General features: G+C 42.7%; 18 protein-coding genes across 21 annotated transcripts in view; 12 read left to right on the top strand and 6 right to left on the bottom strand.

Annotated features, from left to right (window-relative positions):
* LOC137880738 (uncharacterized) overlaps positions 1–10,780 on the top strand; it is an 11,536-nt gene extending 756 nt beyond the window's left edge. For both annotated transcript variants that reach the window (XM_068722250.1, XM_068722249.1), the window contains exons 2-6: positions 2,357–2,577; positions 2,723–2,825; positions 3,052–3,147; positions 3,996–4,510; positions 4,812–10,780. In XM_068722250.1, the coding sequence (XP_068578351.1) occupies positions 2,357–2,577; positions 2,723–2,825; positions 3,052–3,147; positions 3,996–4,510; positions 4,812–6,252 (2,376 nt within the window). In that variant the 3' untranslated portion in view covers positions 6,253–10,780. The remainder of the gene's footprint in view (positions 1–2,356; positions 2,578–2,722; positions 2,826–3,051; positions 3,148–3,995; positions 4,511–4,811) is intronic.
* Positions 10,781–12,641: 1,861 nt separating this feature from the next.
* LOC137880696 (transcription factor HES-5-like) lies at positions 12,642–13,693 on the bottom strand. Its single transcript, XM_068722204.1, has 2 exons — positions 13,586–13,693; positions 12,642–13,472 (listed from the first exon to the last, which is right to left on the bottom strand). Exons 1-2 carry the CDS (start codon positions 13,646–13,648, stop codon positions 13,140–13,142), a joined length of 396 nt encoding a protein of 131 aa, XP_068578305.1. The 5' UTR covers positions 13,649–13,693; the 3' UTR covers positions 12,642–13,139.
* A 1,913-nt stretch (positions 13,694–15,606) lies between these two features.
* LOC137880679 (transcription factor HES-5-like) lies at positions 15,607–17,344 on the bottom strand. The gene is made up of 2 exons (XM_068722180.1): positions 17,222–17,344; positions 15,607–17,108 (listed from the first exon to the last, which is right to left on the bottom strand). Exons 1-2 carry the CDS (start codon positions 17,342–17,344, stop codon positions 16,686–16,688), a joined length of 546 nt encoding a protein of 181 aa, XP_068578281.1. The 3' UTR covers positions 15,607–16,685.
* Positions 17,345–21,043: 3,699 nt separating this feature from the next.
* Positions 21,044–22,687, bottom strand: LOC137880697 (transcription factor HES-5-like). The gene is made up of 2 exons (XM_068722205.1): positions 22,565–22,687; positions 21,044–22,451 (listed from the first exon to the last, which is right to left on the bottom strand). Exons 1-2 carry the CDS (start codon positions 22,685–22,687, stop codon positions 22,119–22,121), a joined length of 456 nt encoding a protein of 151 aa, XP_068578306.1. The 3' UTR covers positions 21,044–22,118.
* A 2,001-nt stretch (positions 22,688–24,688) lies between these two features.
* On the top strand, positions 24,689–26,416 carry LOC137880687 (transcription factor HES-5-like). The gene is made up of 2 exons (XM_068722194.1): positions 24,689–24,811; positions 24,925–26,416. Exons 1-2 carry the CDS (start codon positions 24,689–24,691, stop codon positions 25,345–25,347), a joined length of 546 nt encoding a protein of 181 aa, XP_068578295.1. The 3' UTR covers positions 25,348–26,416.
* Positions 26,417–28,318: 1,902 nt separating this feature from the next.
* On the top strand, positions 28,319–29,897 carry LOC137880700 (transcription factor HES-5-like). Its single transcript, XM_068722207.1, has 2 exons — positions 28,319–28,441; positions 28,555–29,897. The coding sequence occupies exons 1-2, from the start codon at positions 28,319–28,321 to the stop codon at positions 28,885–28,887; spliced, it is 456 nt and encodes a 151-aa protein (XP_068578308.1). The 3' UTR covers positions 28,888–29,897.
* Positions 29,898–33,645: 3,748 nt separating this feature from the next.
* LOC137880692 (transcription factor HES-5-like) lies at positions 33,646–35,339 on the top strand. The gene is made up of 2 exons (XM_068722201.1): positions 33,646–33,768; positions 33,882–35,339. Exons 1-2 carry the CDS (start codon positions 33,646–33,648, stop codon positions 34,302–34,304), a joined length of 546 nt encoding a protein of 181 aa, XP_068578302.1. The 3' UTR covers positions 34,305–35,339.
* A 2,192-nt stretch (positions 35,340–37,531) lies between these two features.
* On the top strand, positions 37,532–39,180 carry LOC137880689 (transcription factor HES-5-like). Its single transcript, XM_068722197.1, has 2 exons — positions 37,532–37,654; positions 37,768–39,180. Exons 1-2 carry the CDS (start codon positions 37,532–37,534, stop codon positions 38,188–38,190), a joined length of 546 nt encoding a protein of 181 aa, XP_068578298.1. The 3' UTR covers positions 38,191–39,180.
* A 3,545-nt stretch (positions 39,181–42,725) lies between these two features.
* On the top strand, positions 42,726–44,029 carry LOC137880690 (transcription factor HES-5-like). The gene is made up of 2 exons (XM_068722198.1): positions 42,726–42,848; positions 42,962–44,029. The coding sequence occupies exons 1-2, from the start codon at positions 42,726–42,728 to the stop codon at positions 43,382–43,384; spliced, it is 546 nt and encodes a 181-aa protein (XP_068578299.1). The 3' UTR covers positions 43,385–44,029.
* A 2,711-nt stretch (positions 44,030–46,740) lies between these two features.
* On the top strand, positions 46,741–48,307 carry LOC137880640 (transcription factor HES-5-like). Its single transcript, XM_068722117.1, has 2 exons — positions 46,741–46,863; positions 46,977–48,307. The coding sequence occupies exons 1-2, from the start codon at positions 46,741–46,743 to the stop codon at positions 47,307–47,309; spliced, it is 456 nt and encodes a 151-aa protein (XP_068578218.1). The 3' UTR covers positions 47,310–48,307.
* Positions 48,308–52,241: 3,934 nt separating this feature from the next.
* LOC137880639 (tripartite motif-containing protein 16-like) lies at positions 52,242–54,248 on the top strand. Its single transcript, XM_068722115.1, has one exon. It carries the CDS (start codon positions 52,297–52,299, stop codon positions 53,971–53,973), a length of 1,677 nt encoding a protein of 558 aa, XP_068578216.1. The 5' UTR covers positions 52,242–52,296; the 3' UTR covers positions 53,974–54,248.
* Positions 54,249–57,548: 3,300 nt separating this feature from the next.
* Positions 57,549–59,710, top strand: LOC137880622 (nuclear factor 7, ovary-like). The gene has a single exon (XM_068722068.1). The coding sequence runs from the start codon at positions 57,586–57,588 to the stop codon at positions 58,945–58,947; it is 1,362 nt and encodes a 453-aa protein (XP_068578169.1). The 5' UTR covers positions 57,549–57,585; the 3' UTR covers positions 58,948–59,710.
* Positions 59,711–61,334: 1,624 nt separating this feature from the next.
* LOC137880623 (transcription factor HES-5-like) lies at positions 61,335–62,398 on the top strand. Its single transcript, XM_068722069.1, has 2 exons — positions 61,335–61,457; positions 61,571–62,398. The coding sequence occupies exons 1-2, from the start codon at positions 61,335–61,337 to the stop codon at positions 61,901–61,903; spliced, it is 456 nt and encodes a 151-aa protein (XP_068578170.1). The 3' UTR covers positions 61,904–62,398.
* Positions 62,399–64,034: 1,636 nt separating this feature from the next.
* Positions 64,035–68,698, top strand: cdk5rap1 (CDK5 regulatory subunit associated protein 1). Its single transcript, XM_068722066.1, has 13 exons — positions 64,035–64,537; positions 64,624–64,727; positions 64,811–64,845; positions 64,924–65,024; positions 65,111–65,321; positions 65,424–65,544; positions 65,785–66,015; positions 66,414–66,511; positions 66,612–66,667; positions 66,882–67,012; positions 67,144–67,293; positions 67,941–68,081; positions 68,231–68,698. The coding sequence occupies exons 1-13, from the start codon at positions 64,258–64,260 to the stop codon at positions 68,345–68,347; spliced, it is 1,776 nt and encodes a 591-aa protein (XP_068578167.1). The 5' UTR covers positions 64,035–64,257; the 3' UTR covers positions 68,348–68,698.
* A 33-nt stretch (positions 68,699–68,731) lies between these two features.
* On the bottom strand, positions 68,732–75,296 carry LOC137880621 (bactericidal permeability-increasing protein). Its single transcript, XM_068722067.1, has 16 exons — positions 75,225–75,296; positions 72,801–72,908; positions 72,587–72,701; positions 72,372–72,503; positions 72,115–72,270; positions 71,942–72,005; positions 70,745–70,805; positions 70,567–70,658; positions 70,264–70,440; positions 70,129–70,188; positions 69,869–70,036; positions 69,711–69,778; positions 69,582–69,624; positions 69,436–69,499; positions 69,133–69,209; positions 68,732–68,945 (listed from the first exon to the last, which is right to left on the bottom strand). Exons 2-16 carry the CDS (start codon positions 72,901–72,903, stop codon positions 68,904–68,906), a joined length of 1,422 nt encoding a protein of 473 aa, XP_068578168.1. The 5' UTR covers positions 72,904–72,908; positions 75,225–75,296; the 3' UTR covers positions 68,732–68,903.
* Positions 75,297–76,623: 1,327 nt separating this feature from the next.
* On the top strand, positions 76,624–181,451 carry LOC137880565 (band 4.1-like protein 3). 2 transcript variants are annotated; one of them, XM_068721977.1, is made up of 25 exons: positions 76,624–76,764; positions 103,552–103,703; positions 146,799–146,951; positions 147,676–147,843; positions 154,377–154,481; positions 159,634–159,676; positions 159,842–159,917; positions 160,292–160,510; positions 160,945–161,032; positions 161,132–161,284; positions 162,342–162,439; positions 162,558–162,733; positions 163,537–163,766; positions 164,164–164,199; positions 166,356–166,505; positions 167,797–167,874; positions 168,477–169,901; positions 171,925–171,975; positions 173,239–173,601; positions 174,039–174,167; positions 176,761–176,820; positions 178,083–178,181; positions 178,863–178,943; positions 179,080–179,199; positions 179,377–181,451. In XM_068721977.1, exons 3-25 carry the CDS (start codon positions 146,913–146,915, stop codon positions 179,380–179,382), a joined length of 3,993 nt encoding a protein of 1,330 aa, XP_068578078.1. In that variant the 5' UTR covers positions 76,624–76,764; positions 103,552–103,703; positions 146,799–146,912; the 3' UTR covers positions 179,383–181,451. The 2 variants fall into 2 exon arrangements, with proteins under 2 accessions (XP_068578078.1, XP_068578077.1); XM_068721976.1 differs by lacking the exon at positions 76,624–76,764 and adding an exon at positions 99,519–99,862.
* LOC137880644 (bactericidal permeability-increasing protein-like) lies at positions 77,378–83,520 on the bottom strand. Its single transcript, XM_068722124.1, has 16 exons — positions 83,377–83,520; positions 81,900–82,007; positions 81,686–81,800; positions 81,471–81,602; positions 81,216–81,371; positions 81,044–81,107; positions 80,584–80,644; positions 80,404–80,495; positions 80,101–80,277; positions 79,966–80,025; positions 79,706–79,873; positions 79,548–79,615; positions 78,793–78,835; positions 78,647–78,710; positions 77,762–77,838; positions 77,378–77,624 (listed from the first exon to the last, which is right to left on the bottom strand). The coding sequence occupies exons 2-16, from the start codon at positions 82,000–82,002 to the stop codon at positions 77,583–77,585; spliced, it is 1,422 nt and encodes a 473-aa protein (XP_068578225.1). The 5' UTR covers positions 82,003–82,007; positions 83,377–83,520; the 3' UTR covers positions 77,378–77,582.
* A 7,506-nt stretch (positions 181,452–188,957) lies between the features above and the next one.
* Positions 188,958–242,500, bottom strand: part of LOC137880566 (contactin-4-like) — a 139,328-nt gene continuing 85,785 nt past the window's right edge. Inside the window, exons 9-23 of one of the 2 annotated variants that reach the window (XM_068721978.1) lie at positions 240,145–240,284; positions 235,103–235,232; positions 232,846–232,996; positions 210,163–210,290; positions 199,254–199,429; positions 196,994–197,114; positions 196,355–196,513; positions 195,251–195,400; positions 194,612–194,682; positions 192,478–192,712; positions 192,070–192,185; positions 190,968–191,154; positions 190,765–190,877; positions 190,500–190,668; positions 188,958–190,088 (exon numbers count right to left, since the gene is read on the bottom strand). In XM_068721978.1, coding sequence (XP_068578079.1) covers positions 189,997–190,088; positions 190,500–190,668; positions 190,765–190,877; positions 190,968–191,154; positions 192,070–192,185; positions 192,478–192,712; positions 194,612–194,682; positions 195,251–195,400; positions 196,355–196,513; positions 196,994–197,114; positions 199,254–199,429; positions 210,163–210,290; positions 232,846–232,996; positions 235,103–235,232; positions 240,145–240,284 — 2,138 coding nt within the window. In that variant the 3' untranslated portion in view covers positions 188,958–189,996. The remainder of the gene's footprint in view (positions 190,089–190,499; positions 190,669–190,764; positions 190,878–190,967; positions 191,155–192,069; positions 192,186–192,477; positions 192,713–194,611; positions 194,683–195,250; positions 195,401–196,354; positions 196,514–196,993; positions 197,115–199,253; positions 199,430–210,162; positions 210,291–232,845; positions 232,997–235,102; positions 235,233–240,144; positions 240,285–242,500) is intronic. The other variant, XM_068721979.1, reaches the window with a different exon arrangement.

Below are 242,500 nucleotides of genomic sequence, written 5' to 3'. Positions count from 1 at the left end.
ACTGAAGGCTCTCCGTCGTTCTGCTGCCATCCTCTGTATCCACACACAGGTGCCATTTTGTGCTCCTCAGCTCATGCTATGTGTGTGTGTGTGTGTGTGTGTGTGTGTGTGTGTGTGTACGTGTGTGCGCCTGGTTGAATGTAGCTGAGGGTGACTCATGGTTGTGATTTGCTGGAGTTAAAAATACTGTTCATGCATCTAATTCGATGGCTGCTGAGATGCGTGTGCGTGTGTGTGTGTGTGTGTGTGTGTGTGTGTGTGTGAGCCAGGGAGGATGAGGCTCATACTGGCTCGTAGGTGTTAACCCTTTAATGGGAACATGGACACCATGTTCACACTCGTCATATTTGATTTTAATCGACTGTTTGTCATATTGGACTAAATCCACCATCTGTCTGCAGGCAGAGCTGTGTCTTGTGACCCAGTTGCATAATTTCAGCTAATTCAGAGTTCATGTTCATGGTGTGTTGTGCACACTGTAAAAAAAAGGAAAAAATAGACTAGAAGTGCAGTTAAAATGGTAGCGTGCAGACATACATTTGATTGTGGTATAATTTATGCTGTTTTCCCACAATGGCAGCATTCCAACTTCCATAAAATTGTTGGAAAAAGAGAGGTGCAGCTGAGGCTGAGAAATGGTGATGGATCAAACTCCCCCAACACTATATCTTACATTTCCCATAGTGCAACTGGATAGTGTCTTCTGATTAGTCCCTCCCTGCCTGCTAAACAGCCACATCTTTAAAACTCCACAACCAGCAGGTATTCTGTTACACATTTGTAGTCTTCAAGCCCAAGCAGAGGTAACTCTGATGACATCACTATGACATCATCAGGGTTGTCCTCCAGAACCAAAGAAGGCATTGTTCTTTTACAGGCTGAGGAGGACCAGTTGTTCCGATAACCGTGACCAGTACACTGATCTACATGTGTAGAGTAGTTGAAGTGCGATATGGCAAAAGAAAATGTGATGTCACACGACGGGATTAAGATCCGACCACAATTATTTTTGTTACTGAACAACCAAACTTGTTTGCAAATTGTAAAAGCAACCACACCATATTTTCTGTTCTCAAATTTTAAATATTTATTAATTATTTTAAAAAATCCAAATAAACCTCTCTTCACATTGACGTAAATTAGATCCGCTGCACAGCACTTATAAATAAAAAAAAATATTTTTTATTTTTTATTATTTTTAAAGCTGGTTAGCTAATTACTTGCGTTATTTCCTTCTTCCAACACAGTGATAAAGAGCACCAGGAGCAAATGTCGAGAGTTAAGTTTTCATTAAAAAGAAATTATGCTTGGTGTCTAGACCGCATGCCAAATTAATCGGAGCACTCAAAGCCTCCTAAAGTTACCATATGACCAGTTGCTGACAAGCAATGTAGCACATAATAGGCAATTTTTTCCCAGCGCAGTGCTCAGCCCACGTATAACGCAGTGTGGCTACATTACATCACTTCCAGCAAACTTCACGGAGAACCATGAAAGCAAAACAGCATCACCTTTCTGTTTTAATCCTCAGCTAAAAACACCAAAACCCTGAATCCGTCAGCGTGTCTCTCATGTTTTGAGAGCGTAAACGGCCGCAATGTCTTGGGTTGTTCGATCTATAATGCTCGGGAGATTCTTAGGTTTGTGGAGATTTTTATGTAGCAGCAGCTAATCATTTAGCAGCATGCGTTGTGCCGCTGTAGCGCAATACTCACTCCACTCTGTAAAAAACAGATCATGGAAACATTCTAATATCATCATATTGCACCCTACAGGTATGACATACCGTCTCTGGAGCTCATCTAGCATTCAGGGAATTAAACTGATCATAAATCATATGAAATGTCAAGCTAGCACTGATGCTAATGATGCTAAAGGCTGCAGGATGCACATGCTGCCACCCAGTAGTTAGATATCAGATGATTGACATGAAACTGATCAGCAAAACTATCAGAAGATAGAATGAATGCCGCGGATCAATATTTTCACATAACCATTTAATTAGCTGAGTGATGTGTGATGCTATAGTCTGGTATTTGTTAATCTACAGAGAATACTCTGAAACTCTGCCACTGTAAGGAGCTTTTTTAGCTTCTTTAAGCTCCTAGTTTTGGTTTCACAACATCTGTTTTACACCAAACGCCAGACAGAAAAAGTCAGCGTCTATCTGGTGAAGACGGTCAAATATTGAAAAGCTAAAGAACCAGATATTTTTCTAAAAGTAGCGTGAACTTACATTCATCAGATGGACACAAACATGACTCCAACGGGATGATCATCTCGCTCTGCGGCTGTCGGAATAGGCAGGTGTTTGCGAACATCACATCCCTTCTCTTCCTCTCTCTGCTTGTCTCAGGTGAGTGGGCGGAGCCTCGCCAACCTGAGCCAGCGGGATGCTCTGCGAATCCTGGCGGCCAGTCAGCGTCCAATCACGATGCAGATCAAGGGTCAGAGGGGGTGTGGCACCGAGGCAGACAGGGGAATCTGGGAGCCGCTGCCCCTCAATCTGCAGCATCTCAACCTGCCCCTCCCACTGATGGCGGGGCTCAACACCTCCAGCCCCTCCTACCAGGACAGGTAAGCACACACACATACATACACACACAGCGAAAGACAAGTTGATCAATATGAACGATGGACAAATCGAGTATATTAGGGTTTTTTAGTTCTGCACATGATTTAAAAAAACGCTCTAATTCTGTGTTCTTGCCGTCTGTTTCAGACATTATTTCAGCCATCTGTCTCTGCCACAAGATCACTGTGAAGCAGGACGATACAGCTACCTGTCCAGTTCCCCACGGGACACTGTGGACATCGGCCACCAGGTGACACTGAAAAACACACACACACACACACACATTGAAAATGTTACAATTTAAATGCAACAATCTCAAAAAATATATTGGATATCTTATATCTGGCGTCAGCAATGATCAATTTCAAATGCTTTACATTGGCAGTTTAGTCGGGATTTGACTGCAATTAGTAATAAATGAACAACCCATAAACACAAAATTGCTTTGTCATTGTTTCACATCATGAATCCCTCAGGATCCAGAACTGACTGGTCGTGGACCAAAGGGACAGAACTGCCTGATGGGATGTTGCAATGCAAACCTGGAGGAACCTAACGGCTTCCACAGTCAGGTAACCAAAACTGTGTTGAATATCTTATAGCTGCATGTCGTCACTTTGCAATAACTGTGTCAGTTAAGATAACAGTTTTAGTGCTGATACTAAAATAATTACCTTTCTCGTTTTGAGTAGAAGTTGAGAGTGATTGCGTTTTTTTTTTCATCGCTCTATCAACAATATCTTTTGATTCAAGACTCAAGTGCACCATGCTTAGTGTGCAGAGGGAGTGGTAGTGCAATCTGTTCATTCTTATGCCATTGTGTCACAACCAGAGAGTAGGAATAAGGGTTGGAGAGAATATTTATCTGTTTTCTGCAAAATCCTTAAATTTGTCTTTCGTTATAAATCGGATGATATGCTTTCAGCTGTTAAATATTTACATGTTCAGTAGGGACCAAAAGGATATGGTCTGAGTGTTGCAGACAGAGTAGAGAAGTCTGAAGACTGACACATTTTTGGTTTTGGTCTTTTCATTGGACTTGTTGAAGAGAGTAATACAGAATATGGGCATCCTTATTCTTTAACTAAATAAGCCAAACTTACTTAAATATATCAGTTAAATGTCCAACATTCATACAAGAACTGCCTCGATAAAAATCATAAAAGAAACAAAATTTGTAGTTAAGTATGGAAATATCTGATAAAAGAAACTAAGACTAAGATTCTGACCAAGAATTCACTACTAACCTTCTGTATTTGACAGTTTCTCACTGCTACAAACACATTTAGTCTTCACTGAGAAGGTACCGCAGTCCCACACAGATAAAATATAAAAAAAAAAAATTAAATTGTTATTTATAGTGTTTTGGTGTGTGTATTTGTGTAAATGATCATGGGACTGAGGATGCCTGTTGTTGCAGACGGATGACGACGACTTCATGCTGGAGAAGCCGCTGGGCTTCATGCCGCTGCACCATGAGCTTGACAGCGGTCTCGGCTGGACTGATGGTTCCCTCCACCAGGGGGACCTCTCAGGGCTGGAGACCGAGGAGGGAGGCCTGGAGGAATGTCATCCACACGGGGGCCTCGCCCCAGGGGGTTGTGGAGGCTTCGGAGGAGGCGGCTCTCCTTCCTCTGAGTCCTTTATTTCCTCGGAGCTCAGCGATTCGGGCTTCTACAGCGTGAGCACCGGGGAGTTCAGGCACTTCCAGAGGCTGCTGGAGAAGCGAATGCGGATGTACAACGCCCGGCTGCAACATCAGGGCGAACCCTGCGAGAGGCGGGAGCGGCGTGACAGCTGCCCCAAGAGCCACCGGGAGCTTCTGGAGGCCATCCCTGAGGCGCTGACCATGCAGCCTCAGTGTCCACTCCTGCAGCTCGAGATGGAGGAGGATGCTGGGCCCATGATGGATATCCCACCCCGCGGACTTTTCAGGTAGAAGCTGGTAGAATAACTGTCTCTGCAGGAAAGCGGACTAGGTGTAAGAAGATCGAAATACGTAGCACCTGAGTTGGTGGTTTCAAGTTCTGTCAGCAATTTATTTTTTGTTAATTTACCAACAATACCTAACAAATTAAGTCAAGAATGTCATAGCTTTATGTAACAGGTGAACTTAAATATCAATCTAGGGTTAATGTGTCTGTCAGATTGAACTCATGTGACTCCTGAATATCTATGTCCTCCAACGTGTTGTTGCTGTTTGTTTGTTGACCTCATTGTCTGTTTGTATTTCCAGGGTTTCATCGGTCCAGTTCCATAAAGCTGACCGGCCCTGTCTGAACCGTCACAGCTCCAGCAGTGGAGCCCTCTTCAACCCCTCCCACGCCCATGCTGGAGTCTCACGCATGAATGCCCCGGTCCTCTCCACCTGCAGCACCCCCTCCAGCCACCGGAGAACACTAGTACCCATGCAGCAGCACCACCAGAGCTCCAGTTCAGTGGGGATGCTGAGGAGAAGCCGAACTCTGCACCATCGCCCTCCTCCACAAGAGTACCGCCGTCGAGCCAGCCACCCAGCTTCCCCCTCCTACTGCGCAGCAACCCTGCACCACTGCGGAGGTGTCCCGCCACATAACGTCCTGCCACCGGGCCTGCCAGAGGAAGGTGAGCTGGTGGCTGGTGTGTTGGCTTCTCACCCAGCAGGCCTGGCCCTCTCACCACAACAACACCCCACTTCTGTGGGGCATATCAGGGGCACCAGCACTCACGAACGCTGCTACGACAACAATCATAATGCCCAGATCGCTCACCACGACTGGTGGCACTCGCAAGAAAGAAACTTGATGCCGGAGCAACTGGTGACAGAAAGGGACAGAGAGATCGAGAGGGAACTGGAACAAAAGAGGCAAATGCAAGAGAAAGAGCTGGAGAGGGAAAGGGAAGCGCAGATTCAAGAGGAGATGGAAAGAGAGAGGCAGCAGGAGCTGGGGAGGTGCCGAGCAAGAGAGCAGCAGCACCTCCAGGCTTTGGTCCACCCTCCTCAGGCCGGGGATGTCAACGACACCTGGCCGAAACCGGCCAACCGTCAGTCCCAGGGTGGCGGGGGAAGCAGAGGTCTCTACAGCACCCTGGAGGGCCACATAGGGGGCGGCTGTGCTGCTGGATGGGATGCAAAGATAGGACACATGAACGCATGTTCAAGCCCTAATCCCAGTTGTGGTTTGCAGCCAAAACTTAATCCGAGCTCCAAACCCAACGCAACCTCGCGGATCTCCAGAAACCAGCTCCTGAGAGACCGGGCGTCCCAGCTGGCGGATGAACGCAGTGGGATGAGCACAGATGAGGAGACCAACACCGACATGCTGATGGGTCGGTACTGGAGTCGAATGGAGAGAAGGGAACACTTCCTGTTGGCCCGTGAGCAGAGGCAGCAGCAGATGCAGGCCAGAGGAGGAACAATCCGCGACGTCATCATCAGGGGCGGAGCTATCGCTGGGGGTGGAGGAGCCTCTGTTGGAGACGGAGGTGTGCTGGACAGCAGAGGGGGCGGAGCTTTTGCAGAAGGGAGGTGCCACACGGTCCTGGAGCTGAGTCAGAGGAAGCTGAGTCGTCTGAGGAACAGGAAGCTGTTGGATGACTGGACGACAGTCGAGGAGCTGCTGACTCATGGGAACAGGCTGAACAACCATGACGACATGCTGTGTACCAGCTCCCTGCTGACGGTCACCACCGTATAACTGCATGGGCACCACGTCAAACTGTAACTCTGTGTGAGTGTGTGTGTGTGTGTGTGTGTGTGTGTGTGTGTGTGTGTGTGTGATGTTACGCTAACAAAACGACATTTAAGTAAATCCTCATGTTGTGTCTTCTCCAAAGTCAGATGAGAAGATGGATATCAGTTTCATCTTTTTGTGTCCAGTACAGAGAAAAGCCCAGAACGTGTTATGCCTAGCTAAGCACAAAGACTGGGAGCATGGGGAAACTGCTAGCCTAGCTTAATCTAAAAAAGTAACTCCAAAGCTAACTGATTTAGAGCTGCAACGATTAATTGATTAGTTGAAAACAATTAAATTAATCGCTAAAACAAAATAACATTTTTGAGAACGTCATATCAGGATTTGTGAAATATTGAACAACATTTTCACCATTTTCTGACATTTTGTAGACAAAACAAATAATTGATTAATCGTTAAAATAATTGACAATGAATGTAATCGTTACTTGCAACCCAAATGAATGTTGGATGTTAGTTTGACACTCCAGGCAGACTGCACACACCTAAAGAACGCGTGCGTACCGTTTGCCACCCTGCTGTCGCTGTCCTTTTTGGAGTATTTTTTCAGCTATTCACCTACGAAGAACGAGGTCCTCTTCATCTCTGTACTAGAAGCACTAAAATGAAACCGATATCCATCCTCATCATATGAACAAGAAGATTTACGGAAATGTCGGACTGTTCCTTTAATGAATGTGCGCGAGAGAGGGAACCTCACTGTCATCGCTGTACATCACCTCAACTGATAGCTTTATGTGTGGCTGTGTCATCACTGTACAGCACTCCGGACACAATGTGTGTGTCAGTGCATGACGCTTGTAAAGACAAAATAACGGAACAAGGTCAGACGTGCGCGTATGTTTGCATCATGTGTTTCATGCTACATCTTATGCTACGTGTATTTCACAGAATCTTCGACAAAAATTACAAAAAATGTGGGTTGAGACTCAAATCCTCAAACAGACCATGAGATTTCGGGGAGCAATACTGTTCTGCGTGATGTACCTGGCTGTGCACTAACGATAGACCACATACCACTACTTTTCCATCAGGGCCACAGAACACATCAACTGTAGCAACGCAGACAATGACAACTGAGATTTGATACCAAATCCTGAATGGTTTTTATAGAAACTCTGTTTACAATTAAAATATCAATCGGTGGGAGCTTTTGTAACTGAAATGATAAAAAAACGCAACCTAATTTATTTGGTTGTTGAACACTAGTGAAACCGTGTTGATCAGGGATGGGGAACAATGTGCCACGGAGGTTTGCTGAGCATTTTGACTGCAGCTTTAATCTAGAAAATTTTGTGTTTCAGTTGGTGTTTATCCCGCATTCACGTCGTATAATTCAGACTGCACTTGTAATTTAGAGACAGAGGTATCAGGAATTTCAGATTTATCAATAAAAACAGTGGGGAAATGGTTGCAAAGTCCCCCCCACTGGCAGTTACATCTAAATAAAATGCACTAAGACTGATATAATTAATTCAGATAATTAAAAAGTAGCTATACATTAAACATGTATTATCATATTAGCTAAAAATAGGTAAAATTATAAAAATGTCCATTTATCCATTTATCTGAGCTGTGGGCTACACCGCTTCGTCGGCAAGAAACAATCATAAATCATATTCAGAAAGAAGGCACCATAATGTGTGAACTCCTAAGGGAGTCCCCCGCCCCCCCATTCTTACTGTTCTGCTGACACGGCGTGAATACAGCATACGAATTTTTGCCCTTCATGGCACATGGTTCTCTGTTCCTGCTGGTGTCTTTGCTGTTGGCAGGATGTTTACAGATCTACCTACCCAGGTAACAGCTTATGCATGTTTACTGAAAACTACAGTGATGCATTGACTGTGTGGAGACAATTTCAAAGAAAAGAGGATGCACCTCAAGTCAACTTTACCTTGTCCAGACTGCTGCAGCGGCTTTACTTTGAGCTCAAGTCAGTGTTGACATTCCACTAAAAGCAGGTACATTGTGAGTAAATCTGAAATCTTCTGATTCCAGGTCTGCAGTTCGGGAAAAAGTGCAATAATACCTCAAGCTAGTTTTTAATATGACAATGACAGTGCGCTCCCTGTCAGGTGTCCATCGAATGCAGTAACTCGTTTTAAATCAAACAGATGCACAAACGTGACGAGTGACCGCAAGTGCACAGTAATCCTAGAATCTAAAATGGCAAGAGAAAAGGTTATGTAGATATTTACATTATTTCTTTACATGGTTTTCCATGAGAGGGACCTAAGAAAACAACTTTTTGCACATCATTTTTTATACAAAAAAGTTTTCCCTACCTTTCTGTACCAGGGACGGAGGCCAGTGGAATGACTGTAGATAGAACGACTGTGTGTGTTGATGTTTTCTTTATAAACTATCATAGTGATATGGACAGGAAAAAAATAAGTTTATTGTCATTGTGTTGGACATATTTAAATATTTTTCTTGTGATGGTTACGAAAACCAATGTGAACAGTTTGTATGATCTTTAAAATCTACTTGATTTACTTAAAAGCTGGTGAAACTTTGATTTACCATTTTCAAAGAGTGAACACAAAATGTGAATATTACTGTCTCTTTAAACGGCTAAATTGAATTTTACTGTTGTTTTGTGTCATTATGACATGTACATATTGATTTTGTCGGAAGGTGCAGGTGAGGTTGGAGTTAGCAACAGGACATGCTGATGCCATCAGACGCCTCCAGTGGTTTATCATGTGATTCTGTAGGTTTATAGCTGTGTTATGGAGGCTGTAAATACAGCACAGAGATTAACATTGTAGTATTAGTATGTTTAACACTCACAATATTGTCAAAATTCATGGAAAGTGGTTCAGTTTGTTCTGAATGTTAAACGTGGCATCCATGAATTATTAATAGGCTCACTGACACTCTAATGCTTAAAGGAACACTACAACAATTCTAGATACATCTCCTTGTTCCCCGTCTCCAGAGTCACATGTTTCAGTTTCCTCTCTGTGTGTCCAGCACATGTTCAGCACAACTTAGCACAAATACTGGAAGCAAAATAAAAAAAACTTCCAGCAACCAATGTTAAATGTTTAATTGTATTAATTTAACGTGTGTAGAAATAGAAATATATATAAAGGACAAGTTGAGGTTTGACCGGATGTGTTTAGCTTGGTTGGTACAAAGTTTGGGAGCAGGAGGAAACTATGAGACTATTTCCATCAAAAACTAAACAATGCTAGCGACACTTTGAGCTACGTGCTAACGTCAGCATACCAACATGCTCACAATGACAATGTTAACGTGTCAACTTCAGCCTCAACTTCAAAGTTGAGGCTGATGGGAAACAATGAACTAGATAAAAAGTCGAACATATCTTGAAAATTATTACAATTAATTCTGAGGGTGCCATGAACGTCTGAACCAAATATCATGGAAATCCATCCAAATAGTTGAAATATTTCAGTCTGGATCAGTGGTGGTGGATGAAAAAACTCCAGATGATTTATGAGATCTATCTTCTCCGCTAACAAACTAGTCAACAACCCAACAAAGTCCAAAATGAAGGAAGATGATTGATACACTTCATTTTCAGAACAGAAAATTGCAACAAAAAAAGGCCTTTTTCTTACGTTGACTTACAACAACCTGTACAGTTGCAAATATCTCATTCTTGCCTTTTCATTTTTCTTACGTTCCCATTTGCAATACCACCCAACAAAACTCTCGATAGGCTCGGTTGTTAAATCAAATAGCCATCACTCGGCACACCACCAGGCATGGCTGAATCCCTGAACAATCGGGGGGGGGACTAAACTGGGCATCTCAAAAGCTCTGTTTATCACAGTGAGGTTGCCATTCCAAAAGCAACTGGTTCATTTAAAAGTCAGACGGCCTTGGAGCTGCTGGAAGCTTGAGCTGTAGGCTAGCAGGTCCCCTCCGCTCCCAGTCTTTGTGCTAAGTCCTGGGCCTCTCTCTGTACCGGACACACAGGGAGTAAACTGACATCCGTCCTTTCATCTGACTCCAGAGAACACAGAGAACAAGGAGGACGAACACAAATTTGAAACTGGGTTCAAAAAACAAGACGTGGAATCTGTTTGTTTCCATGTTTTCCCTCTCTCTCTCTCTCTCTCTCTCTCTCTCTCTCTCTCTCTCTCTCTCTCTCTTTCTCTCAGCTGTGACTCAAACAGTCTGAATAATGGATGATGATGAAAGAATTTTTCCTCCCCCCCTCCCTTCACTCTCTTTGCTTATACGTTACACAAGGACACTGAGAGCTGAAAATAGAGCTGCTGTCCTCATGTGATGTGAAATTAAAAGCACACTGGAGCGGAGACGCTTGCTGCGGGGGAACTCAACACTCGTTTTACTCCATCTGACAATCCGTCCATCCAGCCTGCAACACCACCTCCATCTGTCTGTGCAAGGGTAATTTTCACGACAGCAAGCTTTTTTGGAATTTGACGATGTATATGTGATTGTAATAAAGAGATTTTAATTAGCTATGACATGGCGGTTTTGTGTTTTCACTGATACGTTAACAACACATTGCTGATTTTTGCCACATTTTTTATGGACAGCACGGATGACTTAAAAGTTCCTTCCTCAGTTATTGGCCGGGACCCCACATGAGTTCATCATCCATTCTTCATTGACAAACATCATACACATCCATTCATTAACTAACCATTCAAATATTGTCCAAAAACACAAATCAGCTTTGTACTTTAAATAACTGGGTATGGCATTCATTTAAAAAAACAAAACTACATTCACCAGATATATATCTCATATCATCACTTCTACTGCTCAGAATCAAAGAAGAAATAAGAAAGAGGTCACTCATAATCAATGGATTTAATTTTCACCAATAAAGAATTGATAAAAGAACAACAAAATCTCCATGAAATGAGCAAACTCCATCCACTGATGAAGACCGTGACGTTTAGCATTAGCATGGGGCTGGTCCAAGGCAAACCTGAGCCAGCCCTAAATATGAGCGTTATCAAAAATGAAAGTCTTCAACCTGCTCTTAAATGTGCTGAGACAGAAGAGGACCTTGATGAATATATAATATACATGAATGAACATGTAAACCCCATAGTGTGTGCTGCAAATGTTTAGGGAATATTAATAATTAAAATGAATACCAAAAATATCCTCAAGTTTAGCTGAAAGTTAAAAACATGATAATGTGTCTGTAAACTTTGACGGTGAGTGTACTTCTTTACTTTTGTTTTATTTTTACTGAGTCCAGTCTGCATAAAGCTGATCATATTGAGAGTAACGAGTAACTCCCCAGTTGTAATTATTGAAGTTAGTGTATCACTTTTGTAACAAGACGAACAAGATATCCCTCTGGACTGAAGTCTGATGTGTCTGTATGCTTCTCATTGTGAAGTAAATATTTCAAATGGAGCATATTTGCCTCATTATGCAACATGTTAGAGACAATCCCTGACCTCTTACACTTGAAAGATAGTTAACTATAAACTATTTCAATAAAACACCTGAATCTTAGTTATTTGAAAATATTATTGTGGCAAAATTGTCTTTGAAATGAACGTTTTCTCAAATGTTTTGACTTGCTTCATATTATTAGAGTGACGGAACAGTATTAATCCCCTTCATCAAGAATCTATGCTGAGTTGAACACTAAACAGGTATGTTGTGGATAAACAGTTAGTTTGTGCTGAATTGTGTCTTTGTTTATTAATCAAAGGCAGGAGGGATGATGAAGACCTCTATCTGTGAAGGTAAAATGAAAAAAACACAACATGAGAAGAGAAAATATTCAGTTAGAAGTGTTTGTTTATTCAACAAGTCACAATGAGCCTCATGAAGTATGAAAGCTCCAACTAGAGGTGATGATTCATCACAACAACAACTTGTAGATTTCTACAAGACACACTGTACTCAGAGAGAGTAAAGGAACAACTGTCTTTATAAAAGACAAACCGTTTACATTGTTTGAGGACACAGTACTCACTGTCTTTAAAAATACTTTTCCAAATGGATTTAAACATTTGCACTTAGTGAACAAAACAAATAGTAAAAACTGACCTTACAACAGATCACATTCTTCTTAGTAAACACTGAATTCAAATTAATCCACAAATGTAACAATTCCATATTCACTGTAAAACTGTGACAGTGTGACATTAAACAAACCTTTCACAATAAAAGGATAAACATATTGATCTGAAAACAGATAATTTTTCAATAATCACATAAAGTGAGGAAAAGTTCTTCATGACAAAATGTCCATAAAAAGAACATTTAACATTTTTGATCATAATGATCAATATTAATCAAGAGGTAACAAATATCACCAATGCATAATATTGTACCAACAAATGACATGTTGTAAGTAATAAAAGTATCACAGGAAAATTGTGACATTAAGAAAATCTTTTAGAAAAAAAAGATAAACAATTGGATCTAATAACAGATCAGTTTGGAGTAATCAGAGAGATTAAAGTCCTTTAACATGTGTCAAAAAGAAGAGTTCAAGTTTATGAGCAAAATGATCAATAACTATGAAGAGATACAAATGGTATCCATAGCTTTTACCACTCCACCAATACATGAAGTACAGTGATGTAGAATAATAATTGCTGATGCAATCAGATTGTGTTCATGCAACATGCATGACAAGATGTTCTCTTTCTTAACTTGAAAAATAAAGTTTCCGTCATTTCCTCAGGAAATATCATCTTCCACAAAGAAAACATTTAAAAGTAAATTTCTGTACAAACAGAAGAACAAGTTCATAGAATCTGAGGATTCAGAAGAATTCACTTCCAGTAATCTTTGACCAATGTGGTCCTCTCAGTTTGTCTGGTAGTAGCTCTAGTCTGTAGGTGTCTACCAGGGCCTCCAGAGGGCGCTGTTGACTGGACTCTTGTCTTTGGAGATGCTGGTCTGGACTGTGGAGCTCAGAGGAGAGAAGTCAGCCTCTCTCAGGTTCTCATCAGAGGAAGACTGCAGCTTGTTGAAGTGATTCAGCAGTCTTCTCTGCTGTCTATGCTGCTGCTGCAGTCGTCTCAGGACACAAACTGTCATCTCCAGGATGTCTGCTTTCTCCAGCTTGGAGTCTGGCTGCTGTTTGAGGAACTCTGGATCCAGGAGAGACTTGAGCTGCTCAATGCTGCTGTTGATTCGCTCTCTGCGTAACTTCTCCACCAGAGGCTTTCTGATCTGCAGAAAGAAGAACAACGTCATTAATAAACTTATTCTGGAGTATAGAGTTAGCATGAAGAAAGACAACGTCTCATTGACAACATTTAAATCTTCTTGAATCTTCAATTTACCTTGTGAGTCAGAGTCAGATGCTCCTGAGAATTGATCATTGCTGCAGTGATTGTAGGAGCCATGTCTGGATCTCTGTGCTGTAGAGGTCTCTGTAGAGAGAATCTGATCTCTGCTGGCTTCATCCCTCCTATTTATAGTCCCACATCTCCATATGAATGTGTGGGTCTGGGTCTAGTTGGAGTTTCCCACAGTCTCAGCCAATCAGAGAGCTTGGTGAGACAAAGAGGGAGGCAGCACATTTATTGCTCTTAATTCCTGGGGGACAATGGTTAGATCTCAGGGGAACAGGTGGAGGACTGGGGGGGTGATGGAGAGAGACTCTCAGAGCTCTGTGTGAATCTGGGAAAGTGGTGACCCTGTAGAGAGAGCAGATCAGCTGCCTGATGCTGATCAATGACTTTGACTGAGCACACGCTCATCATCACATCACACACGTGGGACACTGACACTTAAATGCATCATGGTTAAAATGTCTTGTATGACTAACATTTTACTAAACTAAATAATCAGTGAAAATAGACATTTTTTTCTAAGTGATGTTTGTGTTCCAAAACCTGAAGAACCAAAGTATGTTTTTCTTGATAAATTAAGACACAATTTTCCATATTACAGTTTGACTTTTCTCTTAAACTTTTAAAATGATCAAAGTACTGTATTTTATAATGTCAGTTATTTCATATATTACTAAGACTATAACTCATATGATATATTTAAAACGTGAAGACAACAGTTAGGTTTCTGTCCAGATGTTTCACAGTCTTGTGACTTGTGTCTTGTGGTCAGTGTGGGTAGAAAGTTGGTCTCAGTTTCCCACACTGACTCCTTGAATGCTGGTCAATGAACAACAAAAGGACGTTGAATGGAGCCTTTGTGACTGATACTGGACGTGTGTTGTAGTAGAAACAGAGCCTGACGTCACCAACCATCTGGAGGGAAAGATCACCATTGGCCGACTCTGACAGTCTGTAAAGTTTAAAATTATGATGAAAGCTTCACAATAATTGGTCGCCTGAATTGATTTAGCAAACTATTAAGTCAACATGAACAGATTTTGATCATCCAGTCAATATTTTGTATATTTTTTTTGTTTAAATATGTCCTCTCTGTAGATGTGGGTGGGAGGTTCAGGCAGCTGTTTCCTGAAGTGTGCCAAATCCCTTTGGAGAATAATCTGCTGCTGGTGATCAAAGTTTAACATAATAATCATGTGAAACTCTGATCTCCACAGTTTTCCCACTTTGTCCATTAAAGGAAATTAAGCTTTTTGCCTAAATCCAAATATATATCATATCCAAACATATCATGAGAATTTATTCCTGAAAAACACCAATTATTTTATGTTATTGATAATAATCTAGTTTAACTATTTACCTTCCTTACATAAACTTATAAAATATATGTTTTCCTTATTTTCTATCATAGTAAGAAACGTTGACATAACATAAATCTATGATTTGATACAGATTATGAATTTAGCATTTTTGAGATCCAGAGTCTCTGTTAGTCTCCGTCCCTTCAGGTCAGAGGTCTGGATCTATTGTCCCACAGGGCTCTGTGAGTGAGCTTCCTCTGGTTTCCCACACTCTGTCCTTTCACTGGAGGAACAATAGAAGTGTGCCTCATTATGCAACATGTTAAATACAATGAATGACTTCTTACAAGACACATATGGTTAACTTTAAAGTTTTTACATTTCAACACCTGAAACTTACAATAAGACCAAAATATTAAATATTTCAAGACAACAAAATTGTCTTTAATATGTGCTTTTCCTCATTTGGTTTGATGAATTGATTTACTCCATATAAAGTGATGTATAATTGATCATTCCTCTTCATCAATAATCTTAATTGAACCACATTCCTATACTTAGTTTGACCATAAACAGGTTTGTTACTGTTGATCAATGACTGTATGTTCTGACCCTTATCTTGATTTATCATTCAAATATAAGATCAATGATGGAGACCTCTATCAGTTATGATGAAATGAATAAACGATGACATGAGAAGACATAATATTCAGTTAGAAGTGTTTGTTTATTCAACAAGTCACAATGAGCCTCATGAAGTATGAAAGCTCCAACTAGAGGTGATGATTCATCACAACAACAACTTGTAGATTTCTACAAGACACACTGTACTCAGAGAGAGTAAAGGAACAACTGTCTTTATAAAAGACAAACCGTTTACATTGTTTGAGGACACAGTACTCACTGTCTTTAAAAATACTTTTCCAAATGGATTTAAACATTTGTACTTAGTGAACAAAACGAATAGTAAAAACTGACCTTACAACAGATCACATTCTTCTTAGTAAACACTGAATTCAAATGAATCACAAAATGTTAAAATTCTCATTGTCACTGATCCAGTCACTGTGACAGTGTGACGTTAAACAAACCTTTCAAAATAAAAGGATAAACATATTGATCTGAAAACAGATAATTTTTCAATAATCATATAAAGTGAGGAAAAGTCCATTATGACAAAATGTCCATAAAAAGGACAATTAACATTTTTTATCAAAATGATCAATATTAATCAAGAGGTAACAAATATCACCAATGCATAATATTGTACCAACACATGACATGTTGTAAGTAATAAAAGTATCACAGGAAAATTGTGACATTAAGCAAATCTTTTAGAAAAAAAAGATAAACATTTGGATCTAATAACAGATCAGTTTGGAGTAATCAGAGAGATTAAAGTCCTTCAACATGTGTCAAAAAGAATAGTTAAAGTTTATGATCAAAATGATCAATATCTATTAAAAGACACCAATGGTATCTATAGCTTTTACCACTCCACCAATACATGAAGTACAGTGATGTATAATAATAATTGCTAATGCAATCAGATTGTGTTCATGCAACATGCATGACAAGATGTTCTCTTTCTTAACTTGAAAGATAAAGTTTCTGTCATTTCCTCAGGAAGTATCATCTTCCACAAAGAAAACAATCACAAGTAAACTTCTGTACAAACAGAAGAACAAGTTCATAGAATCTGAGAATTCAGAAGAATTCACTTCCAGTAATCTTTGACCAATGTGGTCCTCTCAGTTTGTCTGGTAGTAGCTCTAGTCTGCAGGTGTCTACCACGGCCTCCAGAGGGCACTGTTGACTGGACTCTTGTCTTTGGTGATGCTGGTCTGAACTGTGGAGCTCAGAGGAGAGAAGTCAGCCTCTCTCAGGTTCTCATCAGAGGAAGACTGCAGCTTGTTGAAGTGGTTCAGCAGTCTTCTTGGGGACTGTGTCTTCACCGGCTCCTTGGACAAGAAGTGTGTCACCTCATGGACACATCTGGAGTAGCCCTGACCAACAGCTGCTGAGTCCACAGCTCTATGCTGCTGCTGCAGTCGTCTCAGGATACAAACTGTCATCTCCAGGATGTCTGCTTTCTCCAGCTTGGAGTCTGGCTGCTGTTTGAGGAACTCTGGATCCAGGAGAGACTTGAGCTGCTCAATGCTGCTGTTGATTCGCTCTCTGCGTAACTTCTCCACCAGAGGCTTTCTGATCTGCAGAAAGAAGAACAACGTCATTAATAAACTTATTCTGGAGTATAGAGTTAGCATGAAGAAAGACAACGTCTCATTGACAACATTTAAATATTCTTGAATCTTCAATTTACCTTGTGGGTCAAAGTCAGATGCTCCTGAGAATTGGTCATCGCTGCAGTGATTGTAGGAGCCATGTCTGGATCTCTGTGCTGTAGAGGTCTCTGTAGAGAGAATCTGATCTCTACTGGCTTCATCCCTCCTATTTATAGTCCCACATCTCCATATGAATGTGTGGGTCTGGGTCTAGTTGGAGTTTCCCACAGTCTCAGCCAATCAGAGAGCTTGGTGAGACAAAGAGGGAGGCAGCACACTTATTGCTCTTAATTCCTGGGGGACAATGGTTTGATCTCAGGGGAACAGATGGAGGACTGGGGAGGTGGGGGGGGGGGGGGGGGGGGGTGGAGAGAGACTCTCAGAGCTCTGTGTTGATCTGGGAAAGTGGTGACCCTGTAGAGAGAGCAGATCTGCTGCCTGATGCTGATCAATGACTTTGACTGAGCACACGCTCATCATCACATCACACACGTGAGAGAATAACATTCATGGTGAAATACATGAATTACACTAATGTATATTAGAAATGTATAAAAACTAAGCATATATTATTTTGTCTTCAGTGCTTTTTTGGATTAGAACCTAAAATAGCAGGTGAAATCATTGTCTTGTTTAGGGTTGTCCTTAAACAAAGAAATACTTAGTCGACCAACACTAATATGATTTTGTCGACGAATCGATTAGTTGATTTAAGCCAGAGGTCTTCAACAGGGGATCCGCAAATTTTTTGGATGATTAGACAATTTTTTATGGGTTTTTTTCGTTTTTTTTCACAAATTTAAATGTCTTTAAATATACATTAACATGAATCCCACGAATGGATAAATGGAGGCAGAAGATGTTGTCTTTCAGTCAGAAATGCACACATTCAGTGACACACAGGAGCTCTGTCAAGCTGGGCACTGATTCACTCACAGCGCGAGACTAGCCTGGACCTGTCCCTCTAAGCCTCCTGCACACAAAGAGGAGGACCCGCCCCTATCGCTGCTGTGCCAATCACGAGGCTGCATGTTACATGCTGGCTCTGTCAGGTTCCCCGTGATTGACCGAGAGCCTATTCAGTCCCCAGCTGACTAAGATCCCAGACACAAGGACGCACGCTGCAATATTGTTTGAAAAGAAAATACCGTTGTAAAAATAGTTTTTTTTTATTAAAAAACGACATTTACTTCACCCAAGAATCCTTGTGCAATCATTTTTGTAGGATATTCCTGGCTAAATCACTGCAGCTCCTATCCAAGTGCATGGATATTGTTATGAGCAAAAATGGATTGTTTTGTAACTCGACCAAAAACATGAATCTGTCTATTATTTTAATAGTTCAGTATTGTATGCAAGATAACAGGTATGTTTATGCATGGGAGTGGCACTAATAGGCCATTAATCATTTTTCGTTCCACATTTATGTTTAAAATTAAATTGTCAATTTGAATAGCTTGTATGCATGATTATCATGCAATTGACAGACAATGTTGATATTGGCAGTGGTATCAGTTGACAAGGTATGTTTATAAATGGCAGTGGCACGGTCACCCTACTCACTGTACCTTGCAAATGTTTAAAATAAAAACATGAATATATGAACCTGTGCATTATTTGAATAGCTTAGTATTGAATGCACAATAACAAAGTATTTTTATACATGGCACTAGGCCCAGTTTAATATAAAACACAATTTTATACAATATATATAGTAGGGGTTCCCTGCTCCATCTCTCTATCAGTTTGGGGGTCTTTGGCCTGAAAAGCGTTGAAGACCCCTGATTTAAGCAATACATCTTTTTAACTGAGTCTTTGCACAAAGAATCACACAAAAAACAACACTTTGACATATGCGTTTATCAGAGATGTGTTATACATTTGTGGCATGAAAATTGCTTTTAAAAAACAAATAATCGACGAAAGGATCTTTGTCCATTAAGAACAAAATACTACAAAATATTTGACTTCCAGACTAAGAGGGTGCAGTCCTAGTCTTGAAGGAATTTAGAGAGACGTTTCATTTTGTATTTAATCTTCATACATTTTTGCTGCATGAGAAATGCAACATTTTGAAAAATAATATTCTAAAATGTTAGAAACCAGTTTGAAGCTGATTCCTGATACTTGAAACAAACTTGAAACAATCATCCTCCTGCTGTCCAGATGCAGCAGAGTCTTTTGACTCGTGCCTTGTAGTCGGTGTGAGTAACAAGTTGAGCTCAGTTTCCCACACTGACTCCCTGTATGGTCTGGTCAATGGACCACAAAGGCACTTCTGTGACAGATGCTGGCTGTGTGTTGTCATAGAAGCAGAGCCTGACATCACCAACCATCTGGAGGGAAAGGACACCATTGGCTGTTTCTGACTGTTTGTAAAGTTGGACATTTGGATGAAAATATCTATTGTCAATCCCCAAAAAACTGAATCATATTATACTTTCAGTGTCCAATGATATTCATACATTCTGAACCTCCATTAATAATCTTGCCTCATTATTGACCATTAACTGGATCAAACCTCCAGCTCTACACATGAAGGTGGGAGGTTTCGGGGAGCAGCTGTTTCCTGAAGTGTGCCAAATCTCTTAGGAGAATTCCTCGTCTGCTGGTGGGATGAATGTCATTCACACTCAACTCTTTCCTCCAGAGCTTTCCCACACTCCGTCTATTAGCAGTAAATAGACATGTGCTCCTCTGCAAATGGATCTTTTGAGGATCCTGTGCACGCAGTGTGTGACATTAAGGAAAGAGGGCGGGGCCTCATCAAAAATGATTTCTCATTAAAGTGAGAATCTGATACATAATGTTAAGGTAAACTACAGAGGGACATTTCTGAAGAATTTGCAGTGAGAATTTTTAATGTTGAAAAACATAAACAGCGATTTGCATTTAATATCTGAGAGGTATGAGAAACTGCATTTAATGTGAGGAAGTACCATGTGTTTTGATCGGTTCAAAGTTTAATAAAAAAAAAAAAATTGGATTAAAGAAATAATTAAAACAAATATAAGCAAATGTGAAATTTTACGTTGAATATTGTGTATATATTTAGGGGTGGGGGTGGGCGGTTAAGTGGTGTAAGAATATTAATAAAGAGCTAGAAAGAATATAAGTTGTGACTGCTTCTAACATTCAAACTAATTAACCAAATTATTAGGTTCATTATAGAGTCACTGACGGAAACCATTTTCAAACACCATGCTAAAAATATTGTCTCTCATTTGATTCAATGTCAACATTCTAAAAAGTTGTTTTTTACTGAGTTATATTAGTGGAAGAGTTAGAAGCAAAGACATTTTTTAAAACTAATGGTAGTTTTGAGATCCAGAGTCTCTGTTAGTCTCTGTCCCTTCAGGTCAGAGGTCTGGATCTATTGTCCCACAGGACTCTGTGAGTGAGCTTCCTCTGGTTTCCCACACTCTGTCCTTTCACTGGAGGAACAATAGAAGTGTGCCTCATTATGCAACACATTAGATGCAATGAATGGCCTCTTACAAAACACATATGGTTAACTTTAAAGTTTTTACATTTCAACACCTGAAACTTAAAATAAGACCAAAATATTAAATATTTCAAATCAACAAAATTGTCTTTAAAATGTGCTTTTCCTCATTTGGTTTGATTAATTGACTTACTCCATATAGAGTGATGTATCATTGATCATTCCTCTTCATCAATAATCTTAATTGAACCACATTCCTATACTTAGTTTGACCATAAACAGGTTTGTTACTGTTGATCAATGACTGTATGTTCTGAACCTTTATCTTGATTTATCATTCAAATACAAGATCAATGATGGAGACCTCTATCAGTTATGATGAAATGAATAAACGATGACATGAGAAGACATAATATTCAGTTAGAAGTGTTTGTTTATTCAACAAGTCACAATGAGCCTCATGAACTATGAAAGCTCCAACTAGAGGTGATGATTCATCACAACAACAACTTGTAGATTTCTACAAGACACACTGTACTCAGAGAGAGTAAAGGAACAACTGTCTTTATGAAAGACAAACCGTTTACATTGTTTGAGGACACAGTACTCACTGTCTTTAAAAATACTTTTCCAAATGGATTTAAACATTTGCACTTAGTGAACAAAACGAATAGTAAAAACTGACCTTACAACAGATCACATTCTTCTTAGTAAACACTGAATTAAATTGAATCCATAAATTTAACATTTCCATTGTCACTGGAAAACCGTGACAGTGTGACGTTAAAAAATCCTTTCACAATAAAAAGATAAACATATTGATCTTAACACAGATCATTTTTCAATAATCACATAAAGTGAGGAAAAGTCCATTATGACAAAATGTCCATAAAAAGGACAATTAACAATTTTTGATCAAAATGATCAAGATTAATCAAGGGATAACAAATATCACCAATGCATAATATTGTACCAACACATGACATGTTGTAAGTAATAAAAGTATCACAGGAAAATTGTGACATTAACAAAATCTTTTCGAAAAAAAAGATAAACATTTGGATCTAATAACAGATCAGTTTGGAGTAATCAGAGAGATTAAAGTCCTTTAACATGTGTCAAAAAGAAGAGTTCAAGTTTATGATCAAAATGATCAATAACTATTAAAAGACACCAATGGTATCCATAGCTTTTACCACTCCACCAATACATGAAGTACAGTGATGTAGAATAATAATTGCTGATGCAATCAGATTGTGTTCATGCAACATGCATGACAAGATGTTCTCTTTCTTAACTTGACAGGTAAAGTTTCTGTCATTTCCTCAGGAAATATCATCTTCCACAAAGAAAACAATCACAAGTAAACTTCTGTACAAACAGAAGAACAAGTTCATAGAATCTGAGAATTCAGAAGAATTCACTTCAAGTAATCTTTGACCAATGTGGTCCTCTCAGTTTGTCTGGTAGTAGCTCCAGTCTGTAGGTGTCTACCACGGCCTCCAGAGGGCGCTGTTGACTGGACTCTTGTCTTTGGAGATGCTGGTCTGGACTGTGGAGCTCAGAGGAGAGAAGTCAGCCTCTCTCAGGTTCTCATCAGAGGAAGACTGCAGCTTGTTGAAGTGGTTCAGCAGTCTTCTCTGCTGTCGATGCTGCTGCTGCAGTCGTCTCAGGACACAAACTGTCATCTCCAGGATGTCTGCTTTCTCCAGCTTGGAGTCTGGCTGCTGTTTGAGGAACTCTGGATCCAGGAGAGACTTGAGCTGCTCAATGCTGCTGTTGATTCGCTCTCTGCGTAACTTCTCCACCAGAGGCTTTCTGATCTGCAGAAAGAAGAACAAAGTCATTAATAAATTTATTCTGGAGTATAGAGTTAGCATGAAGAAAGACAACGTCTCATTGACAACATTTAAATCTTCTTGAATCTTCAATTTACCTTGTGAGTCAGAGTCAGATGCTCCTGAGAATTGGTCATTGCTGCAGTGATTGTAGGAGCCATGTCTGGATCTCTGTGCTGTAGAGGTCTCTGTAGAGAGAATCTGATCTCTGCTGGCTTCATCCCTCCTATTTATAGTCCCACATCTCCATATGAATGTGTGGGTCTGGGTGTAGTTGGGGTTTCCCACACTCTCAGCCAATCAGAGAGCTTGGTGAGACAAAGAGGGAGGCAGCACACTTATTGCTCTTAATTCCTGGGGGACAATGGTTAGATCTCAGGGGAACAGGTGGAGGACTGGGGGGGTGATGGAGAGAGACTCTCAGAGCTCTGTGTGAATCTGGGAAAGTGGTGACCCTGTAGAGAGAGCAGATCTGCTGCCTGATGCTGATCAATGACTTTGACTGAGCACATGCTCATCATCACATCACACACGTGGGACACTGACAATTAAATGCATCTTGGTTACAATGTCTTGTATGACTAACATTTAACTAAACTAAATAATCAGTGAAAATAGACATTTTTGTTGAAGTGACGTTTGTGTTCCAAAACCTGAAGAACCAATTTTCCATATTACAGTTTGACTTTTCTCTTAAACTTTTAAAATGATCAAAGTACTGTATTTTATAATGTCAGTTATTTCATATATTACTAAGACTATAACTCATATGATATATTTAAAACGTGAAGACAACAGTTAGGTTTCTGTTCAGATGTTTCACAGTCTTGTGACTTGTGTCTTGTGGTCAGTGTGGGTAGAAAGTTGGTCTCAGTTTCCCACACTGACTCCTTGAATGCTGGTCAATGAACAACAAAAGGACGTTGAATGGAGCCTTTGTGACTGATACTGGACGTGTGTTGTAGTAGAAACAGAGCCTGACGTCACCAACCATCTGGAGGGAAAGATCACCATTGGCTGACTCTGACAGTCTGTAAAGTTTAAAATTATGATGAAAGCTTCACAATAATTGGTCACCTGAATTGATTTAGCAAATTATTAAGTCAACATGAAGAGATTTTGATCATCCAGTGTTATTATAGTGTGTTATTTTCTCCCAACCAGCAACGGTATAAATATGTCCTCTCTGTAGATGAGGGTGGGAGGTTCAGGCAGCTGTTTCCTGAAGTGTGCCAAATCCCTTTAGAGAATAATCTGCTGCTGGTGATCAGAGTTTAACATAATAATCATGTGAAACTCTGATCTCCACAGTTTTCCCATTTTGTCTAAATTAAGCTCTTTGCCTAAATCCAAATAGATCTTTTAATTATTCTTTGTTTATACATTTATTTTACACACTTTATTTTTTTGACTTTGGTGCAGTTGTCAGGTGCTGTAGGAAAAAACGTTTTACTTTAAACTCTTCTCCATCGCAGAAGCCACACACTTTCCTCACACAATGAGACACACTTGTATTGATCCTTCAGTGAAAGGAAGACAGAGTGTGGGAAACTAAGGAGAAGCGACTCACAGAGCACGACGAGTGGAAAAAAGACCAAGACCTCTGCCCTGAAGACACGGCGGTTAAGAAGGAGTGTGGTGGTATTTAAATGAACAGCTGATTGCGTAATAGTTGGTGTATGACATTAAGTTCCACTTCAAACTTTGACAACAAGAGGTCTGAACCTGAAATATGAAATAATAGCATTTCTTGGAAATGTAGATATATTTAGGTATAACTTGTTATAGTCTCAAGTACAAATGGGATCATCGTATGCTAATGTATTGTACACATTACATTCTCAATCAATGAAGTTACACCTCTATAATTTTCAAAAAGTATTGTTTTGTAAACTATAGTGACATACTGGTGACAAATCAATTTTCGACTGATGTTTTCATTTTGGTCCATGTGAGTCATCCAGAGGATATCAATGAGTCTTACACTTTGACTAAATATAAAAGTTAACTGCACAAGTGTGATTCGAAGAGTCACTGATCCAGTCCTCCATCTGTTCCTCTTTGATCTAATTATGCTCCCCTTCTAGTACCACTGAGCATGTGGCAGCTCAGCACTGCTTATTCTTCTTGTCCAGCACTCTGATTGGCTGAGAGTGTGGGAAACTCCAACTAGACCCAGACCCACACATTCATATGGAGATGTGGGACTATAAATAGGAGGGATGAAGCCAGCAGAGATCAGATTCTCTCTACAGAGACCTCTACAGCACAGAGATACAGACATGGCTCCTACAATCACGGCAGCAATGACCAATTCTCAGGAGCATCTGACTCTGACCCACAAGGTAAATTGAAGATTCAAGAAGATTTAAATGTTGTCAATGAGACGTTGTCTTTCTTCATGCTAACTCTATACTCCAGAATAAGTTTATTAATGACTTTGTTCTTCTTTCTGCAGATCAGAAAGCCTCTGGTGGAGAAGTTACGCAGAGAGCGAATCAACAGCAGCATTGAGCAGCTCAAGTCTCTCCTGGATCCAGAGTTCCTCAAACAGCAGCCAGACTCCAAGCTGGAGAAAGCAGACATCCTGGAGATGACAGTTTGTGTCCTGAGACGACTGCAGCAGCAGCATAGAGCTGTGGACTCAGCAGCTGTTGGTCAGGGCTACTCCAGATGTGTCCATGAGGTGACACACTTCCTGTCCAAGGAGCCGGTGAAGACACAGTCCCCAAGAAGACTGCTGAACCACTTCAACAAGCTGCAGTCTTCCTCTGATGAGAACCTGAGAGAGGCTGACTTCTCTCCTCTGAGCTCCACAGTCCAGAACAGCATCTCCAAAGACAAGAGTCCAGTCAACAGCGCCCTCTGGAGGCCGTGGTAGACACCTGCAGACTGGAGCTACTACCAGACAAACTGAGAGGACCACATTGGTCAAAGATTACTGGAAGTGAATTCTTCTGAATTCTCAGATTCTCTGAACTTGTTCTTCTGTTTGTACAGAAGTTTACTTGTGATTTTTTCTTTGTGGAAGATGATATTTCCTGAGGAAATGACAGAAACTTTATCTTTCAAAGAAAGAGAACACTTGTCATGCATGTTGCATGAACACAATCTGATTGCATCAGCAATTATTATTCTACATCACTGTACTTCATGTATTGGTGGAGTGATAAAAGCTATGGATACCATTTGTATCTTTTAATAGTTATTGATCATTTTGATCATAAACTTTAACTATTCTTTTTGACACATGTTGAAGGACTTTAATCTCTCTGATTACTCCAAACTGATCTGTTATTAGATCCAAATGTTTATCTTTTTTTTCGAAAAGATTTTCTTAATGTCACAATTTTCCTGTGATACTTTTATTACTTACAACAGGTCATGTGTTGGCACAATATTATGCATTGGTGATATTTGTTACCCCTTGATTAATCTTGATCATTTTGATCAAAAATTGTTAATTGTCCTTTTTATGGACATTTTGTCATAATGAAATTTTCCTCACTTTATGTGATTATTGAAAAATGATCTGTGTTAAGATCAATATGTTTATCTTTTTATTGTGAAAGGATTTTTTAACGTCACACTGTCACGGTTTTCCAGTGACAATGGAAATGTTAAATTTATGGATTCAATTTAATTCAGTGTTTACTAAGAAGAATGTGATCTGTTGTCAGGTCAGTTTTTACTATTCGTTTTGTTCACTAAGTGCAAATGTTTAAATCCATTTGGAAAAGTATTTTTAAAGACAGTGAGTACTGTGTCCTCACACAATGTAAACGGTTTGTCTTTCATAAAGACAGTTGTTCCTTTACTCTCTCTGAGTACAGTGTGTCTTGTAGAAATCTACAAGTTGTTGTTGTGATGAATCATCACCTCTAGTTGGAGCTTTCATACTTCATGAGGCTCATTGTGACTTGTTGAATAAACAAACATTTCTAACTGAATATTATGTCTTCTCATGTCATCGTTTATTCATTTCATCATAACTGATAGAGGTCTCCATCATTGATCTTATATTTGAATGATAAATCAAGATAAGGGTCAGAATATACAGTCATTGATCAACAGGAACAAACCTGTTTATGGTCAAACTAAGTATAGGAATGTGGTTCAATTAAGATTATTGATGAAAAGGAATGATCAATGATACATCACTCTAAATGGAGTAAGTCAATTCATCAAACCAAATGAGGAAAAGCACACATTAAAGACAATTTTGTTTTTTTGAAATATACAAAATTTTGGTCTCATTGTAAGTTTCATGTGTTGAAATGTAAAAACTTTAAAGTTAACCATGTGTGTCTTGTAAGAGGTCATTCATTGCATCTAATGTGTTGCATAATGAGGCACACTTCTATTGTTCCTCCAGTGAAAGGACAGAGTGTGGGAAACCAGAGGAAGCTCACTCACAGAGTCCTGTGGGACAATAGATCCAGACCTCTGACCTGAAGGGACGGAGACTAACAGAGACTCTGGATCTCAAAAATGCAAAATTCATAATCTTTTTCCAATCTTAGATTGATGTTATGTCAACATTTCTTACTATGATAGAAAATAAGGAAAAAAAATATTGTATAAGTTTATGTAAGGAAGGTAAATAGTTAAACTAGATTATCATCAAGAACATAAAATATAAAACAATTGTTTTATCAGGATTAAAATCTCATGATATGTTTGGATATGATATATATTTGGATTTAGGCAAAGAGCTTAATTTATTTTAATGGACAAAGTGGGAAAACTGTGGAGATCACAGTTTCACATGATTATTATGTTAAACTCTGATCACCAGCAGCAGATTATTCTCCAAAGGGATTTGGCACACTTCAGGAAACAGCTGCCTGAACCTCCCACCCTCATCTACAGAGAGGACATATTTAAACTAAATAAATATACAAAATATTGACTGGATGATCAAAATCTCTTCATGTTGACAAAATAATTTGCTGAAACAATTCAGCTGACAAATTATTAAGAAGCTTTCATCATAATTTTAAACTTTACAGACTGTCAGAGTCGGCCAATGGTGATCTTTCCCTCCAGATGGTTGGTGACGTCAGGCTCTGTTTCTACTACAACACACGTCCAGTATCAGTCACAAAGGCTCCATTCAACGTCCTTTTGTTGTTCATTGACCAGCATTCAAGGAGTCAGTGTGGGAAACTGAGACCAACTTTCTACCCACACTGACCACAAGACACAAGTCACAAGACTGTGAAACATCTGGACAGAAACCTAACTGTTGTCTTCACGTTTTAAATATATCATATGAGTTATAGTCTTAGTAATATATGAAATAACTGACATTCAAAATACAGTATTTTGATCATTTTAAAAGTTTAAGAGAAAAGTCAAAACGTAATATTGAAAATTGTGTCTTAACTTATCAAGAAAAACATACTTTGGTACTTCAGAGTTTGGAACACAAACATCACTGCGAAAAAAATGTCTATTTTCACTGATTATTTAGTTTAGTAAAATGTTAGTCATACAAGACATTTTAACCATGATGCATTTAAGTGTCAGTGTCCCACGTGTGTGATGTGATGATGAGCGTGTGCTCAGTCAAAGTCATTGATCAGCATCAGGCAGCAGATCTGCTCTCTCTACAGGGTCACCACTTTCCCAGATTCACACAGAGCTCTGAGAGTCTCTCTCCATCACCCCCCCAGTCCTCCACCTGTTCCCCTGAGATCTAACCATTGTCCCCCAGGAATTAAGAGCAATAAGTGTGCTGCCTCCCTCTTTGTCTCACCAAGCTCTCTGATTGGCTGAGAGTGTGGGAAACCCCAACTAGACCCAGACCCACACATTCATATGGAGATGTGGGACTATAAATAGGAGGGATGAAGCCAGCAGAGATCAGGTTCTCTCTACAGAGACCTCTACAGCACAGAGATCCAGACATGGCTCCTACAATCACTGCAGCAATGACCAATTCTCAGGAGCATCTGACTATGACCCACAAGGTAAATTGAAGATTCAATTAGATTTAAATGTTGTCAATGAGACGTTGTCTTTCTTCATGCTAACTCTATACTCCAGAATAAATTTATGAATGACTTTGTTCTTCTTTCTGCAGATCAGAAAGCCTCTGGTGGAGAAGTTACGCAGAGAGCGAATCAACAGCAGCATTGAGCAGCTCAAGTCTCTCCTGGATCCAGAGTTCCTCAAACAGCAGCCAGACTCCAAGCTGGAGAAAGCAGACATCCTGGAGATGACAGTTTGTGTCCTGAGACGACTGCAGCAGCAGCATCGACAGCAGAGAAGACTGCTGAACCACTTCAACAAGCTGCAGTCTTCCTCTGATGAGAACCTGAGAGAGGCTGACTTCTCTCCTCTGAGCTCCACAGTCCAGAACAGCATCACCAAAGACAAGAGTCCAGTCAACAGCGCCCTCTGGAGGCCGTGGTAGACACCTACAGACTGGAGCTACTACCAGACAAACTGAGAGGACCACATTGGTCAAAGATTACTGGAAGTGAATTCTTCTGAATCCTCAGATTCTATGAACTTGTTCTTCTGTTTGTACAGAAGTTTACTTGTGATTGTTTTCTTTGTGGAAGATGATATTTCCTGAGGAAATGACACAAACTTTATCTTTCAAGTTAAGAAAGAGAACATCTTGTCATGCATGTTGCATGAACACAATCTGATTGCATCAGCAATTATTATTCTACATCACTGTACTTCATGTATTGGTGGAGTGGTAAAAGCTATGGATGCCATTGGTGTCTTTTATTAGTTATTGATAATTTTGATCATAAACTTCAACTCTTCTTTTTGACACATGTTAAAGGACTTTAATCTCTCTGATTACTCCAAACTGATCTGTTATTAGATCCAAATGTTTATCTTTTTTTTCTAAAAGATTTGCTTAATGTCACAATTTTCCTGTGATACTTTTATTACTTACGACACGTCATGTGTTGGTACAATATTATGCATTTGTGATATTTGTTACCTCTTGATTAATATTGATCATTTTGATCAAAAATTGTTAATTGTCCTTTTCATGGACATTTTGTCGTAATGGACTTTTCCTCACTTTATGTGATTATTGAAAAATGATCTGTTTTCAGATCAATATGTTTATCCTTTTATTGTGAAAGGCTTGTTTAACGTCACACTGTCACAGTTTTACAGTGACAATGAGAATGTTAAATTTTGTGAATCATTTGAAATCAATGTTTACTAAGAAGAATGTGATCTGTTGTAAGGTCAGTTTTTACTATTTGTTTTGTTCACTAAGTGCAAATGTTTAAATCCATTTGGAAAAGTATTTTTAAAGACAATGAGTACTGTGTCCTCAAACAATGTAAACGGTTTGTCTTTCATAAAGACAGTTGTTCCTTTACTCTCTCTGAGTACAGTGTGTCTTGTAGAAATCTACAAATTGTTGTTGTGATGAATCATCACCTCTAGTTGGAGCTTTCATACTTCATGAGGCTCATTGTGACTTGTTGAATAAACAAACACTTCCAACTGAATATTATGTCTTCTCATGTCATCGTTTATTCATTTCATCATAACTGATAGAGGTCTCCATCATTGATCTTATATTTGAATGATAAGTGAAGATAAAGGTTCAGAACATACAGTCATTGATCAACAGGAACAAACCTGTTTATGGTCAAACTAAGTATAGGAATGTGGTTCAATTAAGATTATTGATGAAAAGGAATGATCAATGATACATCACTCTATATGGAGTAAATCAATTCATCAAACCAAATGAGGAAAAGCACACATTAAAGACAATTTTGTTTTTTTGAAATATACAAAATTTTGGTCTCATTGTAAGTTTCATGTGTTGAAATGTAAAAACTTTAAAGTTAACCATGTGTGTCTTGTAAGAGGTCATTCATTGCATCTAATGTGTTGCATAATGAGGCACACTTCTATTGTTCCTCCAGTGAAAGGACAGAGTGTGGGAAACCAGAGGAAGCTCACTCACAGAGCCCTGTGGGACAATAGATCCAGACCTCTGACCTGAAGGGACGGAGACTAACAGAGACTCTGGATCCCAAAACTGGAACAAGTTTTAAAAAATGTCTTTGCTTCTAACTGTTCTTCTGATATAAATCAGTATAAAAACCTTTTTAGAATACTGACATTTTATCAAATAAGAGACAATATTTTTAGCATGGTGTTTGAAAAAGTCTCTGTCAGTGACTCTAATATGAACCTAATAATTTGGTTAATTTGTGTGAATGTTGGAAGCATTCACAAAATGTATTCTTTCTTGCTCTTTATTAATATTCTTACGCCACTTTAAAAAAACGTAAATATTTACACAATATTCAACGTAAAATTTCACATTTGCTTATTTTTGTTTTAATTATATCTTTAATACAATTTTATTTATTTTTTTACTTTGAAACGGTCACAACACATGGGACTTCCTCACATTAAATACATTTTCTCATATCTCTCAGACATTAAATGCAAATCACTGTTTATGTTTTTCATTATCCAACATTCACACTGCAAATTCTTCAGAAATGTTATTCTGTAGTTTAACTTAACGTTATGTATCAGATTCTCAGGTTAATAAGAAATCATTTTTGATGAGGCCCCGCCCTCTTTCTTTGATGTCACACACTGCGTGCACTGGATCCTCAAAAGATCCATTTGTAGAGGAGCACATGTCTATTTACTGCTAATAGACGGAGTGTGGGAAAGCTCTGGAGGAAAGAGTTGAGTGTGAATGACATTCATCCCACCAGCAGACGAGGAATTCTCCTAAGAGATTTGGCACACTTCAGGAAACAGCTGCTCCCCGAAACCTCCCACCTTCATGTGTAGAGCTGGAGGTTGGATACAGTTAATGGTCAATAATGAGGCACGATTATTAATGGAGGTTCAGAATATATGAATATGATTGGACACTGAAAGTATGATATCATTCAATTTATTGGGATACTACATAATATATATTTTCATCCAAATTTCCAACTTTACAAACAGTCAGAAACAGCCAATGGTGTCCTTTCCCTCCAGATGGTTGGTGATGTCAGGCTCTGCTTCTATGGCAACACACAGCCAGCATCTGTCACAGAAGTGCCTTTGTGGTCCATTGACCAGACCATACAGGGAGTCAGTGTGGGAAACTGAGCTCAACTTGTTACTCACACCGACTACAAGGCACGAGTCAAAAGACTCTGCTGCATCTGGACAGCAGGAGGATGATTGTGTTGAGATTGTTTCAAGTATCAGGAATCAGCTTCAAACTGGTTTCTAACATATTACAATATTATTTTTCAAAATGTTGCATTTCTCATGCAGCAAAAATGTATGAAGATTAAATACAAAATGAAACGTCTCTCTAAATTCCTTCAAGACTAGGACTGCACCCTTTTAGTCTGGAAGTCAAATATTTTGTAGTATTTTGTTCTTAATGGACAAAGATCCTTTAGTCGATTATTTGTTTTTTAAAAGCAATTTTCATGCCACAAATGTATAACACATCTCTGATAAACGCATATGTCAAAGTGTTGTTTTTTGTGTGATTCTTTGTGCAAAGACTCAGTTAAAAAGATGTATTGCTTAAATCAGGGGTCTTCAACGCCTCACAGGCCAAAGACCCCCAAACTGATAGAGAGATGGAGCAGGGAACCCCTACTATATATATTATATAAAATTGTGTTTAATATTAAACTGGGCCTAGTGCCATGTATAAAAATACTTTGTTATTGTGCATTCAATACTAAGCTATTCAAATAATGCACAGGTTCATATATTCATGTTTTTATTTTAAACATGTGCAAGGTACAGTGAGTAGGGTGACCGTGCCACTGCCATTTATAAACATACCTTGTCAACTGATACCACTGCCAATATCAACATTGTCTGTCAATTGCATGATAATCATGCATACAAGCTATTCAAATTGACAATTTCATTTTAAACATAAATGTGGAACGCAAAATGATTGATGGCCTATTAGTGCCACTCCCATGCATAAACATACCTGTGATCTTGCATAAAATACTGAACTATTAAAATAATAGACAGATTCATGTTTTTTGGTCGAGTTACAAAACGATTCATTTTTGCTCACAACAATATCCATGCACTTGGATAGGAGCTGCGGTGATTTAGCCAGGAATATCCTACAAAAATGATTGCACAAGGATTCTTGGGTGAAGTAAATGTCGTTTTTTAATAAAAAAAAACTATTTTTACAACGGTATTTTCTTTTCAAATAATATTGCAGCGTGCGTCCTTGTGTCTGAGATCTTAGTCAGCTGGGGACTGAATAGGCTCTCGGTCAATCACGGGGAACCTGACAGAGCCAGCATGTAACATGCAGCCTCGTGATTGGCACAGCAGCGATAGGGGCGGGTCCTCCTCTTTGTGTGTGTGCAAGAGGCTTGGAGGGACAGGTCCAGGCTAGTTTCGTGCTGTGAGTGAATCAGTGCCCAGCTTGACAGAGCTCCTGTGTGTCGCTGAATGTGTGCATTTCTGACTGAAAGACAACATCTTCTGCCTCCATTTATCCATTTATTGGATTCATGTTAATGTATATTTAAAGACATTTAAATTTGTGAAAAAAAAAAGAAAAAAAAAGATAAAAATTGTCTAATCAACAAAAAAATGTACGGACCCCCTGTTGAAGACCTCTGGCTTAAATCAACTAATCGATTCGTCGACAAAATCATATTAGTGTTGGTCGACTAAGTATTTCTTTGTATAAGGACAACCCTAAACAAGACAATGATTTCACCTGCTATTTTAGGTTCTAATCCAAAAAAGCACTGAAGACAAAAAAAGATATGCTTAGTTTTTATACATTTCTAATATACATTAGTGTAATTCATGTATTTCACCATGAATGTTATTCTCTCACGTGTGTGATGTGATGATGAGCGTGTGCTCAGTCAAAGTCATTGATCAGCATCAGGCAGCTGATCTGCTCTCTCTACAGGGTCACCACTTTCCCAGATTCACACAGAACTCTTAGAGTCTCTTTCCTTCACCTCCCCCCACCTCCCCAGTCCTCCATCTGTTCCCCTGAGATCAAACCATTGTCCCCCAGGAATTAAGAGCATAAGTGTGCTGCCTCCATCATTGTCTCACCAAGCTCTCTGATTGGCTGAGACTGTGGGAAACCCCAACTAGACCCAGACCCACACATTCATATGGAGATGTGGAACTATAAATAGGAGGGATGAAGCCAGTAGAGATCAGATTCTCTCTACAGAGACCTCTACAGCACAGAGATCCAGACATGGCTCCTACAATCACTGCAGCAATGACCAATACACAGCAGCATCTGACTCTGACCCACAAGGTAAATTGAAGATTCAAGAAGATTTAAATGTTGTCAATGAGACGTTGTCTTTCTTCATGCTAACTCTATACTCCAGAATAAGTTTATTAATTACGTTGTTCTTCTTTCTGCAGATCAGAAAGCCTCTGGTGGAGAAGTTACGCAGAGAGCGAATCAACAGCAGCATTGAGCAGCTCAAGTCTCTCCTGGATCCAGAGTTCCTCAAACAGCAGCCAGACTCCAAGCTGGAGAAAGCAGATATCCTGGAGATGACAGTTTGTGTCCTGAGACGACTGCAGCAGCAGCATAGAGCTGTGGACTCAACAGCTGTTGGTCAGGGCTACTCCAGATGTGTCCAGGAGGTGACACACTTCCTGTCCAAGGAGCCGGTGAAGACACAGTCCCCGAGAAGACTGCTGAACCACTTCCACAAGCTGCAGTCTTCCTCTGATAAGAACCTGAGAGAGGCTGACTTCTCTCCTCTGAGCTCCAAAGTTCAGACCAGCATCACCAAAGACAAGAGTCCAGTCAACAGCGCCCTCTGGAGGCCGTGGTAGACACCTACAGACTGGAGCTACTACCAGACAAACTGAGAGGACCACATTGGTCAAAGATTACTGGAAGTGAATTCTTCTGAATCCTCAGATTTTATGAACTTGTTCTTCTGTTTGTACAGAAGTTTACTTGTGATCGTTTTCTTTGTGGAAGATGATACTTCTTGAGGAAATGACAGAAACTTTATCTTTCAAGTTAAGAAAGAGAACATCTTGTCATGCATGTTGCATGAACACAATCTGATTGCATCAGCAATTATTATTCCACATCACTGTACTTCATGTATTGGTGGAGTGATAAAAGTTATGGATACCATTGTGTCTTTTAATAGTTATTGATCATTTTGATCATAAACTTGAACTCTTCTTTTTGACACATGTTAAAGGACTTTAATCTCTCTGATTACTCCAAACTGATCTGTTATTAGATCCAATTGTTTATCTTTTTTTCTAAAAGATTTTCTTAATTTCACAATTTTCCTGTGATGCTTTTATTACTTACAACATGCCATGTGTTGGTAGAATATTTTGCATTGGTGATATTTGTTACCTATTGATTAATATTGATCATTATGGTCAAAAATTGTTAATTGTCCTTTTCATGGACATTTTGTCATAATGGACTTTTCCTCACTTTATATGATTATTTAAAAATGATCTGTTTTAAGATCAATATGTTTATCCTTTTATTGTGAAAGGTTTGTTTAACGTCACACTGTCACAGTTTTACAGTGACAATGAGAATTTAACATTTTGTAATCATTTGAAATCAATGTTTACTAAGAAGAATGTGATCTGTTGTCAGGTCAGTTTTTATTATTTGCTTTGCTCACTAAGTGCAAATGTTTAAATCCATTTAGAAAAGTATTTTTAAAGACAGTGAGTACTGTGTCCTCAAACAATGTAAACGGTTTGTCTTTCATAAAGACAGTTGTTCCTTTACTCTCTCTGAGTACAGTGTGTCTTGTAGAAATCTACAAGTTGTTGTTGTGATGAATCATCACCTCTAGTTGGAGCTTTCATACTTCATGAGGCTCATTGTGACTTGTTGAATAAACAAACACTTCGAACTGAATATTATGTCTTCTCATGTCATCGTTTATTCATTTCACCATAACTGATAGAGGTCTCCATCATTGATCTTATATTTGAATGATAAATCAAGATAAAGGGTCAGAACATACGGTCACTGATCAACAGTAACAAACCTGTTTATGGTCAAACTAAGTATAGGAATGTGGTTCAATTAAGATTGTTGATGAAGAGGAATGATCAATGATACATCACTCTATTTGGAGTAAATCAATTCATCAAACCAAATGAGGAAAAGTACATTTCAAAAACAATTTTGAAGTTTTGAAAATGTCTATATTTTTGTCTTATTGTAAGTTTCTGATGTTAAAATGTAAACAATTTTAAGAGGTCAGTCATTGCATCTAATGTGTTGCATAATGAGGCACACTTCTATTGTTCCTCCAGTGAAAGGACAGAGTGTGGGAAACCAGAGGAAGCTCATTCACAGAGCCCTGTGGGACAATAAATCCAGACCTCTGACCTGAAGGGACGGAGACTAACTGAGACTCCGGATCTCAAAAATGCAAAATTCACAATCTTTTTCAAAATCATAATTTATAGAATTTCAACTTTCTAAGTATGATTTTTAAAATAAGGCAAAGTTGTTCTATAAGTTTCTGTCAGTGAGATCAATTGTAAAACTAGATTGATATCAAGAACATAAAATATAAAATATTTTGTGTTTTTCAGGATTACAATCTCATGATATGTTGACTCTATAAAGAGAACATTGTTCAGTATTGACTCCACACAGGTCATTGTTTTACTGACAGAATATGACCACACCTTTCACATGATGACCTCAGAGTTTACTGTTATATTAACAACACAGGATTTGTGAATATTTAAATGACTTTTGATTCCAGTGAAGGTTTACAGAACAGCTAATTTTCACTTTATATATTTTGAGATTAAATGTTGAGTTGTAGAAAATTTAAAAGAAGGAAAGACGGACAAACAAACAAATTGCCACCATGTGTAAACAAAGACTAATAAAAAGATCGATTTGGATTTAGGCAAGGAGCTTAATTTCTTTTTATGGACAAAGTGGGAAAACTGTGGAGATCAGAGTTTCACATGATTATTATGTTAAACTCTGATCACCAGCAGCAGATTATTCTCCAAAGGGATTTGGCACACTTCAGGAAACAGCTGCCTGAACCTCCCACCCACATCTACAGAGAGGACATATTTTAACTAAAAAAAAATATTGACTGGATTATCAAAATCTGTTAATGTTGACTTAATAGTTAGCTAAATCAATAAAGGTGACCAATTATTGTGAAGCTTTCATCACAATTTTAAACTTTACAGACTGTCAGAGTCAGCCAATGGTGATCTTTCCCTCCAGATGGTTGGTGACGTCAGGCTCTGTTTCTACTACAACACACGTCCAGTATCAGTCACAAAGGCTCCATTCAACGTCCTTTTGTTGTTCATTGACCAGCATTCAAGGAGTCAGTGTGGGAAACTGAGACCAACTTTCTACCCACACTGACCACAAGACACAAGTCACAAGACTGTGAAACATCTGAACAGAAACCTAACTGTTGTCTTCACGTTTTAAATATATCATATGAGTTATAGTCTTAGTTATATATGAAATAACTGACATTATAAAATACAGTACTTTGATCATTTTAAAAGTTTAAGAGAAAAGTCAAACAGTAATATGGAAAATTGTGTCTTAATTTAACAAGAAAAACAGACTTTGGTTCTTCAGGTTTTGGAACACAAACATCACTTAGATAAAAAATGTCTACTTTCGCTGATTATTTAGTTTAGTAAAATGTTAGTCATACAAGACATTGTAACCAAGATGCATTTAAGTGTCAGTGTCCCACGTGTGTGATGTGATGATGAGCGTGTGCTCAGTCAAAGCCATTGATCAGCATCAGGCAGCAGATCTGCTCTCTCTACAGGGTCACCACTTTCCCAGATTCACACAGAGCTCTGAGAGTCTCTCTCCATCACCCCCCCAGTCCTCCACCTGTTCCCCTGAGATCTAACCATTGTCCCCCAGGAATTAAGAGCAATAAGTGTGCTGCCTCCCTCTTTGTCTCACCAAGCTCTCTGATTGGCTGAGACTGTGGGAAACTCTAACTAGACCCAGACCCACATATTCATATGGAGATGTGGGACTATAAATAGGAGGGATGAAGCCAGCAGAGATCAGATTCTCTCTACAGAGACCTCTACAGCACAGAGATCCAGACATGGCTCCTACAATCACTGCAGCAATGACCAGTTCTCAGGAGCATCTGACTTTGACCCACAAGGTAAATTGAAGATTCAAGAAGATTTAAATGTTGTCAATGAGACGTTGTCTTTCTTCATGCTAACTCTATACTCCAGAATAAGTTTATTAATGACGTTGTTCTTCTTTCTGCAGATCAGAAAGCCTCTGGTGGAGAAGTTACGCAGAGAGCGAATCAACAGCAGCATTGAGCAGCTCAAGTCTCTCCTGGATCCAGAGTTCCTCAAACAGCAGCCAGACTCCAAGCTGGAGAAAGCAGACATCCTGGAGATGACAGTTTGTGTCCTGAGACGACTGCAGCAGCAGCATAGAGCTGTGGACTCAGCAGCTGTTGGTCAGGGCTACTCCAGATGTGTCCAGGAGGTGACACACTTCCTGTCCAAGGAGCCGGTGAAGACACAGTCCCCGAGAAGACTGCTGAACCACTTCAACAAGCTGCAGTCTTCCTCTGATAAGAACATGAGAGAGGCTGACTTCTCTCCTCTGAGCTCCACAGTCCAGACCAGCCTCACCAAAGACAAGAGTCCAGTCAACAGCGCCCTCTGGAGGCCGTGGTAGACACCTACAGACTAGAGCTACTACCAGACAAACTGAGAGGACCACATTGGTCAAAGATTACTGGAAGTGAATTCTTCTGAATCCTCAGATTTTATGAACTTGTTCTTCTGTTTGTACAGAAGTTTACTTGTGATTTGTTCTTTGTGGAAGATGATATTTCCTGAGGAAATGACAGAAACTTTATCTTTCAAGTTAAGAAAGAGAACATCTTGTCATGCATGTTGCATGAACACAATCTGATTGCATCAGCAATTATTATTATACATCACTGTACTTCATGTATTGGTGGAGTGGTAAAAGCTATGGATACCATTTGTATCTTTTAATAGTTATTGATCATTTTGATCATAAACTTTAACTCTTCTTTTTGACACATGTTAAATGACTTTAATCTCTCTGATTACTCCAAACTGATCTGTTATTAGATCCAAATGTTTGTCTTTTTTTCTAAAAGATTTGTTTAATATCACAATTTTCCTGTGATTACTTACAACATGTCATGTGGTACAATATTATGCATTGGTGATATTTGTTACCTCTTGATTAATATTGATAAAAAATTGTTAATTGTCCTTTTTTTGGACATTTTGTCATTATGGTCTTTTCCTCACTTTATGTGATTATTGAAAAATGATCTGATTTCAGATCAATATGTTTATCCTTTTATTGTGAAAGGTTTGTTTGACGTCACACTGTCACAGTTTTTCAGTGACAATGAAAATTTTTACATTTTGTGAATCAATTGAATTCAGTGTTTACTAAGAAGAATGTGATCTGTTGTAAGGTCAGTTTTTAGTATTTGTTTTATTCACTAAGTGCAAATGTTTAAATCCATTTGGAAAAGTATTTTTAAAGACAGTGAGTACTGTGTCCTCAAACAATGTAAACGGTTTGTCTTTTATAAAGACAGTTGTTCCTTTACTCTCTCTGAGTACAGTGTGTCTTGTAGAAATCTACAAGTTGTTGTTGTGATGAATCATCACCTCTAGTTGGAGCTTTCATAGTTCATGAGGCTCATTGTGACTTGTTGAATAAACAAACACTTCGAACTGAATATTATGTCTTCTCATGTCATCGTTTATTCATTTCATCATAACTGATAGAGGTCTCCATCATTGATCTTATATTTGAATGATAAATCAAGATAAAGGTTCAGAACATACAGTCATTGATCAACAGTAACAAACCTGTTTATGGTCAAACTAAGTATAGGAATGTGGTTCAATTAAGATTATTGATGAAAAGGAATGATCAATGATACATCACTCTATATGGAGTAAGTCAGTTCATCAAACCAAATGAGGAAAAGCACATTTTAAAGACAATTTTGTTTTTTTGAAATATACAAAATTTTGGTCTCATTGTAAGTTTCAGGTGTTGAAATGTAAAAACGTTAAAGTTAACCATGTGTGTCTTGTAAGAGGTCATTCACTGCATCTAATGTGTTGCATAATGAGGCACACTTCTATTGTTCCTCCAGTGAAAGGACAGAGTGTGGGAAACCAGAGGAAGCTCACTCACAGAGTCCTGAGGGACAATAGATCCAGACCTCTGACCTGAAGGGACGGACACTAACAGAGACTCTGGATCTCAAAACTGGAACAAGTTTTAAAAAATGTCTTTGCTTCTAACTGTTCTTCTGATATAAATCAGTATAAAAACCATTTTAGAATACTGACATTTTATCAAATAAGAGACAATATTTTTAGCATGGTGTTTGAAAAAGTCTCCGTCAGCGACTCTAATATGAACCTAATAATTTGGTCAATTAGTTTGAATGTTGGAAGCATTCACAAAATGTATTTTTTTTCTAGCTCTTTACAGCCCTTTAAAAAAACTTAAATATTTACACACTATTCAACGTAAAATTTCACATTTGCTTATATTTGTTTTAATTATTTCTTCAATACAATGTTTTTTTCTTTTTTTTTTTACTTTGAACTGTTCACAACACATGGTACTTCCTCACATTAAATACATTTTCTCATATCTCTTAGACATTAAATGCAAATCATTGTTTTTGTTTTTCAACATCCAACATTCACACTGCAAATTCTTTAAAATGGCCTTCTGTAGTTTAACTTAACGTTATGTATCAGCTTCTCACGTTAATAAGAAATCATTTTTGATGAGGCCCCGCCCTCTTTCCTTAACGTCACACACTGCTTGCACTGGATCCTCAAAAGATCCATTTGCAGAGGAGCACATGTCTATTTACTGCTAACAGACGGAGTGTGGGAAAGCTCTGGAGGAAAGAGTTGAGTGTGAATGACATTCATCCCACCAGCAGACGAGGAATTCTCCTAAGAGATTTGGCACACTTCAGGAAACAGCTGCTCCCCGAAACCTCCCACCTTCATGTGTAGAGCTGGAGGTTGGATCCAGTTAATGGTCAATAATGAGGCACGATTATTAATGCAGGTTCAGAATGTATGAATATCATTGGACACTGAAAGTATGATATCATTCAATTTATTGGGATACTACATAATATATATTTTCATCCAAATTTCCAACTTTACAAACAGTCAGAAACAGCCAATGGTGTCCTTTCCTTCCAGATGGTTGGTGATGTCAGGCTCTGCTTCTATGGCAACACACAGCCAGCATCTGTCACAGAAGTGCCTTTGTGGTCCATTGACCAGACCATACAGGGAGTCAGTGTGGGAAACTGAGCTCAACTTGTTACTCACACCGACTACAAGGCACGAGTCAAAAGACTCTGCTGCATCTGGACAGCAGGAGGATGATTGTGTTGAGATTGTTTCAAGTATCAGGAATCAGCTTCAAACTGGTTTCTAACATATTACAATATTATTTTTCAAAATGTTGCATTTCTCATGCAGCAAAAATGTATGAAGATTAAATACAAAATGAAACATCTCTAAATTCCTTCAAGACTAGGACTGCACCCTCTTAGTCTGGAAGTCAAATATTTGGTAGTATTTTGTTCTTAATGGACAAAGATCCTTTAGTCGATTATTTGTTTTTTAAAAGCAATTTTCATGCCACAAATGTATCACTGATAAACGCATATGTCAAAGTGTTGTTTTTCGTGTGATTCTTTGTGCAAAGACTCAGTTAAAAAGATGTATTGCTTAAATCAGGGGTCTTCAACGCTTCTCAGGCCAAAGACCCCCAAACTGATAGAGAGATGGAGCAGGGAACCCCTACTATATATATTGTATAAAATTGTGTTTTATATTAAACTGGGCCTAGTGCCATGTATAAGCATACTTTGTTATTGTGCATTCAATACTAAGCTATTCAAATAATGCACAGGTTCATATATTCATGTTTTTATTTTAAACATGTGCAAGGTACAGTGAGTAGGGTGACCGTGCCACTGCCATTTATAAACATACCTTGTCAACTGATACCACTGCCAATATCAACATTGTCTGTCAATTGCATGATAATCATGCATACAAGCTATTCAAATTGACGTTTTTATTTTAAACATAAGTGTGGAACAAAAAATTTGTGATGGTCTATTAGTGCCACTCCCATGCATAAACATACCTGTGATCTTGCATACAATACTGAACTATTAAAATAATGGACAGATTCATGTTTTTTGGTCGAGTTACAAAACGATCCGTTTTTGCTCATAACAATATCCATGCACTTGGATAGGAGCTGCAGTGATTTAGCCAGGAATATCCTGCAAAAATGATTGCACAAGAAATCGTGGATTAAGTAAATGTTTTACAACGGTATTTTCTTTTCAAATAATATTGCAGCGTGCGTCCTTGTGTCTGTGATCTTAGTCAGCTGGGGACTGAATAGGCTGTCGGTTAATCATGGGGAACCTGACAGAGCCAGCATGTAACATGCAGCCTCGTGATTGGCACAGCAGCAATAGGGGCGGGTCCTCCTCTTTGTGTGCAGGAGGCTTGGAGGGACAGGTCCAGGCTAGTCTCGCGCTGTGAGTGAATCAGTGCCCAGCTTGACAGAGCTCCTGTGTGTCGCTGAATGTGTGCATTTCTGAATGAAAGATAACATCTTTCTAATCGATTCGTCGACAAAATCATATTAGTGTTGGTCGACTAAGTATTTCTTTGTTTAAGGACAGCCCTAAACAAGACAATGATTTCACTTGTTATTTTAGGTTCTAATCCAAAAAAGCACTGAAGACAAAAACAATATATGCTTAGTTTTTATACATTTCTCATATACATTCGTGTAATTCACGTATTTCACCATGAATTTTATTCTCCCACGTGTGTGATGTGATGATGAGCGTGTGCTCAGTCAAAGTCATTGATCAGCATCAGGCAGCAGATCTGCTCTCTCTGCAGGGTCACCACTTTCCCAGATTCACACAGAGCTCTGAGAGTCTCTCTCCATCACCCCCCCAGTCCTCCACCTGTTCCCCTGAGATCTAACCATTGTCCCCCAGGAATTAAGAGCAATAAGTGTGCTGCCTCCCTCTTTGTCTCACCAAGCTCTCTGATTGGCTGAGACTGTGGGAAGCTCTAACTAGACCCAGACCCACATATTCATATGGAGATGTGGGACTATAAATAGGAGGGATGAAGCCAGCAGAGATCAGATTCTCTCTACAGAGACCTCTACAGCACAGAGATCCAGACATGGCTCCTACAATCACTGCAGCAATGACCAATTCTCAGGAGCATCTGACTCTGACTCACAAGGTAAATTGAAGATTCAAGAAGATCTAAATGTTGTCAATGAGACGTTGTCTTTCTTCATGCTAACTCTATACTCCAGAATAAGTTTATTAATGACTTTATTCTTCTTTCTGCAGATCAGAAAGCCTCTGGTGGAGAAGTTACGCAGAGAGCGAATCAACAGCAGCATTGAGCAGCTCAAGTCTCTCCTGGATCCAGAGTTCCTCAAACAGCAGCCAGACTCCAAGCTGGAGAAAGCAGACATCCTGGAGATGACAGTTTGTGTCCTGAGACGACTGCAGCAGCAGCATAGAGCTGTGGACTCAGCAGCTGTTGGTCAGGGCTACTCCAGATGTGTCCATGAGGTGACACACTTCCTGTCCAAGGAGCCGGTGAAGACACAGTCCCCGAGAAGACTGCTGAACCACTTCAACAAGCTGCAGTCTTCCTCTGATGAGAACCTGAGAGAGGCTGACTTCTCTCCTCTGAGCTCCACAGTCCAGACCAGCATCTCCAAAGACAAGAGTCCAGTCAACAGCGCCCTCTGGAGGCCGTGGTAGACACCTACAGACTGGAGCAACTACCAGACAAACTGAGAGGACCACATTGGTCAAAGATTACTGGAAGTGAATTCTTCTGAATTCTCAGATTCTATGAACTTGTTCTTCTGTTTGTACAAAAGTTTACTTGTGATTTTTTCTTTGTGGAAGATGATATTTCCTGAGGAAATGACACAAACTTTATCTTTCAAGTTAAGAAAGAGAACATCTTGTCATGCATGTTGCATGAACACAATCTGATTGCATCAGCAATTATTATTCTACATCACTGTACTTCATGTATTGGTGGAGTGGTAAAAGCTATGGATACCATTGGTGTCTTTTTATAGTTATTGATCATTTTGATCATAAACTTCAACTCTTCTTTTTGACACGTTAAAGGACTTTAATCTCTCTGATTACTCCAAACTGATCTGTTATTAGATCCAAATGTTTATCTTTTTTTCTAAAAGATTTGCTTAATTTCACAATTTTCCTGTGATGCTTTTATTACTTATGACACGTCATGTGTTGGTACAATATTATGCATTGGTGATATTTGTTACCTCTTGATTAATATTGATCATTTTGATCAAAAATTGTTAATTGTCCTTTTTATGGACATTTTGTCATTATGGACTTTTCCTCACTTTATGTGATTATTGAAAAATTATCTGTTTTCAGATCAATATGTTTATCCTTTTATTGTGAAAGGTTTGTTTAACATTACACTTTAACATTTAACATGAGAATTTAACATTTTGTGAATCATTTGAATTCAGTGTTTACTAAGAAGAATGTGATCTGTTGTAAGGTCAGTTTTTACTATTTGTTTTGTTCACTAAGTGCAAATGTTTAAATCCATTTGGAAAAGTATTTTTAAAGACAGTGAGTACTGTGTCCTCAAACAATGTAAACGGTTTGTCTTTTATAAAGACAGTTGTTCCTTTACTCTCTCTGAATACAGTGTGTCTTGTAGAAATCTACAAGTTGTTGTTGTGATGAATCATCACCTCTAGTTGGAGCTTTCATACTTCATGAGGCTCATTGTGACTTGTTGAATAAACAAACACTTCTAACTGAATATTATGTCTTCTCATGTCATCGTTTATTCATTTCATCATAACTGATAGAGGTCTCCATCATTGATCTTATATTTGAATGATAAGTGAAGATAAGGTTCAGAACATACAGTCATTGATCAACAGGAACAAACCTGTTTATGGTCAAACTAAGTATAGGAATGTGGTTCAATTAAGATTATTGATGAAGAGGAATGATCAATGATACATCACTCTATATGGAGTAAATCAATTCATCAAACCAAATGAGGAAAAGCACACATTAAAGACAATTTTGTTTTTTTGAAATATACAAAATTTTGGTCTCATTGTAAGTTTCATGTGTTGAAATGTAAAAACTTTAAAGTTAACCATGTGTGTCTTGTAAGAGGTCATTCATTGCATCTAATGTGTTGCATAATGAGGCACACTTCTATTGTTCCTCCAGTGAAAGGACAGAGTGTGGGAAACCAGAGGAAGCTCACTCACAGAGCCCTGTGGGACAATAGATCCAGACCTCTGACCTGAAGGGACGGAGACTAACAGAGACTCTGGATCTCAAAACTGGAACAAGTTTTAAAAAATGTCTTTGCTTCTAACTGTTCCTCTGATATAAATCAGTATAAAAACCTTTTTAGAATACTGACATTTTATCAAATAAGAGACAATATTTTTAACATGGTGTTTGAAAAAGTCTCCGTCAGCGACTCTAATTTGAACCTAATAATTTGGTTAATTTGTGTGAATGTTGGAAGCATTCACAAAATGTATTCTTTCTTGCTCTTTATTAATATTCTTACACCACTTAAAAAAAACCGTAAATATTTACACAATATTGAACGTACAATTTCACATTTGCTTATTTTTGTTTTAATTATATCTTTAATACAATGTTTTTGTTTTTTTTAACTTTGAAACGGTCACAACACATGGAATTTACTCACATTAAATACATTTTCTCATATCTCTCAGACTTTAAATGCAAATCACTGTTTATGTTTTTCATCATCCAACATTCTCACTGCAAATTCTTCAGAAATGTTATTATGTAGTTTAACTTAACTTTGTGTATCAGATTCTCATTTTAATAAGAAATCATTTTTGATGAGGCCCCGCCCTCTTTCCTTAACGTCACACACTGCTTGCACAGGATCCTCAAAAGATCCATTTGTAGAGGAGCACATGTCTATTTACTGCTAATAGACGGAGTGTGGGAAAGCTCTGGAGGAAAGAGTTGAGTGTGAATGACATTCATCCCACCAGCAGACGAGGAATTTTCCTAAGAGATTTGGCACACTTCAGGAAACAGCTGCTCCCCGAAACCTCCCACCTTCATGTGTAGAGCTGGAGGTTTGGTCCAGTTAATGGTCAATAATGAGGCACGATTATTAATGCAGGTTCAGAATGTATGAATATGATTGGACACTGAAAGCATGATATCATTAAGTTGTTTTGGGGATCCTACATAATATATATTTTCATCCAAATTTCCAACTTTACAAACAGTCAGAAACAGCCAATGGTGTCCTTTCCCTCCAGATGGTTGGTGATGTCAGGCTCTGCTTCTATGGCAACACACAGCCAGCATCTGTCACAGAAGTGCCTTTGTGGTCCATTGACCAGACCATACAGGGAGTCAGTGTGGGAAACTGAGCTCAACTTGTTACTCACACCGACTACAAGGCACGAGTCAAAAGACTCTGCTGCATCTGGACAGCAGGAGGATGATTGTGTTGAGATTGTTTCAAGTATCAGGAATCAGCTTCAAACTGTTTCTAACATTTTCAAAAGAAATTACAAAATGGTGCATTTTTGGTAGAGCAAAAATCAAGATTTATTGGTTAAGTTGAAATATAGAATGAAATGTCTCACTAAATTTAATGAAAACAATGAATTCACCTGTTATATTGTAGTTTGAATGAAAGAACGAAAGACAAAATCTAAACACTTAGTGTTGACATTTCTATAATACATTCTTTTAATTCAACTATTTAAAGATGAATGTTATTTTCTCCCACGTGTGTGATGTGATGATGAGCGTGTGCTCAGTCAAAGTCATTGATCAGCATCAGGCAGCAGATCTGCTCTCTCTACAGGGTCACCACTTTCCCACTCTCTCCATCACCCCCCCCCCCCCCCCAGTCCTCCATCTGTTCCCCTGAGATCTGACCATTGTCCCCCAGGAATTAAGAGCAATAAGTGTGCTGCCTCCCTCTTTGTCTCACCAAGCTCTCTGATTGGCTGAGACTGTGAGAAACCCCAACTAGACCCAGACCCACACATTCATATGGAGATGTGGGACTATAAATAGGAGGGATGAAGCCAGCAGAGATCAGATTCTCTCTACAGAGACCTCTACAGCACAGAGATCCAGACATGGCTCCTACAATCACTGCAGCAATGACCAATTCTCAGGAGCATCTGACTCTGACTCACAAGGTAAATTGAAGATTCAAGAAGATTTAAATGTTGTCAATGAGACGTTGTCTTTCTTCATGCTAACTCTATACTCCAGAATAAGTTTATTAATGACTTTGTTCTTCTTTCTGCAGATCAGAAAGCCTCTGGTGGAGAAGTTACGCAGAGAGCGAATCAACAGCAGCATTGAGCAGCTCAAGTCTCTCCTGGATCCAGAGTTCCTCAAACAGCAGCCAGACTCCAAGCTGGAGAAAGCAGACATCCTGGAGATGACAGTTTGTGTCCTGAGACGACTGCAGCAGCAGCATCGACAGCAGAGAAGACTGCTGAACCACTTCAACAAGCTGCAGTCTTCCTCTGATGAGAACCTGAGAGAGGCTGACTTCTCTTCTCTGAGCTCCACAGTCCAGACCAGCATCTCCAAAGACAAGAGTCCAGTCAACAGCGCCCTCTGGAGGCCGTGGTAGACACCTACAGACTGGAGCTACTACCAGACAAACTGAGAGGACCACATTGGTCAAAGATTACTGGAAGTGAATTCTTCTGAATCCTCAGATTCTATGAACTTGTTCTTCTGTTTGTACAGAAGTTTACCTGTGATTGTTTTCTTTGTGGAAGATGATATTTCCTGAGGAAATGACAGAAACTTTATCTTTCAAAGAAAGAGAACATCTTGTCATGCATGTTGCATGAACACAATCTGATTGCATCAGCAATTATTATTCTACATCACTGTACTTCATGTATTGGTGGAGTGGTAAAAGCTATGGATACCATTTGTATCTTTTAATAGTTATTGATCATTTTGATCATAAACTTGAACTCTTTTTTTTGACACATGTTAAAGGACTTTAATCTCTCTGATTACTCCAAACTGATCTGTTATTAGATCCAAATGTTTATCTTTTTTTTCTAAAAGATTTGCTTAATGTCACAATTTTCCTGTTATACTTTTATTACTTACAACATGTCATGTGTTGGTACAGTATTATGCATTTGTGATATTTGTTACCTCTTGATTAATTTTGATCATTATGATCAAAAATGTTAAATGTTCTTTTTATGGACAGTTTGTCATGAAGGACTTTTCCTCACTTTATGTGATTATTGAAAAATGATCTGTTTTCAGATCAATACATTTATCCTTTTATTGTGAAAGGTTTGTTTAACATCACACTGTCACAGTTTTAGAGTGACAATGAGAATTTTAAATGTATGGATTAATTTGAATTCAATGTTTACTAAGAAGAATGTGATCTGCTGTAAGGTCAGTTTTTACTATTTGTTTTGTTCACTAAGTGCAAATGTTTAAATCCATTTGGAAAAGTATTTTTAAAGACAGTGAGTACTGTGTCCTCAAACAATGTAAACGGTTTGTCTTTTATAAAGACAGTTGTTCCTTTACTCTCTCTGAGTACAGTGTGTCTTGTAGAAATCTGCAAGTTGTTGTTGTGATGAATCATCACCTCTAGTTGGAGCTTTCATACTTCATGAGGCTCATTGTGACTTGTTGAATAAACAAACACTTCTAACTGAATATTATGTCTTCTCATGTCATCGTTTATTCATTTCATCATAACTGATAGAGGTCTCCATCATTGATCTTATATTTGAATGATAAATCAAGATAAGGGTCAGAATATACAGTCATTGATCAACAGTAACAAACCTGTTTATGGTCAAACTAAGTATAGGAATGTGGTTCAATTAAGATTATTGATGAAGAGGGATTATCAATGACACATCACTCTATATGGAGTAAATCAATTCATCAAACCAAATGAGGAAAAGCACATTTCAAAGACAATTTTCTTCAGCAACTTTATCTTTCAAGTTAAGAAAGAGAACATCTTGTCATGCATGTTGTATGAACACAATCTGATTGCATCACTAATTATTAATATACATCACTGTACTTCATGTATTGGTGGAGTGGTAAAAGCTATGGACACCATCGGTATCATTTCAATTATTACACCATAACCAGTAGTGGAAGAAGTTATTCTGATCTTTATCGGTTTGTAAAACACAACATTAAAACTTGGACCCTCCTCCCCGGCTCAACAGCAGGTGAAAGACAAACCCTAATTCACTCATTTTAGAGCTTTGTCTGCTTGGCGTCTCGCCCCGCTGTGTGTCCACCATTCTCATAGCTTCCTCTTGGATGCACCATTTCTATCTGACACCTGGTGGCTGAGTTTATTTCGTTGACGCTCTCTCCCTGCAGAGTGAACCACTTCTAGTGGGTCATAAGTGATCATTGAGAGCGAATATTTTTATCTGAGTCCATGCATTGTTTTTTTGGAAAGTCCTCCTCATTCCTGTCCACCAATTTACGTTTGGTGGAGATTCATGTTGTTCCTGAGGAGTTTTCTCAGTCATCACTCAACCAGTGAGTGACTCAGCTTTTACAACAGGTGGAATATTTTAACATCAACAACAAATGGAAAATGTGCAGATTATATCAGGTCCAGCCATGAAGTCATGAAATGAATAAATGTGAATCTTGAAACGCTGCTTTGCATCAGGATCATATCTTGAAACTCAACTCTTTTGAGACAATTGTTAACTTATAAACCCGAGGGTCCCCCATTTGGACGCAGAGTACATAAAAACTTAGAGAGTTTTGTGTTAAAAGTAACTGGCAGAGAACCCACGAAGAACGAATATAATGATGTTATAGTTCTGCAGAAACCTCAGCGTCCTGGGAACAACATGAACTCGGTCACTTCTACATGAGACAAACACATCTCCCATCAGCCAAGCAAACAAATAACAAAATATCATAAATCATACTCGATATGACTGGAAAAGACCGGAGAAAACAGCTGCTACACTCCGTTAGCAACGTGCTACCTACGAACATGCAGCATGAAAAAGCATGTCCGCCTGACGGAGATTACGGACATATCTTCCATTTCTCTCTCCGGTAAACCATCACAGAGACATTCAGCTTCGAACACAAAAAGTCACACAGCTTTCATCGAATATTGTACTCACTTTTGGTCGAATCTCATCGAAAAAATGAAATATCTCCGTACTTCCACTGCTTGGTATGTCCAGCTGCATGTGCTCCGTGTGAATCCGTTCGATTCGTGTCTCTTCGACACTCCTCGGCTTCTTGGGAGGGTTGGAAGCTCAGCAAATTAGATTTCAGATCTGCCATCAGATGGGACGTTTATCATTTTCATTGGCTAATAGTGCTGTCAATCATCTAGCTTTCAATTCCAGGCAATTCTATTGGCTCCTACGCTTCGAAGGAGGTCTCAATGGTGAAAATCGGAGAAAAGGGGGCTGAGATACAGCCCTAAGCAGAGAGAGAAGGGCTGAATCTGAAGCAGTATGTGACCATAAACTAAACAACTAAAAAGGGCTTAGAAAGAGCTTAAAACACTCAAAAAAGGTCCAATCTTCTGTCTTTTGATTCATTGAACATCAGGAGTGATACATAGAAGTGATATAGAGTTTTTTTATTCAAATATTGGAATATTTAATCAGTTTTTTAATTTTATATGCTCTATATTTTATAAATGTTTCACTGTATCTATGTATAACTGTGTATAGAGAGCCTTTATCAGTTGTTATAAGAGCTGGGAATATTTAAAATCTTGGATTTCCATACTTTCCAAAAAACAATATCCTGAAATTGCTGTTTTTCCAGAGCGAGCTTTTGAATTTTCCAAGTTGTGCTGTGTTCCATCCTTATCTTATGTTAACCTGTAACATGTATACTGATAGTTCCATGATTTTTCTCATCTCAAAAATATATTATTTTTTTATTTTTTTTTTAAATTTAATTATACACTTAATTAGGTATTTCTTATCTTTATTCGAGCTGAGGCCTGCAAATAGGCCTCGTTTATAAAAGGTTAAAAGTTGATCATTAAATATGAGAGATAGGTATTTCACAGCAATTTAAATGTTTCATATTTGTTTAATTTATTAACTCTTTTGTCAGCCAGCTGTTTTTAAGCAGTAAAATAAAACTGAACAGAATTAAGCTTTTGATGGCTTCATGTTTGTCTATAACTCTTCCTCTGAGGAGACAAGAAATATTTAACAACTAAAGAAATTAAATGTTTTCAAAAGTGGAGCAGGTTTTAACTGAGGCTCTGTTTGTAAATGAGGAAACACAATTCACATTTTGTTTTGAACCACAGCTTGATAACCAGCTGGCTCCACTCCATCCACATATTTACTTGTTCCCTCCCCTTCAGATCTACAGTTTTAAAGATGGGTGTAACCAACACGGTGGCAAAGCGATAGAGCTGACAGGCCCCATTCACTGAACAAAAGGAAGTACATGCTGATGTTTCATTCTAAGCAGAGAGTGATTTGACTCTGTGTAGTATTTGAACATGAGGTCAAAACACACTGTTGAAAAGACTGACAAACCAACATTTTGACATCTAGTAAACGTTTGTTTCATTTCCTCATTCATTCATTCTGCATCAGTGTGTCTGACTCTGTAAGACAGAGGAGACAGAGAGTAAGTCAGGGTTTGTTCAAGAAAACCTGCCAACGAGCAGATTAACTGACTCAGAGTTTTCACTAAACCTGCTTTCTGAAACAGGGCCCTGGATAGTACGCTGTAAGTCTCTGTGTTCACTTTGTAAATAGAATAACATGAACCATTACCTCTACTCCTGTTAGCATACACCCCCCCACTGCTTCTTCTGATCAATTCATAATCCTACGTATTAATTATAGGAAATTAAAAATGTAAAAAAGGTGTATTAAGCTTTATTTCACTCCATCCAAATATCCAGGAGCTGATTTCAGCAGACTTGGGCCTCAGAGGCTGACGTAGAGCCAGTGTTGTCTTCATGGGAAGAGAGACTTGTTGAGGTAAACACAGACATGGAGGCTGTAAAGAGGCTGCACATGCACCAACCAAAGCAGATGAAGCAGAAGGGCTGGAGGAAGCATCACATGTCTGTCCTTTTATAACAGCTAGTTGCTCATTTGTTTGTTTTGTTCTCCCCAGTTCTTCACCAGGAAGTCAGAAAACAAGATTACAACATTGAACAATGAAGCATAGTTGTTTCTCCATTAACGTTTCTGAAAAGTGTGAATAATATTGAATGTCTAATTGTTATGAGCTGATCACATGGACTGTATATAACAAGGCTGAGTGTCATAACTGTCCTTACTGCACGTTGTGTTGACAGATAACACACCCGGCCTCGCACATGAAGCTACATGTGTTGAATGCAGTAGAGCCTGAAAACTCCTCCCTGTGTCTCCTGCTCTCAAACACAATGAGCTCCACCCTATCAAGGTATTTGCTTGTTCCCTCCCCTTCACAGGTCTGAAGGTGTAACGTACAGGTATAAAGAAGATGTTGTGTAATGAGGGAGGTGATTCATCATTCACAGTAGCAAGAGAACACACAGACTGTTTCTGTTCGGAGAAAGTTAAACTATTTGACAGTCGCTGTTACTGAGAGGTGAAATGGCACAGAAAGGAGTTCAGCTGGATCGGGAAACCTTCTCTTGTTCCATCTGTCTGGATCTACTGAAGGATCCGGTGACTACTCCCTGTGGACACAGCTACTGCATGAACTGTATTAAAAGCTTCTGGGATGAAGAGGATGTGAAGAAACTCCACAGCTGCCCTCAGTGTAGGCAGACCTTCACACCGAGGCCTGTCCTGCTGAAAAACACCATGTTAGCAGTTTTAGTGGAGGAGCTGAAGAACACTGGACTCCAAGCTGCTCCTGCTGATCACTGCTATGCTGGACCTGAAGATGTGTCCTGTGATGTCTGCACTGGGAGGAAACAGAAAGCCATCAAGTCCTGTCTCGTCTGTCTGGCCTCTTATTGTGAGAAACACCTTCAGCCTCATTATGACGCGGCTCCATTAACAAAACACAAGCTGGTGGACCCCTCCAAGAAGCTCCAGGAGAACATCTGCTCTCGTCACGACGAGGTGATGAAGATGTTCTGCCGTACTGATCAGCAGTGTATCTGTTACCTCTGCTCTGTGGATGAACACAAAAGCCACGACACAGTCACAGCTGCAGCAGAAAGGACTGAGAGGCAGAGAGAGCTGGAGGTGAGTCGACTAAACATCCAGCAGAGAATCCAGGACAGAGAGAAAGACGTGAAGCTGCTTCAACAGGAGGTGGAGGCCGTCAATCGCTCCGCCGACGAAGCGGTGAAGGACAGCGAGAAGATCTTCACCGAGCTGATCCGTCTCATGGAGAAAAGAAGCTCCGATGTGAAGCAGCAGGTCAGATCCCAGCAGAAGAGTGAAGTGAGTCGATTCAAAGAGCTTCAGAAGAAGCTGGAGCAGGAGATCTCTGAGCTGAAGAGGAACGACGCTGAGTTGAAGCTGCTCTCGCACACAGAGGATCACAACCAGTTTCTACACAACTACCCCTCACTGTCACCACTCAGTGAATCTACAGACTCGTCCGGCATCGATATCCGTCCTCTGAGCTACTTTGAGGACGTGACGGCGGCTGTGTCAGAAGTCAGAGATGAACTACAGGACGTTCTGAGAGACAAGTTGACAAACGTCTCGCTGGCAGTGACTGAAGTGGACGTTTTACTGTCACCTTCACAAGCAGAGCCCAAGACCAGAGCTGAGTTCTTAAGATATTCAAGTGAAATCCCATTGGATCCAAACACAGCACAGAAAAAACTGTTATTATCTGAGGGGAACAGAAAAGCAACATTAATGAGAGAACAACAGTCTTATTCTCGTCACCCAGATAGATTCACTCATTATAGTCAGGTCCTGAGTAGACAGAGTCTGACTGGACGTTTTTACTGGGAAGTGGAGAGGAGAGGACGAGTTTTTGTAGCAGTCGCATACAAGAATATCAGGAGAACAAGGAGCTCTAATGAATGTGGATTTGGATTGAATGACAAATCTTGGGCGTTACGTTGTGACAAAAACAGTTTTACATTTTTGTACAACAATATCCAAACTCCCGTCTCTGGTCCTCAGTCCTCCAGAGTAGGAGTGTACCTGGATCACAGAGCAGGTATTCTGTCTTTCTACAGCGTCTCTAAAACCATGACTCTCCTCCACAGAGTCCAGACCACATTCACTCAGCCTCTCTATGCTGGATTTGGGTTTTATTATTATGGAGACACTGCTGAGTTCTGTAAACTAAAATAGTCAGAAGTGATTTAAGGAACAGCAAATTCATTTTTGTGTTTTAATCCTGAAACTCACTTTGTCGCCATCATTGTCAATTGCTAATTTGTCTACACCTTAATCAAACATTGTGGGCGGTGCTTTGACGTCTTCTCATTATTGTTCTGTAAATGTTTGAGTTTCTTTAGGTGGAGCTCCTTTCTGTGTCTGTTTAGCCATGGAGGCTATCACTGCTCATCATGATCTTTGTTTTGCTGAACTGTTCATTCTCTTCATGAAAATGTAAACTGCTCTGAGGTTTAAATGTTTGATAAATATTAGTATTGATGTATTTGTTGGTTGTTGTTTCTCTTCCACTGCATGGCTCTTAAAGAGAGAAATCACCAGAGCTTCTTTTATCAAAGATATTTAGTTCTCAGCACTCTTTGTAAAGATTTCTTTAAGTGAAATTATGTTTATTTTCTATAACAGATTAAATGTTGTTCTTGTTTTCTTAGTCGTTATACAAATCAGGTACTATGATGTATTATATAACTAATTATTATGATCATAATCAATAAGTAAATCATTCATTATTTTCTTTCACATAAGTGAGATTCTGGTCAAACAAATGTATTATGAGGATGAAGTGAATGTGTTCATGAAATCATTGAACAAGAGTCATTGAACAGACTTCACTGATGGGATGTGAACAAACTGAAGGTTTACATGATGAATAAAGTATTTCTTGATTCAAGAATGAACAAAGTATTTTCTTCTTGTCTTATTTATGGGGTTTCATACAAAGCTGATGGAGAAAATGTGAAACTAATATGAGAGTATAACTGAGTCAGTTTTCCTCCTGAAACACCACAAAGTACAGAGTTCATGTTCACACTATCACTTTTTTGGACTTATTTCGACATAATCAATTATTCAAGCATGTTATGTGTGAAAACAAAACAAAATAGTCACACCAGCAAAGGAAGAGACCGACTCCATGGGAAGGTGAGCTTTGATACCAGGAACCACACTGGGCCTTTTGCTCATGAAGGAGTAGAGATTCAGCAGCTGCTCATGATGAGGTCAGGTTATGTCTGATTGTCAAAATGAGTTCCTTTATAATCAGGACATTTACCTATAAAGTATTTACCAAATCTCTAGAAACTGGAATATTACCAGAAAGTAGCACCTATGGGTAAATTTGAAGTCCATTCAACAACTACCTGTCATGGAGGGAACTCTTGATGAGGACTCGGACGCAGGTGTTAGGTTCAACTGACGATCTTTTATTTCCAACAAAAAGGGTCAGGGAAATCCCTGGAAACAACACCTCTTTTAGCAAGGCAGGAAAAAAAAAACAAACAAAGCAGAACTAAAAAAACTCCGATTTAACTCAAAGGGCAGTAAAGTTAAAACGGCAAAAGCCAAACCAAAAATCACTTCGCAAGGAAGGTATAATATTACAAATAAAAAAGCTCTGATTCGACTCAAAAAGCTGAATGATCAAAATAGCAAAATGCAAAACAAAGTCGCTCTTACAGAGGAAACTAGAAACAAGAAACAAGAACGGGATAGACAATACTCAGGCTTGGACTTGCTGATATCATAAGGCGGGTGTGCAAGGCAAAAGGACATGACACACTGGCACAGGACAAGGGGAGACGCAGACTATAAGTACACATGAGGGAAGTGGGGGAGCAGGTGGAGACAATCAGGAATCAGGGAAGACAATCAGACTGGTGACACATGAGGAAGGGCAAGGAACCTGAAACGAGAGGAGAGTTAATTTCCAAAATAAAACAGGAAGTCACAAAACAAACGTGGAGACAGGACAAAAACCCAACTTGACATACAGGTGTGACACTACCTCCCTCTTTCTGTCCCTCCATGTTGTTCAAAGATTTTAGTAAAGTTGGTTTACAATAAAATGCATTAGTGGAACTTCCTGTATTACCAGCAGTATGGATTCTGAAAAAAAAGGTTTGATATTATTGTCTGTGCTTCAAAAATTTTGCTTTTAAAAAACAAGCAATATGGTTTAGGAAATTTTCCTATTTGACTCTGTTAATCAAACCAATTTCCAAATGGTTCCAATTCAAAAAAACATCTCTCAATATCAAAAAATCACATTTGATGAAACTCTTTTGTAAATTGAAACTGAATTACCCACAGGTCTCATCCACAGGTTTCCTTTGAGTCCTGATTGATGAAGCTTGAAGAGTCATATTCTGTTTGCTTTTTTCAATAATACATCTAAATCAACATCGTTGCCAAATTTCAAAGTTTGCTTCACCAAATGTGTTCAACAACTTTCTATAAACCTTAATTTATCCTTACCTCATTTCCTGCAATATATTTTGGGGAGCCACTTATCCCGCTCAACTTTATAAGCTTTATGTTTTTTCAAAGAAGCACTTTGTGTCACAGAGAGCAAACCCAGGTCAGCTGTTGTATACTTGTAGGAGTTTGAAATGAAAGAACTGGTGTTCCACTCTGCATGGAGGAAAGGAGATTCATCACAGCAACAGGAAGATCTACTTCGATCACGAGTACTATGGAGAAACAATAGCAAAAAAAAAAACGCCGTACTGTACATTGGTGGTACATTTAGTAAGCTTTTATTTGTGACTGTATTAACTGCGTACATTCAGCTAGTTAGCTAATGCAAGATTCCCGGCCGCCATTGTAGTAGCATAAGCGCGAAGTGGTAGCCTTGATAATGAGTCCTCATGTGAGGGAGCCCGCGTCACTCATGTGACCATATTTCCCTCAAAAGAGTTTACGAGGAGTTGTAATTGTTAATTTTGTGCATTTGTGGTATTTTGAAACTGTTAATGGTGATTAAGCGAGATAATGAGAATCTCTGCTGTCAGCATTGAAGCAGAAAACGCTGTGAAGCGATTGTTTACCTAAAGTCATATTTTTGTATTTTGCAGAACACGTTAATTAAATGTGTTGCACCAGATTGAGCCTGTGTGACACCATTCTGTGAACCACTACATATTAAACGACAACTATATAAAGACTGTTTGTTATGTGACACACACACACACACACACACACACACACACACACACACACACACACACACACACACCTGTTCAATAACCGCGAGGGCACCTGTGTTCCTTCTTGTTTGGTTGGGGGGGGAGGAGTCAGGTCAACCACCTGACAGGTTGAGGTTCAGTCAGACCGGTTAGGATGAACTTGCCCCGTCTCCCATGCAGGCGGTGTTACGACATTGTCACATTGTAGAAGCTGAATAGTTCATACCTGTTCTCACCACCACAGATTTCTGTGACAGGAATTTACTGAAGGCGTGGTCGCGTACACCTGATGGCTGTATATCTGTGTTCCTCATTCCACAGGTGAAGGCATTAAAATGATGCGCATCCTGACACTGCTGCTCTTTGTGTCGACTGTGTTTTAACCAGCAGATTAAACTTAACAGAGAAGTCACACAACGGAGGAAATACTGGAAACACTGGGATTTAATACTGGAATACTGGCACTTCAATCTGCTGCTGATTTCCTAGGATAAACTCAAGTTTATAAGGAGGAACAACTCAAGGTGAAAGTGAAACTTTCAATTTCCGTAACTCACCGACGTCCCTGTCGTGTCTTTGAGTGAAGCTGAAAACACAGCAGGCAATGTTTTCTCTATCAGAAAAGGATCTCTGCTGTCCTGTCTGCTATGACATCTTTAAAGATCCTGTTATTCTGTCGTGTGGCCACAGCTTGTGTAAAGACTGTCTGAAGAAATGGTGGAGTGAGAAACAAATACAAGAGTGTCCATACTGTAAGAGAAGATCATCCAAGAGTGATCCTCCTCGTAACCTGGATTTAAAGAACCTGTGTGAGACCTTTTTACTTAAAAGAGATCAGAGAGCTTCAGAGAGTCTCTGCAGTCTGCACTCTGAGAAACTCAGACTCTTCTGTCTGGACCACCAGGAGCCGGTGTGTCTCGTCTGCAGAGATTCAAAAACACACAACAACCACAGATTCAGACCCATCGATGAAGCTGCAGAGGATCTCAAAGAGGAGATCCAGAAATCCCTGAAGCCCTTAAAGGAGAAACTGAAGCTCTTTGAACAAGTTAAAGAAAACTGTGATCAAACAGCAGAACACATGAAGGTCCAGGCCCGACACACAGAGAGGCAGATTAAGGAGCAGTTTGGGAAGCTTCACCAGTTTCTAAAGGAGGAAGAGGAGGCCAGGATCTCTGCTCTGAGGGAGGAAGAGGAGCAGAAGAGTCTGGTGATGAAGGAGAAGATGCAGGCTCTGAGCAGAGAGATAGCAGCTCTTTCAGACACAGTCAGAGCCACAGAGGACGAGCTGAGAGCTGAAGACGTCTCATTCCTGAACAACTACAAGGCTGCAGTGGAAAGAGTCCAGCAGCGCCTCCTGCTGGAGGATCCAAAGCTGCTCTCAGGAGCTCTGATAGACGAGGCCAAACACCTGGGCAACCTGACCTTCAACATCTGGATCAAGATGAAGGACATGGTCTCATACAGTCCTATGATTCTGGATCCAAACACTGCTCATCCAGAATACATCGTAAATGAAGATCTGACCAGTGTGAGATGGGGAGAGAAACAGAAGCTTCCTGAAAACCCAGAGAGGTTTGATTTTGACCTGTCTGTTCTGGGCTCTGAGGGTTTTAACTCTGGAACTCACAGCTGGGACTGTGAGGTTATAAATGATCATTCCTGGGGCATAGGTGTGATAAATGAGTCTGTCCGGAGAAAAGGAGAAATACAGACTGGATTCTGGGAAATATGTCTTTTTTTTGGAGAGTACGTAGCAGCCTCCCCACCGCTCCAAAATGAAGTTCTGTCTGTGAAGAAGGAGCTCCGGAGGATCAGAGTTCATCTGGACTTTGACAAAGGAAAACTGTCATTCTCTGATCTTGATACTAACACACACATACACACCTTCACACACAGATTCACTGACAGACTGTGTCCATACATTGCCAACGGGAGTGAACTCCCACTGAGATATTACCAATGAAGGTCTCTGTAACTGTGGAACAGCACACAGTCCCTTCTTTCACAGGCTTTTAGCTGCATGTAATGTATCATTTCAGGTTGAGTAATATTTAGAAATGCAATAATTTGGCATCTCAGTGATTCTACACAAACATTTTTGTGTTTTTCCCCCCAGGTTTCAGACACTGGAATATCTGTACAGCGCAAACATCTGTATATGATATCTTTTTCAATTATTGTCTTTTTTCATTTTGGGAATATTATGTGTTGCTATGTCCCAAATTTAAACTACATACTAATTGTAAGCAGTATGTGCTATTAATCTTCATGGTATACCAACTGTTTCAGCAGTTAATAAACAAGAAATCAAGAGACTTTACAGTGTTCTACTAATAGGAATTAGACCGGAAAGGCACACATTAATCAATCTTGGAAATCTACTGTTAATTTATCTTTTTTTGGCATTTTTTTGTCTTTGCATTGAGTTTTTTGTATACTTTTTTACTTTTCTTTTTCACTTTTCTCAATTTCTGTTTGCACTGTAACCATGGCTGTACAAACAACTATGTTGATGCTGTAAAACAAAAACAAATAATTATGAGGCACTTCTAACTGAATATTATGTCTTCTCATGCCATGTCAGATAAGGTTCAGAACATTCTTTGATCAACAGTAACAAACCTGTTTATGGTTAAACTAAGTATAGGAATGTGGTTCAATTAAGATTATTGATGATGAGGGATTATCAATGATACATCACTTTATATGGAGTAAGTCAATTCATCAAACCAAATGAGGAAAAGCACATTTTGAATAAAAAAATGTTTGTCTTGAAATATTTAATATTTTGGTCTTATTGTAAGTTTCCGGTATTGAAATGTAAAAACTTTAAAGTTAACCATGTGTGTCTTGAGGTCAGACATTGTATTTAACATGTTGCATAATGAGGCACACTTCTATTGTTCCTCCAGTGAAAGGACAGAGTGTGGGAAACCAGAGGAAGCTCACTCACAGAGTCCTGTGGGACAATAGATCCAGACCTCTGACCTGAAGGGACGGAGACTAACAGAGACTCTGGATCTCAAAAATGCAAAATTCATTATCTGTATCAAATCATAGATTTATAGTATTTAAACTTTCTCACTATGATTTTTTTAAATAAGACAAAGTTATTCCATGAGTTTCTGTCATTGAGGTAAATTGTAAAACTAGATTGATATCAAGAACATAAAATATTAAATATTAAATATTTTGTGTTTTTCAGGATTACAATCTCATGAAATCTCTATAAAGAGATCATTGTTCAGTATTGATTCCACACAGGTCAGTGTTTTACTGACACAATATGACCACACCTTTCACATGATGACCTCAGAGTTTACTGTTACATTAACAACACGGGATATGTGAATATTTAAATGACTTGTGATTCCAGTGAAGGTTTACATCACAGCTAATTTTTACTTTATATATTTTGTGATTAAATGTTGAGTTGTAGAATATTTAAAAGAAAGAAAGACAAACAACCAAATTGCCTCTATGTGTAAACAAAGAATAATAAAAAGATCTATTTGGATTTAGGCAATGTCAGCCAATGGTGATCTTTCCCTCCAGATGGTTGGTGACGTCAGGCTCTGTTTCTACTACAACACACGTCCAGTATCAGTCACAAAGGCTCCATTCAACGTCCTTTTGTTGTTCATTGACCAGCATTCAAGGAGTCAGTGTGGGAAACTGAGACCAACTTTCTACCCACAGTGACCACAAGACACAAGTCACAAGACTGTGAAACATCTGGACAGAAACCTAACTGTTGTCTTCACGTTTTAAATATATCATATAAGTTATAGTCTTAGTTATATATGAAATAACTGACATTATAAAACACAGTATTTTGAGAAGAGAAGAGAAAAGTCAAAACGTAATATTGAAAATTGTGTCTTAATTTATCAAGAAAAACATACTTTGGTTCTTCAGGTTTTGGAACACAAACGTCACTTCAACAAAAATGTCTATTTTCACTGATTATTTAGTTTAGTAAAATGTTAATCATACAAGACATTGTAACCAAGATGCATTTAAGTGTCAGTGTCCCACGTGTGTGATGTGATGATGAGCGTGTGCTCAGTCAAAGTCATTGATCAGCATCAGGCAGCAGATCTGCTCTCTCTACAGGGTCACCACTTTCCCAGATTCACACAGAGCTCTGAGAGTCTCTCTCCATCACCCCCCCAGTCCTCCACCTGTTCCCCTGAGATCAAACCATTGTCCCCCAGGAATTAAGAGCAATAAGTGTGCTGCCTCCCTCATTGTCTCACCAAGCTCTCTGATTGGCTGAGAGTGTGGGAAACCCCAACTAGACCCAGACCCACACATTCATATGGAGATGTGGGACTATAAATAGGAGGGATGAAGCCAGCAGAGATCAGATTCTCTCTACAGAGACCTCTACAGCACAGAGATCCAGACATGGCTCCTACAATCACTGCAGCAATGACCAATTCTCAGGAGCATCTGACTCTGACTCACAAGGTAAATTGAAGATTCAAGAAGATCTAAATGTTGTCAATGAGACGTTGTCTTTCTTCATGCTAACTCTATACTCCAGAATAAGTTTATTAATGACTTTATTCTTCTTTCTGCAGATCAGAAAGCCTCTGGTGGAGAAGTTACGCAGAGAGCGAATCAACAGCAGCATTGAGCAGCTCAAGTCTCTCCTGGATCCAGAGTTCCTCAAACAGCAGCCAGACTCCAAGCTGGAGAAAGCAGACATCCTGGAGATGACAGTTTGTGTCCTGAGACGACTGCAGCAGCAGCATAGACAGCAGAGAAGACTGCTGAACCACTTCAACAAGCTGCATTCTTCCTCTGATGAGAACCTGAGAGAGGCTGACTTCTCTCCTCTGAGCTCCACAGTTCAGACCAGCATCTCCAAAGACAAGAGTCCAGTCAACAGCGCCCTCTGGAGGCCGTGGTAGACACCTACAGACTAGAGCTACTACCAGACAAACTGAGAGGACCACATTGGTCAAAGATTACTGGAAGTGAATTCTTCTGAATCCTCAGATTCTATGAACTTGTTCTTCTGTTTGTACAGAAGTTTACTTGTGATTGTTTTCTTTGTGGAAGATGATATTTCCTGAGGAAATGACACAAACTTTATCTTTCAAGTTAAGAAAGAGAACATCTTGTCATGCATGTTGCATGAACACAATCTGATTGCATCAGCAATTATTATTCTACATCACTGTACTTCATGTATTGGTGGAGTGGTAAAAGCTATGGATACCATTTGTATCTTTTAATAGTTATTGATCATTTTGATCATAAACTTGAACTCTTCTTTTTGACACATGTTAAAGGACTTTAATCTCTCTGATTACTCCAAACTGATCTGTTATTAGATCAAATTATTTATCTTTTTTTTTTTAAAGATTTGTTTAATGTCACAATTTTCCTGTGATACTTTTATTACTTACAACATGTCATGTGTTGGTAGAATATTATCCATTGGTGATATTTGTTACCTCTTTATTAATATTGATCATTTTGATCAAAAATTGTTAATTGTCCTTTTCATGAACATTTTGTCATAATGAACTTTTCCTCACTTTATGTGATTATTGAAAAATGATCTGTTTTCATATCAATATGTTTATCCTTTTATTGTGAAAGGTTTGTTTAACGTCACACTGTCACAGTTTTACAGTGAATATGGAATTGTTACATTTTGTGAATCATTTGAATTCAGTGTTTACTAAGAAGAATGTGATCTGTTGTAAGGTCAGTTTTTACTATTTGTTTTGTTCACTAAGTGCAAATGTTTAAATCCATTTGGAAAAGTATTTTTAAAGACAGTGAGTACTGTGTCCTCAAACAATGTAAACGGTTTGTCTTTCATAAAGACAGTTGTTCCTTTACTCTCTCTGAGTACAGTGTGTCTTGTAGAAATCTACAAGTTGTTGTTGTGATGAATCATCACCTCTAGTTGGAGCTTTCATACTTCATGAGGCTCATTGTGACTTGTTGAATAAACAAACACTTCTAACTGAATATTATGTCTTCTCATGTCATCGTTTATTCATTTCATCATAACTGATAGAGGTCTCCATCATTGATCTTATATTTGAATGATACATCAAGATAAGGGTCAGAACATACAGTCATTGATCAACAGTAACAAACCTGTTTATGGTCAAACTAAGTATAGGAATGTGGTTCAATTAAGATTATTGATGAAGAGGAATGATCAATGATACATCACTCTATATGGAGTAAGTCAATTCATCAAACCAAATGAGGAAAAGCACTTTTTAAAGACAATTTTTTTTGTTTTTGAAATATTTAATATTTTCATGTGTTGAAATGTAAAAACTTTAAAGTTAACCATGTGTGTCTTGTAAGAGGTCATTCATTGCATCTAATGTGTTGCATAATGAGGCACACTTCTATTGTTCCTCCAGTGAAAGGACAGAGTGTGGGAAACCAGAGGAAGCTCACTCACAGAGCCCTGTGGGACAATAGATCCAGACCTCTGACCTGAAGGGATGGAGACTAACAGAGACTTTGGCTCCTAAAATTGGACTTTGTTGTGAATTACGTATTTATTATTTGTAACTGTTCCTTTAATTTCAGTAGAAGCGCTCTTTCTGACGCCCGGAACATTGTTTTACGTCAAGGAGTGTTTTAGACGGACTGTGAAGCTGGATGTACCCGGGGACATCTTTGGCTAACGGACGCAAGAGGATTCTCTGCTGTTAACTACCTACTTGGCTAAGCGGGACTCCGCATTGCTTAACCATCCCTTTTCTTTGCTCATAGCTTTCCAAATTTAAAAGAACAGTGTAACGTTCATAATAAAAACTTCCGAGTAAGATGCCAAATTTACTTCTAAATTACTGAAAAAAAAACCGTTGCACCTCGTTTGAGGCGAGTGCACCTGAATCCAGGCAAATGTCAAACATATATATCATTCACGAAGTTGTTGAAATAACGATGGTTATACGTTAGATAACATTCTCTAGAAATTCCTGCCACCGTTCCCCAAAACTAATTATTACCCAGCAAACCTTGTGATTTCTGACAGCTCAATGTCACTTCCGGGTCTTCGCAACGTTTGCCTTGAAATGGGGGAGGGACTCCTCTTGCTATTCAGATATCTTTGGCTTCACAAGACATGTGTGTCTGAATGACATTTAACTACCCAACGTAGCTAGCGCTAATTCATTCAGATAAACAAGGGACAACATGTTAGTAAGTAGCGCTACAGGTAGCTAACTCCAGAGCTAACTCCAGAGCCTTTGCTCGTGCAGCTAACGTTCGCTAACTAAGCATGGAATACCTGAGGAGACCCCTGATGACCCTTCAGCAACACTGGAAACCCCTCAGGTGTGCTCAACCCAGACATTGCTCTAAATTAGCAAACACTGGTGCGACTCCAAGAGAGAGGAAGACAACCGTAGACAGGTTCAAGACTCAGATATCCTCTGGTCCAAGTCTTCAGGACTTCATCAAAGGAGTTTCGGTTCATAAGACTCGTGCAGCGGTTGAAGAGTGCTCCGACAAACACAGTTATCTCTCTGAGGACCTGGAGATGGGGAACTCGAGGAAAGGTCAGTCAATCAAAGTTCCTTTTGAAATGTTTTTTTTTGGGGGGACGACTGCTATAATAAACTGGTGTTGTGTGTGATTATCACAGTGTATTTTGAAACCTATGGGTGTCAAATGAACGTGAACGACACAGAGATCGCCTGGTCCATCCTGCAGAGGAAGGGATACCAACGAACAGTGGACTTAACAGAGGTACAGAAGAGCTCCAGTCATTTTCATTTATGTGGAGAAAAAATAGTAATGCAAAAATAAAAAAAAACATGTTGTGCTTACAGGCAGACGTTGTCCTTCTGGTAACATGCTCCATAAGGTGAGATATGTTCTCTGTTGAATAGCATTACAACACAAACTAAATCAGATGGTGACGGACAGACGTCTCTCTCCACAGAGAAAAAGCGGAACAAACCATTTGGAACAGACTACGACAACTGACGGCCATGAAGAAGAAGCGGCTGAAGTCCCACACGCCGATGAAAATTGGGATTTTAGGTGAGTTATGTTTATATATTTATAGTTCACTCATGTACGGACACTCTGCTGCTACAATATGCGTGAACGGTCCGTGTTTCGTCCAGGGTGCATGGCGGAGAGGCTGAAGACGGAGCTGCTGGAGCGGGAGAAGCTCGTGGACGTTCTCGCCGGTCCGGACGCCTACCGGGACCTCCCCCGCCTCTTGACCGTGGCTGACGGAGGTCTCCGGGCGAGCAACGTGCTGCTGTCGCTGGAGGAGACCTACGCCGACGTCATGCCCGTCCACCATGCTCCTCGGGGAAACAGTGCTTTTGTGTAGGTGTCTATTTTTTATTTTTATTTTTTTTTCACGCTTCACACCATCTCCTGTCATTTTTTTTCTACAGCGTCTCTGAACATTGTGTGCGTCTCTTGCAGGTCCATCATGCGAGGCTGCGACAACATGTGCAGTTACTGCATCGTTCCCTTCACCCGAGGGAGAGAGAGGAGTCGACCCGTCGGCTCCGTGCTGGAGGAAGTTCGTATGCTGTCCGACCAGGTGAGTTATGACTTGTTTTATAGCAAGTAGAAAACACACTGAACGCGGAAGTAGGGCTAGTAAAATGAAATTTGAGAGAAAACACAAAAGTAAATATGAAAATCAGGACATAAATGAATAGTAATCAATGGTTTTAGATGGAGCCATAAAACACAACATGGTGACTATCAAACGGCTAAATAAATACCCCCCCCCCCCCCTAAAGTATATTTACTGTATATCTTTGTGTTTGTATATCAGGGTGTGAAGGAGGTGACTCTGCTGGGTCAGAACGTGAACAGCTACAGAGACGCGTCGGAGGAGCAGTTCGGCGGCTCAGACCCGACCAGGCTCAGCCAGGGCTTCAACACCGTCTACAGAGCGAAGCGGGGGGGTCTGCGCTTCTCCGACCTGCTGGACCGAGTGTCGCGCATCGACCCAGACATGAGGATCAGGTTCACCTCCCCTCATCCCAAGGATTTTCCTGACGAGGTACGTGTTCCTACGGGAGCTCCGAGAAAAGATCCGTTTTAGAAGTGTTTTAAATAATTTCTCTCTCCTGTGTTTATGACTTGAGAAACAGGTTTATTTCTTATTCCATTAGCATTTTTTTTTCAAAATGATATCTGTGAAAATAATAAAAAAAGAGAGATTTTGTTGTTTGTTGTTGTAATACTCATTCTGGCCACAAGAGGCTGAAGTGAATGCACATTCTCAAAAGCACCAACTCTCATCACAACCCAGTGTAAATACAATAATGTGCCTTTTTTTCCCCCCCCTGTGTGATCACATTTTGCATCAAAGCCCCCGCCCCCTTTCTGTGGAGGACTCGCTGTATTAACTTGGCCGACTGAGGCCTCCTGACCTGCTCTGTCTGCTGGCGTTTACAGGTTTTGCACCTGATTGCGGAGCGAGGGAACATCTGTAAGCAGATCCACCTTCCAGCCCAGAGCGGCAGCAGCCAGGTCCTGAAGGCCATGCGGCGCGGGTCAGACCCCACTTTGCTTTTTGTTTTTTCGAAACTTAATTGTCAAATCAACTCTCGTCGTGAAGTCTCTTAAAATGTGTTTTTCCTATTAAATGCACAGCTACACGAGAGAGGCCTACCTTGATCTTGTGGAGAACGTCAAGAGAATCATCCCAGGTAAGAAAGATACAAACAGTCGGGTAAAACTTTACTAGAATATTTAAAAAAGTGTTACTTTTAAAGAGATTTCACTCAAGGAAAAGTAAAATTACTTGTGAAAAATGGACTGAGATGAAAGTAAGGTGTGTGTGTGTGTGTGTGTGTGTGTGTGTGTGTGTGTGTGTGTGTGTGTGTGTGTGTGTGTGTGTGTGTGTGTGTGTGTGTGTGTCAGAGGCGAGTCTCAGCAGTGACTTCATCTCAGGCTTCTGTGGGGAAACGGAGGACGACCACCAGCAGACCCTGTCTCTGATCAGAGAGGTGGGCTTCAATGTGGGATTCCTGTTTGCCTACAGCATGAGAAAGGTGAGCTCTTGTGGGGTTTTGTCATGTACTTTTTTTTTTAGAATTAAATCCAAGCTGTCACTTTCAAACTGTGTTCCTTCTTCGGTCGCCCTACGCGTGACAGAGTTTCACATTCTCTCTCCGCGTCTCAGAAAACCCACGCCTCCCATCGGCTACAGGATGACGTGCCGGCTGAGGTGAAGCGCCGGAGGCTGGAGGAGTGCATCGGCGCCTTCAGAGAGGAAGCCGCGAGGGTCAACGCTGCGCTCGTCGGCAGCACACAGCTCGTCCTGGTGGAGGGAGTGAGTACTGCCCTCTGATTCACTGCTGATGACCCACTACAAGTGGTGTCTGTATCGGAGACATCGCCCTCTGCCTGTGTTTTCTTATGTTCTTCTCATTTCGCTGTGTTCGGGGACGTTTGTAGGCGTAGACTTTTGGGCGCCGGGTGTGGAGCCCTCATGGGCAAATGAGCATCCAAGAGGAAGCTTTGAAAATTGGCAGACACAGCGCCGAAACCCCCCCCCCCCCCCCCGCAAATACAGCGAGGCGTAACGCCAAGAGGACGAAGCTCGTTCCAAAACGAGAGCGAATCTGGGGTTGGCTTTCGCTTTTGCTGCCGTATGTGACGCTGCAGGCGGTACACTTGACTGAGTTTCTGGCAACCGCGGTGAGAGGAGGAGGAGGAGGACTGGTGGGAGGAGGAGGAGGAGGGGCCAACTCTCAATGTTGTGTTTTTACAAAAACCGTAAGCGAGGATTTCTGCATAGTGTGCCTTTTTTAACTTGCCTCTCAAAGTAAATCCAGGCAACAAAGATACTGTCTGTACGTCTACCTGTGTTAAAGATGGTCGCAGTTTTATATCATTTGATTCTAGAAACACAGACATTGAATTCGTAGTGTGGGTCGGCCACACTGCTCATCTCCGGGGTTTCCATTTTTTACGCAGGAAAGTAAAAGATCTGCCAAGGACCTGTGTGGGAGAACGGACGGCAACATGAAAGTGATTTTCCCCAAAGAGGATGTTGTCGTTCAGCCCGCAGCATCCAACACTGCGCCGGTCAATGCTGGAGACTATGTGCTGGTGAAGGTAAGGTTTGATGAAGACCACAGCAAAAAGGTTCTAGCATTAAAAAAAATAAAGGACATTGTCACAGTAGAGATCTAGAAGGCGACATTTGAGACTCTCAAACGGTTCGTCACTCATACTCTGCCGTTGTGCGTCTTATCTTCACGTAGATATCGTCGTCCAGCTCCCAGAGCCTGAGAGGCCGAGCCCTCAGTCACAGCTCCCTGAGCGGCGCAGTGAGGCACCGGCTCGATGAACACGTGGCCTCAGACACGACCGGGATTTGAAACGTGCCTCTGATTGAAGAAGGTGACGCCGCAGGAAACAAACTGGGACACTTCCTTCTTCTCTCGAACGACTTTGAAGACACACGGAGGCTGTTTTTACGGGAAATGTGGGTCGTCTTGCTGTCACATTGGACTATTTGGATATGTTATTTATACTGTGTGTGTGTGTGTGTGTGTGTGTCTGAGTGAAGTGGGCCCTTTTAAGATGCTGAATCCGGGTTGGATGATGTAAAGTATTACGTTTGTTTAATACATACTGTTGCTTGATTGATGTCATTTTGTTGGGACTCAAATGATCAGCACATTTGTAGAATCACCGAGTCAGAAACTTTGAGAAATCTACATTTTACATGTGGAAAACCTGCTCTTTATTTAAAAAAAAAAAAAAAAATGCAAACAGGAGATCTGTATTTCTGAGGCTGGTAGGAGAAGTATTATATGTGCATCATTCAGTTTTTTTTCTCTTATTTTACTGTCAGTTGAACTCTGGCTGTGTTTGCGTCTTCATTGTGGCTCCAGTGGAGAAATGAATCCTGGGAGTTTCCAGAACTGCCATTCAACCGCTGAACTGAACATCTGTCCCAATCAGCATATAGTCCTAGAGAAGAGCACAACAACAGTGGTTAATAACAGCTTTGAGATTATGAATTATATTCATCAACTAGATATTTAAAGATGCTTTCCTCCACGTCCTTGGCCCTCATTAAAACACTTTTCATATAATAATTGAAGCTCACTCAAACACAGGCAGTTTTATAAAAAAAAAAAACCATCCAGACTCTGACCTTCAGGACCTGAAGCTGAGTGTTCACGAGCTTCATCTCTCCAAGTGTAGGAAGTGGGTATCCCTTTGCAAGTTCAACTACGGAGCAAAATGTCACAAGTTTTAGATAAACTAATCACAAAAATCCAATGTGGCGAACATTAAAACAACGTTTATATTACATTTGAATTATACAGCGCAATGCATGCATTTAATGTGCTTAACATTAAAAGATCAGAATCAAACTGATAAGCAAATACAAAAAGTACAACAGGAGATTCAAATGAACTTGAGGATAAGAGGAAATGTAAATGCAAGAACTCACCGTTCAGTTGAGGTATCACAACAACTTTGAGGACCATTTGGAAGACGTTGTCGAGGACTCTGACCTGCGGGTTAGAGTTAGGGTTAGTTTGTCATGCTGGTGCTGATTGTGCGCTCTGTGACTCTGTGTTAGAATGCAGTTCTCACCTGAAACTCTCCCACATAGCTTGTCCTCAGGGTCAGATCCATTCTGTGCAAATTAGGCGAAATTAGACTGTGATGTTCATCTTTACAAGGACCTTTTGACCCCCCATTTATTCCTCTTACGTAACTCACTTGTTCAGGGTGACAGCTCCGGCCAGCCTCATTCCACTGACAAACAGTTTGGCGCTGACGCTGGCCTCCTGTAAAGACAACGTGGTGAGAAAGTTACAAATTTTGGCCCACACAAATTGCTTTTTCCCAACCTCTATCATGCCAGCTGTGTGACCTACCAAGTTCAGGACAAAGAGAGGGGAGAGTGTGGCGTTGGGTTGGATAGCGTAGGCCGTCACCGTGCACGTGGCCTGCACCGTGGCGTTGTTGGGTTCAAACGTGATCACTGGGTTTTCCACCGTCTTCACCAGCAGCTTCATCATCAGACCCGGGAAACGCTTGGCGATCTGAAAAACACAGCGATACATGGCTCACAAACTGCCGATAGGTGAGGATGCCTCCTTTTAGCTGATGGAGCCAGCGGAACGCGTTTCGTCACCTGCGGGATGAAGGCGCCGAACGTTCTGGTGTTGAGTCGGATGGGCGAGCCTTGTGGGATCTGTCGTGACGGAAAGGTTGTGGTTCAGTGTCAGGTTGTGAAAATGTGGATTGACGATGGAATGGAGAAGCTCACCATGTCATCGGTGATGTACAGGCTGAGTACTCCGGCTTTGTTGTAGACGAAGGCGGCAGAGTTGGCGGTGAAGGCGGACAAGCCGATGTACAACATGTTGTTGGTCTGCGGCGGCAGGGAAAAGGCCGTCGGGGAGAACGGAGGCTCCTGGTGCTTCCCGATGTTGTAAAATTCACCCTAAGTGACCAAAGACACATTGGAGACAGAAGGTTTGGGACGTGGCCATGATTGTCCATTTCTTCAATACCAAACCGAAGCTTCCGATATCTAACATTTTCAGTGTAATGATAGACATTTCTTTACCTTCAAGCCCGATTCTATAGAGGATGTTGACACTGTGGGCGATGACACCATGGAGTATTCAATCTCCGCGAACTGGTCCACCTTGGCTACAACTGCAGTAAGGTAAGATAGAATGTCTCTCATACACTCAGCATCAATGAAACATCCAAATATTTGACATAGATATATGTATTTTTACCATTGAGAGTTTTCAACTGAGGGTTCAAATCAGATACTGCATCGGCCACAAGGGGGCAGATCTGCAACAACAAAAAAGACATTTGCACAATCCAAAAGAAACTCACGCCGTCCCCCAAAATGGATACAGACCACATGTTACCAACTGGTATCCAAGAGATAGGTGTGCTGATGTCTCATTTAGACAAAAAAGCAATTGAATGTTTTGCCTGACTGTGACACAGATTTGTTTTCTGTCAGATCTGAAAGATTTGCATTTTTTTGTTTTTTGCACTCTCTGTGACAACTTCTTCGTTATTTTTTCTGAAGTGACTGTATTAACGGAACATCCTGTTTTACTTCTACTTCACTATATTTCAGAGAGACATATTGTACTTTTTACTCAGCTAGCTTTATCTGTTAGCGTAAAAAAACACACTCAACAAGCTTATAAAATTCAAGATATTGTTAAAGATTAAACCAGTAGCATCCAGCCCTTTTGGTTTGTGAGCTCTCGCATAAAACGAGTTTGTAGTCGCGTCTCTTTGTCACAGGTTTTCTATGGATTGTTAGCAGTTCTACCAATTACGGCAGCGGCTAGCTCGCAGCTACGGTCAACAAAAGCTAAACTATTAGAAACTTTCTCTCTATCAGTGTAGCCTTCTGTGTGAGGTCACCACTGCGGCGCAGCCGTGACGGCTATACGCTTAGCAGCAGGCTAAACTATTAACAACATTTTCTCTCCATATCCTAAACACTTTGCTGATGTTGTAGCTAGCTAGAGCTTCGAGCCCGTTAGGTCATCTGAAATGGCTCACAAGTTTCCAAAGAAAACAGCACGGTAGTTCTCATAGTTACTTGAAGCGTGTGATATTTATAAAAGGTTGTTATTATGTAATAAAGCTTATTATGGATTTTTTTTTATCCAATGACATCCAGATGAAAGTGCCTACCCCAGCTTTAAGTATGAATTTGAATGGTGGGTTTTTCTTGTAATACAGTGTGTTCCATTGTTGTGGTATTTTGTTGCAGTAAAGGAAGTGAATACTCCTTCAATGGGTCACTTCAGTTCCTTAGCAAAAGTTGTTCCCATCAGCTCTGTGATCTAGTCTGAAGAGGGAACTCCTAGTTATGAATTATTTGCTGCTTTTAGGAGGAAAACCGAATAGTTTGTGACAATCTAAAGCAGCAGGTAGGTATACGGCTGGTTTCCCCTCACCTGTTTCTGCAGTGCATTTCGTATAGCCTTATCGATGAAGTTTTTGAAGAGATTGTACAGCCAGCTGAAACACAGAGCAATGACAGGAATTAGGTCAGTATGTCAAGCATTACAAAGGAAACCTCACATTCCTTTCCCTCGCATGGGTTCAAACACAGCAGGGTTTCTTTTACCTGGCTCCGCCGTGGAATTTGATGCTTGCGCTGCCGACGGTGGCCGCGCAGTTGACAGTGCTGACCGCAGGATGGCCTGTCTCGTCGCTCGTGATGGCGAGGCTGGTAGTGATGGTGAGATCGTTGACGCTCAAATCGAAAGAGCCGCTGTCCTTTCTGTTAAGAGATAGGAGTCACCGCTGCAGCAGAAATATCACAGAAAATGGATTTAACTGAGCTGTATAATAAGTAGGACTTTTTCTTTTTTCCTCACTCACATTATGCGGAGGTACTTGACCCTCCAGTTTCCGTGCAGACGGATGAAGGCATTACCGATGGAGAGTCTGACACCCGTCCCTGGCACCAGATCCAGCGCAGACTTTGGCAAACCCACCTCCACTATTTGCATACTGGAAGAGACGACATGCGCGTTTGTGAAGTATCCCAGTTTCCTACAGAATTTACTGGAGTGTTGAATAAACTGGTGCCTTACTTTGTCAGGCTGTACTGGACCTTGCCAATGTGAGACACCTCCTGGGTCCCTGAAATATCTGGCACTTTGATGGTTTTCAGTTTCTTCTGGATGGAAGCCATCCCCAGTTGTCTGCCTAGCAAAAAACCAAGGTAATGTGATGGTGAGATTCTTGAGAGATCAACGCTTTCCAACTGACGGAGGAAGCCTTATACCTTATAACCTTTAACCTTACCATATTCAAGACCTTTTGCGGTTAGCTTGACTTTCACCCCAGGATTGGTGCTTAGGGTCACAGGGATTACAGCCACCAGAGCCAGCCAACAGCACAGGAACATCTTGACTGTTGGGAGAGAAAACAGACAAGATGATGAGCTAAACTCTAATTTTTTTTTATGAACACGACACCATTAGCCAGGCCGTATCTCTGCTTTTGGGTGGTTGTGGTTTGGAATTCCTTAAATCAATGGCTTCCTCTTTTAGAGGAGTGCCTCACAGATAATGCAGTTTTTTTTAAATGCAATACACACCGTTGATGCTAGCAAATCACCCAAACAAACGGTGGAGGGAGGCTTCGGCAGACTACGTTGGATGCAACGTGTGGGAGAAGTATAGATAAACAAAAGCAAGACAAGCTAACAAATGCCACAGCAAAGTGGATAGCTACAAACTGCAGGCCGATTAGTATTGTGGAAGATGTCGGTCTGAGGAATGTTCTCAAGGTGCGTTCACGTCACGTTTGGTGTGAACGCACCTTTTAGGATCGCACCGAATGACGGCACGTATGAGCCTCCCTCGAGACGCACCATCACAAGAAGAATACGCGAGTTGTATGAAAAGGAGAGGACTACGAAAGCGACAGCGTTACAACGTGCACCAGCTGTTGCTCTCACTGGAGACTGCTGGACATCGCTGGGTAACCATAATCACCTCGGAGTTACAGTGCATTATATTGATGAACAGTGGGAGCTGCATTCACATGCTCTGACTGTCATGAAAACAGAAGACAGACAGACAGACAATGTGATTAATCGCAGAAAATCATGCGATTAAGCGCGATTAAAAATTGTAATCATTGCCCAGCACTAACTAACTATATATATATATATATATATATATATATATATATACATATATATATATATATATATAATACTTCACTACAAGTACAAGTTAAGCTTTCAAAATCCTTTGTAGCATTATCAAAAAAATATTCTCAAAAAGTAAAAGTACTCCTACCACAGAAAAATTTGCCCTGTGACTCATATGACAAATCATAACATTAACATCTGAAATGTGACAAGGGACCCCAACTACATTGTATTTTTTTGTAAGGAGTTACAAGCTTTGTATTTTGGAAACCACTGGTTTAACCTTTAAAGTGGACATGCCATGAAAATCCCACTTTTTCAGTGCTTTCAGATTTGGTTATCTACCAAGCCACAAACTATGCAGTAAAATAACCCAGTCAGTTTTTCTGTGGGCTGTCTGGATCAGAAAACATGTGATTTAACAAGCCATTCAGGTTTGGCCCCCCTTCCTGTGTCACATGCAAACTCAATCAGAGCAGACTGGGCTTTTTTTGGGAGGAGGGCTTAAAGAGAAAAATGTGTTTTTTTGAACAATAAAGCGTATAAACATGTTCTAGTAGAAACCCAGAATATAAGTATGAATCTAACGATGACCATGATACGTCCCCTTTAACAGCATTTTGTAGTCTTTATTATAAAACCTTAATCTGAAAAGTAACTCCACTGCAAGTAAATGTCATGGAGTAAAATGTACAATATTCCCCTCTGTAATGTAGTGGGGTAGAAGTATCAAGTAGCATAAATGGGAATAGTCAAGTAAGGCACAAACAAAATAAGTACACTTAAGTACTTTCCACTGCAGCCTCAGCTTCAGTGGAGGCCTGTGAAAGAGCTGACTGTCAGTGCAGCAGAAGAAACCACATGACTCCTGATAAGTCAGCAGGCAAGCTGGACCTTTATTAAATTAGGCCAAGTCCTAGTACTTTTGTCCACTTTGAATATCCATATTTGAATTGATATAGAACAGTTTCACATGATTAAAATTGTATCTGGTGATGTTGCCATAACTTTATTATGGTTTGAATTGACAGATTTAGTCTCTGAGTACATTTAAGAGTCGACAGATATAGTCAGACCGCACTGACAAAATGTAAGACATGTGACTACCAGTGGACGGCTCTCGTAATGAAGTTTCCATGTGGGTCAGAAGTGTAGCAGAGGAAGAAAGTGCACTTTCAACAACAAAACTGTAAAAACTAATTGTAAAAAAAAAAAAAGCTGCCTATCAAAGTGAAATAATAGATAATTCCCAAAACACTATCAACACCTGCATCTTTCTTAATCTGCTTAACATGCTCTTCGATGAATACACAACCTAGGCAGAGGTGGAGAATCCCATCCTTTCCATCAAACTAATCATAATCAATAGGACACTTTAGTGCAGTTTATTCCCACTGGAATCTCCCTTTGTTAAGAACATTTCCATCAAGGGTTCCTTCACACATTGGGCTAAATATTTGGACCTTTGTCTTCTGAAAGATTAAGCTTTGAGAACAAATTTAAGAAACTCTGCAGCCTATATTGATACATTTTACCACATAAACAGTGAATATACACCCTTCTCTTACCTGAAGCAGCAGTTTGTCAGTTTCTCCCGTTGTGTCAGTCGCGCTGTCAACAAGGCAGAGTGAAAGAGGAAGAGAGGCACATTGACTGTAATTCACTTACTTAATCAGGAACTGAAACTGAGCTTGAGGACTAACCCAGATAAAGCAACAATAAGCAAAGTTAGTATCTCCATTGCTTCACCGTCCTGCTCTCTTTTAATCTCTTCATTCACAAAATGCTAACTGATTTTATCTGAGTGTCGTTTGCATTAAAAAACAAACTCTGAAGGCCTCAGTTCTTAAAAACTTGACGTGGATTGGAGCAGCTTTTTGTCACGTTCGTCTCCTGTTGCTTTCTAGTTCCTTGTGTCAATTTCCAGTTAGGTAATGCACAAGAAACTAAACACAAAAAAGGAAAATGTGTCCCTCAAGCCACTCAGTGCATAACACCTCAGCTGAACTTAACAATAGCAAATATTAGTTATGATTGTGAAAAAGGAACAAAAAGCTGTGTGCTTATCATTCTTCTGATGCTCTTTCACTGCGTCGCAGAATGAAATGGTCTTTCTCGTATTGAGAGTAAAAGGCCGTAGAGTGTTCAGAATTTTACAATTTTCCTCTGCCAATGTTTGCCATCATAATGAAAAACAAAAGCAGGGTTTTCTCATGTATCATAGAGTATCATATACAATACATTGTTGGGTTTACTTTAATCTTGAGGATACTGTACATCTTTGTATTTGTATATCAGCCCCTGAACTGAACTTTGTGTTTTATGCTGATTAGGGTTGTATCCCAGTTTACTGGGGAAAGAAGAATGGCGGTTATCATACGTACATTTGCTCATCTATGGTGTTATATTACTACGGTTGTATACAAAATGTGTGTGTGAGGGGAGCAGTGTGGCTCCTACACTATATGTTAGTTGTTAATAATCATAGGACATTATTTTAAGAGGTTTTAGAAGTTTTGTGCTATTTCTTTTTTTTTTTTTTAAATCAGGTTTATGATTTAGTTTGCTATGGTAATTCTGTTCTCATTCCAGGAAAAAAAATAACAATGAGAATAACAATAATGGTAATAATAACAGTAATAGTGTAATTATTATCGCACCATGACCATGTCGTTACAACCCTAGTGCTAATTAGTGTATGGTAGCATGCTAACACGCTAAACTGTCATGATGAACACCTGCTCACCATGTTAGCATGATAACATTAGCATTTAGCCCAAGGCATCGCTGTGTCGAGCCTCACAGAGCCACTAGCAAGACTCTTAATCTCGTTGATGCTTTAAGGATTGCTCGGCTCCTATAGAAACACAGACATTGAATTCGTAATGTGTGTCACTGCCCACCGCGGATGACGGCAGTAGTACCGTGACCTGTTGCCAGGCCACACTGCTCATCTCCAGGGTTTCCATTTTTACGCAGGAAAGTAAAAGATCTGCCAAGGACCTGTGTGGGAGAACGGACGGCAACATGAAAGTGATTTTCCCCAAAGAGGATGTTGTTGTTCAGCCCGCAGCATCCATCAATGCTGGAGACTATGTGCTGGTGAAGGTAAGGTTTGCTACATGCAGATAGATGGTCATCACTTTTATTTTTATTTTGTTCTAAGCCTGGCTGATATGATAAGTCGTTATTGGTGCATTACAGATATATTGGTTTATGTTTGGCTGATAAAAGGAGGAAGTTACAGTACATAAATTGTGTGTTGATACTGTTTTTCCATCGGAGAGCACTAACAAGTAAACTTTACAACTTATAAAACGTCCCACTCACCGTATTTACTTCCTAACACAAGCTCTAAGAAGCTTGTGGGACAAACTGGGACACTTCCTTCTTCTCTCGAACGACTTTGAAGACACACGGAGGCTGTTTTTACGGGAAATGTTGGTCATCTTGCTGTCACATTGGACTATTTGGATATGTTATTCATGCAGTCTGTTTTTGAGTGTGTGTGTGTGTGTGTGTGTGTGTGTGTGTGTGTGTGTGTGTGTGTGTGTGAGTGAAGTGGGCCCTTTTAAGATGCTGAATCCGGGTTGGATGATGTAAAGTATTACGTTTGTTTAATACATACTGTTGCTTGATTGATGTCATTTTGTTGGGACTCAAATGATCAGCACATTTGTAGAATCACCAAGTCAGAAACTTTGAGAAATCTACATTTTACATGTGGAAAACCTGCTCTTTATTTAAAAAAAAAAAAAAAATGCAAACAGGAGATCTATATTTCTGAGGCTGGTAGGAGAAGTATTATACGTGCATCATTCAGTTTTTTTTCTCTTATTTTACTGTCAGTTGAACTCTGGCTGTGATTGCGTCTTCATTGTGGCTCCAGTGGAGAAATGAATCCTGGGAGTTTCCAGAACTGCCATTCAACCGCTGAACTGAACATCTGTCCCAATCAGCATATAGTCCTAGAGAAGAGCACAACAACAGTGGTTAATAACAGCTTTGAGATTATGAATTATATTCATCAACTAGATATTTTTTCAAGTCCTTGGCCCTCATTAAAACACTTTTCATATAATAATTGAAGCTCACTCAAACTGACCTTCAGGACCTGAAGCTGAGTGTTCACGAGCTTCATCTTTCCAAGTGCAGGAAGTGGGTATCCCTTTGCAAGTTCAACTACGGAGCAAAATGTCACAAGTTTTAGATAAACTATTCACAAAAATCCAATGTGGCGAACATTATAGTGACGTCATCAGCGGGGTTTTATATTACGTTTGAATTATACAGCGCAATGCATGCATTTAAAAACATAAAAATATAATTAAACAGGTAAATGAAAAAGTACAACAGGAGATTAAAATGAACTTGAGGATAAGAGGAAAATTAATGATTTTTAAAACTAGTTCAGTATGATTACAATGAAAATATAAAGACAGTTGCAATGTGCAATGATATCAAATAAATATTACGTTAATAAATACAAAGTTGTTTAAAAAGGGGTAACCAGGTTAACCTTTCTGGCTGTAGTTAAACCTGCAATAGCAGATGTTTTTTTTAGCCATTTGGGGGCAGCAGAAACAAGTTGTGAAAAACAACACTGACTAAGTAGAATTGATGAACCTGTTGGCAAATAATGCAGCAGTTATGGAGCAACATTATTATTCATTTATGAGCCGCGTTTCTGATGAATGTAACCTCAATATTCACCCTCCTCTGGCTCTGTTTTTGGACTCCTGAGTGAAATACCTGTCTCTTTTAGCTTTTTGCTTCTTAGCAGGTAGCGTAGAATGGGTTTTTAGAGCTTCTTTTCTGATAACTTCGGCCTAAAATAACAGTACGAGAGTGAACTGATGTGGCCCGTACAGCTAAACAATAAACTGAAACTCACTTTTAAGCTCCGTAAAGCCGAGGGAAGCTGCAGATTAGAGAACATGACATCTAATTCATACACTGTAGAGACGGAAATGTAAATGCAAGAACTCACCGTTCAGTTGAGGTATCACAACAGCTTTGAGGACCATTTGGAAGAAGTTGTCGAGGGCTCCGACCTGCGGGTTAGAGTTAGGGTTAGTTTGTCATGCTGGTGCTGATTGTGCGCTCTGTGACTCTGTGTTAGAATGCAGTTCTCACCTGAAACTCTCCCACATAGCTTGTCCTCAAGGTCAGATCCATTCTGTGCAAATTAGGCAAAGTTAGACTGTGATGTTCATCTTTACAAGGACCTTTTGATCCCCCATTTATTCCTCTTCTGAGAACCCGTAGTGGAAACACTTTATAATAACTACATACTATGAAGCATTAGTTAAGTGTGAGTAAACACTTAATTCATCATTTATAAAGCATTGTTCCTACATTAACACTCATTCGTGAACAATTTATAACAACAGTTATAAATGTTTTATTCTTGATTAATAACCTCGTCTATTATGTGTTTGGTGATTGTTTTCATACTTTATAAATGATGGATTCTCCATTTGTAAATGAAGTATTATATATATTACAAACCAATTATTAAGGAGTTGTATGATTAATAACATCCTTTATAAAGTGCTAGTAAATGATGAAGAACTTATTTAGACGTACATTATTCTCTCCCCTCAGCGGACTTTTAGTCTTTTTTCCCCGCTCCCCTCAGCGGACTTTTAGCTTGTGCTCTTTTAAGAGACTCTCTGCAGGCTCTTAGTCTACGCTCTTTACAGAGACATATTAATCAATGCCTTTTGGGGATAGATTAGTACATATTAGTCAAAGCCTTTTGGGACATATGAGTATATATTAGTCAATACCTATGGGAATTAAGTGTTAAATCATACTTAACTAATGCTTCATAGTATGTAGTTATTATAAAGTGTTACCCAAGTAGTTATATTTTTGGAGTGACTCACTTGTTCAGGGTGACAGCTCCGGCCAGCCTCATTCCACTGACAAACAGTCGGGCGCTGATGCTGGTCTCCTGTAAAGACAACGTGGTGAGAAAGTTACCAATTTTGGCCCACACAAATTGCTTTTTCCCAACCTCTATCATGCCAGCTGTGTGACCTACCAAGTTCAGGACAAAGAGAGGGGAGAGTGTGGCGTTGGGTTGGATAGCGTAGGCCGTCACCGTGCACGTGGCCTGCACCGTGGCGTTGTTGGGTTCAAACGTGATCACTGGGTTTTCCACCGTCTTCACCAGCAGCTTCATCATCAGACCCGGGAAACGCGTGGCGATCTGAAAACCACAGCGATACATGGCTCACAAACTGCCGATAGGTGAGGATGCCTCCTTTTAGCTGATAGAGTCAGCGGAACGCGTTTCGTCACCTGCGGGATGAAGTTGCCGAACGTTCTGGTGTTGAGTCGGATGGGCGAGCCTTGTGGGATCTGTCGTGACGGAAAGGTTGTGGTTCAGTGTCAGGTTGTGAAAATGTGGATTGACGATGGAATGGAGAAGCTCACCATGTCATCGGTGATGTACAGGTTGAGTACTCCGGCTTTGTTGTAGACGAAGGCGGCAGAGTCGGCGGTGAAGGCGGACAAGCCGATGTACAACATGTTGTTGGTCTGCGGCGGCAGGGAAAAGGCCGTCGGGGAGAACGGAGGCTCCTGGTGCTTCCCGATGTTGTAAAATTCACCCTAAGTGACCAAAGACACATTGGAGACAGAAGGGTTGGGACGTGGCCATGATTGTCCATTTCTTCAATACCAAACCGAAGCTTCCGATATCTAACATCTTCAGTGTAATGATAGACATTTCTTTACCTTCAAGCCCAATTCTATAGAGGATGTTGACACTGTGGGCGATGACACCATGGAGTATTCAATCTCCGCGAACTGGTCCACCTTGGCTACAACTGCAGTAAGGTAAGATAGAATGTCTCTCATACACTCAGCATCAATGAAACATCCAAACATTTGACATAGATATTTATATATTTTTACCATTGAGAGTTTTCAACTGAGGGTTCAAATCAGATACTGCCTTGGTCACAAGGGGGCAGATCTGCAACAAAAAAAGACATTCGCACAATCAAAAAGAAACTTGGATACAGATCACTTCAGAATCCAACTGGTATCCAAGAGATAGGTGAACCAAGAGCAGAGGGATAACTTCCTCATTGTGCTGATGTCTAACTTTGTCTAATGTTAATTCATTTAGACAAAAGAGTAATTGAATACTCTGACTGACTGTGACAAATCTGAAAGATTTGCAGTTTTTTTGCACTCTCTCAGTATAGGAAGTGAATACTTCTTCCTGAGCAAAAGTTGTTCCCAGCAGCTCTGTGATCTAGTCTGAAGAGGAAACTCCTAGTTATGAATTATTTGCTGCTTTTAGGAGGAAAACCAGATACTTTGTGACAATCTAAAGCAGCAGGTAGGTATACGGCTGGTTTCCCCTCACCTTTTTCTGCAGTGCATTTTGTATAGCCTTATTGATGGATTTTCTGAAGAGATTGTACAGCCAGCTGAAACACAGAGCAATGACAGGAATTAGGTCAGTATGTGAAGCAATAAAAGGAAACCTCACATTCCTTTCCCTCACATGGGTTCAAACACAGCAGGGTTTCTTTTACCTGGCTCCGCCGTGGAATTTGATGCTCGCGCTGCCGACGGTGGCCGCGCAGTTGACAGTGCTGACCGCAGAACGGCCTGTCGTGTCGCTCGTGATGGCGAGGCTGGTAGTGATGGTGAGATCGTTGACGCTCAAATCGAAAGAGCCGCTGTCCTTTCTGTTAAGAGAGAGGAGTCACCGCTGCAGTAGAAATATCACAGAAAATGGATTTAACTGAGCTGTATAATAACTAGGACTTTTTTTTTTTCTCACTCACATTATGCGGAGGTACTCGAACCTCCAGTTTCCGTGCAGACGGATGACGGCTTTACCGATGGAGAGTCTGACACCCATCCCTGGCACCAGATGCAGCGCAGACTTTGGCAAACCCACCATCACTACTTGCAAACTGGAAGAGACGACATGCGCGTTTGTGAAGTATCCCAGTTTCCTACAGAACTTACTGGAGTGTTGAATAAAGTGGCACCTTACTTCGTCAGGCTGTACCGTAAATTGCCAATGACAGGCACCTCCTGGGTCCCTGAAATATCTGGCACTTTGATGGTTTTCAGTTTCTTCTGGATGGAAGCCATCCCCAGTTGTCTGCCTAGCAAAAAGGCAAGGGAATGTGATGGTGAGATTCTGGAAAGATCAGTGCTTTCCAACTGACGGAGGAAGCGTTATACCTTATAACCTTAAACCTTACCATATTCAAGACCTTTTGCGGTTAGCTTGACTTTCACCCCAGGATTGGTGCTTAGGGTCACAGGGATTACAGCCACCAGAGCCAGCCAACAGCACAGGAACATCTTGACTGTTGGGAGAGAAAACGGACAAGATCACAAGAAGAATTTCTGCTTTTGGATGGTTGTTGTTTAGAATTCCTTAAATCAATGGCTTCCTCTTAGAGGAGTGCATTGCCTTTTTATTACATGTTACTGGTTTCTTCCCTTTTATCGAAGACGATCATTTGTTTGTCAACTTTTAAAGAGTGAAAATGTGAAAACCTGTAGAGCCACAGTACACATTACACATCCACATACAAGTCTTTGCGTGTCCCGACAAGATTGCAATATTGCCGTGTCAGCAAATGCCATGGCTGTCCAGAAGATTATTTCAGACCCCACCCATGTCCTCCACCCTGAATACCAGCTTCTTCCCTCAGGCAGACGCTTCAGAGTCCCCAAGTGCACGCTCAACCGCTTTAAGAACTCCTTTGTTCCCCTGTCCATCAAAGCCCTAAATGGCAAGCTAGCCAGAGCCTAAGCCCTGTAATACAGATTTTAATTTATTTGTATTATCATAACTATACGCTACAGGTGTGTTGTATGATGGGCAGTGTGAAATGTATTTGTACCGTATGTATGTTTCCAAGACAATTTTCCTTCGGGACAATAAAGTCTATCTTATCTTATCTTATCTTAAACAGTCTAAACAATTACACACAGTGCTTTTATCTGGTGATGTTGTCATAACATTATTATGTTGCAGGTTCGAATCGACAGATTTAGTCTCAGAGCACGTTTAAGAGTCGACAGATATAGTCAGACCGCACTGACAAAATGTAAGACATGTGACTACCAGTGGACGGCTCTCGTAATGAGGTTTCCATGTGGGTCAGAAGTGTAGCAGAGGAAGAAAGTGCACTTTCAACCACAAAACTGTAAAAACTAATTGTAAATTAAAAGCTGCCTATCAAAGAGAAATAATAGATACTTCCCAAAACACTATCAACACCTGCATCTTTCTTAATCTGCTTAACATGCTCTTCGATGAATACGCAACCGAGGCAGAGGTGGAGAATCCCATCCTTTCCATCAAAGGTGACCGTGGCTAAGTGGAGAGCAGGACCCTCTTTCCATCAGACGGTTGGCGGTTCGATCCCCGGCTCCTGCTCCACTAGTCTCATGTCAATGTGTCCTTGAGCAAGACACTTAACCCCAAAAATTGCTCCCGTAGTTGCGTCTACGGTGTGTAGCTAGATACTGAATTGTAAGTTGCTTTGGATAAAAGCGTCTGCTAAATGACTGTAATGTAATCAAACTAATCATAATCAATAGGACACTTTGGTGCAGTTTATTCCCACTGGAAAAGATTAAGTTTTGAGAACAAATTTAAGAAACTCCGCAACCTATATTGATACATTTTACCCCATAAACAGTGAATATACATCCTTCTCTTACCTGAAGCAGCAGTTTTGTCAGGTTTCTCCCGTTGTGTCAGTCGCGCTGTCAACAAGGCAGAGTGAAAGAGAAAGGGAGGCACATTACCTGTAATTCACTTACTTAATCAGGACCTGGGCTCAGTTTGGGGACTAACCCAAATTAAGCAACAATAAGAAGAGTTAGTATCTCCATTGCTTCACCGTCCTGCTCTCTTTTAATCTCTTCATTCAAATGCTAATGTAACCCAAGCAGAAAAACAACTCCAGTGAATCACTGCAACAGTTAGACCAAAGCCATGGTATTGTTTTAGGTGTGGTGAGGATGGCCACATTGCGTCCACATGCAGCAACATGCCAAATCCTACCCTTGTGCTAGCCAAGAAAACAGAACTCTGAGAGAAGCAGCGGGCTTGGGAAACCCAGAACAACTCCCCTACTACTTCTCCTTTAAACTAGAACAGGCTTCTGTTGAGGGACAAATAGAGGCCAAGAACGCACCATGTCCCCCATCTCCAGGAAAACAAAAAACTGTGATTCAAACCCACAGAGTCACAGAGGAAAGAGAATTGCCAAAACATCTTGTAGGCAGCAAATGTACGGCCGTAAATGTGGGTGGGGTGGACTGTAGTTGTTTATTAGACACAGGGTCATAGGTCACCACAGTAGCCAAGTCCTTTTATCGAACCCATTTATCTGAGCATCCTATTAAACCCATCAGTGATCTACTTGAGGTAGAAGGAGAAAATGGGCAGCCTTTTCCTTACCTTGGTTATGTTGAAGTTGACCTGAAGTTCCCTAAAACCTTCCTTGAGTCTGAGCCTGAAATTTCAACTCTGGCTTTAATTGTTCCTGATCTCCGGTCAAACAGTGGCGTTCCATTGTTAATCGGAACCAACACTTTGGACCCCCTCTATGATCAGTGTTTTGACGAATCCTCATTTCCCCAAAACTCATCTGGCTATGGCTATAGACAGGTCCTTCGCACACTTCAGTTGAGGAGAAAACAAGCAGCAAGTGGGGAACTTGGCTTGTTGAAGCTCAGAGGAAGGAACCAAGAGGTCCTCCCAGCGAAACAAAAAGTGTTGTTCAAGTATCGAGCTGGTAAGCAGAATATGGATGCGGATGGTCTGTCAAGGACACCCCATGGTACTCTGGAAAATGATGCCATATTACAAGAGGAGACCCAAAGGATTGACCGTTTCACTTCCCACCTAATGGCATCTATGGATGAGTTTGAACCAGTGACTCCAGACCTTGTCAAAGCAGCCTGTCAGAGACATACTGCAAGGCAAGTTCACGAGCTCTCACCTGTCCTTGGCTATGTTGAATCACTTGCCATTCATGCAGATGCAATTCCTGCTGTCTTTGAAGAGGACAAGTCACAGGATGAAGTCCTAACCGTGCCAAAATACAGTGAGTCTGACCTCTTAAAACAACAAAGAGAAGATCCTGTAATCAGCAAGGTTATCAACTTACCGGTAATGGAAAGTGGTAACTACTTACCTGCAGACCACACAACAGATTCTTCTTAAATGCCGTTGATCCTCAGGGAGTAGAAACAACTTCAAGTTAAGTCGGGTCTTGTCTATCGAACAAGGAAATGTGAGGGAGAAACCTTATTTCAGCTCGTACTTCCAGATGTCCTACGGCCTACAGTACTCAGGAATCTACATGACAACATGGGACACGAACGTACCCTTGAACTCACCCGATCACGATTGTACTGGCCGAAGATGGCTGCAGATGTAGAAAGAAAAGTGAAGACATGTGAGCGATGTGTTCGAAGGAAGACATAGCCGGACAAGGCTGCACCTCTGGTGAACATTCACACCACCAGACCAATGGAGTTGGTCTGTATGGATTTCCTTTCATTAGAACCAGACAGCCGGAACACCATGGATATTCTTGTCATTATGGATCATTTCACCAAATATGATCAGAAAGCTAGCACTGTTGCTAAAAGCTTATGGGAACATTTCCTGGTCCACTATGGGTTTCCAGAGCGCCTTCATAGCGACCAGGGAAGAGACTTTGAGTCTCATACCATCAGAGCTATGTGCATTGGCCAGCATCCGCAAGGTTACCATCCCAGGGGAAATCCTGTTGAACGGTACAATCGAACACTCCTCAGTATGTTAGGCACTCTAAGAGATAAAGAGAAGACACAGTGGCGAGAACATGTCAAACCTCTCACTCATGCTTACAATTGTACCAGGAATGATGTAACTGGGTTCTCTCCTTACGAGCTGATGTTGGGGAGGCAACCAAGGCTACCCATAGACATAGCCTTTGGCTTGCCAGTCAAAGGAAAAGAATCCAGCTCACATTCTCAATATGTGAGGAACCTGAAATCTCACCTGGAAGAAAGCTATTAGGTTGCTATAGAAAACTCTTGCAAAGTTGCAGAGAAAAACAAGAAGCGAATTGATAAAGTGGTCAGAGAATCTACACTGGACGTCGGGGATCGAGTTCTTGTGCGTACCCTCCGTCTCCGGAACAAACATAAACTGGCAGATCGTTGGGAACCCACTATCTATGTGGTGACCAAGCGGATGGGAGATTTACCTGTTTACTCTGTGAAACCTGAAAAGGAGGAAGGTCCGCCTCGGACGTTACACAGAGACCTTTTACTTCCTTGTGGATTTCTTCCTGAAGTTGAAATAGAGGAACCAAAGACAGAAAATATTCCAAAGAGACCTAAAACAAGACATCAAAGTGCCATCCAACAAGATGAAGAACCCTTTATTTCAGATGACGACAACTATGAAAGCTGGTATAGAACGGCTTCCATACCAGATGTCACAGACAAGAGGTTTGTCAAAGTGTATCACATACCAAAACACAATCCAGCACCTGTCATGTGCGAGCGTAGTGAAAGCCCTGCAAAACCTCATCCATCTTGCGTCAATGTTGGTTCAGCTCCAGGAGCTTTGAGACCAACTGATGTCTATCAGCCTGAAAGAGAGACATGCTCAGATGTTTGTGACTTGTCTGTAAGAGAGGTTACTGAGGATACCTTGTCTGACGCAACATCAGTCGGGAGGGCAGTTGAATTCTCCAAGGTCTTACCATCTGATGAAACAGAAAACTTGCCTGACATGGAAACTTAGACCTTTCTGGAAGACTTACCTGTGTTGAGTCCACCTGTAAACCAGAGAGATCAAAACTTACCTGAAATGGAAACTCAGGACTTACCTGGAGGTTTACTTGATGCTTCTTCAGTGGATGTCGGTTCGGTACCTGTGGACGGAAGTCCTGTGGAACTAGAGGCTGAAGATTTATCCTTCAATGAACATTTGACAGAGAAGACAACTGATCATACAGAAACGGAGACAGCAAGTCAAGAGAGGGCCGAGGTTCAAACAGAAGCGAACATTCCTATCAGGAGATCACTCAGACAACGTGAGCCATCACGTCGGTTCCATTATCCTGAGTTAAGGAATCCCATAGTTTCTGTTGTTACTTCCTTGTTTCAAGGATTGAGTACTACCCTCATTAGTTCTCTTATTGATGATGATGGTAGAGATTGGTTAACAAACATTTCCTCAGGAGTATCAGAGCCAGTTACCCAGCAGCCCTTTAAAGCATGCAGCGGGATGTGCATCCATTTAAGGGGGGAGTGTGTAACCCATTGGAAAATAGTTACTATAATATTTAGGATTATCTCCATCCACTGATCAACAAAAGCAGGGTTTGCTCATGTATCATAGAGTATGATACACAACACATTGTTGGGTTTTTCTCAGAGAGCTACCATACTTTGCAGAGTTTCTTCTCTTACTGCGAACTGAGGAAGATAAGCAGCCTAACAAAGACAGCAGAATGAAACAACACTTCGGCTTTACAAAGCCAAAGGCCGTGTCAAACATGCAAGCTGCACACATGTCCTGCACTGAGAACATTGCCATCCCAAAAGAAACTGAAGACGCTCTCTTAGTTATAACCAATGACATTAGGAAGCAGATTGCTGAACTTCAGGTTCAGGTGGCACAACTCAAAGCATGCAGCTCAGAGAAGCTTGTGCCTGAAGTACAAGACAGAAACATAAGACCAAATATGTACAAGCAGAAAAACAACTCCAGTGAATCACTGCAACAGTTAGACCAAAGCCATGGTATTGTTTTAGGTGTGGTGAGGATGGCCACATTGCGTCCACATGCAGCAACATGCCAAATCCTACCCTTGTGAAACCCAGAACAACTCCCCTACTCCTTCTCATTTAAACTAGAACAGGCTTCTGTTGAGGGACAAATAGAGGCCAAGAACGCACCATGTCCCCCATCTGCAGGAAAACTAAAAACTGTGATTCAAACCCACAGAGTCACAAAGGGGTGACTATCTAAGCACTTGCTGCTAACGGCCATTAGCCATATGCTACTAGCTCTGAGACTTAGCCTAGCCATCGTGGTGCTTTAGCCACTGAGTTGTAGCACAAAGTTATTTTAATTTGATATTGCTCTAACGATGGAAGGGATTGGGAATATTTGTGTGTAATATGTGTGTGTGTGTGTGTGTGTGTGTGTGTGTGTGTGTGTGTGTGTGTGTGTGTGTGTGTGTGTGTGTGTTAATTACATTGTGTGAACAGAGAAAGGAATTATATTGCTGAATTTCATATTCTATGAAACTAGCTCATTCTGTACATTACGGTGCTGCGCTGTGCAGTAAGCACGAGGCGTCAGTATTGTGACAGAGGAATTTATGTTCACATTATCTTACTAACATTATTCAAATGTAGTGAGGAATTTATGTTTATTCTGTGAATCCTACATTTATGGTTTCAGCATTAAACGGTTGTATTGTATGTTTGATATTGAAACGCTAAATCTGTACAGTTAGAAGAGTTGAATAGATTGCATATGCTATGAAAGCCGTGTTATGTTATACAGGCTAGGCGACGACGGCCAAAATGCCAAACTCGAAGCTTTAGAACCCTATCCACAAATCAATGGGTGACGTGAAGACGACTAAGTCCACTTCTTATACACAGTCTATGGTTTTACCATTAGTTTGGAGCTGTACGTTCTTGTAAATGATCCTCTGTTTGGTAAAGAGCATTGATGAACAGCTGATATGACGACTGACAGCCCCAAACGATGACCGGAAGGAAAATGTAAGTGAATGGCAAAATGTGTGAGAAATGGACTACAGGCCTAAGCATGTAAGAGAATAGTCACCCTGACTAAATTTACGCTGGAGCTTCATTTGGACAAGGAGCTTGGATTATCAATGAGCATTGGTAGCATGTAGGATATCGGGTTTGGCAAATTTTGGTGCACCAACTTATTGAAGCAACACAATCATAAAACCACTTGCAGTCATTGTAGTCTTCATGTCTCTTGCTCAATCAAAGACACTTCAACAGTGAGTTTATTAAAGTAATGCTAACGGCTAATGCTGCTATCTGGCCTGGTTTGGCTTCAAAGAACTGGGACTGATTTCATTATGATCAGTTCATTTTCTAATCAAATTAGAAGCAGAAGCTGTTAAAGTGTATCAGCAAATCTTCAGAGGTTGAAATTGAGCAGCTCTTCGGAAAAGCAGTTGAATGTGAAATGAACTGAACTTCTCTCCCCGTTTTCATACCGAGAACGTTCCCTGACTTTAATGGAGATATTTCAACCTTTCAATTTACGGATGATTGATCTCAATTGTCACATCCTGTAATTCAAAATAAAAAACATTTTGAGCGTAAAAACACGTGATTTCCTGCATTCTGCATCAATTTATGGAAAACACGAAATTCCGGCACCAAGTGAAAGTTCAAAATATAAAAATATAACGGAATATAATGCAGCAAGTCTCTCAGGCATTCTGTATTGTTTTCAAATATTTAATCTCCTGTGGATCAATTTTTCTCATTTAACGTTATCTCTGCTGAGTCATCATACATGTAGGCATGTCACCACCTCTGTTAGATCGCAGCCTTAAATCCACTTTATTAGCAATAAATAAAGGCACAACCGCCTGTTTGCTCCAATGATAATGCAAACTACTTTGTTCAAATATCGATAGGGACAATTCTGTCTTCCCAAAATATTGGAAGGGACATGTCCCTGTCGTCCTTATGCAAACCTACGCCTTTTTATTCTTAGAGGACTAGTTGCTTTACCTTTTTGAATATCAAGTAATTGTACTGTTCAAAATTTACTTTACAAAATTTACTTTACTTTGATCGTAGTTATTGGTGCTTTGTCTCTTTAGAGTTTGGCAATCTTGTGTTGTTTTAGTTGAATAATGACACATATGAGTCGTCCCACAAAAGCTCATACGTCATGTGTCAAATGCACTTGCATTCCTCATGTGTTTGCATGTTGCCAGGAATGGAACAAGACGTGTCATATGTGCCATTTTGCACATGTTTTCTACGACAAAGGAGACGCAGAGTTCAGTTTCATTATCACGCTCTCCTCTGCTGCTGCCTCCAGGCTGTCCACACCCAGGTCTCCAACAGAGAGTCTTTTCACCATTTTTGTCTTTACCAGCCAGTTTACCGTAACTAACCCGGCCTGCCTGCACACCGTGAAAATTCATGTCCGTTTGCAGTACAGTTCTATAAAGTTCTACATCTTCCTTATTGCTATTATTTTCATGATCTGAATTTGTTACTAACGACTGATGTTCCTCCTGTGGTGCACTCCTGCCCCCCTGAGGCTGAAGGCAGTACGGCACCTTCATACAAATCCAGGACGTCAAAGATGTACGGCTTGACTCAGCAGAGGAAAGCCCCTTTAATATCACACTGTTTCTAATTCAGTATGTTGTTAGGGAAAACAAACAAACAAGCACAACCGCATGCCTCTTGATATTTTGGATTGTGTCCCCTCGGGGCCTCCACACTGTTCTTAAAACAAAGATCCTTTTCATTTTGACAACCCTTACCATGAGGACTGTGAAGTGCCTTTTTTTCACCACCAAAAGGACATTAGTGTTTGCCAGTGAAGTCATACTCATATCTCAGTATTATGAGTGGATATTTCTGAGCTGAAAACAGTAAAGGGTTGTTCAAACTAGTTGAAGGACATTTTTTAAATGAAAACCATTAGAAAAAGACACAAAATGACATGCTCTGTTGTTATCCGTCTTTTATTATCAATCCGTAATTATGGGTTGTACATGTTATTTGATCGTTTCATAATTTCATAGTCATGTTATATTTTTTGCCTGTATATACTTAAGAATTTCTTCTCTATTTACGTCATTTTGAACACTTTGGCTCTCCACACATTTGATCTTTTGCTTTCTTTTTCCAGTAACTCTCTCACAGCCGACACGTTATTCCAGAAAGGCCTTTAAAGGGGACACATCAGTGGTGACATTTTCAGGTTCATACTCGTATTTGGGGTTTCTACTATCTACTAGAACACGTTTAAGAGCTTTAATGTTTGAAAAAAACACATTATTTTTCTCGCATTATCTGTCTGAATATACCTGTAGTCTCCCTCTGTCTGAAACGCTCTGTTTTAGCGCCCGTCTCTTTAAATCCCCCTTCCGAAAAATCCCTTCCAGTCTGTTCTGATTGAATTGTAAGAAAAATGTGGCGCGCCTTTTTTATTCCACAGTTTGTAGGTTGGTAGGCACTCCCGATATAAAAAGTGAGTTTATGTCCCCTTTAAGGTAATAATGTTTATCATGTTATGAAAAAGCAAAATTACAAAAATGATTGTCAATGAGAATGACTGTTTTCAAAGTGCAATACGCCAACATGTGATTTCAAAGCGTGGAAAGTAGAGCAGCTGAGCACAATCAGCTGCTTTATGGGCCCAGTGTGTGATGAATGTTTTATACTTGCATACTGTATAGTCCTATATATATATAATATATATATATAATATAGGGCTGAGCAGGCACTGGAAGAAAACTCATTAAATACCTTGTTTGCTTTCTTATCCAGTTAAAATATTGACATACATCAGTAAGATGGAAAAAAGCAGACCAGCTTTTTTAGAAATCAATATATTCAAATAATAAATAAACAAGTGGGTTTTTAGAGTGGAGCATACATGTTCCCGTGCTGCCCGACCAGCTGCAAATACTATAAAAGGAAATATCGACAACGGTTCCTTTGGCTATGAGGAAGGTGAGAACTCATTTTTACTTGTTTTTGTTTAAATTTCCATGAACTCTTGTATCTTAAGCGTAAACCAAGGTAAATTTGATATTTTAAATGCTCCGGCGGTCAAGTAATGCGATGACACAGATGGCCTAAGCACCCTGTGGTCAGACTGTGGGCTGATTCATTTCTCTTTCCTTGAGGACGGAACAGCCTCAAGGACATGCTACCACTTATTTCAAGACAGCAATGCCAGCACCCTGTCCGTCTGCGCTGAGTGTTTTCAGACTACAAGGCGAGGTCGCCAGTTAGCGTTTGACTGTATGACCCGTGTAAAGTGTTATACACTGCCAGAACGTGACACTGAACGACCGCAAGATTCCCCCCAGCCGACAGCTGCTGCGATTTCATTGAGTTCCGCTGTTCAGTGAGTCGTGTGAATTATCCAATAAGTCAAGAGGTAGAGGTTAACGCTGGGAGATGGTTAAATGAGCGTTTTGTTTTTTTTTCCAGTTGCACGTCTCCTTCGGTAGCCTCTTACATTAATGACTCTGAATGGCAGCGGGAATTAATTTGAACTGTGTCGTAAAAATGATGCAGCGGGGCGTCGGTAAAACGACACACAGCGTGCTCATGCTCATTACCACCCAGGTCTTTGATGGCTCTACACCAAAAGATACCAAAGGGACCGTTTTAGCATGAATGAATCTGACTTCCTCTAAACAGGCCGTTTGCTCGCCGCTGTGCAGGAGACAGTTTGGATTGATGTCTCATAGTTACTCCCGCCAAGGAGGGGACCTTTTCAGAATCGGCTTGTTTGTCTGTTTGTCAGCAGGATTTCGGGAAAAACTGCTTGAAGCGGATCAGAATCTCGAAGCGGATTCACGCATTATTTTGTCCCTTTTGCTAACATTGCGGGATTTGGCCTTGGCGGAGTACTGAGTTCTCCGAGTGCCCTTCTAGTTCAATAGTGTTTGTGTCGAGTTCCTCCCGATGATTGTGTAGATGTTGGAACGTTTTCTCTGCTCCAGCCCCAATTCGTGAAGAAGCCAGATGAGACTAGTGTATTCTTATATAACAAGGCTCAACCATGCTAGCAGCTCCGTGAGGCTGTACTTAAGCTCTAAACACAACATACAGCTGAGGCAGATGGGTGTCAATATCTTTGAAGGTATTTGGTCATCCACTTAAGTACTGGACATAAACATTATGATCTGATGATGGTGCTAGAGGAAAAGTCAAGGGAACACCAGATTTATCACAATCCAGTGGGACCAAGCGCCAAGGAAGAATATTTCACATTGTGGTCAAACTGTGGCAACTTCCCAATCCGTCATTTGATGCCATTGCGCCCAAAAATATTTTTTTTCCCCATTGACTTACATTTAGAGAAAGACCTCTGTAAATCAGCGGATTTTTCCACCAAACTGTAGAAACACTTTATAAAGCCCCTATTTAAAACAGTAGGTCTTAAAGGTTGTGAAATGCAGTAATAGCTGGATCCAGACTTATTTCATTCTTCCAGACTAAGGATAGACCAACAGCTGGGAGGCGAAACGTCAACTTTTGGTTTCACATGGGACGGGAACAGCAAATCTCCTGGGTGAAAGACCTGTGTTTGTTTGACTCATTCATTGCCCCAACCTCCACCCCAGGCAGACTACGTTGCTCTTTATACATCCGTTCATTCGAGTGATATCGGGTGAGTGGGACACGAATGTGTGTACTAGATTTTAAGGTAATCTGTCAGATAGTTGTCGAGACATTTCGTTCAAAAGCACAAACCTCACTGTTGCAATAAGAAAAGTCACGGGGTCCCCAAAGTCAATTTGATTCATCCTCTGGGAGTCATGACTGTCTTTACAAAAGCTCGCCAATCTACTAGATGCTGAGAAATTTCACTGGATAAGTGAAATCTCGGATGTGTTGCGCACACTAAAGGAAAAGTCAGAGGCTCATCAATGTCTTTAGGATTCATCCTCTGGGTGCCATGAATATCTGTGCCAAATTTCATAACAATCAACCAAACAGTTGGCAAGATTTTTAGCTTTGGATCAAAGCGGTGGACTAAGTGAATGAATATCAGAACAGAATGTAGTGGGTTTTTTTTAAACCATGCACCTATGTGAATGATATATTGGAAATTCATGTTGCTCTATGTTGAACATGCTCTTGCACCATGTTGGTCAGTGAACATTGTATCACTTGCTGCATTAAAACAATCCCCAGCATGTGCATGATTTAGTTTTAGCATTGGTTCTAAGTCATAGTGTAGTAGATGTGAGTAGATCTCAGTTTTGTCATTTTAATCATGAAACACTGTCAAAAGACAAGTTCAATAGATTAATCGAGGTTCATTAATCCCAAGCACTCCATACATTAGTGAAGGACGCTGCAGGGACGGCCAATAGCGGAACTAGAAAAGAGGCTTTCCAAAATCATAAAAGAGCCTCAGCCTCGTATTGACAGGTTTCCTCCCACTGAGGTTGTAAACTGGTTGCTGCATCGGCCAACGGAAAAGTGCAGTGAATATTAATCAGGCAAACTCCAGCAGTGGGCCAGCCGAGTGATAGCTGACCAAAGAGGGAAAGAGACGCATAAAGAACGAGAGACTGGTGGGAGGTGGATTGATTTCTTTTTTTAATCGGAAGCAGTTTGGAACAACCCTGCACTGTGGAGAATTGACTTTTTGCCGTGTGAAGATTTACAGCTAATGTCTGGATCTATAAGCAGTTATGCACATGTCAGTTAACATGGATTTTCTGGGCAACTTTTATTATGTATGGATTATATTCTTAATTTTGATCCATGATGATTATGTTCCATCATTTTGTCTTTAATAATTTTACCCAGAGAGTGTTGAGTTAGTGTTTTGGGCAAAGGCCCTCGGTAGAAGCTGAGTCTGTGAAGAAGTATGCAACACATTAGGGGCTCTTCAGGACACTTAAAGTGAGACTATGCACTGTGTGAAGAATAATAACTACGTTCTTCTTCTTCTCAAAAACAAAGTTGAATTCATGAGCAATATCATGCACTCCAATATGAACTGGTTTTGCTGCCATAGCCTCACTTGGTCTGGTATTACCCTTAGCTTAGGCTAAGTTTAGCTAATGTTTGAGAACTTCACGTTACTATTGCTGCTCAACAAACATTACTGAGTGAGTTTGTATTAAAGCAGTAATAACATTTTATTTGTGATAAAATCCGAAAGCAATATTTTATTTTATTTTTTTGATGGCATACAATTTTGTTTAGACCGAAGTTTGAAATTGTTAAATTATACACATTGTAGGCTTTAAATTGCTTTTAGACTGAATTCAATGCAATTTTCAGTCATGGTGTGATTGCATATAAAGTCAATGCAAAGACGTGAGTTGATGCAAATAGACATATGAATGGAAGTGAAAGTATAACAGCACATAGTTGAAAATGTTACAACTTGAGCAACTAATTTATTTTATAAATATGCAAATAAAAGAAGAAAAATTAGGAAAAAAACTAAACTTTTGTTGAGTTATGAGAACAGATTTTTTTGTCCATTTAAGGGATGTGAAAACAAGCTGTAAATGCACAAACAATGTACTACCGCTGTAGTGCAATTAAATTGTGAACTACGTTGGAAAATTTCTCTGTAATATTCAAAATATTCGACAAAGAGAAATCTTAGATCTTGCATCTCACTTAAAGCTGCACCGCTTGACTTTTTGGCTCCTTGGACACAGTGGAACAAGCTAGCACAACATTGACAACAATCTTAAAAAGTTTGTATGGTGAACATTTTGCTCATTTTTGAACTCCTCAAACTAAATATCCTCGTCTTTAGCTGCTAAATGCTCCGACTCTATCTGTCTGTTGTTTTGTGCCGGGCAGGTAGCACACAGAGGGTTTATAGCACCAGATTTGGAAACTGAAAACATCTGGCAGCTGCTGTTGGAAACAGGGTTGATGAGAGCGATGACACTGAACCAAACAGTAAAGCTGTGAAAACAACTAGTCTAAAGAAGCTGAAAAAAAGCCAGCCTAGCTGATGGGAATTGCAGAGTAGGGTGATAATTATCTGTGCGGTCGTCACTATCAGTGACCCCCTTTCACATACAAGTGGTCATGTGATTCATTGTTAATGTATACATATTGATACTAGCAGCTGTAATGTCCAGAAACACAGAAGTGATTTACATATGCATGAATCTCCTTGAAAGATTACCCCCCTTGAAGTGCTGCAGCTCATGACATCTTGGGCGTTAGTTACAGAGATAACATTTCAAACTTTCACTTCCCTAAATATCAACACGTGCTTTTGACTCGGCCGGTTAAGCAAATTAATGTTTTGCATGAGAGATGTTGTCAGATATTGTGTTCGCTCGGAGTCTGCGCGGACCTGAGCCGCGTTGGTGCAACGGAGATGAGGGGAGCCTCAGATCAATGGTTCAGTGTGTTGGGCATAAATGGAGCAATGTGCCCCAGAGAGAAGGGCTGTCTGTGCCCCAGCGCCACGCAGCTGTGGGACCCGGGCAACCGTCCATGCCCTCCGCTCCGTCGGTCCTCCCTCCACGGCCAAAACACTGCAAGCTGTAAAATGATTTCCATAGAGGGCCGCACTGGAAATACATCCGCTGCTGCAATGCGATGTTGCGTGTCGTTTTTAAAATATGCGTACAGTGTTTTAAAATCAAATAAAGATGATTTTTTTTTTTTTAGTTCTAACCTGTGTTTGACTTGCCGCTCTCTGTTTCTGCAGAGGCTGCGACACACAGCGGGCCCGGTGAAGCAGCCAGAGGGGCGTGTGGGAGATTTGTCCATTTGTGTTTTACGAGTTAAACAGTTGTTTCGTCCGCTTATCGCGTGCTTGAAAGTTCAATGATCCCCGAACTCGGTTAGAGTTTTTGCCGAATGGCAGGCAGAGCAGCCTGCAGGGCTTCGTGCTCAGTGGCAAACACAATAAGGCCTGTTTAGTCCACTCTGAGACATGTCTTTTAATTTCTAAATGTTGTCTCCTATGATCGTGCAGAGGGGTGGAAACCTTTTAAGACATGGTCACAGATGTAAACAAAGGTTGTTTCTTGTTTCCTAGTTGGAGTCAAGACAAGACGTCAACCTAAGCATTTCTGTTAACCCAGTAAAGGAAGTTGATCCGGCCCTCCAGGGGTCCTCCATAGATTTATTTTTTTTAACTTTGGGGACACACAAGAGACTTAAAAAAAACAAACTCAATCACTTAAGTCTTCCTCAATACAGTATGATGTTTATTTAGTAAATTATAGTCCCTTTTAAAGTCAAATAAACCATAAAGCAGGATATGCTTTAGGGCGGGGCTACCTTGTGATTGACAGGTCGCTACCACAGTGTTGTCCGGTCTGGGAGTTGTCCATGTTTTCGTCTTGGAACTTTAACCCTTTCACAGTTTGTTTTCAGTACATGAAAGTGAATTGGAACATTTTGGTCAGCTATAAACATCTTATTCAGCGTTAGCTCCACCCTCTCGTGTCACTTCTGGTTGAAAAAAAAAACCAAGATGGCGACGGCCGAAAACCAAGATGGTGACAGCCAAAATGCCGTAACTCAAGGCTTTAAACCCGTACTCTGCAAACCAATGGGTGACGTCACAGTAGCCCCTTTCACGCAGCCTTTCAGTTTCCAGGCGGGCCTGTCGAGGGGACGACGTTGTTCCGCCGCTCGGTTTACTCGCCATTATTGTTTGGCAAGTCGCTGCATTTCCTTTTTGTAAATGTATATTTGTAAGACTGATACAAATGCACTGAAGTCCCTCTACCTGCCCAGCACATAGTGACTAGCTGGTGAACATGTAGGCAACCTTTTTGATATGTGCCATTTTAAAAAATGTCTTGTTAATCATCAATGTCATCATTTAGTTTAATTAAAAAATTGTTTTCTCCCATCAGGATGTTGTAATTTTGATTAAACTGTTGGATGAATGTGTGGAATAAAAAAGAAAGATATCTCCGTCGTGATCACCATTATAGGAGTGTGGTGCTAATTTAGTGGAGTACTCTTTTAATGGTCCAAAAAATAATGAACATAACTGCTGAAAGTATTTTGGATAGTAGAAGACAGTGAATGGAGCTGAGACTTGTACCATGCAAATGCCACCGCGTCCTTCATCATGAAAGGACCGGAATGAAATTAGCTTTCCGATGATGAAATGCCTTTCCTCCCCTCAGTTCAGTATGTATTAAACCAGTCAGTGCCTGAACCATAATTCAAATGCGAAAGCCACAAATAAACTTTATATCTGAGGATGATTATGACATTTATTACACACATCATTACCACTGAGTCCTTGATAGGAGTCCCTCTCTGTGGGAGCAAACGCAGGAAGCAGAAGCACTCGGAGGGACATGCAGTCCATTTGAACGTTTGTGCAGCAGAAATTCATGAGTTTTTCTATCGTGTGTGTGTGTGTGTGTGTGTGTGTGTGTGTGTGTGTGTGTGTGTGTGTGTGTGTGTGTGTGTGTGTGTGTGTGTGTGTGTGTGTGTTTGTGTGTTTGTGTGTGCACACTTATAGGAGATGGAGCTACATTTGAGGACCACTTATTTCATCCATTAGCCACTCAGCACACCCGGGGTCGACGATATACAAGCTGAACAGTTAGGAGTTACTCATGCATATAGACGGTTTCTCAGCGTATAGAAAGAGGACACACTATTGTTTATTAAACAGCATCTTTGTTCTTGTGGGAATGTATATATACATATACATATATATGTATATGTATATATACATATATATGTATATGTATATATACAGAATATTATGCAAACCAAACTGTAATTACAGCACAATAATAATTGTAATATTTGAAGCCATTTCACTAGCATCTTGTAGTATTTGTAGGAATATAATAATATATCATATATAGAGATAATATATCAACAAAAAAGATCAGTTCCTATTACACTATCCCATATTTCACAATTATACTTATTTCATTGTAGCTATTTGGAAAAATATACAATTTGTAATAGCATTTAGTAGTTAAAGTATATAAAAAGTATTTTATATATATATATATATATATATATATTCCAAACTCTCATAAAGACTGCAGTAAATCATACATTTTTCAAGCTGCTTTTGGTTGGTCTGCTTCTCTTTCTAAATATCCTGTTTCTCCGACATATTGTGAAAACTCTTTTATCTAATGTTTTCTCGGTGCCTCACGATGTCCCCGGAGAGGGAAGATGTTGTTGCCGTCAGTGTCAGCGCGGACCGTTGTTCTTATTGTTATGATGACCACATGTGGCCGGGGGCCGCAGGGTTCAGGATGCCACGGCTGGCTTCCTGTGCGGCCTGTCTGCAATCATCGGAGCTCTCCAGACACGCATGCTTAGCGGAGCGTGACAGGCGAAGGGTTCCCCTCTGACCCCCGGTGCTGCACGGATACGTGTAGGGCGAGGCTACGGAACAAGAACGCAGCAACCCCAAAAACAAATAGGACATCGACTCTTGGGCATCTCGGTGTTGTCCGGTTAAAATGAGCAAAGATGGTTTGACAAACCGTGCCACGGTTAAGTGTTCATTTCCTCAACAATTACACTGAATTTCAAATTGTTCTCTTTAAAAATGTCTTGAAGGTCGTGTTTTATTATCTTTGAAACACAAAGGATCTGCTCAGTCTTATCAGTCAAGGGCTTCCTTTTGAAGGGCTAAAAGAAATCTCATTTGTTTTAATGCAAGACCATTAATCATTTTGTCAAAGCATGGGCGTCACCTTCTTCGGTTGGATATTTGAATCCCTTCAAGCGTAAAAGCACGTACCAAATATTTCTCAACATATTTGTCGAAAATTCATTTTCATCCGAGAAGGACTGCATTTGAAACGTGACCTTCTTGAGTCGGCGGTTCTAGCCACAGCACTTTCCACCGCCGCGGGAAAAAGGTCATGCGGCGGCGGAGCAAACGGAGAGAAGGAAATAGGCGCGTCCTGGCCGACAGATAGCGGACAGGGGAAGGGACAGGATGCTCCAGCTCTCCTCTGATTTGTTTCAAAAACACAGTAAATCACTTGGACGGGTCCACTTTATCATTTCACAACACTCTTTGTCACATCGGGAGGAAAATTTGTAGTGGATGCGACTGTCTTACAACATGTGGACCTATGCGCAAAATGGTAACGGCTCTTTTATGGGCACTGTGTAACTAAATTGTTACCGTTCTAGTAAAGTTAATGTGCTGCAGAGATTATTTTATTCGAGCGAGGAATTCTGGCTCATAGGTGAACAGCAGGAAGGACCCAGATTTGATTTCTGGCCTGTGTGGACAGGTGATAAAAAGCAAATAAAATCCGCCTTGAGGGAGAATGAAAAGCCGTCACTTCATGAGTCTGCAAAATTTAAAAGCTTATCCATTTTTATTTGATCCTATTTCATTTTATTTTGGCTTCGTCGTAAAAACAGACAGGAAAGACTGAGGGGAGTTTTTGTGACCGCTTCAAAGGTAAGGAGTAACCACTTTTTGTCTCTTTTCTTCACCTTGCCGGTAAATCTGAATGAATTAAATTATGAACGACTGAGTTGTGTAGAATCCAAACCATCTAACGATGTGTAGCATGTCCATGTTGACAAAAGTTTACACATGTATATCTTCATGCGTGATGCTTTACCGCTCAGAACTAGCTTAAACGAGTCCTCAGAGGCGTATGCAACCCCAAAGGACTCAATATAAAAACATTTATACAAACATTTCAGCCAATCACATGATCCCTGCCCTCCCTGCTAGCGCGCTCAACACCTGCTATCAAATTTTAGCCAGTTAGCTCCTGTTAGCTAGAGCAACAACAATGTCAAAGTTATTCCAAATCAACCAACTTGAGGCTGGTGCCAGATAAACACAGTACACAGAAACGCAATTTAGCTTTTAAGCTTCATTAAAGGTTCTCTATATGATTTTCCAAGCATTAATATAGCAGCAAACAACGATTTGCTATGTACGCACTGCGCTAAACGTAGCATCCACCCTCCGGTTCCCCCCTCTCAGGCAAACACTGTTAGCCCTGTCAGCACTGTTGCCGTCCATTGCACTGTTAGCACCGTTAGCTGCTAGCCACCGGCTCAGCCGTCGCCATCTTGAGAGCCATGTGGAGGAAACAGAAATGCTCTGAATTTGGCAACTTCAACAAAGCTACTAATGCTACCTACCTGCTAACTAAACCATTGACCGACTAGTCTTGTGCCTTGATGTCTTGTATGGTAGTTTATGCATTTCTCAATTTCAAGATCACATCTAACCAAGCTAGCGTTGTGGCCTTATCTGGAATGCTGGCTGGAGGATGTAATGGCTCTATAATGGCTCATCTCAAGCTCAAAAACTAAAGCATATACTATACTGAAGCTTTATAAGCTAACATTTTCTATCCTAACACCTGGATCCATATACAAACTGTATGTTTTTAATGAAAATGATCTCCTTGGCCACCTGTCTTTTACATCGTAGGCCCTTTAAAGTAAATTTCCAGTTTATTTTAGACACTCTTTTGAGTCAGACTGAGGACTCTCCATCCGTACGAGTGTGAGCATCTGTCTCTTTGTGTTTGTCACGAGGTGGACTGACTACTTTCCTTACTTTCCACCCAGTGCGTGCTGGGATAGAAAACTGTGCAGGTGAGACGGGAGACGAGGCGAATGAAATAATTATGATGTTCCGTCCTATTTAAAAAAACATCATCGGAGGCAGAATATCCCAGAAAAACAAGCGGCATCGCCTCGACTTCACTTTGAGTAATTGATGTCTTCGAACAGCAACCTGCAGCTAACGGCATACGCCGGTAGAATTCTAAAAAGCCCGTCAGAAGGATCTCACATAGATTTTCTGTGAGACGGTCTGTCAGCTCTAATTTTGGGGAGCACCGGCCCAAACTGCCCTGGAGCTGTGCTGACGGGGACGGATTTAAAGGTAGATGATGTGTGACCAGGATATTTTTTTTGGTGGTTTCAGCTGTTTTTGTTGTCCGCAGTGCTTCCGCTGTCCTGCCAAATACATCCCCCCACCCACCCCCCACCCCACCCGACAAAAACAAGATGGAGACGCTTCATTTTTCAACAGACTGGCTTTAAAGTAGTTATAATCTATTTGTCCATCCTCAACTTAAACAAGCTTAGATGTGTATTAAGAAGAGCTTCAAATCAATTGGTAAATGCTAAAAGTATTTTGATTTTGTCAGCTTATATAGCATTGTGCATACAATCCATGTTGGCTTTAACAAAAAGCCAGAGCGAAACAACAAATCTGGAACATCGCCACAAAGAAACATGCATGGCTGTTGCCTTCTTGCTCATATGTTCTCGAAGGCAGAGGTGCTATTTATAACAACGTCAATCTGTTCGGCCCGCAAAGCAAAACAACCACGTATGTTTTAATGCCGAGATCTGAAATGTGGATTTCTCTTTTTTCTCAATGGCAGAGACACTTTTAGGGGCGTCGCAGACACCATTTCATGTATAGCTCTGTCAGCGAAAGAGTCTTAAAGGTCAGACCCTAGGAAGAAAATATAAATACACAGACGGGGGAAATTAAAAAAAAAAAAAAAAAAGGAAAAGAAAAGCCTTTTATGTAGAAAGACGTATGGCGCAGATGCTTCAGAGCAAGAGGGCTCGCTTGAATGCTTCGATGAGTATGAAGATGATGTGACTCTATATACTATGGCTTTTCACAGACAAGAGGCCAGCTGAACACCTGTGCAGCTGCCAGTGGGAGGCTGCTGCGATATATATATATATATATATAGAAGCCACTGAAAGTTGCTTATTAAGACACTGCTTGGTTTTCCTTTAATTTGCCACCCTTCTATACATCTGATAGAGACATAAACACGGCCGGATTAACCTGCTTGGGTGCCTCGGGGCAAAAATATGCTGCTCGACCCCCCTATTAATATCTGGGTCTTTAAATGTTCCGCTATGTTCACCAGCCAGCCGCTAACTTGGCCTACCTGTTGTTTTTTTTGTGTGCTGAACAGCTAGCATATATGTAAGGTTGTAAGACCTGAAATTGGACAATAAAACAAATTTCTGCACGTGCAGGAAAACATTGTATATAACGTCTTGTGGCTCCAAAAGGAACTGCACATCTTATCCTTGCATAACACACCTGTGTGGAATGGGAAAAAAAAACATATCTGTGGTCTGCTGCATCAGTTTTGATCCTTTTGTTGTTGTTTTAAACTGTCCATGTGTCATAGCAATGCAATGCTGAATCAGTGGAGATGCCACTTGATACAGTGGTTTATTGGTACATCTATGGGCCTACGGTTATACAACCGCATCGAAGCTATCTCTTTAAACATATAGTGCAGCACTATAGGCCGTGCTTTTGTAAAGGACTGACTGATGAATCCAATCAGCAACAGCAACCCCCTAATCAGTGGTTTAATTACATTAAAGTCAGCGTGCCTTTCAAAATATAACATTGTTCATTTACCACACACAATGGGGAACTGATACCTCCCTATTACTGCTTTCACGGGCGAGTTGCCATTATTTTTTTTTGTTCTCAACAGGGCGCGCTCTCCTTTGTGCCGACAAAAAAATAAATAAAAAAATCCCGTCATCTCTGTATGCAAAGGTGAGAGAGTCGAGTCCCCCCCCCCCGCGCGTGCGTTTCTTAGCAGCGGACCTCGGTGATGAAATCAAAAGGGATCGTGACGACACCGCGAGAAATAACAGCAAAAAACCCTCTGATGTGGTGCTTCAAGGAAGAAAAAATATGTATTTCATCCCAAGCAAGAAGAAGAAACGCCGAAAAATTAACAATCCAAATACACTTAAATGGTATGTATCCAAGCCCCTGACATAAAATAAAATAAATAAATAAAAAAGCACTGACACGTGAATGCAGCTGCCGTGGAAACAATGTGCTGTGTCATCTTTGTTGGCGTGTTTCCGCGTGTTTATTGAGATTGGACTACTTGTTGACAGAGAGGGACTTTAGTTTCCATTTATTTATTTTTTTGGGGGGGCAGGAATGGGACTCGAGTCTCTCGTCTTTACGCATTCCCCCTGAACACACACTGCTACGCGTGCGCGCGCGTGTGTGTCACTGCTCCCTCCCTCCCTCCTCCCCTCCTCGCCCGCCTCCCTCACTGCATCTGACAGCGTCCCTCCCTCTTTCTCTCCTCCTTCTCTCATTAGGCTTTTTCACCGGCAAAACACCGACTCACTCCCTTTCCTCCCGCCCCTGTAACCGGAGAATAAGCGCGGAGCGGCGAAGGGGAGCAAGATTGACCTCCGCCGGTGCGCACCACCATCCATGGTCCTCCTTTGGATGTCTGTCTGACAGGAGGGTATGTTGGAATATTCATATCAACCCCCCCTCTCTCCCTCTCTCTCTCTCTTTCTCTCTCTCTCTCGCGCTAGTTTGCTCAATGTCGTTTTAAACCCAGGCTTGCCTGTGTTAAACGATGTGTTGAATGTCGGGCTTTAACGTTTTCCCCCCTCAGTGATTACGGTGCTCTACTGTATTCTCTCTCTCTCTCTCCCTCTCTTTCTTTTTCTTTTTTTTTGTGGTTGCTTTTTGCTGCTGCGGTGCAAGGAATAACAAATGCGTTCATTTCAAGCTGCGGCTGTTCATTGTAAGACCGCGCATGGACTTTGCCCGCTTGCTTGCCATCCCTCCGCCGCGGGGGTTGAATCATATTGTGGGAATGAAGCAGTAGAGGCAAGTTGTTGCGTCGTTTTGTGCGCCTGTACTGGCCCAGTCAGTGTTGACAAACCAACCAGGCTGCTAGATTCTCCCCCACCACCACTTCCAGGATTCTGGACAGCCACTCTACAGGCCACGTGATGCTCTACACCTTATTTAAAAAAAAGAAAGAAAGAAAAGTTGTGCCGTTTGTGTCTCAGACTCTCAGGACAAACTGGATCTGCTCTTATTATGTTCTCTCAACACACCCACTGCTAATTATGCAACAGCCACATTTGACAGATACACACACACACACACACACACACACACACACACATGCTGTGGACTCACACACACACACACACACACACACACACACACACACACACACAGTCAGTGCTGCCATTGTCACGCCCTCTCTTGTCAACAAACCCTCTGGTTTTGCCCACGCCAAGTAAAACAAAACGTGTCGTTTGGGAGATTTTTCTGAGAAGCCTTGTTGTTTCCCCGTCTGACTCGCGGCGCGATCGTTTTGTCGGTGCACCTGAGGGTCGAGAACGCCGTGGAGACGTTGGGCTGCAGAGGTGAAGCCAATGCTCTGCTCTGTGTTTTAGGCCTGCGTGCCGGGGCAGGTCCCCTGTATGGGAAATGGCCTCACCTTTGAGCCCCCTGGCTTCTTCGCTGGTTTTATGGAATTACATGCAGTAATTGACGAGGAAGGTTGTAGGAAGTTGTAGCACCCCTCCCCTATATTTCTCACTACATCGAGTCATTTACACAGTTTGTTGCAATCGACTATGATCTCCAGGAAAGTTCGATGAAGTGTTGCCCTAAAAAGCTCTTCCCATCGTCTCTCATTATGTCATGTTGGGTCTGCAGCGTCACCCCTACTTCTGTCACGCTCTCCCTCCAGGCCTCGCACACACACACACACACACACACACACACACACACACACACACACACACACACACACACACACACCGTCGGCCTCGGCCTGCAGACCTGCTGTCTGTCACACAGCGTCCCTGTCGCTAACATCGGACACACTCCTGCGCCTGCTGTGTCAGGCCTGCAAAGTCACTCTGCCAGCCCGCCTCCTGATGCCCCCCCCCCCCCCCCCCCCCCCCACCCTCTCGCCCTCCTAACTGCCAGGGAGCCATTACCTCATCCCAGTGCCAGTTTTCTCCACTGTTTGCTCATCACTGCTACGACATTGAATTTGCGATCACACAGAGTTCAGGCCTGTCGAAGCGACTCCGACGGTTCTGTGACTGTTTTTTTTTTTTTTTTTTTTTAGAGGGGGGATTTTTAGTGCAGAGACTCTTGCTACTAGTGTGCACATGTTTGTGTTTGTGCGTGAGTTCAGATGCCAGAGGGCTCCGCTGGGATTTCACAGCCCGGCATGCTGCCTCCCACCATTTGCAATTCAAAACGAGCATGTATGAAGCATCCAGCCCTCCTCCCCTCCGCGTCTCATCGGAGACGAGTCATTCCTCGTACTCGGCCACTTCTTCCTCACCGCTCCGTGGGAAAAAGAGATCGGTTCAGATCAGCTCCTGTGTATGAAACGGTATCACAGAGGAAGAGGTGGCCATTTTACCTGAGTCATGGTTTCTTTTGTTTATGCTGTAGCTCCAGGCACATGCATAGAGCGCTGCATAACTGTGTGGGGGTCACCCTGATGTTACCAACGATGATGCCAAGGCATGCAGTAGCAGCAGCAGCAGCAGCAGCTGTGTGTGTCTGTGTGTGTGTGTGTGTGTGTGTGTGTGTGTGTCATGCGCTTGTCATTTCTTTTGGCCCAGCTGACTGTTCTTTGGCTCGTCATGTTTTTTGTAGCCTGGTGAAAACAAAGTCACATCCCTTCCTGCCTTCTGAACACCAGTGAGCAATCTCTCTCACACACACACACACACAAGCACACACACACACACACACACACACACACACACACACACACACACACACACACACACACACACACACACACACACACAGTGATGGATTATTGGACGGACCTGCCGGGATCAGGCCCTGGGGCCCAACGTGTCGGGGGACCCCCCTGGCCTTCAACCGACAAAATGTCACTCAAAGAGACACGTACCAACCAGGAAGAGACTCAAAATGACCACAAGGAAACATACTGCATCTGCAAAGAGACATAAAAAGACCAACGCAACTCCAAAGAGATGCAAAACAGATGTAAAGCGACCAAAAAGAGACATAGAATGACTACAAAGATACACAAAGCAACTACAAAGAGACACAAGTCAACTACAAAGAGACACAAAGCGACTACAAAGAGACACAAAGCAACTACAAAGAGACACAAAGCAACTACAAAGAGACACAAGTCAACTACAAAGAGACACAAAGCGACTACAAAGAGACACAAAGCAACTACAAAGAGACACAGAGCGACTACAAAGAGACACAAAGCAACTACAAAGAGACACAGAGCGACTACAAAGAGACACATAATGACTACAAAGAGACACAAAGCAACTACAAAGAGACACATAATGACTGCAAAGAGACACAAAGCAACTACAAAGAGACACATAATGACTACAAAGAGACACAAAGCAACTACAAAGAGACACAACTATTAAGTCAGTGTGTCTTGCTCTTGATGTAGGAGAGGTGGGGGGGGGGCTTTTGCATGCGTTTGCCCAGGGGCTCATTGTCTCATAACCCACTCATGGACACACACACATGCGCTCGTACTTCTATACTTGTGAGGTACTTGCTTATTGACATCATGCATTGCCTAGTTCCAAACCCTAACTGTATCATCGCAACTAACATCTAACCTCAACCCTGACCTTCACCTGAATCCATATTCAGCCCTCAAGTGTTCATCCTTAGGATTGCCAGTAAAACAACCCCCCCATTTTAATATACTATTAATATTCATGGCATAACCATTCATTGTGCCATTGCCTCTCTATAATGTTGTTTTTAAGGATAATGGCAGTGTGCATCATTCAAATTGCGTTCCCCGACACAAGGGACTGGCAGTAAACGCTCCGGACGTGACACGGAAGATAAAATGATGTCTTACTTATTCAGTCTCTTTCAAACTATCAAACCAGAGTTGGTGATTTTTTTGGGATCAATGGAAAGACTAACAAAGACAGTATTAATGAGTTTCATTTTTGTTCTGTCGGGTTTGAATAAAGTGTTTTTTCCTGAAGAGCAGCGAAGTGCAATTACTGTTTTGGTCAATTGAGTCTGGTAGTTCTGAGGAGCGCACATAACTGCTTTTATTCACATCTAACTCTGTGAAATGAGGGTTTATTTTTAACCAAAGCAGACTTGGTGATTGCTGTTACAGTGGCAAGACTAAGAAAGACGTTTTTTTTTAATGCGTTTTATTTAGTTTCTGTTCAGTTTGAATTAAGTGTGCTTCGATGATCAGCGAAAATAACTGTGGACTCTTGACTGGAGCCTGGTGGCTTTGACGAGAGCACATTGATTGTGTGTTTTGTACATGAATTCAAATAATTACCTAAATCCCATTTTCAGCACCGAGGGGTCATGTTTCAATCGCTGCTGATCAGATCTGGAGCCAATAAATACCCGTGATTACTGCGGAGTCATTTGGAATGAATGCCGATCGTATGTAACCATTTCCCATTAAAGGCAAAAAGCCAGATGTTGGTGGTGCTTTTTTTTTGTCCCGTGGAGGCTTCACAAAACTATAAAGATGGGCGTCTAAGGACCGATAGATAAATAAAAAAGGTCAGAAATGGTGCAGCAAAGGCTTAAATATCCTGACCTTTAGTCGCTACTACAAGTCAAGCTTTAAAAACAACTCAATAGCATTGTTTTCAACCCTTTCCCGGTCTAAATGCCATCACACCACACAACCATTGTTTACACACCAACGACCACTTGATACCCGATAAACTGATGAGCATCACTGTGTCATCGATTGAAGGATCCGTGCGTACCACGGCGGTACAGTGCACCGCGGCTTTGTGTTCGTTCGTTTATCTAATCGGCCTAATCTTAGACGTAAATCTCTGTTCTACATGCTTTTTTTTTTTTTTTTTAATCAGCTTTGTTTGGAATAATCAAAAGAGGATAACGCGACATTACGGCAGCTGGATCCAGCGAGCGTAATCGCACCAGCTGTGTGTGCTTTTTTTTTTTTGTTTGTTTTTTTTTTTTTATTATGGGAGTAGAATTAAGCCTCATCAGGACGCTGCACCGCTACGACTCAGAACCCGGACGCCATATCGTTTCGCTGCGTGGTCTTTAATGGAGTGTTTCGTCGGGCTATCCAGCAACAATGTCCACAGCTATTTGCAAGCGGCCCTCTTCCTCCCCTCAGTCGAGGGCCCCTCTTCACCAGCCTGTTGCTGTCGGGGCTTTATATTTAGCTTTTGGTTTTCACTCACACAGCTCCGGGGCGATTCACTGCCTTCCTCAGGTTGCATCATTCTGTCTGCAGTCGGATTTAAGAAGAGAAAAGAGACACTATTTCGAGCCACGAGGCAGTTTTATTTCACCGTTCTGCTTTTCCCACCTTCACTCATGTTGCTCTTCGCAGTTGATGGGAAGCATCACTTTGTCCTTCTGAAGGGGAGGCAGAGAGCTTTACCCCGAGCAGCAGCAGCAGCAGCAGCAGCAGCAGCAGCTCAGCTCGGCTCGCCTCAGCCTGATGATTACAATGAGTCAGCAGATTCTCCAAACCCCTCCCCCCCTCCTCCCTTCCTTTGCATACCTACACTCGTCTCCCTCTCGACCGCCGCCTTCTTTGAACAAATCCCCTTTGCCTCTAAAGGATGAGACTCATCGTGTTGTTGACTGGCTTTGATCTGTTGCAACGATACCCATAATGCTGCTCTTTTTTTAAATTTTTTTTTTTTTACCTCCTCACCGTAAAATTCATATTTCAGCCAAAGTTGACAAGGAAAGGGAACAGTTGCCACTTATTCCTGTTAATTCTGCTTTCTTCGTCGGCCCTTTCCAACAAACCGAGCCAGCGGCCATTGTTTTCTTTTGGGCCACTTCACACTTGGCAATCGTTAATTTGGAGCCTTTTGCATTGCAACAGTTGTGGAGGAAGGCTAATTCCGCTGTTGAGCCGTCCATTTCCCCGATGACAAGAGAGTGTGTGATTGCCTCGCGCGCTGAATAGAGGACAAACGGTTGTGCGCCGAGGTCGATCGTAGTGCAAAGTATTTATAAATGCAAAAAAAACGAGACCTAAAAAGAGGATTAGAAAGGGATTAGTAGCCCCAAAAAAAAGAACTACAAATTCACAACAATGCCGCGCTTACTGCTACTGAGGAAAATTCTGTTCATTTGCACAAATTCATTTTTGCAACGTGAAGAAGTTGCAGGTGTTGCGGTTGATCCTCAGAGGACGATGGTCCCGTGGTAACTGGACTGTGATTAGAAAGAATTCTGGTTAACGAGATACGCGGCTCCGCTGAGGAAGTCGGGTCAACTTTGACCTCTTTGTTCCGCTGCTAATTAAATGCTGCTTGTTGCGTCATGCGCTCCACTGAAGCAGGTTGGGTGTAGCCTGCAGACGGACGGTGTCTCACCGACCGTTGGGTGTGAGAAATGTGCTCGTCGAGGATCGCGTCGGCTCGGTTTTTTCGCTGCTGTGCTCCGTGGAGGAGCAGAAACACGGGCCAACTCCCAGTCCTGGTGGGCCTCCTCCCAGTCCTGGTGGGCCTCCTCCCAGTCCCCCGTGGGCCTCCTCCCAGTCCTGGTGGGCCTCCTCCCAGTCCCCCTTGGGCCCCGTCGTGTGGCTTCCAAACCGGTCAGACAGGTTGGAAGGCAGATCCAGGAACAGCCGCGGCCGTTGCTCCACACTTCTGTGCGCTCACACCTGCCGTGTGTGTTTGCAGTTCTCAGTAATAAGCTGCGGACGCATGCGACACACGTCCTTTGTGTTTGTTGGTGTGTTGTGCAAACTTGTCTGTTTGTGTGTTTGCAGCCCAGTGAAGTATCACCTGTGCTGTACACACACACACACACACACACACACACACACACACACACACACACACACACACACACACACTATTTATGCATTATTTAGCCCCAAAGTGGGTATACATTCACATCATAACTCTAGATGTAGAACATTGGCACCGTTAAAAGTGTGCCGAATTAGCCGTTAGCAGTTCCTGTTTGCGCTGTACGTGTGGAAGTAAAGTCAACTCGCTGTGACACTAAGTGGTTTTTAATGTTTGGTGGCGATGTTCCGTGAGGATCACGGGAAAAACAATTTGCCCCGATTGTCATGCATGTTTGTGGAAGGGCCAGGGAAGAGCCCATTACGTACTGGGAGTGGATCTGAGTCGTCATGACGATGGTCTGCACTCTCTCCGATTTCTGAAGTGAGTTCTGGACTTATGTCAGATATAATATAATATCCTTGGGAGGTGCAAGTCACACTGAATCTAAAGATCTGTGTATCACGTCTTTGTGTTGTGATTTGACTGAGTTATGTCTCGGAGAAGGAGGGTTTTAAGGCACTTAAATTGTTGCCATGATGACCATGTTGGCGAGCAGCAGGACAAGCTACAATAACTAACTTCCTGTTTTTTTTTTTTTTTTTTTTTAGAACACCTGTCTCTCCACGGCCCCCCCCCCCCCACTTCAACTCTCTCTCTCTCTCTACATGTAGCATCACAAAACTACTTGAAAGCTACTGTAGACGGTTAATAAAGCAAACCCACTGGATGTGTCACACTGTAACTTACTAGGTTCTCATTCATTTACTTGTTCAGACTTAAAAACCTATTCCAGGAATGCAACTAATGATTATTAGCGTTATTGATTCACTTGCAGATCATCTTTTCGATAATCCCAAACTCAGCAAACGGCTAAATTGCTGAATCAATTATCAGGATTGTTAGTGTTTCAATTTTGGACCGATCGACTTAATCCATTAAGCACTAGTTAGATACCATTTGGTCACATGATGTGCAGGTGGAATATTAGGAAAGGCTTTTGAAATTCAGTGGTGGAAGCTCTGACATTACAGACTTGAAAGTTGACTGCTAAACAGAAACCTTATTCTTCAAACTTATTGTTGTTTTTCATGCGTTCAATTGTAGTTTACTTCATTTGGGATTTGGCTCGCAGTCAAGATATCAGGGCTTTCCACCGTGAACGTTTCTTTCAGCTGCATGCAGCCGTAACAGAAAGAACTAGACGGTGTTTTTACTGTCTCAAGTCCCCGCACTACTATACTTACAAATGCATCCAAAACACAATAGAACAAAAACATTAACAATTCAATGGAAAGCATTGTTATGCAAAGTACACACATTTTCTTGTGGTCCAGAAATGACACAAGCTGCTCTGGTTTGATCCGTTTATGTCAGAAGAATATCATCTTAATCTAGTACCACTGCACACAGGGACATGCGCCGCTATTTAGAGGGGCTGTTGCTCAAACCAGTTGACTCTGTATAGGAAGTTGACGTAGTCACCGTGACGTCACCCATTGGTTTGTGGACTGCCGTTTTTTTTTTTTTTTTTTAAGCAATGACTTCGGCATTTTGGCAGCCGCCATCTTGGTTTTTCTCCGTCGCCATCTTGTTTCTTTGGAACCAGAGGTGACGCGGGAGGGTGTGCAGCTGAGCGCTGAAGAAGACATTTTTAGGCGACCAAAATGTCACAATTAACGATCAAGTTCTGAGACAAAAACACAGACAACTCCCAGACCGGACAACGCCACGGTAACGACCTGTCAATCACAGTAGCCCCGCCCTAAATTATACCCTGCTTTATCCTCTATTGTACTTTAAGTGGACCATAATTTACTAAGTGAACATCATGCTGTATTGAAGAAGACTTGAAACTAACGATTTACATCATGAACTCATGTTTACAATGTTTACTGAGGGAATAAATCAAGAGAGAAGTTGAGTCATTTTCTCTTACTGTACGTTGAAACACCTATACTACCACACTATTTAGTATGCCAGAAAAACATTTAGTACATATTAGGTCAAATGAATTTATGCCCCAAAAACTGGACGTCCAACTGCATCAGGTTGCGTTTTGCAGTATGCAAAGCGGCATGCTTTTTCTGTCCGTTCTGACCCACAATCCTCTGAGCAGCGAGCTCGAAGTTGAAGGTGCGACGTTGTCATGACGAAGAGGTTACCGCCTGGTGTAACCTGAAATAAAGGGCACTTCATTTCCCCGAGTTAAAAAGACTCAACTGGGGCCTTCGACGGCAACGATGCCTAGTGTGGACGCTGCAGTGTCACGTGACAGGGGGACATAGGGCATCGCATCCTGTGGAGGCATTCATACCACAAAGTATTAAGTTTGGATGATTATGGGGATTTTAATTTGGTCTAACTTCTTGTATGTAATTACGCAACCACAACAGCAAAAATACAACTTTTATTTCCTTCTGGGCTGATGTTTGGGTCCTTGACTCTGCGTGCCATTTATCCTTCGCTCGCTCTGCTGTTCCTCTTTACGGCCTTGTTCCTCGGCGATGCCAATGAGCGTCCTCCTTCCTCATTAATGAGGTGGTTGATTTATAATCAGAGCGGGCGCTCTCGCTCTCGTCTGCGGTGAGCTCCCTTTTTTTTCTTCCTTAAAAAAAAATCATAAACCGATTTCGCCGCGGCAACATTAGCGGCTCCTTGTTGGGAGCGCGTCAACACTAAAGCCAGTGTACATTTTACAACTAATTCCCAAAGTCACGCTTTTCAGCAAGCAGCAGCGGCAGTTTGTAGAGGAAAATGTAATGCTGTCGTGTTATCGGCGCGGTCCACTCTGGGCCATAAACTTCTGTGTGCTTGTGTTTTTGATCGCTCGTGTGTTGTTAGCGCGCGCCACAACAACACTCTCACTTCTCTTCCCCACCTGCAGTTGTAAGGCCACTCCTCAATAACGTAAACCACTCATTGTTCTGGCACCAGCAGCTCCCTCTGTGATAGTCAGCTGTTTGTTTGTTGTTGTTTCTTTTCAACCGCAGGCTTTTCTCTAATTGTTCCACGGTTTGTAGAGCTTTTTCTTTTTTTTTCTTCTGCTGGCCGGCATTAAATGTTTCACGTCGCTGATGGATTTTCCGTCATGCATCGATTTTTTCTCCTCTTTTCTTTTTTTTTTTTTTTTTTTGTATGTTGGCAGTGATAATGAGAGGCTTTTTCATAATTCTTAATGGACGTCCCTCCGGTAGCCGTTTCAATGCTGAAATCTCACCACACACTTCTGCGCCAACAGCACACAGCAGCCGCTGCCAAGCACTCCACAGTCCGCAGATTCAGACGCTCTGTGTTGGCCATTTAGAAAACCACACTGGTTCGTCCACATTGGAGTAGCAGTAGTAGTAGTAGTGTAGTGCTTAGGCGAATGAAGTTTACAAGACAACTCTAAAATGTTCTAGAGCAGCTTTGACGTCCTTTTTTTTCCCAGCCTTAGTCTCTCTCTGTGCTTGTCCCTGTCTATACTTAAACAAATAGCACTGAGTTACTTGTTCAGCATCTTTTTAAATCCTCTGACACTGACACCAACAACACAGAGAGCTCCTGTAGCTTCCATTCAGCCCCGGCACTGATCCTAATAAGGAGATGAATGGCTCTATACAAACGGCAGACTGAAGTTGGGCCCGCTGCCTCTTTCTTTCTCCTGTGTGTTGCTGAGGGGGTGACATGGCTGTTTCAGTCTCCTCTGATCTGCTGTCTGTTCCTCTGTAGACCTGGTCAGTTCAGGTGCGAGGGGACAGATGGGACAAGTCGCTCAGCGTCTGGTCTGGGCAAAGAGAGGATAGTTTGGTTTCAAGTGAAAGCCAAAAAAAGACTCGCACAAGCTTGGTTTGATTCAGGATTGAGTTGTTGTATTGTGATCACTGTAGATGAATAACGAGCGAGAGGAAGGCGGTGTTGGTCAACGGGTATGGTCAATAAGCATACGGTATATACTGTGTGTGTGTGTGGATATATATATATATATATATATATATATATATATATATATATATATATATATATATATATATATATATATATACACACACAGTTGTGGTCAAAAGTTTACATACACTTGTAAAGAACATAATGTCATGGCTCTCTTGAGTTTCCAGTTATTTCTACAACTCTGATTTTTCTCTGATAGAGTGATTGGAACAGATACTTCTTTGTCACAAAAAACATTCATGAAGTTTGGTTCTTTCATGACTTTATTATGGGTTAACAGAAAAAGTGATCAAATCTGCTGGGTCAAAAATATACATACAGCAGTGCTAATATTTGGTTACATGTCCCTTGGCCATTTTCACTTCAATTAGGCGCTTTTGGTAGCCATCCACAAGCTTCTGGCAAGCTTCTCGTTGAATCTTTGACCACTCCTCTTGACAGAATTGGTGCAGTTCAGTTAAATTTGATGGCTTTCTGACATGGACTTGTTTCTTCAGCATTGTTCACATGTTCTCAATGGGATTTTAAGTCAGGACTTTGGGAAGGCCATTCTAAAACCCTAATTCTAGCCTGATTTAGCCATTCCATTACCACTTTTGATGTGTGTTTGGGGTCATTGTCCTGTTGGAACACCCAACTGCGCCCAAGACCCAACCTTCGGGCTGATGATTTTAGGTTATCTTGAAGAATTTGAAGGTAATCCTCCTTCTTCATTATCCCATTTACTCTCTGTAAAGCACCAGTTCCATTGGCAGCAAAACAGCCCCACAGCATAATACTACCACCACCGTGCTTGACGGTAGGCATGGTGTTCTTGGGGTCAAAGGCCTCACCTTTTCTCCTCCAAACATATTGCTCGGCATTGTGGCCAAACAGCTCGATTTTTGTTTCGTCTGACCACAGAACTTTCCTCCAGAAGGTCTTATCTTTGTCCATGTGATCAGCAGCAAACTTCAGTCGAGCCTTAAGGTGCCGCTTTTGGAGCGAGGGCTTCCTTCTTGCACGGCAGCCTCTCAGTCCATGGAGATGCAAAACACGCTTGACTGTGGACACTGACACTTGTGTTCCAGCAGCTTCTAATTCTTGGCAGATCTGCTTTTTGGTGGTTCTCGGTTGACTCTTCACCCTCCTGACCAATTTTCTCTCAGCAGCAGGTGATAGCTTGCGTTTTCTTCCTGATCGTGGCAGTGACGAAACAGTGCCATGCACTTTATACTTACAAACAATTGTTTGCACTGTTGCTCTTGGGACCTGCAGCTGCTTTGAAATGGCTCCAAGTGACTTTCCTGACTTGTTCCAGTCAATGATTAGCTTTTTCAGATCCATGCTGAGCTCCTTTGACTTTCCCATTGTAGCGTTTGTGGGCGTTTGTATCCAATGAGCCCTATTTAAATGGCCTCAGAGAAGTCACCAGCTGTAGTCACTCATAATCACTCACAAGAAGTTAAGAGGCCATGCTATGAAGCTCATTTCATTGACACAACTTTCTAAGTCACCAAAATTGCTAATTCATGTTGCTGTATGTATATTTTTGACCCAGCAGATTTTGTCACTTTTTCTGTTAACCCATAATAAAGTCATGAAAGAACCAAACTTCATGAATGTTTTTTGTGACAAAGAAGTATCTGTTCCAATCACTCTATCAGAGAAAAATCAGAGTTGTAGAAATAACTGGAAACTCAAGAGAGCCATGACATTATGTTCTTTACAAGTGTTTGTAAACTTTTGACCACAACTGTATATATATATATATAATCCTCATCCCCCAAAGTTAATGATGGAACTACTAGTCAAACAGCAACAGTATATTTTGTGATTGTGTACTGTAACAGGCTAACGGGTTAAGTTCAGTAAAGCTTGTTAAAAACAACAGCAGTTCAGAAACACAAAATGCTTATTTTCACTGTCTAACAAAAGCGCTTTAAGTATGTGAACAATGCTTAAAAATTCTACAGTCAAAGAAAACAAAGAGACATATTAGCTCCTTAAAACAGCAAAACAGCTAGCTAGAGCTGCTAGCTAGAGCTGCTAGCTTCCTTGCTAGTGTACATCAGCAAAACAGGTCTGTATTTTGGAAAAGCACACATAATGCTGATTTTCACAGCAAAATATATGTTCTTTTATGGGGTGTGAGAATATACTTCACAATTGTACAGTCAGGGAAAACAAATAGCTACTTGAAACAAAGAATCAGCTAACTGTATTAGCTAGCTTTCTCCTTTTAGTACGCGTTTAACATTACAGACAGTTTGGTAGATATTACAAAGTCAGTTATTTTCACAGTAAGAAATGTAAATGCTTGTAACATTTATGAATCATTTCCTATTATCGGAGATGGATGTTTTCCAAGATTAGCACTGGTCACGGTTAGTTAAAAACTTCCCAAAAATGGATAAATGTATGAAGGTAGCCTACGTCTTGGGATGAGTCATCAAAAAATATTTAAACATTGGACAAAAAGTGAAAAGAGAGGGCTAATATGTGTAAATAAAACATGCTTTCTTTATTGTTACTTTTTTAATGCCAAGAGACTTGACACATTTGAGGCATTATAGGAACCTGGAGAATATTTTGACTTTAAATGGTACTCTCTCTGCATCATCAGCTAGTCCACAAGGTTGACTAAAGAATGCACAGTTTGTATAAAAATGTGGGCAATTTTGTTGTCTACTTTGTGTGCTACAAGTGGAATACAGGAAAATGTAGACTTTTGTATGTCGGGTTCTGTGCAACAATGGGGGACCGGAGCTTTAAAAATGTCACATTTGGAGGAAGTAATGACTGTAAGAATAGGAGCTATTTTTTTTTTTCTCAACCTTGCTTCAACACCAGGAAATGATCGTCAGAGAGCTTTTACACCCACAGAGTCAGTTATGTATTGCCATCCTTAAGTATTTCAAGGCTATATTAAGACTCTTTAGAAATGGGAAAAAGGGCTCCCATATTCTAAAAAGCATGTCATTTAGTAACGGTGTGTCTAGTTTTCTCAGCTCTGTCTTGCATTCAGTAAAGACAGAAACGAAATTAAATCACAGTATTCTAAGAATTCCTTTGGCTCATATTATAATTGTTTTCATAACCCTTTTGCACTTAGTTTTCTAGTTTTGCTTGTGTTTTATTCACACCCACGACTTGTTTGATAATATACAACAAAATGAAAAAAAAAGGACCATTGTTGGAAATAAGTTCTGTGCGGCAGTATGAAACCCACGATCAATAGAATTCTTCAAGTTATTGTTTTCGCTCTTATTTATTTCTCTCAACAGCGAGTGGGAAGCTCTCACTGTAAACGTTTCCCTTGTATTGCATTTGCACATGTTGTGTAACAAAACGTGGGAGTGAAACGCTGCACTGTCACATCGCTGCTGGGATTACATATATTTCTGCTTTGCCTTGTTAGCAGGCAGCAGTTCATTTTACAGCACAAGGTGTTTACACAGAATGGAACTTTGTTGAAGTTCGGTTGGGATGCAACGGAGACAAAACCTAATTCAAGTGTTTAATTCGATCTGGCAGCTTCCAATTAGCTGCGTCTGTCACACTCAACAAAAGCAGTCCAAGCTGTTGTTTGTTTGTAGAGTTGGACTGTGTTTAAGGACGGACAACTTAGTGCATCTGGTCATTTGCTGTTTAGCCCGAGAGCAAACTCGACTCACTCTCTGCACCTGAATCGTCGCTGCTCACCAACAGCTGTTCTCTTTTAAAGTGCTTTTGACACCACCCTTATTTCAGCCTCTGGCAGCCTGTGAGTTTCACCCATTTATTTTCAAAAGCCTGTCTGACCCCTGTAGCCACGCTGTCTTTTCACAAGCAGCCAGCCGTAACTCTGGCAGAGACGTCTTAATCGCCCCGAAATCTGGATTGAAAACTGAAGGGCGCCACAGGTGTTTCACCGGACCGCTGAACAGGCTGACATTTAGGGAAGTACGCTCCTTCGACTTGTCCAACTCAGTAGCATGCGGTAGTTACGACCGGGCGGCAACCTCCGGTTTTGAAAAGTGAAGCCAATGCGGAAGTGCCTTAAACATGCATTCTTTCTAATGGCCATCGGGGGGCGACACTGATGGCAAAAACAGTCTGATTGTATAGAAGTCTATGAGAAACTGACTCTACTTCTCACTTGATTTATTCCCTCAGTAAACATTGTAAACATGAGTTTATGATCTAAATCGCAAGTCTCAAGTCTTCTTCAACACAGCATGATGTTCATTTCGTAAATGATCGTCCCATTTCAAATAAAATAAACCATTAAGCAGGATATGCTTTGGGGCGGGGCAACCTTGTGATTGACAGGTCACTACCGCTACCAGAGCTGTGTACAGCGTCTCTAAGTCACTTCCATTCACTGGTTACAAAAATTCAATATGTCGACCACCAAAATGCCGAATTTGAGGCTTCCAAACGGCAGTCCACAAACCAATGGGTGACGTCATGACTACTGCGTCCACTTCTTAATCTACAGTTGGATGGAAAATTTTTGACCCAAGAAACGATACATGAGGTGGTTTAGTGAGCGTCAGAGGTGCTGCTAGATCGATTTATGACGGAGCCAGGCTAGCTGCTTCCCTCTGCTTCCAGTCTTTGTGCTAAGCTAAGCTAGCCGTCTGCTGGCTGTGGCCTCATATTTAGCGTATGTACACTGACACCAGACTTATATGCTCAGCTCATTCTCAAAAAGGAATATTTGTGTTACCCAAAGTTATACAACTTTTACCTAATGACATCATGTGTGTAATCATGTTCTATAAAAATATGTTTTCAATGAAATGAAATGAGACTTTCTTCTTTTGACAGTTTTTTGAACACCTGACGAATGAGACGGATGCGTTTTATTGAATGTTCCTTGAAGCTGTAACCGGGTAAATGTTTGCTCTTGCAAAATGCCGATCCTCTCCGTGATCCGCAGACGTTGTGCAGTTGCTCCGCCAATCCTCCTCCGCGCGGTCTCAGCCGAGACGGGCCGCACGCCGCCATTAGAATGTTCAAACAAACAAACAAACAAACGGAGCAAATGAGATAACTCAAACACTGTCTCGATGACACGTTTGACATTTCACTGGGATCAATACGCCCCACATCGCAGCAACAGACAGCCCCACTAACGCGGGAACAAATGCACATGGGTGGGTGACGCAGCGGGGGGGGGGGGGGGGGGGGGGGGGGGGCGTCATCATTCACTTCGCCTAATGCCTGACAACCATGTTCATAATTCATATTCATTACATGCACGTATTACTAATTCATGCTTTGGGGGGCACCATTTGTCACTCAGTGTAGAAGCGCTTTATAGTTTTAGTGTTGTTATAGCTTCCTTTGCTTCTTGACGACATCCCGGTACAAATGTCCTGTTGGTGGTGCTGGGTAAAAAAAACAAAACACAGAGAAGGATTTCACCAGGAAGTCACCAGCTTTTCAAGGATCAGTGTTCACGTATAGCCCTGATTCATATTCACACGGCGTCGCCAGACTGGACTGTAGACTTGGGAAATAGAGCAGCAGAAAGACTACAAATAGCACGTTTAGTCAGACCTCAGTCGGCTGGTATTGTGTGCTTGTTCTGAACTCCCACAAACCCTCCCGTGTCCTTCTCTCTAGTGCCGCCTGTGGCTGCTCGCTTTAGACTCACAATTGCGTTGTCCTTCTAATTCTCTCTTTTGATGCCTGCCTCCACTTTCTCACTTTTTTAACTAGTTCCCGGTTGGTTCTCGACGAGGCGTTTTGATGATAAAACAACGCCTTTCTTTCACTCCTGCCGGCGCATTCGAAGCACACTGAGTAACAGTTTACATAAACCTGCATGAGCTGATGCAGGTCATTTGGGGGCTTGTTCTAGCCCCATCTAGCCCCCCCCCTCGAGTGTTCCCTATGCAGATTGCGCCTCAGATACCAGACAATGCAACCTATCTATAGGCTGGTGTGCCTTTTTGGTAATTGTACAATTACATTACATTACATTACATTACAGTCATTTAGCAGACACTTTTATCCAAAGCGACTTACGATAAGTGCATCAACATTGGTAATCAAAAGAACTACTAGTCACCAGAAGTCATAAGTACATTTCCTTTTCCAAACGAGCATCTAAGAGCATGAAGCAGAGCATAACTCAGAGCCAAAGTACAGAAACAAGAGAAACAGTTAGTGCTATAAGTAATACGAATACAATAAGTGCAACAAGCTAGTATGAATACAATAAGTGCTGAGTGGAAGGCTCAGGGTAGCACTTCCTGAAGAGGTGGGTTTTCAGCCTGATGAAAGATGGGCAGCGACTCCGCTGTCCTGACGTCAGTGGGAAGTTCATTCCACCACTGTGGGGCCAGGACAGAAAACAGCCGTGACCGGGTCCATCGGCCGCCAGGACCTCTGAGCGACGGGGCGACCGATCGCCCAGAGGCAGCAGAGCGAAGTGGTCGGGCGGGGGTGTGAGGCTTGACCGTGGCCTGGAGATACGAAGATACAATAATCACATTGGCATTTTGTTGAGTGAGCCAGTGCGATGCTGACTTCCGGGGGTTGACCTACAAAAAAAAAAAGAAGCAGTTGTTACAGGTCGCTGGTGAAAGAAACCTTGTCATTAGCAAGTACGTGTAATGATGACAAATGCCGGTTCAGCTGGTCTGCGTAAAATCAAACCGGCGTTAAACTCCTACTCTCCACCGGACCGGCGACCTCGCCGTAGCCACAGGGCACGGCAGATGAGTGAGCTCATCAGGGGCCGTCCGGCGCTCCGCGTTGGCTCGCCTGCATCCTTTATGATTGCTCATCAACGCCCACATTCATAATTCATGCTTATTACACTTTCACATTTTTCATATTTCACGGGTCGGGGTGATTACCGCTTTTTTTTCGACAACTCCCGTCCAGTGTGGGTTTGTTGTGTTTGCATGAATATTTAATGTCCGCAGACGGAAAGTACATTGCTTCGGCGCGTTCGACGCCGTCGTTCATGTGATTGGTGAACGGGCAGAATCGCAGAATTCTATTAGTGCTGATTTGTTCTGTTTTTGCCTTAGAGCGGTGCAGAATTAAGGACGAGCCTCTCATCTAATTCATATAATTATATCTGTGAATGTCTTGCTTCGGAAGTTTTGCAGAAAGTCGGTGTGTGTGTGTGTGTGTGTGTGTGTGTGTGTGTGTGTGTGTGTGTGCTGTGAGTATATGCTGCCAAAGATTGATTGTTCCCCAGAATTGTTTTTCTTTCCACTTTTTGGAGAAGTATAACAGCTTTTGCCCTCAGATTGGTAACCATGCAAATTAAAGAACACATAATTGATTTTGAATTCATTTCCCGAAACTTAAGTGCCAGTAATTGACCGTGTGAGCGTTTCAACTCCACTTCAACTAATTGAATGTGAAACAGGACAAAGTGTGAGTTTGAGTCGTGTGGTTTTCGCATGGCGGCAGCGCTATCGAGCTGCGAATCACTGTCGGAATATTATTATTTCGTCTCGCGGGACCTAAAATCCTCAAGTGCTTCATCACTTCATCACTTCATCACTTCAGCACCTCATACCTATAATTCTGTCTGACAACATATAATGCCTGCCATCCTTTTGCAAAGAAGTACAACATTTAAATTGACTGAAAGTGAAATTGACAGACCTTGACAAGACTATCGGTCTCTTTGTCGACAATATGTACATCATCTTCCCACGCTCACTTTGAAGCCCATTAGAGTGTGAAGTATGAGGAGAGACTGACTGTACGGCGATGGTGTCTCAACTTAAAGACGTTTGGCAATCCTTAGATACCGAATCTTATATTGGTGCAGGAGTGAGTCCTAAAACCCAGAAATGAGTCAGCACTTGTGCACTTCCTGTTCCTGTTGTCTTGAAGTCAATGGTTTTCCAATGGGTTTTTGGTGAGAGGTCTGTGGTTAACACAAGCTTAAGAGATATTAAAGTTTTGTCCCACGACATGTCTCATTTTTTGCAGTAATCCAAAATCCAATGGAAGATTCCAATTGGCTTTTGTTGAGGGAACTGGGGCTATAATAACAAAAATATAGGTCATCCCTGTATCATTCAGCCCTTGACAGTTTTCCTTGGTCGCCCCATTTTGGTTCACAATTGTATTTATTTGTATGTGTTTGCCATTTAGCCTATAATTTGCACTTTAAATCTAGAAGTCTTTCCTTTAAGCAAAAGTCTGTTCAGTCACTATCTGTCCTCTGACGATGGCGACTGAAACTGAGGCCCACTGATGAAAGCCGTCGCATTTTGCAGAATTACCATTTTGGCGTCTTTGGCAATAATTCCGGAAAAAAAAAAAATCACAAGCGGCGAGCGACACCGTTTGGATCTCTGTGAAGTGAGATCCCAAGACTCATCTGCAATTCCCGCTTGTTGCCAGTTAGCGAAACCGATATCTCTGAGACTTTTAAGCTATTTTATATTCAAGGTAAAAAAAACAACAGTCCGGCTTACTTGTGGTATAACATTTTTTTGAGTACCTAGGTTGATTCCGCTAAGTGCTTTATGCAGTATTGGTATTCATCTGATGCATAAGAACAGAATCAAATTGAATTGGTAGATCTGTGCCAATAAGCTCTCCCATAAAAATGAAAACTGAATATTTTAAGACAAACCACAAATTTTGATTTATTCCTAAAAGGACAGCTACTGCCCAAGGGACACTTGCTCTATTGGAAGAGGGCCGGGCAAGTTGCACTCCATTTGTCTGGAGAGCACTTCATCCTGCCACTCTGTTTTTTGTCTCTCTTGTCTCTGGAGCATTCATCCCTCCTTTCCTCCTTTCCTCCCTCCCCCCCTTCCCACTTCATGCCCTCCCTTGGCAGCACCGCCCTCCGGTCCCCCCCTCCAACCTCGCATGAGTCTCGTATCGACGCGACGCGAGGTATCTTGGCCAGACTCGGGAGGGAGCATCGATTAAACCGAGGCGACAGGTTATTAGCCATCTCTGTTGTTTACCCAGCTGAACAGACTTCAGTAGGGAGTCGAGAGCAGGAAGCAAGGCGGAGATCAATGTCAGATTCAGATCGAGGCTTTTTTATCACACCGCATCAATCACAGGTCTCCTCCGATGAGTCATCCCTCATACTTATGTGATAGAATCTCAGTTTATCCATCTTCTCAAGGTTATTACGATACCAGGGGTGGGCAAGCTTCCAGTCAAAATCTAAAACTGCATAATAATTGTCAAACACCCTTAATCTTTATTGAGGTCAGACGGAGCTGGAGGATAGCTGCTGTTAGTTGGGAGAAGTATTTTTGGGCCCTGTGGCCGAATTCATCCTCTGCAGTCGACCCGAGCCGACTTGTCAGGAGCAGAGGCCAGACGTTCTCCGGCGCCAGTGGATGAAGTCCAAATTCAGTGCCTATAAGCCAACAGCCATGGCAGGAGTACTTTTTTTTTTTTTTTTTTAAAAGCAAACATGTATGACTTTTGTTGTGGGAGGAAACCAGGGCAGCCAGAGGAAACCCACACAGATCAAGCCAGCTCCAGACAGCAGCATGGCCCTCTTAACAGCTAACCACCACGCTGCCAACTACATATATTTGTTCTCAGATTGACAATTTCCACACCACCAAGATTACAAGAATGATGCAAGGAGACGTAATATCTCTTGTTTTTCCCACTGGTAAGATCTAAAAGTTTGTTTGTTTCCGTGACACCACAAAAGAACGAGGAAGTACCGCGTCGTAGATCGGGAGCTTGCTGTAGGCATCGCCGTGACTGCTGAGGTTATAGGATGGCAGGGAAGCGAAATACTTGGCACCACATGGCGGACAGGGAAAGTTGGCGAACGCGGCGCAGCAACTAGCAGTGAGCAACTTTTATATATTTGAATATTTGAAAAAGAGCTTAAGGGAGAGTAAATACTGGATTTAGATTAATCGGGGCCGCTTCGTGTCCGCTGGCTCTGTAAATGCCATTCGCTAACAAAAAGGGCAACTGAACTACTGTACTACTACACACTCTAACAAATTATCCACATGAAACCCAAGGAGGCCTCTATATCCGTTAAACACACACACATTCATTTTTTTTCTTTATCGTTCTGTCGCCTCAGTGGCAACAGAAAGAGAAGAGCATTAGTGCTGTTTAAAATCACTATTGATAAACTGAGCTTCAGTGTCTTCAAAATGAAAGACGATAGGGACAAAGGTGGCATTAGGAGATGTACAAGTGTCCATAGAGGACTTCAATTCTTGTGGACAATGTGTTGACTGTACTTGTAGACAGGAGTTAGAGGGTTATACCACCTTAAAGGGAATATTGGCCATATTTCATGCGGACGTCCAATCACTGCTGATTGTAGATGTAGTTGATTGAAGCAATACATTTCCTCAGCGCTTGCTGTATTGTCACCCCGTGACAAGCTAGTCTCATACAAGCTAGTCTCATGTCAATGTGTCCTTGAGCAAGACACTTAACCCCAAAAATTGCTCCCTATCGTGTAGATAGTTACTGAATTGTAAGTCACTTTAGATAAAAGCGTCTGCTAAATGACCGTAATGTAATGGATCCTCCTGATCCTTGCCTACCGTGCCTACATGTACCAGCATGCATTGCGCGCAAGCTTCTGACACCCAATCTCACGGACTTTTGCGGGAGCGCGCCTCAAAGGGTTTAGTTCTGTCCCGCTGTCAAATCATCAGGTGTTTGTCCTCATTTGTGCAGACTTTGCCCGGGGGGAATTACCCACGATTCATAGCAATGTGGCGTTAAACACGGGGTTACCAGTGGACGCACGGAGACGTAGTGAAAAGGAAAACAAAGAGGACGTTACACGTGTGTTCGGCCTGTCAAATTACATTTACTCAGGAACATTGAGGATTACAGATGGAACATAAAAACACATGAAATCAGAAGAATGGAAGATTAAACACAGATTTATTCATCAAACATTTCATTCTGTCATTGAAGCTGTTTTGACAAAAAACAAGTAAATGGATTATTTGAAATTACTTCTCATCAAAAGCCTGCAAGATGTTCAAATCAGGGAGTAAAAAATACAAAGTAAATACCCACAATTGTACATAATATTTGTATATTTATGTACTCTGTATATCCAAGTCAGCCAAAACACTGTAGAATGTGTAAACTAGTCCATGACATCCTCAGCACGCCTATTTTGGGATTCCATTTTGGTTTTCAAGGTAGACGTTTAAGTCTTTTTGGTCATATGTAGGTTAAACACAGGGTCAGTGGTACAATGAGATGTTTTTGATCAGAGAACAGGTCAGCTCAGCAATAAAAGCACTAGTAGCTAGTTTGCAATAAAAGCAAAGACAACAAGGAAGTTTAAAAGAAAAAAAAAAACAGGTTTGGGAAGTTCTGTTTTCGACGAGCATCTAGAGCTCGGCGTCCCTCTGGCTACCAAGAGGCGGAGCCTAGAAGTCCAAGCTAACATAGCAGGCTGTAGTCCTTCCTTTGCATCCAACTATGTCACCGTCACGTCAAATGACACCTCTGGGTGCCAGAAGAAGAAAAACAGCAACTGTCTCAATCAAGTCAACGTCAGAAGACGACTTCTTCTTACCGTTCCTCTCATAATGCAGCTGATGGTCCTTCTCTGTTGGCTCAGTTGTTTGTTTTTAACCGTTTCTGAACTCCAGAAGTGCCGGACGGTCATCGGTTCCTTTGCCTCTGTTGGATTTTGTTTTGCACTCGGTGTTGCCGTCCTCTGTTCAGAGCCTGACGGACTTCTTCTTCTTTAACTGCTCCGGTCTGCATGTGTTCACCTTGAGGCCTCGGGGGCGTCGCCTTTGAAATGAAACTCGAGCTCGCGGAGCGCTATCTGTTAACGGATTCAAACTCGTCAAAAAGTCAATATTGCGTCGAGTTTTTCCACTTGGTTATTAAAGTGGTTATGACATTTTGGTTATTGCATAACAAGAGCTGTGTTTACCGTAGACTCCCATTCTTTCCGCCTATGAACAATGAATCAGACAGACTGCACCTCTATTTGCACTGTTACCACCATTTGCACTAATAACCCAAATCCATTGTCCATTGCTGTCCTTTATGTTCATATATATTCCTCGATATACATTTATACTGTACATAGAAGTTAAATGTTTATGCTTAGTTTCTCTGTTCTACTTTGTCTTTCATGTCCTTGTTTTTTTTTTAAATATTTTTCTTGTTTATTTGTATATTCTATGTCTGTACGTTGAGAGCAACGTGAAGTAAATTTAGCTGATTAAAGCCAATAAAGCTGATTCTGATTAATTCTTACCGGAAAATCTGCTGAAGCAGAATTTAGCCCATCAAGTGACACGAAAACAAATCGTAGTGAGGCTGTTTTCTGATGGGTATGGTGTCCTTTCAAGAGGTTTCATGTAATAGCTTCTCTGGTCTTCTCTCTGTCACACAAACAGGTGTAATAACGACATATATCCATCATATTTGGGAACAATTATGAGCTAAATGGTTCATTAGACTGGATTAGGACTCGGATTAGACTGACGATTGATTACATTTGCTGCGATTGCGAAGAACCGATTTTATCTCCAGCAGAGACTAACTGGTACCTCCTTTTAGCATCGAAAGACCAGTGAGCTCACTGCTGCGCTGCTCTAACACTGATTCATATACTAGCCATGCAGCTCGCACTCTTGCGTCTCCGCGGCAGACGGCGCCTGGAGAAAGGTCTGGCGAAAAACACGGTTTAGTCTTAATAATCAAATACTCACCAGCCCAGTGTTGAGCATTGTTGTGTCTGCAAAGGAGTTTGTGTGTGTGTGTGTGTGTGTGTGTGTGTGTGTGCGTGTGCGTGTGCGTGTGCGTGCGTGCGAGCGTCCACAAACGCTCAATCGCCCCCACAGACGAGGCTGACAGGACAGATAGCCATTTACCTACAGAGTGCCCGCTCAGCACATTCAGCCTCTCTTATTTCAAGGCGGCAGGCTGCCAGCGATCCCCCTGAAAAGGAAGAGGGGGAGGATTGAAAGGTGTTTTTGTTTTGGTCCGCCCGCTGCCTCTTCTCGCTGTTACGGGTTCGGCTGTGGACAGCTGACTTACAGTTTGTGCTCTCGTTTTGCTGGAGCCAGCATGCTCCACCAGGGCAGCTTGGTCAGTTTTTTAATTGGCCAATTAAGACGCTTAGCCTGTTTTTGAATGTAAAACCGAAAGTCAGCGTCGACTTATTTGAACCTACGTACGTCACGATGCAACATGCTTAATTTCCGGACATAACTTAAGTTACTTAACAAACCTATTTTTACCCAAATCTTTTCGTCAACCTAACCAAGTAGTTGTGTTTGAATGCACAACGTTCACTACCTGTTGAAGACTATAAAGGGGTAAACCAGTGCGTTCAAATGTGTCCCCAAGCGTCCTCACCAAGGACTCTAAGTGACCCCGAAGAGAACCTGTTGACTCCGCCAGGCGGGACAATTAGATGTTGTTCTGCTCGTCGGACACACTGTCATTCTGTGTCATAATCCTCTTAAATATTGTGTGTATTGTGTAGACGAACAGCCGCACAAATAAAGGAGATAGCGCTTCAAGCGTCATCGCAGCTTTGTATGAATCTGTATGAAGCTTTCGTTAAAAGCGGAGCACAAAGAGAGCATAACGGCCTCTTCCTCTAGCATTAGTTGCATTTTCTCCCTCCCGGCGTTCCTCGGAGGGTGTCACAGGGAGGCTGGTTCGCGTCTTAAGGAGGACACAGAAGTTTGCCTGTGAGTAGAGGAATGCATTATTCACGAGGGCGCACACAGGAATAAGGAGGGGAATCGCAACCAGTGAAGACGCTGCTGATCTGAATATCCTCTGATGGCTCCCAAAGAACGTCAGCAAACGTCAGTAGGAATGTAGAACATCGGCGCGTACATGAGGGACTTGAGCGTCGACACGTCGCGTCACATGATAAGAAGCCGCTCGTGCCGCGGAGTATTTTTTTCTTATTGTTTTTTTTTTTTTGCGTAGATAATTTAGAGGGTTTGGAGATCGAGAGGAATTATGGGTAGCGTGCCCGCGGCACTCAGACCCTCCCCCTCTCCTCTACTATTCCAGGTCAGTCCTTGTTTAGCGCAGCTTGATAGATTTTATAACTGCCAGGTTTTTACTAAAGGGACCAATTGTACCCCGAGGCTCAGGGCGAGCATATTAAACAGCAGATTATGTGTAATACCTTTTTGCTATCGATCCGTCGGGGGTCTCTGAGGTGACGAATAGCGCCGGGGAAGAACAGGGCGAGCCACACACACACACACACACACACACACACACACACACACACACACACACACACACACACACACACACAGATGTCAGGCTTGTGGTGAATTAGAGACAGAGAGCCCACCTAACACCTACCTTCAGGTCAGCCTAATTGAACAGAGTGTGATTTTTGGCTTCAACAGGCACAAAGGCCAAAGCAGAGGTGTGTGTGTGTGTGTGTGTGTGTGTGTGTGTGTGTGTGTGTGTGTGTGTGTGTGTGTGTGTGTGTGTGTGACGGACGGGCGGGGGGGGTGTCTGGTCTTTAATGTTGAAACAAGAGCTGAGAATGAGAAGTTATCTTTGTTTTACATAAGCCGCATGTTAAAGCTGCGTTTTTTTTTTGTTGTCATATTTGCTCAAGCTGTCACTGTGTTTTGACAGTAACACACGAGACGGATAATCTGTGAAAAAGTTCAGTGCTCCTGGTAGCATTTGCAAGATTGCACCGCGGCCAAAGGAAAACAACCAATCAGAGCCGAGGAGTCTCCGAGGCAGCTGTCAATCACTGCTAACGCCGATCAAACCGTCGAACTAGGCGACGCTGACCAAATACGAATCAAGACGCTGCATCTGCATTGTCTATTTCTCACTTTTAGTAACGTAATTTAGTGAACTGTTTAGCTGTTAAATGAGAACGTTTGTGACCCGGCCGCCATGTTAATAAACAACAACAATGCAATCCTTTTCATTTTACAACCGAGCAGCGCTAAAATATGTTTCTGACAACATATGAGGTGAGAAATAGGCAATACATGTGATATATGATAGGATATTAGCATTCTTAAGAACATTCAGACATAATGGAAATATCCATAAATAAATAAAACATGAATCAAATGAAACAAAAATCATCAAATCACAGCACTTAAATACATATTAAATCAGTTTCTCAACGGTTACGACCTTTTGTTTACAAAAATGCCAAGTAACATTTGGCTCAAAGCCAAAATGTTCCCACGCCGGAGCTGTGGCTGATCAGTCAAAGAAAGTGAAAACTATTGAGGTCATTTCCATATCTTGTATGATTAGTGGATGTAGTAATTATTGAGACAGGCCTAGCGGCAACCAGCAGCTTCACCCTCAGCTCTGGCAACTCAAAGAGACAGAAATCAGAACGACTGCACAAAATGCGAGATCCAGAGCACATCTATTGCCTCCACAGGGCTCTCAATATGGGCGGCGGCTCGCAGCTAACGGTGCTAACATCGCTAACGGTGCTAACAGCGCTAACCAATACAACAGTGCTCACAGAGCTGACGGGGTTTACTTGAGAGGGAGAACCGGAGGGGGAGGGGCTATGCTTTCCGCGACGAGGGGACGGCCGTATGAGCGCAGTGCAGAGGAGATGGCCATGAGCCATCGGGGCGCGCTCACATGCGCTAGCGTGCGCTAAAAGCTCACATGCGCTAGCGTGCGCTAAAAGCTCACACGGCAGGCCCTGGCTGTGTAAACAAAGCAGGGAGACGCTCTGATAGCGACACGCAGAGAGGGAGAGCGACTTCGTTCTCTGCTCAGGTAGACGTCGCTCGGCTATATCTTCACATAGCAAAACAGCAGTTTGATGTAGATTCCTCCACTGCGGGACTAATAAAGGATTATCTCATCTCATCTCATCTGTTCATGCTCCGAGTGTAGAGGATCCTCCATTTGTTATTATGACAAAGTTTTTTTTGTTACGGATGGAGGATGGCATGGCTGTTTGTCAAGAAGTGCACACCTCCACCCACCCGTCCAACACACACACACACGCACACACACACACACACACACACACACACACACACACACACACACACACACACACACACACACACGTACAGACTGATGCAGTGAGTTTCCTGTGCCGCAGTGGCTCTTGGCATGCCCTTAGTGGGAGGATAGTGGAGATTGGATGAGCATTCGTGCCTACGTACAGTATAAGCACAATGCAGCAGCTGATGTGTGAGAGAGCGTGTTCGCCTGTGTGTGTGTGTGTGTGTGTGTGTGTGTGTGTGTGTGTGTGTACTCTTTAACAACAAGGTCATGTCAGCCTAAGTGTGTGGGCCGTCGCTGTTGTGTGTGTGTTTTCTGGAATTAAAAAAGTCTGAATCAAGTTGTTGTAGCATTAGAACATGGCTGTGCAGTGTTCACGTTCAGTGTGTGTGTGTGTGTGTGTGTGTGTGTGTGTGTGTGTGCGTGCTTGGAAAATCTCCCCTGTGTAATTCCCCAGCAGGAATGCATGTTCTCGGAGGCAGCGGTGAGTCTAGTGGGTGTCCCAGTGTAAACTCCGGTGGAATTCGTCTTCACATTGCGTAACCGTGTCAGTCCACGGCCTATTTCCCCCTCTGGGTGTCCACGCTCAGGAATGTTGTTTATCTCCTGACGCAACAGAGCACTACTTTCCTGCGCAACAACACGTGCCGACGGAAGAGTGAAGGACAGTTTAAAAAGGTCTGGGTCATTTGGGGAAAGAGGCCGCCTCCTGGCGCTTCGGTTCTTCGCCCGTCTCGGTGGCGAATGCATGGAGAGAGTCTTACGGCAGCTTTGAAATCCTTCCTAAAGGGATTGGGATCTGAGTTCTGAGGGGGGGAATTCTGCCCACTCCGTCTCCACTCGTCAGGTTGGAGCGTTTGCCACGTGTGAAAATCCCAACACCGCAGATTCAATAAAAGCAGAATTGCTTCTCTCAGTAAATGTCTCGCGGCTCGCCCCGACAACGACCCTCTCCCTGGGATTGTGCTGCAGTAAATGTTTTATTCGCAGCAATGGAGGATGCCCCCGGGCTTAACGCGGAGCACGATGCGATTCAAGGGCCAGCCGAAGGGTCGGCTTTCATCGATTCATCAATTTGGGCGTCGTGTTGTTCTTCAATTTGAGTAAATTTTTAAGGAAGTGTTCACCACAGAGGGTTTGATGTTAATATTTCAACACAAAAAAAAGAAAAAGAAGCAGATTATCCACCGCGATATCAAATAAATTGTTAGGGGTCCGACTCAAAAGTCACAAAACATGGAAAAAAAACACATTTTGTTCAGCGTCGGCACATATTGTGTTTCCATGCAGCCCATTGAAGAAGAACATTCCCCGGAGTGTTGTGTTTTTCACCACTTCTTCATCTTTTTCTCATGCAGTCGAGTCCAACTCTTGTAATTATTACCTTTCATCCACGATCAAAGGGACTTTGAGAGAAACTCACTTTGATAAACTTTTCACATTCCGCACATCAGAGTGACCGGAATAACCGGGCTTCCATTTAGTCAGAAATCCCCCCCTTTTTCGGCTCCACCGAAAAGCAGCTTCTTTCAGGATCCTTTATGTCGCAGTCGAGGGCGGTCGCTGCTCTGAGGTCGCCGCCGTCGTCAACCTGAGGCTGAGAGGCGAAAGTCTCAAAGGTAGAAACCGCAGGAGCTCGTGTTTAACGCGAAGGAGTGAAAAACTCTTCGTCGCTGTCGTAACCATGGCGCTTGTTGTTGTTTCCCTTTTCCCCTTCCCCGGTGCCGTCCGCAAGCCACATATCTATTGTGCCGCTCATCTCGCACGGTGGTGATGAATACCGCTTTAACGTGCGAGCTCCACGAAACTCTCTTGATGTGTGAGGTCTTTGAATAAAGTTTGATGCTTTTTCCAGAAGACAAAAAAAAGCTTTGGATTCTATCAGTACAATGTGCCGGATACCTGCTTTGTCTTTGTGTAAATAAGTTTGTTATAATAGGAGCTTCATGAGAGTCTCTGTTTGCAACGAAGTGAGACTTTCTCATCTTGATTAAATACATCATGTCAGTAGAAGCCGGAGTGCTTGAGTTGTTCCTAAACCGGTACAAAGTGTCACTCGCTACCCGGTCTGTACTTCCTGCCCGATCGGTACCGCACATGTGCAAACTAGTACTACACACCTGTGGTTGAACAAATGTAATCTTGTAAAATGTAGGGGTTTTTTTTGAGAGAAACTTGAATTAATCCAGTTGTTCGACGGAGATTGTTTTCACAGCAATATGAAATTGATATTAGAGCGCACTGGTACTCGGTACTCGGTATTGGCCAGTAGTACACAAGTTCAGGTATCGGTATTGTGAAGTAAAAACGATGGTACCGGTCGGAACATCTTTTCTGAGCGCAGCTATAGTTTGTTTTTTTTGCTTTGACTTTGAGAACGGCCTCAGACTTTACCTCTTGTCTGCATATTTGCAGAAGAAAACAAATGGATTTTCAGAGTCTGTCTCATCTTTAATTTGGTTTTTCAGTGGTGAAGCAAAAAGAGATGCGAGGAGGCATCTTAATGAGATGTGGAACGGTCTCCTGGCTGCCCTTCCACACACAATACCCATTGTTTTTCCACCTCGGAGGCGGCGTTGAGAAAAATCCCAATATGCAGAGTTCAGTCAGCCATGAAACACAACGGAGCTACATATGCTCTATCGGCACGGCAGGAGGACATTCATTGAATGAGAATTTCGCTAATCGATTAATTGTTAAAGCCATCAAACAAACATACCGAACTCCTACTGCTCCACTGTTTCTCACCCGTGAGGATTTTCAGCTTCTCCAGTCTTCGTAATTCTTTTTTTTGACATTTAAAGGGCCAGTGTGTCGGATTAAGGGGGGATCTATCGGCTATTAATCGCATTCTTTTGTTACTGTTTAATCACCTAAAAACTAAGAATTGTTGTGTTTTCGTTAAATGCGCCGTAGTTTGTATACATCCGCACAAAATCACGTTGTAATCCACGTACGTATAAGCATGAACCAGGAAGTATAAAGAGCATGGACCAAGTAGTTTCCTGTGAAGACTGAAGTTTATTTTGAAAAGAACGTATGCATGTAGCAATTCAAAAGAGAACGCCTGAAAAATAAGGTTCTACCTTTATGTGAGAACCCTTGTGTTGCGTTACATTGTTCCGTTAGCTTAGAATGAGCCCTTCACATCTACATAGGGACCAGGTCCTCTTCCACAGAGTCCGCCATTGTTGCGCCCCCATGTTTCTACAGTAGCCCAGAAGGGACAAACCCAACACTGGCTCTGGAGAAGGCCTCTTTGTGTTTTTACCTGAAGGTCACCGTAGTTCTCCGACAGGGAAGGGCATTTAGTTGATTACATTAAATCATACACACTGGCCCTTCAAGTTAATTAGTCAAAAGCTGAATAGATTACGAGTCGATGTTGTAAGTAATACCTGCACCCTTAGATTATCAGAGAATAGCCACATCATTTAACGAACACAGATACTCTTGCTTCTTGCCGTCCACGGTCCGTAGCTCCTGTCCTCCCGTCTTCAGTGTAACCTTGTGGAGTCAATGCTAAGCTACCGCTGGCAGATTGCCCCACAGCTGTTGAGCAGCGCTGCCCAGAGAATCGCTCTCTCTCTTTTCTGGCTTTTTAAGGACAGTGCAGCAGAGGACACTTTGAGGAGGGCAGATCCAGGGCAGCAGAGAGTTCGCCATCATCAAACACAGACGCAGGAACACTGAAACGCACACTTTCAGTTATCTGTGTGTCATTTCATCTGGTGGTTCCTAGGAAACTTGCTGAAAAACCATATGGTACCGGATGCTGTTTGATCAGATTCAGCTTCTTTTCTCGACATATTCCGAGTCCCTCTCATGCAGCGGAATGCTGTAGAGATGATGGCGGGCTTTTATGTTTCTGCAGCTGCTACTTGTTTCAGTGAGGTTTGCAGCGTTGGCAACAGTGAAGTAGTGCTGAGAAAGGAGTTGGGTATCATGAGTGCTAAAACACCAACCGCTAGGAAAAATTTTGAAATTTAAAGCTGGAGATCGTCGGCGTAGGCTGTAATGTTTTGCCATTTTTTAATTCCGAATTATGCATGAAAGTGGTAGATTGTTTAAGATCAGTTCTCCAAAATTGTTTCGCGTTTCCTGCTGCCAGAAAACACTCATTTACCGTAAACATCTTTTTTTTTAAGTAGCAAACAGCTCAGATAATCTACTTTTAATACAAAAGGATCATTAAATTATATTATATCTCCCTATCTATTCTACTTTTTAGTATATCACACTTGTAATCTCTAACATTATAAGTCCAGGTTGATCTGTTTACATCGTCACTTCAATGATCACATTGTGTTTCCTGTGGCTGCTTCACAATAAAAGCCCCCTCATGTTTCCCCAGTCGTATGCTTTTAGTGTGAAGGCAGAAACGGCATTTAGCTTTAGCTCTCATACGACCGTAGAGAGTGAACAACGAGATACAACTACAATCTAACGCTGTATAACCTGCTTAGGGAGGCCGACTGAATCTAGCATGGGAATGGCGGACTCCGCCACCACCAATAAAAACTGCTACACAGAGAGGTACCTACTGAGTGTGAATACATTGAATGGGTGCTGCAGAAGAATGCCAAACATGCACAGTATCAAACATGAACATGAACATTTTAAAAGGTGATAACTTTAAATAAAAAAAGATGACACAATAGCCACCACCACAGCTGACGGAGCGCTCAGAGCAGCTGGAGGGTGGAGATGTTGTTGATACAGCTAAAGCCTCACTCGAGGTAAACTTGGCCTGATACAAAATATAGAAATGTCTTATCTTGAGAGTGCAGTCGCATAGCCTGTGGTGGTTTCACACTTCACTCAACATCACCTTCAACTTTTATTTCAACACACAAACTCACCTGCTTTCATGAAGTATTATTGTGTTGTCAATCGTTGTAATTGCATGTTTTTGTCTACGTGTCATTTATTTTTAGTTAACTGATTCAGTGCAGTTGTCTGCTGACATTTAGATTTGTGTGAGGAAAAAACAACAACCCCAAAGCATGTCAAATGTGTCACATCTGGGCGTGAAAAACCCTCTAACATCTGGCTCATTCGCAGTGTTTGCACTCCATGAGTTATTTTGAAAAATATGTATAATTAGATTTCCAGATGAATTAATGCGTTTTTGTTCTTAATTGAAGAATTAAAACGGGTGTTCCTGGTTTGTTTGATCACACACTTTGAGACATTTGGAGTTCATGTCCTTCACTGTGTCCATAATGACCGTTTGACAACGGAGCGAACCCCTAATCAATACAACCCTAATACCAACGCTCAGCATGCTGAAGCTATAATAGGACCTGACATCCCGATGCTTTTTTCTTTTTTTCTCAAAGCCATCCACACAATTTCGGCACATGATAATTACATGTCACCGTGACGACTTCCACCGTTATTACGGAGCTGCCGCTGCTGGGTTGCACCTGCTGAGATCTGTGCAGCTTTATCAGCGCGCTGTAATGGAGCTGTTAGCAGATAACAGGCTAGCTGCTTATTATTCCCGGGCCTATTGGATCACAAAGGGCATTGGTGGCAGGGGGGGGGGAGGGGGCTGAGAGAGAGAGAGAGAGAGAGAGAGAGAGAGAGACCTGGACTTTTTTTTTTTTCAGGATCAGGAAAACCTCCCTGATCACAAAGACTTTAATTAGTCCAACGGACAGGATCCTTCTCTCTCGCGGCTTGGCCCTCCCGCCGAGTGCTGCAGCCGCCACGTAGCCTCGCCATATGGCGTGGCCTCGTGCCACCGCCTCCCACGGGGCATCGAGCATCGAGCTTCAAATGGGCCATGACGGGGATGGTGGGCGATGCCGCAGGGCTCCGTTGCCATCAATGTTGTTGTTTTTTTTCGTGTGAAACAATCCCTCGTGGCTTGTTGATCAATCCGGGTAATTTGTCACGGAGATGCCGGCACGCCCACCTCTTAACCCCCCCCCCCCCCCCCCCCCCCCTCCACACACGTGTCCTCACCTCACATCGTTGCACAGCACCGCGGTATTTCGTGTGCTTGCGGGAAATCCACAGATAGCCGTGGCTATCGGTCTCCACATCCCGGCATGGAGAATGTGAATCGGCCCCCGTAGCCAGAAAGGAGAGTTCTCCTCGGATGATGGAAAAGCTTTAGGCCAGGGGCGCGCGTGCGTGCGTGCGTGCGTGCGTGCGTGCGTGTGTGTGCGCGCGCAGGTGCCTGAGTGGGGGAAAGTAGGCAAAGCAAACAAAACACTGACTCACGTACTCCAGCCGCAGCCTCTTTGTGCAGGCGACGGGGACGCACCTGCACCAGGCCCACAGTGGCTCTGCCTCCTCTACGCTTCACGCAGTCCATTAGCCAGCAGCGGGCCGAGGGCCGGAGCGGCAGCAGGACGTGTTCGGCTGACAGAGAGCGCTGCCGCGAGGAGCCGGCAGGAGGGCCATTCGTGCCGCAATAGCACGCGTCCAGCAATCCCCGGTTTTGAATGGTTCCGATGGGAGCACACTGCAGAGCTGTTCTGATGAGTTTTCTTTTTTTTTATTATTATTTCTTATGAAAGTCTGCTGCCGTGTTGACATTTACAGAAGCACTGAATGTTCCCGGGATGAAAACAGCAGCTTTTATTTTTCCGTTTAACGCGACAAAGGTGGGATGATAATTTACTTCCTGTGCTCTGAATCGCCACTTCTCGCAGTAATGCGTTCTGTGAACAATCATCCTCTCTGTAATGTGCTGCAGTTTTGACAAATCCCAAGAAATTCTGCACTGATGCCAAATTCAATGGGATTTAAAAAAAAAAAAGCCATGGGCTCGCTCCTGGGAATCCCAACAATACTTCCTGTGTATTGCCAGCTGATCCACCTTGAGCCCTTTGAAATAAATACAGTAAAAGAGTTTGATTAAAACTCAAGGCGACCCTGTGAGGAGATGAGTCCCGCCGTGTTCAAGGCTCCCTGACATCCACCGCTTTCCCCGATGATTTATGGCGTTCGCTACGTCTTCTAAGGGCGAGAGGAAATCGTATAAAAGCGACCTCCGAGGTGACTGCTGCGCGCAGAGATGGCAGCTCGGTGTTACGTCCTTCCTACGGTGGGTATCCAAGGCTCGCGGCCGCTCTCTGGATTTATCCCCACAGAGGACGGCTCTCTCTGATGAACTGCGTCGCAAGGGCAATGCACACACAGCCGCAGTCGAGCGTGACCGTTAGCATATTTACCACACATACATGCGCAGGTCGACACGTTGTCGCTTTCTTGTCACTGGCTAAGCAATCGTTCGCGAGCAATGTTCCTGAGTAGCGAAAGTGGGAGCGCAGGTTGACCTTGAGTGTGTCATAAATGCATAAATTGTTTCCACGTTGTGCTGAAAACACACACACCTCGTTGCTGGAAAGTGACCAGAATGAGGCTCACGTTTAAAGCAGAGTGCATCTTTTTAAAGATGTGTGTGTGTGTGTGTGTGTGTGTGTGTGTGTGTGTGTGTGTGTAGATCAGTTTTCCACTAAAAAGGAAAGCTAATCTGAGCATTGCGCCAGCCGGGCAAACACTGTGAGGGGAAACAAAGCAGGTATTGTGCCCGTGCTTACAAACGGGGGTGAGACTTGCCACTTCCGGTGGTTTGGAAGCGATGGATTTCACAACAGACGGTCGGTATTCATCTCGCTGCAACGTCTATACGCTGCTGTGTGTCAATGATGCGCAGCGACGGCGTAATGAACGACTATGCTGTGTGTAATCTGCGACGGATCGCTGAAGCTAAAACGTATTCATAACTACTAAGGATATCAAAGATAGAAAGTTCTGAACTTAATGCTGTCGCTTTAAAGCTACCTGTCGACATTTTAATGTGAAGAGAAGGTGAAAAGATTGTGTGTAACGCGTAGTGACGGACCCACAGAGACGTTGCTATGGAGCTTTTTAATTTTTTTTTGTGTCTCTGAGCTCATTGTTTTGGTTTTATGGCCACAACTCTTAAGTGAGCGCTAATGTTAGCTAACGAACCGTTAGCTAACACGTTCACCATTATCTTTTCTCGCATCTGTTAGCATTTTTTTTTTATACTACTTTTGTTGGAAGGTGCAGCGACTTAAACCTCAAAAGTAAGAGAAGAAGAGACTGAGTGAGGAGGGAAAGCTTCGCTAGCCGCTAAGCTAATTCATGCAGCGTAAAATGCTAACGGCAACAGGAAGGGCCTCTTCTTAGAGCTGCTGTGTGATTTAATTGATGGGTCAAACAGATAAGATGCAGTTTTTTTTGTTATGTTACAGACTGCTGTAGCACTTTCTAAATAAAAAGGGAGTCCAGACTTATCTGACTGCTTGTATTAATACATGAAAAAAGTAGCCGTGTGCAGTAATATGTCAAACTGAGGATGCGATACATCGAGTATCGTTGTGCATTTGAATCGTTGGCGGGTGAACTGTGAGGCTATTAAAGATTCACACCGATACTCTTCAAGGTGCTCGTCTGATAGAGGCGTCAACAAACACTCCTGCAACCGTTGCCTGCTTTCAAATTCCCTGCGAGGCAGGTGGATTTATTCCTGCGTGTAAAATAAACATAAAGACAAAGTACAATAAACAGTGCAAAACAGGAGTTAGACAAAAAAAAAGACACACAGAATAAAACTGTGGGGAAAAAAAGCATTAAATAAATACAAAATGTAGACATGAGAACAGAAGGAAAAATAAATTAAGATAGACCTAATGTAGACAGTGAAATCAAAGGGAAAGTGCGAGTGTGTTGCGTGGGAGGATGTTTGTGTGTGTGTGTGTGTGTGTGTGTGTGTGTGTGTGTGTGTGTGTTTGTGTATTTCTTCAAAGCGAAAGGGAAAATGAGGGGTGAGACTTAACTGCGTGCGCCGAGCTGAGGCAAAAACTTCAAGCGTCTTGGGGTCACCAGATGAGTCCCGTTTGAAAATTTGCGGAGCGATGTGGATTTATTGACGGCGCGACTCGAACCGCGTCTCATCTCACGGAGAACAAACAGCAATTTTTTTTGTCTGGGAATCCGTTCGAGAGCGTCTTTTGTTATAGGTTTGAACTTGTGAACTGAGTAGCAAGTCTGCTCAAAAAAATTGGTAAAATAAGGGATGAATAACACAATTTTTTTCCTGCCTGCTGACAGTCGCAAAGGCCGGCAAATATGTACGATATTAACAAGGTCAACGGCTTCTCAATTCTTATCTCTCCTCTGCGATCAAATTACTTTTAACCCTACAACAACAAACAGTCAAAAAAAAAAAAAACGCTTGCTAGTGCAGTTTCATCCAGGCACTGAAAAAAACAAACACTGAGTGCGTCATAATTGAGACCGCACTAACCTGTTTTTTTTCTACTGGTTTTTATTTTTTTTATTTTTTTGTCGTCGGCACCAAAGCCAAGAAAAACAGCTGTAATTATGGTTCCAAGCGACAGGAAATAATGTTCCCACCCCCACGGATTACAGTGTGCAGAGAATCTGGTTTTGGGCAGAGTGCAGCCGGTGTGACAGTCTCTCATTAACTGGGGGGGGGGGGGGGGGGGGGCACGGCGGAGGCCTCACGTCGAGACAAATTACTGACAATGTGACGGCGTTTTTTTCTTTTTGTTATCGTTTGACGTTTTAAGACAGGGGAGCTGATACAACGAAGAGGCGCGCGAGCTCGCATCTGAAAAGCGTTAAGCGCGGATACGCGTGCGATGGGGTGACAGTGGAATAAACTGTGCTTTTCATGATTATACTAAGAAAGTAATCGCTTCCGTTTTGGTGAGGAGAATCGGAGCTCCTGCTGTGAAATAATAATTATTCTGGCATGAATTGGGCGGTGAGAAAAAAAAAACTTTCCAAAACGTGCTGGATGACTCGTTGGAGACTTTGTATCCTCAGACAACAGTCTCTGTTACCAGCATTTGAAGAACATTGCGCCTTTTTAAGTAGCATGTAGCTCCGCCTACCTATTTCGGCACAGCTTTGACGCACAGTGCGCTCATGAGACAACAAGCGTCTTCTTGCCCCCCCCCCCCCCCCCCCGAGGCTCACAGTGATGCCTGCACAGTGTGCTCCCACGACCCACGTCCTCGTTCTCCCTGCTGTGAGCTCCCGTTAACCGTGCCCCCCCCCCCGCTACGCTAACTTTCTCTCATTTATCGTCAGCTGTGAGAGGGGAGGAGACAGAAGGAGCGAGGGTCGGGGGGGGCTTTGCAACTTGCAGTCCCTGCAGTGCTTGGCGTCTGGCAGCTTCAGGGACTCATTCGTCACCGGTGGCTCTCTCCCCCCCACCCTGGACGGCATGAGAAAGGTCAGGTTCCATTAGACACGCTTGTGACAGAGTGATGTCTCCTTGGCAAATTTTTTTTTTTTTTTTTTTTTTATACCGCTGGCTCTCGGGGTAATTCTGCTCTTCTGTTTACGACCGCCTGCGTTGATATTCCTGATTTAGCCGAGATCCAAACTTTGGTTGCCACTTTCGCATTCAACGCCGTCTGCCCTAGAGGAAGGTGAGCATGTGTTGTTACAACAGCTGCACAGAGGAAACATGTTCTCTCTCTCTCTCTCTCTCTCTCTCTCTCTCTCTCTCTCTCTCGGGGATGATTCCACTGCAAGAATGCGAGGCTTGAAGAGTCATGCAGTTGTTGTGGCTGCGCTGTACTCCGCCCCCCCCCGCTCAGGCCTCGTCTGTCATCGCTCCATTGACAGAGGACGGCGTCTTCTTAGGAAACGTTGTCTTAGGAAAAGAACGCACCAAAAAAAAAGTCCCCCGGGCGATGCGTGTGTGGCTTGCATCAGTGTTGCATTACAGCTGTCAAGTGCGTACGAGGGGCCCTCTGTCTGTGTGTGTGTGTGTGTGTGTGTGTGTGTGTGTGTGTGTGTGTGTGTGTGTGATGTCCGGGTGAATGAGAGCAGTGTTTGTCCTCGAGTGCCCCCCCCCCCCCCCCCCCCCCCCCCCCCCCCTCCATCCTCCTCTTTGAGTGACTGTATGAACTGTCACTGACACACTGCGGCCCGACAGCAGCGCCGCTGCTTTCTAGGAGGAAGAGCCAGAGTCGTTGACAACATGACGAGGTGTTGGGAAGTTCACCGCCCGGCGCGGGAGCAGATAATCGACAGAAAGACGGAAAGAATGTTGAACACAAGTGAGGTCATTACTGAGGGGGTGACCGTGGCTAAGCGGAGAGCAGGGCCGCCTTTCAATCATTCAATCAGAGGGTCGGCGGTTTCGATCCCCGGCTCCTGCTCCGCTAGTCTCGTGTCAATGTGTCCTTGACCCTTAACCCCAAAGTTGCTCCCGTGCCTACAGTAGATAGATACTGAATTGTAAGTCGCTTTGGATAAAAGCGTCTGCTAAATGACTGTACTGTACTGGAGTCGAGAGGAAGACAAACAGGTACAGGAAGGATGGGGGGGGGTAACATTTAGGGAATGCTAAAATGGGTCTCCAAATATGCTTTGGAGGCCTGCTAATGTGACTCTGTGGGCCTGCAGTAGATGCTGTAAATCATCGTTAGCTGTGAACTTTTAAAATGACGCAAAAAGAAAGAAATGGAATTAGTTACACCAACCGGTTTGGAGCGAATAAACTCGGCTACAGGAGACGGAAGAGGTCTCCAGGAATTGGTTTTGAGAAGCTCTTTCAAGACAATGTAAATCTATATCCAGGAAGACGCCGACGGCAGAAACGGCGGATCAGTCACGTGAATAAATCTTCACCATGTCGGAACTTATTCGGGCGAAGGCGATTCCATAATCCATTTCAGGGCATCGACTCTTCGCCGTTTCTCTTAACGCGACCGCTTCAAAATGCGCATAAAGAAATATGTGAACGGAATCACGGCTCCAGAACAACAATACTGTGAATTCTATCAAACCACTTGACCCCGAGTGCTTGTGCTCCGCCTCACGCCGCTGACACGACCGTGACCTCAAACCGGAAATTTAAAACACTTGAGTCTCCCTTGACCTGCGACCGACGGCAGACGTGTGTAACTTCACCACGTTTGCGGTCACGAATGGCGGCCGCAGCGCGTGTTCCTACGCCTGACATCTGGCAGTTGGAACCCCTACATGCTACAGTGAGAGGCTAAGTGAGAGGCTGCACCGTAGCGGCCATTGTGGTGCGTCTTCCTCTTTTGCCTGCGCGGCACTCTTCCTGATTACCCGGCTGCCGTCGTGAGCTCGCTGTATTGCTAATGGCTAAATGCGATTAGAACCGTGGATGGAATTAGGCTCGCGTATCGGCCGCAAGAGCGCTGACTGTGCCCGACGGGGCTCAGATGTCAGATAGACGGTCTCTGCTTCAAACTCCACATCCGGCCCCTTGTGCCGGGTTCCACCGCTAACTGGAGGGGAGGCGCCTTTTGACTCCTCATATACACGACACCTGCGCACTCAACCCATCCTGAGCATTAAGGAGCAGAGGGCTGCTTTCAAAGTGGACACTTCTACATGCAGAATTGCAGGGGGGAGGAATCAAACCCCCGACCCTCCAGACCACTCGACCCTACTGAGCAGGCAGCTATCTCCCCCCCCCCCCCCCCCCCCCCCCCCCCCCACTTATCCTCAATGCCTTTTTGTCTTTTTGGCCTCTCATCTTCCCTCCTCGTTCGGTCCGTCTCTCTGCTTTGAGAGACGAGCGGGGTGTGAAGAACAAAAAAAAGGAAAAGAAAAGAGGCTACTCTATGCTGTTACCCTGGCAACTGCATCTCGGAGCCGAGCCAGTGCCCTTCCACAGACATGCGCCCCCCCCCTCTCGTTCTCCCTCCGCCTGCCTTGCTCAGATTAAAGCGTACCTCTGATGAGAATCAAGAGGAGGCTCGTAGGGGAAGGGTGGCGTTTCGTAACCCTCTGTGATGAATCGTTATTACTGATGGCAGATATCAAAGACAGGCGTCGTCAGTGAACTGCACACGGCGGTGCAACAAAAGGGAACACGCGATGTGTCCCCCCCTCCCCCCCCCCACACACACACACACACACACACACACACACACACACACACACGCTGCGGAGGTCTCGGGTCGACGGCCGGTAATTGTGGGTAATGGTCTCGCGCAGGAAATTGAATGCATTTGCACGGCTCCGCCGCCTCGCTCCGTGGCATCAATCCGTATTAATTTGCCAATTAATCTGATTTCATGAGATGTCTCAATAAGGGACCCCATTTGCCACGAACCGACTTTGGATTATGTGATTTGTACTCTCAATTTGTGTGCGTACGGTGCGTCCGCGAAGGGCTTTTTCATTGTAGGCCGACGCGTATCGTACACGACCGCTTCAAAGCGGCAGTTAACCGTCGACGGGGGTTAGGGTTGGAGATGATCGGTCGCTGTGAACACGACACATAAACACACAAGCTGTAGCTGCACACCTGACGCAGGGGAAGACGCTCGTCATTTTTCAGCTCGACTGATTTGCACTGGGAGCAGACAGTGGGGAATTGATTCAGCAACTCGTAGCCCGGTGCCCAGCGGGATCAAGACGGGGCCCTGAGTGGACAATACCGCTCCACGCTTCAGGAACGCCGTGAGGAACTTTTCACCGGCTGTGAAGCGGCCTCAATTCCGTGCCGACGCCTCTACATGACCCACACGAGTAAATGAGACCATCGGCGAGAAGATCGCCGATTTCTATATAGCTCTCGTCCAGATGGATGAGCAGGTCTGAAAACGGCCAACGGACCACATAGTCTCTTTAACCTTCCTGGTGTCGTGGTGATACGCGTTTCCTAGCGGCGGTCGGTCGGCAGGCGGGGCGGGTCGTCCATTTATCGGAGGACGGGTCGGTTCCAACCCCCGGCTTCTCGATGTGTCCTCGGGCGAAACGCAAAAACAAACAAACAAACAAATTGCTTCCGATCGTTCATCCGTGTGAATGATTAGAATCTGATGTGCTCTCTCAGTCCATTTACCTAAACCTGAAGGGGGGGGGGGGTCATTATTTGACAGGAGAACAGACTTTGCCATGACACCTGCTTCATTTCATGCCTTTTTCCAGCTCTTCACTTTCTCCCTCAATCAGTTCAGCGTGTAACAATAGGTGACTAATTGGCTCAGTGATGATGCGATCGCAGCTGTGTGTGTGTGTGTGTGTGTGTGTGTGTGTGTGTGTGTGTGTGTGTGTGTGTGTGTGTGTGTGTGTGTGTGTGTGTGTGTGTGTGTGTGTGTGTTTCTAGACTACTTTACAGCGGGTTCAAACGCAGCTCAGCCATAATCACAATCAAGGGCCGGGACTATCCGTTTTGTATAAGCCTCTTTTATCTGTCGAGACCTTCGGCGGGGCGTCTCTCCTCTGAACCGGTGAGAACCGGTTGGGTTCCTGTGTTAGTCGTCAGCCAGCATTCAGCCCTCGGGTGCGTTGCCTTGATGAGAGACCTCCGGGGTCGGTATTGGTTGGTCGATAACGCACAGGCATTATTCCATAATGACGTTCGCACATTATGCGCCCGGTCTTCCTTTCATAAAAGGTCACGGAAGAACATGTTCCGGGGTCAAAAGCATCGTATTTTTCGTTCTCACTTTTCTTTTCTCATGTTTTTTATCATTCGTGTCACTGTGAATGTCAGTTTTCTTCCGCATCACAGAGGCTGAGCTTTTGATTCCCCCACTTAAGACACTCAGCAATCGCACGGTGAGAGATCCACTGTGGGGGAGGCAGAGGAGCCGGCCTCCACTTAATAGAAGACAATGAAATGCACTCGATGTGATTTTTTTATTTTTTTATTTTTTTGCGTAATGCACATTAAAGTGCCCAGCCCACGTAAGCTGATAAGACATTAAGTATACGGTGAGAAGTGGTGAATCGAAGGCTCGTCAGAGAGCGATATGAATTATTACATCGGACAGAATACTTCTCCTACATCGGCTTTTTCTGAGCTCTGCAAACAGAACCCGACTCAAAAAGGGGGTTTTCGCTTTCTAAAAACACAACTCCAGACTTTGATTATCATGTAAGCGGAGTGGAGCTGCATGAATTTTAGAGCGATGCATTGAAGGGTACAGTGCTTAAATCATCATATGAGATGCAGCAGTAATATAAAATCCATAAAAGGGGCGATGAGCGGAGACTCCGCGAAGTTATCGCTCTCGGCAGCAAACAAGATATACAGAGTTGACGAGCAGGTAGATGGATTTCCCGTTTTCTTTTGGACGGAGACGAGCCGTTGCCTGGTTTTTAAGTAAGTGATGTTTTGTTGATGAGGAAAGAAAAAGATTTCTCCTCCCTGGTAATTAATTTCCTCAAACATCATTAATACCTTTCTAGTGAGCCTTTGTTTGTACACGCCTCTCGAAAACAGACCAAAGTGGCTGCTCTCTCCTTTTTACCTCGGCTGCAGATTCTTCTCTTCAGTCCTCCCACACCTATAACCCACAACCCAAGGCAACCAATCCCAACTGATTTCCATAAAGTGTAGAAACCGACAAAGTGGAGTAGAAGTCGACGAGGGAAGTTGAGGGGAAGTTGCCGCGCAGAAAGGACAGAAAAAAAAAATAAAACTCACCTGCTTTACACTGTGTCTGTGGGTCTTTGTGTTGTTTGCTGTTAAATATCTGAATTAGACAAATCAAAGACAACGCTATGACTTCAGCCAACGTACTACTAGGGATCTAAATCACTATTTTCAGTACAATATAATGAGACATTGATTCATACAATACCTGCCCGAAAATACAAAAGTCATGCCATGATACGCATTATATTAGATTAACAAATTCCGGAGCCTGCGATCCATATGATACCATATCATATGACCCGTTTAACACAATCAGCTTACCGGGCTTTTACAGACATTTGAATGAAAGACCGTGGCTAAGTGGAGAGCAGGGCCGCCTTTCAATCAGAGGGTCGGCGGTTTGATCCCCGCCTCCTGCTCTGCTAGTCTCATGTCAATGAGTCCTTGAGCAAGACGCTTAACCCCAAAAATGTCTCCCGTAGCTGCGTCTACGGTGTGTAGATAGATACTGAATTGTACGTCGCTTTGGATGAAAGCGTCTGCTAAATGACCGTAATGTATAAATTTATACCGGGCGCCTTGACACAAACTGCTGGTCCACCTTAAAGGATCGGTCCACCTTAAGTGAGCCTGTCCCGGAGTTGTCGCTAACTTTGTTGCGCTCGCAGCAAACGCTCGACCGACCAGCCTGACAGCGCTAGCGCCGCCGCTCGCTAACTCCGCTTTAAGGGAGGAAGTGCGCTTGGACGGATATGGTGAAAATGGGGAATTTCAAAATAAAGGCGTGTGTTTGAGAGGATGTTGTGTTTGGATGTTTACACTTTTGCATCGATGATATTGGATCGTTTAATATTGAATTGACACGTTGCTCCGGATAGATGGACTGTTACACTGTATGACCTGATATGCATTGAGGCAATTACATAGTCCGTTGCACAATGGAGCTATAGAGACTGGAGCCTTACACCCTCTCATGGATGATAGCACTCTTATCGGGTTTTTTGGTCGAACACCTTTGCGACTGAAGGAATGCACTGTCTATAGCCATGAGTACCAACAGTAGTGCCCATGGCCTAATTCACTAATTCATTTTTTTTGGTAATCGTCTTCCCAGTGCTGGAGCTTGTCTCGCTTAAATAGATGATCATTATCTGGCTCAGTGAGGGATTTTATAATTAAAGTAAACGTCCTTGCCGGCAAGGTGAATTATGTCTGTGGAAATTGTGTCGTATCAAGAAGCTGTAGCTTTTCAGAATTTGTAATGAAAGTGTGATCGTGGCGCCGCCGCCGTTATTATTTGGAGGGCTGAAGGCATTCGTGTTCATGATTTTTTTTTATCCCGCAGTCTCCAGCTGCGGCTCCCGCTGTCGCCTCGGCTCTTTTGATGCCCGAGGAGAGCACGCATTCACGCTTCTGACGTGGCATTTTCCAAGAGCGAATCTCACGACGGGTTCTTGAAAATATTTCCTTTTGTTTGTCGTCTCCCTCTCAGGTTGGTGTTACTTTGCTGACGAGACAGAGGCAAGGCCCCCCCCCCCCCTCCCGAGTCCGGAGGTGAAGAGAGCGAGAGAGGAGCCCTCCCAGACAGCAGGGGGCAGCAGCAAGCATGCAGGACTCGGCCTCGGACAGCAAGATGGCCAAACAGGTCAGGATCTATTTACACATGTCTGTCTGTCTGTCTGTCTGTCTGTAAGTCTGTCTGTCTGTAAGTCTGTCTGTCTGTAAGTCCTGTGCATATCTACTTTAGAGGGCCAGAGGTAATTAGATAGAAGTTAAAAGCTAGTTTTGTCAGTTAGCAAGCAGTAGTCACACCAGGTTGTTAATAATAAGTAATGAAGTGTGTGTGTGTGTGTGTGTGTGTGTGTGTGTGTGTGTGTGTGTGTGTGAGAGACGCAGCCAATTTTAATTTAAGAAAAATGGCTTAAAACTTTTGAACCTGCAAACTACTGACGCAACCGGCTCCAACGCTTGTGTTTTAATTGAGACTGAGATTGAATATCATTACGCGGCAGAAAAATAGAAAAATAGAGTTAATTTGTTTACGTCGCCTCATTAATGTACAGTATTTCTTCACATTGCAACATTTTTGTCTGGTCTGAGCCTCCAAGTCTTTTGTTTCAAAAGAGTCAGAAGAGTCTGTGATGTGGCTGTAATTCAGCGGTTTGTCTAATAACTGGGAGTCTATTATGAGTACGTTGAATTAGCAGATTGCCTTGAATCTATTAAAGCCACAATGCAGAGTCTACACCACTGAGTTTCTCTCAGGCCATTTCCGTGAAGGAACTTAATCTTAAAGCACTTCAGATATCCACTCGGGTACGACTGTGTCATTTGACTTCCCTTTCTTTCTTTTTAACACATATGTTAAGGAACATAACTCCAAGTATCTGGATGAACCCAGAGAAACGGACGACATGTCAGAGAGGACGTCTCCAAACAAGAACCTCAAGTCTCCCCAGAAGGGCTCCAAGCGACTTAAAACCACCCCCTTCAAAATGACCCTGCTGGACACCTCCGAGTTCGAAGGCGAAATTGAGGTAAGCGCTGCGAAAAAAACAAAAAAAAAACAATTTGTGGTGACGTGTCTTCATAGAATTAACCTTAACATGCTTCAAACAATCACTTGAAAAGCAGCATTCTCTTCTTTTTTGTGTTTTTTTTTCTTCCCCCCCTTTGTAGTTCTTGTCCTCTGTGGGCAGTTGTGTGTGTGTGTGTGTGTGTGTGTGTGTGTGTGTGTGTGTGTGTGTGTGTGTGTGTGTGTGTGTGTGTGTGTGTGTGTGTTGTGTGTTGCTGCAGCGAACAGATGAAACAGGCACAGAGAATAAAAAGAGAGCTGGTGCCATGCTGGGAAGCTCACCAGGGGGGTGGGGGGGGGGGGGGGTGATGCCAAAGCAGTGTCACACATTTCTGTAATGCACACAGTGAAAAAATAGTGAGTGCAGCATGAAAGTCCTCACTCTACACCATCTGCTTTTATTGCTCCTGCAGTGTAATAAAAGGACATTTCCCGGCTTGCTTGGAGTGGAAACTCAAGGCATGCATAAAAAAAATAAATAAAAAAAAATGGAGAGAAGAGATAGATGTACGTGCGTTGCCTTAGATAAATGCATGGGAGATTATGGACCCTTAACGACCAGCAAGCGGCGTAACACTTCTTGCAGGATCTTTTAAATGTATAACATCTCCTGCAGGATCGCGGTGGAAAATTCATATCCGGTTACATGACTGTGCAGCATTATTATGTCTTGTTTGGTCTCAGATTTCCAATCCACTCTCCGAGACGCCAAAATGCACGACATGATGCCTCCGTCTCGCTCCGCTGCAACCCGGGATGGCAGAGTTAAATCGGTGGGGGGAGGGGGGGGGCCTCCTCTGTCACAGCCCGGTAACCTGCCTCTGCATCTCCTCAGCGAGTCCGTCTGTCGGAGGCCGGAGACGTTCTGCTCACGTTTCAGAAATTACACACGTCTCCCGACGGTCGCAGGTCAAGGGAGATTCAAGTGTTTTAAATTTCCGGTTTGAGGTCACGGCCGTGTCAGCGGCGTGAGGCGGAGCACAAGCACTCGGGGTCAAGTGGTTTGATAGAATTCACAGTATTGTTGTTCTGGAGCCGTGATTGCGTTCACGTATTTCTTTATGCGCATTTTGAAGCGGTCGCGTTAAGAGAAACGGCGAAGAGTCGATGCCCTGAAATGGATTATGGAATCGCCTTCGCCCGAATAAGTTCCGACATGGTGAAGATTTATTCACGTGACTGATCCGCCGTTTCTGCCGTCGGCGTCTTCCTGGATATAGATTTACATTGTCTTGAAAGAGCTTCTCAAAACCAATTCCTGGAGACCTCTTCCGTCTCCTGTAGCCGAGTTTATTCGCTCCAAACCGGGGGCTCGCTGTGGGCCGACCGTATCGATCTATCTCTCTCGCTCGTAATGTGCTCTGAAGAGAGAGGAGAAGAGAGAGGGATGGTGCAGAAGGAGAGGCTTTTAACGAGCGTCGGTCGCCTCTCGCCCTTCACTCACTCAGTCAGTCACTCAGTCAGTCAGTTAGTGAGAGACACGGATCTCAGCTGCTGGAGAGAAAACGTTGTCTTTGTCTCGTGGCGGGTCGTGGCGGAGGGCCCTCACGCTTCATGACGACAACTATAGCTCAGACTTTACTCACACTTCATGTGAGATGAGGACAGCAGTCGGACTTCAGGGAATTTACTTTATATCGAAACGAAAAATGGCTACAAAATGCGCAATAATCACATCAATTAAACTGTAGCGATCCCCCACAAAAAGTAATTTGCTATTGAATAAATATAATCGGCAAACTAACAAATTATTAGCCGTTCTCTACACTGGCTCCCTGTAAGAGCTCACATCCAGTTTAAGACTCTGGTGCTAGCCTACAGGGCAGTGAAAGGAACAGCTCCTTCCTATCTCCAGGCCACGGTCAAGCCTCACACCCCCGCCCGACCACTTCGCTCTGCTGCCTCGGGGCGATTGGTTGCCCCGTCGCTCAGAGGTCCTGGCGGCCGATGGACCCGGTCACGGCTGTTTTCTGTCCTGGCCCCACAGTGGTGGAATGAACTTCCCACTGACGTCAGGACAGCGGAGTCACTGCCCATCTTTCATCAGGCTGAAAACCCACCTCTTCAGGAAGTGCTACCCTGAGCCTTCCACTCAGCACTTATTGTTTTCATACTAGCTTGTTGCACTTATTGTATTCGTATTACTTATAGCACTAACTGTTTCTCTTGTTTCTGTGCTTTGGCTCTGAGTTATGCTCTGCTTCATGCTCTTAGATGCTTGTTTGGAAAAGGAAATGTACTTATGACTTCTGGTGACTAGTAGTTCTTTTGATTACCAATGTTGATGCACTTATTGTAAGTCGCTTTGGATAAAAGCGTCTGCTAAATGACTGTAATGTAATGTATTAGACTGTCGCCTACGCCAACCAATACAGGGTCTGTCTGTCGATCTCCTCAAATGATTATCATAATGATTCATGTTGATGCATAAAGAAGAATGTAGAGTTACCATTCCTTGTTTCGTGGACTATTTGGGATTTGTTTGGGTAATGTGTATTTTAAAAAACGAGATGCATTCGAAAAAACTGATTTGGACTTTGATTGCCTTGGCAACGGTCGAAGCTCTGAAGCCTCCAGGTCAGCCTTACTTCCAACCTAAATGAACATATAGGCCTTTGCCTTTCAACAAGGCCGTACTCTAATCTGGCAGTAGGAAAAAACCGTGGCCGTTTTCTTCCACCATCCGCCACGTTTACGGTTGTTTGGTTACTTTTAGGCAACGGAACCTACTCGGTAATGGAAGACGGACGCGATAAGTTTCCGTCATGCCGCTCGCTACCTGTGCTGGTTGCATGTCAGCCGGAGTAGCTGGGCTTCCCCCAGTCTTGCAGTGAATTCCTGGAGGTTTTGTCGTCACTTGTCGTCAGCGAAAGTCAGCGTCTACCTGCTTAGATTCTTGTTTACCTGTTCTTTGATCAGATAGTTCCAGATCTAAATCAGGAAGTGAGAAAAAAAAAAAACGTCTCACCGCAAGTATTTTTTTTTTTTAAGTGTATCACACAATCTTCCCCATCAGATGGAGTTGCCTACTTGTCATGGAATTGTAGATGTTAAACTTTACATGTTTCTGAGCATGTCGCCTTTCTGCGTGTTTCGTTTGTTAGCTCAGTGTTACATTAAAACACAGCTTGCCCCCCCACATGCACATATTCTTTGTACTGCACATCCCCCAAGCAGCGCTTTTTTTTCCACATTTTCCGCTCCATTTTCTAAACCATTGAGCGGTTTGCTATGCTGTATTTTGTTGAATGACAAAAAAAAAAAGCTTTCTATTCACCAGACTGAAAAGTATTGTTTGGGTATATATATATGGATTTGGTATCGGCACTAAAACCTCCATGCGGTACTGAGGGTCACACGTTGTCCCTTCTTGTACAGTAAAAGCCTTCAGCTTCAGGCCGCTAACTGGCTGCTAGGAAATCCATAGTTATTACATGGTTGCAAGCCAGGTGCAGCCGAGGAGAAAATAGAAGAGCGATGTCATTATGAGCCTTCAGATACTTATGCACGTGCATGACACTTTGTGTATGCTTCTGTGTGCATGTGTGTGTGTGTGTGTGTGTGTGTGTGTGTGTGTGTGTGTGTGTGTGTGTGTGTGTGTGTTGGGGGGAGAGCGTGTGAATGTGTGAGGTATGAATATCAGGAATGTTACGCTTGCACCAACCGCTCTCTCAGCTCTGCAAAAAAACACCAAGACATACCTTGGGGCCTTTTTGGGCGTCAACACAACAATAGTTAGCATTATGGTTATGACAGCTTTTTAAGTGCCCCCCCCTTGCAGCACTGCCAGTCATTGTGCACAAAGCAGCCTCTTGTTAGCCCATGTTTTTTTTTTTTTTTTTTACTTCAGAGCATCAGACCTCCAGGTCATCGGCAGGCTTGCTCTCACTTCCTGTCTTTTAAATTGCTGGTTTTGCGGAACGTCATTCTCGCTCTGTTCCCGAACCTCCCCTTGTGCTTCCAGGAGTCGGTAATGACAGCGTTCGCGAGAGATGACAAGCCACACTTCTCCCCGGAGGAGGTGCCGCATCCGTGGGTTAATTAAGTCTCTTGTCGTGGACGCATGGCTGAGCCTCCCACGAAGAGGAGGCGCCACGCCTGTATCCGTTTCTCTCACCCAGTCCCCCCCCCCCCCCTTCTGCTCACTGGGCTGTAACCAGGCTGACTGTGCATCGTCGAGCCTAGCTGCCCCGATGTGTAGAGCAGGGCTATTTTTGGTGTTTCAATACTGGTCAGTTGTCTTCTTACCCCGCCGAGATTCTCTTGGGTGTCCATTCTGGTGGCAACTCTTGAGATCACTACTGTACATTTTAAATATTTAACTCTCCGCTGTCACACAGCTGACGAGAGCTAATGCGCTAATACGTCGCAAGTTATCGCTCCAGCGTCCTTTCACTCGTAATGAGGAAAAAGTGAAACACTTTTTTAAAAATTTTTTTGTAAGTCCTAGCCTTGAGATGTTAAGAAACAAGACAGCAGAGGGATAATACTGCATCTGTTTCCCTGGCAACTGCTTGCTCCTTCTCTCCGTCACCTCACAAAGTGAGCTCCAGGGGAGTAGGCACCGTGTGTGTGTGTGTGTGTGTGTGTGTGTACAGAGCATAATACTTTGCATGCGTGGTTCAGCGTTAGGCCTGAACCTTACCATACGTCTTCTTCCTCGTTCTATAATTAACAGTGACGTATCAGCCCGTGCAGGAATTGATGATTTCGTGTCAATATTTCATTAGCCCCATCAAATTAAAGCGAAATCTGTTTTGATATGAGCATTCTCTTGCTTGATACAAGCAAAATTTGGCTGCCAGTGCAGTAAATGGCTTTCTATTAATTAAATTACAAACCAATCAATACTAGGGAATTCAATTACTTAAAATAAGATTAGTGTTATTCCTCTTTGTAGATAACGAAACCCCCATAGGGATAAAAGCCATTTAGGTTTTGAACCTATGACTTTCAAGCTGGGGGGCATGTGTGCTAACACAATTAATGTCTTCAGCCTTTTCCCGTCTATAACAGAACGGGATGCAAACCCTCTGAAGCACTATTATTATCAATGGAATGTGACTACCTGCATACTCAGAAATATATGTCGATGTGTGGGTTCACCAATTTGGTTCAGACTGAAATATTTCATCACCGTTAGCATAAATGTGTTAACATTCATGGTCACCAGATGATGAATCCTAATGACGTTGATGATCCCCTGACTTATCTTCTTGTGCCACCACGAGGTTGACCTTTTTTGGTTTTGTGTGACATGTTTATTTAGGATTGTCATACATCTTGGTACAGATATTCATGGTCCTCAGAGGATGAATCTCAGTGACTTTGGTTTTCCCCTGACTGCGCAAATTTTTCCACTTATCCAATAAAATAACTTTATAACAAATTAACAACATTTTGTTCCGACATTCATGGTCCCAAGATGATGCATTTTAGAGACTTTGGTGGTCCCCTAACTTTTCATCTATCACCATCACCAGGTCAAAATTTCACAAAAATAATGGCTTTCCCATTATTATTACTGTTAGCGCCGCTGTAGACTCTTGGTCTTATTTATTAACACTGGATGGAGTTACTTCAAAGGTAGTCAACATGCGCTATTCTGCGTTTATATTCGGGTCATCGTCAGGGAAGGATGTTGGGTGTGATGATTATTGTGAGACTATGGTTTTGCATACTATTACTGAATGGTATGTAAAGAATCTGAAGCACTATTGTTAATAATGGAATGTGACAAGAACTAGATCCAATCCATACTCAAATCTAAATATATATCACTTACTAATAAATATAGTTGTTGTATTGCATTACATTTTGCTCAGATTACAATATTAGAACAGTGGAAAAATTGATCCAAGAAAAAAAATAGATAATTGGCTAAAATTAACTTAGTGCCTAAATATTGAATTGTGTCCTTCTCCAGCTCTCTGGTTTGGTAGACGTCTACCATCCAGGCTAAACACTAAGGATATACCGATCTCTGCCAAATCCAGTCTGAGGCTCTTTCAACACTGTGAGCAAAAAATGCTTATTTGTGCATCCAGAAAAAAATCCATAACGAAACTCTCCCTCGGATGGGAAAAACATGAACTTGTCACTTGAATGTAATGGAAATCTTCCTGAAATGCTCATCTTGAACTCTGTCAATAGATGAGTAAATCTCTGCCCACAACACAAAGAGCAATCTTCCCTCAGCAATTCACAGTCCATTTTCACTGTCAAGTGTTTGAAGCACACCGATTGTGATACGGCACCCACAAGGCTGAGCTGCTTTGTTTTGTGCAAAACCAGAGGAACAGAAAAGCAATCTTGGCAAAGCACAGCTGTCTAATGGGGCCTGATATTGATGAGTCAAATTTTGCCCAATAAAACTGAGCTATACCAGCAGGAGACTCTTTTGCACGTATGGTATTGCAGAGAATCTTTCTTCTGCATTGCTGTTGACCTTTCTTACCGCTGCCATGCCATACATGTTATTTTTGTTTTTCGCAGAAACACTCCAAAGGACAGACCCTGATGGACATGGTGTGTGAGCACCTCAACTTGTTGGAGAAGGACTACTTTGGCCTGACCTTTGCCGACACGGACACCCAGAAGGTCAGTGGATCGTGTACCACTGTAACCCCGTGGGGGTGTTTTCAGCGCACAAACACGTTGCTCACAGAACAATCTGTATTCCTCTCACTTGTTGGCTGGGTCGCCTCTCACAGGGAGTGCATGATTCAAAGATCAATGGAAAATGGGTCTGGACCACGGGCAATTGAAAAAAAAAAAAACGTGGAGGAAAGATGAAATATGACTCATCTACTCTTGGCAAAACGTTTGCACGAAATTTCATTGAGAAGAAATAATCATTAAAGGTTCTCTCTACGGAGTTCAACATGGAGACGGCTGAGCCTAGCGGCAAGCAGCTAACGGCGCTAACAGCACGTTTAGGACGCCATTACTCCACAGTAGCTTTACATCGCAAATATCTGTTTGCTGCTATATTAACGCTTTTGAACATAGAACCTTTAAAGCTCCCTTGACTGAAGCCAAGAGGAAAACTTGAAGAGGAGTTTGGTCAAAATGTAAGCCAGCTTACTAGCTTAAAACCCATTGTTATAGAAACGTTTTAAGATTAAAGAAACCTATGTAATGTTTACTGAACAGTGGCTAAAACAAAGTGTAACAATAGCACAAGTGGAAAATGGTTCATAAAGTAAGCAATCTAACTCAGAAATGTCAGTTAGACAACAACAGCTAGCTAAAAGTTGCTTACATGAGCCCCTGTGAGCAACCGGTCATACCAGACCAACTAAGGCTGCAGCAGCAAAACCCCATAATGTGTATTGAATTCAGCAAAGGTGAGTTTGACTGCTTATGAATTCAACATTACATTTGGGACTGGATTGTGTTATTTCTTCTAGGAAAGGTTGCATAGTCTTACTTTAAGGTCAGTCAGGCTAGCTCGCTAATAGCAAAAGTGTTGAGTTGCCCCCCCCCAAAAAAAAGAGTCTTTGGTTCATTGCTTCTGTCCTCTGAGGTTTAATTATCTCTGCTTTTGATAATCGCATACATACATTAAAAACCAATCAGCTCACAAGTAGTTCTGACATTTCAAGTAGAAGGTCTGAATATGTTTCCCTCTGATCTTTGTTTACGTCTTCGGGTGCACAGACCAGGCTTATTATCTTCGAGTAAATGACGCCGACCTTGCGGGTCCTAGCCGTGGGCCCGCTTTAGGGCTCTTTGTCGGACGTGGGGGTTTTCGGTTCTCGATTGAAGCGAGCCCCCCTCGGGGCGGGTATGTGATTGCACAACGGGGGAACAACAGAAAAACCTCCTGCCTTTTGAAGATAGGGAAGATGACAAGTCTAAGTCCCTTTTACCATCTGGAGCGTATCCTCTGTCACTGTCATCAGCTTGTACTTACTTTGTCAGCTCACATGTTGTGACTTGGTCCGTGTCTGACGGCTTTGGATTTAGCCTGATACAGACAAGTTAACTGGGGGGGGGGGGGGGGGGGTATTAAGGAGGTTAACAAGCTTGAAGTTCAAATATTTTCCTCTCTCTGAGTGTAGGTAAGTCTACAGGCTTAGATCAATATGACGGGCTACGTCAAAGACGGGCTTATCGGAGCGCAGATTGATACTACTGCCTGGGGTCGCCACTGATTGGTAGACCAAACAAGCCGTAGAATTGAAACGTCATTTCAGATGCCCTTTCTCTGTCTCAGTTGGGGAAGCAAGGATTTAATCCTCGCTCTTCGTGAGCGCATTTATTTCGTGTGATTGCTTTATGAACTGAGGTTGCGAAAGCAAGAGCGAAGCCTTGAAGTGTCCGCGCTTAAAAAAAAAAAAGTTCCTCCTGCTTTTCCGCTGAGGTTAAGCAACGCAGCAGCGAGCGCCGCTCTAATTGAGTGCTCTTTGGCCTCGGCTGCTATGAGATAGATTCAGGGGGACGATAAATGCCTGCGGCTCATTAAAGTCTTTAGCGGCCTGATTAAACGCTGGAGGAGCATGTGTATTTGTGCCCGTGTATTGAGTAGGTGTGTGTGTGTGTGTGTGTGTGTGTGTGTGTGTGTGTGTGTGTGTGTGTGTGTGTGTGTGTGAGCGTGAAGGCGCAGTTCAAATTGCCAGCTGCTCTCAGTTTGCCCAACACGGCCACGGGATTGCACTTGTGCTGTGTCAACCTCGCACACTCCTGACTCCACTCTGACTGATGTGAGACCAGATGCCAAAATGACTGCCGGAATGACTGCCGGCGTAATGAGCGATCGCTGCGAAAGCATTCGGGTTAGCGAGGATTACTGTCAGCTCTCTGCCCAAAGAGCAGTATAGACCTATGCAGCATGCATCAAACACCTGTTTGAGCGTGTAAACGCGAGGATCAAAGCAACAACTTATATTTGCACCTGTTGCTTTGTGTGTAAGTAAGCAGAAGTCATGCTAGCAGAAGTCATAAGTCATGCTAGCAGAAGTCATGCTAGCAGAAGTCATAAGTCGTGCTAGCAGAAGTCATGCTAGCAGAAGTCATAAGTCATGCTAACAGAAGTCATGCTAGCGGAAGTCATGCTAGCGGAAGTCATGCTAGCAGAAGTCATGCTAGCAGAAGTCATAAGTCATGCTAGCAGAAGTCATGCTAGCAGAAGTCATAAGTCATGCTAGCAGAAGTCATAAGTCATGCTAGCAGAAGTCATGCTAGCAGAAGTCATGCTAGCGGAAGTCATGCTAGCAGCAGCGCTGAATTGCGATGTCGGTGGGTCGGTCGCTGGGTCGGTTGGTCGGTCCACCCCTTTGGCCCAGACTTAAATATCTCAACTACTGGATGGATTGCCATGGCGTTTCAGACATTCATTCATTGTCCCAAGAAGATGAAACATCCTGACTTTGTTGATCCCCGGCTTTTGATCTAGTGTCACCCCGCGGCTTGCCCCTTTTTTTTTTTGATAAATTGCATTAAAAAAAACTATTAAGTGGATTGCCGTACAATTCGGTTCAGATGTCCCTGATGCTAATGAATCCTAATGACTTTGGACCTTTTTGTCTCCATTAGCAGCACAGCTTACGAGAGTGGTAAACATTTGAATGTCCATTACGTTGATTTATGACCAAATAGCTTCTAAACGAATGACATTCCCATCAGCCCCCTGTGCACTTTGTGTTAAGTGCTAATTAGCGAATGTTAACAACCTAACACGGTGAACTGAGAAGGTGAACATGGTAAACATTATACCTGCTAATCATCAGCATGGTAGCATTCGCACTGTCATGCTAGCGTTAGCACTAAGCTCACAGCACTCCTGTTCCAAAGTCCCAGTGACTACAGATTGTTGTTAAAGGTCCCATATTGTATTGAGGGAGATTTCCATGTCTCCTTTGATCATAAAGCACGTCTAGGTGTTATATAAATACTGTGAAAGTATCAAAGTGCTCAATTTTGCCTTAGAACGAGCCATCAGGACGTCCATAAGGTTGTGATGTCACAACTATAGAATTGATGTAATTCACACACACACACACACACACACACACACACACACACAGTGCAATTAATACAATTAAATGTGTATTCAAACAGAGAGTATGATAAAAAAAAAAAGTGTTTATTGGACATTAAAGCATGTAAACCCAAAATACAGATGTATGAACCTGAAAATAAACACAGTATGTCTCCTTTAAACCACTTAGTCACAGTTGTGGTATTGGCTTAGTGAAGATTTAGAGTTCTCCAAAAATTAGAATGTCTAAATGGTAATAAAGCCAAGTTATTTTTTCTGGCTAAATCATCCAAACTCTTTTTTTTATAGCAGCTCTTATGAACGCTGAAAGGATTCCTTTTTTTTGTACGTTAATCATTCTTAAACTTAAGTTGTAAAACTGGGTATAAAGGCACCACACTCTGTCACTGTTCAACAATAGGATACAAGTGACGTGTTCCCAGAGATTATATATTATTGGGCAGTCCCAAAACATGCATGTATGATCTAGTGTGGGGATTTCTGGGGAACTTGAGCTTAAGATCAGAGGGAAACGCATTCAGACCTTCTTCTTGAAACGTGAAAATGATTTGTGAGGCTGGAGTTCAATGTATGTGTGTCTTTATCACATGCAGAGATAATTAAACCTCAGAGGACAGAAACAAAGAATCACAGAGCTTCTGACAAGTGAGGTTTTTCCATTTTTAGGTAAACCAACTCGACACATTTGCTATTAGCGAGTTAGCCCGGCTGACCTTAACGTCAGACTACGTAACTTCTGAAAGAAGATATGAATTCATAAGCAGTAAAACTCACCTTTGCTGAATTTAATATAGGCTACAGAGCAAAAAAGAGAAAACAGTCTGAGATCAATGTGTCTTGACTTGTCATTAATCTCAATTAATAGATTGTTATAGAAGTGTTTTATGAATCAATGTGTTTTTCATAATGCATCTCACTGCTCTTCACTTTTGATTTTATATTTATTTATGTTTAACGACGCACTAAATGCCTCCTCTCTACCAACAAAGAAGATGACCCTGATGAAAGCCATCCGTTTGTAGGAAGTCTTCCAGAGCACAGAGCTCCGCCAAGGCTGTTTATCAATAGTGAAAAATAATGTGTGTATCCGCCCCGTGATTTGGATCCGCTCCAATATTTAATGGGTTCGTCCTTGGCCCATGCTACACCCTTCCACCAAGTTTCTTGAAAATAGAGCCGGTAGTTTTGTTTCCGTATTCCCGCTGACAACCAGAGCAACAACCCATCTTGGCGGAGGTAGTAAAAGGATGAATATGCAGCGGTGGAGTCCATGAGCGTGCAGGGAGGCAACGGCAGAGGTAAAAGTACGTGAGGGAGGTATTTCATTAGTCTCTTCATTGCCGTCTGCTGTGCAGCTGTGCCTCTAAACAGCGTGATTTACAGCTTCTGTTCCGAGCGAGTCGGTGCGCACAACTGCACTACTGCGCCGCTGATGAGATGCTCCGGCAAACTACATCAGAAATGGTGCCCTGCACGATCGCATGCGATGCAATCAGATAGGTAACTGGCTGGTGGTGATTTCTTTTTTTGTTTTTGCAAAACAATGAAGAAACAGATGCTTGAATTAAAATCTGCTCCCTGCACGTTTGAGCAGCTCAGCAGGGTAGGCTCGGTTCCTTTATTTAACCATATGGAAAGGCTTCCATTAGGAGCACTTGACGGCAATTAGTGCAAAATGTGACACCGGAGTGTGCATTAGCCATGTTCCCGGTCTGCCCTGTGTGAGTTCTGCCTTCTGTCTTTCAGAACTGGTTGGACCCCTCCAAGGAGATCAAGAAGCAGATGCGCAGTGAGTGTCTTTTCCAAAAAAAAAAAAGAAAAGTCGCGAAAGCAGATTTCTTGGCACCACGAGCCGATGCAAAGCCTTGTATTTACTTTTTTTTTTTTTTTTTTTGGTGCAATTTTCCTCAGACAAGCGGTTAACCCTCCGGCTCTCGTTGTAATTTCTCCTCAGACTCTCCGTGGAACTTTGCCTTCTCCGTCAAGTTCTACCCTCCGGACCCCTCCCAGCTCACCGAGGACATTACCAGGTAGGACACGTCTGTCCCCCGTACGTGCTCCTACACTATCAACAGTTGTCACTCCTCTGGCTGTGCTGTCGGATGCTCTTTAGAGGAGAAATTGCGCACACCTGTCAGTTCTGCAGATGATTTTTTATTTCCCTAAAACACAAGTGTTTACATAAAAGTATTGTAGCAATTTACATGGCGTATTTACCCCCGGTGTCAAAACAACCCAAATCCCTCTCTCCTCTTGGAGGATTAGACCTGGAATGCCACTAACTGCCGTGGATTAACTGCGCTGAATATTTGTTGGAGCTCGCCTCGGTTCAGGCTTGTTTGACTGCCAACACCCTCCTCTCCTCCTCCCCCCCCCCCCCTTTTTTTTTTGTCTCATGTGACAGATACTACCTGTGTCTGCAGCTGAGGGACGACATGCTGTCGGGTCGGCTGCCGTGCTCGTTCGTCACTCACGCCCTCCTGGGCTCCTACAGCGTTCAGGCCGAGCTGGGGGACTACGACCAGGACGACCACGGCTCCGACTACGTCTGCGACTTCCGCTTCGCCCCCAATCAGACCCGCGAGCTGGAGGAGCGGGTGATGGAGCTCCATCGAAACTACAAGTACGTGGACACGCGACGTTGTTTGAATCCTAATTCTTAATCCATCCGCAAACCTCTGGGAATGAACGGCTTGATGAGGTTTTTTTTTTTGCTTTTGTTGTTGTGTCGAAAACACCCCCTCCCATCACGCATATGGCTGATAGATGCCGTCACATCGCCGCGCCATCTGTCACCGAGATGTACACAGTGCGTTGCCGTGCCAGCGCGAGAACACTTTCTCAGTTACAGAGTCTTCTCCGCCACTGCTTTTTGGCATATGCCCAAACATAATGCCTTGTGGGGAGGGGTGGGGGGGGTGGTATGAGAGGATCAGGAGAATTTAAGTTATCAAGCATATTACCAAGATAATTCCTCTCCCACTGTGCACGATTATGGGTTTATTATTTGAGGCCTGTTGATGTTGCTTACAGATATTATTGTTGTTCTGCCCACAGGGGGATGACTCCAGCAGACGCTGAAATTAACTTCCTGGAGAATGCAAAGAAACTGTCCATGTACGGGGTGGACCTCCATCACGCCAAGGTTGCCAAGAAGTTCTTTTAATAAGCATCGAAGTAGGTTTTTCGAGGATGCGCACCGGTAAACCGTGTCTGCCTCTTTGCTGTGCCTTGTTCGCTGCAGGACTCTGAAGGGATCGACATAATGTTGGGCGTCTGTGCCAACGGCCTGCTGATCTACCGCGACAGGCTGCGGATCAACCGATTTGCCTGGCCGAAGATCCTCAAGATCTCCTACAAGAGGAGCAACTTCTACATCAAGATACGACCCGGAGAGGTACGCAGTACAGTGGATGAGGATAACCAACGGAGCACTTCATCAATTTTGCACAAGTTTACTCGTCAGAAACCGTCGTGTAATGTCTTCTCTGGCTTTGGAGGGAGCCTTTAACCCTGGTGATGTCACAGTGATGTCATCCGAGGTATCAGAAAGCCTGCGTTGCAAACTGGGGGGGGGCAAGCATTAAATGCTTTAACCAGCCCCGGGGTTTTATTTCCTCTGTATTCCCCTGCTTCCAATCTTCATGCTAAGCGCTAAACTATGCTAAGCTACGTTTTTAGCATAAAGACATCTCATCTTATCTTATTCTCTGCAATAAAGAGAATTAGCCTTTTTTTCCCCAAAAATGTCAAACTATTCCTTGAAGCCACAGCCTCAGATTTTGAGCACAGTAATAGCTGATGTTATGTCACAGCTGTTACTGTTGAGAGCCACAGCAGAAATGAATGTGCGGTCAGTTGTGCTGAGCAGAGGGCCGTAAAATCCTTTCCACTTTATACCTCCCAAGTTTGGGGGTCGATGTCCCGGACCCTCCTCGGCTTATCTTCCACGCTGAGCCGCGGCGTGACAGGCTGCCCGGGCCCAGACCCGGTCAAGAGACAGAGCCGACACAGTGAGCCTGTGATCGAGCCAAAGAAAGAGTCCCTTTTAAACAGAGCGGCCGCAGCTGCAGCCAGAATAGAAGGATAAAGAGTGTAAATATAGCGCCATGAACAAGTTTAGCTCCCAGCGTCTGAACATTGGATGTCATCCTTCCTCTGCCTTCATCCGCTCCTTTCTGTCCAGTTGGCAAAATCCATGTTCTGAATGTGTTTGCTTATGTAGTGGAAGCCAATGCCAGCACAGAGTGAAGACTGCTTTATTGATTGGGTTCAGTGTTCACGCAAGAATTAGATGTAGCATACTTATTGAATAGTTGATGAATATATTGGGTTTCTGTCACCTTCGCTCGGCGTAGAAGTACTGAGGTGAGTAAACGCACCTGGTGCTGAGCCCCGCACGCCTTTCTTCACACCGACTCCCATGTCTCTCCTGCGCTCTCTCTCCCCTTCAGTACGAGCAGTTTGAAAGCACGATCGGTTTCAAGCTTCCGAACCACAGAGCCGCCAAGAGGCTGTGGAAGGTCTGCATCGAGCATCACACCTTCTTCAGGTAAGAACCGATCTGATCTTGTAGATGAAAAGGTTCCCCGTGACAGCTCCATCAGGTGCAACCACAGCTTTTTGTTACACGTTAAAAGTATTACTGTTGTTTTTCTTCCCCCTTACAGGCTGGTGTCTCCGGAGCCTCCTCCGAAGGGCTTCTTGGTGATGGGTTCAAAGTTTCGATACAGCGGAAGGACACAGGCTCAAACCAGACAGGCCAGCGCTCTTATAGACCGGCCCGCTCCGCACTTTGAGCGCTCCGCCAGCAAGAGGTACCTGCTGTCCAGGAGCTTGGACGGAGGTGAGAGCCACAGTAGCTCCTTGATAGATCTGGTTATGGAGGGTCTGATGAGGAGATGTGACCTTTTGCTTTCTTGCAGAGAGTTAGGCCCTGTTCACACCTGGGTGACCCGATCGCAAGTAGCACGTCGGTTCACGTCTGGCATTAAAATGTGTCTCCACCATAGAAATAGAATAGGAGTAGAACGTACGTCGAACTCTTGATGGACTGGCCAATGTCAGTGCGGCCGAAGAAGAGCGTGATGGATGACGGATGGCTGAATAGTGAGTCGGAGGCGGAGGGACCGCAGGACCCAGCAGCCACCAGATCACTGTTTTTCTGTAACCAGTGTAGCATTAAAGCATGGTGGAATTAGCGTTATTATAATTGATTCATGTTACTTATTTCTTCTGTCTTGCTAGGCTTTGTAACGTAAAGATTAGAGGGAAGTTAGCCCGCTACGACAATCGCAATGGCAACGGTACACAAAAACAATGGCCGCCGCTCTGACCATTCTGTTACGGGGATTTTAATGGGGAAGTTCGACTCTTTTTCTATCGGTTAGAAAGAGACCACGTCCAAATGTGGTATGAGCGGATCTCAATACGTCCTCAACCCGTCTTGTGCACATCTGTGCTTGGAGCCGTTCACTTGTGATCGGGGTCACCCAGGAACGCTTGTTAATGCCAGGAGTGAGTAAAAACAAAAACAAAGAATAACTCTCTGCTCCAGGTCAAGAAGTAGTCCCTCACAATAACCCTGTCGTTTGACTCTTTGACTCATCCGACTCGTGTCTTGCAAATAATTCAACTCTTTGCCACCAGCAGAGTTCTCGCGGCCGGTTTCGGGCATGTGCGAGAACCACGACGGCATGTCCCACCGCAGCCTCGGAGAACAGCGGCGCCTCCACAGCCCCTCCGTGGACGAGCAGGAGACCGAGCTGGAGCCCAGTTTGGAGCAGGACGAGGAGGACAGTCACCAGGAGCGGGGCGATGAGACGGGACGCGACGAGGACGGCGGCGATGTCACTCCCAGCAGAAAGAAAGAGATCATGGTAGTAAAGATTTCCTGATTTTAGGAGTTTCAGTCGTGCCTAAGTAGACGTTAAGATTAAATATGGTCCAAATGTTTAGAGGTTTTGTCACCAGCATTGGTGCAGAGAGACGACATGGACTACCTGTGTAAATATGTGCAGGTCAAGCTTCTCAGGCCAGTTTATCCAGATGTTGCGTAGCGCTGTGGTCACTTCGGTGGATTTGGCATTTACTAACTCTCCTCCCTTCACGCCAGTTCACTTCAGGCTCATATGCTTAAACTGCAAAGCTCACGAATCCCGCTTCACACTTTTTGTTTCTTTTTTCTTCTTCTTCTTTTGACCCTTTCTAATAAGGCTGACAAACTCAAGCCCAGCTAACATGCTATTTCTTTCTTTAACTCTTGCTGGCGACCAGGAGGAGGCTGGCTCACCAGTCGACAGTAAACAGGAGGTATTTGGTGTCTGGTGATTTGGTCTCTCGTCTTGTCTGTCTACCTGTCTGTATTCATCCACCACCAAGTGTGTCTGTCGTAATCGTACCTCATTCCCTCCGCCTGTCTTCCGCTGTACAACCGTGGCGGTCAACACTGTCCGTCATAGAAAAAAATATAGTTATATATATATATATATATATAATTTGCACCGTATGACTCTGCAAAGGTTGTGTCTGGACTTATTTGTCATAGTTAAGCATCCCAGCAAACATTAGGTCGACGGTGATTGGAGTGTGTGATTTGTTATAAGAAAGACATTTCTTTCACAAACCTCCACTTTAGTAGTGATGGTGCGTTTGCATCCAACATGTCTACTGGGATGTATTTCCAAATTTGCCTTGCCCTCCTGTCTGTCTGTCTCTCTGTCTGCCTGCTTGTGCTCTGACTGACTTACCTTCTACCATCCTGCGTCTGACCCTGCACACTTCACCTCTCGTGCCCCCCCCCCCCCCCCAACCCGTCTCTCAGTCGGACCAGGAGGCCAGTCCTCGGCACAAACAGGAGGTACGGGTCCCCGTCTTCGGCCCCTTGTGCTTTTTTTTTTTTTTTCCCTACAGATTGAGATTTGCCTGCCCCTCAGATCAAAGGAAACATTTTTTTTTCACATTTCTTTTAGAACGTCGTAGTGAATTTGACACGTCTGGCCGCCGAGGACAAAGAGTACTTTCAAGTTGAAGCTTTTGAAAGTCTCAAGTGAAATACCTCTCTTAACAAAAGGAGAGAAAGTCCGACATTCAAAACGTATTATCAGCAACATGTATTTGGAATACCAAAAGATGAAAGCTACTTGTTCTGCAGGACAAACAGCCCCGGTGACTGAAAGATGCTGTCTCCAAGTACCAGTTGAAGTTGTGAAATGCGACTGAGCGCCAGTATTCACCGCAATTGTTACACTTCGTGGCCAACAAAAGTCATGTAGAATGTTAGTCAGACGTTTTTCATTTTCATTTCATCTTCTCTTTATTTTCAGTGATTGAGGATCTGCCCGTAAAAATGAGATTGATTGAGATGAAAATATTTAAAAGAGAAACTACCATAAAAATCAAGAATGCATATTTTAAACCTAAAATGAAATAAGAAGTCTCATACTGTAAAATAGACTGAAAGTGCATTGAACTTAATTTAAGACAGTTTACGTCTCAATATTATGTTTTTAGTTACTGATCAATGCTGAAGACACATTTTACGGTTACTGTATGTTACTGTATCTTGTAAAGGTGGTGTTAGTTTAAACCACTTTGTTCTCATTTAGGTAAATTTAGGTAATATTTAATCCCTAAATCCTTAGGGATTAAAATGAGAATAATTATAGAAAAATGATCATTCCCTCTAATATCACAAATCCAATCACAACCAAAAATAATCGCAATTGGATTTTTTTTTTTCTAAATTGTTCAGCTCTGGTGTTTCCAGAGGTTCCTAACCTGGGGCTGGCCCCCCTCCAGCAGGTCCCGAGGTAGATCTGAAGGGGTCATAAACACATTTTAATTATTGTTTTTGGACTATACTGAAATATTGGATCTTTAGAGTTTAGAGGTTAAATATTTCCAAAAAGTTTGGTGAAGTTTGGAGTAAATGTACAAATATATGTTCTGTCATCACAAATCAAAAATATTGCAAAATTGTATGCAATTTTTTTTTTTTTATGCACTCTGGCACCTTATTTACATCGTAATCATTCCCATTGTGAAGCAATATCTTTATTGAGAATTAGAAAATGTTCGTCTGGCCTCCGTCCTGTAAGTTGAGTATCGCTGTGTTCCGTCTCCATTTCTCCGTTCATCTACTTTGCACTAGAGTGCCTTGATCTTCTTAAAAAGCTAAATCGGTCGGCACTATGATCGTTTGTGGTTTCTGTTGGGCTTCAGTAGCATCTCAAATGCCGTCGTTCTTCACGGGCCACGGCACAGAGTAGTGAACCGCCAGCAGAGTCTCTAGTTAACATACGTGTAAAACCATAACTTCTCCTCTGTACACCCAACGCTCGCGTCACATCACCGTTCAGCCATGCGTATCGTCAGCGCCGCTGTTTTCAAAAGGACGTTTCTAACGCCCGCCCGGGTCTTGTGTTTGTTTGTCTCTTTCTTCCTTTCTCCCACACGTTCTCCTCCAGTTCCTGGACAAGTCGAAGGACGTCTTGCTGAAGCACCAGGCCAGCATCAACGAGCTGAAGAGAACCCTGAGGGAGCCGAGCAGCAAGCATCCGTACCGCGAGAAACGCCTGTCAGCCACCTCCCCGACCGGCACACCGGAGAAGACGGCTGTGAGTAGGGGGGGCTCGGGGCAGTGAGGGACGGGGTGGGGGGGGTCCACTATGGTCAATATCTCGAATCCAGCCAACTGTGATGCTTGACATTCCTTTAAAGGGCATTGATATTTCCGTCTGGCCTGCTGCCGCGTCAAATTGCTGCTTGACTCGAGGCCAAACGGGGCCCTGCTTTTGTCACGCTGAAGACACTTGTTTTGTCTGCTCTTTTTTTATATGAATTTCAAAGCCCGAAGATACGATTAGCGAGAATAGTCGTGGCTATTGAGAGCGTTCCCCTACGGACAGCTCAAACGTGCGTCTCCTGTGACTGCTGCTCACGGGAGTCAACGGTTTCTTTTTTTAAGAAATGCGTTATAATGACGTTCATTCTGCCTCTCTCTCTCTCTCTCTCTCTCTCTCTCTCTCTCTCTCTCTCTCTCTCTCTCTCTCTCTCTCTCTCTCTCTCTCTCTCTCTCTCTCTCGCTCTCTCTCTCTCTCTCTCTCGCTCTCTCTCCGGCGCGCCGGAATGACAATATCTCAGAGGTGCTGGAGGATGACTGACAGGCAGCACAGAAGGGGAGCATCTTGAAGAGATTAGTGATGTGATGTTCTTGAGAATCACTCAATGTGAGGCACTTGAGAAATAATTATCGGTTACCTTTTTTTTTTTTTGGTTTTTTGTTTTTTTTTCTCAAGGATTTTCCTTGATTGCCTGACAGTGACACAGCTTCCGAGCTTTGATCACGTTTTTGGTAATGAGGCTTTTGGAGATGGAGCGCTGAGATCGCAGTCTTCTGATAGGATGGTTTTGTATTTGTCGAGGTTTCCTAAGTTGCCTTCAAACAATCTCTCATCTGCTGTTGGGCGACGATCAGATTATGCCCAAAGAATGTCGAGCGTCTCGTTCCTGGTAAAAGAGGGCGGGGGGGGGGGGGGGGGGTATACCACTCTGTTTGAGTGACAGTGGAAGGCGGGGAGAGTCTCTGTGCTCTAAGATTCAGCTCTTTGATGTAGTTTAAAAAAATAAATAAATAAATAAAAAAAAAAATCGTTTTGCATTGCAAATGTCTGCTGATTTGGTTACGTGGATCCGGTGCATGTTTTAAGCTCATCAAAAAGCTTCTACAGAATAACTCAGTTGAAACCTGTTAGCACTGATTCTCTCTGCCTTTTCCCCCACATTTCCTCGCTTCTGCATGAAATGGTTTTATTGTGCGTCTCACTAATTCACTCCCTGTTGTTTTTTTTCTAACCTCTTGTTCTTCCCTCTTCTTTCAAACTCTCTCCTCTGCCTCGTGTCGGCCAGTCGGCGGCGGGGAAGGACCCTGTCAACAGCCTCTCTGTTGAGGGTTTCGTCCAGAAGACCGTGGCGGCTTCGCCTGAGGTTGCACATTTCTCACTCTTTCCTCTTCTTCCGTGATACTTACAGCTCATAGCATCTGTGGTTTTTGCCTACCGAGCGTCATCGTCACTCACGTGTCTTATCTCTTTAGGACAAAAGGCCAGCACATGTTGTACGATGAATCCCCCAAATGCAAATTCACCTTCACTTCTAGAGCTGCAACGAGTAGACGACAGAAAAAAAAAATCTCTATTTTGACGTTAAAGTGATTTTTCATACAAAATAAATTCGTTTTTGGCCTTTCAACTATGGTCTCAAATATATTCTCTGTTTTATATCATATTACACTGAATATCTTTCAGTCTAAACAAGACATTTAAAGACATCCCTTTGAGAAACAGGGATGGACATTTTTCCGCTATTTTCTGACATTTTATACCAATCGATTAATGGAGAAAACAATCTGCAGATTAATCGCAAATGAAAAAGAATCGTTAGTTGCAGCCCTATTATACCTCATGTACCAGGTCTACATTTTGTTCCCTTTATTGTGATTCAAATGATTGTATAGATTTCATTTTTTCTTTTTTTTTTGCAGCTGTGCTTGGCATGTCTAACTGTGTTTAATCTATACCAACATGTAGGGCTCTGAGGAGTGGGTATTGATTGAAAAACAAGAAACTTATCAACAGGACCACGACTGGAAGACGGAAGAAAAGAACAGATCTCTCACATCTGATTCCTCGTGGGAGAAAAGGGAGCTGGAAAGAGAGATAGACGTTGCCAAGATGATACATAAAGAGGTAACAGGGTATGACAGAAAAGAAATGAAAAGCCATATTGATGATTTTCCATCAACAAAATCGTCCAGAGAGGCAGATGAGTGCTCTGAGCCACGGCCGGCTAACAAAAGTCGTTTCGTGATTCAATTAACGGAGAACGAGGACTCCTTTCAAGACAAATCTCAAAGCAAACCGTCTGAAGCCGCGGACCCCGAGGCAAACAATGACGTGGCCCCCGGCTCTCGGCAGATGAAGGAACGCACAGCTTCTAAACCGCGGAAAAAGAGGAGACCCCAGAGCCTAAACCTGGGGATGCCCGCCGAGCTCATCTACAAGACGGGAAGCGGCGATTCCACCGAGGAAGAGAGCGAGGGCTCGGAGTCGGACAACAGTCCGGAAAAAACCTCCAAAGCAGGAAATCATTGTGAGCCGTTGCCCGCGGAAATGATGAAAGATGATCAGGGATCAAGACAGGATCGGTCCGTCAGGGCGTTCAAAGACAGCCAACAAGAGGATGCGTCGATAGGAGACAGCAGGGTGGTCTCCGCTCTCGGAGCGGAGCAGGTAAAGAGAAAAGCGAGTCAGGGCGAGCCAGCTGACGTCGATTCAGACTCGGTGAACGGACTCGGAAAGGTAGAACACGATAGCTCCTTGGCGGGGGTTAAAGGGGAGTGTGCGACCAAGGTGCGAGGGCGGGGCCTCATCGACAACAGAGAGCTAGCCGAGGTGAAGCTGCGACAGGTGAGGACGCACGAGAGGAAGGTCAGTAGCTCCGGGGGGGAGGACGCGGAGGGTTTCGCGGCGGGAGGACAGAGGACGTCCCTCCACCGGCTGTCGGGCAGCGGCTGCCAGTCGGAGATCTCCAGGATCGTCCCGCTCAAGCCCGAGCGGTCCAAGAGCGTGGCGTGTAAGGACGAGAGGGACAGTTTGGGACAGGACGAGCTCACACGGGCCCTCAGGAGGGAACACCGCTGGTCGGTGGGCTCTCCAGAGGGGTCCTTAGACCTCGCCTGGACCGACAACGCCGCCGCCGCCGCCTTCCATCCGGCGTTCGCGGCAGATCTGGAGGGCATCGCTAAACCAGATCATCCCGATGACGGTCACCAGTCTGCCAGAAGAGCCGCAGAGAGTCAGTCGTTCGGCTCAAAGATTTCGGCGCTTCCCAAAATGGCTCCCCCAGCCCCGCCGGTGAAAACACAGAAGGCCCGGGAGTCTGGGCTCATACTGCGGAACAGCCGAAACGCCGGCAGGGAGCCGAGCCTGGACGCTGCCAAGAAGAGACACTCGGTAACTCTGCTTGGCATCCGCTATTCAGTCATTGGAGTTAAAGCATCGCATGAGCTTCAGACAGACTCGCACGCCATTTTTTTTTTTTCTTCTTCTTCTTTTTTTTTCTCCCCCCTCCTACGTTTTCAGTGACTTGAAACACTCATCCATCTTACCTGTTGGTGCCTGTTTGAAGAGCAGGCGGAGCGGTACCGTTGCTCCGTCAAGTCTGTCTATTAAAAAAAAAAAAGTTTGGACATTTTCCCATATGGCAAACCCCCCCCCCCCCCCACCCACCCCAACATTCACCACGCTGTCTGGCAAATCTGTACAGCTCACCACTGGCTGTGAAATTTAGAAAAAAACAAAACAGAAAGAAGGCAAAAATCAATATCTCATGTTCTGGTGGTTGATTTGTCTTCACCTTCTTTTACTCGTGAGCCTCAGATTTCTTTGCAGCTCACGTCGTTCTCTGTCAACAGGGGCACAGAAACAAAGGCTTATTATCATCGCTCCGATGACTTTTTTATTTTTTTATTTCTTTTGTTGCACTTCCCCGTGCCATTTAAAAAAAAAAAAAAAAAAAAAAAAAAAACTGGAAATACAAAACAAAACTATTTGTTGGATACTAATTTAAAAAGTACTGCCATCCATTACTTTGCGACAGGCAGCTGTTATTACCCCCAAATTAGAGATAAATGGAGAATGGAATTGGTTGGAGCTCAAATGATTGAGAAACTACATCAACCTGACGAACTTGCGTCGACCGAATTTGACAAAATATCCCTCGATCCTCCTGGTTGGCGAGAGTAAATCAGACGCATTACTCTCCTAAGTTAGAGAGTTTAGCGGTGGTGTAAACACATTGCCCCCCCCCCCCCCCCTCCAACTGTGAAACCCCAGCAGGCAACGAGCAGACACACACACACACACACACACACACACACACACACACACACACACACACACACACACACACACACACACACCACAGCTCAGTGCCTGACACCGTCAGATTTGCTGTTTTCATTTCCACTGTTGGTATCATTAGGAGCTTGCACGCGTTTTTGTTTTTTTTTTGGCCCAGGCTGGGGAATGAAAGGGAGTTTTGACGTGAGCAGACGTGACAGCTTCCATCATTTCCCACCTTTTTTCCCATCAAGCTCTCGCAATGTATCGGATTAAAACGGGCACGGGAGGAGGTGTTGCGTAACTCGCGGCGTGCGAACGACCTCGCTGGCGAGTGACGATCGTACCAAAGAATTGGATTGAACTCGGGGGGGGGGGGGGGGAGATATTAGGCGCTCCTTCAAACACGTGGACCCCATTCGCGCAGTCATTTTGACAGGCTTTGAAATGCACCACGGGCACCTTCCATTGGACATTCAACACTGTTATTTGACTTAAAATGACGAAACACGATTGGAATTCAAGGTGCGTCGTGTTGCAACACTTTCTCAGTTGGTCAACGCTGCTCTGCTGAAAACCTGCTCATTATACGATGCATGATTCTCTCTCTCTCTTTCTCTCTCGTCCTTCACCTCTGCTAATTCTAACCAGTGAACCTGGCTGTAGATGTTGTTTCTGTTGCGCTACGCTCGCCTCTTTTTCTGCCCTCGAAACTGTAAGTAGTGCTTGAAATTTGTGCCTGAATCCATGTTGGACCCGACCGGATCTAAACAGACCCGGGTTGGGTTTTTCGATTGGGTTCGGCTGAATTTCTCACCTAAACTTGGGTTTTAAGTCATTCAAAAGAAATAAACAAAAAGAATTTAAAAACAACTGAATTATTAGCTGCTTTGACATGTATGGCTAATATAAAGATTTGGAGTCTGACCATCCCGGTTTAGGTTGGGACTGAACACGCTGCCCTCATGTGGTTCAGGCTCCACTCAAGCTCTGCCGTTCAGATCTCTGTCTGTGTGGTGGTGCGTCTGTCCGTCTGTCCACTTCAGCTTGTGCTAACCTTCGGATGCTCTCTCTGCTCTTTTTTCTCTCCCCCCCCCCCACCCCCTCTCCCTCCCCCTCCCCCCCTCCCTTGCAGGAGCCCGTCACCACTCCCGCCATTTACGAAGAGCCGTTCGCTGATTTCAAGGTTATTCATTTAAACGCACCTTTCACACGCTCCGCCCATCATCCCTCCCACCTGACTGCACCAGTTTGTGTATGAAAAAAAACAAAAACAAAAAAAAAAACCCAGCTATAAAGGATGAAGCGGCGTTACTTTTCACTGGCTACTCAGCTGCGGTCATCCATCACCGTGAGCTTGAATAGAATGTGTGGGTAGAAAAAGCGAACCTCTTTACGCTTCGCTATTGCTATTTTTACTGCGATCTAATTATCGAGTGTTGGTGTAATTAATATGAGCGCCGGCCCTTTAAATTAAACGGCCGCAGGAGCTTCATTGTAATTCAATGGTCCCCAACCTTTCTTGGCCGGTGACCCCTTCATTAAAGGGATAGTTTGGGTGTTTTTTTGCGGTGGTCTTGTGTTTAGCTTCTTCTCCGTAGTCGGTGTACAACGTACAGGAGGTAGCGTTCAACGCGCCCACAGTGTGGAGAAACAGGAGTACCAACACACTCCCACGTCTCTACTGTATGATCACCTCATACAACCCCGCTTCTAAACACCTGAAATATCCCTTTCATTTCACCTTTGACCCCTGATCACAGGTTGCGTGTCGGTACTTTCCTCTTTCCCTCGTTATATCTGAAAGCTATGAAATTGAGAATGAAGTTAAAGTTTCCAGGCTGACTGCGTAACGTTTATTTCATGCCCTTTTAGGCCAATTATTTCACCCAAGAAATCACATTCACAGAACCATAATAATACCATAAAGTAATAGTATAACACCTAGAAAATGGTAATACTGCACTCTTTGAGAGCACAGAATGCTCTCAGTATCTACAAAAAACGTTATTATTTTTCTACTACTGTGTGTCTCTGTATTCACACTCTGTCTGTAACTCAACTGAATTATTAATATATTGGTTCATTAAGAGATCTCAGAATCACTGAAGGAGAAGCAAAGACTTGAAAAAAGTCCTAATTTCTTGTGTTAGAAATATTTTCCTTTACTTTTTCTAATTAATATATTTATTTATTCGCAGCCGCTGTTGTAATTTAAAAACATATTTGTTATAAAACTTTAGATTTCTGATTCGACTGCATGCCCTATGGTTTGTTTTACTGTATATTCATGTACAATGGCTCTAACTGTGAGTCCTCCACGAATCCCACCCTCAAACACACGGGTGAGACCTCCATCCCATCCCACGTCCTCTTCGTCGTCCCTCCGCCTCCAGTTTTGTAACCTTCAGAGTGGTGGTCCTTTTTACCTTCTGTGCACCCGCCCCAGAAGGAGCTCGGGGACAGGAGGCCTCCGCCGGGCCTGGCCTCGGAGGAGGAGGAGCAGGAGCGGGACACGGTGGCCTGCATGAGGGAAACCCACCTGGGCATCGAGCGCAAGTGCTCCAGCATGACGGTCAGCTCCACGTCCAGCCTGGAGGCCGAGGTCGACTTCACCGTCATCATGGACCTCCACTCCGGCGCCGAGGACTTCTCCAAGTGCATGTCGGAGATGGGAGAGAGGGAGCGGCAGCCCGAGGTGGGCCGGGAGGACTTCGAGGAGACCTCCAGGTTCTACTCCGCCCGTCTCATGGGCTCCCGGGACAAGTCTCCCATGGAGGAGAAGTTTCCGGAGGAGGGAGCGCATCACGAGGTAGAGAGATGAAAGTTATCGTCCTTCGTCATCATCACCCACTGGATTCACCCTGCCTGGCTGGACTACCTTTTAAAGCTATTTGTTGTTGTTGTTGTTGTTGTTGTTGTATCATTTCCCATTGTTTGAATTTTGTTGAATTTTTTTTTTCATGCTTTAATTTTGTTCCGCACTCGATGTGTTATTCTCTTTGTTGATGTATTAATTTATGGATTTTTTCCACCCGCTTTATTTCTGTCAGCGTTTCTTTTAATTCCCCCTCCGCTGCCTCATCATTTGCATGCTTTCATCAAGCTGAACAATCCAATAAATAAAAGTTGCGTGCCGGTGCTGCTCCCAAGCAGTTCGTCTTTTTCTTCTTTTTTTTTTTTTCTGTCGGGGAAATGCTGATGTTGTTTGTTGCTTTAATAACTCCGCTGTTTTTACGTTTCACACAGCCTCCCGTGGCAAAGAAGGAAGCCAGCGCCGTGAGCATGGCCCACATGCTGAAGAGGGCCGACTCCAAGATTGAGACGCATACGAACGGATCGGAGGTCCACCCCGGCATCGTGAACGTCTCACCGCAGGTAAAGCAGCAATAGGAAGAGAAGCAAACCGTACTGAACCGCCAAGGTCAATGTGTAAATTCACACGTCTGCCGCCTTTTATTTTGTGTCCCTGTTAAGTCATTTGCAGCTTGTGTGTTGATAATTGCAGCATTGCATCTTATAGAAGTAAGCTACAAAGTCAGCTTCATATTTTTATCCAGACCCAACATTTGTTAAAGGAATAGTTTGATGTTTTTGGGAAGTACACACATGCTTTCTGAAAGTCATATTTGTCAGTTCAAAACAAAGCTACAGACAGCATCGCGTTAGCTTCGCGTTAGCTTAGCTTGCGTAAAAACACATTATGGTTTTAGAGGAAGTTATCTGCTGGATGATTTTTTTTTTGGGGCCTAACGGTTGGTTGCCTGTCTTTTTGTACGAATTTCGCAAAAAAAAAGATATAAAAATGTAATTAGTGCGCTTTAGAGGTGCTGGATTTGGTCACCATTGGACAGAGCCAGCCTTGTTTCCTGTCTTCATGCTAAGCTAATGAATTTATGCTAAGCTAAAGCGTAGAGCAGGACGCCTTTTCTTTGGGCCGCCGTGACACGAAGCCCACGTTTTCCCCCAGACAGGAGGAAAGACACAGCAGCATCATTATGGTGCGATTAAAGTATTGACAGTCGGTGTATTAATGTGGATGATGAAAGCAGCCTGTGACTCCCATTCATCTCCGGAGGCCGTCCCACAGGTGCCTCATTAAAATGGAGCTAATGGCTTCGGGGCTCTTCAGCCGTTCAGCTTGTGGTGCGAATGAAGCCGGGCAACGATGTCGAGTGGTTCGTTTTTTTGAAGTGCCAGATCAGTCTTACGTCTACATTTTTTTTTCTGACGTCTTTGTCAGGAAAAAAAAGTGTGTGTGTGTGCGTGTGCGTGCGTGCGTGCGTGCGTGCGTGCGTGCGTGCGTGCGTGCATCTGCAGCAAGTGGAGGATGACGTCATCGATTATGGCAAAGATCTCCAGCACCGACATTGTTCGGCCAGCAGAGGGAGCCACGTCACGTCTGTAGAGCCTCAACAGCAGCACAAAGGCTGTGATGTGATGTGATGTGATGTGATGTGATGTGACTGTAGTAAAAAATGAATTTGTTCATCTTGAGGATTTCATGAACAATCCATGTTTCCACACGCTGTTATTGGCTCGATTGTCAGTCACGGTGGCTCTGGAATGTGTTGTCAACACATTTAGGCAACAATGTGCTCAGACTTCTCCTGAAGAGATTGTATCATTTTCAGTTTCTATTTTTCAATTCATCCGTCATTTTGAAGAATTTACGTTCATTCAGTTGCTTTTGTGTAGCTTTTGAAGGACAAAATAACACAATCTCAATGTTGCTGTTGCTGTGCAGCATCACCTGGTCCTACCGACTTATGTTATATATATTGTAGAATTATGACAAAATCCTTTTTATTCATATTTTTTCTTATATTTCTTCATCAGAGCAACTGTTCCCCCTCGGCGATCAATTTAGTAATTTTATTCTTTTGGCAAACCTTTAACTGATCATTGCCGTGTTTCTGATTATTACTGTTATTCTATCAGTTTACTTCCCTTTAACAGTTTCATCACAAAAGTACACATTAAACCCCCGACATATTCGGACGCCGCTTTCCTGCTTGCGGCTCCGCAGACGGACGCCGGCGCTCTTCACCACAGGTGTAGCTAATGCCGTTGACGAGGGCTCCGCTGTGACGCCGCACCTTTTGACACGGCAGACATTTTTGGTTCGTCGCGGCGGGAAAAGCGCAGGCGGAACAAATGTCATTCACGACGGCTCGGCTCCATCAGGTGTCTCTGGGTGAAGCCAGGACGATGGCTCATTTCCATCAGTATAAAATGATAACAAAAGGATGATATGTGTACACACTAACTGTATACTGAGACCATTATTATGGAATAGGGATTTGGGTCCTAATTACTTTTCCTAATCCATATTTTTATACTCCCAAAAAAAAAAAAAGGATCATATGACTATGAGTATCGTGAAAGGGGTTCAGTTCCCCACAGCTCTACGGAGCATCTCAGCGTCTCACGGTGCATTGATTTCGGATTTTAAGGCCTTTAAAGCGCCTCTGATGGATCATTTTTTAACAAAAAACAAAGGCAAAACAATGTGACGATGTGAAGGGGGTCGCTCACAGCTTTGACCCTACAGAGAATTATCTCCTGAATCTGCAGCTCTCCCCGGCTTAACCGTTTGGGGTTGCTTTCCTCTCATGGCCTCGTATTCGGTTGCAGCAGGCAGCGGTTTACAGAGAGAAAGCGCAACACGGTGAGCGACCAGCTGGTGGACTTAGTGGAGCGAGCATTTAGCAGCTAAGAGGCTAACAGCAAGGACACAACTGAACTTGAACATTTGTCGAGTGACCGGGGATTTCAAGTGAAACTCGTGCTGATGCTGCTGTGAATAAGCCTTCTGTGTGGCCGCCTTATTAGTAATACCTGATGTGTATTTCTAATATGCTGATTGCAGCAATACTTCTGTGCATCATCGCCTGTTGCATTTCTTTCGTGTAGCCGGACTTTGTTGATATAAGGAAGTTAATAAAGACGATTATTCTCTCTCCTTCAGAACTTCGGAGCCGTCAGCCCGCGGGAGGCTCCTGCTGCCCTAAAAGAAAATGGCTCCCCTGTAAGTATCTTTACAGAGGAAATACATCAGTGTGACAGTGTGTGTGTGTGTGTGTGTGTGTGTGTGTGTGTGTGTGTGTGTGTGTGTGTCTGTGTGTGTGTGTGTGTGTGTGTGTGGCAGCAGAGTAAGAAACTTCAGCGGTTGAACTCTCGCTGTCTCCTTTTTGAAACCTTCACTTCTTATCTCCTGAATACGTGTCAAAATATTGTTAGAAAAGAACATTCGTGTGTGTGTGTGTGTGTGTGTGTGTGTGTGTGTGTGTGTGTGTGTGTGTGTGTGTGTGTGTGTGTGTGTGTGTGTGTGAGCCAAACGTTCACAGGATTTGGATGCCCCAACACCTTTTTTTTTCTCTCATATTTTTTTGAAGAGGAAAGCGTTACAAACTGCAGGTGTGGCGCCTCGAAGCTTTCCTGGTGGGGATGTTGACCTCTCAGATTAGCCATGTAGCCGCTATGAGCAGATCCCCGTTCTGTTTGTCACGCTCACGCCAAAGGAACAAGCTAAAGCCACCGAACTTGACACACGCCTGCTCTGGCTTCACACTAACACGCACACCAAGTTTCAGCAGAATAGCAGCACGTGACCCAGCGCTAGGCAGAGGAGGCGCTACGCACTCCACTGACCTACAGGTGGAGGTAATGCGCCTACAGAAGCCAAGGGAACGGGACGAGTGCAGAGAACGCCGGAGAACATGGAAGTAAACAATGCGGAAGTTAATGAAAACACTTGGGAGTTGCAAATGTTTCACGAGGAAGCGAAAGCATTCAACACGCGCGTTAGAGCCGAAGCATCCGCTCCACAGGGCACCTTTAACGATGTAACCGTTCACCAGCTAGTAAAAGGCCTGATAAAAAAAAATAAAAAAAAGTAATTATAGGAAATGTAGTTTGGAATTTGACCCCACGCTGGGGAGTAAAAGTCTGGATAGCTCTGGCTTTGAAGCTTCAGTTCGGCTTGTTTAAGATAAAAAAAAAATAAAATGTGCTTCTTGTGAGCGTCCCAGATTCATGGAGGTTCACTAGCGAATCATTGGAGCAGCTCTTAAACGGAGGGATGCTCTTATCTCCCTGATGTTTGACCCATTCGTAGTGAACAGGAAGTGAGGAAGTGTCTGATACACATCAGTGTGTGTGTGTGTGTGTGTGTGTGTGTGTGTGTGTGTGTGTGTGTGTGTGTGTGTGTGTGTGTGTGTGTGTGTGTGTGTGTGTGTCTCCGTCCCTCCATGCGCGTATGACTCTCCTGTTATCGAATGTGTGCTGTAGGTGAAAGCTGGATCCCAGGGGAGGGAGTCTGTTGTTGTGTCCCCGCTGACCATCACCGCTGAGAGCGTCACCTCAGCAACCACAACTCAAGTTACCAAGGTAACACCTCATCTGTTCCCATGGTTACAGTTTAACGACCGGAGCTCGGAGTCAGCCCACCACATCTGTGTCTTTTGGCACACACTTGAATATGTTTCGCCCCTCGTTGTCGATAACGTTGGAGTGGATGACCTGAATCTGATGGATGTAAATCATTGTATTTATTTATTGGGGTATGAATGATAAGGGGAAGAATATATAATATAATATATATATAAGATTGAGTTGACACAATATAATGTAAAAGGCTTTACATTAATACAACAATAACTCTACTGAGAAAATTATCTGATACACAAAAAAATACTGGAAATACTGCAAAAAAATACTGGAAATACACACAAAAAAATACTGGAAATACACACAAAAAATACTGGAAATACACACAAAAAAATACCGGAAATACACACAAAAAAATACTGGAAATACACACAAAAAATACTGGAAATAGACATAAAAAAATATTGGAAATACTACAAAAAATACTGGAAATACTACAAAAAATACTGGAAATACTACAAAAAATACTGGAAATAGACATAAAAAAATACTGAAAATACTACAAAAAAATACTGGAAATACTATCTTTGATTACTTATTTTGTCTTCCATGAACTGACATTTTGAATTGTTGGGAATGAGTCATTAAATTTCTTTTTTTTTTTCTGTATGGGTTCTGCAGACCGTGAAAGGCGGCTACTCAGAGACCAGGATCGAGAAAAGGATTATAATCACAGGAGACGACGACGTGGACCAACATCAGGTGAGAAGGAGAATAACCGAAATACTGCAACAACAACAACACGCTCCGTATGTTCAATGAGTCATGAGGCACTGGGGGGGGGGAGCTCACATGTGAGGGTCGTGACCCAGTGCGTTGATGTCTCGTGTCCCTCCAGGCCCTCGCCATGGCCATCCAAGAGGCCAAGCAGCAGCACCCCGACATGCTGGTGACAAAAGCAGTGGTGATCAGGGAAACGGAGTCTCCCACCGAGGAGCTGCAGCAACAGCAAGCAGAGGTGCGTGACTCCTACAGTGTTGACTGTCGTCCGGCCGTGTGATCACGGTTACAAGTGTGATTGGATCGGTTATTGAGCGGGTGTAGCGGGCACATAAAATATGTCATAGCGTAGTTCACATTTTTCGTCCATGCGCTGTGGTGACTGATCTTGTGTTGCCGTTTGTCTCGTTTGCAGTCCTGATCGGCCATGGTGGCTCCTGAGACGGGGAAGGGGTGGGGGGGGGGGGGGGGGGGCAGGAGAGCATCCTCCAGCTGTGCGTCTCCTGGCCTGCTCCCCTCCCCCCCCCACCAGCAGTAAGCCACCACCACCACCACCCAGATCCGAGGACTCTCTACCCCGCCTGTGGACCCACCGAAGCGACAACGGACTGCGCTCCATGAAGCAGTATACCTCCGCTCCCATCCGTTCAGACAAAACCGAACTGTGACTCGGCCTCTGACCCAAACCGGCCCCTCGTCCCGGCCCGACCCGGCCCTCCTCCTCCTCCTCCTCCTCCTCCGCCTCATTACGGAACAGGAAAGCGTCTTCTACCGGACGATTTGTGGAGTAGTCACAGCTATTTGAATTCACCCTCTCACGGAGTCATTTGTCTGAAACTTGCATATTATTCAATCTAATACATTTTGATTCCTTTTGAACCATGAGCGTCATTCCAATCGATGGGTTTCCAACCCCGAACTCCCCCAACACCCTTCCTTCACAAATGACTACCTTGAATTGATAAAAATGAATGAGGTATTAGAGCGGGGGGGGGGAGGATCAGCGGCGAGGGGGGCGGCCTTTCGCTCGATTGTTGCCTCCTCCCGACTGCTGCGACACCTTCAGTATAATCAACAGCTGTCTTATTAGCTTTTTACATTTTTATCTATAGAGGATCTAATTTATGTCCAGTGTTTGCTTGTTTATGAAACATGTATAATATCAGATAATCTGCATGATTCAATAAAAAAAAAAATTATTATTACAAAAAAAGAAAATAGCAGAGGGAATGAAAAAAATAAATCAATAAATACACAAACATGTCCACATTTGAAATCCATACATTGCTCCGACATGATGGGACTGAGCACCTGGAGAGACACCGTATATATAGATCGCTGGGGCCGGTGCGTAGTGGACAACGTGAGCGACGTGGACGGAGTCCCCTGAGGAGGGACAGTTGTGGGGACACTTCAGCGGACAGCTGGAACTCTGCTTTGGCACCGGTCTCGTCCCGGTTACCGTTCACCGTTACCGTTTTTATTTCGACGTCAACTCGCCTTCCACGTTAAGAAATGCTGGTCACGCGCGTTTCGGGCACAGTCATAGGATTTTTAGAGATATTTTAATATAAATAATGTTTTATCTAATACGTTCCGGAAATGTGCTGATGTGGTTTTTTTTCATTTTGGTTTTACTGACTTCCATCATGAAACGGAGATTTTTTTGCACGTTATTCTTGCGCTTTTGGACGTTTCAGGCTTCATGTGTGGAACACGCTGGAACCTCTCGCTGAGAGAGCTTTATTATTATTATTATTATTATTATTATTATTAAAAAAAAAAAAAAGATTTTGTTGAGCCTGGGAGATCTTACAAAGTTAATCAAAGAGATCTCACCCAAAAGAGCAATGCAGTGATTTGGGGGACAAACCTTTTCAGTCGTTTTTTTTTTTTCATTAATGCCTGTAATATCATGTTCGTTCATCATTTGAAATATTTTTGTGCTATGAAAATATTGATGATAGCGGCTTTCAACGGCAACTTAAAAAAAAAAAAAAAAAAAAAAAGCTTCTAAAAGTTTGTATGTGCATGTTCACAAACACCGCCTGAAATGTTTCAAACCACAAGGCTAACATGGGTACTTTATTACGTTTCCTTTATGTTGGATTAGCTCTTTTAAGTTATGGTGTATGAGTTTCTAATTGTATTTATAGGAGTGGTGAATGTGAGGCCTGTGCTCCCCCCCTCCCCCCCACACACCCCTCCCTGACAGACAAAGCCGAGACTCGTGGTGGGACGTACACCGAGCGCCCTCCGTCCACGTGACCCCGGGTCGGCTGTCATATATCCTGGATGACCTTTAATAATATACTATGCATCACTTAATCACCCCCCCCCCCCCCCGTGATGGAGCCTGGACCCATGTTAGCCGTCATTGTTAACTTTGTGCTTCTGTCAACCCGAAAGCGGTGAAGCGCACTAACTGCTCGTGAAAAAAACAAAAAGAAGAAAAAAAGAAGAATTTGCAATAAGCAGCCATTGCTCGTGTCCTCTGTCCTCTAAAGGGAGAAAACTGTGAACTCTCATGTGTGTGACCCAAGCGTAACCAAAAGCTACAGCACAGAGTTAGCGGGATTCAAAAGGAAGCTTTGTGACCATGGCTTTGTGGCCCTCATCCCCTCATCCTCTCATCCCCTCATCCTCTCATCCCCTCATCCTCTCATCCCCTCATCCTCTCATCCTCTCATCCCCTCATCCCCTCATCCTCTCATCCTCTCATCCCCTCATCCCCTCATCCTCTCACTTGAATCTGTCGACCCCTGCTGTTGATGTGTCTGAGGAAATGAGATTCCCAAACTTGATTATTTGCATTTTTGTATTTATTTTTTTTTGCTGTTTTTCGTTTTATTCCTTCTTTTTTTTTATTGTCATATGACACTGGACTGTTGTGAAGGCACTCGCTTGCATTGACAGCAGCACATACGTACATATACTGTAAACTTGTTGAGAGAAAGAAAAAAAAAAGAAAAAAAACAACCCTGTCTGTGCTGTAGTACTGGACACACTACTGATGGAAGACGGACGACTGTAGGCATCAGGAGAGACGCTGTGGGTGAGGTGGTGCGTTGAAGGATGGAGGGCCTCTCTCTATATATATATATATATATATATATATATATATATATATATATATATATATATATATATATATATATATATATATATATATATATATATACACACACACTTCTGTGTAGTACCCTGTGAGTGTAGGAATTGACAGGAGCAGGGATGTGTCGTTAGGCTCAAGAGGTGAGGCGGTAAACGGTGTCGTCAGGTGAAGCAGTGCAATAGAAGTGTCTCATGAATGGATGCCTTATGTTTGGACTCGTGGTTATGAGAGCTGCAGCCACAGTGACATCAGAGCTCCGCCCTGAAAAGCGCCGTTAACGACCCTCTCCCCCTCAGGGAGAAGAGGAGCTGGTCTTAAAACAAAAAAAAACAAAAAGGTGAATTATTGTCTTGTAAAGAATGTGACTTTAAGCGTAGAAGTCTCTTTGAGTTTTGGACCGTTTTGACATTTATTGGCCCCATTAAATGTGGAAAACCAGATGAGTTCAGATTATGAATATGAGGTGGTTTTTGTTTTAATTTTTTATTTTTTGTCCTGAAGAGCATCAAGCTGCGCTGCTGTTTAGCCTCCACCTTCAATTCTCCACTGCCTTTCTGCTCTACAATCCCCCTCGTTCTTGGTGGTGTGTATTTGCTGTATTTGCATTCAGTCTAAATGGAAAACATACATGCATAAATAAATGTCTCAGTATGATTCAAACACCGTCTCTGATTCCACAAAAGAGGGGAGAGGGATTGTTGCTGTGTTCCTTGTTCACGTCGTCACATCAGTAATTCATCGTGTGTAATAAATAGTTTCTTGTCATGTGAGAGGAATGGAGGCTAGTGTTCTTGTGGTGAATCAGAAGGGAAACGTCCTTGCTCTGCGCTGCCATCTCGTGGCTTAAATCGGCACATTGAAGTTGAGTGCAGAGTTCTAGAAGTTATGTATGTGCTGTTACTGCCATCTAGTGTATTTTCTGCTTCACTTCACTCCACATATAAATGGACTTACCAGCATTTCTGTATTATACGACACAAAGTATACAGAAGATTCACCTCTTTTGTCCACGTCTCCTTAATTAAAAGAGGATGTCACCGTTTTTTTAACACCGAGATCAGTTTACCGGTCAGGAGTATTACCACGTCAGTGACGACAGCTGTATAATGTTATGTGTGGAATCAAAAGAGGGTCAAGAGTAAACGTTTAGTTTGATTGCTTTCAAATGTGAGCAAGTGTATGTAAATGCATTTTTTTACCCTATGTTGACGGCCCCTCCTAGATAGCCATTGTGGTGCTCTGATTAACATCTCCTTTGACTATCCAATCAGTATGGAAGCCCATTTAGTCCAGCAAAAAAAAAAAAAGTCACTAAAAATAAAAATAAAAGAATCCACCAAAACAATAAAAGAATTCAGTTTTCTGAAAAGAAAAATAATTCTTTTTTTTTATTTTTATTTTTATTTTTAGTGACTTTTTTTTTTTTAAATATTAAACATGACAGTAGTGCAACTTAGAATGTAAGCATGATGTAGCATTTCAAAATTAAAGCCTTTCAAAATCACATGCATGAGCTAACTTCAAATCACATTCATGAAACAATTTGTTTAATTTCAGATGGGATTTCAGAGGAGATGGTGCATAGTTACATCATCATTCACCTCAGGTTGATAGCAGACCATCTCAAGGTGTCACTCGGAGAGCATCAAGATATTCTGATGTAGCATTTCAAAATTAAAGCCCTTCAAAATCGCATGCATGAGCTAACTTCAAAAACTTGAAAAAAAGTCATAGTTTAGTTTGTTGGAATATGTCAAAACACGGAATAGCATAGTATGTGGTAAAAAAAAGTCATAACAAACTCACAGTAGAATAACAAAAAAAGACATTATAGTATTGTATGTCAAAAAAAATGGACATCTATTTTATTACTGTAAGTTAGAATAGGTCATAAAATTGCATAGCACAGTTCGTCAATTAAAAAAATATTATACCATGTAAAAAAGTGATAAAAAAGTCAGTATTATATGTTGAATAAAAGCCATAAAACGTATAGGAAGGAAAAGATCATTACACAAAATTAAATAATAAAAAGGAAATTTTGTAGCATGTTAAAAACATTCCTAAAAAGTCATGGTATACAATGTAAAAAAGTCATAACAAAGTCTAAGAGCCTAACGTTTACAGATAATGAAATAATAATGTAAATCAAAATAAAACAAAAAGATATAAGATAGTATGCTGAAAAGAGTTATTAAAAAGTAATTGGACTTGGGAATAGGTTATTAAAAAAGCTCTAGAATAGTTTTTTGAAAAAGACTTAGTATTATATTTGGGGGGAAAAAAATCATAAACAGTCATATTTTATTACGTTGAATCAAGTCAATGAAAAGCCATAAATAGTATGCTGAAAAAAATGAAAACAAGTCATGGTATAATATGTTAAAAGAAAACATATAGTATGCCATAAAAATGCCATAAAAAAGCCATAGTATGCCGGATTAGCTCATGAAACGACATGGTATGTGGAAATTACAGTACATCAAAATAAGATTCATAAAAAAAATTGTATTCAACGTCGAAAAATATCATGGTATAGTTTGTCAAAAAATAAGTACAAAGTAGTACAATAGTATGTCAAAAAAAGTGATGAAAAAGTAATCAGATAATATGTCGAACTATGTAAAGATTATTTTATAACTCTTAAGACATACTATACATGGCAGGACATTCAGCTTTTTTTTGACACACTATACCATTACGTTGTCATGGCCTTTCATGGCTTACTGTGTTATGATATTTTAAAGACTCATATGGCTTACTATATCATTTTTTATTCAATTCTATTATATTTGTATTGAATATCAAACTGATGATATTTTTAAAGACATTTTCAATGCCTACTTTAGGTATATTACATTTTTTTAAATAACAACATACTATAATCATGATTATTTTTTTCATGGAATACAAAACGTTGCATTTTTTTTGCATCTTTGCACCAAATGAGCCAAAGGCAGCCATGTGGTTGCCGTGATGACGTTTAGTCTCGCTTTGACCCTGGTAAACGCGTAGAAGCTTTAAAATGTACAGGGGGTATTTACCGACGCACAAAACTTTTAAATCTGTCAAGCTTGTGTTAACTACAGACCTTATTTCAGCCATCTAACCAAAAACCCATAAAAAAACAAAAAAAAAAAACCTATTGACTTTGAGAGAGAGGGAAGCGAAAGCGCACAAAAAATCGCTGACTCATTTCTGGGTTTAAGGATTCATTTATCCTGCAGCACTTTATGGGCCCATAGATGCGAAAGACGGTTGGAAGATCCGGGGAATTTTATCACTCGCATGTCGAGCCATTTTGTCTTCACTGAGCATTTAGGAATGAACCCAATGAATGAATCCAAAATCGTAGGTTTGATTTGTACTTATAGGATTGTTTTTTTATGTGTGAACTTGAGATTTACACATGCAATCAAATGACGTGGGACCTTCTTTTTCCACCCACAAACATAAAGATGTGAAACTGCAAACCTTTTTTTTTTTTGTAGCCTTTGTGCAAATCTTCTGCATGCACTCACACGTTGCAGTTTTTTTTTGTGAACAAATCTTCATTTGTTCACAAACTGTCACGCACAGCTACAGATCTCCTTTCAGAATCAAAAATGAAAACTCTTTTTTTTTTTTAACATTCAAATCTTTGAATTAATTTGTTCAGGATGTTTTTACACATTTGAATGTATTCAGACAAAAATGTTTGCACACCTTCAGATACGGTGATTCACAATCCTTTTGTCCCTATTTTGATTCTAGTTCTGAGGCTCTGGGGGAGCTTTGTCAAGTCTTACAAAACAATCCCCGGTGATGTCCTGGTGACGTCATATAAGAGGTCATGCCGGGCTGGCTGGGTTTTGAGGCCGCACGTTTCTAACAGAATGCCTGTGGGATGTGTAGTTTGAAAGCTGAGGCCATTTACAATGCATGAAGGGGCTGATCAGGCGGCAACGTCTGGTTGTGAAATGTAAGGCCAATGCTGAAGTGCTTTGAACTCGCAATCTTTCTACTCTTCTTTCTGCGACTCCTCTGGTTCAAAAAGAAGTCTGGTTGTATAGAAGTCCAGTCTAAAATGACTCTACTTCTCTCTTGATTTATTCCCTCAGTAAACATTGTAATCATGAGTTTATGGTCTCAATCTCTAGTTTCAAGTATTCTTCAACACAGCATGATGTTCATTTAGTACATTATGGAACATTTAGACACATAGACCTTACCAAGGCATCGTCCGTGTTTTCATCTTAGAAATTTAACCCTTTCACAGTGTGTTCTGAGATCATCTAAGTTCATTGTTACCTTTTGGTTGCCTAAAAATGTCTCATTCAACGTTTGGTTGTAGCTCCACCCTCCTGTGTCTGGTTACAAAAAAAGACAAGATGTAATGGTGACCAAAATGGGTCTTAGAAAAAGAAAGCAACATGTTGCATTATGGGAAGTATAGGATCCAGATTATGGGAAGTATAGGATCCAGTGTTATTGGAACTTGACCCATACTAGGGACTAAAAGTTGGAATTTGTGGTCCTTTGAGCAGAACCATTCTGAATCACTGGAGTGATCACCTTATTCCGAACAAAAGGCGAGCACAGAAGAAGACTATTCCTATATGTCAGTCCTCAAATGTATTGACGGATAGAACCACAGAGCTTGACATTGTTCTATAAATCAATAATCTTTATTAACACAGTATAAACAACAAACAGCAACAGAGGAAACCCTCATGTAGAGCGTATACGGACGGGAGACCCAGTACATCTCAGAGGGGCTGACTGAGACAGAAGCAAAGACACGGGGCTGATCATGGTTCAGATTCCATGGTACACACACAGTATACACAAACCTTTCAGATGCATTAACCTCGCCAAAGCCATTCAGTCCATTTTGCAGATTGACAGGAGAGAGAGAGAGAGAGAGAGAGAGGACAAAAAGTACAGTCATGCTGAGCAACAGTTAGCTACAGTATGAAACAGACTTATTACATAAAAACCAAGTAAATCATCTCTTTAGAAAGGTTCTTTTATATAAATGATTTGAAGTGTACAAAACAGTATATTACACATTTCTCGATGCATGATTCTGAGCAAGACCCAGTAGCCTACAGCACACTTCCCTTCAAAGTACAAACTACTTAACTGGATTACAAGCTACATACAGACTGCACTGCACCTCTGTAGCACAGCAGTCCCACATGGCGTCAGGAGACGATGGGAAAAGGAAAAAGAAGATCAGCAGCATTGTCTTTTAATAAGAATACACACCTATAAAAAAATGCACCAGGCCTCATATATTGCCAATATCCCATGCGAAATAGCAGAACGCCATTCAAACTAACCTTGGTATCCTCAGCATCGCACAAAGGACCCCCCCCCCCCCCTCCTACCTGATCCCAATCACATACAGCATCTTTCTACACAGCAGCATGTAAACATCACCGCGGCTGCTTCGTCGTTCTATGCTTCTAATGTTTTTGATATACATATGATAAGTTAAGGCTCTTTTAAGGACCTGAGGATTTTGAACATATGATGAGGCACACAGAAGGCAAAGAATAGCTCTAGACACAGGGCTAACTGAAAAAGGACGAGGGAGCGCGAGACAGCCACGAGGGTCCGGTCAGCGGTGCAGTACAATGGCCAAGGTAGAAGAACCCAGGGGAGCCGCTCTCCAGAACAGCATGGCTGCTATTTCTGGGAACAAGGTCAGGAGCTATGGTTTGGATGACTCTAAGGACCCCATCGACTTTTTGAGAGTTGTTGGTCACCTTCCCTGAGAGGACTGGCACAAAAAAACCCCCCAAAAAAACACATGACACTCTAATGCGTTAGCATCCAGCATGATAAAAAAAAAAAAAAGGACAGATTGTTCTCCCCATGTATGCTGAACATGTTAATTAGTAGCTATAATCATCCCGTCTGCACATGAAGCGAACCCTTCTGATCTCACTTATGGCATTTCCAGTTCAGCGGAAGCTCCCAAGAGGCTTCGGCGTTCTTCTCTTGGTTAAATCACGTACGCGTCGCAGTGGTGTACGTTTATTGTCGGCGTGTTACGATAGCAACAACGGACTTAATGCGTTCCTCTGCTGCGCCTCAGCAAGGAAACGTTTGGAAGAACACAACAAGTGGGCTTTGGATGAGAGCTACTTTGGATTTAGCCCCCAGCTTCCTCTGCAAAGCGCCTGTTGTGAACAGGAGCAGGGCTCCGTATCGGTACTCCGTATCTTTAAGGTATCGACCGAAATAACCCAGTGTCTAGTCGTATTGAATCTTCTTCAGCGGAATGATAGCTGCATTCAAGCCTTTTTGTACCCAGAGCTAGAAAAAAAAAGAAACCCAGACTGTTTGTATGGTTTTGCTTCATGCGCGTGTGATTGGACCAGTACCAGAGCAGCTGCAAGCCACATGTCACTAAAACTCTAGAAAGTACGGCTGTGCCACACGCCTGTGGCGTCCGATGAAAATAAATGCAGTGGTGACGGCAATTTTACGCAACTTAATGCTTCCATTCACATGATGGGTATCCAATGAAGACGGAATTTTTTTTTATAAAATGAAGTACTATTTGTATCTGTATATTAGGAGTACTAGTTTTGGTACTGGCATTGTCATTTTTGACAAGAGGAATGATTACAAAGACTCATAACTCAATGTACATATTGTATTATGATACAATATTGTAGCATTTTAGACAATCCCTCCCTATATTATACGCAATTAGTGCCAATTAGCATTATGTGATGTAGGAGGATAACAAAGTTAATATCAATTAATATAGTTTTTTATAATTCTACGTTTTTCTAACTATTCATGACACATATATGACAACAAACAAATAAATCTTAGTCCACTTGATTAGTGAAATTTATTTTGAAAAAACTAAAGATGGCTGACTTTTTTTTGCTAATGCAAAAAAACAACTAAAAAAGTTTAAAAAAAAACTTTTTTTAAAAACTTTTTTAAAAGTTTAAACGTAGAGGTTTTTTTTTTTTATAATTCTACGTTTTTCTAACTATTCATGACATATATATGACAACAAATACATAAATCTTAGTCCACTTGATTAGTGAAATCTATTTTGAAAAAACTAAAGATGGCTGACGGTTTTTTTTTGCTAATGCAAAAAACAACAACTAAAAAAGTAAAAAAAAAAGTAAAAAAAAAAAGTTTTTTACTAAAGTAAAGTAAAAAACGTTACTAGCGTGGTAAAGCATTAGCATGTGCTGTCAGGAGATTCTAAAGGCCAATCCTCTGCTCACCCACAGCACTTGGTAAGATGACCAATAACGACAAAGACCCATGTCGATGTAGTCCTTCCAATGACACATTTGTGACATATTGCAGAAACAGAAATGCAGAGATGTAACACAGTAACAGTTAATAGTTCATTCACTTGAAGAAAAGAAACTACTCTGGTCTGTTAGAACCAAAGTCACAAGTGTTTTCCTTATTTTAGCAGATGAACGGTGCGCTGTCAAAATCACATTCTTAACCTCCAGTCTGGAACATTGCATGTTAGTTGCCATGCACTTAATTGTTCTCGCACCAGTTAGCCCAGACGGACTTCCAATTGATTAAGGAAAAAAAAAAAAAAAAAAATCTATAAAAGCTCAACATGTCATACAAAAAGATGCATATAAGACATTTTTTCCTCTTCATTTTTTTTTCTTATGAAAGCTGCTTTGGTAACAACATAGTCACGACATCGCTCAATCTCCTTTACTTAGCCGGGGCGCTGAAGGGGACTCCTTCCCTATCATCTCAATGGCGTATTTTTTTTTTAACATTTTTTTGTTTTTTTTGTTTTAAATTTCTTCCTTTTGCCTCTAAAATCTAGATGAATGGATCTCGTTACACCAGAGTGGGCTGTGTTTGCGTTCCCGCCGTAGAGCTGTCTCCGCATCAGATGCAACGTCTGCTGAGAGCTGTTTGTCATAAAGATGTCCGTGCCGTGAAAGACAGCGCTATCGTACTGAGGGCTGATAGAGTGGAGACCTTGGACGCTGAGCCGACTGCGTTGGGGCCTGAAATGGTGTGGGAGAGAACGAGGCTGTTAGTGCGTTCAAGAAGGGGGAAAAAAACACCAAAACAAAACACAAGACTTTTTGGGCATTTCACTTCGTTAATCGACAATCTCTCTAGCCTGCATCAGCTGAAAGCATTCATTTTCCCAAAAACGCTTGAGAGTTATTACTACTTGAGCAGCGAAATGAGACAAAGTATTCTAAATAAATTGCCTAACTTTTCATGCGACGCTTGCATTACGGTGTCACGTAGATGCCGCGATTACAAAAATGTCTCATGTTTCATTTTTCTCCACTCTCTCGGTTCCTCTCTGAGATGACGAGAGCTAATCTGTTCGGGCAAGGCGGCAGCAGGGGAAGTGGATTATTCAGCTCGGCCACGAGGGAGGAGTCAACTATCTCTCCACTGACCTGGTATCCTTGGGATGGTGATCTGCCTGCTGCTGCTGCCTTCCCCTCCCTCTCCAAACGGCTTTATCTGGATGATGTAATCCTCATCGGTGGGCAGGGCGAGCTCCACGGACGTGGTGTTGGTTTCCATGACGTTGGGGCGGCTGTGTCGATTCTTCTTGTACAGCACCTGAGGACGGAACGGCAGCGAGTCAAGTCAAGAGTCAGCGAGAGAGAAGCAAACAGCCGAAAAAAAAACACAATTACCGAGCAGCCGAGTTCTTACTTTGTAACCGGTGACCTCGGACTCGTTCTCCAGCGCCTTGACCTGCTCCCAGTTCAGTATAATCTTGGAGTTTGATGTGTTCCACATCACTTTAACTGGTGGCTGACTGGGCGCTGAGAGCAGAAAAGCACGTTATTCACCTCGATGAAGATTTGAACGGTGTCATAGAGTGACAGAGAGTCACGATTGGGTCTGATGCTTACGTGGCTTCTTGGTGGTAACGTTGACCGCGGCGCTGGGAGGCCCCGTTCCAGCAGTGTTATAGGCCCTCACCGAGATGTAATACGCGGTGCTGCCTTTCACCCCGCGGATAACGGTAGACGTTTGATTTCCAACAGTCTTTTGCACACTGGCCGTGTCTTCCCTTTCACTTCTACTCCAGTACCTCAGCTGAAAAGGCAGCGGGGCAGAACGGCGGGCCGTGAACGCAGAAAACAAAGACAGACACCTTAAAAGCTTTCTTGTTACACGCTGTCGATGAAGTGCAAACTGGCAACTGGGGGAGATGTGAACTCGACTGGATGAAGGATGTGAATTGGTGCTGCTGTGCGCTCATCAGACATGTGTCATGGTTTTAAAGTTATGTGGTAAAGAGCGAGGTCAAAAATGCATATAAAATATTTTTAAAAAAAAAGGAAAACAAAGAGTAAAAAGAATCCTCAAAAAATCCCCCGGCCATCAACTTCCACTGAGAACAGATTTTCTTTGTCAACCCGCTCGTCAGGGGCTGAAATAGCCGGCTCGCCTGACGGCACAAATATAATTTGTCTTTCCTCACAGTAATGGTTTACTCAGGCCCCGCTCCTCTGTTGACTTTGAGTGGTCAACATTTTAAAAAAACCGCTGGGGACGAAAACGCCGCCTTTTGTTCACATCTTGGATTTCAATAATGAGCGGAATTAAAATGACAAGAACTAACTGAGCGCAAAGCCAGTGTCTGCAACTGCTTTGTTGTGTGGATTAGAAGCTAAACGCTCTATCCCTCGGTGTATTGCATCAGTACGCTAATCAGGGTGGTTACAGTACTTAGGTAAACAACAAGAGAAACACAACTAAACCCACAGGCATGGGACTTAGGCTGGACCATTATGCATGAGGCAAGCTATTATCTCATGTGCCCAAGGTGCATGAGCCTGAAACACTCATCAATAATAAAAAAGAACAAGACTCAACAGCATAAGTTGCCATATGCACGCGCACATTTACATCCAATGGAAGCACACACACACACACACACACACACACACACACACACACACACACACACACACACACACACACACAAGGTATTTCATTGGAGCTCACCTCATAGCCCAGGACTCGTTTTTTGCTGGCATTCCAGGGCAGAGCTTTCCACGAAACTTCAATCTCGGCCGCTGAGAGGCTCTTGGCACGGACCCTGGTGGGAGCTCGGCCAGGCTCTGCAGTTAATACATAAAGACTTAGAAGTAACACCCAGCTTTGATGACCCCCTCAAAGCGCTTTCAAAGCTATTTCTTTCAATCAAACAACAGAGGGACGGAAGTTTGAGGAAGACCGTCTGCAAGCGCTGATAGAAGAATGCTGGCTGCCGGATCACTGCCGCCGCCGCCGCCGTTTAGATCCCGGACGGATCCAGGCATGTACTCAAGCGTTAAACGCGGCAGAGCGAGAGCAAAGCCTCTCCGTCGCATGTTGTTGTTGTGTGTGTGACGTTACAGAAATGACACGCACCTTCCTCAGCGGAGTAGATCGTGGTCACGGGTCCAAACGGCCCCTCCCCCTCGTTGTTGTAGACGCCGACCTTCACGTGGAACGGCGAGAAGGGTTGGATGCTCTCGTTTTTGAAGACGTATTTGGACGCTTCAGCGGACGGCACGGCGGCCTGCATCCACCCCGTGGCTCCGTGGGGTCGAAAAGCCACGACGTAGCCGAAACCAGGTCCATTCTGCAGCTCCTCGGGAACCGGCTGCAAGGGGGGGGGAAAGAAAAATGCAATTGTGCATAAAACTCTCAATTCATCACATCAATTCAAGCGCAATGCATTTTTAAAAAAAAAAAGATTAAAGATTAAAATCAAGATTAAAGACACGGCTTTCACATTTTTGAGGCAACGCTTTGCCTCAAAAATAACATGCTGTGCACACAAGAACTATTACCGGACACATCCATTACACAGTACAGTGCACTCAGCATGATGCCATAAACTCAGCTGTTGTCCAGACTGATAACATGGCTCATACATTTATAGCTGCAGACTTCATTCTGGTGGATAATTCCTCACCACTTCACCCTCGTCCACTAAGAGATACACGCTCACATAAAAAAGCACTTTGCTTTAGGCCGGTTAGATGTCTCAACGCTGGGCCAGTATCAGTATGGACGTGGCTTCATATTTTATATTTATATAAAAACAAATTTATGAGTATTCGTTTTAATATTACATTGTATTATTAATTAAAAGAAATTATTATTATTATTTTTAGTAGGTTATCACATTATGATTCCAGTGAACTCATTTACAAATGGTTCTCAAATTATTTTGATGATTGGAAACAATTTGTGAATGAATGGATTCATACGGTGTGATTGAGTTGTGGTGTCCAACAGGGGTCAATTCTGGGAACCTTGTTCCACATTATGAATGACTTCATCGCTGCATCTTCAATAGTTACATTTCTGCTGATGACATTAGTTTGTTTGTAACACATACATATTTTTACACCCATTTACTTCTAAATAGATACATTCAACTGTTTTTGTGAATAAAAAACCATTATTTGAAAAATCCTATTAATTTAGTTTTCCGTAAGATGTGAAAATCAATTTGGTTATCAAATAGTTTGTTTCTTCAGTTTTGATCTTTCTTTAGTTTTTTACTCATCCCTCACATATTAGTATATCGTTTGGGCTGCAACTTATTCCACCAACCTTGTAGATAAATGTGCTACATTCTCTTATCGAACACTCAGCAGCGCTCTTCTGAGATTTGAACGTTCATTTGATTTCAATACATGTAACAAAATCCACTAATCCACGTTTGTAATTGACATATGTAAGTATTTTGTGTTTATCTCACGTCTTTTTTTTTCTATCTTCAGTTGTGTGTTGTAAAACTGTGTTTCTTGTGTTTGGTCACATGTGCAGCTCACTATACTTTCCCTTTAACGCTGCACAGAAGACTTCTCATTACCTGATGAGCAGATTGCGGTGGGGTTAAACCCATTTGACATAAATGACACAGGGACCCATCCCTCAGAATAAAAAGCAAAAATCTCAGCCTCACTACAGGTAACGCATTAAACCTGTAAGCACAAGTCAAAATTAAAAATGCAACGCTGCACCCCTGCTTTGTATTTCCAAAGGAAAATGCCTCAGGAAATTTCAGAGCTGAGGCAAAATTGCGGCTTTTGTTAAAGCAGAAGTTAGACTTCAATTGAACTCTTGCATATTGAAACATCAACACTGATTCTGTAAAACGGTTCACAGCGGGGGCTGATGATTTTGAGCAGCCGGAATAAATATAAGCTTTTGGAGCTGGACTGATACGCACAGGCTTTGCAAGACAGAAAGAGAAAGAAAGAGAGAGAGAGACAGAAAGGGAAAAAAAAAAACAATTTGAAAATAAGTTGGGACTTGGAAGGAACCATTGAGCTTAATTATCTTATTGAAACCTCAAAAGCATTTGTCTCTCCCCTAGGGTGACAGCAGCAGTTATTGCCTCTCTGTTCTTAAAAATGAAATGCCATACATTAAGCCGTTCAGCTGTTATTAATGAAACACAGGCCCAGATCCACAGAGAATAATGACGTCTGGCTCCCTCCTCCGTGGGTGGGGTGAGGGGGGGTCCAGAGCGAGGCTCGCTTACCTCCCATGTGATGACTAATTCGGAGCGACTGCCACCGCCTCCACTCACATTAGCTGGTGTGACCTTCGGAGCTGGAGAGGAAGAAGACAGATCAGCTTTAGCCCTGTTGACTTCACACGACGCCGAGGAGGAACATGTAATCATTTTCCACGTCGCTAGTCCCAAGCGGCAGAGAGAGGCAACTTTTTGCCCCGGTTGAACTTCAACATCTACAAATCCAGTGAGACAGAACTGACCACAAAGTTCACTATGACAGTGATACGCTTGCCAAGAGTTAGATGAAAAGATTGATGCCACTTATACGTGCATTGAGCTGCAGCTAGGAGACTAAATAGCTAGTGTTGCGCTGTCATGAGTTCCCAAATGTGGGGGAATGTTATTATTATTATTTTGAGTTTATTATAGCTTCTGTTCTTAGTCAAGCTAGCTTTTTCCAGTCTTTATGCTAAGCTAAGCTAAGCACCTCAGCTGTATCTTCATACATAAGACACACATGAGGGTAGTATTGATCTCATCAGCTGACTCTTAGTTGTTGAACTCTTCCTTTAAGAGAGTAAAGGAATCAATCGACCTTGCTTTGGAAGGGAAGAACAAACGGTAATAAGGGAAGTGTGTTTTTTGTGATCATGTGGTACATACAGGTCCCCTTTGTCCTTGCTTGTTTGGACGGCTTGCTGGGCTCGCCGGTCCCGATGGTGTTGCTTGCCAGGACCCGGAACTCATACTCCACCCAAGGGCTCAGTTCTATTACTGTAGCTGTCAGCCGGTGGCCCCCCACCACCTCGGGAACTGGTATAAAACACACAATGCCCCCTTCAGTCTCAAACAACTTTGTGTGTGTGTGTGTGTGTGTGTGTGTGTGTGTGTGTGTGTGTGTGTTTTTCACTGTTTGTGTGTGTGTGTGTGTGTGTGTCAGCTTAGCATCAGCAGCAGAATGACCTCCAGGCTGACACACATGGTAGGAGTCCACCACAGGTACATAGGACGGTCGTAATCCCTCACAAGGACACATAGTGCACACACTTACTCCAAAAAAACATGACGACAACAACAACAACAGAAGAATCTCATAAGAGGAAACACACTGACTGTTAACTTTCTAATCAGGGGACATTTCTCTAGTAAGACGTGTAATATGGCACTATGTGTGTGTGTGTGTGTGTGTGTGTGTGTGTGTGTGTGTGTGTGTGTGTGTGTGTTCTTGTGTTGCACTGGAAATGACAAAAAAAGTCATTTTCTTCTGTAGACAGAGGAGCTCCGTCTACCTGCAAGGTCATAATGTAGTTATGTTTCAAACATACGATCCTGATGTGGTAAATCAATGAGGCCAGGAAAACTATCTCTTCGATCAAAGTGCCCTTAATTTTACAAAAATATCAATAATACAAGGTATACAGTACGCGATAAATGCACATTACACCAATCAAGCGTGGATGCTGAGCCCCATTTAAGAGGATGTTGGAGGGGGGGGGGGGGGAATTACGCCTGGCGCTATCACTTAACCACACTATCAAATTGCAGCAACGGCAACAAGCTCCATCATCGGGGATGAGATCCACGTTTCAGGATTCCCGGGAGTCCAATAAAAAAATATGGCGGTCAACGGTCATGCTACAATAGCGTATACCATTTGGGGCCGGGTGTAAAAATTACATCTCCAATATCCTCACAGGCGAGGCGGAATGAAGAGCGGACCCCCTCCATGTGATTGGAGGAGGCCACGGCTGGTTGGAGAGAGCTTACCTGTGGTGACAGCCTGCCACCCGAGGGAAAACGGTGTCCTGGCCTGGATGGTGTATGCCGTAATTGGACTGTGATTATCGGGACCGGGCCTCCAGGACGGAGAGGCTGTGGTATCAGTGATTTCTTCTACATGGATGCTGGTGGGGGGCCCCGGGGGACCTGATAGATGGCATAGCCAGGCAGCAAAGAGGGTAGAGAGATAAGAGAGACAGACGGGGGAAGGAGGAAGAGAAGCAGGGGGAGGGAGGGGGGGGGGGGGGGGGGGGGGGGATGTAAATCAGGGGAGGAGATGGGAAGATGGCGGAGAGAGTGGCGGTGGTTTTAGCACCTGCAGCTACTGCAGCGAAGTCAGTGAAACCTTTGGGAGCTATTTGGTATAATTAGACAGTAAATTTCCTTTAAGCCTCGGAGAGAGAAATTTCTGTGCGCCTCCCTTTTTCATTCTATCGGCGAGGCACAACTAGTCAGAATAAACACTAATCACTAACAAGCTCCCTTCCTTCCTTCCTCAGCAGTGGGTGAATGATAAATGATTTAGCTGTTTTCAAAAAAAACAAAACCCACTGGTAATCTGGTCAGTGGTCATTTCCAAATTGAGGCATGTTCATTGTCGGTGAAAGGTGAACGTCCGTGGCTCACCTCTGACAACCAAGTCGGCGGCGATGGAAATGCTGTCCACCTTCGTTTGCACGGCGCACGTGTACTTCCCCGCGTGCCTCAGCTGGATGTTTCGAATCATAATGTCTCCTGCCGAATGCTGCTGTCATTCACCACGTGCACGATCACACACACACACACACACACACACACACACACACACACACACACACACACACACACACACACACACACACACACACATGCACAAAGAGTCCCATAAGCAACACGGTAAGCCTCCAGCTATTGTAATTCAAGAACAATACCGACTTTCCCCGGGCCACATGGGAACAAAACCAGCTGAACGGAAAGCTTATTCTCATGTATGTGTATCTTGAAAAATAAATCCATAATTCCCCGTGCAGCCTTCCCTTCCATATCCTAAAAAAAGGCCACAGGAAACACACCTCTCTATATTGAGCACACGCCATGCCTTTCTTTTACCACTATAATTACAGAGAATGTGCTCGCTCAAATAGCTTGATTTTGCCGCAGCAGTTTCAGTTAAGGAGCAGCCTAATGGCTGGCCTGACAGTTAGTTCTTTAAGGGAGCCTTTTATTCCATCTCTAATTGCAATCCCACACTCCTTCATTATCATTTCATCAGAGCAAAGCAGGTTGTGTAATAAATTGGACACGCGGAAGGCCGTGGCACAATGGCAGTGAGAATTCTTTGGAGTGTCTGGTAGCTTAATCAAAGTAAGTGCAGATGTGAAGCAATGCATTAGAGAGAGTGTAAATTATGGTATAAGAAGGAACTAAATCATAGAGGAAACAGGAAAGACAACTCGGTGCTGGATTCTCTACGCCTGCAGTTTTTTGAAGGGAAAAAAAATAAGCCTGCGTAAAAAACACACGCTGAGATGTGAGCTGCGAACCTCTTACAGTGTACAGCGGCTGACTGAGACCGGTTGCAGGGTGTGTATGTAAATTTCATTTTTAAAATAAACCACAGGCAGCAATTTTCTTGCCCATAAATAATACACTTGATACAAACATTCCCTCTGCACTGCGGCTGAATTTATTATGACCCTTGGTAAAATAGAGAAAAGGTACAATATTGATGTACCAATGAATCTTCACAGTCACCTCTTGACCTTTAGTCAATGGGATCTCTGAAGGGACTGGAGAATAAATCAGTCTTTTATGTGGCAAAAGGGCACAGTCACACTAATGAAAAGAGCATTCTTCAACACACCACAATACGGTTTGATTCTTGATTATTGTATTGAATTGTGTATACTAAAAAAAACGTGGTGTAAAAACTGGGCCTCTGAACGACGTCATCGTTGAGGTTTTGGCACAAATCGCAAAAGTAACGCGTGGAAAATGCTCAATATCTAAAGAAGTAAACCTGTCAGCAGTTTGCATGCAGTTTGCTGGTCAGAGACCCTGATTTTAATAATAATTTTTTTTGCAAATTTTGCAAATTTAGCTGGTGGACTCTCCACCAGCTAAATTTGCAAAATTTGCAAAATTTGCAAAATTTCTATATTTCGGTGACCATTTAAAGTTTCTGCGTGGGACTTGGTGACAGCTGATAGAGGTGCAGACTGATGGCTTCAGATGGAATCTGCATCACATCATTACGCTTATAATATTTCACAGGGGGAAAAAAAAAAATCAGTTGTGCAGAGTGTCTTTTCGTGACGTTTTGAACACAAATACTAATTTGTGTATTGACACAGCAGCAGATATCTAATGAGGTTTAACACTTACGTACCATATCTGGCATAAATCTAGCATATAGTTACTTTTGTTTTGTTACGCTAATATTACTTTTACCTTGTAATGTTAACGTTACTTTAAGTTTGTTATGGTAACGCTATTTGTATTTTGCCATTCTAAAGCTACTTTTACAGTGTTATGCTAACATTACTTTATTTTGATATGCTAACACTACTTTTATGTAGTTATGCCAATGTTATTTTTTGTAATATGCTAATGTCACTTTAATGTTTTTATGCAAATGTTACTTTTATTTTGTTATGCTAATGTACTTTTTGTTTATACCAACGTCACTTTTATTTTGTTATACTATTGTTGTTTTTTAGGAAATTGCTTCATTTCTAAAGAGAGAAAATGTCCATTCACTGCATTAGCTATCGTGACATTGTGGCAACTTGTTTTTTAAAATACCTTGCTGCAACGCTCACATCCTCAACTGGTTTGTAAATTGGAAACCTGTAGCTCTAACAGCAAACCTGCCCAAAAAAAAAAACATTAGAGATTGTGGACTTACGCCTCCCACTTTTTCAAAGAATCCCCCGTGGCTCCCGAAGTGGATGAGCTGCTCGTTGAAGAACCAGGTGAACTTGAGCTCCAGGGACGGGTCGTGGCTCACCTGACAGGGCAGGACCACGCTCTCCCCCACCGTGATGTCCAGCGTGGACGGCAGGGTGGTGATGGCGGTCGGCTCTGAAAATCACATGCCGCGTACGTTTGATCAAAACACACTTTTCTGCCCCCCTCTTTTATTTATTTATTTTTTATACAGGCATTACAATTCAGCACGGGAAGTGGCTTTGCGAAAAGGAAAAAAAAAAGCCGAGTCCTTCCATCATCCTTATGGATATGTCAGACTCAGTTAATAGAAGGATATATGGGACAGAGCACACAGCAAACTAGGGCGCACGGCTACAATAACTGGTATTAGTCGGCCTGAGCTCGTCTCTGTGGGGACTCAGAGACGTGTCTCTCCTGCATCCTGAGAAGCCTCCGTCTGATACCGACAGCTCAGCCTGGAACCACCCCCCTCCTCTCTCTCTCTCTCTCTCTCTCTCGATCGGCCCCCGAAATTCCCAATACGCACCTCTAGGAAAACAGTAAACAGCAGCAAGGCACTTCTTTCAATCGTCGCTGCTCTCTTTTCAAGCCTGCGGTGCATTATAATGGCACCGCCAGGGAATAAGGCGAGCGTCCCTTATCTGCACTCGTGTGTGAGCCGGCGGAGGAGGAAGGTGGAAGGACATGAGAGAGGCGAGATGAGTGGGAGAGGCTTTTGTTCTCAGAGTGCACAACACCTGTCTCCCTCTTGGGGGTGCTGTGATTACTTGGTTGAAAATTGCCACTCTGAGCACACAGACTAAATTAACCATGGCAAATGATCCCTGGACAGGCATAGATTCATGTAGAAAGTGCCGGCAGTGCAGTCTTCATCCAGAGTGAATTCGATACCTCCATTGTATTGGGCCCCCTCCACGACACACACACACACACACACACACACACACACACACACACACACACACACACACACACACACACACACACACACACACACACACACACACACACACACACACACACACACACTCACCACTACCGCCTCGCACCCCCGATGTGATTTATCCAGCCGTTTTCTGATATCAGGCCTAGAATGCTATCAGCTGCTAGGTTTTGTCATATACACAATGAAGGTGTGTCTGAGAGCCCCAGTCCTCTATTGCCGGGGCTAAATGGCGAGCGGTGGCGGTGCAGTAAAAACCGTGGTAATAACACACAGGAGGTATTCAAGGGGGCTACTCTGTGTGTGCTGGCGTGTTTTCTAAAGGCCGACTACACCTTGTAGAACAAGTGCAGGAAGGAAATAGAAAACCTAAAGGCTAAGAAACACACCTCTCTGTGTTGCAGTGGGTTTTTATGACGATACTCTGCAGGATGTGAGGAGGAGGAAATAGGAGGAAAGAAAAGGATCAGGGAGGATCTATCGGGAAATACTTTGATCCACGATAAAAAGAAAAAATATGTACTCTGCAACATGGAAACATACTGTAAACGTGTTATTTCTCCAGCAGGATTGTTGTATTTGCCACTTTCCTAACATGTCTTCAGGGATCGACCCGTGACGACAATGGGAATATGCTCCCTTATTACCCTCCTCTGTCATCATTTGTGACAGATTATATGGACAACCAAGGTTGGTTACACAACCACACACCGGGCTCTTGAGTATAATTTGATTGATTTCCGACTTGTATAATGCCTTGTTACCTGCTGCCACCGTAAACGAGGGGATGGTAACCCACTCACTTAACGGGGTCAATTTAGAGACGAGATAGTGCCGAGACAGGCCGGGTGGCACCGAGGGGGAAGTGCTGCCGAGGCGGGTCAAACCGCTTCCCCACGTTCTCCCCACAGTCACCTGTTGTTCCACGTCACAGTGTTTAACATGAATAATCGACCGTGAATGAATTAAACTTGTCGGAACCAATGTGTGTCATGTGACGTGAATAAACAAGTGTTCAAGGTGAACGTTTAGTCGGCCAAGAAACTCCATTGAAAAAGATTTAAAGTATGCGTTTGTTATTGGTTGTAACATTTGTGATTGATACTTATGTTTATTTTGACTTTTATGGCTAAGAAGAAAAGAACTATCCATAGAAAAAAGGTTTTAAACAATATGATTTGCCATTGAGGAGGTCTTTTAAAAAGTTTTTAGTTTTGATTTTAAGTGGCTGCATTTCATCACATTTCATAAAGATTACCTCACTGTGTTCTTCAAACAAAGTCCTATTGTTCACCTGAAAATGAAAAAAAAAGAAAGATCTCTTTTCTTCTATCTAAATGACAAAGTTTGGCGGGCAAAACCAATTTATAAACATGCACATATGATTTTGTTTTTGGCGAGACGCTACTGATAATATTAGAGAAGGGGTCTTTTTCAGGCCAAGGACCCCCAAACTGATAGAGAGATGGAGCAGGGACCCCCTATATATATATTGTATAAAATTGTGTTTTATATTAAACTGGGCCTAGTGCCATGTATAAACATACCTTGTTATTGTGCATTCAATACTAAGCTATTCAAATAATGCACAGGTTCATATATTCATGTTTTTATTTTAAACATGTGCAACTAGTGCCATATATAAACATACCTGTCAGCTGATACCAATGTCAATATCAACATTGTCTGTCAATTGCATGTTAATCATGCATACAAGCTATTCAAATTGACGTTTTCATTTTAAACATAAATGTGGAAACGAAAGTGAGTGATGTCCTATTAGTACTACGGCCATGCATAAACATACCTGTTATCTTGCATACAAAAATGGACTATTGAAATAATGGACAGATTCATGTTTGGGAAAAAAAATAATAACATTTTTTTAAAAAAACGTCTAATCAACCAAAAGTTTCACGGACCCCCTGCAGTACCTCCACGGACCCCGTTGGGGTCTTCCAAAACTTTTCCAAAATCTAGCACTTACTTACGCTCTATACTGAATGTATATTCGTTACACATGCTGCTTTTGCTTTTTAACGATCGTAACAGTGAATAAAGACCGACCCGGCTTTACAGGAACAGCTTTGTTCTGTAATTTCAATGTCTTCTGTCCTGATCTCCAGGTGGTGGTTCACTTTTACACTGTGATCTGTAGACTTTAGCTTTTCAACCATCAGTTTTGACATCCTGGATATATCCTTCTGACACTTCTGATGCTTCTCCCTAAAATATTTTTTGGGGTTTTATCAGAAAGTTAGATATTTATTTAGGGAGTGCAGTTAGTGACAGTGTGGGCTCCATGGTAGCTCTGACAGCTTGACAGAGTAGCAGCGGGGGGGGAAATAGGAAATGATTAGGAATTAACAGTCTTGTAAAATAAAGCCTTCCTAAAAAAGGAAGGACTTGGTCTCCAGCGTCAAAATGAGACGTTTTGAGAAGATAGAGCTGCGTTGTATGAGGTCTGATAGAGGTTTTAAGATGAAGACCCCCAACATTGCTTAAACGAATGACACAGATGAATATCGTATTATTCAAGCAACATCAAGTTGGATTACTAACCCTACACGACAACAAGGCGATGGAACTGAGGGAGGCCAAAACAGATGACTTACAGACACTGGCTCACAGTGGGAACACTCAGAGAAGCAGCTCAAACATATAGTTGAGCCAGCAGTAAGCAAATGACTCCATGCTCCTCTCTGACAGTTTCCCCAGTCTTCAGCCATCATGAATAATGCTCACACTCCTCTCTGCGCCCCCCCCCCCCCCCCCCCCCCCCCTCCCCCCTCCCCCCTGTGGAGATTCCCTCCTAGCTTTAATGGTCTAAAGCTGTAATGTGTAAGAGCGTATTCTCCTTGAGTGTATAGACACTGTAGTTTTCCACACATGGTGAGTGATGTGAGCTTGAATAATGCATAGAGGACGGCGTCGAGGAGGCACGGGGGCCGCGTGATCCAAGGATTTTTTTTTTTTTAAACAAATTTTTACCACGGAAGAGATTCACCCCAACCCTGGAAGTCCTTCAAACTGAGATTCACGCAGATGTTGCGGAGGCACAAGCTTATAGAGGACAATGTCTTTCAATTGGCGGGTCACTGGCCTCTTCTAAAACGGTCAACACATCGGGCTGAAGTTCACGTCATTTATTTGAAGGTAAATCCCCGTAACATGGATCCTGACGAAGCCCTTCAATCCACAGTGTATCTGGTCATTCTGGGACTAAAGTGCGGTGACCTACATGAAAAGAAAATCGGTCCATCCCCAGTTTTTCTACCTTTTGCTTTTCATATCAACAAAGCACAGAGGGCTTTCATCAACACAGCGCGGACACCTCCTACGCGCTTCTTTGAACGCCACTTATTTTTACAAAGCTCAAATCAAAAAGGTCTTTGAAGGACGAACTTCAATTGCGATAAAAAGCCGGTGTGCATCGCTCGACAGATGCACGCAAGACGCACTCAATGCTGCACTCGTAGGCTGTGCGTAGCCGCGCATCTGTAGCGACCTGCTGGTGATCACTGACAGATGGCTGCTCATTATTTTTCTATACGGCTGTCAGGAGTCACGCGTCGCATTTATCTCACATAGTTGCTGGCAGTCAACATGGACGAAAGGGTTCGCTTTGATAAGCGCCTCCCGGACTTTGATACAAAACTGGAACGATTTTTTAACATCAAGTAACCGAGCAGAAGATCCATCTTCTGTCTTACGAAATAAATTGCAAAAGCAATGACCGGTGCTTTCTTTCCTGTGTGATATCAAATGTCATGTAATCCCAGAGAATATTGTTTTTATCTAACAAGATTAAATTGGCCAGTAGTCTCCATCAGAAGTGCTTATAACGGTTGAACATCTATGAAACCCCCCTCCATCCTTTGTGATGATGGAATTGGCTGTGCTACCACAATGTATGTCTTTTTTTCCCAAAAGCAAAATTCCAACATCCACGCTCACTGTGTGCTGGGTTTGAACTTTAAAGGGAATGTTCAAATTGTTTAAAGTGGGGTTATATGAGGCACTTATTCATGGCTAGTAAATTCAGCGCTCTCTCCGGCGGGTAACTAAAGCCGTTATCAGCGCTTCCCTTCAAAGCCACGCGTCATTTTAACTTCCACAACATGAGAGTTGCTGGTCCACCGCCGCCTCGATCGGTTAAGTTGTTTTTGATACTGTGTGACTTCGGCGAATCTGAAATAACTCTGTCAAACACCAAAGTCACAAAATAGCACTAACTAACCGAACGAGGCAGCGGTAGACTAGTTTTTATGTGCAAACACCATGAATGTCTGCCAGCAGAGACTTTTCGTCTGGAACATCTACAAATACTACAAATGATGGGATGTCACCTTCTTTTCTAGCATATGACAGCCAGTGAGACTATCTAAATGCAAATGACGGCATTCTAACATGCTCACAATGACAACTGTGATGTTAAAGATCCTCACCATGTTAATTTAGCGCGTTAGCATGCATGCTAACGTTTTTTTTTCTAATCAACGCTAAACACAAAGCACAGCCGAGGCTGATGGGAATAGTGTTAGATCGACAAGTATTTGGTCATAAACCGAAGTATTGGATGAGTTATAATTCTTGCAATTTTAAAGTCACGATGGCGCTAGAGGAAAAGTTAAGGGTATACCAAGAGATTACAAGATCCATCCAATAGTCCCTTAATAAAAGACGACGAGTGTCAAATGCCATGGATACGAGTGGAAACATGATACAATAACCACTTACGCAAAACATTCTACTTCATTATTCTTTACTTTCCGAACACCTCCGGAGCAAATGGCTGTGAAGACGTGCCACAGTGTCGGAAAAGACGAATTGCCTTCCGGGTTAACAGAGGCAGACAGAAGTGAACGCAGCGTGAGCTCAGAACTTTTGAGTTCGCTGACCATCTGTAATGATCGGAGGCGACCCTAATTGCAACGGCTCATCTCCAGCGTAATCAAAATTCAGGGAGCACGTCCATAATCAAGTGCAATTAATCTGCTAATATCCCTCCAGTGTTGAAATAATGGGGACATTAACGGGGCTCATCTGTTGTGACTGCTCCACCGCTGCTTGCGAGGCGGCTCTTTCCACAGCGGGAGAACGCCGAAAACGCCTTTTGACAGGTATTTTCCCGCATTTGCGTCACCAAAGTCAATTTGAATAAACTACTGTCATCTCCCATAAGGGCCGCTCCCGCGACGCACATCCCCCCCCCCCCCCCCCCCTGCTAAACAGGTTTCCGATCCTCAATGAAATAATGCATGTAAATCACCCCGTCCCATTTTCCAAACAATATCGATTGTGACAAGCGAAGGCATCGAGATCACACGCAGGAACATTTGAACAGCAGCAGCAGCAGAAAACAGCCTTAACATATGATGATGGAAAAGGAAGCGAAGTGAGAGAGGGTGTCAAATAAAACTCATATTCCTTTTTCGCAAGAATAATAAGTGGATAACGGCGGCGTCTCTTTATGCTGAGAAGACATACGGCTGTGTGTGTTCCCTTGCAGCTTGATTGGAAAATCACATAAAGGCCATCAACCCGAACCTACAGAGAGAGAGAGAGAGAGAGAGAGAGAGAGAGAGAGAGAGAGAGAGAGAGAGAGAGAGAGCGAGCGAGAGCGGTAGGTCCCACCACCCCCACCCATGCACACTGATTGGCTGGGGGGGGGGTTCTGTACCGTTTTCATTTCGCAGTGTGTGATAAATGGGTAAAAGGAGAGTGTGGAGTGTAACTGGCAGGGTGTAGCAATGCTGTGCTTTTTATTATGCCTTGAACTCCGGCTCTGCGCTCCCACAAAATTTTTTTTCCGCGGCGATGAATGCGTCCAATGTGCAAAAAAAGGTAGAAACACACCGTCATTTTCTGCCGTTAATTTCCTCGCCTCAATTATGCAAAGGTTACTGATTATTTTTTGTTTGTTTGTAGAAAGGCAAGACTCGTCAATGAGGCATCAGAATAAATCAGTGGTGCACTCTAAGCTCTCCCCACATCCTTGACTGCTGCTGACTTTCACGCATTTATAATATATGAAATCTGTCTTTTATAATTCAACAGAAAAGGGAAACATGCCTTGATAGTGATTTACCGAAGAAAGAGCTGGTCTCGTTTATTTATTATTTTTTATTCCATTATGCGATGCATCTTCTGGTTAAAGAGGGAGATACTGTATCGATACAGGACATTATATTTTTTGATTTTAGTATTCAGACTAGCACTTGGCTGTGGGGCCTAGATTAATTAAGGTTTCTATCAATGAGATAAAAAAAAAAACGAGACTGCGTTGTTGACATGGCATTTCAAAGGATTTGACAGATTGCTAACTTGAAGAAGAAAGTCAATCAGATGGATTGAACCTTTGTGCACAAATCATTAAAAGAAGAAGAAGAAGAAGAAGAAGAAGAAGAAGAAGAAGAAGAAGAAGCTCTGTCTTTATGAAAAAATGATTTAACTGCAGAGAGTGGTGGAAAACATACAGCACTTCTTGTATGGTTCGGGGAATTGGAAGGATTTTGGCACCACTTTATTAGTTTCTGGTTTTTCTTTATCCTGTGGAATCCATTGCCTCACAGGTGAAAGGTGTCCTCAACATCAACACAGGCAAGCGGTTAGCGTGTGCTGCTTGTTTACATGTGGTTACACTGTATTCTTTGTGGGTGGGTAAAGGTTCTGAGGGAATCTTTTCCCGGCACAATCCTTTCACAGAGCTCGCCTTGACATCTCAGAATATGCTGCTCTTAGTGAAACCGAGGAACTACAGTGGCGGCGGCCCGATTTGTCTGAAAGATTTGAGGCAAACATTCCAATAATCTGTTGAAATACACATGAGAATCGATAGCAATCCCTGTGAAATACGAGGCGTGAACTTATCTCCCTGAGGCCAATACAACCGAGATCAATCATTCAAGGAATCTATGCAACCCAGCCAACAAGGAAGGTCAAGGCAGAACACATAATCATAACACAAATGAACTGTGTAACCTCCGTGAAAAAGGAGGTCGACGTGAGGGTGTAGTTCGCTGAATATGTCAGCAAATCCCCCAGGAACTGGAGGAGGGGAGGAAAACTATTCCCAGTGGAAATAGGAGAGGAAAACAGCGGCGTGCACCGAATAAAGCCAATGAGCTACACCCGATTCATTTCATACACAACGACAATTCAAAATGGAAAGTAATAGGAACATTAAGACGGAACGTAAAACTGCATAAAAACATTAAAATGGATTAGCATAGAAACTCCTCTATAAAGGAAATCAAAATGTTGAGAACAGAAGCATAGATAACGGATAGGAGGATCGTTCGTGATGAATGTTTAAGGTTCGATCAAAGGCAGTGCAGAAAACTTTTTAACCTGGAGACAGAAAGGTGGTCGAAGTTGGTGCAAGTCCAACAACCCCTGGACGTTTGTTCCAGCTCTGTGGCGCACAGTGACTTACCGCTGCCTCCCCCCTGGGTTTAATCTGCACTCTGGGACCATTTAGCAGCCCCCAAAGGCTGAGAGGGTTCATGTCGTAAAGGACAGTCAGAAGCATTTTGGTCCGAAGCCATTGAGAGATTTATAGACATGCAGCAGTGCTTTAAACACTCTTCTCTGACAACGCTGGAGGAGACCTGAGAACCGGTGTTGAGCTGTCTGGGCCTTTGTTGGGACTCCAACAGTTGCTTTCTGAAGAAAGGGAAGCAGGCTGAGCGGGTTCTGCAGACAATAGCATGAAGTCTTACCATTGTGGTCGTAGATGGAAACTGATTTGCATGACATTGGGAGTATTAATGGCTGATTTAGTACCTTTAATTTAAGGGGCTGGGGGGGGATTACTTAGAGTACATCCACGTTACTCCGTTTTCGTTTTGGAAACGCATATGTTTTGCTACGGTCACACTGAGCGTCCGCACTACGCCGGCGTTTTGGAGCACCGTAAACGGAGGAGTTTAGAAACGATCCCGAAGCCGGATAACTTTGAAAACTCCGGGTAGCGTATTCGTGTGGAACGGACAGAAACGCATACGTTTGGAAACGATGACGTAGACACCCGCGATCGACTACCAGGTTAATTTACTTTACTAGCAGCTGTTGTCCAGTTAAAGTCTGCATGTCTGCGGAGGAAACAGCTGTTATTGTAGCGATCAGTGAGCGGCGTGAGAGAGAGAGAGAGATCAGTGAGCGGAGAGAGAGAGAGACCCGCAGCGCTGTAACTAACGTTAAGTCTGAAAAATAAAACGTATTAAACTTTCCACGAACGGTCTGTTTGAGTTTATAGAGGAAGATTTGAGAGAAGATCTTAAGTATCAAACACGTACTTACGATCATTAAAGACTACTCTGGTTGCTTAGTTACAAAATACGACAATCTACTTCCTGTTTACATCGGCGCATGCCCAGTGAACGTGAAGAGTCACGTGATATTCGTTTCCAGGCGTGTAGTATGGACGGAGATCATTACGGAAACGATGGCTGAAACGCCGTGTGGACGGAGATCGTTTTCGTTTGAAAACTCCGTTTCCAAACGAAAACGGAGTAGTATGGATGTAGCCTAAGTTCTACATTCTGAATCTTGAGTTTCACTTTAATGAAACAGCTTGAATTTAATACTGATGCCTCTAAATGACTTAAATAAGCAAAGAAGACCTTCAGTGAGAATATTGGCTACTTCTATGTGACAACCCTTAATGTAATCGGGGTTTGAGAACTATAAACGGCACGAAAGTTGATCAGAAACTCCTTCGGCTCAGACTCCAGCGGGGGCCTCTGGCAGCGACCCGGCTGCCGCGTACAGAGACCCAGATCCGGATTAGCTGGCGAGAGGCGGAGAGCCGTCGCGCCCGGCGGCGGCGTCTCCTCCTCGGTGCCAGAAGCAGAGCTTCGCCTCGCTGCTCCGCCGCTGGGAGCCAAGGAAGAACCAGAACCAGGACTGAGGAGGGGCGGACTGTCAAGACCCAGTAAAATGAGAGGTTGCCTAAAGGGACTCGCGGAAACAAATTCATTCATTACAAAATGTTTAAGGTGAATTTGAAGTTTTGGTTTGTCGCCGTTTGTGCTCGGCTTCTCCGCCGCCTTCCCTTCTCAGGACTAGTATTGATTCAGCATTTGTCCGTGGCGCTTTTGTTGCCAGAGAGCGATTTAACCCTTACAGGTGCATTGACATGGCAATCCCATTCTTAATCTAATTGAAATTGTGTTAAAGCTCATTCACAGAGGGCAACGTGAGGGAAGAAAATGCCGAGATAGCCTCCTCAGCGCACTAGCGATCTCACCGACGCGCCGTTGATCTCGTGTGGACCTTTAGAAGTAATAAGACAAATCGCACAAAACACAGAAGTGATCTGATACAGCAAGGTCAGTTGCAATACCGTTTGAAATATTAACAACCTCAGTGATGGTTAAAAAAAAAAAAAAAAAAAAGGTCTCTTACTCTGTTTTGAAGTAAGATAAGTCACAGCGCCAGAGCAGAAATACAATCCCCCAGCCCAGATGATCTAACAACACCATCAGGCCTTTTTTCACACAGCAGATCCTCTGTCAGGACTGGAGGCACAGAGGCAGTGAGCAGAACGTTTTCTGCAAACAGACGTAGCAACCGAGGTGTGTCTGCCTCTCCAGTGATGACAGCGCGGAGAAAAAGCCCAGCTCCTCATGACGGAGAGAATGAGGAGGTTGGAGGGTTTAAAAAAAATAAATAAAAAAAATCAGTGTCCTTGCTCTCTATGTTGTTCATGATTTATTTATGAAATGGGAACACTTCAAGTTTTCAAGGAGCAGAATAAAACATCAAGCAACTCTATCTGTGTGCTGTCAGAGTGTAAAAAACATGCGTTTGGAAAAAAAAGAAAAAAAAGGTTGTCCACTACTTTATTGGTCAGGGTCCCTGCTGGCTGAACTGCAAAAGGGACTGTGATGAAATGTTGAGAGGGAAAAGGAAATACCTTTGACGGTGACGCTTCCTGTGCTGCTTGCCACGCCGAACTGGTTTCTTGCCACACAGGTGTAGAGGCCTGCATCAGACTTGGTTGCATTCCATACCCGAAGGTTACCGTTGTCCAAGATGGAGACCCTGTAGTTAAAAAAACAACAATTTACATTACGACCGCATAGCATCAGCTTGTACTATTATTAACAATCTAGTGCGGTTCCTGTTTAAGAGGGAGGCTGTTCTCAACGCCCGCCCGATCAGAACGGGCCTGTTGCTCGGCTCCCAGTAGTGCTGCCTTGTGGGCGTGGCCCGTTTGGAGCAGGCCAATTGCTTGGTGCCCCGGGAAGTTCTGCTTGCAACTTTCTGGAGAACCGCTCATCGCTGCTGATCGCTTCCAGGGACGTGAAGAAGACTTTGCTAATTGATGAATGCCGGTAGATCCAGCATTCATCAATTAGCGGTTAGCGACCGCTGCGGACGTCATTGTCGACCCGGTCTGCGGTGCCACGAGGCCCCGCCTCCACCGCTGCACAAACCGCTGTTTGCTTTGTTTATTGTGTCCAAAATTGCATCTACTTCGACACCGCACGCCCTTTTGTCCCCAGCAATATACCTGCCAAGTGTGAAGCACGTCGGATCAACGGTTCTCGAAATATGCAGAGGACACACAGATCCCTCGCTTTAGCTGCTGCTCTGCACACATTGTAACATTTCAACCGTGCGGCATACAGTCGGGTTGACTTAACGGCAATGACAAGTGACTAACACAGCAGGAAACATTCCTCAGTGTCTCTAATTAAGTTCTGCTTCTTTGCAGATCACAGCGATGAGTAATAGGATTGCGTTTTTCGAGAGTGATTAATTCCGCACATGACTTCGAGATATCTAGGACAACAGTGGCTTCATGCCCTTTATACAATGGCCACAAGTGCTCCAAAAAAAGGGCCTTACAAAACTTGACATTTTCTAAATAACAAGCAAATATGGAAATTGTGCCCTTGAAAGCAAGGTACTGGGGGAAATCAAGGGTGGACCGAGCCATCAAACCACGCTGCATTTTAATTATATGAATGCTCTGCTGAATCTGCAAACTGTAAATATGAAACGGCGTCAGCCTGATTGTTAAAGGGGGAGGAAATGAAGTGTGGCCTGTAAATTGCTCTGTTCACCTACGAGTCAAAGGTGTCACGGCGAACATCCACAGTTAGACGGCAGCGAGGGTGTGAGAGAATCGAGCAACCTGAGGAATTCAAATTGAGTTTAATGCCAGTTCTTCTTTTCGAGTACAGACGTAGGCATGTGTGCGTCATTTCACACATATGTCAACAATTAAAGCTGCGCCAGTTTTTATACTAACAATCGGTCAAATGACTATCTGTAATTTCAAAGGGCTCACTCGAGATAACAAACCCATAATTATAATAAGATGAAAAAAGTATTAAAAAAGGTTAATTAGCACAGGACTCTGCAGTGCTCCTCAGCTCTACAGAGCGTTTTAGCATCTTTCAACTCACCGTTTTGTTACGGTTCACTCTCACAACAATCCTGTTTCCAACTACGGGAGGTAGCTTTGTAAACCCAAAGTCAGACTACTTGGTGAATGTAGTGCAGAACTTAGTAGCTAAAAACCCCCAGATATTTGTCCTCTGGGGTTTGGTTTGCACCTCTTTAGGCAACAAGTTCTCACTATCAACTCAAATGTGGCGTTTTGCATGTGTAATTTTTGCACGTGTCAATTCATGCTTGTTACATGGATACACTGTCTTTTCAAAATAAGTATATTTAATAATTAAAATAAAAGTTACGCAACTCCAGAAGCGTTAAGTAACCTGCGTAACGTAGTTAAGTAGGCTACGTTATGTAATGTTCTGTAATAATAGTCACCGTTGACTTTTGGGTTCAGACATGACCCATGGGCTGAAGTCCTGTGTAATTTGACCCAATCTTCAAACCAACCTTCACCCCGACTTTATCTCCCTTTATACTACTTCAACCTGACTTTCTCCTTTAGTCCCGGCGTAACCACGGCCGAATAGAGCGCCGTAGTTCGGTCGCTTGGAGTCACCGTGGACCAATCAGCCGTATTTGACGAGTTGGGTACGAGAACGGGCTGCCTCGGGTGAAATCGTTGGCTATTCCTTTGACCCCTTGGAGTTACTTACTGTAAATCACCAATGGCTTAATTAACAATTTCACATTTTTAGATGGTTGGTGGGGGATGGTTCCCTCTTATTCTAAATTTGGGTCTTTTGCTGAATGTTCACCACTTAGTCGGTAACTTGACTAAAACATCAAGCTGAAAGGTGGGTCTGTCTGAGGGTCTGTTACTGTAAGATACTCCTTTTACCTACAAGTAGTAAAACCATTGATTAAAGCTTCAACGCTTTTTGTTTGTTTTTAACTAATGTCAAATTTCATGTCACTTTTCCAGAATTTGTATTCACACCCATTCTTCTTACTAGATTATTGGCTACTCCTTTCACCCTCCACAGTTTTAACTGTAAAGCACCAATTAAAAAACAATCGGTAAATTCAAAGTAACAGACCCCCGTGTATCAGCCAATAACTTTTTAGGATGATGTCCCTCCCTAAAACCAGGTGACACTCACTCACTCTACTGCTTTTGATTGGTTCAAAACAACCATTTAACAGTAAAAGATAATTGCCGGTGCAGTCTGAGCTGAAACGGAGAGGAGTTTATTAGCCATGGAGGAAGTCTGACACATTGGTACAGAAAACTGTTCATCAGCTCTCACCGCTCTGTGAGCAGGACGTTTTCCTGTTTGCACCGGTGATGCATTTAACTGGATGTACTTGTGAAATGCGGTTGATACGGTGTGACATAGTGTTACATCCCCCCCCCCTTCCCCCTCCTCTGCTTCACTTCTTTTTACAAGTGGTGGATGTGATAAGAAAATGCAGAGACACTTAGTGTGGGAGAATCTACTTCTAAAACCACATGGTGCTGCTGAGTGGAGACTTCTCCGGGTTTTTAAATCAGGCTGAGAGAAAAGTGCTGAATGCAAAGCAGCCAACAATGACCATCAGTTACATGGGAGGCATATTGCCGTGTGGGATGGCATGCAGTTAATGACATCCAACCACGGGGGCTGATAAATTTGAAGAAAACGGCCCATTAAATGGCACCTCGGTCCTACAACCGGCCATTACCCTGAGCAGAGTAAGCACAATTAACACAACTCCTATACATTAATTACATCGCTTTGCCAGCGCTCTGTAGATACAGCAGAGTTTGTCTGATGGCTCGTTATATCTAAAGGTAAAAGGGAATTTTTTTTTACCACATATGTATCTAGTATCAATTAACTAGTGGCCATTTTTTGCATTCAGTGAGAGTGAAAACAAAGGGGAAACGAGCTCAGAGTTAACCAGCACAAGGTGCACAGCAATACCTCAACATGAGTAAAGAGAAAGAAAAAAGAGACATTTCCTCTCAATGAAAAAACGTAGAATGAAAAAAAAACCCCGAGATGCAGCATCAAAACTCAGGCGACCTTGTGTGGTCCGCTCGAACGACGAGAAACAGGCGGCTGCCAGTAATGGAGACAGAAAACAAAATCACCGTGGATGAATGAAGAGAACTGGATACGGCGTTGGTGGCGGTGACCCGTTCATTCCTATGAAAGGGAAGGAAGTCAGACTGCCGGAGATAAAAATTTCTCAGATCTTACGGAGAGCCAGAGAGCAAGCTTTAGCCCCGCCTCCCAGCCTTTCGGTTCAGCCTCGGCCTCGTTCACGCGAGCGGATGAAGGAAAACCATTTTGGATTTGGCTTTTTGTGTATTTTACAACCTTTTAGGAGCTAGTGATTCAAATAAGGGTTACTCAAGCGTTGACTAACCCTTGTGTGTGTTTGCCGTTGGAATGCGGATTTGCCTAAAAAGAAAAAAATCCTTTTACAGACGTCTCTTTCCCGAAGCAAGTCTATGGGAAAAAGGATTTTTATTTGGGCCCAATGGCGTGGCGTAACGAAACGGACGCGGAAGTTACAATTCCATCGCTTTGCCGTTATACAAAATTTGCTCTTGCTGAAGGTTTGGAAAGCACCTGTGGTTGAAGCCGCCCTCCGCAGGTCATTGATAACAGCCGGTCACGTAATACCCCCTTGAGCGGGCCCCAAGTAAGCTATATTATATACACAGTTCCATACTGTATTATCATGTATTTGAATCATACACAGCACAGTAATTTAATTCATACTGTAATTTTTTTGAAAAAGCGTTTCATTGTATTTTGAAACAGTCAATTAGACATCTGCATGAGAAATGAAGAAAAAGGAAACAAAGCCGTTATAATAATCATCCGCTGATCCTTTTGATCCGGACAGACTACGATCGCTATGGTTTCCACTGTAGCTGCACTCTGAATATCCACAATCTCTTTGTCCTGAAGGGACGAAATAGCAATCATGTGACCTGTGAACCGTGCGTCTTGTAAGAGGAGGCTGTGCAGAGAGCGGACAAGTGGTGCCGCATGCGAGCTCAACGGCTCTTACGGGGAGATAAATCCTCAGCAGCCCTCCTGCGGAGCCAAGACTGCGTGTTCTTAGCCATTCACCGCATTGCCTACCTTCTTCTTTCTTTTTTTTTGAAGCATTATATGAAGATCGGGGAGGCACTTTCCCTTTCAATGACTGCAGAGGAAGAGCAGTAGACCGGCTGTCTGCGTAAGGGTTCGTCATCTGAGTGTGAAGCTAATGGAAGAGCAGATGAGGTCAAACACAGTGGAAGCCGACCGAGGCGCAGCGGCGGTGAATAAGAAATGGAGGCTTATGATTAACACTTTTCAGTTTTGCTCCTGCTTTTTTTTTTTTTTTTCTTCTTTATTCTCGTCTCTGCCGTGGCCCCTGACAACATGTCCGCGCGTGGCGCCCATTATGTGAGGAGACATTTCCCACCTCCTTCCTAAGAGAAGCCAGCGGTGGGGCAGGTATCAATAATTCACAGGTGAGGTGAACACGAGTGCCACTTCTTTCATCCCGGACTCACACGGGGGGGGTTTTAATGGACACGGCAATAAGTCTCCTAAAAGGCAGGCAATTTTTATTTTTTATTTTTTTTTTATGATACAAGGCGGGATGGCCAAAATGCACTCGTGTAATCCTGGAAATAAAAACACAGGTGTGTGTATTTTGGGGTGAGATCAAGCCTCTGAGGACGGGGCTCTGTGCGGCGTTGATCCTCGCTGCTCTGTGACAAGATGAAAGAGACAAATAACATCAGTCACCGAGCGGCTCTCACTGCGCTGTGAAGTGGAAATTTCAGGAAAAAGAGCCTGGTCCAAACTAAAAAGCACGTTTTTTTTTTTGGTTATTTCCTTACGTTCCTCTCTGAGACGCTGTGCAAAGGAAGAGCAGTAGACATGCAGACTTTTTTTTTTTTTTGTTGTATATTTTGTCTTTGATCCGTTTGATGAACTCGACATTGTGAGAGGTAACTGTCACAATACAAATAATGAGAAGCGGCTTTGAACTTCAGCCCCTGGAATTTAGAAGTTTCTAAATGCCTCGTGCTCAAACACGGGAATCACGTTAGCTCGCCTTCCTGCATACGGCAAACACACTCGCCCACTTACGCCGTCGAAGAATTGGAGTGCGCACTTGCGAGAAATTCAACAAACAAAACAATGCGCCTGATTTTTAGATTTTGATTTGAGACTCTCAAACACACCCGTTCATGAATACTTAGTGACTCCGCGGTGCCACGGCTGATTGGCAGCGTGACTGCAGGGTGCGAGGCCTGTATGCGTCTCTACTTAATTAACAGGGTAAATAAAGCGGGCTTGTGAAAATAGAGGGTTAAGATTCTATCAGTGGGATTACTCAGCCATGAGACCGCGGGAAGAGAGATCGTCGCCGGGCTTACGGTGATTCCAGCGGATAATTAGTCTCAGCAAAGGCCCTCTATACACAAAGACTAATGCCTCAGTGCGCACACAGCTCGCTGCTCAACTCGCCACCGAAAGCAGCCGCCCCACTTGCAAACACCAGAAGTAAAAATGGAGGAAAAAAAAAGAAAAGTGTGGGGGAAAAAAAAGCACTGCAGGGAGCTGTGTTTGATATTGTGTTCGCCCGCCACGGTAAGCTTGCAGATAAGGTGAAGTGCGTCCGTGTTGCTATTTCCCGACCCACGCTGACCACCATCGACCTACCTGCGGGTGATGTTTCTAATCATAATTGTATCAAAACGGTGGCGGCACTAACAGCCCCGGAGGCGAGGGGGGGGGGGGGGGGGGGGGGGGGCTGTGCGGAAGGAAAAGAGGCGAGGTCGCCGCATCCTTTGAGCCGCGACAAGGGGTGGGACCCGACTGCAGGTGTTGATCTATGCTCTTGACTGCTTTAAAAAAAACAAAAAAAACCCTGAAGTGTATCGGGGGGGGGGGGGAGATAAATTGAAGGGCCGTCTCTCCTCTGCTTCCCCACAGCGCTAGAGAGAAACGGCCTTGTCGGCTGCATAAATCAGGCCCAGCTGTGCGACGGGGACCCGGGGACGCCGCAATCCTGCCGAGCGCGATCGAGACTGCGGCACAAACTTCTCAGACGTCGACTTTTTTGCAGCATCGTGACTTAAAACGAATATGCGCTCCCTGTTCTCGCGAAGCTGTCGGCATCAAGGTGAACGGTCAATTAGAGACCAAAAAGCAGGTACGCGCTTGCTGTTCTTTATTTTTGTGTGTGTGTGTGTGTGGGTGTTCTTTCAGTCAACAAAGCGATCGGCTCACTCCAGAGGAACAGGGACACCTGGGCATTTACTTTTGACAATTCTCCGATATAGGTGTAATTGATATTGATTTTTGCTGTACTCAGGCCGGTGCCAATGACTCTCACCTTGTCACAGGGATCATTAGCCGCAGCGAATGATCCGAGCATTACCACATGGCTCTATGATCTAGGGGATGATTAGCTTTGAGGCGATGTGAAATGTAAAGCTGCGCCCCAACTACATTTGAAAAGCCAAGACTGAGAAGAGCAACGCAAAGCCCTCAATCAAGAGATATATCAAGCTATAACTACACCGACGGTGAAGGCGGCTCTACCCTCAAGAGGTAGACCGCTTTGAGCAAAATGTCTCTCCAGCTGTTGGTTAAATCTCCATACAATTTGACACAAATATTCATGTTCTCCAACTGTGCCGTATTAACCGGGAAACGGTTTGTCCCAGTTATTGACTGCTACTCTTTTCCCAGTCAGCAGACAGGCACTCTCAGACCCTTGATCTGATACAACAGCAGTAGCAGATCATGTGCCGATCACATCATGGGCGAGATAACCCGTCATCCCAATCACAAGCACTCTTATGCTTATCGCTTGTGTATAGCGTAAATGCTCCACTTCCTGCCCCCCCTCAACAAATGATTCCATAATGTCTGCTGTTGTTTGGTTGGTATTGTCTTGTCTAAATATGGAATAACCTGTAAATATGGATAAACATGCAGAAAAGAAAAAAAGCAGCTCTTACAAACAATGGGAAGCAAAAAAGACGTTGGGAATTCTAAATTTGCATATTAGGTTGAGAATGACCGAACTCCTCATGCTTCCGCAGAAATGCACAAGAAGCAATATCGATGCATTCTTCACAACACCTACTGCTGAAACTCAGACTCAGGTACAATAGCGCCGACTGTCCCGTTAAGCGGTGCTTTGTTTCGAGACGCAAATGTTGTGAAGAGGAACAAAAGCTGTGACGGTTACGATGAAAGTTTAAGGACCGGAGACGGCGGGGCGTATTTCGGATGATCTGTCCTCGTCTGAAGGTGAGCCCGTCTATTCCTCGGTTGCCGTCGATGCCGTAAAACAAGGGAACAGTGTTCCCGGTGTGAGTGGGATATCGCTCTGTGTCTGATAAGAGTGCAGTGCAAGTTACTTGACTTTTATGAAGACGGTGATTAAACTGCAAATGGCATACATCAAGCTCTGATGAACTGTCTGGGAAAAAGCATGAACTGGATATTAGACACTTAAGAGCAGCCCTAATGTAAAACGTAGAGTCGGTGAGTCATGATGACCCACTTCTCCTCTTCTGCATTTAAAACGTTTCTCTTTTTTGCTCTAAAGGGCCAAATTATGACTTCTTTGCTAAGTTATTCAGTTTTCTTTCATTTTTGAGGTCTATTCACACAAGCTTAAATGATGATACTAAAATAATAATAAGGCTATATTCCAAAAGGGAAGATACACAATAAAAAAAATAAAAAAATAAAATAAAAAAATAAAATATATATATATATATATATATATATATATATATATATATATATACTCCCGAAAAATAAAGGAATGACATTCCCATCAGCCTTACCTGTGCTGTTTGTTCAGTGCGAAGTATGCTAGCAAGCTAACGCGCCAAACGATCCCGGTGAACATGGCAGAGATTACCCACTAAACAGCAGCATGCTAATGCTGTTGTGTGTGCTAATGTCAGAATGGTAGCGTGCTAGCATTAGCGATTAGCTCAAGTTAGCTGAATATCAAATCCTTACTCACATTCTCACATGAGTCCATGCAGGATAATTGTTCCTGACCACTTCAGGGACAGACTGCGTTTGTGTTTAAAGGACCATACTGAGACAATCTGACCAACATCTTTGATTTCACTACAACAGTATCTGTAATACAGTCAAGAAAAGGGAACCAGAGCCCAAAAATATTCAAAAAGCGTCTTCCTATTTCACCATTTTGCCTTGAAGTGACAACTAGCCACAGTTTATGTAGACGTGGCAGGTAACAAATATAGAGGTCCAAAAGTGGAACTAGATAAATTACTTCAGTACCATAAAACTGTAGTTGAAGCTGTGTGATCTGATGTATTGCAGTCCATTGAATCTAACATTCTTTGGATGATTTGGGGTTTATCATTTGGAGTATCTATAAAGCGACAGGGCAGCTTTTTGCACTTTTGTGAGTTACATTACAGTTGGTGGGATAGAGAAATAGAAAACAGGTAAAAAACAAACAAACAACAATGACTACTAGTTGTGCCTTAAATATGCCAGTGAGTCAGTGCTTAGGCTGATCACAGTAAAAAATGCCCGGTAGCCAAAAGAAGAACACAAATCACTCCCTCGATGCGAGATGTTATTAGGCAGCTCGATTACAGTTTACTCTTTGAGTCTTTCAGCTGTGTAAAAGCACTGTACCTCGCAGACAATTACCATCAATCTGGTAGAAAACGCCCCGTCTGACAGGGATCTTTTGGAGGTGCCAATCACAGCTCAACAATAACAAGTGCCTCTGCGACCACCGTTGCAGCGAGCTCTCGCTTTAGCAAATGAATAAGAATGAGTGACACAAAATAAGCACTCCTTCTCCAAATCTCAACAAAAGGCAAGCTCTGCAACAAGGAGCAGGGTTGTGTGCTGCCTTTTTTTTTTTTTTTGCTTTTTTTTTTTCTCCTATCGGGCTACATTAACAGTGGAGTAAGTTGCAGGCAATACTTGAAATGACTTTCCTTTTGGTTCGCTGTGTATTGACAATTGTCTCCGGGGCACCGGCTAGCATTAAAGCTTCTCTGGCAATATTGTTGCTTTATAAAAACACAGCCAAGGGACAGGGAGGCTGGGCTGCGACGCAAGTATTAATCTCTTACTCTATGAAATACACACTACCGCTGCCGCTCCACTGTGTATTATCATAATGTAAGCAGGGAAATGGTAACTTCTTCCCCGTAGCCTCGACAGCTAGGATGAATTCTCCTTCTTTTTTTTTTTTTCCGCACAACTTTTTTTTCCTTTTTCTGATAGATACAGCAGGAATTGTACACGTGTGCACTGCATTATAATACTAACAGTCCTTGGGTACAGTTTGTTATGCAATTTGAATATTGGATCTTCCTTTCTGGGAATTGGTGGCTAGATTTATTTTCTAAATAACAAGGAAAGTTAAACTTTCATTTTCATAATGCGGAGATAAATGAAATCAAAAGTACCAGACATTTTTGCTATCTGGTCTCACTTTGACAATAAAGGGAAAAAAGTGCTGAGGATCACATCATGTCCCCAGGCGTCAAAATATTGTTAACATATCAGTGCCTATAATGACAAAATAACATCATCGCCACTAACTGTCTCTCTCACACACACACACACACACACACACACACACACACACACACACACACACACACACACACACACACACACAGTCTACTGTCAAAGGGCCTCAGTGCAAATGAACCCTCTTGGAGTAAATGTTGTGTAAAAGTATGAATTTTTTTCTACGACGGTTGTCTTAATGAAGCAGGCTGATAGAGAACGTCTTAATTCCCGCCTGTGGAACACGATGTGATTGTGTTGGTAATTGCATTGCGGGGAGAGGGAGTCTATCGGTCTGGGCCGCAGAGAGGTGTGCGCACGTACTTCCAGAGGATTCCTTTAATCACAAATTGCTCTCCTTGTTTATTCCCCTTCCCCGAGATATTAATCTCTTCTCGTGTGCTGAGGTATCCCTTCAGGAATAAAGAGCACACACATGTTCCGCAGGAAATTGTCAGAGGAACCAAGATGGATTACTCATGCTGCGTTGGCGGATTCTCACTTTGAAAAATGATATCAGCCACAGTCTTCCAGATAAAAATAATCCCAGCGAGCAGTACATGGGACGCAGGCGGGTAAAGAGGGCTTCGACCTAATCTCGGCAAACATCGCGGAATTCACTTTATCTGCGGTCTGAGATTTATTCACGTTTAGTCAGTCAGCAGCATATTCTTGTTCATGTTTCTCATTTTTTCAACCCCCCTCCTTCTTCTCCAGAAAAGGAAAAACTGCTAATATAGCAAATGTACACGTGCTGATAGATGGTAAAAGAAAAATTGATGGCACTACATGATCTGAAGTCTTAATGATTTAAAGGATATACTGTCTGTGAGTGATGCAGTGGGGTGTGGGAGGCAGGGCCGTAACGGCTGGAAGGTAAATTGATCTATGAATCATTTTGATGGTCTCTAAATACAAAACAACAAATTCAATGAATGCTCACGATCATGGCTGACAAGCAAAGGCTGTTGAACAGTCTGCCCATCAGGGAAGTGTCCTTCAATACAGATCACCCTGACTAAAAGTCGAAGACGCCCCAGAGGCATGTTAAATAGTTAGGTTTAACATTTAAATTTAGCTACACAAACTGCCATTCAAACGTTTGATGTTTTTCTTCTTTCCCTCAATAATGACTATTTTAACAAAGAAAGTACGAGTTTCCCCCCAAAACCCCAATATTTTTAACCAGTTCTCCGGTCCAGAGAAGCAAAGGGGTTCTTGATCACTATTGACCAACAACGGTGCATTTGGGCCCTAAATATTTTGGGTAGCCATTTTCTTCAGGCCCTATGCAGTCTACTCAGTGGTTAGATTTTTGTGATTTGCCGGTTCATAATGTGTTCAGTTATGATACACCCTTTTAGGCCATTTGACCGCGATACATTTGAAGAGCATGAGAGCTTGGCTTCTGCAGCTGCTTAAACCTGGACAAAAAACACAAAATGAAGAAAGAAATAGCATTTCTGTGCTATATGCGCATGTTTAAATTAGGTATAATGCAGGCCAGTATTTTTCTGTAACTCTGCAGACAAACACAACGTACCAAAAAAACGCAACTTCCGTGGCGGAGAGTAATACAGCATAATTCTGCACCTGCATGGTCTAAAAAGCCATTTTGATGATTATGGTTCGTAATATGCCCGAGTGAAAGAAGCTGGCGATTTTCTCTTGCAGAACCTGCTAGTAAATATGCCTCTAATACAGGCTATAATCCAGCCTTTCTAGACCTCACGGAGCAATGTCAAGATCATGAGCTTCTTATTCATCTAATCCAAATTGATGACCACAGCATGTCACACGCATGGTGCAGTCCCCCCTGAGTAGAGCCACAGATATATCAAAATACTCATTCATATTCAACTTCAGTCAGGGGACTTGGGCCTCTCAATGGCCAAGGATTGGACTGACTGACTGACTGACTGACTGACAACGACGACTACTACTACTGCCACCACCACCCAGGGCCCCAAAGAGGAAGACACTCAAAATGACCACAAAGACACATAACACATATACAAAAAGACACAAAACAACTACAAAGAGACACGAAAGGATCACAAATTGAAACAAAATGACAACAACAAAAACACAAAACAACAACAAAGAGATACAAAGTGACATCAGATTGAAACAAAACGACTACAAAGAGACACAAAACCACATATATACTTTTCAACTAGAAAGAGACAAAAAACTACCACAAAGAGACACACAACAACTACAAGGAGACACAAAACAACTACAAAGATACACAAAACCACAGATATGCTTAAGGACTACAAAGAAACACAAAACAAGCACAAAGAGACACCAAATGACTACTAAGAGCCAGAAAATAACTACAAAAAAACCCACTAAACAACTGCAAAAAGACACTAAACAATCACAAAGACACACACAGGGACTATAAGAAGATTACAACAAAGATACACAAAACCACAGATATGCGTAATGGCCACAAAGAGACACAAAACAACCACAAAGAGACACAAGACAACCACAATGAGACCGGAATAACAACTAATGGACATAAAATGTCTACAAAGAGACACAAAATGACTACAAAGAGACAGGGCAACCACAGATATGCGTAACACCTACAAAGAGACACAAAACAGCTACAAAAAGAGATTCAAGAAATAACAAAGTCTGTGTGTCTCAGATGCAGGAGAGGTGGTGGAACCATTTGCATGTCTGTGTCAAGGGGCCCACTGTCTCATAATCCACCCATGCTTCCAGGTACATCACGAATCATCATGAATGCCATGGTTATGAATGGATTTTAAAAAGAGAAAGACTATCTATCAATATGCTCTATTATTTCTTTGATTACTAATCAAGAATGTCTGTTTAACTCACATTCCTTCCAAAAGAAATGTAGGACTCTGCCCACTGATGTTTCACCCGACCAAGATTATTTCCACCTCCTGAGCAGCTCCAACTCAGAGGCGTGTTGGGATAAATAAAACATTTACAGTAATCTGCTATGCGCATGTGTGTGTGTGTGTGTGTGTGTGTGCCTCTGAACAGTGTCGGGTGTTTGTCTGCAGCTGCCAGGATCAGCGGAGCGCTAATCCTCCGCTTGCTCCCATTCTCAGGCGAAGGTGGTAGCGCACTCCTTCACGGGGCTTTTTAAGCTACAGCCTGGGTGGAGAGAGGTGTAGGCAAAGACAGAACCGAAAAAAGCACCAGTCAGCTTGTCCGCGGCAGCCCTGCCTGGTGGTAAACCTTTCCTCAAGGCAAAGTAATGAAATAAGTCCTCCTGGGCACATAAGCTTTCAGTATTCAGGCCTGGCACTGCTCGCTCACGCTGCTAACCTCCACAGAGAGTCAGAACTCCACTCCACAAGCAGATGTTCAATTAGAGGCAAATGAGGAAATTAGAGATCTGACGACGAAAAAAAAAAGGCAAAGTGACATTTAAACATGATAAACACTGGTTTTAATAAGAATAACAGCATGCAGGCTGAGAATGAGGGGACTGAAATAGCAGCGCAGGGCCGTCCGTTCACACGGATCATTTAATCACCACCTTTTATTAATACACCTGTTCCCATACAGCGCTTATTAATTCCAAGTCCTCATAAAATTAAGCCCGAAGATATCTGATGAGACTCTTATTAAAATCTCCTTGAGACAGAACAAAGGCATCATGGAAAGATAAGAAGATATGCGATAAGTAAATTAATGCAAAGTTGCCTGCGATTGCCTCTTCCACAGACTTGGTGTTCTCCTGACGCTGATTCTTTCTGGAGTGCGTCTGGCGGAGCAGATGGGCCTATAAATGGAGATCACTCTGCGAGACATCTCTTCATTTACGTGACAGCCATGCTTATTTGCACTGCCAACGAAGGAGGGATATACAATATGCAAGAGGGACAGCCTACCCGTGGGTCATGACTACAGAATTTGGCCAATCCAGCTATTGCTCTCTCTCTCTCTCTCTCTCTCTCTCTCTCTCTCTCTCTCTCTCTCTCTCTCTCTCTCTCTCTCTCTCTCTCTCTCTCTCTCTCTCCAGACTAATGGACAAATCAACATCCAGGCCACATACAGATGCCCCCGTGTGTCTTCTCACTTTAACTCAGCGAGCCACTCACAACTCACAAACTCTTAAGCTCACACCTACAGCTCAGACATTTACAGACACCACTTAAAAGCTATAAACACACCTTAACAGATGATTTCAAAACGGCTGTGGGCACGAAGTGAGTCAGAGAGCACCCTTCGGTAGTAATTTCTCATGCTCACTGATTCACGCGGCACACTCGCTCTCCGTCGTGTGTCTGTGTGTCAATAGTGCGGCAAAAGTAAAAAAAAAAAAAGCAGAATTAAAGAGGCGTCAAAGTGAAGGCTACATCTGAGCTCTGAGTGATGAGTGAAAGAAACGTGGGAGGGAGCGAGGGCTGACATTTGGCCAATTCGCCAGTGGCATTTGATTTTTCTCAAAGTAAATTGCGCAGACTTTGAAAACGACTGTCCCATTAGTATGTCAAGCTACGCGGATGTGGCCACTTTGTTTTCTTTACAACAAAAGGTACGTGTAATTTGTGCAATGAGATATGAAACACAAGGAATTGGATTCATCTTTAATCTTCACGGGGTACGTCTTCAAGCCCGGTGACTGGATTTTGTTTTTCTTACAGATTTTGAAATACCAGGAACAATTTTCCACTTTGTCTTGACAATATTCGTCATGGTAGTTTTTTCAGTGAAATGTGACAAAGAGAACACATTGATAGCATATCTATAGGGCATCGTAGATGCGTGCTCTAAAGGAAATCACATTTGATATGCCTAAAAGATGCAGAACAGAGTCAATTATTTACAATAGTTTGAATTCATTAATTATTCAAATTCCTCAGAATATGTACTGTGTAATATAATTTTTGTTTTATATGTAGTTGACCAGCTAGTGACCAACATTTATTTGATATTTGAGCCCTCCCTATGTTTGATTTTGCTTGTTACTCCATCGGTTAGCCTAGCAGTTAGCCTAGCTTGCTAGCTTCCACTTTTCGAGTGAAATAGAATGTCACGGCACCATGGTTTCCTCACAACCCACGTTCCCTCCGCCTCGCGCCCTGCCGCTAGAAGACTGCGTTGCCGGGGAGGAGAGCACATCGGGAGACAGACCTTCAGTTAGCGATAAGTTAGCAGAACGCGGGTTGCGCTAGCTAGCTAATTCTTCAAATTCTTCAAATAAAATTCCATGAACCTGTCCAACGGATGTGCGTGTGTGTGTGTGTGTGTGTGTGTGTGCCTAATTGTTGCAGTTGTTTCCGTGGTTACTTTTTTACACATTTTATTTATTTTCCTTCCGTATCTCTTCTTCACACGTTCTAACCACAGCAGCCATTCTAGCCAGTGACGCCAAAGAGTCCTGCCATAACGTTTCTTGTCTTCAGCCTGCTAACCGTAGTGTTTTTTTCTGTCCCAACTGATTGTCTGAATAAGCAGTAAATTTACCCGCGATGTGTGATAAAGACAGCAGCTTGTTTGCACTGACCCACCATGAATGCGCTGATGGAAAAAAGGCAGTGTTGACCGCATTCAAACCACTGAAGAGGAAGCATTTTCCAACGAGATTAGTGTTTCCGTTCGTCTTAACAAACCAGCCAATAAAAGCTATTTCTGATCACTGGACCAGCGGGCCACTGAGACAATGGTTGCTGTGACATCTCTTGGCAACAATGAGCATTTTAGTAAATGCGTCAATAACCTTATCTAATTATTAATTTTCACCTCTGACTATCTGTTGTTCTATATTCAGTGGGCAATATACACTTAGACTGAGCAGTTTAAGATCTGTGAATTTCAATAGTTTTTAATCAACCTCTCGGTTCACTAAGACAAGCCACGATATTTGAATTTCAACCTTGCTGTTGTTCGGTAGACGTCTTACACAAATCTCCCTTCCCCCTATTTCCGGTGTCTTCCTTCCTCTACGTTTTTTCCCCCCCATGTGCCCTGGGACCTCACATCTCTAGCAGTTTGAAACCACTAATCTGGGGTAAAAAAAAAGAGCTAATAAAACTTTGAACAGATGTTACCTTGGCAACAACCTTCCTGTACTCTCCTTGTTCAAAGATGTCACTCAACTGGTTACGCTCCCAAGTGCACAACGGCTGCTGCAGCTTACACCGGCGCACCATTTCACACAGTTCACGGTTTCAATGGGCGTGTAGCAGTAGCCAACAGAAGTTTCTGGATAGAAATCATTGGAGAAATTGAAGAGAATGTTTGAGACATCAAAGTATTTTTAAAATTTAAAAAAAAAGCATAACCCCCCCCCCAAAAAACACTGAGGATCCACAGCTCATTCTCTGTAGAATAAATAGTGGTGCCAAATAAACTATTACGGTGCCATGAGCACTATTTCAGGCCTGATAGAGCGATCACAGAACTATTTCTTCTCCCGTTCCGAGTCACAGAGATCATCAGAGCAGACTTTCTCGCAGACCCGCAGCAGAGACAGCGTATCCCCGAGACGCAGTTATTTTAGACAAACGTTTCAATCTTAGATTTTAAACCTGAAAGATAATATAATCTGTGGAATCCTGGACTCCTGAATTGAGTTTCTGAATGTCAAAAAACGCTCCTCCTTATCAGTTGGCTGGCTCTCTGTGCGGAGCTCAAAGAACGTTAATGATTTATTTATTGAACGCGAAATCTTTTAATATGAGTCATTAAACTACTATTCATCAACTAACTGCAATGAGTTGAAGTGAGGTGGGATTTGAAATAAATAAATCAAATACATACTTTAAATGTGTATATATTGTAGTGTTGTCTGTGTTGTGCACTTACTGACACAGCGGGAGCCCGACTGGCATTTTGATTGGGCAGCAGTTTGCCAGCTATATTTTTTTGTTCTTGGAGCACAATCTCCCCTCGGCAATTATAATACACATAAAAGGATCCAACTCTGCTTCCCCAGGAAATCTAGCCACCAGCTGGGTTCATATTTGTTTTCCCCCTAGTCTAAATATCTTTTATTTATTTTTATTTTTGGGGAAGGTATGATGCATAACCTAGAAATACAGTACAATGAAAGAAAAGAACATTTTAGCATAAGGCATTTGCATCACATTGCCATATCTTAGATGTATGACCTTCTGTGCTTACTAAATAGTATTGCCATGGATACCTGGGGCATGCCGAATTTCCCACCGTCCCTCAACTCCTGGGGGAGGAGAGAATGAATGCTAAAGATCAAAACAATTATGTGGGTTTTTTTTTTTTAAACTAAAGCATTGTATCCTCTTCTTTTGGCAATGTGCACCGAAAAGCCACACGACAAGGCAACATGTAGCCGCTGTGCCACGCCCTAAAAGCCCTCCGGGGGTTAAATGCCTGCATCAAAGGACGGAAAGAACCGGCGCAAAACATTCGCATGACTGCCAAAGCCGATAGAGATGAACACTCAAGGTCTTTAAAAGATGGTGTATTAATGCAGGGTTGGAGTTGACTGAGTGTGTCCTAACAAACTTGATTTCATCCTGCCAGTGACATATTGAAATGTTTTTTTTTGTTAAGGCTGCTCTCTCCACGGCTGACACGGCCCACTTACGCACTCATCAGCAAGACCTGCTCTGCTCTGCGCTCTCAGCTGCTTTGTTCCAGCTGATGTCATCTAAACCTCGTCTCTGCAGGGTTGTCTGGGGTAGATAAGACATCCCCCCCCACCCCCGCCCCCGCCCCCTCCACACACATACACTCACCCCTCCACTGGTCCACTGCAGAAAAAAAAAAAAGAGAAGGCTGCTGCTATGAAGATGGATTACCCAGCTGGTGACACTGGTTCCCTCTTCCGCCGAAGCCACAGCGGAGTGCTAACGCAATTAAGGCAATTAATCTTCAACAAAAGGGGTTCACAGCTACCTTGCGTGATTTCACACCTTACAGGTGCAAAAACTAAACAGACCTGCTCAGACATGCAAGCATACACAGACTGCACATGTCCACAAAACACAATCCTTTTATCTGGGCTCAACAGGAAACCGAATAACAATTAACGAGCAAGAAATGTAGCCCTCGAAGCTTATCACGCAGCCGATGTGTGACACCAGGATGTTCCGCCTTTGCGGTTCACTCAATGGCACCAGTAGTCTACGTTCACTAAAGTCGTATTGGTTTTCACAACAACCTGCAGGCTGATTACGCTAAAACTAATACAGTGAATACAGGTGGGGCAGCTATTATTAGAGAGATGTTTAAAAGGACAACCGCTCTAATGATTACCACAGCAGATGCTGGACATTTTTATTGTGTGGCATACAACACCGGGGTGTTGTATGTCACAGATGAGAGAAAAGGGAAATAATAAGAAAGAGAGTAAGGGGAGTTATAATCAGCCCATTTGAAAGGCTCTGGCATGTTTTCAAGCTTTGTAAATAGTTACTCCACTTCCTAGCTGGCAATATAATCCGGCATCATGGCAAAAAAAAAGAAAAGCATTTTAATGTACTGTAATACAGCTGGGACTGTTGAATTTAAATTTCAAATCTGTGCTTCTTTGTTCTTAATTTTAGAGCATGCGGCACAGGTGGTCCAAGCCAAATATCCTTTATTCAACTGGAACTAAAAGCATCAAAAACACATTTGTGGTTTACTAATGATTTCATTTATTTATTTCATTTTATTTGTAAGGGACAAGATAAGTACTGTCATTATGACAGTGCTAACCAGAACTTGACTTTTGTAGAAAATGTTTTACAATCAGGCTGGGAGGGAGGTCCAGAGGGTTGGGCCTTTGCTTGAGAACGCAGTTTGCGCAAAGGAAATCCTAAATTGTGTTATTCGACAATTTCTTTTTGATATATATTTCAGATGTCAGATATTTAGTGTCAGTATTCTAGTGATGAAAGTGTTAATAACGGGTGGAGACATTTAAATGTAAGTGTGAGGTTGGAGTAGTTCATGAAATTGTGAAAACTGAGAAGATTACACATTAGTTTAGGATATTGCAATGATAAAATCTTAGTGGCTTCTTGTCCAGCACTTTATAGCTCGGCTGTAAAAGGATGTTAGTTGTTTAATGGCAGAGGCTGATGCCTGAGACCAAGGGGTTATGCCATATTATGGGAGATAAGAAAAAATCATTGCATGCATAAATGTTAGAGCCATATTAAATGGTGAGCAGTGTCTAATTTGCCTAAAGGTTTGAAGATGACAACAGTTCTAACATTGTGTGTTTGTCAAACCTTAGCTGGGAGTCCAAAACAAACGGTCTCTATTTCATTATCTTTCTTCCTCACTTTGAAAGAGTCTGTGACTGGGAGCTTACTGATCGACCAAACCATTTAGAGACACTTCGGTGTCAGGCAGTTAGTGTCAAGCCAGAATGCCACCTTGACCAAGCAATCTGTTCGTTTGGCTGAAGCAATACTTTGTGTTTGTGCCACCACAAATAAAACAGCATCGTCAGCATACAATTGTAGCCTAACTCTTGTGCCAACCAGATGTCATTGAAATATAGGCATAACAACAAAGCTCCAAGAACTGATCCTGGTGGTGTGCCCATTTTGATTTTCACGGTATTCAGACCTTGAAAAATAGTTTTTCCAAACTGTTGTTTTTGTCATGACTAGGTCCACATAGAACAAAAAAACATTTTTGTCTGACGTTTTGCGCCGCAAACAAAGGCATCGACCAATCAAGTTAAGTCGAATAGACTTTACTATATAGACAAATAGACAAAACAATGTCAAACTTTAATTCCAACTCCTTTCAACAGTGACAAAGACAACTACAAGATCCATTCCTTCCATTCTTACCTTTCACAATAAAAGCCTTGGAAATATACACTGTGTAACTGTTTACTGAGGGGAAATTCATTCAGAGCAATTTGCTAAAAAGAAATTAATTAAATTAGCATACAGCAGCTACGGCTGAACAATAATTTACCTCAGACAGACTCCAGACAGACAGACTGAGCAAATCTATTCAAATCTGTTATTGAAATAGTGTTGGAACCGTCCCAAATTTGCATCACTGCCGGAATGAATAGTTTTGATGCGAGTATGTTGCATTTTAATAATTTCTTGATTCATCGCTCCCTTGTTGTGTAAAGGCTGTAGAATGAACAATGGTGACCTGTTGACTCCTATTTCATGAATAAGAATCAAACAATGGGAAGAGTAAATACGTTTTGTTAATTTGGATATCAGGATGACAGTATCATATGTTGTTGACTACTCTCCCCTCATCCCAAAATCTTTTGGTATTTCTAGGAGATAGAATTAGCTAATACCATGTAGTTGTAGTATTCAGGTTCATGGTTGACCAAACTGTATTTTTGTATCCAAGCATTGGAATCATTACCTGTTAACTTTTTCGACAGACCTGGTAAAGAACTGTGCACCATTTCTGAGACCGACTTGTTTCTTCGGGATTATGAACTTATAATGTCAGTGTTACCTCTTTGATTTCAGGGAGACTTTTAGAGCCCGATCTCTCTTTTTCATTAGAACCCAGATTTCCTATTGTCAACCAAAGCCGGTAATTTTGATTGGGTCTGTTTTCCCAAATCTGTGTAACCTCTACATTTTGTTTTGGACTGTACCTGTGAAGTTATTACAGCAGTGTTTTTAGATAATCATATTTCAATTACAGAATTACAGAAATCCATCTACTAATTGCCATCATCGTGATTCTCTAAGTGCAAAGAACTCATCTAAATCTCTGCAGTAAATGCATCTTACAGTTACAGATTTAACAAAAAAGAGTCCCCCCATTTTAATTATTCTAGAGTAATTAATTAATAACACCTAAATGATTCAAATCTCGAATCATTAATTATTCATCATAGCAGTTGGTCATTATGTGATTTATAGTTAGGAATGTGTGAGAGCTTTGAAGGACAAGTATATGCAGTGGTAAAAAGCATCACAAAGCATCTATTTAACATTGGGACGGGCAATTCCACTTTTGATTTATCACTTCAAGAGGGCGTCACAACAAAGACAAATGTGAAATCAATCCTCGCTATGAATTCAAAACAACAGAATCGAAATGGTCCAGGTGGCGAGAGGCTGAAACGTGTGACGGAGGTGCCGCAGGGCGAGTGAAGGGCACCAGCGGCGAAACCACTATGCAAATTCCGCGCCACTTTGTTTGACAAGCAACAACACCGCTTTGTATATATGCAAAAGCCTGGCAAGACACTGTGCACACAGCCCTGCCGTCAGAGCGGAGTCATGCTAGAGCGGTGACACCCAATGGATGACCTCTGCCTGCATTGAGGCCACAGGGCCAGGCTTTACGCGTCGCTCGGACGGATGCACACACAAACACTGGCAAAAGCTATCCCATGTAGCACACAGCACACATCTCAGGGGTCAGACGCGGCAGGACGCTCAGATCGCCCTCAGTTCCACTGAAACTTGGTGTCAGAAGTTGAATAATTTGATTTCTGGATCCCCACTGAGGTGAAAAGTACTTGATTAGCACTTTGAATTCACTCAGCAGCTGGTCCGTTTTGGTCACTGCTAAAGAGCTGAAGATAAAACACTTCAAACCCCGTAAACCATTACTCATTTAGTTTTCATGCTGATTTTTCTCTTAGCTGTCCCTGACACATCTGAAGAGGGCGTCAAAATCTCTCCATGGGCACGTGGCAATAAAATATGCTGCAGTGACTGGAGGCTTTTGGTGAAACATTGATTCGGAATTAAAAATGTTTGACTCATGAAAATCTTGCGTTGCATTAAAAATGGAAAATTCTGCTATGCTGTGGAAGTAGAGAAGTCAATTCATCCCTGTAAGGCATTATATTTTAAGTTTAATTATTTATGGGGCATCATTTTTTGATAGGGGACAGTAGAGAGGTGACAGGGAAAGGGAAAGGGAAATTTCGATGAAGCAAGAGTACAACATATTTTCACTCCCAACTTAAAATACTCTTGGTCAGTGGCCTGATGCTTAAAACTATAAAGCTCTAGGTAACCTTTTAGTGTCAGTTTTGGACATGTCAGGGAAGGCGTTTCAGTTTAAAAATAAACTTCTGTGTTGGCAGGAAATGTACAATTTCCGCTTGTCACTACTATAACTTTTCAAAATAAACTTTTAAGGTAAGTTTAATTAGTTTTTAGGCCGTAAAAAAAACGATGGTAAAATAAGTCAACGTTGACTTGGTTTCACACAGGACAGGTACAGCGGCCTCCTGGGTGAAAATTCAGGTTTGTTTGCTTTGTTTTGTTTTCGGTATCAGACGCCGACGGCCACTGACGTACGTGTTGTTCTGGATAACGACGATGAAATAAGAACCAGGAAGTTTGAGTACTAGATCCACATGTCTGACAGATACAGTGAAAAGTGCAACTTTTAGGTTGCCTCAGGTCTGTTGCCATTGATATCTTGTGGTAGTTACATGTTTTCACTCTAGATATAATTTTTAGGGAAGTGTACTTTCCCTTAATGCATGCTATTATACTTAGTGAAAGGAGGATTCTGATCGAGGTGGCAGTGAGAATGCGGTGCACTATTTGTTGACTTTTTCACATCATGTGAATCTCGTCCAATACTGCAACCAGCTGAGGGCCACATCACATGACTTAAACTGAAGATTGCATATTGAACAGGTGCGGAACACACACACACACACAGCGGAAAGCAGAGCAACAAAATGTGCGAACGTTTTGCGTTACCTGTTACTTTCTCGGAGCGGCTCGCTGCCCTTCCGCCAGGAGATCACGCCCCAAGGAGACATCTTGGGCTTGCACTCGATGAGCACATCTCCTCCAACCTTCACCAGCGTCTGGCTCCTCAGTTGGTTGTGAGAGAAATCTGGGGCAACGGCTGAGACAAGAGCAGCATATTAAAGCCGGGCGTTTGTAAAAGCATCACATCTCTTTTCCTTCAAATTATCTCTGAGTATCCGATGTATAAATCATCTCTAAAATGAGTTCTTGAATACACTGCATTATTGCCGTGGGTAATTTTAAGACTCTATTACATTTTTTACAATCTGAATAATTAGTAATCAAAAAGCTTAACAGCAATGCTCACAATTGATGTTGTGTAGTTGAACAGACTGATGCAACTTTGTTATTATTCTCAACAGAGACAGAAATGTCTCGCTCATTAGTGATCATGCCCAAATAACAACTTTCCCTGGCTATAAACCAATTTAAACGATTTCAAAAGACTTTTTCAAAAAGTTACTGTCTTTGACACTTTTTTTTTTTGTATTCTCCACCTCCAGTTTGACCACTACCCTCAGCTGTGTTGAGCCTAATTCCTATCAGCAACATGATCAGGATGAGACACGCTGGAGGTTGAATAGCCAATGAGAAGCCGCCGCTCGCTCAGAGTGGAGAGTGACAGGTTTGACAGGGCAGATTGGGCGAGGCTGGCGAACAGAGCAGCACTGGCATACATCAGTGTCAGCCGGACGCATTCGTCTTATAATTAATGCTTTTCAATTAGTGGCCAATGAGAGAGAGGGGCCGTAGGTCATCCGGCGGTATTGAGTAGAGGATGGAAGACGGAACAAACTTGAGAGAACAAAGGCGCTCAAATGTATGCTTGATCACGCGTCTCCATGCCGGTGTGAGCGCTCACACAGACGGGGTTTCTAGAGATCATTTTGCAAGGACATTTTCAGTGACGACCTAGCTGGTGTTCTTATGAATTATATAATTACTGCCTGAACAGCAATAAAAAGAAGTGGGCAACAATTCTGCCTACTGACAAATCTAGACTGAACTTTACGTCCCTAAAGGTGCGATTCAAAGTTAGTCGAGTTTGCTCGGGATAACTGCCACTGGCTCTTATCAGTTTATCGCACCTTTACCAACAAGACTAATCACATCCACTGTGAGCTACCGCTACAAAAGTCAAATATTTTATGACACGTTGTGGCCAACTTTACCTCATCAATGCAGCATTGTGTTTAAGGCGACGATGCTAGCAGTGACAATGCTAAAAAAAAGTGCCGTTAGCCAGTTTTCAGCCGATGTTTGACTCACATTGGGTTGGGCAGCCATTCATGTTTTAACCCCGAGCTTCTCATTCATTACTTTCATACTCTCTCTCCCTGCGTGCATTAAAAAACATTGCTGATCGCTAGAGTTGAATCGCAAAACCTCAAACCTTTGCGTGCAAAACAAGCTAGCACGTCAAATTTAGCATCTGAACCAAACATGCTAACTAATTAACATTATTCAGCTGTTTAAAACAAGTTGGGAATGGGAAGTAAGTGTTAGTAAGTTACGTGACTTTCCACAACGTAACCCGACTCAGCCTATTCAAAATACTCTTGTCCATAAAGTACCATTTGAACAAAACAAATCCCTTTCACATGACAATGTTGTCAGTTTTGGGGAGGTCCGATTTACAGCCTATAGTTTGTAATTGTCAGCTGAGGAAAATAGGACAATTTTGAAATCATTTTCCAGGACATCACAAGATTTTCCAGGACATTTCACTTTTTTCAATGTTTTCCAGGTTTTCCAGGATGTGTGGGAATCCTGATGGACCATGGATGTATAAAGAGAACTGGACACAGCGTTGAATGTGGTGCCCGGTTCATTCATATGAAAGTTGCTCAGTGGCACTTGTAGCAAAAGAAATTTCCGACTTCCGAGTATAACTCTGAATTCGGCTATTATTGCATTTTACTTTCAACTTTAAGGACCTAATGACTTAAATAAGGACAATTCAAGTGTTCGTACCGGGATGTTGAATTACTTGAATAAAACCATACGCAGATTTACAGACGTGTCTTTCCCATTGTAAGTCTATGGGAAAAAGTATTTTTGGGCCTTGATGTTGTAATTCCACGGTTTGGCCACTATGTCAAATTAGCACTCTTCCTGGGTCTTACGACAAACACACACACGCACACACACGCACACACACACACACACACACACACATGCAGTACACACACCGAAACCTTACCGATAACTCGGAGCTCTGCGTTGGAGTAGACCTCGCCGTGCTTATTCCCAGCCACGCACTGGTACATCCCTGTGTCGGTCAGGGTCAGGCGACTGATTGACAACGCTCCGTTGGCCACCTGTATGCGCTCCTGTGGACATAGAGACACACGCCTTTCAATACGCCTTCTTCCCGGGCGCTCATCTACATAAAACCAGCCAGCCAGTGGGGCCAGTGAATTATGGTCTGGAAGTGACAGACGTGGCAATAAATCTAGGTTTTCATCACTAATGGAGGGAAAGGCTTGGGTGGATGGAGGCAGGCTAGCAGAAAATGACCCTAATCAATCTGCATGTTTATGAGAGGGAAATAAAACCGTGCCCTATTTATATCTGCGACTGCACCACAGGGCCTGTTTCCCCTTCAGCAGGAGGAGGGGATAAGGGGGGGGGGGGGGGGGGGGGGAAGGAATATCGTAACATCTGAGGTATAATGCATTGTGAAAATTGCTTTTCTGATAGGTATGCCCCCATACATACTAAGTGCCAGCATACATGGTCAAGCTGTGTACCTCCTCTTCATCTGTTTGGACGATCGTTTTTTTTGCCCGCCTGGGGGGAACGGGGGTGGGGGGGATCTTGCCCGTCAGTGAGCCATCAAATTAAGATCTATTTAAGGACGGCTGGGCCCAGTGAACTAAAAACTCAGTGCATCTGTTGGACATTTAATCCTCGATATAAGTTTATCTCTCTGAACTTCGCACTCGAACTCCCCTCACTGCGGCGTCGGATCCCTGAGCAGTTTCCGTGCATCTCTATGCGGCTGTGTCAGGTCCTGCCTCCGCCTTGCCCTTCATCTCCCGTGTCTTCCCTGGGGCTCGCCCGTAATGTCATCACAGCCCATTTCCATAGGGGCGTCTGAGCGACCTGAACCGGAGTAGCGGGGGGATTAAGGTACTGTCACATGAAAAGGGAGACTGTCCTCGACTGAAGGATCACAAACTAATCCTGTGTTTGAGCAGGTTTTCGCTCCTTGTAATTTCCATAAGGCTCTGCGGCTCTGGATGTGCAGGGGCGAACATCCCTGCTGGCAAGGGAGGCAAATGGTGGCGTATATCAGTCTGTGCACGGAAAGCACTCCCGTTTATGGCTGCTATTAATTAAGCATGACGTTCCTCTCAAATCAGCAGTTTTTCATGCAGGGACCTGCGGGGACCATCTGTACGCCTTATGCTGAAGGAAAATGATTGGCAATGTCATTTGCCCGACAACGCTGGGTTGATTCGTTTGACATAAAGCTGCGAAAACACGTAAAAGAATGGTAGGATGTGCCTTGTGTGGTTTACAGGAGTGAGCTTCTTTGGTTTGATTGCCGTCTACAGTTATCTTCCTCACAATTACTAATAACTGGAGGCCTTTGTGAGAATGATGATAATTTTACAGCTATAAAATTCAAACAAGCTACATTTCATCATCATAAAAATATCAATCCACTATTGTGAATGTGAGAAATTATCTTTTTTTTTGTTCTCTCTCTTATACAAATGCACACAAAAGGAGTAAATAAGCAACCTGAAATTGATTTTGAAGATTGTCGGTGCTCACTGTGAAAGAAATCTGCAATTTCTACACACAGATATTTGATGAATCTGCTTCTCGACACGCTTGTGCAGGAGAGGACTTCAAGTCGACATGAACTAAGCTCAACAGCGGCTTTGCTAAAGCAAGAACAAAAGCTCTGAGCTCAGCCTGTTTGCTCCACTTGAGCTCAAATTAACAGGGGAAGGGGGGGTATGGGGGGTAAGAGGACTGCATTAGATTTACATCAGCCACAGTGGTGATTCCAAGTCCTCTTTTACTTAAAGGGGTAGCTCAGGTGTTTTGGGGTGAGGGTTGAATGTACTTATCCACAGTCACGCCCCCAGTTTGGAGAAACAGACGGGAGCAATAGACTGTCCACCGCAGTACATGACCTTTCTCCAGCGCTGGTACTGCTGTCCGTTTCTAAAGACTGCCGCCATCTGCCTTCATCTAATGTAGGTAATACGCTGACAATGCGTAAGTGGCTCATAAAACCCCCATTCAAAAACACCCAAACTATCCTCTTAAGTAAAAGTAGCAACAGTGTAGAAATACTAAGTGAAAGTCCTGCTTTCAAAATTGAACTTAAAGTTAGGGTTTTATAATCTTCTTCAATATATATTTTTTTTATATATTTGTTAAAATTCTCTTTACATCCCGAAAGCAATCAATTACATATATTCTCTGACGAAAAAAGGCGGTCTCTGTGGCTGTCCCAGGTTCAGAATAATTTGGGGGTGTGGCTTTGGAGAGAAGCCTGAATAGACGGGCTATCGGTGTTGCAGACTTCTTGGTTAGAGTTCGAGACTTTTGATAGTAATATTGTTTCTCTCTCGTCTATGCACCAATACACCAAAGAAAATTCCTACTTTGAAATAAACCAAATTCTGATTCTGATGCATTGATATGTACAATAACGTAATTTGGCAGCTGGTAAAGGCGGGGCTTATTTTTTAGGAATTTCACCAAGGGATCAATAGAGTCTTATCTTTCATCATTTATTTGTTGCTTTTGTATTATTAATCCGAATCTGCTAAATAGCTAGTAACTAAAGTTATGAACTAAATGTAGTACAATATAGTACAAAGTAGCAGAAAATGGAAATACTGAAGTAAAGTACAAGTACCTCAAAATTACAGAACTTTAAGTTTAACAATACAGTCCAAACAGGAATTACCGCACCATGTGTACGGTGGTCCCACACTGATTCAAGTGGATTAATCCTGTTTCACGGTGGAGTTTCCCCTTTAATTGCAACAGCCACTTAATCCTGCAGCCATTGTCAATAACGCAGCAGAGAGTGAGGTCCTTGAGATGAAAACAGCCAAAAAAAGAAGCATTCCAATAAACCATTGCTATGTTCACACGGGGCAGTAATACAAAGCACCGGCAACAACAGGAGTCTCGTAATCCATGAGGGCAGAGCGCAGCGTCTCAACCGGCCGTCCAACAAAGAGACCAGTGATCGCAGAACCTGTCTGAGAGGGACTATTATTAGAGGGAAACACTAGAAATAGTTGGGGCTCTTCAATATTTTACATGACTGACATTGAATAATTGAATGCACATATACTCAGTTATATATATATATATATATATATATATATCATGACTATCTAGAAATCTACTGTACTGTATAGTCAATTTCCCTAGCAATAGATATGGCCCGTAACTCCAGATGTTCCCCTTCCATCTATTTCTTTGCGAGACCTGAGTTTGCGTAAACCGACTCCCGACCAACAACAGTGCGTTTAAAACAAAAGTATATCTATTATTGTTGTTTTTTTAACAGCAGTATACGAGTAATCCTTCATGAATGTGATATGAATGCTATCTTTGTTGTATGGCCCTGCTCAGGTTAAACCCTTTGTAAAAATATGACCAAGTATTTACAGAGAAGGAACGCAATATGATCTAGTTAGACAGTGAGTCATACCTATAAAAAAAAAAACAACGTAACAAATCTGGGAATAATTAATACAACTCTCGACAGAGAAGAGAAAGGTGAAAGAAACTCTGATTTCTTCATTTCCGTTGCTCAAACTTCTAAAACTGTCAGCGTAAATAAGTTCCAGTGAACTATACAATCAGAAAGGTCTCAATTGATTCGGCGTAATAAATAACAACAAATGGTGCATCCTCTCCTTTACATCATTGACCTTTCCCTCTTCCACTCATTAAGCCACTGTGGTTAATGGTGGCATTTCAAACAATGTAGCACCTTGGCTGATTAATCCATTCACCCATGCGTTCTGAATATATCCATATATTATATTTATGTTAAGGGAGGGGGAAACAGAAATCAACACAGTCATTGTAACCTTTAATCACACATCCATTGTGAGCGTGGGCGAGGTGCGTTTTGTAGTTTCCTCCCTATTTTTGAGGATGTCTTTTAAAAGCAGTCGCGCTTTCGTTAGATGCCTTCAGTTCAGAGTGAAACTGGAAAGGAGTAGGAGTGAGGTCACAATCACAGAAGGAAATGCGCCCAATATTTACACATTTTTAAGAAACGACCGAATACGACAAACTCAGAAAAACAGGTGGACTGTCGAACACAAGAGCGTCGCCTAATAAAAGGTTTTGATAAAATGTCAGCCACTGGCTGAACAGATTGTTGATTATTCTCCCCTGATAGCAACTGTGCTGTTTTTCGTTTTTTTTGAGAGTTGCCTCCAGTAACAGCAACGACAGACTGGGTTCATTCCAACAACATGTATTACATTGAACTGATCGATATCCTCTGGTTTGTTGTTTTTTTTGCATAATGAAGCAAATTAACATAATGCCTTGTTTATTTATCAGGTGCAAGCTGCGCCTCGGTGTCCAATCAATCTTCCCCAAACAACCTGGCTAAATGATCCGATATAATAATAATAATCCAATACGACGAAGGAATATAGAATTGTATTTTTCTTTTTTCTTTTTTTTTCTCCAAATGCCAACAAGTTAAAGTTCGATGCACAAGTAGGCTAGCTGTAGCCAATAATAGGCCCATCTCTCATCATTAAATACATAATGGGAGGAAGACGTGAAAAGGAGAATATACAGTGTTTCTATAGAGGACTTTACTTTTTCCACGTTTGGTGGCGCAGGATTAATAACAGCACTTGGCAAAGAGAGATTTAACAGAAGATTAGAGTAGCTCTTACATCACTGTGCTTTCCAGAGGAGCATGAAATACTCTCAGCACAGCAGACACAGTCCAATGGCTTTGAACCGAATGGCGTTTTTGCAGGAGTGAATCTCGTAGCGTGTTGCTGCACCGTGTTGCAATGAGGAGGACAATAATACATGCTAATTAGTCGGGCAAAGCTTGAACAAACAGCACAATAGAGCGTCGAAAGTACAGTGCGCGGTCGCTCGCACTCTTCATTCAGAGCGCGAGCGCCGGTGAGCGTCCGTGCCAAAAAGCTGCCGTCGTTAGTCTGACCTTGCGAGAGGAACTTTATCCTCAATTCTAAAGACGGCGGCAGATCTCACCTCTGCAGGCTCCAGGTTCTCTCCATTTTTCATCCACCGGTAAGAAGGCTTTGGCTTCCCCGTGGCTTTACACTCCCACACCAACGAGTCATCGATGAGCTTCTGGGCATCTTGGGGTTTCTCGATGAGGTGAGGAGGGGCTGGAGGAGACACGGAAAATACGAGGGTGAACCGAACCGTGTCGACTTAGGTATAGATGGTAACAATGTTTATATGCTAATCAAAGTCGCCTTCAATTACGTACTGTTGGTGATCAGAGCAAATGAGGCTTTTTATCAAGTAACGAGAGCTTCATGTGCTTTTCTTTTCTGTCAGTCAGGCTGCATATAAATACATTATTTTTGGGTCTCAATCCCCAGTTTTGTACATCCTTGATTCCTTTCCTCCTTTCCTCCGCTCACACCTCACGCGGCCTCACTCGCATTTTAAAGTGAAGCCAATAAATATGAAGTGTGGCACAGCTGCATCATCTGTTGCTTGTGTTGTCATACCGCTGTATTTTATGTCAGGTGAGCATAACAATGTTCATGACAATTTATATATTTACTTAAAATCACAAAGTAGCATAACGGGACGAGAATTCACACACATCATATATTTATTATTTAACACACACACACACACACACACACACACACACACACACACACACACACACACACACACACACACACACACAAACACACACAATATTTCATGACTTTTGTGGACATTACATTGACTTACATTCATTTTCTGGAGACTTACCCTAACCATGACTGCTACCAGCCTAATCCTAACCTGTTCATACCTTTGTCCTCCATTTTGTCCCAAAAAGGACAACAAGTCCCCACAATGTGAGTGTGTAGTCAGACATATGTCCCCACAAGGCCTCTAAAACGAGCCACACACACACACACACACACACACACTCGCACACATATGGTTGAATGCGGCACTTTTAATCCCCTCATTTATTGCTACTAATTTAAGGTGCGGAGTTAACAAAAATGATGAAAACCAGACACATATACACGAGAGTGGCTTCTGGTGCCATAAAAACGCTCCATTCGATCCAATCTGACTAACTGATGGTATAATTATACAGGAGGAGAATTGATTCTCGCTGTGCCACGCGAGTAACTCACTGCTAGTTAATGATTGAGCCCCCCCCCCCCCCCCAAAAAAAAGCGGTACATAAAACTGGATCAGTAAAGCTCCCTCTGCGTAATGCTCCGTACATTCTGGATGATGTGTAGGTCAAGCCACCATCACCCTATATCACACAAGGCCAGTGGCGGGACAAGAGTAATGGCCGACCGCACTTTTTTCCATTCCGCAGATCTCCACCTTAATGCCACTCTCAAGGACTGACCTTTGTGGTGGCTTTTCAGTATCGGTACAAATGGCCACTCTAATTAGGCTGTACAGTATTTTGCCTTGGAATGAGGCAGGATAACACAGCGAGAAATCACTGCAAACGCATTCCCCGCACTATATCTCTCTCTGTGTGTGTGTGTGTGTGTGTGTGTGTGTGTGTGTGTGTGTGTGTGTGTGTGTTACCACTTTTGTGCACGTGGGTGTTCAGAAACAAAGAGCGACGGCAGATTCAAAAGAAGTGGACGTGGAGACCAGAGGGGGGCATTTGCGCGGCCTTGTGTATTTATGTCAAAGGCCTGCACGGATTCAACATCAAAGCCCGTCCAGTGTCAGAGACACATTTGTATTTGTGGATCATGTGACGTGCTACAGGCCTTGTGACACCCCCCCCCCCCTTTGGTGGTTAACGTTTAACTCGTGCGGACGCTGCGCCGTTGCCGTCTGCGCCAACAGTGAAAAAAGGGTTACGGTGTCCTTTGACAGAAAGCTGAGGCTTCTGTTGTTGTTTTTATCTTGCTACAGAGGAAAGACATCGGGGCCTCACGCAGGAAGTGATGCAAGGACAGATTCCCTCTTATGGATTAGGGTTAGTTCTGATTTTAATACGAGCCATTGATTTGTGGGTTTCACCAATTCTACTTCTATAGTTTCAAGTTTGAGGAAAATATTACAAGTTTTAGAGCAACTAGTGAACTATTAGAGAAATACGATTGGTACCATAGTAATACCATTGATCCAAATGAAGACTACAAAACCCTTGGATGACATTGCGGTGTGTTCAGCTTCTGAATGGCTTACATACTGCTCTTTGATGCTTTTTGATTTTCCAGTAGCAGCAGTACGCTGTTGAAACGCACATTTATGGTGTTTGCAAGAGGCACACCTGTCCTTATATAGTCTTAAGGCGGCATTATCTAGAAACAAGGGTGACCAGGGCTAAGTGGAGAGCAGGGCTGCCTTTTTAATCAGAGGGTCAGAGGTTCGATCCCCGGCTCCT

Source organism: Cebidichthys violaceus, unplaced genomic scaffold (genome assembly GCF_023349555.1).
Source record: "Cebidichthys violaceus isolate CVI_PGR_0920_01 unplaced genomic scaffold, fCebVio1.0.p SCAF_29, whole genome shotgun sequence".
NCBI classification, from domain to species: Eukaryota; Metazoa; Chordata; class Actinopteri; order Perciformes; family Stichaeidae; genus Cebidichthys; species Cebidichthys violaceus.
Note: the sequence above shows the minus strand (reverse complement) of the source record. Positions and strands in the feature narration are given on the sequence as shown.

Bases quoted from the DNA above. Each gene is read 5' to 3' on its own strand.
- LOC137880623 (XM_068722069.1), top strand. From the start codon at position 61,335: ATGAAGCCAGCAGAGATCAGATTCTCTCTACAGAGACCTCTACAGCAC. The intron at 61,458-61,570 runs GTAAATTGAAGA...TTCTTTCTGCAG, and splicing joins ATCTGACTCTGACTCACAAG to ATCAGAAAGCCTCTGGTGGA.
- LOC137880640 (XM_068722117.1), top strand. From the start codon at position 46,741: ATGAAGCCAGCAGAGATCAGATTCTCTCTACAGAGACCTCTACAGCAC. The intron at 46,864-46,976 runs GTAAATTGAAGA...TTCTTTCTGCAG, and splicing joins ATCTGACTCTGACTCACAAG to ATCAGAAAGCCTCTGGTGGA.
- LOC137880692 (XM_068722201.1), top strand. From the start codon at position 33,646: ATGAAGCCAGTAGAGATCAGATTCTCTCTACAGAGACCTCTACAGCAC. The intron at 33,769-33,881 runs GTAAATTGAAGA...TTCTTTCTGCAG, and splicing joins ATCTGACTCTGACCCACAAG to ATCAGAAAGCCTCTGGTGGA.
- LOC137880679 (XM_068722180.1), bottom strand. From the start codon at position 17,344: ATGAAGCCAGTAGAGATCAGATTCTCTCTACAGAGACCTCTACAGCAC. The intron at 17,109-17,221 runs GTAAATTGAAGA...TTCTTTCTGCAG, and splicing joins ATCTGACTTTGACCCACAAG to ATCAGAAAGCCTCTGGTGGA.
- LOC137880639 (XM_068722115.1), top strand. From the start codon at position 52,297: ATGGCACAGAAAGGAGTTCAGCTGGATCGGGAAACCTTCTCTTGTTCC.
- LOC137880644 (XM_068722124.1), bottom strand. From the start codon at position 82,002: ATGTTCCTGTGCTGTTGGCTGGCTCTGGTGGCTGTAATCCCTGTGACC. The intron at 81,603-81,685 runs GTAAGGTGCCAC...CGTCTCTTCCAG, and splicing joins TTACGGTACAGCCTGACGAA to TTTGCAAGTAGTGATGGTGG. The intron at 78,836-79,547 runs GTGAGTCACTCC...TAATTTGCACAG, and splicing joins GGAGCTGTCACCCTGAACAA to AATGGATCTGACCTTGAGGA.
- LOC137880687 (XM_068722194.1), top strand. From the start codon at position 24,689: ATGAAGCCAGCAGAGATCAGATTCTCTCTACAGAGACCTCTACAGCAC. The intron at 24,812-24,924 runs GTAAATTGAAGA...TTCTTTCTGCAG, and splicing joins ATCTGACTCTGACCCACAAG to ATCAGAAAGCCTCTGGTGGA.
- cdk5rap1 (XM_068722066.1), top strand. From the start codon at position 64,258: ATGGAATACCTGAGGAGACCCCTGATGACCCTTCAGCAACACTGGAAA. The intron at 64,538-64,623 runs GTCAGTCAATCA...TGATTATCACAG, and splicing joins GATGGGGAACTCGAGGAAAG to TGTATTTTGAAACCTATGGG. The intron at 64,728-64,810 runs GTACAGAAGAGC...TTGTGCTTACAG, and splicing joins GAACAGTGGACTTAACAGAG to GCAGACGTTGTCCTTCTGGT.
- LOC137880689 (XM_068722197.1), top strand. From the start codon at position 37,532: ATGAAGCCAGCAGAGATCAGATTCTCTCTACAGAGACCTCTACAGCAC. The intron at 37,655-37,767 runs GTAAATTGAAGA...TTCTTTCTGCAG, and splicing joins ATCTGACTTTGACCCACAAG to ATCAGAAAGCCTCTGGTGGA.
- LOC137880700 (XM_068722207.1), top strand. From the start codon at position 28,319: ATGAAGCCAGCAGAGATCAGGTTCTCTCTACAGAGACCTCTACAGCAC. The intron at 28,442-28,554 runs GTAAATTGAAGA...TTCTTTCTGCAG, and splicing joins ATCTGACTATGACCCACAAG to ATCAGAAAGCCTCTGGTGGA.
- LOC137880565 (XM_068721977.1), top strand. From the start codon at position 146,913: ATGCAGGACTCGGCCTCGGACAGCAAGATGGCCAAACAG. The intron at 161,285-162,341 runs GTACGCAGTACA...TCTCCCCTTCAG, and splicing joins TCAAGATACGACCCGGAGAG to TACGAGCAGTTTGAAAGCAC. The intron at 174,168-176,760 runs GTAAAGCAGCAA...TCTCTCCTTCAG, and splicing joins TCGTGAACGTCTCACCGCAG to AACTTCGGAGCCGTCAGCCC.
- LOC137880621 (XM_068722067.1), bottom strand. From the start codon at position 72,903: ATGTTCCTGTGCTGTTGGCTGGCTCTGGTGGCTGTAATCCCTGTGACC. The intron at 72,006-72,114 runs GTAAAAGAAACC...TCTGTGTTTCAG, and splicing joins AAATTCCACGGCGGAGCCAG to CTGGCTGTACAATCTCTTCA. The intron at 69,210-69,435 runs GTGAGTTCTTGC...TTTGCTCCGTAG, and splicing joins TGTGATACCTCAACTGAACG to TTGAACTTGCAAAGGGATAC.
- LOC137880696 (XM_068722204.1), bottom strand. From the start codon at position 13,648: ATGGCTCCTACAATCACTGCAGCAATGATCAATTCTCAGGAGCATCTG. The intron at 13,473-13,585 runs GTAAATTGAAGA...TTCTTTCTGCAG, and splicing joins ATCTGACTCTGACTCACAAG to ATCAGAAAGCCTCTGGTGGA.
- LOC137880697 (XM_068722205.1), bottom strand. From the start codon at position 22,687: ATGAAGCCAGCAGAGATCAGATTCTCTCTACAGAGACCTCTACAGCAC. The intron at 22,452-22,564 runs GTAAATTGAAGA...TTCTTTCTGCAG, and splicing joins ATCTGACTCTGACTCACAAG to ATCAGAAAGCCTCTGGTGGA.
- LOC137880622 (XM_068722068.1), top strand. From the start codon at position 57,586: ATGTTTTCTCTATCAGAAAAGGATCTCTGCTGTCCTGTCTGCTATGAC.
- LOC137880690 (XM_068722198.1), top strand. From the start codon at position 42,726: ATGAAGCCAGCAGAGATCAGATTCTCTCTACAGAGACCTCTACAGCAC. The intron at 42,849-42,961 runs GTAAATTGAAGA...TTCTTTCTGCAG, and splicing joins ATCTGACTCTGACTCACAAG to ATCAGAAAGCCTCTGGTGGA.